The sequence below is a fragment of the Mytilus edulis genome, chromosome 2 (assembly GCF_963676685.1).
Source record: "Mytilus edulis chromosome 2, xbMytEdul2.2, whole genome shotgun sequence".
Taxonomy (NCBI): domain Eukaryota; kingdom Metazoa; phylum Mollusca; class Bivalvia; order Mytilida; family Mytilidae; genus Mytilus; species Mytilus edulis.
This window is the reverse complement of record NC_092345.1, coordinates 6064198-6307926: the sequence shown is the minus strand read 5'-3', so window position 1 is coordinate 6307926 and position 243729 is coordinate 6064198. Positions and strand designations below refer to the sequence as shown.

General features: G+C 32.1%; 6 protein-coding genes and 2 long non-coding RNA genes across 10 annotated transcripts; 4 read left to right on the top strand and 4 right to left on the bottom strand.

Moving 5' to 3' along the window:
* Positions 1 to 3899: 3899 nt before the first annotated feature.
* On the bottom strand, positions 3900 to 37684 carry LOC139511353 (origin recognition complex subunit 4-like). The gene is made up of 13 exons (XM_071298003.1): positions 37574 to 37684; positions 33964 to 34128; positions 31505 to 31595; positions 28949 to 29024; positions 21955 to 22040; positions 21404 to 21452; positions 20444 to 20592; positions 19368 to 19541; positions 12002 to 12088; positions 7506 to 7614; positions 6353 to 6448; positions 5015 to 5079; positions 3900 to 4354 (listed from the first exon to the last, which is right to left on the bottom strand). Exons 2-13 carry the CDS (start codon positions 34110 to 34112, stop codon positions 4172 to 4174), a joined length of 1314 nt encoding a protein of 437 aa, XP_071154104.1. The 5' UTR covers positions 34113 to 34128; positions 37574 to 37684; the 3' UTR covers positions 3900 to 4171.
* Positions 37620 to 49712, top strand: LOC139511354 (protein LZIC-like). Of its 2 annotated transcripts, none has more exons than XM_071298004.1 (6): positions 37620 to 37799; positions 41129 to 41310; positions 42306 to 42441; positions 44286 to 44384; positions 44962 to 45139; positions 46289 to 49712. In XM_071298004.1, exons 2-6 carry the CDS (start codon positions 41210 to 41212, stop codon positions 46345 to 46347), a joined length of 573 nt encoding a protein of 190 aa, XP_071154105.1. In that variant the 5' UTR covers positions 37620 to 37799; positions 41129 to 41209; the 3' UTR covers positions 46348 to 49712. The 2 variants fall into 2 exon arrangements, with proteins under 2 accessions (XP_071154105.1, XP_071154106.1); XM_071298005.1 differs by having other exon boundaries at positions 37681 to 37735.
* Positions 49713 to 76567: 26855 nt separating this feature from the next.
* LOC139511350 (angiotensin-converting enzyme-like) lies at positions 76568 to 97680 on the bottom strand. 2 transcript variants are annotated; one of them, XM_071297996.1, is made up of 12 exons: positions 97475 to 97680; positions 90058 to 90203; positions 89256 to 89377; positions 88482 to 88636; positions 87964 to 88196; positions 87504 to 87713; positions 86465 to 86750; positions 84946 to 85184; positions 78289 to 78433; positions 77722 to 77820; positions 77185 to 77307; positions 76568 to 76767 (listed from the first exon to the last, which is right to left on the bottom strand). In XM_071297996.1, the coding sequence occupies exons 2-12, from the start codon at positions 90191 to 90193 to the stop codon at positions 76581 to 76583; spliced, it is 1935 nt and encodes a 644-aa protein (XP_071154097.1). In that variant the 5' UTR covers positions 90194 to 90203; positions 97475 to 97680; the 3' UTR covers positions 76568 to 76580. The 2 variants fall into 2 exon arrangements, with proteins under 2 accessions (XP_071154097.1, XP_071154098.1); XM_071297997.1 differs by lacking the exon at positions 97475 to 97680 and adding an exon at positions 91909 to 92046.
* LOC139510294 (knob-associated histidine-rich protein-like) lies at positions 82494 to 83083 on the top strand. Its single transcript, XM_071296799.1, has one exon. It carries the CDS (start codon positions 82526 to 82528, stop codon positions 83081 to 83083), a length of 558 nt encoding a protein of 185 aa, XP_071152900.1. The 5' UTR covers positions 82494 to 82525.
* A 5149-nt stretch (positions 97681 to 102829) lies between the features above and the next one.
* LOC139510461 (uncharacterized) lies at positions 102830 to 126609 on the bottom strand. The gene is made up of 4 exons (XR_011661882.1): positions 126321 to 126609; positions 123460 to 123506; positions 109980 to 110061; positions 102830 to 103071 (listed from the first exon to the last, which is right to left on the bottom strand). It is a non-coding gene; the product is annotated as an uncharacterized lncRNA (long non-coding RNA).
* A 10213-nt stretch (positions 126610 to 136822) lies between these two features.
* Positions 136823 to 163125, top strand: LOC139510460 (fibrinogen-like protein A). Its single transcript, XM_071297041.1, has 6 exons — positions 136823 to 137248; positions 137935 to 138022; positions 140317 to 140453; positions 145691 to 145793; positions 153693 to 153857; positions 161466 to 163125. The coding sequence occupies exons 1-6, from the start codon at positions 136955 to 136957 to the stop codon at positions 161696 to 161698; spliced, it is 1020 nt and encodes a 339-aa protein (XP_071153142.1). The 5' UTR covers positions 136823 to 136954; the 3' UTR covers positions 161699 to 163125.
* A 25869-nt stretch (positions 163126 to 188994) lies between these two features.
* On the top strand, positions 188995 to 190487 carry LOC139510459 (uncharacterized). Its single transcript, XR_011661881.1, has 3 exons — positions 188995 to 189378; positions 189734 to 189812; positions 190375 to 190487. It is a non-coding gene; the product is annotated as an uncharacterized lncRNA (long non-coding RNA).
* Positions 190488 to 206090: 15603 nt separating this feature from the next.
* LOC139511305 (uncharacterized) lies at positions 206091 to 236645 on the bottom strand. Its single transcript, XM_071297933.1, has 17 exons — positions 236511 to 236645; positions 234985 to 235085; positions 233817 to 233888; positions 232742 to 232829; positions 231398 to 231477; positions 230811 to 230870; positions 227955 to 228054; positions 226464 to 226525; positions 223691 to 223750; positions 222586 to 222670; positions 212368 to 212757; positions 211606 to 211752; positions 209570 to 209596; positions 208852 to 208995; positions 208038 to 208049; positions 207386 to 207563; positions 206091 to 206298 (listed from the first exon to the last, which is right to left on the bottom strand). Exons 1-17 carry the CDS (start codon positions 236545 to 236547, stop codon positions 206112 to 206114), a joined length of 1830 nt encoding a protein of 609 aa, XP_071154034.1. The 5' UTR covers positions 236548 to 236645; the 3' UTR covers positions 206091 to 206111.
* Between the last annotated feature and the right edge of the window lie 7084 nt (positions 236646 to 243729).

Here is a 243729-nt window from a genome sequence, read left to right as displayed (position 1 = left end):
TGATAAATTCCATGTACTCATCATTATATTTGGTATTATGATCTTTTGAGCAGTTAATAACACTTTCCATACAATGTATTTTGGTTAGATAGTGTTGTGCGCGTCACAGTACATTCTATTGAAAAATATTATTTTCTTTGTAATAGAAAGTGTTGTGCGCAGCACAGAACATTTCAGTACAGAATAAACGTCGAATTTATTGAAAATTTCAATAACAAGAAATCAAGCAAATTCCATAATTAAAAATAATTCCAAGTTCAAATAAAAGCCTGTTAGTTGTTACTTCAGAGACATTGCTGACTTGTCAACATGAGGCCGCTTACAAAACTGGACAAAAGGACACAAAGGTATCTATGTCCCTATAGAGTGTTGCAGGATGGATAACAAAGACAGTATTTGTCACCATCTGGACATATTTGTTTTTGACTTTTCTCTCTGACCTTTCATAATCATGATAGGAATTACAGGATCTTCCATACCTTTTTTCAGCCAGATTGATAAAAAGTAATCAAGTAGTTTAAAGAAGATGAAAAGTTAAGGCATCACATGATAAACTTCAGATCTAACCAATTGTGTTCCACTTTCCTAAAGCTGTTGTATAACCCAAGCCCTCAATGTCAAATAATTACAATGAAGCAGTGCCCCTATGTAAAGGGTCTTTTGTTACAATTCCTGAATTATAATTTCACAATTGGCCAAGTATTTTGTTTCAAGAGAATGTTTTCAGAACTGTTTGTAATGGTCTTGTAGATCATGTCTTTGACCTAGATGAGTGCATATAACCTACTTAAAGTTGGTCATATGTCACCAAAGTGTTATACATATTGATTCTGGTATGCTTTTAGAATTCAGTGGCGTCACAAGTGCTATATATAAATCTCATTATGATTTATACTAATTATAAAAACAATCAATACTTAGTAAGGATCAGTTATACAAACCATTTATGGTACTTATTATCTCGATTGGGAAAATGGTTCTCTTATATAAAAAACTTAAAAGGACTTTACTTTAATTGCTGTTCTTCATCTCAAAGTTACAGTGAAATTGGTGATTATAATCTGCTATAAAACAACTTCCTGGTTACCTACCTTATCCAAAACTTTTTATAAGAGAGGGAGAATAAATGTAGGAGGCAAAACAAACCTCATCAAACCAGTACATAGAAAACTAAAGAATGAGCAACTAGAATATCACCCAATACTGGGGGGTGCCTTAGAATGGTAGTCAGTTTCTGACATGACATGACATGATGGGCATGAAAATAAATGTCTTAAATCTGGTGGTTAAAGTTTCTTTAAACTTTGGAATCAAATCTGATTTATTTTAAACATTTTTACCCTCTTACATATCAGTACGGTTGGCAAGACTAAAAACTTATAATTTTATACTTTCTATTTATTCAGTACTGTTGAGTATTCTAATATGACATGCTTCTTTCGTTTTGTGAACAAACCCATGCTCTAAATCCAATAAAATTTGTTTGAACATGCGTATATCGACTACTGCAGAATAATGAATTTTATCAAATTGGTATGCATTCAATATATTTCATTAACTTAAAACACTTCCAAACTCATAAATGATGCACATGTTGTTACTAATTCATTTATTATGACTGTAATGTGTTGCATTCCAAAATTGACATATTTGACCTAGAAATGACAACCGTTCATGTTGGCCGTTCAAACTCCTCCCTCTGAAAAATCATAGTGTCAGTCATTTGATTCTTTACAATCAAAAAAGGGAGGTTCATGGAAGAGCCTATACAAACGATCTACACTTATACACATCAGACAAAGAAATTACCTTAATTGTCCTAATCAGAATCGAAATAATTGATATAATTCCTACCCATGTTAAACTACAATAAAGTATAACTTGCATCAATTATTTTTTAATTAAACAGTAACTGTACAGTTACTAATTCTATAAATTCTGTACTGATTTCGACAGAACTGTTAGTGTAACAATCTTATTAGTGCTGTTTTTGTACAGATTTTTTTATTAACTGTTTTAGCCAATAATTACTTTTCAGTGCACACCTTATCCGTATCAATAACAGTTGTTTCCTTAGGTAAAGCTGTAACAGTTGATTTGGTGTGGTTAATCTTTTTAATTTGAATGTATACCGTTTCAAAAAAAATTGGGAACTAAAAACTGCTAAACTAGTATAGTGTGGTATATTGTTACATGTTGATGACTTTTTTTTTATATTTTGTATCTTATGTAGACATCTCTGATTCAGTGTTGACCTCTAACTGTCTAACATCAGAAAAATTTGGACATATATTTATCTGTTTCAGTACAATTGGTATCCAAATGTTTTGATAATTCTGTGACAGCTAGCTAGTATCCTTGTTTAGCTTGGCAATGTTATATAGTAAAACTGGTCATTTCTCTCTTCCCCTGTATCAACCTGCAGAGCAGGACTTCTCAGACACATGAAAATCACTGAGCAAAAGTATCAAGTTTACTTACATTCATTTTAAAACTAATTAAGTGAAGGGAAATACAACAGAAGTTTAGCACAATAAGCAGTTAATCAGATTTTCTGATGGGAATTGTTTTCGGGGGCACCTGATTTCACTTCAGGTTTTTGTTGGAGTTTGTGTTGTTTTGTTATTTATTTTGACTGTTGTTGTAAATGCTCCTTGGTTTTATGAGTCTCTGTTTTCCCTTGGTTTTGATTGTTTTTGTTATTCCATGTATGAATAAACAGCTGCGCCATGAGCGCATGATACGCCCGACGTCTTGTGTGGAAGTTTTATGCAATAATCATAAATAGTTTCTGAGGAAGTTTTAAGCAATAACCATTTATTGTTTTTGAGACACGGCGGGACATGTGAACCCCCCCACCCTGTTTTTTTTTTTACAAATATCACGAAAATAAAATTTTGAGTCATCACCAAAAAGTATACAGATCTTTAGATTAATATAACAAAGAAGTGTGTAAAGTTTTAAGCAATAATCATAAATCGTTTTTGAGATATGGCACGACATGTAAAAAACCCCTCCCCCTGTTTTACAAAATACTCAATAACTCAAAAATAAAATTTTGAATCATCACCAAAAAGTATACAGATCTTTAGATTAATATAACAAAGAAGTGTGTAAAGTTTTAAGTAAAAATCGTAAATCGTTTTTGAGATACGGCGCGACATGTAAAAAAACCCTCCCCCTTTTTTTACAAAATACTCAAAAACTCAAAAATGAAATTTTGAATCATCACCAAAAAGTATACAGATATTAAGATTAATATAAATAAGAAGTGTGTAAAGTTTTAAGCAATAATCAAGAAATGTTTTTGAGATACGGTGCGACATGTGAAAAAAAACACACCCCTGTTTTAGTTACAAAGTACCGTAACTCAAAAAGTTTAAATCTTATTTTCACCAAAAAGTATACAGATCATTTGACCATCATAAGAAACAACTATATTAAGTTTCATGAATTTGGATAAGTTGTTCTCAAGTTACGGTGCGACATGTTTACGCCGGACAGTCGGACAGACAGACGGACGGACGGACATCGGACATTTGTAAACCATAATATGTCCCGTCAAAAGTTTGACAGGCGTATAAAAATGTAAACAAATAAACACTCAATACCAGAAAGATTGACATTGTGGTTCGAGCTGACATTTTACAATATATATGTGTATAAACATATTTAACAAGATGATGTTTGTTTTGGTACGTTGCCTTTAATATGATGATATGTCTGTAGAAATTAAAACAATGTCTCATTTATCAAAGACCAAACAGATGATTTGACCAACAATGAAAGCTCAAAACTTGTTAGAGGCGAATAGGAGGCCTAAAACGCAGACCAACATTTCTAAAAAAATGGTTGACCAAAATAATTTCAAGGAATGCAAGAAATTAAAAAATAGTAAAACCAATGGAATGGATTTATTATTACAAAAATAAATATAACATCATTTGGTGAACATTTCTATAATATAATGTTTTCTGATGCATTGTCATTCATAGATGATGAACACATTTTTATATCAAGTTTTGATATTCAAATACAATGTCCCATAAAATTTTGTCTTACATATATTTTAAGAACAAGCTCTATGTATTCAAATATTATTTGTATAAATCTCAGTTTATGTTTTGTGCACGGTTCTTCTTTCCATATCCTTTCCTACTGAATAACAAAATCATATGACTGATGTAGATGCCCACTGTTTGACCTCTGTAGGGCATTGTGGGTATTTTTGTAATGCATCTGTGATCTGTGATGGATGAATCAGAAGTGACATCAGTCTATACTCTTTTTGAATACGAGTTCCTGAACCATCAGTTGACTTTACAAGTTCTAATGCTAATAAATGTTCAAATGCCTGCAAGAAAAATCAAAAGTTAATAACAGGAATATCTGTGTTCATTGGCAAGATATATGCCCAACATGTTAAACGGTTATTAAAGGTTTCATGGTTCTTGCCAGCTATTGTTGCTATCAGAGTAAAGTGAAATATTGACTGACTAAAACTGGTCCTTTATAGGTCAAATTACATAAAATATAAATGGGGACACAGAAGATGCCCGTGCTTGCTAACGTTTTAAAGAGACAAATCTCAAGAATAGTAAAAGTGACACTACCCAAATTTGTACTTGATTTGAGTTTGATGGTGATAAGCATTGTATATAAGATTCATATCATTTGGTTGGGGTAAACTTGAGAAAGAAAACAAAAACGTAATTTCAGCAATTTTTCCATTTGTAAAGGGGCATAACTCTAGAGAAGTAAAAGTGATGCTACCCAAATTCAAACTTGATCTGTATTTTGAAGTGATAAGCAGTGTGTATAAGTTTCTCTACTTTTGGTTGAGGAAAAAGAAAAGTTGAGAATGGCAACCAATTTTGGTCCATTCATAAGGATATACTGATGGACTAGGGTAAAACTTAATGTCCCATCTGCTTTATGTTTTAATCAATTCTAACCACTGATATTCTACATTTGTAAATGTTCTAATCATTATGTTATAACTATTTTCACTCACCTTTAGTACCACTGCCTTTTCATACATCTGCATTGAAGATCTTTTCTGAGCAAACTTTGCATACTCTAAAATATTGATATCAATTATACATGTATTCTTACTAGATTTAATTGCAATAATTCTTTAAGAAAGAAGAAGATATGATAAGGCTATATAAAGATGTTAATGTGGAAAAATATGTTTCACATTATAAAGGTTAATTTCACATACACTTAACATCTTATTGACTGCACAAGTCACATTACCACACAGAAAGTGTCATAGCTGCTGACCTCTTGGAATGACTAAAAGATGACGTCACATGTCATCCCAAAATTTGTGTAAAAATTTGGTGGCATGCATTTTTTGTCAGAAAAATCATCCAATCAATTTCTAAATGCATTTAACTAAATACTATATACTTTAATTGTCATATTCAACAGCTGCCAGTTTGGTTACATAAAAACCAATAACATCAGATATTCCCTCTCATCAATCCAACTTCTTGACTCATATAAATATTTGTAAAAATTAAAAATTGAAATGTCTTTTTATAGTTGTTTAAGTTAAATAGGGTGTCTTCCTCCATCTTGGATTTTTGAAATACCAGAAAACAAGGTCTAGATCTTTGATAAAATGTGCAAATTTTGAGTGTAGAAGGTAATTCATGTGTAAGAATTTTCATTTCAATATAGAAAATGAGATGTTTTATCATCTTTCAAGTTGTATTTTAAAAGGAACAGAAACTTTTGTTTTGTTCAATTTTTTTCAAACTTTGCAACATAAGGGGAGGCAACTCAAATGTAAGGGCAGATAATTCAGATAAAGGTACTTTTACAATAGAATGTGTTAGGAATTTCTCTATTTTATTATGTAGCAAGAAAACGGGTCTGGTGACTTCATTTTTTCTTTTTCTTATCTGAAAGCATACTATTAAAGCTATCTTCTCATATTTTATCTCAAAATTCTATGGTAGTTTTCGTTTTATGGCAGAAAATTGGGTTTTCTGTGCATAATCTATACAAAATCTGTCAATTTTGAACAACCTTTAGCATGAAAATAAGCCCTGTGACCAATTCTTTTTTATAATTATTATTTTTAAAAGCATGATATAAACTACATTTTGACAAATTTAAAAAAAAAATCTATGGATTATAATTTAGACACCCCATCTACCTTAAGCAGATATTGTCTTTTACACAAATTTCTTCCTTTCCTCTGTGTTTTGGTGCTTCTGTAATTTAGTAATTGGTATTTCCTTGACAATTAAATCGTCATTTACTTCTATATATACAAAATTTTAAGTTCCAAAAAAGGTTGATAATAAAATATCTAGACTTATTTTTAAATATAACATACCACTGTAAACCATCTCAAAATTGAAAGGTTCCCCATCATAAATATCTGTCAGATGTTTCATAGCAATAATCAAACACAACTCAAGTATAGATATTCCTGTAAAACAAAAAACAAATAGTACAGCATGTATAAGACTAGAGTGGTAATATAGTGATCACAGCAATTAAGATATCATTTTTTTTAAATCCAATTTTTCCACTTATCAAGTACATGTACCAATACTCTGGAATGGTAAAAGAGGAATCAACTTAACTTGTATTCTATGGTGTAAAACATTATATAACAAGAATGTGTCCCCAGTACATGGATGCCCCACTCGCACTATAATTTTCTGTGTTCAGTGTACCGTGAAATTGGGGTAAAAGCTTTAATTTGGCATTAAAATTAAAAAGATCATATGTGTACTCATGTTTCATGTTGATTAGACTTCAACTTCATCAAAAACTACCTCGACCAAAAACTTTAACCTGAAGTGAGACAGATGGGAGAACGAACCGATGAACGGACGAAAACAGGGACGCATAGACCAGAAAATATAATGCCCATAAATGGGACATAAAAAGGCATATGGGCTGGTGTCATGAGGATTCCTATATACCCTGACTATGTCTTAGTCTAGGAAAACTAAGCAAAAATTACAATTCATTCGGTATTGAAATCTCAGTGTATCACAATGTAACTTATCACTGCCTTTTATATTCTCTGGTACAACATAACATGTACCACTAGTAAAGCAAAGCCTTAACACATGTAAACATTTAGTATTTGTTTGGGTTTGTGTTTAGTTTTCTATAAGAGTTGTCTTTTATAGAAAAAAAACAACAGTGAACTCATATTTGATATCATATGACTTGTGATCAGATTGTCCATTTTTACTAGATGCATTAGAATTAATTCTTAGTTCTCATGAGGTTTGCTCAATCTGTAGTTTTTGTGTAAACTTTCTATTTTTCATTGTTTTTTTCTCTCTATTAACAGTGGTATTGCCTCTCCAGTTCAACAACTGAATTTTTGAATCCCAACATAAAATATATCCTGCGAAAAGTACTTTAAAATTATATGATAAAATGTTGCTATGTAAGGAATACCAATTTCTAATGAAGTTCAAGTAAATGATTTTTATGTTCTATGTTGAGGTTATAAATTTTTATACCATGTAACATTGCTGATTTGCTGTCTGTTGATGTAACTTTCATTGCTTCTACAAAATCACTGGGTGTTGGGAAAGGATGAGTCTCATTCAGTTGACAAACAACATACATCTGAAACAAATAGTTATCTCATTAGGTAACAGTTGTTAAAATATCTCTCTTATCCTTAATCAAATTTAATCATTGTGTCTTATTCATCAGACAAATTGTTTATAAATATGAACTGTTTTATAACTTTTCTGCATAAATGTGATTCTTCCAGCAGGAGTAAAAATTATCCACTTTTCAGACCCACTTCTGTCCCTCCTATTTAAATTTCCAATTTTTAAAAATTTCAACCTTGAAAATTTTTTTCAGTACACATTTATGTTCTTGTGGAAAAAAAATTCTCGAACTATTTCACGATAGCAGTGCAATACAAATGCAATCCTTCCGTTAAAATACCAAGGCAGTTGGAAAGCAAGCCCTTAGAAACGACCGTTGTTGCTACTTTCTTAAGTCAACAATGGGACTGATATTAAAACCTGCCATTCTGAAATTGCGTTAATTTCGCGGAAAAAATAATATGGCGGCGCCAACTTGAAATTTTTCTTTTTTCTGTTTCTTACTTGCCATTAGGGTCAAAAATAGATTTCTTTTGATTTTTTAAGCATGGTTCTTATTATTAAAGAAAATAATACAATAAGCATGTCAAATTGGCCGTCTTTCAAAGTTAACAATAATGTAACCCCCGTGTCATATGGTATTTTGAACCCCTAAAAACTGAACCAGGGGTCAAAATACCATGCGGTAATACCATATGACACCGGTGTCTCCTTCTTCGTCGTTTATAAATCATGCGAAATTGTGAAATAGATAAACAAAGATTTATATAACTATATAAAATCAATAATACGTATCTGGAAGTTAAAAAAAAATTAAAAAGTCTAACATTCTATCACCCCTTAGGAAACCCTGTTCCAACTAAATTCCAAACGAAAGACATTTTTTGACATTGTAGTCTTTTGGTCTTACACATCGATGTCAACTTTAATACATCTGAAACACAATGTACACACATTTAGTGTGTTTGTTTGAAAAGGAATGGCGAGTTCAGCTGTGAATATTTGACTGGATTAATAATTCTCTTTAAGTCAGTGAAATGTTTGACTTAACTAAAAACAAGGTAAGGAAATCTTATACTGTCTTTGCACAACCTTAACTGCTTTTAAATGACTGACACATGAGTCATTCATTGTTTATAATAATATTTATTTTTTTTTGTGATGAAGGAATCATGCAAAAGTAAATGAAAAAGTCTTTTCCTAAATTTGAACTTAAAACAATCTCTTTCGGACTAGCATTTTAATCAATCTTATTCAAAGCATGTTCATACTGACATGAAGTGTGATTTAATTTTGAATTGTGATCTAAAACATAATTGTTGACTTAGCACACAGAAACTACTCTGAAATACTTTCATATAAATATAAAAATGCATAGTTTTTTTAAAATGTTATTATTTTTTTCCAATAGAAGAAGAAAAATACGGGTTGTTGGATTCATCTGAAAATTTCAGGGCAGATGGATCTTGACCTGATTAATGGTCACAGTTATTTCGTAGTGCACTTCCTTTAGACAATAAATGGAAATAAAAAAAATCCCACCTGCGCTTTCTCCATAATATTTTTACAGTGTGTTGTACTACTTTTGGGACAAATTATATCAAAATTATAGAAAACTTCATCAGCTCTAACTCAAAATATGGACAATTTTATGTGAAGGGGGGCTTGAAATCTTTTGACAGCTTCCGAAATGCTAATTTTTGACCTTTTTCAACTGGACCAAATCACTACTTTACATTATAATTCATGAATCAAATTTTTTTAAAGTGTAATTTTATCCCCCTTCTTGCTACTTGAGGCATAAAACATAAATAAATAAATTTGGAAGGGGTATAAAAAAAATTGACAAGTAACACGCTGTCCACAGTAGGGACTATATTCGTGGACAACGAAAATCAAGGGACGATAACTGTGTACTCGGACCATATAATGTCAGATTTGCTCTAAATGCTTTGGTTTTTGAGATATATGCCAAAAACTGCATTTTACCCCTATGTTCTATTTTTAGCCATGGCGGCCATCTTGGTTGGTTGGCTGGGTCACCGGACACCTTTTTTTAACTAGATACCCCAATGATGATTGTGGCTAAGTTTGGTTTAATTTGGCCTAGTAGTTTCAGAGGAGAAGATTTTTGTAAAAGTTAACGACGACGGACGCAAAGTGATGAGAAAAGCTCACTTGGCCCTTTGGGCCAGGTGAGCTTAAAAGGTAGGACCAGGTATCAGTAATGAAAAGGTATTCCTGTTTTTGTTCAATTAATCCTGTCTTGATCCATTATTCATGAATATTACAGCAGTAAAAATACTTTCCAAAATATAAATATTTGATTAACTCTTGGAATAATAAATTAACATTTAATTATTTTCACTATTATGGCATATAGGGACACATATGCTAATCATAGGGCCTATTTCACTGGGACTGAGTTCTGAAAAGCGATAAAATGTGTTTCTCTATTTTTTTGCACATATCTTTAGTATCAATATTTAATAAAGTTATTTTAATAATATCCACATGGAAATAACAGGATATGGTGCTTTATATAACAAAAGTTTGTTTATAATAGTGTCCAACAAAGGGACGTAGCTCGTAAATTACCGTCGGCCCCACTTCGTTAGAAATATCGACAAATCGAAGTGGCACATTTGCATATTACAGCGTCTTAAGTGGCACAAATTTAACATATTATAGTCCAAGTTATGTTACATAACATAATTTAAATTCAGCATAGCTTCCCGAGAAGTTAAGAAAGAAAATTGCGATTTTAATTTCTTGAAAATTTGGTCAACACCTGGACTTTAAAGACACATTTTAAGAGAAAAAATGATTTTTATCCTTAATTGAGTTGATCAATATATTTCTTATATATATATACTCAAGAATGTTCACTTAAAAGCAAATTAGTTTTAATTCATGCAAAAAACTATGAATTAAAAAAAACGGGCTTCACTTTTTGGGTAAAAAAAATGCCCTTATATGGTAATCACATGACGTCCATTGTTGCTTTAAGAAATGGGGTCAAACCGGGGTCAGCTTTCCGACTGAAGGATCATGTGTTATCAACTATACAAGGAGTTGATTACACAAAATAGGCATCCACTTTTCCAGGTATGCAAATGCTCAACAACACCTTTCTGGAAAGCCTAGTTAAATATACTTTATGTGTGGTTATAAAAATACATTAGGGCTATTCCATTAAAAAGGAGGAACTAGGATTGGAAGGCAATTTTTAAGTACCCCCATGACCAAGAGGAATGAACCATGTATCTTAACACCAACCAACAGGAAGTCGTTTCATATAATACAAGAACCAACTGGAATATATCTAACTTATTTTATTCTAATTTACCACAACCAAAGGAATTGTTATTTAAACATTATAGTTGCTGGACAATTTAGAGGGGTTGGACAGGGTTAAGGGAACCTGGGAATGAGGGGGAGGGAAGAAATGAGATCAAACTTCATTGTGCTTTAAATCTAAAATATGAAAAATATAATTTGGTCATCTGGGTTTGAAACATTTCAAATATTATAAAAATCACTGATGAAAATTAGAACTGTGGTCTATAGAACTGCAAATTGATTGTTTTGTTAACTTAATATATGTTGGCTATGTTTGCTTCCAATTGGCTTTGTTGGCTCAGAGATGTTTGAAAAAAGTTTACAATGACGGACGGACAAAGGATTGGAAAATTGGGAAAAACGTAGGGTATTTGCCATGGCCAATAGGACTGGGTCTGAATACCAGACCCTGTGGAATGCTAGAAAAATCCCTGGAGGGATCTCAATAGTAATATGGCTTCAAAATGACCATAATGATAGTTAAAACATCGGCAAAGTTAATTCTTATTTTCTTTCAAATTGAATGTCCGTTGGACCTAGATAGTAACCAAAACGAAAGTCCGAATGCAAAATTGGAAGCTCGCAGACTCAGAACAAGGCTAATTTGAACCTGCGAATGTTATTTTCAATAGAATTTGACATCGTCTGCCATTCCCATGTACTTGTCATTAAGGGGAAGTAGCTCTTGCACTTACGGAACTGGTACCATAGGTAGGATAAAACATTGCGCCTACTTCTGCGTAAGTCGCGGGAACAGTTATGTTTCCCTAAATATTACGATAAGAGCAGGAGACAAAAACAATCGGTTACATAAGTCCTTGCTAAAACAAATAATAATAAATAACAAAAAATAACTCAATGAAACCGACAATCAAGAAAAAAGAAGACCAACAACTAACAATACTTATTTTCTCTAAACACCAAGGGCCACTGGTCATAAACGCTTCAACACATCAACAACCAACAGGAGTTTTTATAATTGCCGTCCGACCCTGGTACATTCTATTTAATGGAATAGCCCTTAGCTTTTTAAGTTATAATGCTACATTTACCAAAATGTGATGTAACGCTCTAATATCTTTATTGAAGTGGAATTGTTGCTGTAGTACATCTCTGACTGTGCCGTCTTTACTCAATTTCTAAAACAAAACAATTTTATCATGATTATCTGTATAGAACTTGGGTTTTTCAAACTGTGCTTATCATTGTTAAAGAAAGATAATCCAGGAAAGAAGAAATATAAATCTATAGCACTGGAGTGTTGGACATTTAACAGCAAATGTTAATTCTAAATTTACAAGCTATGTATTAAAAAGGCCTTTCTTTTTTTCAGGAATACTTTATAATTACCAGTGAAGCTATGAATAGCATGTGAACATTCAAAATCAACAATTTGAAAGTAAGACAGTCTCAATTGGCAAATTGTTCAAAATTGTCATATTCAATATAATAGATGTGGAACATATGCAATGAGACTGCAACCAAACAATACGAACAACTATAAGACACTCAAATGGCCAATATGTAGTCTCTAACAATATATTGTTTTTACAATTATATGCCAAAATCTATTTTTGTTCCAAGTCAAACAAAGAAATAATTTGTCAACATTTAGTGGTTTTTGAACTGTTCAATATAATGCCCATTATTATTTTACATTATGCAAATAACAATCACATAAAATTTCAAACAATTATATAAGTTTTGAACAAATATATAAGTGATGAAGGAGTGATGTCCCCTGAATAAAGAATTGCAACTTACTTCTACTTGTTTATTCTACTCGTTGATGAAGGAGTAATCCCCCCTGAATAATGAACTTGCTTCTACTTGTTTATTCTACTCATTGATGAAGGAGTGGTCCTCCCTGAATAAAGAACTTACTTCTACTTGTTTATTCTACTCATTGATGAAGGAGTGGTCCTCCCTGAATAAAGAACTTACTTCTACTTATTTATTCTACTCATTGATGAAGGAGTGGTCCTCCCTGAATAAAGAACTTACTTCTACTTGTTTATTCTACTCATTGATGAAGGAGTGGTCCTCCCTGAATAAAGAACTTACTTCTACTTGTTTATTCTACTCATTGATGAAGGAGTGGTCCTCCCTGAATAAAGAACTTACTTCTACTTATTTATTCTACTCATTGATGAAGGAGTGGTCCTCCCTGAATAAAGAACTTACTTCTACTTATTTATTCTACTTGTTGATGAAGGAGTGGTCCCCCCCGAATAAAGAACTTACTTCTACTTATTTATTCTACTCATTGATGAAGGAGTGGTCCCCCCCGAATAAAGAACTTACTTCTACTTATTTATTCTACATGTTGATGAAGGAGTGGTCCCCCCTGAATAAAGAACTTACTTCTACTTATTTATTCTACTCGTTGATGAAGGAGTGGTCCCCCCTGAATAAAGAACTTACTTCTACTTATTTATTCTACTCATTGATGAAGGAGTAATCCCCCCTGAATAAAGAACTTACTTCTACTTATTTATTCTACTCATTGATGAAGGAGTGGTCCTCCCTGAATAAAGAACTTACTTCTACTTGTTTATTCTACTCATTGATGAAGGAGTGGTCCTCCCTGAATAAAGAACTTACTTCTACTTATTTATTCTACATGTTGATGAAGGAGTGGTCCTCCCTGAATAAAGAACTTACTTCTACATATTTATTCTACTTGTTGATGAAGGAGTGGTCCCCCCTGAATAAAGAACTTACTTCTACTTATTTATTCTACTCATTGATGAAGGAGTGGTCCCCCCTGAATAAAGAACTTACTTCTACTTATTTATTCTACTTGTTGATGAAGGAGTGGTCCTCCCTGAATAAAGAACTTACTTCTACATATTTATTCTACTTGTTGATGAAGGAGTGGTCCCCCCTGAATAAAGAACTTACTTCTACTTGTTTATTCTACTCATTGATGAAGGAGTAATCCCCCTGAATAAAGAACTTACTTCTACTTATTTATTCTACATGTTGATGAAGGAGTGGTCCTCCCTGAATAAAGAACTTACTTCTACTTATTTATTCTACTCATTGATGAAGGAGTGGTCCCCCCTGAATAAAGAACTTACTTCTACTTATTTATTCTACTTGTTGATGAAGGAGTGGTCCTCCCTGAATAAAGAACTAGCTTCTATTTATTTATTGTACTCGTTGATGAAGGAGTGGTCCTCCCTGAATAAAGAACTTACTTCTACTTATTTATTCTACTCATTGATGAAGGAGTGGTCCTCCCTGAATAAAGAACTTACTTCTACTTGTTTATTCTACTCATTGATGAAGGAGTGGTCCTCCCTGAATAAAGAACTTACTTCTACTTATTTATTCTACTCATTGATGAAGGAGTGGTCCTCCCTGAATAAAGAACTTACTTCTACTTGTTTATTCTACTCATTGATGAAGGAGTGGTCCTCCCTGAATAAAGAACTTACTTCTACTTATTTATTCTACTCCTTGATGAAAGAGTAGACCTGCCTGAATAAAGAACTTACTTCTATTTATTTATTCTACTCCTTGATGAAAGAGTAGTCCTCCCTGAATAAAGAACTTACTTCTATTTATTTATTCTACTCCTTGATGAAAGAGTAGTCCTCCCTGAATAAAGAACTTACTTCTATTTATTTATTCTACTCCTTGATGAAAGAGTAGTCCTCCCTGAATAAAGAACTTACTTCTATTTATTTATTCTACTCATTGATGAAGGAGTGGTCCTCCCTGAATAAAGAACTTACTTCTATTTATTTATTCTACTCCTTGATGAAAGAGTAGTCCTCCCTGAATAAAGAACTTATTTCTATTTATTTATTCTACTCATTGATGAAGGAGTGGTCCTCCCTGAATAAAGAACTTACTTCTACTTATTTATTCTACTCGTTGATGAAGGAGTAATCCCCCCTGAATAAAGAACTTACTTCAACTTATTTATTCTACTCATTGATGAAGGAGTGGTCCTCCCTGAATAAAGAACTTACTTCTACTTATTCATTCTACTCATTGATGAAGGAGTGGTCCTCCCTGAATAAAGAACTTACTTCTACTTATTTATTCTACTTGTTGATGAAGGAGTGGTCCCCCCTGAATAAAGAACTTACTTCTACTTGTTTATTCTACTCATTGATGAAGGAGTGGTCCTCCCTGAATAAAGAACTTACTTCTACTCGTTGATGAAGGAGTGGTCCTCCCTGAATAAAGAACTTACTTCTACTTATTTATTCTACTTGTTGATGAAGGAGTGGTCCTCCCTGAATATAGAACTTACTTCTACTTATTTATTCTACTCATTGATGAAGGAGTGGTCCTCCCTGAATATAGAACTTACTTCTACTTATTTATTCTACTCGTTGATGAAGGAGTAATCCCCCCTGAATAAAGAACTTACTTCTACATATTTATTCTACTCGTTGATGAAGGAGTGGTCCTCCCTGAATAAAGAACTTACTTCTACATATTTATTCTACTCGTTGATGAAGGAGTGGTCCTCCCCGAATAAAGAACTTACTTCTACTTATTTATTCTACTCGTTGATGAAGGAGTAATCCCCCCTGAATAAAGAACTTACTTCTACTTATTTATTCTACTCCTTGATGAAGGAGTAATCTCCCCTGAATAAAGAACTTACTTCTACTTATTTATTCTACATGTTGATGAAGGAGTGGTCCTCCCTGAATAAAGAACTTACTTCTACTTGTTTATTCTACTCATTGATGAAGGAGTGGTCCTCCCTGAATAAAGAACTTACTTCTACTTGTTTATTCTACTCATTGATGAAGGAGTGGTCCTCCCTGAATAAAGAACTTACTTCTACTTATTTATTCTACTTGTTGATGAAGGAGTGGTCCTCCCTGAATAAAGAACTTACTTCTACTTATTTATTCTACTCATTGATGAAGGAGTAATCCCCCCTGAATAAAGAACTTACTTCAACTTATTTATTCTACTCATTGATGAAGGAGTGGTCCTCCCTGAATAAAGAACTTACTTCTACATATTTATTCTACATGTTGATGAAGGAGTAATCCCCCCTGAATAAAGAACTTACTTCTACTTATTTATTCTACTTGTTGATGAAGGAGTGGTCCTCCCTGAATAAAGAACTTACTTCTACTTATTTATTCTACTCATTGATGAAGGAGTAATCCCCCCTGAATAAAGAACTTACTTCAACTTATTTATTCTACTCATTGATGAAGGAGTGGTCCTCCCTGAATAAAGAACTTACTTCTACTTATTTATTCTACTCATTGATGAAGGAGTGGTCCTCCCCGAATAAAGAACTTACTTCTACTTATTTATTCTACTTGTTGATGAAGGAGTGGTCCCCCCCGAATAAAGAACTTACTTCTACATATTTATTCTACTTGTTGATGAAGAAGTGGTCCTCCCTGAATAAAGAACTTACTTCTACTTGTTTATTCTACTCGTTGATGAAGGAGTGGTCCTCCCTGAATAAAGAACTTACTTCTACTTATTTATTCTACTTGTTGATGAAGGAGTGGTCCCCCCCGAATAAAGAACTTACTTCTACATATTTATTCTACTTGTTGATGAAGAAGTGGTCCTCCCTGAATAAAGAACTTACTTCTACTTATTTATTCTACTCGTTGATGAAGGAGTTGTCCTCCCTGAATAAAGAACTAGCTTCTACTTATTTATTCTACTAGTTGATGAAGGAGTGGTCCTCCCTGAATAAAGAACTTACTTCTACATATTTATTCTACTTGTTGATGAAGAAGTGGTCCTCCCTGAATAAAGAACTTACTTCTACATATTTATTCTACTCGTTGATGAAGGAGTTGTCCTCCCTGAATAAAGAACTAGCTTCTACTTATTTATTCTACTAGTTGATGAAGGAGTGGTCCTCCCTGAATAAAGAACTAGCTTCTACTTATTTATTCTACTTGTTGATGAAGGAGTGGTCCTCCCTGAATAAAGAACTTACTTCTACTTATTTATTGTACTCATTGATGAAGGAGTGGTCCTCCCTGAATAAAGAACTTACTTCTACTTATTTATTCTACTCATTGATGAAGGAGTAATCCCCCCTGAATAAAGAACTTACTTCTACTTATTTATTCTACTCATTGATGAAGGAGTGGTCCTCCCTGAATAAAGAACTTACTTCTACTTATTTATTGTACTCATTGATGAAGGAGTGGTCCTCCCTGATTAAAGAACTTACTTCTACTTATTTATTGTACTCATTGATGAAGGAGTGGTCCTCCCTGAATAAAGAACTTACTTCTACTTATTTATTCTACTCATTGATGAAGGAGTGGTCCTCCCTGAATAAAGAACTTACTTCTACTCGTTGATGAAGGAGTGGTCCTCCCTGAATAAAGAACTTACTTCTACTTATTTATTCTACTCATTGATGAAGGAGTGGTCCTCCCTGAATAAAGAACTTACTTCGACTCGTTGATGAAGGAGTGGTCCTCCCTGAATAAAGAACTTACTTCTACTTATTTATTCTACTCATTGATGAAGGAGTGGTCCTGCCTGAATAAAGAACTTACTTCTACTTATTTATTCTACTCATTGATGAAGGAGTGGTCCTCCCTGAATAAAGAACTTATTTCTATTTATTTATTCTACTCATTGATGAAGGAGTGGTCCTCCCTGAATAAAGAACTTACTTCTACTTATTTATTCTACTCATTGATGAAGGAGTGGTCCCCCCTGAATAAAGAACTTACTTCTACTTATTTATTGTACTCATTGATGAAGGAGTGGTCCTCCCTGAATAAAGAACTTACTTCTACTTATTTATTCTACTCATTGATGAAGGAGTGGTCCTCCCTGAATAAAGAACTTACTTCTACTCGTTGATGAAGGAGTGGTCCTCCCTGAATAAAGAACTTACTTCTACTCGTTGATGAAGGAGTGGTCCTCCCTGAATAAAGAACTTACTTCTACTTGTTTATTCTACTCATTGATGAAGGAGTGGTCCTCCCTGATTAAAGAACTTACTTCTACTTATTTATTCTACTCGTTGATGAAGGAGTGGTCCTCCCTGAATAAAGAACTTACTTCTACTTATTTATTCTACTCCTTGATGAAGGAGTAATCCCCCCTGAATAAAGAACTTACTTCAACTTATTTATTCTACTCGTTGATGAAGGAGTGGTCCTCCCTGAATAAAGAACTTACTTCTACTTGTTTATTCTACTCATTGATGAAGGAGTGGTCCTCCCTGAATAAAGAACTTACTTCTACTTGTTTATTCTACTCATTGATGAAGGAGTGGTCCTCCCTGAATAAAGAACTTACTTCTACTTATTTATTCTACTTGTTGATGAAGGAGTAATCCCCCCTGAATAAAGAACTTACTTCTACATATTTATTCTACTTGTTGATGAAGGAGTAATCCCCCCTGAATAAAGAACTTACTTCTACATATTTATTCTACTCGTTGATGAAGGAGTGGTCCTCCCTGAATAAAGAACTTACTTCTACTTATTTATTCTACTTGTTGATGAAGGAGTAATCCCCCCTGAATAAAGAACTTACTTCTACATATTTATTCTACTTGTTGATGAAGGAGTGGTCCTCCCTGAATAAAGAACTAGCTTCTACTTATTTATTCTACTTGTTGATGAAGGAGTGGTCCTGCCTGAATAAAGAACTTACTTCTACTTATTTATTCTACTCATTGATGAAGGAGTGGTCCTCCCTGAATAAAGAACTAGCTTCTACTTATTTATTCTACTTGTTGATGAAGGAGTAATCCCCCCTGAATAAAGAACTTACTTCTACTTATTTATTCTACTCATTGATGAAGGAGTGGTCCTCCCTGAATAAAGAACTAGCTTCTACTTATTTATTCTACTTGTTGATGAAGGAGTAATCCCCCCTGAATAAAGAACTTACTTCTACTAATTTATTCTACTTGTTGATGAAGGAGTAATCCCCCCCTGAATAAAGAACTTTCTTCTACTTATTTATTCTACTTGTTGATGAAGGAGTAATCCCCCCTGAATAAAGAACTTACTTCTATTTATTTATTCTACTCCTTGATGAAGGAGTAATCACCCATGAATAAAGAACTTACTTCTACTTGTTTATTTTACTCTTTGATGAAGGAGTGGTCCCCCCTGAGTCAAGAACTTACTTCTACTTGTTTCTTTTACTCATTGATGAAGGAGTAATCCCCCCTGAATAAAGAACTTACTTCTACTTATTTATTCTACTCGTTTATGAAGGAGTGATCCCCCTGAATAAAGAAATTACTTCTACTTGTTTATTCTACTCATTGAAGAAAGAGTAATCCTCCCTGAATAAAGAACTTACTTCTATTTGTTTATTCTACTCTTTGATAAAGGAGTGATGTCCCCTTTACAGATAACTTACTTCAACTTGTTTGTTCCACTCTTTGATGAAGGGGTGATGTCCCCTTAACAGATAACTTACTTCAACTTGTTTATTCCATTCTTTGATGAAATCACATCTCACAGGTTTTGATTCTATTTTTAAGTAAGACATACAGATGTCACAAAAATTCTCATAACTATAGTTGTTTAGGAAATACACTTGGCGATGTGAAAACCGTGACTTGACTCTCTTCTCTAGTAGTTCTATAACATCCTGTAAAATCAGAGAGAACATTTACAAATAATTGTCATATAGAAGTCACACATTCTATTTTACGTACAAAATGTACTGGACTAATCAGACATTTATGTTTAATGTACAGTAGTTGTGATGTTGTATTAAATACATTTTTTCAGTTGATTTTTTTATAGATTTTTTCAGTATATATGGCAGATAACCCATGAACAGGAGTATATATATTTTAATTCCAAAAAGATTCCATAAAACAACAAATCTTACATTAAGATATCAATTTCTTCTATAAATATGACTGCAATTTTTGTTTCAAAAGTATTTAGTGTTTTAAACAAGACATCTGTTAAAGGCCAAAACTATATTATCAGATTCTACTCAGCCTAGCAAAGTGTAGACATTTTCAATTCATTATAAATTAAATCCAATTATTTTATCCCTAGTCTCATTCTGATATTACAGGTCAAAGTCTTGTCAATGATATTTTTATGCCCAATGTGATTTGATATTGAATGACATACAATTAATATTTCTTTTTCCTCTTCAAAGCGTAGAGAAAAACATTTTTTTTTTCATGTCATAACCAACCAAAATTCTTTCATATTCATATTTGAAAAGAAAATAAGTGTGTCACATTGACATTTCCTACTGCTCTAGATGTGACACTTAAGGAGTTACTGTTAATTCAGAAATCATTGCACATTTATTAATATTTCCATTTTGTCATTTTAGACTAAAATGCAATTTTAATTCTTGCAATATTCAGAAAAATCCTGTTTGATTCATATAAAAAATCTCAAAATTCTTAATTTCAATTATTGCATGCTATAACTCTGTCGCATTTTAAGCAATAATAAAATCATCGCAATAATTTCTGAATTTACAGTAGTTATCGCTCAGAAATTAAACATAAGTATACTTACAAGTCTACATGTAACACCCACTACACATATTGGTGCTTGATCAGATTGGGCAATATCAAATAGATTATATAGCAATGTCTGGTTTTTATGGTGGGCAAACATATCAAATTCTTCTAGGATAAACAAGATTGGCTTAGAACTCTGACTTCCTATAAAACATTTTAAGCAAAATTCACTGAGAAATTAGTCATTGATCATGAGGTATGTATAATTTTTGTTTCAGGTACAGAGAAACATTTGTACTTTCTGGAGTTGGAGATCTAACTTCTATAAACCCTTAAATGTTCACTTTTAAGTTGTTTTTGTTTTTAGATTATCATATTAGTGTGAGATCCTTTATTTTCTTCTATTCATATATTTTAAAACACAAAAAATCTCATGAGAAATAGTCATGATTGTGTCAGTATAACTCACCATCAATTCTAGTTTTAAGATATTTTGTGAATAAAGCAACAGTAAATTAAGTTATATAGCCATAGTAGTTTATCAACACAATCTTGTTCTTTTATAATAATATGGTGTACCTTATAGGCATAAGTGTGAAATGTTTGATCTAGCTAGTATACGTTATTGTTTAGTGGCCAGCTGAAGCCCTACTCTGGGTATGTGATTTTCTCCCCAGGTTGAATACCCACTGTTGGCCTTAGACTGATTTCTGATTTTTGGGTCGAGTTGTTCTCTCTATGACAAATTCCCTGTTTCCATTCTGAATTTTATTATAACTTACTAACAGGTATAATATATTGCTCAATCATTAGTTTTTTGCATAGTTTTTAATGTTATTCTTTCGTCTTTTACTTTTGGCCATAGCATTGTCTGCTATAGTATGTTCAGTTTTGACTTCTCCTTGGCAATTTTTTTTATTTCTTAGTACTAGTAATCTCTCATTCTTATGAGTTTTAACATTTCTTGCTCCTCTTGATATGGATAATACTCTGTCTGCTTTAGAAATTTTCTTACCACATTTCAATGCATCCAACAAGAACTGTAAAGTCTCTGCAAATGAACCCTGTAAAAGTATATCAATTGAAGTAGAATGTAAGAAAAATGTGCAAATTCTGTGATATTTTTAGAACAGATTTACATATATTTGACTTGTTTTCTTTACCTTCCAAAGCAAGTCTATGAAGATAGTCAGTACATACAATGAGATATTTACCTCAGTTGCAACAAGACTTATACGTAATACCATAAATGGTTAACTTTTTATACATTGTGACTTGGATGGAGTTTTATCTAATTGGCACTCATACCACATCTTCTTATTTATATTGAGACATTAAGGGGTCAGCAAGTGGTATAAGAAGTCACAAGTAATTTTCAATGATACTAGTAATAAAGTAAATAATTGACAATGGGACTGTATTTAACAAACAGGAAGTAAATCACTTTCAACTTACCATTTTATCCATCAATCCTCGAAAACTTAATACAAAAGGAATTATAAATAGTTCACATATTATTCTACAACTTTAATTCTTATAGAATAAATATAATTTTTAACAACTTACGAAAACTTTATCCCCCAGCGTGTTCTCAAGCTGTAACTGACGTGTGATTTCTTTTAATGCAATTTTATCATCTGTTTGTAGAAGTCCTATATAAGAATAAACATAGAACATTTCAATGCATTTTACACATCATATGTATCATTAGGTTTCTTAGTAATTTTGACTTTTTGTAATAGAATAAAAATGTTCAGAACTCCCGATATAATCCATGCACGGTAGAAAGTATAACAGTAAACTCCTTACAGATAATTCTCAGCTGTTTACAGCAATATATAATTTCAGTTACCCTTTGAAATTTTTATTGATCAGGGGTGTGGAAATATTTGTTGTGAGCACTTGTCCCTGGGCAAGTAAAACTAATCAAAGAGCTGAATAGCTCTGAGGGGAAAGACGGCCCTTGTTTCTATTTCATATTTTTTGGGGTAATCTTTTGATAGTCTTCATATAAAGAATGGAAAAAAAGAACAGCTAGAACATGTGGAAGGTTGACACTATTGGAATCAATTGTTGTTTAATGTAATTTCGTTTCTTTAGTTTAGGATTCAATTTAGACCAATGGAAGAGATCTGCATCTACTAAATCTAAACATTCAATTAAAGTTGATAGTTAATTATCTAAAATTCAACTAGTTGAATTCTGTCATTTAACAGCAACTACAATTATTTTTGAAATCTTAATAGTGTACGACTGAACTGCAGGCTAGGGCCATTTTCCATTTTTTGTGACAGTACTCTTAAGATTTTAAATTTTTTTCTTAAGAAAGTTAGGATTGAAAAATCTATTCAGTTTTGAATTTCCATTGATAAAGTTCCCAGTTGTATTTCTCATCACAGGGATGCAGGTACTCATAAAAATAACAATATGATTGGTGTTAACTGTGTGAAGCTTGTTTCCAAATCCTACATATTGAAATATTTGTAAAATTTCATGAATAAATAGGTTTTAAACTACAAAATGCAACATTTGTAATTTTTTTTGTAACTATTACAATGATTATGTTGGTACACAAAATTTAGTTTTAATTGAAGACTACTTATCATATACTAAAAGTCACATTTTAAGTGTTTATTTTAGTGGATAATTAGCTGATAAATTGAGGTGCTCCTGAATTGGAGGAAGATTCTCAAAACAGAGTTTTACTGAAAAAATTGGAAAAGATCGTTTCTCTCCCCGATCTCATGTAGCCCCTCGGAGTTCCTGTTTACTTTGAAAGTTGTTGACCTACAAATTAAAGTATTGCATGTTGATGTTTGAATCATCTTCAGCAAACATCATTATGTTTAAATTTAACAAAATACTATTTTTTAATAAGTGCACAATCTTTGAGAAGGATTTAAATAACCAGTGAAGGATATCCCTGCTTATGCGTAGTGTGGCATTCCAACAATGACGTCACTATAAAATATAATGTAGGTTGGATATATTTAGAATATCCCGTCATACTGATTTTTCCGGATTGTTAAAGAAACATAAATAGTGTAAAGGAGAGCTCAATATACGATAATTTCGAGAGAAACAGAAGGGAAATGTGTAAAAAAAGTGTTTAAAGTCAATTTATTCATTTGTGTCTCCCCATCTCATCATTCTCAGTAAGATTTGTTGGGGGGTTTTCCACACTATAAAAATCAAAGCGCTGTAAGCGCTGAAGGCAGTTAACCAAAAACCAAGGCAACCGTAATTATGAAAAATGTGTCAACATTAAACATTCATATATACATGTAGTATACATTCATGTTTATCTAATGCTTTATTTATTAAGGCAAATAATTTATATGTTATCAAGGTTTCAAAAGCAATGCATATATCAATGTATATTTTCTGCAGTGGTACAAGTTCCCAATGATTGCAGTTGTTCTACTTGATAGTTAACCTTGGTTTTTATTTGACTGCTAGAAGTTCAAGTTGACTTAGTATGAACATGTAATAGTATGAATGGACTGGTTTCCCTGGAAAGAAAACTGAGTTTGTGTTCTATAGTACAAAAGTTATGAGACACGAATCAGACAAATGTTCACTACAACAGGGATCAAAGGTGAGGTCTGACTGACCTGCCCATAGTAAATGTAAATGATTTGTTATTTTGTGCCATACATATGAATATACATAATTTAGGGGTGGGGATCTCAACGGTTTTCAAGTTCTCGAACAGGTAGGGGTAGGCAAAGGATTTAGGGGGGCAGGGGGGGGGGAATTGGTTGCTTATATAGGGAATCACTGAAGCGTGACTGGAGCGGGCCCCCACTTATAAAATTTCTGGATCCGCCACTGGGGGTAGGGTGACCCTAGGGACTTCCCCTACATTTCATTTTATTTGTTATATTGTCCCATACATGAATATATATGGTTTAGGGGTGGGGATCTCATTGGTTTCCAAGTTCTCAAACAGGAGGGGTAGGGTGACCCCAGGGACTTCCCCTATATTTTATTTTATTTATTATATTGTCCCATACATGAGTATATATGGTTTAGGGGTAAGGATCTTGACCATTTCCAAGTTCTCAAACAGAAGGGTGTACAGTGACCTCAGGGACTCCCCCTGTCTTTCATTTGAATTGTTATATTGTCCCGTACATAAATATATGGTTAAAAGGTGGCGATCTCAATGGGTTTCAATTTCTCAAACAGGAGGGGGTGGAGTGACCCAAAGGGACTCCCCCTATATTTTATCTGATTTGTTATATTGTCCCATACATGAATATATATGGTTTAGGGGTGGGGATCTGGACCATTTTTAAATTCTAAAACAGGAAGGATGGGGTGACCCCCAGCGACTCTTCCTATATTTCATTTGATTTTTCATATTGTCATAAACATGAATATATATGGTTAAGGGGTGTGGATCTCGACCGTTTCCAAGTTCTCAAACAGGAGGGGGTGGAGTAACTCCAGGGACTCCCCCTATATTTCATTTTATTTATTATATTGTCCTATACTTGAATATATGCAGGGGCGGATTCAGGGGGGGGGGGGTGTTGCGGGCTTGCACCCCCCTTAAATTTGCAGAGCATGGGTTGTTCTCAGCTTTAATTTATAAAGAATATTCTGATAATTTTACCTCAAATTTTTTTTAGCCTCGCTCTGCTCGGCGAAAATTTAAGTTTGTGCCCCTCCTAACCTAAAATCCAGGATCTGCCCCTCATATGGTTTAGGGGTGGGGAGCTTGACCGTTTCCAAGTTATTAAACAGGAGGGGGTAGAATGCCACCTATATATCATGGCACTGGCTACGGTTACATGGAAATGTAACAATAATAAAAATATTATTGTTACATTGGAGACTAATTGCCGGAATGCAAAGTTGGGTGAGGAACCGATTAATTACAAATGTAACAATAATTACTGAGGCTACCGTTACACTACGTTATTGTTACATGAAAAACAGCAATGTACGCTAGATTGATTAAACTTAAATCTTCTATAGTTGTATTGCTTCATTCTTTCAATATGTACTAAACAATACTTGTAATTTAATACTGATAAATAATAAAATATTATTATTCAACAAATGGTGTACAACTTGAATAGTTTTACTACGTATTAACTGAGACTACTATAACACAGTGTTATAGTAGTCTCAGGTATTAATGGTTTTGGTGTTCTTAAAGATACTACTCAAGATTAGGAGTGTGACTGTCAAAGGCGAAAAATATAGTTCAATGAATTCACTTTTTTAAAGTATTTAACTGCACACCTACTCTTATTACTGTCATTATACTTTGGACCAATTTTGTTTATGGTGAAAAAATTAAAACCTGGGATGCGTTTTAAACGAAATTGAAACAATATCAAGACATACATTTCATACAGCTTTATAACTTGACGCAAATTGATAATCAAAAGCAAAGTTTGCTAGCTGTAACTTAAATACTAAGAAATTCTGTATGAGGGGGTATGTATGTACGTATCCGTGGAGGACGTAATTTCGTTCATCAATAATGTGTCGCCTTTTTTAAAAAAACAAACTGGATTTGTAGAAATTGTCATTGTAAATAAAAAATTACAGTAAATAAATTGTATGTTATAAATGTATGTAATAAATGTCCCCAACTTTTCTTATTTAGTACATATTACTAGTCCCATCGTACATTGCTTTTTTTTCATGTAACAATAACGCAATGTAACCGTAGCCTCAATAATTATTGTTACATTCGTAATTAAACAGGTCCTAACCCAACCATGCATTCCGGCATTTAGTCTCCAATGTAACAATAATATTTTTATTATTGTTACATTTCCATGTAACCGTAGCCAGTGCCTATATCATATGATTTACTTACATTTAGGTATATATAATATAGTTGCATTATTTGTGAAAATAAAGAAACTTTCAGCTACTTTAATTGACCCTTCAAAATTGAGAAAAACTAATAACCCTTCGAAATTGCAGTAATATGTTTACACTTTAAAAGCATCTCACATGTATTATCATCATTTATCACTGATAAAGAAAATTTAGACTGTGACCATGAACATGTATATTGTTAGATATACTGTTGCCAGCTGTCACGTTGTATTGGATTTTTAAATTAAAATTTGTCAAAAAGTAGTTTTGAATTCCTGTATAAAATATTTTTCTGCTTTTTCTTTCTTTTACATATATCTTTTGGTTTACAATTCTAGTGTTTATATTCATTTACCATGCATAGATTTATTTTTTCACCTGCTTTGATTTATTTTGTAAATGATCGCCAAACCCGGAATTATACTTATCCGCTTCCGGAATCGGATCCAATATTGTAAAATTTTGTCTTCACGGCCGCCATTGTTATGTGTTTACAATGTTGTTTTTGTCAATCAGATACGATTTTACTCGATTTTATACAATATTTGTCGGCGATTTTCTGTATACAGCTAGCTGTCATGAATTATAATGATAAAAATAAGTTTTCAGCTCGTTTAATTGGAGACTTTGGTGACTTGCATGGAAGGTTTGCAAAGTAATTTCTTATTTTCTTTCAAGTGGAAGGTGACTACGTCGGGCGTAGCTAGAAACCAACTATCCTAGTCGAAATTCCGCTTGCAAAAGTGGAAGGTCGCGGACCTCGGACCACCGCTAATTTGCACACCTGCCTCCAAATTGAAAAGCTACGAAAATTTCTTTTTCGAATTTGAAATTGCCGCCAACAGCATGAACAGTTGAACTGATTATATAATAGACTACTGACGTAATTGTACTACGTATTGATGACAAACAATATCCCTACGACTTTTGCCATTTGGGAAATCTAAACTACTTGCCTTAAGAGATTTTTGGCGATTAAATATTTCATACAATTGTTCTTTGACATCTTATCTAAAAGCACAAGTCATAATGAACTACACAAGGATTCTTAATAAGCACTACTTCCTATGTGTAACTTCAAAACTTTTGGATAAATCGTCGATCATTTAAGGTTTTTCTGGTCATATTTTTTGTAATCCAGAATAAAAAGTATTAAAAAAGTGTTCAATTAGTTATATATAACATAGTAGCGAGCTAGATAATAACAATGGCAAGTATTTCAGCATTTATTGGGTAGAACACAAACGAGGGCGCTCGCATAATGCAGCTTAACTGCATAACAAAATGAATGATGTGAGGGAATGTCACTCTGGTCAACCCCATTGGGGATTAACGGCTTGAAGCCGTCTTCCCCAAAAAATTAACTTGTCCGGAAATTTTTTTACTTGCCCTGATGATCCCAATAAATATTGAAGTATTTCTTGTTAGCTAATATATGATTCTTACTTAGCACTATTGTGCATCACAAACAAATGAAATCCATTTGTTTATATGTGTCCAAAATTTAGAAAAGTAGGAAATGGGTTAACATCAATGGGACAGAACCTAACAGCAAACCAACCAATGAAATGACATGTAAAGGACAATTTTGCAGCAGTTTTGGAATAACAATTGTAGCCAGTACATTTGTAGGTACATAATAATTATAATTAATTTGAGGACAGTGATTGAAGAAATGTAAACTAAATAATAGATTAACTATTGATCTTGTGGTGTTTCTCTCAACTGACACACTTGATTTTTCTTGATTATTTATTTATTGTCTTGATGTGCAATTAAAGCGTCCCTTCTATTTGTCAGTTTGACAACAAATAATGTTGACCTTTCATCTATAAATAAGACAAAAACTTAATTTATCAATCTAAATCTCGATACAAAATTTAAAGAAATGACACTTCCAGTAAATGATGGTTGAAACCTGATCGACGATCCCGGGTCAATGGACAAAGCCAATGCAATGTTACGCGACTCTGGTTCGCATACTTATTTTTATTTATTTTGTTAATTGATCTATTTCCAGTATCTTGTAATATTTATCGTCATGAACATTGATGTTTTCACTTGCTGAACATTGGTTTATTTTACATGAATTAAACATTTTTATACGTTTTGAAATTAATGTTATGTTTTTGTTGGATTTGAACTTTGTCTTGTATATTTTTTTACTTGTCCACGTGCAACCAAGACAAAAATAATTACTTGTCCGGTTGTTCAAATGTACGAGTCGGGCGAGTCGGGCATAGCATTTCCACACCCCTGTTGATTTATTGTTGTTGGCTTAATGTCCAGAGGCACATATTTTATTGATGTTTAGGAAGAGAACAAATAAACAACAAACCCAAGAGGAAGGTCCTACAATAGGGGGTAGATTGGTTGGAACTTTTTTATTGACATTGAAAATGAGGGCACATTGGACAGGGGAAGATATTTAGTCTAGCAAAAGGTCTACTACTTGTCACAAGGATTTTAACTTGCAGAGTGTGTGGCACTCTCTTTACATGATGCAGATGTCCTTTTGTAATAAGTTTGAAATTATTTAGACCCTTAGTGATCTAGTGAGTGGTAGACACATTTTTACTGTTAAAGGCCCTATGTATACCCCTCTCTCTATATATAAATATTCCTGCTTTTCTTGTATTGTGATGTTGCTGGCTTATCAACATATTTACTAAATCTTCTCTCAGACATTATATTTCCATAAAATAACTGTTACCATTCAACTTGACTTGTAGTAAATTCTCTCGAACGTTGTCATCCTCAATCAGTTCATTGTAAATACTGTTCAATGTCTATAAATAGAATAAATAAATATCATTCTCTGTACATATTTGTGTTTCAAGTTTATACAATAGTATTACACAAATGCAAAGATTGAGCATATATTTTTTTGAAAATACTTTAAACAAGAATGTGTCCCCAGTACATGGATGCCCCATCCACACTATCATTTTCTATGTTCAGTGGACTGTGAAAATGAGGTAAAATCTCTAATTTGGCATTAAAATTAGAAAGATCATATAATAAAGAACATGTGTACTAAGTTTATAGTTGATTGGACTTCAACTTCATCAAAAACTACCTCGACCAAAAACTTAAACCTGAAGCGTGACATACGGACGAATAAACAAACAGACAGAGGAACGAATGGACGGACGAACGAACAGACCAGAAAACAAAATGCCCATAAATGAGGCATAATAAAAAGTCTTTTGAAGGTTACCAGTCCTATTGAAGTTATAAGTTCAATTCACTGTTTCAGATTCTAATGCATTCTGTGTAATATTTTCAAAAGTGTACACAAAATGTAATGATTGAATTGAAATTCAACCTATGATCTCACTTTATTTTCATTTTGGTGTACAAACATTGAAATTACCCATAGTCCTTTAGATTCTAAAACGGCTAATTCAAATGCTCATCCAGAGAGTAAAATTAAGTTATACATTTACAAATCAATAAATAATTAATACCAAATTCACCATCTTTTAACAATATTAAGGATGTACTTAGGTGAGGTTTTGGAATTTGTGTCAAATATTCAGACTCCTTGGTGTTTTTCCATACAATACAATGTAAAATATTTTGCCCCATAACAACCATTTATTTTTTCATACAAGACTTAATAGCTCATGAAAGGTCATTTACCAAAATTTTAGAAGATTCTTAATTTTCTTTCTTTTGTTTTGAGACCTAATAATACCAATGCAAATATAAGTTAAAAGTCCGAGTCAGCCTTTTCCCGCCATATTTTAAATCTCAAATATTTCGAAAAGGAGCTCCATGACCTATCAATATTTTTAGCTTATTTTTATCCTTAATTGATGCTCTACCAGCTTATAGTATCAATTTTAACTTCTTAATTTATTAATTTTCACCTAACCTCACCTAAGTACATCCTTAAGATACCAGATCTGCTTACACTGGTGTACTAAAATCAAAAGTGCTTGTAAGCACTGAGGGTAAAGATTGCTTCAATTCATCAGTGGGAAGCCAAATTAAGTATAGCTTTGGTTGAACATATGGTTGATTAAACAGCAATTCTAGACAAAGGAAGACAACTCCAATTTTAAAGATGGGTTTAACAATGACTTCATTTATATTTTTAGAACAGATATTAGATTCCTCCAACTTGCAAAAGTTATGTAATTTTCTTGACAAGTGTATCATCATTTTATGCCTTTGAACATCTGAGCATATATTACATTGATAAATTTCTGGAAATGTTCATGGATAGGGTGTATAGAATGTTTAGATCAATGCACTATATTTTGTGCATCAAAAAGGAAGTGATCAGCCTATGAAGATTTAGATATCAAGTCAGTCCCATAAGGTTTTGAATGCATATTATGCAATCTTTACCAAAAAAAATCAACTACTATGATGTATTAACATAAAAGTAACTTTACACTTTCAACAGCAGTAATATCCGATTATACCAGTATATCCAACATGTGAACTCCAGAAATATTGATTATCTATCTTAGATCTTTCAATTTTAAAGAAAACAACCTTTCTTTTAAAAAACTTTTTTAATCATTCATTTATTCCTATTATTCAATATCAAGAAACAGCGGTGGTCAGCAGATTTAATATTCCCAGTAAAATAATATAAAATATAAAATGTGTTTGAATTGTCAATGAGATACATATTTACCAGAGACGAACAAGTGTGGATGTTAAATAATACAGGGCACTGCAGATTAGATTAAAATCTATTTTATTTTCAAAAATGAACTACTGGTTTTCCCTTAAGTAGGTTTTTTTTTTTATCAAGGCCACGGTTTTTTAATTTGTTGGTTTACGGATTTTCTCCATGAAAAAGTCGGGGTGGTCGGTCGGGAAAAAAAAAGAAAAAAATATTTTTCAAGATACATCTTGCGGACTGGTGACAAATAAGGGAAACAGAACTTATTGCGTAATTGGTTTGAATCACAGGTTTCGTTCCGCAAAATTATTTGCGCAAACGACATTTCAAGGCCATTAATAATTGATTTGTCTATTTTTAGAAACGTAACCTGGAAGTTTTCTTTTTTTCACAACAGAAAGTGTTATCAATTCTGTTAGTGATTAATGCATTTCATTTCAGAAAAAATGATATTTTAATTATTTTTCAGGGAAATGCATTTGTTAGGATCGGCAGGAATAAAAAAGCATGAAAAGTCAATTTTATTTTTATTCTGGAAATCGGCAAAATCAGGTCGGCGGATCCATAAACCAACAAATTAAAAAATCCTGGCCTAAGGGTGTATAAACAACTTTCAGACCTTACCATGGTTTTCCCACTTCCTCTAGGTCCTATCACCAGTACAGAGTTACTCTCACCAGTGGAAGCAGTTCTTTTGATCAAATCAAACAATTGCCTGTAAAATAAGACCAATCCTAATAGGTGAAAATAAGCTTACATAATAAATTCTTATAGAATATCTATAGAATATTTTTATTTCCCAAATTACAGGGCTCATAAAGGGCATAAAATCAGATACAATTGATTTACATAATTGGTAACAACAACAATAGAGGCATATACATATATATTTGGAATATAAGCATTGGTCAGAATCAAGCTAAAAACCACATACATTGTATATATTGTGAATAAAAGAATAATAAAATTACATTATACATGTATATGTATTTATTCTCAAATTATTTACTTGACTTAGTGTCAGTGTTCATACCTGATCTCCTTAATTCAAAACAGTCACAAATATAACAGCCCAGTTTTTCCATAGGAGTAACATTTTCTTGGGTCAAGAGCCATAAAAATTTAGAAGATTTATTTAAAGGAGTAGGTCCGGTAAGAACCGATTTTGGCCTCAAATTTCAGGTTCATCTTACGAAAGATTTTGACCCCTTTTTAAACACTTAAGTGTCTATTTCATTTGAATCAATTAATTTATGTGAAAGATTTTAACTGATTTAGTCATTAAAAACAACCCGATTCAAGCTCAAATATGAAAAATCTACCAAATATGCCGAAAAATGTCACTTTTCAGATGATTTTTGTCAAAAATGAAAGTGGACGCATCCGTGTTCATCCTCAACCTTTATATATGTTATGTATTATCATAAAATACAACTTACATTTCAGTATTAAGGATGAACACGAATGCGGCCACTTCCGTTTCACATGAAAACTGTCTAAAATTTAACTAAAATGCTAGAATTGTGAAGATTTCAGTAATTTAGCATGACTTAATGGTGCTAGTACCTGAAAAACAGCCCATATTTATGTAGCAGAAGCATTCTACTGTCCAATAAATAACATAAAGATTACATTTTAACAATTTTGTAAAACTGCTATATTTTGGGGCCAAAAAGGGGTCTTACTGGACCTACTCCTTTATAAAATTACAACAATTGTTAGAAATTTCTTTAAAAAAATCGTCCCTTTGAATATCATAAAGAGGGCATTCTAATAAGAAATGAAGCTCATCTTCAACTTTACCAAGTGAGCAATTAGAACAAAGACGCTGAGATCTTTCTATATGCTTTTTTGAATATCTGTCTGTCTTAATTTTTAAAGTGTGAGCACTTATCTTAATTTACAAATTGACTGTCTTTTTTTGAAGTCCTGCAATTCTAAATATTTTTCTTTTTAAATTTTTTTTTATAGAAAAATAAGTACCAAGCTTCCCTTTTTGGGAGTTAATTGTTTGATACTTAAGTTTATTCCAAAATGTGAAATAACTTTTACATAGTTTATTTTTAACATACTGACATAAAGAACCAATTGATTGGTCAAAATTTGGTAATTCAATCTCTCTCTGAATATAATCTATACTAGAATACCATGTATTTACATTAGAGCTATGTAACTGTTTACAACATATAAATGCATCAAATAGTAATCCTTCTTTCAAATGTTCCAGTCTATGACAATATTTTAACATTGATAAAATTATAGTAAAAAACATGGGAAATCTACCAAGCTCTGACATTACAGCAATATTACTTGACTTTCTGTTTACACCAAGAATATATTTCATAAATTTGATATGAGCTTTTTCCGAAGAATCCTGACCAAAGACTTTTTCTAATATATAATCATTATCTTTTTTACAAGCAGCTGAATCCGTTCTAAACATTCCACATATTTCACTGCCATATAATAGTATGGGTTTAATTGTATGATCATAAAGATGTAAAAAAGTGGCAATACTAGGGTTAGATGATGACAAGCATCTCTGTAGCTTATATATCGAGTTCTTGACACTTACCAATTTTTCCTCAAAACAATTTTTGAAAATGTATCCAGTTTGGTCAGTTAAACTTTTTAAGTCAAAACATAAAAACATAAGTCCACCTGTTTCTTTGAGGATGGATGTTTATATATAATTAGATGCAAATTCAGGACAAGAACATGTTAATGCAGAATGAATATTAACATTGCTTTATGCTAAACAGACACAGGAAGCCAGATTTTAAAATGCTAGTTCACAATGTGACAATCACGCATCACCTTACTCAGAATTTTTTCAAACTCTAAGCTGACCAGTTTTTGCTCTTACTAATTGAGGCTAACTTGACACTGAGAAGCAGTAAATACCAATTTGACAGTCTTTGATTTGACTCTGACAGAATGATAGAATGATAAAACCCACAACCTCCTGCACTGAAGCAAGCATTCTACCAACTATGGCAGTTCTTGTTCATTAGACCATCACTGGACTCAATGATGTAAAATTGTAATTTCTTCTTTGTAAATCAATTAAAAACAATGATTACCCTCTTTCTTTTTCATATCCATGTAATGATGGTGAAGGAGCGTTCTGACTAAACCTTAGTCTTAGTTCATCCTGGATATTCTGAATACTAGTTGTTTCCCCTGGGTCTGTCTCTTTAGAACTTTTGCTTTTTCTTTTACTACTCTTCATTATTTAATGTTTAAATCTGGAAAAAAAATTAACAATTAAGCATGAAGTCTAGTTTAAGAGGAAGGAATACAGCCATTTATGTCCATGTTTTACAATGAACCTTAATCAGCCTAATACCTGATGAATGAATGTATGAATGCCAGTTTTCAAATGCTAATTTTCAGCTTACAGTACGCCCAGAGAGTTTTAATCCCAAACTCCATACATCGAAATTATTCCTTGTGTGACACCAGGAAACGCCGACATCCCTCCCTAAATTCTCAGAGATATTTGGGAGTATTCCCTCCGACTTCCGTGTAAATTCGCTACCTTTTGTTTATTGTATTGGCGACATCTCTCCCAGTCTGGTGTGAAGCAGTGTCACACCAGGTAATTAATTTCCCTAATTCTTCTGATCTATGCCAGCACGCGACAGTCAAGGTATGTGAGATTTCTAATGTAATTAAACAATTGTATTTCCTGTCTAATGATAACAAGGTGGTATATCTGATTGCTTGATACAAATAAAAGATTAAAAAGAAAAAATTATTGTTAATTCTTTCAATTACAATGTACATTTTAAAAAAATTAGTTTTATTAAAAACATCTTTGTTTTTTTTTGTCAGTAAATAAATATTTGATTTACAAAAGAGGTATAATTGGGTAAAAATAAATGGAGACTAACGCTGAATAAATGTGTGCAGTTTAAAGAAAATTACACATCTCAAAGTTAAGTATACAAGTAAAAAAGAAAATATTATTCACTATTCCTTATGCTAATATAAGTCTACGCCATTTTCATTTTACGATTACATAACTGCTTGAAACAAATAAAGATTTAAAAGCAAAATGTTGTTAATTCTTTCAATTGCAAAGCTACAATGTATACTTGATTTTAACCCTGTTTTTTTTATCGGTAAATCACATTACTTACGAAAAAGAGACATACTTGCGTAAAATTAAACGGAAACTAACACTGAATATAAAATGTGAGCAGCTTTAAGAAAATTACGTGTCTCAAAACTTGTATAGTAAAAAATGTGTTGCACACTGTTAAATAACCTGCTACGTGCGTTATTCAGTGTGCACCAAATTTTTTATGTTATTTCTTCATAGACAGAAAAAATATTACAGTCATTCCTTAAATAAATTAAAGGACCAAAAACTCATCATAGATACCAGAAATGAAATTTTGTATTTGCGCCAGTCTCGTATGTCTTTTCCCAAAAATCCTTACCTTGTGTCTCTGAAATTTTATCTCAATCCGCCAAGGGTGAAGAGAACAGGAGTGGATCGTAACCCTTGGCTAGCGAAGATGCATTACTTTAGGATAAATAATACATTTCAGCTACAACAGGAATATTTCTATAGCTACATCAAATCGTCGTCGCATAATATTCATTTACGCACAATGAACGTAAACTTGTGTTGTATTTAGGACAGTGATCTTTAAATATTTTTTAAGCAATTAATTGCCGTGGGAAGACGATACACATCTCAGTGATCAACAGCGCGTGGTTAAACTTTAAACTTGACTTCGCTCACAATATTGAATGCTAAAAATAGTGACATCAATTATGACCACAAGATTTTTATTTGGCAGGAAATATTATCATGTAACAGTGAACTCCGGTGACCTTTCTGGATGATCTTGGGAAAATTCATGCAGGATTTAAATTTGCTTTGAAATGATTAACATTTGTGTGCGTTAAGATTGAGGCTCTAAAAGGTCCTTTTACAATTGATTAACTGGAATCTAAAATATAATCCTTTTCTAAATAAATGAACACCAGCCTTTTATTTTTACGTTTCTCAGTGAACACAGAACGTAAATGTGGACATTATTTATACGTCCATGATCAACAATATACATTTATGGTAGATGAAAACACGATGCATGTCGTTCAGTTCCTGTTGGGCGTTGGTAGAGATCCTCTGTGAAAATGTACAGATCGTTAAAATCTGATCCACAGATTTTTCACGTATTTCTTTCACGATATGACTTCATTTTAATATTCTAAAGTGATTGTTGAAATACTTTTTTTTTAAATTTATTTCGCCAAGGACTTTTAACGAGCAGTAAAATACATATATTAATACTCCCATCCAATTTTATTTTAAATAATAATTATAAAGGATCAATAACAGATCATAACAGAGAGAAACAACACATGATTTTTTTTCTTCATATAATTAATAAGGTTGTGATTATTGTGTTTGTCTGGGTGGGGAATGTGTTTTTATGAATATAGGGCACATTGCATACAAAACATTTTCCCTTCGTTCAACAGAGTTGTCACATTACAGTTTCTTTTCTGAATTCAAATAACTGAAGTCGGTAATCATGGTAATGTACTGGAGGTAGCGAAACATAATATTTTACATTGCAAAATAAATTGAAAGTAACAGAGTTCACTTGTTGATCTAATAAGTTAACTCTTGGGTTAAGATTGGACAAATTACCGTCAAAACAATATTTTGTTTTAAGCCAGTTGATTTTTATATGTTGAACAATTAATGAACCGGATATTGCTCACTGAGTATAGGTCATAAAAGATACTAATTGCGGTAAAATCGTCTTTGTTGAAAAAACACAAATTATGACCGGTCCGGACAAAATAAATGATTTATTCATATTTTATTCGTTGGTACGTTTTATTTCAAATGACAATGACATTGGACAAAAAAATACAAGAATAATTATCTTATTTTGAATGATAATGTCACATTTTTATCTGTCAAAGAAAGTACATTTTAATACCGTGTTTTAAAGCACACAGGTGCAATCAAGATCGATTAAATGTACAAAGGTAATAAATCTGGCTAATCTGATTATGTTGTGCTGCATCATTAATTTTCAGTACATCCGATGGGCAATAAACCAATAAACAGCCACACAGTGTTGGGAGAGAATCTTTGGAGGAAAATGGGAGTATAATCCGTGATTCGCAGTGTCACACCACTACACTCTGAAGTCGGTGATTAGAGTTCGTGATTACATCTTCTGTGGGGGTACTGTTAGTATCATAAGCATCAAATTGGTTGAAATTTTACTGTGGTTTATCAAAATATCCTTGTCATGATTCGTCGGAGGTCTCAAATAATTATCGTTCCCGATCATAACCTTTATTTAAGGAAAAATCTAATATGATTGGTTAAAATCAACTGTTTTTTTTAAATCTTTTAAAAGAAAGTTTACATTTTATTGTAATATAGTTGCAAATTGTAATCCAGGGAACAAATCGTAATTATTTTTACAATGCAGTGATCTATCATATGATAATGTGCATCTTCTTTATAATAGACAGGATTTCGGGTAATCAATATATTTGTTATTTTTTCTTTTCATGAGAAATTATACATCATCCCCACATATCAGCCCTCTTGTCTGTATGAGTTCTTTTTTTCATCTCTTGTTGACATTTTCAGTGCTTATAATCATTGAATTTTAGTTATACATATATACGAACAAATTTACATACCTGGAATTAGCAAATGATGCAAAATTACGTTTGTTTTGATCTGCAGATATGTGACATGTGGAAATTTCCCGCTGTTATTTCAGAAAACAGCCTCCAACAGAGGAGAACTACACACCAATGTTATCTCCCTTACAAAATTGGGCTGAACTATGGACCGTTGATGTGATTATTGATGTAGATGTTTTATGAAGCTTTTTCAGTCGGAGATATCGTTACCTTTAAACACGTAAGATATCAAAGAATGTCCGTCTTTTTCTAAATTGTTCTGTCTCAACAGATATCAATATTACAGTAGTGAACATATACAAGGATCCTTGACATAATATTATAAATAAATAAATAAAAGGTTTATCATAACAAATTCAACAAATGGACATAAATTGCTGTATTTACGCTTCAAAACTACTCTACAATACAGACTAATCCAAATAATTTTGATGCGTAGAAAGGCTATTAACTGTTTAATATTTTTCTGTGACACCTTCCTATAGCTATATATATGACACAAGAACATATATATATTGACAGGACTTGACCAGTTGACACTACCTAATTGCTAGTCCAAATAATAATGATGTCTGGCAAGGCTATTTTTAAAAAAAATTTCTACATAGGAAGGCGTCCCAGAAAAATAAAAAAAATAGCCTTGCCAGACATCATAATTATTTGAACTACCTAATTGCAGCTGATTCCATCATCCGGGTATATAAATAGTTAATTAAGATATGATAAGGAATGGGATATGTGTTGAAAACTTAGTCACTATTATCCTAACAATTTCTGATACATAATAATAATAATAAAATATCATTTAAACTAAGTGTAACAGTGATTCCAGTGTATCGAAATTGTAATCTGTCACTTTAAATTTGTTATAATTGCATTCATTTCATCACAGAAAAGTATAGAATGCAAATCAGGTAAAAAAAAATGGTGCCAATTGGATTCACAAATTCCAGAACCATCATAAAACACATCACATCAACAGTCAGGGGACTTACTGAAATAAGTGATTTTTAAATCACTTATTTGAGTAGCAAATTCGAGGTTTTGTCACAAATTGGGATTTTGTTACGTTTTTTCAAAATTTTAAACACATACATTGTAGGTTTAAATAATATCTTTTAATTAGTAAAACTAAAAAGAAATGAACTTTTTGCTTCTTTTAAGTAGCAAGGTTTATGCCTTTGATGCTATCATTTAGCTCAAAATTCTTTTTTAGTTGAAAAAATGCTATAATAATGGCTTTACATAATGAACTGATACTTTCTTTATAAAAGATTTTTCACAGCAGTGGGAGTATTTTTCCTGTGAAGTTCAAGGTTTCATCTTTCAGATTATGTAATAAAATTCTACTGTTCACGATAAAAATTTCACTGTTCGGGGATGTTGAAATTAGTGGGGGTTATTAAAAGAACGATACTTAAAGAAGTGATTTTTGGGAAGGAAATTGAGGTCTGATACTTAAACAAGTGATTTTTATGTCATTATCCTAGATTCAGTACAAGGTCATCACCTGAAATGACCTAGTCATCCTAGACAACACAGATGTTGGTTCTGATAAGTTTAGAAACATAATTAGTCCCTGGATCATTAGTATTCTATATTTAAAGCTACAATAAAATTAAATCACTTCTTCTAGTGATTAATTTGTACTACTTAAATAGGTGATTATTAAAGAAAGATAACTCTAACTTCCAACCTTTATGGAAATAATGTTACTTGAATCAGTGATTTAGAAAATCACTTATTTAAGTAAGTCCCCTGACTGATCAAATAAATCACTCATATTTTGGTCATTTTTCGAATGTTTTACATGACAAAATATGTCTACTCTATGATAAAACTTGTATTTATTAACGATGAGAGTATTATGTGGTTAATCTATTTGTTATCTGGTCATTCAGTCCCCAAACCTATCCAGCCCCAAATCAATCCGTCCCAAGTGTCAATCCAGCCCACGTTGATACGGCCCATGTTGATACGGCCCAAAGTCAATCCGGTCCCACAATAAAATATGAATATATAAACTATATTGACTTTGGAGGATTTTGTGACAAATTTTAACAGTATAAATGGAATTTGCAAAAAGTATTGATGATGGATGACAACAGGTATTAAACTTGTGAAGTATTGGTGGAGTACCAGTCAAAGAATTAGTATAAAAATTGGCAAATCAAACAACATTTCTCAATTTGAGAAGTTTTAAGAACTTTGAAAAAAACCAAAGTTTGTATGTATCAGCTTGGGGATCGGCTTGTACATATATCGCTGTGTATGTAACTATTTGTTATTACACAGGATAAAAGACTTGTTAAGATCACAGTCAATTGAAATAAAATACTAACTACTACTGATTAATTTTTATGTCTGTTGATTGTACTTAATTCTGTTATATATACATTTATTATAATTATACCCAATATAAATCTTGAAAACTTGTAATGAAAACATAATCAACCTAGTTGTTTTATACTCATCTAAAGAAAATATGTGTCAAAGGCCTTTTTTTTTACCGTACACCTTTTACATTATAATAAAATTGATAAACATTTATGAATTACAATTAACAATGATTAATATATATATCTTTAATTCTATTCCTTATAAATATATATTTTCATTTGGGCCGGATCGACTTTAAATATGGGCCGGATCGACATGAAAGCATCTATTTAACAATTCCGGTAGTTTTTCAGACGCTTCTGAAATCCATAAATCTCGCTTAGTCATGTTAGTCTTGCAAAGTCCGAATTTGATTAATTTAGACTGAAAAGTCTATCATATTCATTTTCTGTTAGATATACTATTCCCAGTTTGACGTCATAAAGTAGGAAGGCATCACAGAAAAAAAATTAAATTAACCTTTCAAGACATCATAATAGTTATGTGCATTTAGTACAAACTAACCTGTGTAGTTGGAAAAGTGTTGAGGCCTGGGATCCACTAGATATATAAAAGTTAAATGAATTTTGTGTTTCAGAAAGATGAAATCTTTTTGGATTTTGATGGGCATTTTTGTTTTCCTATCTGCAAAAGGTGTAAAAATAAACAAACACCCGATTTGCATTTGGTACAGCTCACTCAGTTAAACCGTTTAACTCACCTATAGTTGTGTTGATATATATCTATTGTCTTCTCATTGCCCAGGTCAATCATGGATAATCAAAGCAATACAAGAGAGGAAGCATCTCAAAGATGTATCATACCTTAGAAAAAACAACAAGTTTGTTATCATCTGATTTGTTCTTAATCTTCTAATTTATACATTTGCAAACCTAACTTTATGAGTGTTTATGCATGTACGTGTGTAACTTTGCAGCTAAGTAAATTGTCATGCTTGTATAGTCTTGGTTAAAAGGCAATTCATGTTTCAGTATTTTTCAACTTTAAACAGCATCAGTTTCTCCATGAAAAGCTGAATGACCAGACAATATTCAAAATTGAACAGAGCAATTTAATAATGAAAGTTATTACTAATCATCATAATTTTATAGATGTTTCAAATTTTTAAAATTTATTTTGACAAATAAACTGAGGTTTCGTATGTTACAGGTTGTCTATCCAGAACAGAGGAATACATGAAGTGAAAAGAATTGTTTGCTAGTATAAGTTTCTGTAAAAATTTAAAAAGGAATGGCTTCACGAGGTGCTCAAGAAAATACAAAATTACGTCAAAATTTAGAAGAACAGCTTGATAGATTAGTTCAACAGTTAGCTGATCTAGAGGAATGCAGGTATGGTTACACATGTAATAGGAGATAAAATTGAGAATGTAAATGGGGAATGTGTCAAAGAGACAACAACCCGACCATAGAGCAGACAACAGCAGAAGGTCAACAACAGGTCTTCAATGCTACGAAAAATTCTCGCACCCGGAGGCGTCCTTCAGCTGGCCCCTAAACAAATATATACTGGTTTGACAGTGATAATGAACACCATACTAAACTCCAAATTGTACACAAGAAACAAAAAATTAAAGTAATACAAGACTAACAAAGGCCAGAGGCTCCTACATTTTGTACTTGGGACAGGCGCAAACATGTGGCAGGGTTAAATGTGGCGGGATGTGTGTTAACATCAATGAGGCTCAATCCAGGCACACAAAATCAGTAGCTACCACATGCACATACATGTATATGTATGAAAAAGTCTTCAAGGCAGTTGACTAAAATACTTATAAGAAATTAGATACACCTAAATGTAACATGCTAAACCTATCAAAATTAAAACTTCAAAACAATAACCATTTGCAGGTAATGAAAAAGTTAGCATGATGTGTATGTAGTAGATAAAGGATTATTTCAATCCATCAACACTATGACAAGTAAATAAATTGGAATCCTACGTCGAAAAGTCATTAGAACTGAGGACAGGGGACACAGGACTATTAACTGTAATTAGATGATTGTGTATACAACATGTTTATCTATACTTGTATATATATGAATTTCAGTTCAATTGTCTACTTACATGACTTATTTGTATTTGTCCCAAACTTATTGTTTGTAGTTTATATGGCAATGAATATTAAAATTGTATTGAATAGAATTGTAAAATGCAGAAAAAGGGCTATTCATAAGAAAAGTAGTGAAAAAAAATAATGAAAAAATCTATCGTCAATTTCACTGATTTGTTTGATAATTTTTAATTGCAAGATTTAACTTTTGCAACGAGTTATTGAATCATGGTTATATAGATTATTATTTAATAAACTGATAATGATTTACAGAGAAGATTTAGAAGATGAAGAATACGAAGAAACAAAGAATGAAACAATTGACCAGTTAAAAGAATTTAAAGATTCATTAGACAAAATGACCAAAGGCAATGTCAGCCTTGTAGATGAACTAAATGGCATGCAGTTAGTAAGTAATTGTGAATTTAGGTTCATATTGTAATTTTTCTCGAGCCTGCAACTTTTGTTGCAGAAAGCTCGATATAGGGATAGTAATCCGGCGGCGGCAGCGGGGGCGTTAGCTAACTTCTTAAAAACTTTATATTTTAGAAGGTGGAAGTCCTGGATGCTTCATACTTTGTATATAGATGCGTCATGTTATGAAGTTTCTGTCAGTCACATGTCCAATGTCCTTGACCTCATTTTCATGGTTCAGTGACTTCTTGTAAAAAAAGTCAAGATTTTTTGTAATGTTTAATTCTCTCTTATTAAAAGTAATAGGATAAATATATTTGGTATATGCCTACCTTACAAGGTCATCATGCCCGTCATACAGTTTTCACTTGACCTTGACCTCATTTCATGGATCAGTGAACAAGGTTAAGTTTTGGTGGTCAAGTCCATATCTCAAATTCTACAAGCGATAGGTCTTGTATATATATATATATATATTCGGTGTATGGAAGGACTGTGAGGTGTACATTCTCCAACCAGCAGGTGTCATCTGACCTTGACCTCATTTTCATGGTTCAGTGGTTATAATTAAGTTTTTGTGTTTTGGTCTGTTTTTCTTATACTATATGCAATAGGTCTTTTATATTTGGTGTATGGAAGGATTGTAAGGTGTACATGTCTAGTTGGCAGATGTCATCTGACCTTGACCTCATTTAAATTTTTGAGTTTTGGTCTTTTATTCTAGTACTATATATGCAATATGTAAACTATATTTGGTGTATGGAAATATTTTATGATCTATATATTAATTGCGCAGGTTTTATTTGACCTTGACCTCATTTTTAAGGTTCATTGCTCAGTGTTAAGTTTTATGTTTTGGTCTGTTTTTCTTAAACTATAAGCAGTAGGTCAACTTTATTTGTTGTATGAAAAAATTGTTAGCTGTACATGTCTTTCTGAAATGGTTCATTTGACCTTGACCTTAATTTCATGGTTCATTGGTCAATGTTTAGCCTTCTTGGTTAATGTGAAGTTTATGTGACAGTTGTAATAAAGCTTGATATTTAGGACTATCAACATACTATGAATGATTAGTAAAGAAGGTGAGACATTTCAGTGTGTGCACTCTTGCATTACTTTAATAGTAACCAAAGGAAACCACTGAAGTACAGGCATCTGGCTACAGACAATGTATAGAGAAAACAACAGCCTCTGTGGTCTTTGAAGATTTTATCCCTCGTCGTGTCAAACCAGTCTTAAAAATGTTCCTTCATTAAGGTTGTTTGGGATTCTTTCTTTGTGTTATTCTCATTTCTAAAATAATAAATGTATGTGATTTTATTTGATGATAACAAGTACCAATACAAAAAACTGTTTGCTTGTTTTAGATTTTGAAAACTATTCATTATGTACAAGGGGAGATAACTCAGGTAAAATCCAGTAAATTCAACTTTTTCTCTTATGTTTAGACCGAAAAGAAGTTTGATGACCTCACTTCCCTTTTTACTTTATCAAAGCTTTTTGCAAGAGCTATCTTTTTATTACTTGTATAAAAATTTCTTTTATTTAGTTTTTTCTTCTAATTTAAATGTGAATATTTTTTACATGAGTATGTGATTTTTACACAATCTGTATTTTATAGATAAAACTTAATATACTTCGTATAATAATACTTTTGAAAAGTACATGCTATATATACTTCTTTTTTTTTCATAATACCTGGGTTTTTTCAAATTGATAATGGAATAAAACTCTTGGGCGAAGTAAAACTATATTTATAGAGAAAAACTTTTAAAAATAAAAATAAAAGAATGAGTTGACATATTCATTATTATTGAATTATTTTGTGTTTCATTGTAGGCAATACAGGCAGCTATAAGTCAAGCTTTTAAAACTCCAGAAGTTATTCGTCTGTTTGCTAAAAAACAACCTGGACAGCTGCGGCAAAGATTATCAGAGGTAGGTCATGGCAAATTTATGTGTTAAATTTTTTAAAACAAATTGGGAACTTTTATCAGTGTCGAAAAATTCTGACACTTTAATTTTTTTCTCCAAATGAAATTTTAATACTTGAAGAGGTCAGCACTAACATCAAACGCCACATGAATTTGACACATAGCTCACACATGCAATGGAGAAATTTCAGACAAAACTGAAACAATTTCAAATATTAAATTCATATGAGAGAGTTTTTAATTTTCTTGCTTTTCACTTTCAATCGTTTGTTTCAACTCGTTCCTTTCTAAATGTTTGCATCAGTAACCTAATGAAGTAGAATGTATATCATGGTATTCTGCATTATAAGCAATCTCATGCCTACATTTCTTGAAGGATATTTACAGGTATGAAAAAATAACAAAAACCAAATTATTGTAGTTATTGTCCTGGAACAAATTAAATATGTGCATCAGCAGGGGACGTTGGGATGCTGTTCTTTTATTTTTTTTTAATAAAAACAGGAAAGCTATATAGAAATAAATATAAAAGACCATATTTATTAATCAAACTTTTATTTATTTATCTACTTTAATTTTAGATTAAAAGAGATGAAAAAATTGGTAAATTACAAAGTGCAATGGCCACAGCTCAGTGTGTGGAGATATTAACAGCTTTAAAGAAACTGGGAGAAAGTTTGAGTCCTGAAGAGGAAATGTATCTACAGAATAATTCTAGTGCTAGTCTTAAACAGTTTGAACAAGTATCAGGTGACTTAGGTAAGTTACTTTAAGTTCTGTATGACTGGAACGATGTAAAGATAAGGAGATGTGGTATGCTTGCCAATTAGATAACTAGCCATAAGAAAACAAGTGAAAGGGATGAATTGTCTTTTATATTTTTTTACATTTATATTAAAACATTTGAAAAATGAAACTTAGTATAGATTGAGTTACATGAAAATAATTTTGAAATTTGTATTATACCCCATGCAAACAATATTTGGGAGTTTATAGGAATCTGTATACCATGCAACTTAGATTAACCAGCTTGAAATGCTGATGCATTATGGGATGGTGCTGTGTCATATTTAAGTGTTGGGTCACCTTGTCTTTGACCTTAAACCTATGAAAGTAAAACATTGTCTGATTTGTGTATGGTGCATTACTTTTGTACTGTAGCACTTAGAGTGACAAAACTGTGTTACTCAGAAGCTCTGTACTGACCTTGTCTTTGACCCCTATAATGGTAAAACATTGCCAATTTTTTTTTCAATTTAGTGGATATTAGTTTTTATGTTTTTTGCAAAATTGGATACTTTATTCCATGGATTTGTCAATGCATACAAGTCTATATTAGTTTTCCCTTTGTTGAACATTGAAATTCATAGTTCATCTATACCAAAACCATGAAATCATTGAAACAACATAAATGGTACCAATGTTTCTGCATTAGATCAACATTTTGACACTCAATGTCTCTTCAGTGATGCTCAAGGCCAAAATGTTTGAAAATCCAAAGCTTATTAAAAAGCTGAAGAGCTATTTTCCAGAAAGGAAAAAGCCAAAGACAGACAAGGAATCACAGCTTTGCACAAGGGAAACATATTCCTTAATTTTAAATAATTTCCAAAATTTTGTTTTAAACAGCAAATTGAAAATTTAAAATATGTACCCAATTCAATGAAAAATAAACAAAGATAAGATACTTTATTCCATGGATTTGTCAAGGCATACAAGGTTATATTAGTTTTCCCTTTGTTGAACTTTGAAATTCATAGTTAATCTATATATACCAAAACCATGAAATCATTGAAATTTTTTGTTTTAAACAGCAAATTGAAAATTTAAAATATGTACCCAATTCAATGAAAAATAAACAAAGATAAGATATAAAAGAATGTCATGAATTGTTTGTTTTATTTTCAGCTGCTGGAGACAAAGTTTTGGATGTAGCAGGTTCACAAGTTAAAGATGCAGACAGATAACACATTTTAATCAAAGACTGCATATATACATTGGTTGTTAGGATGGGAATTTATTATACTGTGTATTCATGAAATTTTCTTCTAGGTATCCATTTCTTTTAGATTAGTAAACATTGTATTTTAGTGGATGCTTGAATTCACTATTATAACAAGTTTTACATACAAGCTTATTTAAAGAAAATTGTGTTGCACACTTCTAATTTACTGATAACTGTAACTATGAAGTTCATATTTAAATAAGAACACAAAGAATACTGTAAATTCAGAAATTTTGCATTGCTTTTTTTCAATACGAAAATTAGGACCAAAAAGGTATCATAAAAATGAAAACTAGCATTTAAATCATGATAGCAGTTTTTGTATGAAGCATTTTGTGTATTTAGATCAATTGATGCCACATTTTGTGTATTTAGATTAATTGATGCCACATTTTCTGTATTTAGATCAATTGATGCCACATTTTTTGTTCACTCTTAATAAATACAAGAATAGATGCACAAGATAATTTCTTAATTTTGAGTTACAATGGATCCACAGTAAAACTGTTTTTAGGCCTTGATACAATTTTGGTTGAATTATGTTTTGAAACAATATGAATAAAGTTTTAATTTCTACTTGTTATGGTGTAAACAATGAACTGGTAGGTGGAAACTAAATGTGTTTTCTTCTTTTAAATTGCAAAAAGTTCAAAATTAGAAAAACAATTGAAGTTCAGGATTTTTATGCGACTATGGCACTGCTGATTTGTAACGAGATACCTTGCATTGGTTGTTATTGTTTGATATCTTTAAATATATGTTAGTTTACCGGTAAATTTGTACTGCATAATAGCAGCTTTACTTTTGTATATATGTATTATTCCTTCTTATACTATATTCATAATTTTAATTTATTATTAAAATATAATGAAACAGGTCAATTATTAATTGGTTTGCCTCTGGTATTTACTGTTGATTTGTATGCTAAATTACCTCATACGCTGTAGGATGTTTTGTAATTCATGATAACATAATCTTTATTACTATACAAACAAAGGTTATTATAAAAAAGTTATGTGATACCACAAACTGTTGTAATATATATATATAAAAAATGCATTTATAAAGCTACATATTTTACATTTCATATTTATTACCCATCTTAGATAATTGGGACATTATGTGTAATAATGTATGTGTCAATCTATTTTCCAATCATATCTGGTTAAAGTTTTAGTGTAATGTAGTTTACCATGAAGTTGTGGTCAAATCAATTTTAAGTTAGTGCATATGTTCATTATGATAAAAAATGTACTGACAAAGATATTGGACTCCAAGGAAACTAAAAAATAGGGAGGTAAACATGACAAATAAAGGGAACAGAAGTATACCGCTTTTCAATAGTCATAAATCGAATAAGTGAAAACATATCCAGGTAACAAATAAATTGAAGGAAACACATCAACTATAAGAGGGAAACAATAGAACAACAATACCAAACTGCAACAAAAACAAAGGCATAAATTAAAACAAACTATTTAATAACATTTGCCATTTTCCTGAGTTGATACAGGACATTTTTCTTAAAATGGTGGGTTGCACGTTGTATATGGCTAGCAAAACCTCCTGTTATATGGCAATGTTAAAAATTTAGATGCTCTATTTAACCAAGGAAATGACTAGAAAAAAACAGTCATATTCGTGACTTGGATGATGTGAACTGATAAAAACTTGTGCACATAAAAGTTTTGACCATGATTTGGCTGTTAACTGATCAGGTTTTAGTTTTGATTTAAGGTGGTATGGGAGTCTAAATTAAGAATGATAGAATTTGTTCATTCTTTGCCAAAATGTAGTATCTTTTGAGATATGTTCTAAAATATAAAATTGATAGGTCACCCTGCATTTTCAAGCTACAGGTCGCGACAAAATGACACATTTTGTATGGATTATACAGGAAAAATCACCATTATGTGATTAGAAGCTAAACTAAGTGATAGAATTGTAAAATAAAATACGGGAAGATAGCTTTTCTAAAATGCTTTGAGAATATCAAAAGGAAAAATAGGGTCACTGTGCGTTCTTTTTGGCTAAAATACGGAATAGCAAAGTTCCAAGTGGATTCCTTCAGAAAATGCACTATTTCAGAGTAACCTCCTCTTAAAATGCCAATTTAAAAAATATTCAAATTCAAGCAGAACTAATTAACACTTGAACAGATATTAATATTCATAAGTTATAATCTTATAAATTTGTTCTTTTAAATGCAAATTCACATTAGTTATCTGCATTCCTGCATCAAATTTTGTCTATTTGATTAAAAATCTGGACCTTAGATTTTCTGTTTTTTACAATCCAAGATGGCTAAAGACACCAATACCACCATTAGACAGTTTCAGTAATTTAAAATTGTGGTCTACTTGAAAAAAGGTACACAGCTGTATTATGTGTAAACTGCATAAAAATATAGATATGAAACTAGATTTTGGAGTTAACAGTACATGAAAATGTGAAAGTTTGTCCTATAGTCCTTATTAACAATGTCCCTTGAATTGTGAAAAAAAAAAAATGTAACAAATAGTTGAAAACAAATTATTTGATAAATTAAATTATGTTGCAAGATAAAATAGTATGTTCAAATGCTATAAATTAATATTAGATGGTTTAGTAATAAAAACAAGAATGAGAAGCTGAACAAACCTGTTTGTTTTTTTTTGTCTTGAGGAGAAATGATTGTTTTCTTAATATTCTATTTTGTTGTCCTGTCATATGTTTTTGGACGAGCCTATAAGACATACATATTTTGGTCAACTTTTATTTTGTATAAAATTATTAAGGAGATGTGGTTTGATTTGTGGTTTCAGGCAAATATAGAAAATCGTCTGTATATAAAACTTTGAAATTATTTAAGCTTTTATTGACCCAATCCTATATCAAGATTGACAAAATGTATGCATATCCGTCTATTGACATGCATACATTTTGATACAATAGTTGTTATCCATTCGTTTGATGTGTTTGAGCTTTTGATTTGCCATTTGATTAGGGACTTTCCGTTTTGAATTTCTCTCAGAGTTCAGTATTTTTGTGATTTTACTTTTATTAAGAATCGGATTGGCAAAAGAACAAAAGACAATATTGTTGAGCTGTTTCCTCTTCTGTTCTAAAGCATGTTAAACAGACTTCATATAAACAAATTATAAGCTATAATAAATGTGAACACTTGATCAATCAATCAATCATTCTGATGGGCATTACGACGATACATTATAACTGAGTGCTGTCTAACTAAGTTCTTAAATACTTACCTGAAATCTTGGACTATTTATTGATCATTTTAATCATTGTTACGATATATCACAATTTGAATAAATTATATAGATTGTATTTGTTTTTATTCACCATTTGTGGCATTATGTTTTCTGGTCTGTGCGTCTTTTCGTTTGTCGATCCGTTCGTTCGTCTGTCTGTCCCGCTTCAGATGAAAGTTTTCAGGTTAAATATAAAAAAGAAGATGTGGTATTATTGCCAATGAGACAACTATCCACAAAAGACCAAAATGACACAGACATTAACAACTATAGGTCACCGTACGGCCTTCAACAATGAGCAAAGCCCATACCAAATAGTCAGCTATAAAAGGCTCCGATAAGACAATGTAAAACAATTCAAACGAGAAAACTAACAGCCTTATTAATGTAAAAAAAAGAACGAAAAACAAATATGTAACACATAAACAAACGACAACCAGTGAATTACAGGCTCCTGACTTGGGACAGGCACATACATAAATAAAAGTTTTTGGTCGAGGTCTTTTTTGATGAAGTTGAAGTCCAATCAACTTGAAACTTAGTACACATGTTCCGTATGATATGATCTATCTAATTTTATTGCCAAATTAGAGATTTTACCACATTTTCACGGTCACTGAACATAGAAAATGATAGTGTGGATGGGGCATCTGTGTACTATCGAAACATTCTTGTTTTTATCTGTTCAACAGTCCTGCTGCAGCAAGAGTATGTACGCATGAAACCATGGGTGAGAAATGTACATACTCCTGTATTCAATCACATTGACCTTATTCTATAGATAGCTGCTTAAGTAAAATTCTTTTAATTTTACCTACTACAGTAATGTTCATGATGAAAGATATAATGCATAACAACCTTGAATCTAAGTCTAGGAAAGTCTGACAATGTAAAACCTTATCATATATGATTGATATCTTATATGATTGATTGCAAGGCTTTTTAGTCGACATTGTTAATTGGGGTTCACTTTCATGTATTATAAGGGATAACCTGAATAATTGCAATGATGTTTAATTATGTAGAAACAAAATTAAGAGGCAATAATATACAATAGATTAATCAATATTTTTTTTTGAAATAATTCCTTTGTGTCCGAAATATAAATTTACTGTTACGTGTGAGCATTATACTTTTTGATATCTTTATACTGAGTGTTAACCAGGTATAAAACATTGACAGGTATAATCTATTCATTTTAAAACATCAGTATGACACCAAAAAAATATTCTACTGGTAATTGAAAATGAAATTTACAAAAATACCGAATCAAATGGCAAAATTAAAAGATCAAACTAAGTGTCATATTCTTAACTCGGTATAGGAATTTTCTAATGTAGAAAATTGTGGATGAAACCTGTTTTATAGCTAGCTAAACCTCTTACTCGTATGATAGTCACATAACATTCCATTATATTGACAACAAAGTGTGAACGAAAATAAATCGGCATTGTAGAAAAAAATTGGGGTACAGCATTAATCATTTTGATTTATTTTATTACTATAAAAATAAAGTCGTCATATGTCAACGAAGAATTTTTATTTTCATTCGAGGACGGCTATTAAGACACATTTGAAACTCAGTCATTTTGATTTGATGAAACAAAAACGTCTTAAACATTAAATGCTTACTTTCGAAAAGATTTTGATGAATTTGATGGTGAGCAACATCTACATAAATGTTTAATCTGAAATCACTCAAAATATAGCAGGTTGCAGATTCAAATTGTTATGTCAAGCATATACATGTTTACACAATTTTTTTTTTTAATTTAAACAGCAAGAATAGCATTGGATTATATTTATTTGTACAGTATAATCAAACGGGTTTCAATCCAGTTTATAATACAAGCAAAAGTAACATAAACAAAATATGTTAACATTAGTAAGAGATTCTGATTCTTTTTATCTAATTTGGAATTTTAAATTTAGACATTTCTTGTTGGTCTCGAAAATTTTACTTTGGGGACATCCAAACTTTCACTTTTTCATTTTTAGCCATGGCGCTGTCAGTTTGTTTTATATTTATGAGTTTGACTCCTTTCGTCCCTCTTTTACACACTGTGAAGATAATTTCATAGAAATACTTGATTTTTTTTATCGAATCATATTTGCTGAGTTTGGTAGAATGGTATTTCCTCTGATTGGTGGTATTCCTATTAATACTTATTGTACATCCCCGATAGCCGATCTGTTTTCGCAACCACGAGACGGTAATTTTTGTGCATTTGTTCTTGTGCTAGCGTGTTTATGAAGCTATGATGCCAGTTTGATTCTTGCAACTGTCATGAGGTTTAAGCAAAATGTTTATTTGCTTCAGTTACGGATGCAATGATACTATAAATCACATCTGAGACATCTATCACATGATACTATTTAGAACCATTTGAAATATAAAGTGGTGGTCAATTTTTAAATTCACTTATTGCCATATTTTAAAATGACAAATACATTCAGTTCAGACTTATCAATGCTATCAAACACCAACAGAAAGTTAGTAGAAACTGCATGTTTCACAAGAAATAGTTTTATTCAGATGGAATATTACAACCCTTTTAACTTCTATTTTTGGCTCTGAATGTTCCTGATGAAGGTAAATCCAGAATAGCAATTTGGATGCATTGGATTTATATTGTGTTGGTTTTTTTTTTTTTTTTTTTTTTACAAATTTGAAGACTGGAAGCAGCAAAAAAGTTTGCTTTCATTAATATATGGCACTGGCTACGGTTACACAATGTTGACTGCTGTACACCTATTTAGACATGTTTACCTATTGTGCCTGTTTGTTTTGTTCACATATCGTTGTCAATATCATTGCATTTGATGCGACTATCGTACAAGTGAGAGGTTTTAGCTAGCTATAAAATCAGGTTTAATCCACCATTTTAAGTAAGAAAAAATATCTTTTACCAAGTCAGAAATTTCACAATTGTTGTGTATTCGTATGATGAGTTTGAGCTTTTGAATTTGCCATTTGATTACGGACTTTCCGTTTTGAATTTTCATAAGAGTGCAGTATTTTTTAAATTGAAATGTAACAATAATAATAAAAAAGTTGTTACATTGGAGATTATATAATTGCCGGAATGCAAGGTTGGGTACAGAACCGATTGATTACGAATGTAATAATACTATTTGAAAGTCAAACCTCCCGATTGTACTTCAACAAGCTTCGACATTAGTTTCTTCATAAAAGCTATAGCTTCCTGTGTAATTTTCAGTTTATTGGCTCAAAAGAAGATTACTCTTTATTTTTGCTGCATTTCACCGACCAATATACTGGATCATACTGGGATTTCTTTGATACTGACAGTGTCAGTTGAAAGTGGACCAATAATACTATTTTTATAGGAACTTCTGAAATTTTCTGCACATTTACGCTTTGAATTTTATACGCCCGTCAAAATTTTGACGGGACGTATTATGGTATACAAATGTCCGGCATCCGTCTGGCCGTCCGTCCGTCCGTTTGTCCGTCTATCCGTCTGTCTGTCCGGCGTAAACATGTCGCACCGTAAATTGAGAACGACTTATCCAAATTTCATGACACTTAATATAATTGTTTCTTATGATGGTCAAAGGATCTGCATACTTTTTGGTGAAAATAAAATTAAAACCTTTTGAATTACGGGACTTTGTAACTAAAACAGGTTTTTTTTCTTCACATGTCGCGCCGTTTCTCAAAAATGATGTATGATTATTGATTAAAACGTTACAGACTTCTAAGTTAAATTAATTTCAAGATCTGTATGCTTTTTGGTGATGATTAAAAATTTTATTTTTTAGTTATTGAATATTTTGTAAAAAAGGGGGAGGGGTTTTTTACATGTCGCGCTGAATCTCAAAAACGATTTATGATTATTGCTAAAAAATTTACACATTTCTTTTTTTTTTTTATTTATCTAAAGATCTGTATACTTTTTGGTTGTTTTTTTTTTTTTGTTTTTTTTTTTTTAGAGATATTGAGTTTACAAAAAAGGGGGGTATCACATGTCGCGCCGTATCTCAAAACAATTTATGATTATTGCTTAAAACTTTACACACTTCTTTGTTATACTTATCTAAAGATCTGTATACTTTTTGGTTTTTATTAGAAATTTTGTTTTAGAGAAATTGAGTTTTTTGTAAAAAAAAAAAAGGAGGGGGATTTCACATGTGTGGCGCCGTATCTCAAAACAATTTATGATTATTGCTTAAAACTTTACACACTTCTTTGTTATATTAATCTAAAGATCTGTATACTTTTTGGTTTTGATTCAAAATTTTATTTTAGAGTACTTGAGTTTTTTTGTCATAAAAGTTTTTTTTCACATGTCCCGCAGAAACTATTGATGATTATTGCATAAAACTTACACACAAGACGACGGGCGTATCATGCACTCATGGTGCAGCTGTTTATTAATTATCATACAATGCATGTTGAACTTCTTTAAAAAAAAAAGTCAGACAAAAAGTCAAAGTTGTAAAATACTTTAATTTCACTTTCACATTTTTTTATAATTTCCTATCCCTCAGTAACTCGGTTTACAGTGAGTAAGTGAGTGCTCCCATCCAGTTTATCTAGTAAACAAAACATTAAAGATACTATAAGAATAAAAGGTCTGATTCAATATGTAGTTTTGAAGCAACAGCAGTTTCTGATGTTCAAACACATAAATCAATTAAACCAATCAAAATCAAGGCAAAAATAAAAAATCAGCTTTTGTAAATGACTGTTAAATTAAAGAAATATCTAATTCTGTCGTGTTTCATCTGACGAGTAGTTCTTTTGCCGTGTATATGTGTATAAGCCATACGATAAGACATAGGACATGCTTCTACTGAAAAGTAAAATCACAAGAATATTGAACATGTTAAACTAAGAGGGAAATTTACAACGGAAAGTCTCTAATCAAAATGAAAGTTGACAATTGGAGGTGAATTCACCACTTTGTCATAGATTATATTCAAAAGTCGTCCATCCGTGTTAATAAAGTGTAAAGATCAAGATATGTAACAGATCTTTCGATTCGATAACTAGCCAGGCAAGACCAGAGTCTACAATATTTGTGTCTGTCAGTTGGCATGATCTTTTACATAATTTATTAAAATTTCAAATTCGGTTGAACCGATTTATGTGTACAGTAATTAAGGAATTTTGATCAAGCTAATGTTGTTACTCCCTCAGACAACGATTTGTTCAAGAGGCATGCATTGTTGATCCATGTACGTTTTTTCAGCATTAATGCTGGTATCATTTAAATGATACACCCTTACTTTAAACATTTTACTTAATATATTAACTTATACTAAGGTTGAGAAACTCTAAGCCAGACCAGTAGTCAGCTCCTGTGCTTTGACATGAATTATCATTGATATGGTAGTTTATAAAATAAATGTTTACAAAACTTAGAATTTTTCGAAGTACTATGAATGTTCTACCCTAGGCATTTATTACCTTAGCTGTATTTGGCAAAACATTGTTTTGTCCTAAATGCCCTTCAACGTCGTACGCTATATATTTGTAATTTTATCTTTTTTTATTCATGTGAAACCGATGAGTCTTTGGTAAATAAAACTCAAGTAATATGATGAACAAAATTATACGCAGGATATCTTTGCTAAGTTTTTTTTTTACAGATAGACTTAACGTTGATGTGAATGTCCTTTTAGGTTTGATGGAATCTTACCGTAATGTTATTATTTTTATTCTCATTTTCAAACTAAAATTAAAAGGCAAAGACAGGAAATGTTATTGTTCAAATGTACTAGTATTTTGGTTAATTCACTACCGGAATTCCCATTAAAGACGATGGAAATAATTTAACAGCCATGCTACATGATACTATAAATGTTGTTTATCTCAACATTTACTGGAATTAAAGGCAACAGTACTATACCGCTGTTTAATTTATGATCCATGCATTACATGTACAATAATCATTTTGTTGCCGAGGACTTTAGAGCTCTCAAATATTTTCAAATAGGTAGATTTTGAGCCAATTTCAAAGCGTTTAGAATGTAATTACTATGAAATTTCGTATTGAATAGAGCTCCTCATGATTGGCCAAATTTATCTCATTTGGTACCGCGAAAAAAACCTACACATGCAAAAATTAAACGACTTGTGCATAGTTTCCAGTTTGTCTATGTATACCTTTAAATTATACTATTTACCGGATTTGTTATTACATAAGCAACACGACGGGTGCCGCATGTGGAGCAGGATCTGCTTACCCTTCCGGAGCACCTGAGATCACCCCTAGTTTTTTGTTGGGGTTCGTGTTGTTTATTCTTTAGTTTTCTATGTTGTGTCGTGTGTGCTGATGTTTGTTTGTCTTTTTCATTTTTAGCCATGGCGTTGTCAGTTTGTTTTAGATTTATGAGTTTGACACTCCCTTTGGTATCTTTCGTCCCTCTCTTAAACCTATGTATGGAATTTATTTACATTCTAAGGAATTTCTACCCCAGGAATTGTTTATCTCGATGTCAATATAATGGAATTTGAAATTGCGACTGTAATACAAGCGAGAGGTTTATGTAGCTTTAAAACCAGGTTTAATCCACCCTTTTCTTCCTAAGAAAATGTCTGTACCAAGTCAGGAATATGACAGTTGTTATCCATTCGTTTGATGTGTTTGAGCTTTTGATTTTGCCATTTGATTTGGGGCTTTCCTTTTTTATAATTTTCCTCAGAGTTCAGTATTTTGGTGAGTTTTGTCGAGCCTGCAACTTTTGTTGCAGAAAGCTCGATATAGGGATAGTGATCCGGCGGCGGCGGCGGCGGCTACGGCGGTGTTAGCTAACGTCTTAAAAGGTTTATATTTTAGAAGGTGAAAGACCTGGATGCTTCATACTTTGTATATACATGTAGATGCCTCATGTTACGAAGTTTCCGTCAGTCACATGTCCAATGTCCTTGACTTCATTTTCATGGTTCAGTGACCACTTGAAAAAAAAGTTCAGAATTTTTGTAATGTTGAATTCTCTCTTATTATAAGTAATAGGATAACTATTTTTGGTATGTGCGTACCTTGCAAGGTCCTCATGTCCGTCAGACAGTTTTCACTTGAACTCGACCTCATTTCATGGATCAGTGAACAAGGTTAAGTTTTGGTGGTCAAGTCCATATCTCATACTATAAGCAATAGGGCTAGTATATTTGGTGTATGGAAGGACTGGAAGGAGTAGTAGTGTTATGCCTGTTCTGGAACAGCTTCCGGTTTAATCGTATGCCTGTTCTGGAACAGGAGGTCAATCAAAGTTCAAATAAGTGACATTCCAACAATTGTCAGAATGATGTCATCAAGAATGTTGTAACCTTAGGAATGTGTGGAATGTGTGTACTGATGTATTGTTGATTATATCATTGGTATACCTCTTTCAATAAAGAAACTAATATGTTGTTTTCTCAGCTAGTAAATGATGTGATAAAGAAAAGATGATTAAAGCAAATTAAAATTTGTTCACATCTAACATCAGTGTTTCAAGTGGCTAAATTATTTTTTAAGTAAACATCATGTTCTCAATAACCTATATCTATATATAATATAAAATTGCGATTTTTATCCAACGCAATTATAGGTTTGAACGTAGTTTTCAATTTAGACTCGTTTATATATAATATATATATATAAGTCGTCTAAATATCAGCCCAACAAAGTTAGATCTGTAAATTTGCTTTCGCAAATGTTTTGTTCTTCCTTCGCCAGGATTAGAACTCATGGTACTCGTGCCATCAAATCGCCTCCCACTATGTCCGATGCGAAAGACCACTCAACCACCTAGGCTTTACTATGGTACATTGTTTTAAAATATGTTACCTGAGTTTTTTTCATTGAGAAAATTATGCAGTGTATAGTTGTTAAACATCAATATATAAACATATAAACATATAACCTGATATAGTATTCAAAAATATGTTACCTGAGATAGCGCTTTGATTTAAAGAAATACACCAGTCAAGGACAATTATGTGATAAATACTATTATGTATTTACACTATATTTTGACATTGATGACATGATGTGTAAAATAGACGATAAACAACTATACATGTCAACATCAATAATATTCATACATATGATAAAGTCTTTAACATATGTAAAAAACAAATAAAAAAAACCCGCTAAAATTGAAAACGTACCTGAAACGAAATATATTGAGCTCATTTAATCGATATATATATTAAACTTTAAACTATAAATTAAATTTTGAACTGATTTAAGGTATGAAAAAAGTTACCTTATTTTTTTTCTTCTTTGAAACAGGTTTCTAAATAAAAATAAATAAATTGATTTTTTTTTTAAAAAGAATTGCACCAATATATCATAAAAAATCATAGAATAAGTATCAAATGAAACCCATAAAAAAAACCAATCAAAGTATACACATGATTATATAAAAAATAATTTGATAAAAAATATATCTGAAACACGACAAAACCATAAAAATGCGACAATATTCTATATACTAAACTTGGATAAACTAGTAACTATGTAAAATGAGACATATATATAAACAATCAAAAGAATGACTTAAATATCAAACTGTAATTTATAACATAAAAATTTGTCTATAAACCCATCAAGCGCAAGACTCGAAAAATATCATTTTCATAAACACCATCTATTTTAATTGAAATACCCGACCATGTAGTAGCTGAAGGTGTGACATATCACATATCACATAATTGATTTATGTAAAAACACGACACATACCACATTTCCTGTAAAATAAAAAACAGCAAAAACTTCCTTTCAGAACTGTCTCGAATATCTGGAATAAAAGTGGGGAATGGTTAAAAAAAAAGATTAATGTATTGATAGTTAAGTTCTATCTTTACATATTAATATTAACAACACTAAGAATGTTAAGGTATATATCATATAAAAATCAGTTATATTAAAAGATCATATATTAAGAAAATAATTGACATAAATAAGTGTTTAATTATATAGATGAGAACGTTTACAACTTAATGATTTTATATGCATTGGTAAAGCTAGATTTTTAATATGAATTTTGAAACATTAAGGAACTCTCAAAAAGAAGCAATAAGATTGATAAAAAGAACTTCACATACAAAATTTACACAAACAAAATTTTTCCATCCATAGTATTGTATTTATGTACGCATTTATTCATCTGTTTCTGAATAAAATATTGTTTACACTAAAATTTGACAAGTTTGGTCTTATAACTGTGGTTTTTTTGTCTTTGAGACCTTCTCAGTACTTCCATTACATTGACATATGGTATTGGTTGATTCTGAAGGGATTATTTGTTTATTCTGAACAAGTGCTGGAGCAATGGGATGGTCCTGACCAGCCTATGGTTTATCATCTTGTTGTGCAGCAGGGTTTTCTTGGTGGTTAAGTAAATTTTGAAGTCTTTGTACAAATTTTCTTATAATTTCTATGATACCTTCAACAATCATCACCACAGCTAAGATATATTCTGTAAAAATAGTATTATCTACTTATTATTACATCTCTTGTTTCATCTACTGATATTCCATCATCAATTGATGTATAATCCTCATTTTACTTCTATCCAGTTGAAATTGTTCCATTTGAAATTCTTCAATAGGAGCTCCTTTTCTTTTGATATTTGATTATGAATAATGTTGAAGTGCTCAAAAGGATGATCAAAACTGAAAAATAAGAAGAATATCCGAATATCATGGCTCGCACATTTCAATTATTTGTTTTTTTTCTGCCACAAGATATGATATGAATAGTTTTATTTTGAAGGCACCATATAACATAACTCCAAATGCTATAGCAAAAACCACTGAAAAGATGAAAAAAATAAAGATAGTTATTTTGAACTTACCTTTCTTCTCAGTGTTTTATTGTGTAATTATATTTTCCTTTTCTGTGATTTTTTTTCTTTCTTTAGTTGTATTTCTTTTGTTTAAGTTGTATTTCTTCTTTATGAATATGTTTTTTTTCTTTAACTGTATTTCTTATGTTTAAGTTGGATCTATTTTTTATAAATATGTTTTTTTTTTCTTTAATTGTATTTCTTTTGTTTACGTTTGTATTTATTTTTTGTGAATGTGTTTTATTTTTTTATTTTTTTTTTTTTTTTGGCTAAATTTATCATAACATGTCAACAATTCTATTGAATACCTACTTTTTTTTATTAATACATTTTATGAACGTTTACTTAAATATATATCCTACCAAGCTTACCCCATAAAATTAAAAAAGTAACTAAATAAACTCATGATATATTGCAAGAATGAAATTTTGTATTTGCGTAAAACACGCGTTTCGTCTAAAAAAAAATCACTTGTGACGCTCGAAGAAACAAAGTCGAGCATTATAGTCCATACCAAACGACAGAAATACAGTGTTTTGTGGTCATTGCTACACGAAATAAATGGATTTTATGTAGATTTTTTTTTTAAACAAATGTATGTCAAATTGTTTAAAGGACAAACAAAATATGAAATATAGAACCCCATCTTGAGCCTGATATTACACACCATTTCAGTTCCTGGTTTTTTTTTAAGACCTTGCTTTACTTTTTACATCAAAAGAATGTAAAATGTCTGCAAACCTCTTAGTTCATGTTTAACGAGATCAATAATCTATTGTTATGCCAAATATAATTATCTACATGTATTGTAATTGTTTCTATCTTTTCGAATAATGACTGCATGAATTTTACTATATATATATATAAATATATATGAGACCGTTTGTTGTGTTTCAATACAAAATATGATTGGTTTAAATGACAATTATGTATTGTTTACATGTTAATATTTGGATAATGCAGTACTGTTTTCTTATAAATTTTTTTGCTGGTATATAGACTTTGAAGGGGTTCTTTTAAAACAAATACACATAAAAAAGTTGATAAACAAAAATGAAATTTGGGAGAAGTTTTCGGGGATAAAATTTTCGTTCTCTTTGTTACATATTCATATTTTATGCAAAACAAACCCATTTCAATGATCTCAATTTCTAGTAATCAGAATGATTTCTTTTACATTCTAAATATTCAAGAAGGTGCTATATGTATATATAAATATATATGTATTAAAAACTGTAACACAATTAAAATATTGTCCATACAATTCTGTCATTACGGCCCTCTTCATTGGAATAAGTTCCATATCTATATGTTTTTAGGGTAAAAATCAATGATACAAACAAAAATAGTTCATATCAGAAAAGAAAGCAATAAAATGAATAATATGTATATATTTATAAATGTATATGTTGAAATAAAGAATTACTAACAAAATAGATAATAAGTTAACGGAAAAGAAATTTGAGAAATTTGAGGTGATTTAACCCATAAAGAAGTCAACCCATTTATGGTTAAAGTATTTTGTAATGGGGGTTTATTCTCTAAAATATTCCTTTTCATGTAAGAATTCTTTAAACTTACTGATTTTAAGAAGATGCTAATATATATATATATTTATTTTTTTTAGAAATGTTTTTTGTTGCAATAAAAGAATCGATAGTAGTTTGTATAAGTTTTATGTAGACTGAAGATGTGCGAATATTCTGGTAGCTGCTTTGTCAAATCAAACATATATAGCTACAGAAAACTTTTGACAATATTCTGTTACACAAAAAAAAACCAACTTGTTGAAAAATCCCTAACGAAAAAAAAAACACCGTTATAATATGAATAATTTTTAGAAGCAGACGAATTTCTGATTAAATTTTCGTAGCCATATTTGGAATAATGTTTTGAAATGTGTAGGTATAAATTCCTGTCCACTTCCATTCAACATGTTTGTAATCTGGCAAAACTGTTCTTTTATTACACATTTAGTTAGTAGAAATACTGGTTTGCCAAATTATTGGCTTGCCATCCTTGATGATTTTATTTTATATGAACAGACTCGTACCAATACTGAGTCATACTTGAGTTTTGAGATTTCAGAGTTTCTTGTTTGAAATTATTTTTGTGGAATTTAAACAGGTGCATACGGACAGTTAACACAAAGTCAGTATTGAAAATATCATAAACTGTACAATACCTTCAAAATAGACAAGATGAAGGCATCTCACTAAAGTTCATTTAATGGAATAATTCCCCGAATTAAAAAATATGTAGCTACTATTAGAACAGACCAATTGATCCTTCTAGGAAATCAAATACCGTCATATATAAGACCTTCGGATTTGTTAGACATTATCGGTCCATTTTTGTTTTGTTTAAAAGTTTTCTTTCTTTCTAAATTTAATTTGCCAAAACCTGATATTTTATTTATAATGGTTACTGTATACTTTTGTCCTTTAGCTTGCCTGACCTCACAAGACACACGAGATATTGCTATGACTTGGAAAATTTTGGAGTGAATAATAATGTTTTTCTTTAAGTATATACATAAATAGATAAAGATTATAGCATTAACTGGAGTTAACTAATTTATGGTTGAAGTATTTTGTGATGAATTTCATTTCTCTGTAAAATATTCCTTTACATGTAAGAATCTTTGAAGCTTTTTCTTTCCTTCTAAACTTACTGATTTTAAGAAGATGTCTTATGATGTATATATAAATGTTTTTAAATGTTTTTTTGTTGAAAAAAAAGAATCGATAGAATTTTCTGTAGGTTTTATGTAGATTGAAAGTGGGTGAATATTCTTGGTACTGCCTTGTCGGCTGCCAAATCAAATACCATAATACAATGCCATAGTACCATTAGGGCTTATACAAAGACATCAGTTTTCCATTATTTTTTTATTAAAAGTTTTCTTATTTTCTGAATTAAATCAGCCAAAACCTGATTTCTTTTTTATAGTTGTTACTGTTTACTTTCACCTTTAAGCTTGCCAGACTATACTAGGTACGTGAGCTTTTGCTATAAGTTATTGTTTGCTAAAATGGTCATAAACTTTTCAAAATCGTCACTTCGAAATCCACTTGAAAGCTCCAATTTTCACTAACGTTTGTATAAAGATCCTTAGACTATCTAAAGGATAATGTGTTTGATTGTTCCTTTCTATGAAAATATAGAATAACTTAACCTTTTATTTTGCTCATATCTTAAATAATATGATATAATGTACCAAGTCAGGAATACGGCAATTTTAATTTAATAGTTCGTTTCTTTGTATGTTGCATTGTCGTTTGTATTTTGTTTCACTTCCGCGTTCTGTTGTTTAGTTGTTTTACTCTTATAGTTGATGCGTCCTCGATTTAAGTTTGTAGTTCGGATTGCGTTTTCTCTCCATCAATTTATGATTTTTTTACAACGGTATACTACTGTTGCCTTTATTTAAAAGATTTCCAATTTGTAGAAGGTATATTGGCATTCGGAGCTAAACATATTTTACAGATATCTACAATATTACATAAAAAATACAATTGTTACTAAAAAATCCGTAATTTCAAAGTTCACTGGTACAATATTGCAATCAAAAGAATGCATATTGTCTTTTTTAAATAATAAAGATAACAAATTTTATATATGTTCAACCTTGAAAAAAGAAAAGTATAATTTTGATACATAAGTTTTGAAATGTTCTAAACATAAGCTGCCATTGATTGATTACATATTCAATGTAACAATAAAAAAAAATGAGTGGAAAAAGAATCATTTGATGTATAAGATATAAAGTTATTCCAAAGTCAATTAACCTATATGAATCTACGCCTAAAAAAGAGTTTATCAAATAATGGAAGAGTTTGTATAAAACTGAAATTATTTTTTACAGATAAAATTTCTGAAATATTTTGTTGAAAATAGACCTTAAGCATATATTAATGTACTTTCAAAAAGAAAAAAGTACAAAAAGCATACTAAATAAGTATAAATTGATCTTAAGCCTTAAACACTACAAATTACTGTGGGTCAATCAAAGCGATAGCACATATTTAATTATGGAAATTCATTCAGATGGGAGAGAAGTAGAAATTAGTTATTTCTTTTTGCTCATATCTATGCTAAGATGTTTTACAAATAAGCCTGAATGGAAAGAACGCTTGTTTTATACTGTTCTTCCAGACAATATGGTTTGAGGCAAAGTTTTGCACTTTCAATAAGTTACTTAATAAGTACATTTCAGTAATATTTGAAGCGCTCGTTATCCTTCAGAAGTAAACTGTGAAATAATTCATGCAAAACATTCATTCCGCAGTTATATTTAAATAGATTTTGTGATTAGTTATCAAAGGTAGCAGGATTATAATTTAGTACGCCAGGCGCGCGTTTCGTCTACATAAGACTCACCAGTCATGCTCAGATCAAAATCGTTATAAAGCCAAAAAAGTACAAAGTTGAAGAGCATTGAGGGTTGTAAAATTTTTATGAAGGACTTCATCTTTGTAAGTTCATTTTGCACATCACATTTAAATTGCTTGACACAAACCAGGATCAGGACCATAACTACGTTTTGTTCAATGTTAATCTACTTTTCTCTGAATTCATAGTGTACACATGATTAATACAACGTGACGTTATCCTAGCCATATGAATATCAGAACATTAAAACATTTCAGATAGAAAGTCAGCATTCTAGTTTTGGAACAAAACTTGAAGTGGGCAATTTTCGAAGCTGTATTTTGGCTATATAATTCTAAAATTATAAACTTTTCTACAATTCTCTATGCAAAAGTGGAAATTCATTATGTATATTTTAACTCTTTTTAGGGGGAGGGGGTGACAAACTGATACCGGTAGTTGCAAAAAAAAAAAACCCGCAGTTTTATATTTACTGAATGCATCTCTAAGGCTTAAGAGAACACAATAATTCTGAGAGAAAATGCAGCGAATTTCTTTATAATGCGAAATAAATTAGAATAAAAACTTGTTTCTTTAATCGCAAATACAGACAGGAAAAACAATTATTCTTAAACTCAATGTTGTATTTAATTTTATCATAATTTTCAAGGGAAACTATTTGTTCACTTCCCTTATAAATAAAATAAACTTATTCTTTTCAGAAATTAATAATCAAACAATGTATCTCCTTCCCCTTTTTAGACTCCTCTGGGTTTTTTTCTTCAATAGCCTAATACGTCAATAAAAGTGTGTGCAGTGACTCGTTTTATGATATACACTTTAAAACAATATCTACCAGATCAAACTCAAAACATGGACAATTGGATGTGATAAAGACAATTTTATTCAGGTTGACGCACTGCTCACTAAACTAATATCGAACCATTTATCCAAATGAATAGGATTTCGTTTTTAAGGTATACACACATATATAACAAAAATTGGTAATGTGTAAGAAAATATGGAATTAAGAAATCAGTGGATTAAATACATTACTATCACTACAAAAAAAATCAAAGACATTAATCAAAGCTCGCCTGCTGAATGAGGTAGATTGGAGAAGAAACAAATCAAATAAGCCTACATCTGGAATTACAGCTTTACAAAGGAATATATTTATAGCATTCTTACTTGGACATTGTTGCATTGCCTGGTGTAAAAATGCATTCGATTTTATGATTAATAGTAGGCTCAAGTAAAAAAGTTGGCTTTACACGTATGAATGTATGCTGAATTAATATAACAATTCCACAACTTGTGGCATATTCGAAAATATTTTAAACAAAACTAAATTTATTACTGCATAAAAAATGTTAAAGGAACATATGCAGGTCTTCAAAGCTCAATAAAGATGTTATAAGTTTTCAATATATAAAGGACGATGTGATTTGAGTGCCAAGGAGACAACTGGAACATATAATATTTTTATGTGAATTATTCTTTTCCCACCTTCAACTTAATCATATTTGTTTTGTTTTATTTATTGTCAATATATATATCGGCATATCATTTACAATAGTTTCAACAATCGAAATAAACAGGTTAGAAACTCACAGCAAATTGAAAATAAAAGATATGTATAAAAAAGATGTAAAATCGGTTGAATGTCAAATTTTGTATGCCACTTCGAAATGCTAATTGAAAGTACAATATAGTAAAAAATCTCATTATAGATAACAGAATTGAAATTCATATTTGCAAGAGTTTTGTCAAAGCAAGTGTGTCCATTTACACACTTCACATTAGGGTAAACATTGTATGGACAATTAAATATCTGTCTTGAATAAAGTACAGCATTCCACAGGAATTTCTTTAGTATGAATCATTGATATTAATAAAAAAAAAATTGGGGGGGGGGGGGGGGGGATTAGCCCGATGCCAGGATAATGTCAATGCGCATTACAGTAAAAATGCATTCGATTTTGATCATTTGTATAAATTGAGCTTTAAAATGAATTATTATACAGATTTAAATAATTTGTTTAAATTGAGCTTCAAACTGAATTATTGTACAGATTTGAATCATTTGTATAAAATTGAGCCTTAAACTGAATTATTATATTCAGTATTGATTAAGTAAAATTGAAATTAATTTAGACCTGTATATGTTCCTTTAACAACTTTTATGCAGTAATGAATGTATTTCTGTTAAAAACATGTTCGGATGTGCCATGAGTTGTTGGATTGTTATAATAATCCAGCATACATTTAAACGTGTAAAGCCGAATTTTAACTTGAGCCTACTATTAATCATAACAAAGTTTTGGCAAATTTTACTATATATTTAAAATCGAATGCATTTTTACTGTAATGCGCATTGACATTATCCTGGCATCGGGCTACCCCCCCCCCCCCCCCAATTTTTTTTTTTTATTAATATCAATGATTCATACTAAAGAAATTCCTGTGGAATGCTGTATTTTATACAAGACAGATATTCAATTGTCCATACAATGTTTACCCTAATGTGAAGTGTGTAAAGGGACACACTTGCTTTGACAAAACTCTTGCAAATATGAATTTCAATTCTGTTATCTATAATGAGATTTTTTACTATATTGTACTTTCAATTATCATTTCGAAGTGGCATACAAAATTTGACATTTAACCGATTTTACATCTTTTTTATACATATCTTTTATTTTCAATTTGCTGTGAGTTTCTAACCTGTTTATTTCGATTGTTGAAACTATTGTAAATGATATGCCGATATATATATTGACAATAAATAAAACAAAACAAATATGATTAAGTTGAAGGTGGGAAAAGAATAATTCACATAAAAATATGATATGTTCCAGTTGTCTCCTTGGCACTCAAATCACATCGTCCTTTATATATTGAAAACTTATAACATCTTTATTGAGCTTTGAAGACCTGCATATGTTCCTTTAACATTTTTTATGCAGTAATAAATTTAGTTTTGTTTAAAATATTTTCGAATATGCCACAAGTTGTGGAATTGTTATATTAATTCAGCATACATTCATACGTGTAAAGCCAACTTTTTTACTTGAGCCTACTATTAATCATAAAATCGAATGCATTTTTACACCAGGCAATGCAACAATGTCCAAGTAAGAATGCTATAAATATATTCCTTTGTAAAGCTGTAATTCCAGATGTAGGCTTATTTGATTTGTTTCTTCTCCAATCTACCTCATTCAGCAGGCGAGCTTTGATTAATGTCTTTGATTTTTTTTTGTAGTGATAGTAATGTATTTAATCCACTGATTTCTTAATTCCATATTTTCTTACACATTACCAATTTTTGTTATATATGTGTGTATACCTTAAAAACGAAATCCTATTCATTTGGATAAATGGTTCGATATTAGTTTAGTGAGCAGTGCGTCAACCTGAATAAAATTGTCTTTATCACATCCAATTGTCCATGTTTTGAGTTTGATCTGGTAGATATTGTTTTAAAGTGTATATCATAAAACGAGTCACTGCACACACTTTTATTGACGTATTAGGCTATTGAAGAAAAAAACCCAGAGGAGTCTAAAAAGGGGAAGGAGATACATTGTTTGATTATTAATTTCTGAAAAGAATAAGTTTATTTTATTTATAAGGGAAGTGAACAAATAGTTTCCCTTGAAAATTATAATAAAATTAAATACAACATTGAGTTTAAGAATAATTGTTTTTCCTGTCTGTATTTGCGATTAAAGAAACAAGTTTTTATTCTAATTTATTTCGCATTATAAAGAAATTCGCTGCATTTTCTCCCAGAATTATTGTGTTCTCTTAAGCCTTAGAGATGCATTCAGTAAATATAAAACTGCGGGTTTTTTTTTTTGCAACTACCGGTATCAGTTTGTCACCCCCTCCCCCTAAAAAGAGTTAAAATATACATAATGAATTTCCACTTTTGCATAGAGAATTGTAGAAATGTTTATAATTTTAGAATTATATAGCCAAAATACAGCTTCGAAAATTGCCCACTTCAAGTTTTGTTCCAAAACTAGAATGCTGACTTTCTATCTGAAATGTTTTAATGTTCTGATATTCATATGGCTAGGATAACGTCACGTTGTATTAATCATGTGTACACTATGAATTCAGAGAAAAGTAGATTAACATTGAACAAAACGTAGTTATGGTCCTGATCCTGGTTTGTGTCAAGCAATTTAAATGTGATGTGCAAAATGAACTTACAAAGATGAAGTCCTTCATAAAAATTTTATAACCCTCAATGCTCTTCAACTTTGTACTTTTTTGGCTTTATAACGATTTTGATCTGAGCATGACTGGTGAGTCTTATGTAGACGAAACGCGCGCCTGGCGTACTAAATTATAATCCTGCTACCTTTGATAACTAATCACAAAATCTATTTAAATATAACTGCGGAATGAATGTTTTGCATGAATTATTTCACAGTTTACTTCTGAAGGATAACGAGCGCTTCAAATATTACTGAAATGTACTTATTAAGTAACTTATTGAAAGTGCAAAACTTTGCCTCAAACCATATTGTCTGGAAGAACAGTATAAAACAAGCGTTCTTTCCATTCAGGCTTATTTGTAAAACATCTTAGCATAGATATGAGCAAAAAGAAATAACTAATTTCTACTTCTCTCCCATCTGAATGAATTTCCATAATTAAATATGTGCTATCGCTTTGATTGACCCACAGTAATTTGTAGTGTTTAAGGCTTAAGATCAATTTATACTTATTTAGTATGCTTTTTGTACTTTTTTCTTTTTGAAAGTACATTAATATATGCTTAAGGTCTATTTTCAACAAAATATTTCAGAAATTTTATCTGTAAAAAATAATTTCAGTTTTATACAAACTCTTCCATTATTTGATAAACTCTTTTTTAGGCGTAGATTCATATAGGTTAATTGACTTTGGAATAACTTTATATCTTATACATCAAATGATTCTTTTTCCACTCATTTTTTTTTATTGTTACATTGAATATGTAATCAATCAATGGCAGCTTATGTTTAGAACATTTCAAAACTTATGTATCAAAATTATACTTTTCTTTTTTCAAGGTTGAACATATATAAAATTTGTTATCTTTATTATTTAAAAAAGACAATATGCATTCTTTTGATTGCAATATTGTACCAGTGAACTTTGAAATTACGGATTTTTTAGTAACAATTGTATTTTTTATGTAATATTGTAGATATCTGTAAAATATGTTTAGCTCCGAATGCCAATATACCTTCTACAAATTGGAAATCTTTTAAATAAAGGCAACAGTAGTATACCGTTGTAAAAAAATCATAAATTGATGGAGAGAAAACGCAATCCGAACTACAAACTTAAATCGAGGACGCATCAACTATAAGAGTAAAACAACTAAACAACAGAACGCGGAAGTGAAACAAAATACAAACGACAATGCAACATACAAAGAAACGAACTATTAAATTAAAATTGCCGTATTCCTGACTTGGTACATTATATCATATTATTTAAGATATGAGCAAAATAAAAGGTTAAGTTATTCTATATTTTCATAGAAAGGAACAATCAAACACATTATCCTTTAGATAGTCTAAGGATCTTTATACAAACGTTAGTGAAAATTGGAGCTTTCAAGTGGATTTCGAAGTGACGATTTGGCTGTTGTTTGCTCTATGGTCGGGTGGTTGTCGCTTTGACATATTCACCATTTCCTTTCTCAATTTTATTAAATTAAAATTGCCGTATTCCTGACTTGGTACATTATATCATATTATTTAAGATATGAGCAAAATAAAAGGTTAAGTTATTCTATATTTTCATAGAAAGGAACAATCAAACACATTATCCTTTAGATAGTCTAAGGATCTTTATACAAACGTTAGTGAAAATTGGAGCTTTCAAGTGGATTTCGAAGTGACGATTTTGAAAAGTTTATGACCATTTTAGCAAACAATAACTTATAGCAAAAGCTCACGTACCTAGTATAGTCTGGCAAGCTTAAAGGTGAAAGTAAACAGTAACAACTATAAAAAAGAAATCAGGTTTTGGCTGATTTAATTCAGAAAATAAGAAAACTTTTAATAAAAAAATAATGGAAAACTGATGTCTTTGTATAAGCCCTAATGGTACTATGGCATTGTATTATGGTATTTGATTTGGCAGCCGACAAGGCAGTACCAAGAATATTCACCCACTTTCAATCTACATAAAACCTACAGAAAATTCTATCGATTCTTTTTTTTCAACAAAAAAACATTTAAAAACATTTATATATACATCATAAGACATCTTCTTAAAATCAGTAAGTTTAGAAGGAAAGAAAAAGCTTCAAAGATTCTTACATGTAAAGGAATATTTTACAGAGAAATGAAATTCATCACAAAATACTTCAACCATAAATTAGTTAACTCCAGTTAATGCTATAATCTTTATCTATTTATGTATATACTTAAAGAAAAACATTATTATTCACTCCAAAATTTTCCAAGTCATAGCAATATCTCGTGTGTCTTGTGAGGTCAGGCAAGCTAAAGGACAAAAGTATACAGTAACCATTATAAATAAAATATCAGGTTTTGGCAAATTAAATTTAGAAAGAAAGAAAACTTTTAAACAAAACAAAAATGGACCGATAATGTCTAACAAATCCGAAGGTCTTATATATGACGGTATTTGATTTCCTAGAAGGATCAATTGGTCTGTTCTAATAGTAGCTACATATTTTTTAATTCGGGGAATTATTCCATTAAATGAACTTTAGTGAGATGCCTTCATCTTGTCTATTTTGAAGGTATTGTACAGTTTATGATATTTTCAATACTGACTTTGTGTTAACTGTCCGTATGCACCTGTTTAAATTCCACAAAAATAATTTCAAACAAGAAACTCTGAAATCTCAAAACTCAAGTATGACTCAGTATTGGTACGAGTCTGTTCATATAAAATAAAATCATCAAGGATGGCAAGCCAATAATTTGGCAAACCAGTATTTCTACTAACTAAATGTGTAATAATAGAACAGTTTTGCCAGATTACAAACATGTTGAATGGAAGTGGACAGGAATTTATACCTACACATTTCAAAACATTATTCCAAATATGGCTACGAAAATTTAATCAGAAATTCGTCTGCTTCTAAAAATTATTCATATTATAACGGTGTTTTTTTTTTCGTTAGGGATTTTTCAACAAGTTGGTTTTTTTTTTGTGTAACAGAATATTGTCAAAAGTTTTCTGTAGCTATATATGTTTGATTTGACAAAGCAGCTACCAGAATATTCGCACATCTTCAGTCTACATAAAACTTATACAAACTACTATCGATTCTTTTATTGCAACAAAAAACATTTCTAAAAAAATAAATATATATATATATTAGCATCTTCTTAAAATCAGTAAGTTTAAAGAATTCTTACATGAAAAGGAATATTTTAGAGAATAAACCCCCATTACAAAATACTTTAACCATAAATGGGTTGACTTCTTTATGGGTTAAATCACCTCAAATTTCTCAAATTTCTTTTCCGTTAACTTATTATCTATTTTGTTAGTAATTCTTTATTTCAACATATACATTTATAAATATATACATATTATTCATTTTATTGCTTTCTTTTCTATATGAACTATTTTTGTTTGTATCATTGATTTTTACCCTAAAAACATATAGATATGGAACTTATTCCAATGAAGAGGGCCGTAATGACAGAATTGTATGGACAATATTTTAATTGTGTTACAGTTTTTAATACATATATATTTATATATACATATAGCACCTTCTTGAATATTTAGAATGTAAAAGAAATCATTCTGATTACTAGAAATTGAGATCATTGAAATGGGTTTGTTTTGCATAAAATATGAATATGTAACAAAGAGAACGAAAATTTTATCCCCGAAAACTTCTCCCAAATTTCAATTTTGTTTATCAACTTTTTTATGTGTATTTGTTTTAAAAGAACCCCTTCAAAGTCTATATACCAGCAAAAAAATTTATAAGAAAACAGTACTGCATTATCCAAATATTAACATGTAAACAATACATAATTGTCATTTAAACCAATCATATTTTGTATTGAAACACAACAAACGGTCTCATATATATCTATATATATATATAGTAAAATTCATGCAGTCATTATTCGAAAAGATAGAAACAATTACAATACATGTAGATAATTATATTTGGCATAACAATAGATTATTGATCTCGTTAAACATGAACTAAGAGGTTTGCAGACATTTTACATTCTTTTGATGTAAAAAGTAAAGCAAGGTCTTAAAAAAAACCAGGAACTGAAATGGTGTGTAATATCAGGCTCAAGATGGGGTTCTATATTTCATATTTTGTTTGTCCTTTAAACAATTTGACATACATTTGTTTAAAAAAAAATCTACATAAAATCCATTTATTTCGTGTAGCAATGACCACAAAACACTGTATTTCTGTCGTTTGGTATGGACTATAATGCTCGACTTTGTTTCTTCGAGCGTCACAAGTGATTTTTTTTTTAGACGAAACGCGTGTTTTACGCAAATACAAAATTTCATTCTTGCAATATATCATGAGTTTATTTAGTTACTTTTTTAATTTTATGGGGTAAGCTTGGTAGGATATATATTTAAGTAAACGTTCATAAAATGTATTAATAAAAAAAAGTAGGTATTCAATAGAATTGTTGACATGTTATGATAAATTTAGCCAAAAAAAAAAAAAAAAAAAAATAAAACACATTCACAAAAAATAAATACAAACGTAAACAAAAGAAATACAATTAAAGAAAAAAAAAAACATATTTATAAAAAATAGATCCAACTTAAACATAAGAAATACAGTTAAAGAAAAAAAACATATTCATAAAGAAGAAATACAACTTAAACAAAAGAAATACAACTAAAGAAAGAAAAAAAATCACAGAAAAGGAAAATATAATTACACAATAAAACACTGAGAAGAAAGGTAAGTTCAAAATAACTATCTTTATTTTTTTCATCTTTTCAGTGGTTTTTGCTATAGCATTTGGAGTTATGTTATATGGTGCCTTCAAAATAAAACTATTCATATCATATCTTGTGGCAGAAAAAAAACAAATAATTGAAATGTGCGAGCCATGATATTCGGATATTCTTCTTATTTTTCAGTTTTGATCATCCTTTTGAGCACTTCAACATTATTCATAATCAAATATCAAAAGAAAAGGAGCTCCTATTGAAGAATTTCAAATGGAACAATTTCAACTGGATAGAAGTAAAATGAGGATTATACATCAATTGATGATGGAATATCAGTAGATGAAACAAGAGATGTAATAATAAGTAGATAATACTATTTTTACAGAATATATCTTAGCTGTGGTGATGATTGTTGAAGGTATCATAGAAATTATAAGAAAATTTGTACAAAGACTTCAAAATTTACTTAACCACCAAGAAAACCCTGCTGCACAACAAGATGATAAACCATAGGCTGGTCAGGACCATCCCATTGCTCCAGCACTTGTTCAGAATAAACAAATAATCCCTTCAGAATCAACCAATACCATATGTCAATGTAATGGAAGTACTGAGAAGGTCTCAAAGACAAAAAAAAACCACAGTTATAAGACCAAACTTGTCAAATTTTAGTGTAAACAATATTTTATTCAGAAACAGATAAATAAATGCGTACATAAATACAATACTATGGATGGAAAAATTTTGTTTGTGTAAATTTTGTATGTGAAGTTCTTTTTATCAATCTTATTGCTTCTTTTTGAGAGTTCCTTAATGTTTCAAAATTCATATTAAAAATCTAGCTTTACCAATGCATATAAAATCATTAAGTTGTAAACGTTCTCATCTATATAATTAAACACTTATTTATGTCAATTATTTTCTTAATATATGATCTTTTAATATAACTGATTTTTATATGATATATACCTTAACATTCTTAGTGTTGTTAATATTAATATGTAAAGATAGAACTTAACTATCAATACATTAATCTTTTTTTTTAACCATTCCCCACTTTTATTCCAGATATTCGAGACAGTTCTGAAAGGAAGTTTTTGCTGTTTTTTATTTTACAGGAAATGTGGTATGTGTCGTGTTTTTACATAAATCAATTATGTGATATGTGATATGTCACACCTTCAGCTACTACATGGTCGGGTATTTCAATTAAAATAGATGGTGTTTATGAAAATGATATTTTTCGAGTCTTGCGCTTGATGGGTTTATAGACAAATTTTTATGTTATAAATTACAGTTTGATATTTAAGTCATTCTTTTGATTGTTTATATATATGTCTCATTTTACATAGTTACTAGTTTATCCAAGTTTAGTATATAGAATATTGTCGCATTTTTATGGTTTTGCCGTGTTTCAGATATATTTTTTATCAAATTATTTTTTATATAATCATGTGTATACTTTGATTGGTTTTTTTTATGGGTTTCATTTGATACTTATTCTATGATTTTTTATGATATATTGGTGCAATTCTTTTTAAAAAAAAAATCAATTTATTTATTTTTATTTAGAAACCTGTTTCAAAGAAGAAAAAAAATAAGGTAACTTTTTTCATACCTTAAATCAGTTCAAAATTTAATTTATAGTTTAAAGTTTAATATATATATCGATTAAATGAGCTCAATATATTTCGTTTCAGGTACGTTTTCAATTTTAGCGGTTTTTTTTATTTGTTTTTTACATATGTTAAAGACTTTATCATATGTATGAATATTATTGATGTTGACATGTATAGTTGTTTATCGTCTATTTTACACATCATGTCATCAATGTCAAAATATAGTGTAAATACATAATAGTATTTATCACATAATTGTCCTTGACTGGTGTATTTCTTTAAATCAAAGCGCTATCTCAGGTAACATATTTTTGAATACTATATCAGGTTATATGTTTATATGTTTATATATTGATGTTTAACAACTATACACTGCATAATTTTCTCAATGAAAAAAACTCAGGTAACATATTTTAAAACAATGTACCATAGTAAAGCCTAGGTGGTTGAGTGGTCTTTCGCATCGGACATAGTGCGAGGCGATTTGATGGCACGAGTACCATGAGTTCTAATCCTGGCGAAGGAAGAACAAAACATTTGCGAAAGCAAATTTACAGATCTAACTTTGTTGGGCTGATATTTAGACGACTTATATATATATATTATATATAAACGAGTCTAAATTGAAAACTACGTTCAAACCTATAATTGCGTTGGATAAAAATCGCAATTTTATATTATATATACATATAGGTTATTGAGAACATGATGTTTACTTACAAAATAATTTAGCCACTTGAAACACTGATGTTAGATGTGAACAAATTTTAATTTGCTTTAATCATCTTTTCTTTATCACATCATTTACTAGCTGAGAAAACAACATATTAGTTTCTTTATTGAAAGAGGTATACCAATGATATAATCAACAATACATCAGTACACAAATTCCACACATTCCTAAGGTTACAACATTCTTGATGACATCATTCTCACAATTGTTGGAATGTCACTTATTTGAACTTTGATTGACCTCCTGTTCCAGAACAGGCATACGATTAAACCGGAAGCTGTTCCAGAACAGGCATAACACTACTACTGGAAGGTGTACATGCCCAACTGGCAGGTATCATCTGACCTTGACCTCATTTTCATGGTTCAGTGGTTTTAGTTAAGTTTTTGTGTTTGGGTCTGTTTTTCTCATACTATATATGCAATAGGTTTACTATATTTGTTGTATGGAATGATTGTAAGGTGTACATGTCTAGCGGGCAGATGTCATCTTGACCTTGACCTCATTTTCATGGTTTAGTGGTCAAAGTTAAGTTTTTAAGTTTTGGTCTTTTTATCTAATATTATATGCCAAAGGTCAACTATATTTTGTGTATGGAAATATATTATGATCTATATGTCAGTCCCGCAGGTTTATTTGACCATGACCTCAATTGCACGGTTCATTGCACAGAGTTAAGTTTTTGTGTTTTGGTCTATTTTTCTTAAACTATAAGTAATAGGTCAACTATATTTGTTGTATGGAAGCTTTGTTAGCTGTACATGTCTGCCTGGCATGGTTCATCTGACCTTGACCTCATTTTCATGTTTCATTGGTCTTTGTTTAGCTATCTTGGTTAATGTTAAGTTTATGTGACAGTTGTAATAAAGCTTTATACTTAGGACGATCAACATAATATCAATGATTAGTAAAGAAGACGAGACATTTCAGTGTGTTCACTCTTGTTCATTTTATCTTAGATATAAGTTGCAAAACATTTTGGAATTTATGGTCTTTAAGCTCTCCAGCCTCGTACTTTGTTTGACCTTTTTTTAAAAGAACTTTTTTATTTGAGCATCGATGAACAGCCTTTTGTAGACGAAACATGAGTCTTAAGTACACAATTTCAATCCGGGTATCTGTAAGGAGTTAATATATATATATGCTAAGCTTATGTTTATAGCACAGTGCCATTAACTTTGTTCCTTTTTGTGTTTAAACATCCTGATGTTCAAAAAGAGCAAATGGGGAAAAAAAATCACAAAAATACTGAACTCCGAGAAAAATTCAAAACGGAAAGTCCCTAATCAAATGGCAAAACCTCTCACTTATATTAGACATAAGTTTTTCAGTTTAGTAACATCTTCTCCTCAAGCTATACCTATGCTTGCTTTACAATGAGAAACGTTTTACATCTGTGGCGCTGGAGCAACTATAATTATTGTGTTAAGTTCAAACTGTAAGACAATAGACAAATATATATTTATTCAAAATTAATGTTGGCGCCTTCCCATCCAACAGTTTGACCTTTTTCTTGCAATTCCTTATCCAACCATTTGGTCAGTGGGCGAAAATATTCTGTTATAGCATCAGCTTTAATATTCATGCTGCCAGTTAGAACTTTCATTGCTTCACGCCAGGGTTTACTTTGCCCCAACTCCAGGAATGATCTGAAAAGATTTACAAAAAAAATAAGTATATGAATCCGAAATTGCGAAGTTTGATAATTTAAGGGTAAGCTGGTGCTTCTATTAAGTTAATAATTTAGGAAACCTGAAAAACTTTCTTGGTTGAGTTTTTTTAACTGATAACATCGTTGTGTTTGTTGATTTTTTAACAGTAATTCGTTATTCTGGATGCAAATTTTATTCATTTTCTGTCTTCTATTTTTTTTAAATTTAAAATCAACACGTCTGTGATTGTTTGTATGTATTTCTTGCTCAAGAAATCGTCATTAAAACCCAAACATATCTAGAAAAAAACTATGTCTAAATGTGGAAGCAAGTTTATAATTACAAATTAATATTCGTAAATTTGAAGAGTTTGAAAACAAGACATGGGAATTATCTATATAAGTTTATGTTTACCTTAATTTATCACCGGCTCCTTTGGACCGATAGTAATCACAGGTATGCAAGGGACCCGTATGTCCGCTCGCCTTACAAAGGGATTCATAAAATTGAAACTGTACTATAAAACTGACGAAGTAACTAAAATACAAGAAACGTTCATAAAAAGACACATATAATTGTTATTTTTGAAATTTGCTGTTATGAAATTTTCAAACCATTTCGTATTGAGGAATATATATATTCTTCTTACAAAGCTGTGATTTTTTTTGTCCAGATTTGAATATTATAATGTAGGATCCTTAGTTAGTTTTATCTACTCTACGACATTGCATCAGAATTTTGATTTTGATTTTTGATATTATTATTTTTGGTTACTGTAGAGACATAACTATTGAAATGCGCATCTGGTGCAATAAAATTGTTATCATTTATACATGTTATAATCGGAAAATAGTTGTTATAAAAAAGTTAATGATGTGAGTGGTATAGAAAATTATTATATAGAAAGAAAAGACTAAATTAATGATATCTTTTAAAAACGAAATAACATACCATATATACGGCGAGTTGGATGGTATATGGAACTTTGCTCCAGGATCAAATTCTTCGCTGGTTCGTACAACAGGTGAAGACACTCCTTGGTATTCTAACCTACAAGTATTAAAACACAATATATAAAATATCGTTCAGCAAAATTAAACTATTTTCAAAATATAACAAAATATGTTGGTTGTATTTCAATGAAACAGGACCCAACATGTTGAGTGTCAATGAAAATATCACAAAATCAAAATTGAAAGAATGAAAAAAATTCACATAAGACAATACAATGACCGTCATGCACATTTTTGTGATATTTAAGTAGTTATATAGGCACTGTTTTGTATTGTATTTGTCCCTTTGTCAAACGAGACATTGGTTTTTTAACAGATGCAGGTTAAGAAGATTTTGGCTACCCATCGACGACATTTGTTGCAACTTCAAGCTGTTTTGATTTTTGTTTTTTTTAAACCCTTCTGTTTATCGTTTTGTATTTTCAGAGTTGTTAGTTAATTTTTGAAAAAAAAAAAGTAATTCCAGTACATTTTCTGTAAGTTATTAAGAGAGATTTTGTTTCACCTGAGTTTCCACCATTCTTTATTGTAATCGCTCTCTGGGATTGTTCCGTCGAATACCCGAAACCTCCAAAGGTCTATCAGATAACCATACGGTAAGAAGGCTATCTTAAACAATGCTTGCTTCATAAGCATGTTCAAATCTCTTTCTGAAAAAGAAAATGTGCACGTACAAAGTATTGTTAATTGAACCGGATAGCTTGCTTTGTGTATTTTCTTTAAAAGTACACGCTGGTATTTAAGTTGACGTTTCGCAACTGGTGTTCAACGCATAGAATTTTCGTCATCTTATTATAAATGTGTGTTTATAGCTTCTAAATATATATTTGTGAAATCTGTGATAACCGAACTGTAGTTTTGGATTGAAATTATACGGCAGCTTAAGATGAAAGAATTATATACTGAATGTAAAACCTATAGGAATAAAACAACATTACAAACAAATGAAGAAAAAAAACCCAAACAATTCGGCATTTTGAACCCCGTAAGATTGATTTTATGGTTGTTATATGTGTTCAGGTCCACCACATAAGCAAACATTGTTTATATTGAGACGAGGAGAAGTATCAATTTGAAAACAACTTTATCTAATGTCAGAAAAACGTTAAATCACACACATTGTAGTAATGTTTTAAAGCAAATTTACTGATCACAATACAAGAGTGCACACGCTGAAATGTCTCGCCTTCTATACTAATCCTTGATATTATGTTGATAGTCCTAAGTATAAAGGCAGGTTCCATGTAAGAAAGTGCAATGTCTGTCAAAATTAATAAATGAAAAAAAAACAACGAAAATGCTACTAAAAAACAAACTTGTAGATGTTAGTATGGATAAATATGTCAGATTAATTTATAAAAATAATTATTTTGACACGATTGTTTGCATTTAAAGAAAAATAGGTAAGATAAGTCGTAAAAATGCAACAAATTTGACAGATAAAGCTCCCGTTTTATTATAGAATGTGCTGTGTTGATTTTTTTTATTTTAGTTCCAAAAACTGAAAATTGTACGAGTGTATTTCGGTTATTTAAACATTTTTCTTTCTAAATAATGGTTTTTAAGTTGTTTAGCAATGAACTGTGATCAACAAATTTAATTTTCAAAAAGGAATGCGTTTATCATCAGGTCCGTCATTAAATCTTGCGTTCGCAACAGGTACCTAAAACGCCACCAGTTAGTCGTATTTTCCGAGATTTACCACGGCTGTGTTTACCTTTTAAGTGGAATTCGGAATTAACTTGTTAAACCTTTAAATTGATAAAATTAAATCAATTATTTTATAAAATACATCGCCGACGTAAGATCGGTCAAACTCGCAGTCTTGCGTTCGCAATATTTTGATGATGAAAAATTACAGTTATCGTTCGTGTACACAGATCTCGTCTTGCGGGGCGCTGCGAACTTTTGCGAGAATTGCAACTATGGACGCGGAAACTTCAAACTGTTAGATAACAGGTAAGAATTCAGTGTCGGTCAAATGCATCTGACGTTCGCCCTTCTTACGTTCGCACTTGAACCTTTAGAAAACAACAAAGCGACAGTTATTTGAGCATAAGAAGCTGTCTATTACAACCTAAAACACCTTTCAATGTTTTTTCTAAAACGGCGATACTGTCAATAGCGTATTATACGATAATTTTGACTTTCATCACTGACAAATTTCTGACATAAGATTTGGACAGACAATTCGATTTCGGACGTAAGATTTTGACAGAAATTTGAAGCATTTATGTATTTCTGACGTAAGATTTGACAGAAATTTCTGCATTAATGTTTTTCAGACGTAAGATTTTGACAGACCATTACACAAAATAGGTTGGTTAACAATATTATCATTGCTAACTAAAGATTTTGAACATAATCTATTGTGTTCATTGATAAGACAACCAACACTATATTATAATTGACACAGCATATCAATACATAAAAGTAAATCACCTCCCCCCCCAAAAAAAAAAAAAAAGAAAAGAAACAACCAACAACACACAAAAAAATGAAATAAAATACAAGCAAACATTATTTTATAAACACAAAAAAAAATGGTGTTGTGGTATCAACTGTGGAATTATCAAGACACTGAATGCATGGATACGGTCAGGTATTTATAAATATTTATGTAAGAAATATTCTGTAGTAGGGGTTAGCCTACGGAATGTAAGAATAAAGACTAACCCCATTTTGTGTTGGTAGTGTTAAAAAATCCTTTTATGGAATAATATTGACGTCCAGAGGTCGATTTCACACAAAAAGTTACGACTAGCAGATTTAGGGGGGGGGGGGGGGCAGCCTTTTTTATGGAAAAAAAATTGGTTGCTTATATTGGGAATCACTGAAGTGTGACTGGAGTTGTCCCCTCTTAGGTCAGTCAGTGGGCCCCCACTTATGAAAATTTCTTAATCCGCCACTGACTAAGATTGGTCTTAAGTCATGAACAAATCAATATACTTTAAAGATAAATCTTATTCGTAAGTTTTTTTGTGAAATCGACACAAGAACAGTATTTTTTATGTCATTGACCACAAAACATAATCAAAAAGCTGTACAATGCATTAATATTTTATATTAAGTCTCCTTGCTAGTGCTAAGGTATCCAAATTGCACCTATTTTGACATTTTTTTCACCTACGTTTATTAACGATCCATTCAAAAGTCCCAATTTTGCGTTTATTTTGTAGAGTAACATTATTCACTTTATGGTTCCACCAATTTAATATTGAATCATTAAAAAAATGGATTTAAATGAACCTCCATTGAAATGGTTCATAATTCTAAAATGAGATGTACTTAATAGTCTTCAAAGGTACCAGGCTTATAATTTATACGCCAGACACCTTTCGTCTAAATATAGACTCATCAGTGAAGCTCAAATCAAAATAGTTGTAAAGCCAAGTACAAAATTGAAGAAAACTTCATCCATGTTTTAATTTGCAGCCTTTAAAATCCAATTATGGAAAAAAAAAAAATTATTTGTACAAAAATTCAGATAGGCTTAACATTTTTTTTTCTCTTTTGTCATGCTTGGATCCCAAACAACACGCTTGTGACAGAATTACTGTTAATATTTTGTTAGTCTGACAGAGTTTGGGATACACTGGTGCAGTAATTTCTCAGAATCAATAGTTTGAAATTTCACTTCTCAATGTATGAAATAGATTGACCTTCTGCTGTTGTTTTTTCTATGGTCGGGTTGTTGTCTCTTTGACACATTCCCAATTTCCATTCTCAATCATATTTTGTCATCAAAGTTTTCTTGGCTCGAAGAGGAATCATTAAGGCCCTGCCTTTAGGCGGGTCACCCTATAGTGATCAGTCTGTCCGTCCGTCGGTAACACTTTAACTTTGTATCTGCTCCATATCTATTATGATTTCATACATTATACTTTACATGTTTATTAACCACCACCAGAGGGCGTGTCATGATGTATGTACAACTTCCTAGGTCAAAGTTCAAGGTCAAAAACTTCGGTTTCAGTTGACAACCCCGTGTCCTGTGGTGAAGATCGTATCCGCTCTATATCTAGATAACCGTTATGATTTCAAAGTTTATACTTGTCATCTATTTTAACCAACACCAGAGGGTGTGTCATGATGTATGTACAACTTCCTAGGTCAAAGGTCAAGGTAAAAAAAACTTTGATTTCAGTTGACAACCCCGTGTCTTGTGGTGAAGATCGTGTCTGCTCTATATCTTGAGAACCGTTATGATTTCAAATATTATACTTGACATCCATTTTAACCAACACCAGAGGGTGTGTCATGATGTATGTACAACTTCCTAGATCAAAGGTCTGTCCATCGCTAACAAATTGTTTTTTGCAAATTTGAATTATATACATGGGAAATTTGCAATGCATAATTTTTGTACATACAATATTTATGCCTGTTCTGATACAATATATTCATAACATTTATAAGGAGTTAATGCAAAGACTTCTGTTCTTTGAGTCAGAATAATGTGTCCGTTAAGGGTGTCTTTCTCAAATTATTGCCTAGAGCCGTAGCACTTTGAAAATTAAGCTTAGCATGACCTCCTTGTATTTTAAAAGGGTCAGTATTTAACTCATTATCATGTTCTGTTCCAAATATGTGTTTCAGATTCACTGTAGACAATCCTTTGCTAATTCATGTCTATCAACCATGAAAATGTGCTGACCTCGAGATAAGATTTATATTTTGATTGCTTTGAATATGAACCAGATTTGTGAATCATATTTTTGTCTTTCAGGTTTGAAATCAAAATGACCAGTTCATCTGCAGATTACAGAAGAAAATTGAAGCAAAACGATCCCGAAAAGTTTGCTGAATATCTCCAAACACAGAAAAGTAAAGCAAAGGCAAACAGAGATCGGTTAAAAAATGAACTGAAAAAGAAGAAACCTGCAGAGTGGGCTATAAAAAGACACCAACATCAGTTGGACCTGGCAAAGATTCGCCAAAAAAAGTATGATCAGAAAAAGAGAATAGAAAAAAAACCAGATCTTGAGACACATTTGATTGTTAAACTTAAGTTAAAGAAAAAGAAAACTGTTAATACAAGAAAATCATTGAGCACAAAGCGGGAGTACAACAGATTAATGAAGAAAAAACAGCGAGAGAACATGTCTTATCAGAAGAAAATGTGGATAAAGAAGAGAGATAGGGAAATGAAAATGAGTAAAAGGGAACAGCTGAAATTAGAGAGCACAGTTAACACCAGCACAAATACCACTTCTGCATTCAATACCAAGAAAACAGAATGGAATTTAACATCCAAAGTACGAAAAATACAGATACCCGGATTGAAATTGTGTACTTAAGACTCATGTTTCGTCTACAAAAGGCTGTTCATCGATGCTCAAATAAAAAAGTTCTTTTAAAAAAAGGTCAAACAAAGTACGAGGCTGGAGAGCTTAAAGACCATAAATTCCAAAATGTTTTGCAACTTATATCTAAGATAAAATGAACAAGAGTGAACACACTGAAATGTCTCGTCTTCTTTACTAATCATTGATATTATGTTGATCGTCCTAAGTATAAAGCTTTATTACAACTGTCACATAAACTTAACATTAACCAAGATAACTAAACAAAGACCATTGAACCTTGAAAAAGAGGTCAAGGTCAGATGAACCATGCCAGGCAGACAGGTACAGCTAACAATGCTTCTATACAACATATATAGTTAACACATTACTTATAGTTTAAGAAAAATAGACCAAAACACAAAAACTTAACACTGTGCAATGAACCGTGAAAATGAGGTCACGGTTAAATAAAACCTGCTCGACTGACATAAAAATCATAAAATATTTCCATACACCAAATATAGTTGACCTATGGCATATAGCATTAGATAAAAAGACCAAAACTCAAAAACTTAACTTTGACCACTGAACCATGAAAATGAGGTCAAGGTCACATGCCATCTGCCCGCTAGACATGTACACTTAAAAATCATTCCATACAACAAATATAGTAGACCTATTAAATATGGTATGAGAAAAACAGACCAAAACACAAAAATTTAACTATAACCACTGAACCATGAAAATGAGGTCAAGGTCAGATGACACCTGCCAGTTGGACATGTACACCTTACAGTCCTTCCATACACCGAATATACTAGCCCTATTGCTTATAGTATCTGAGATATGGACTTGACCACCAAAACTTAACCTTGTTCACTGATCCATGAAATGAGGTCGAGGTCAAGTGAAAACTGTCTGACAGACACGAGGACCTTGCAAGGTACGCACATATCAAATATAGTTATCCTATTACTTATAATAAGAGAGAATTCAACATTACAAAAAAATTGAACTTTTTTTTCAAGTGGTCACTGAACCATGAAAATGAGGTCAAGGACATTGGACATTTTAAGAAGTGAGCTAACGCCGCCGCCGTAGCCGCCGCCGGATCACTATCCCTATGTCGAGCTTTCTGCAACAAAAGTTGCAGGCTCGACAAAAAACCATATAGTAACATAGAAAATATTTGATACATTTGAACCTGCCAAATCTTTTGAAAAAAAAATTAATAACATTTTCGTTTTTAAGGCTTGTAGTATCAAATACATTTGTTTTGGAACATAAATACAACAACAGATACACGCAGTTGGACATTCTTGTCACGGTCCGACTTTTATGTCTTAACTTTCCCTAAGTCATTAGACTACAAAAAGATTTTGTAAAACATGGGCTAAAACATGGGCTAAACTTTATTCATAGACCACTGAACTGTAATGCTTAATTTCAGTATCACTACGTTTACCTTTTAATTGCAAAAACATTTCATCATCAGAGAAAACTGGGACTATACTAGTTAGTATAATAGTCCCAGCAGAAAAGGAGGACAGCAAAATAAGTAGAAATGGGACTGGATGAGAACCCAGGATTACTTTGTATTCTTATCAATGAAAACATTGTATAAAGGTGTCTGTAATTGAGGAGGTTGTTGTTTGTTTCTGCCTTGTTATGTTACGTTAATTATTTTGTTATAAATCAGGTCGTTTGTTTTCGTTTTTGAATTATTTCAGATTGTGTCATATCAGAACTTTTTTTATAGCTGAGATTACCGCTCATTATTTCTTTCATCTGCGTAATCGGGACTCTGGTAGATAGTTGTCTTATTGGTAATCAACCCATCTCTCTCAGTGTCAAATTGTATAAACAACACTTACTTTTTTCTTCATCCAGATTATTTGTATGATCTTCAGGAATGAGTCCGACAGCTTTTAGGTGTTTTTTAGTATTTACAGATAATGATATAGTATCACCAATGGCCTCATGGAATGCTTGGTTAGCACCGTCTCTGAAATCGACTGGTTGGTTTCTATATTCCATGAAGTATTGTATATGGCCCATCTCGTGATGAATAGTTTCAAAGTAGGTAGAATCGACCACAGTACACATTTTGATCCTACCAACATTGAAATATAATTACCATGATTTTTCAATAAAATATTAGGAACATACTGTTCCCAGATAAAATGAATTATGATTTTCAAAATGTTTCTCGTCTATTTCCTTACAAGAAAATTATGACAACATTCCGAACAGTAAACGAGATTCATAAACAGAATCATTTGATGCTTAAAACTAGTACGAATTAAAACAATATATTCATTAATAAAATTAACGGTACCAATTTTCTTGCACCAGATGCGCATTTCGACAATACATGTCTCTTCAGTGATGCTCGTGGCCAAAATATTTGAAATCCAAAGCTTATATAAAAGATGAAGAGCTATAATCCAAAAGGTCCAAAAAGTATAGCCAAATCCGTGTAATATATATAAAGCTTTTATATCCGAAAAATACCAATTACAGAAAAACTATGAAAGAAAATGTTTGACATCATAATTGCTATTTTCACGAACGAGTAACGCACAAAACTCGCATTATCTTTATCATATATATATAATAGCCCTTTCAACAGCACCCCAATTTAATCAAAGATTTTGAGCAGTAAAGACAATAACTGGCGACAACATTTTCTTTTTGACAACATTTTCGAAACATTGATATATATACAGTCATAGGACAAAAGTAAGTTTCCACTCAAAAAATGTTCTATCATTTCAACCAAAATCTATATTTTTCAAATAATATTACGAAGTAATTTCATGCGCGATTTTTAAAAATTGTTACCATAAGATGTAGAAATGTCTGAAGTTTTTATTGTTTATTTGGCCATAATTTTCATGAGGTTTGTTGTCCGCATCTAATGTGTTAAACACAAATGCAAATTTTAAGGATTTTTATTTGGTTAGAACTTTAAAATACATAGCAAACTTTTCAAGAAATATTTTACCTTCTGTTCACCTCGTCAGAATATTAAAATGAGCATGAATAATTATTATATCATGGCAAAATTCACAATAAAGCTTTAAACATTTCTACATCTTTTGGTATATATATATAGAATAAAGGACTTTTTGTTTTTGACACTGACTTTATCACAGTAAATTAATGAAATATTGGTATTGTGTTCCTTGAGTTCCTATACTTTACTAGACTTCTCAAAGTCTCACGACAACGAGACCCAAAGAAGGAAGTAAATGTCTGTGTTCTGCGCAAATGCGGGAATTAAGAAAAGCAAAAAAAAAAAAAAAAAAAAATTGAAGGATTTTGAGTTCATTCATACAATGAAAATTTTCCCGAATTTTTTATTTTTTTTATTTTTTTTAATTTTTATACCTGAAGTCATCGTATTGTTCGTCTATTTCGTCAGTAAAGAAATCGGTTGCTGAAGCATGGCACTGGATTTTTTTATTTTCAGGTCGAACCAGAACTGACTTTTCCCAAAAGGTTTTTGTCATTGGCTTCAAACCAAGAGACATGTAAAATTCTTCCGCCATGGTGAATAGTTTATGTACATCATAGTTTTGTTTCGCCATTTCGTTAGTGACGTCAGCTTCTGATAAATCCGGGAAAGGTTTGACGATTTCATAGACACCTTGCCACTCTTGTGCCCACATATTTCCTGTATAAAAATTGATATTGAATACTTCTCTTGTATGCTTAGTTTGGTTTGTACATCATCTTTATGTGCTTAACCATTAAGCTGTTTAGCAGTTGGAATCATAATTTTAGACAGATGAAAATGTCTTCAGGAAAAAAGTAAGATGGTAGCCATGACAGAATTTCAGAAGAATATCAAAAGTTCACATCATAATTAATGCGAGTACAAAGTTAATCATAAGTTGTTGCGACCATAACCCTAATGTTAAACCGTCTTTACCAAAAAAATGTAACCCGAGTTTATATTCAGTTAACCGTTAAATCGAGGTCTAAATTGAGACACACAATTTAATTAAAAGCTTACATCTTTAAAAACTGAACATGAGTAAAAAAAATTTATTTGATGTAACTTCAAATTATGGTTATCTAAGACTTAAATAATGTTACCCGATAGGTGTCAAACGAGCTAAATTTCGAACGGTGAGACGCACAGTAAACGTAAAGCCCCACTCTTATTGTATAACGTGTGCCGTGTAAAGCTATTTCTGGTATCAAGAGAGCATAACTAAGGGTAAAATGGGACTGAACAGGTAAACGAAACATTATTAAATTATTGATCTCTAATAATCAAAACGTTTATCCCTGAATATACTTACATGACATTTGAATCATATGCTCAGAAAAACTCTTAAAATGTGTATATCTTTGAAAGGAAAAAAGGACAAGGAATTTTACTTGCATTACATAGTACTAATATAACATTTCATCTTATTACCAAGTAGATGTGCTGGTATTGTTCCGTCAGTTGGAAACTTATAGTTTGGATAGTGCTTTGTGTAGTAATCTTTAAGTCTCATTCTTACAAAAGCATGGAGCTTTTTGTACAGAGGTGAAACTTCTTTCCATAATGTTTCGCACATTTGAAGTAACTCAGGTGTATCATCAAACTGACTCTTTCTCCAAGCGTCGCCATAATCGGAAAATTCTAAAAAAAAAATAACAAATTAGAAAATATTTTCTTTCGATTTCTCATTTTATTAGTATATATTTTTAAAGAGAGTACTTTTCTGTAAACGACTTATCTCGAAAGATGTATAATTGAAAATAAATGTTTTGGTAATAGAGATAAAACATTTTTCACACAAATCCAGAATTTTTTACTATTTTAAAAGCTTGAATTGTTTTATTGCTATTTGATATTTCCTATTTGAGGAATATTGCTGGTTGATCCCTACCATTTTCTACTGCTCCTAAGTTCAATAATTTGACCATTTCTGCATATAAAGTCTTCATTTGTTTGCCTGTCTCGTTTCGCCATCCTTTCCATGCCCAATTCAATACATCCGGGTCTCTCTCCTCTTGCATTAGTTTTGTAAGTTCTGGTTCCATGTTATAAACTTTGCCGTCTTTTTTAAGGGTACCAGCAGCATAAATGTTTTCAAGTGCAGATCGAGTTTTCTCCAACTGCCTTAAAAAGATGAATAGAATAAGAAGTAAGTATCTAAGAGTTAAATGTACCCTCTCCAATATCGGAATGTTCTTTGTGGTTTAACCAAAGCAGTGGCGTTTAAGAGCCTTCACGCATCGATACAAATTGTCAAAAGAATCGACTGGCTACGCTGAGCGGCTCGGCATCAATTTATCATTTTGAACCGTAACACCCCCTTTCCTTTGACCTCTTGTTTGACGATATGATTGTTTTTTCTTGGTAACCCACCCACGTGATATGAGAAGATTCTATCAACACACTTACTCTAAAACATTTTTATCAGTTGGATCAGAAAACTGTGCCATCAACCGGAGCCTCCGTCTCGTATCTTTTCTCAAGTAGTGCAGTTTTTGTTGTTCTCTAGCCTTAAATGCTATGTCTTTCATGGATCTAGATGCTTTAATAGACATCTGAACATGCTGTTAAATAAAAAAAAGTATTATTCCGTCAGTTGTTGACAATGAAACATTAAAATTAATATCTATCTCTTATCTGTCAGTTTCACTGATTTCATTCATATTCTCACATTTGTTTTTAACATTCTAAACCGTATATCTAAATTACACAAACAGTCAGAAATAAACGATTTTTAATCTATGGATTCGTTAAAATGTGTCAACATTTCGTGAGAATCTTAGACTTGACGCCATTTAATTAACTAGCGAGATGACATCCAAAGACTACCAATGTTCACATCACCTAATGTAAACACAATACAAGTAAAAGCTTTTTCTAAAAAGCTAGCTGTCTCATAGCTGATTAAAGTGGAAAATGTTTTTCTTTGTTGTTTGATTCGTTTGGAATAGCATTGGTTCGTGTTGCAGAGTATTTAGTTTTCGGCTGTTATTTTCTCTTTGGTCTGGTTGTTGTCTCTTTGTTATATTATCCATTTCCATGCTAAATTAACATTATAAACGAGGGTTTGCGTTTACTAGTTTAATAGTGAATTGCTGCAAAGTTTTCGTAAATATATATTCCCGTTCACTTTTGCTTTTCAACAATATAAACTAACACAAAATAACACAATTGATTGTTTACCTTAGTTTCTGTTTCATTTGTCATATTTGTTTCAAAGTCCCATTCAGCATTAGCATACTCATTGTTTAAGCGTCTCATTTCTTCGTCGATGGAACTGAACCATTCTTGCACAAGATTTTCATCTAAAAGTACAGTTATAATTTGAAAATAGTCAAAATACATATTAATTATTATAAGTCGCTTACGCTATACAAATAAGAAAATATGGTAGGATTACCAATGAGCCATCTCTCCACAAGAGACCATAAGACTCAGAAATTAACAACAATAGCCATTCGTACGACCTTCAACAATGATCAAAACCAATACCGCATAGTCAGCTATAAAAGAGCCAGAAAAGACAAATGCTTTTATAGTTCAAACGAGTGCTTTTATAGTTCAAACGAGAAAACGAATACGGAATAGGCTTATTTATGTACAAAATAATGAACGAGCAACAAATATGATATCAATGAAATTAAAAGTTGAATTGATTCAATAACATTAAAGGGAGAATTATTGTTGTTAAAATCTTAACTTTTGTTTCAATTTTGACCCAAAAAAAACTATCTTTAAATATTTCTATATTCAATGCTAATATCTGATTAGATTATCTGTAAACAATATCTGATTAGATTATCTGTAAACAGTACGACGATACTTTGATGAAAGAAAAGAATATAGAATTGCTTGAACCTCATAGAAGTTCATATTCTGATGTCGAGTCATTTTTAGGTTCGTCTATCATAGCAAGGTTGGCAAATCAACACTTTCATGACCAGTACTTTGATTAATGGAGAGCATAATTTATGTTTACACTAACCTCTTTGAAATTCATATTCTAATTCTCTCAAGGCATTTTTGAGTCCGTCTAACTTAGCTTCGGCCTGTATGATTAACCCTCTGTTAAGTGATGACACCAATGTAACGCTCCATAATAAACACACGACTAATTTCATCCGTCAAAATCTACAAAATAGTTCACAAATTTGTCACATTCAACTTAATCGCAAAAACTACCATGTCATGGTTCCAAAAAATTGTTTTAAGTTCATTTCATTTCGTCAGTATACCGAAAGCCAAGATTATACAGAAATGTACAGTGACAACACATATCATGCAAACAGTACGACGGTACTTTGAAATAGAAAGCGTAGAGTTTGTAAGATTTTTTAGCTTTGCTCGGGGGGGGGGGGGTGGGGGTGGGGGGGGGGGTGATTCGTTGTATGGAATTAGCCCCCCCTATATTAATAACACGGCTTGCAACTTTGACAAGTTAGGATAAAAAAAAAAGATGCCAGATATCCACGATCAATTAATATCATTGGTACCTGTAGACGAGTTTAAAAGCTTGAATAAACTTAAAATTTGGTACGAGGTTACAAAATCTTCACCTGATTTTCTATATGTTGTATGCAACGGAATACTATCAAGCACGTGGATTTACTGATTTACAGACTGGTAAAACAAATCTCTTCTTGGTATATAAATATAACAAATAGAGATTTCATAGGTATTTCATATATAAAATGTTACTATAACATTATTCTTGTCGAAATTAGTTAAACCATTTTTTGTTGTTGTGAAAAACCGTACAAATACTGCCGCATTCTTTTAGATTTATGTACCCTTTTGTAGTTTCAATGCTAAACATAGTGGACATATTTTAGGAAGTCCAAAACCTTTCCCCTTGTACTTCAGCACCGATAGATAGAGGATTATTGCATGCAGAGCTAGCAATGTTTCCTAAAACAAGTTTATTAATTAAGATATTGGTTGAAACACATATAAAAATGGACCAATTCACCTTCTAGGGTGCGTTCGATTTTAGTGACTTGGCACGCTGTAAATATTGAAAGGTTATGGAACTCCGTTTTGCGATATTTGATTTAAAACAATCATTCTTCGAGATTGCTCACAAGAAACATAGTTTTAAATTATAATCTATAAAATAACATCAGTTTCAATAATTTTCATATAATAATTAGATTCATGTTCTACGAAAGTCGGATTTTTCACAAATAAAAATATAGCTTTGATCCATACAGCCAGTAATAAAAATGTGGATGACTATGTTTGCATGTCAACTTCTCGATAAAGTACAAATTAAGTAAAATGAAATGCAAGGGTAAACCAAAAGGGAAAAAATCTCTGGTCAGGACCCCTTCTGAAATAGGAACGTCCAAATAAAAAAACGATAGTGGGATGCATAAAAAGAGTCACGTCATTGACCACTGAAAAGAGGCACGATACTGTAGCACGAAGACAAATAGATAGTTCAAAGCAAATAAAAAGGTACACAGCTTTGGCATCTAGAAACTAACACTAGTTACTAAACCAACCCCCGAACCCCCCCCCCCCCCTTTTTTGGATCCACGCTTGATCAATTTCTTCCTACTTTCTGTTTTGAAATATACTATTTTTAGACACTAACGCGACCGTGAAAGAGAGCACCCTTTTGCTTCCCTGGACGCAAGTTTCCATTTATCAGTTACGATTACCATTGTAACACTCGCAGTTGAAAACTTACGTTACTTGTATTTTAAAAAAAATTATATTTTTAAAAAGCAAATTGTACGGATTTTTGTAAATCGATGTCCTGGGAAACACGTAACAAGCTGTATATGACTAAAATGTGCAAAAGGACAAAGAATTATAGCAAAATCAAACCTACCTTTCTGATATTCTTTATGATAATTTTACCTGGTATATAAAAGTGCACATTCACTCCGCGTATGTTTAAATAGACTGACGTACTGGTGACGTCATTTGAGATTATTTCAGTACACCATTTTAACATTAGCAAGACACTTTATTCTAGAGTTTTACGCGACTGTCATTCATGTTTTAATCCACTATTCTCTAAATAAGAAAATACCTGTATCAAGTCAGGAATACACCTTATTGCTATCTGTTCCCTTGATAACCAAAAAGTTTCCCGTAAAATGTTGACGTCACAAAGAAAAAATGATGGGTGTGTGACATCAATAGTTCTTTGGAAGTTTCGCAGAATCTGGGGACAGTACGTGTCATCGCAGATTCTCAAATAGCTGACAAAACTAAGAGAAGATATAAAGCAAAAAGCGGACAAGGAAACAGACGAAACAGAGCTATTCATAAACGAAAACGAAAATATTGCGGTCAAGCAGATGACGAAAAATTTGTTCTGATCCAGATCTTCACCATTTCTTAAGCCACGGTCACACCTTACCGGATAGCTCGAACGGACCGAATAACTTTTTTTCAATCCGGTCATGTCCGTTAGACGTCTGTTTTTATCCGTTAGACGTCCGTCCATATTCGTTGCATGTCCGTTAAGCATACGTTTTATCCGTCGACGTCCGTTCTGTCCGGTAGAAAATTTTGAGCATGTTCATAACTTTGAACGGACGTCCAACGGATGAAATGTCCGTTGAACGTCTGTTAGGCGTCCGTTTTGTACGGTACTGGTCCGTTTCGTTTCCGTTTTGTATCCGTTACGTGTCCGTTATACATCCGTTGGAGTTCTGGAGGATAAATTCACCAACGGACTTCTACCGGACGTTTAACGGATAAAGCGGATGTTGAAAGTATGAGAAACGGACTTCTACCGGACGTATAACGGATACAACGGATGATGAACGGATCTGAAAAGGATAAATGCCAATTGAAAATTTTGCGTCAGAAATACCAATTATTGGTATGTCAGATTTCTTAAGGTTCGTGAATCAATTTTAGAGTAAGCTAGGGCACGTCTTCACAATCAAGTAGCTCTTATTCAGGCCAGACACTGCCCTTTGGCGGCATTTTGAAGAACAAACCAAAAACCAGTTACACAGAAACGAATATTTATGCGATTTACATGTATTATTATTGACGCCTTTAATTTTTCCGTATATCTTGTTCATCCGTTTTATCCGGTACGCTTCCGTTAGGTGTCCGTTTAATGCGGTACTCGTCCGTTGGGTGTACGTTCGACATCCGTTCTGTCCGGTACGTTTCCGTTTCTCGTACATTGCATATCCGTTGTGTGTCCGTTATGCATTCGTTACACGTCCGTTTTATTCGGTCAGTACATCAACGGACTCTCAATGGATAACAATTTTGTCAACGAACAACTTTTATTTTCATCAGTTAGGCGTCCGTTCGTGCTATCCGGTAAGGTGTGACCGAGGCTTTAGGGATCTATATGGTTAAATTTGAAAAAAATAAATTTGATTGATATAGCGTTGAAAACGATCTGCGTGAAAAAATTTCCGACTCACGCAAAAATCCATCACTCACAACCACCTTGAATGCAATGGTTGCTCCCTTACACAACTACTATTTGTTTTTCTCACACTTTGTTTACAATATTATGACATGCTATCCAACTGTGATAAAAGTGAGAGGTTTAGCAAGCTATAAAGCCAGGTTTAATTCACCAGTTTCTTTAAATTAGGAAATGTCTGTACCAATTAAGTCAGGAATATTACAGTTATTTTCCCTTTCTTTGATGTGTTTGAGCTTTATACTTTGCCATTTGAAAAAGGAGGGGGGTATTACTGTTTTTAATATTCATTGGAGTTAGCTATTTATGTTATTTATGCTATTTAACTGTGTATATATATATGCGAATGCGATAGCTTTATATTAAATAAGATACAAACAGATATTTGTAATCAGATTTAAATTCTACAAAGAAAGGAAGCTGCTATACTGTATCAATGAAGCAAGATGGCTGATTGATTAGCGGTTATTGCCTAGTTCGCAGTCGCCAGTTTTTTTTATTAACGGAGGAACAAGAGTACCACAAAAATAAAACCAACCCAAATCCACCGACCATCGGCAGGGAAATAGACAAACCTGTGGAATTAAGAATCAAAACACACCTGCCACGCTCGGGTTGAAAATCAAAACCACTGAATTGGCAGGCTAATGTAAAATTGATGAATAACTTAGACCATTCGGCTACCGATTCCCTGAAGAAGTCAGGCAGATAGCAACCCAAAACCAAAAAGCAATATAGAGGTTATCCGTTAACAATATAAGTAACTATCCCATGCGGTAAGCTTAAAGCCGCTGATCCGCAATGATGATCATATTCGACCTGTATGGATTTTCTTCTGTGGTCTTAGTTTCTTGGTTTCCAACTAATATATAAAAAAGAAGATGTGGTATGATTGCCAATGAGACAACTATCCACAAAAGACCAAAGTGACACAGACATTAACAACTATAGGTCACCGTACGGCCTTCAACAATGAGCAAAGCCCATACCGCATAGTCAGCTATAAAAGGTCCCGATAAGACAATGCAAAACAATTCAAACGAGAAAACTAACGGCCTTATTTATGTAAAAAAAAAATGAACTAAAAACAAATATGTAACACATGAACAAACGACAACCACTAAATTACAGGCTCCTGACTTGGGACAGGCACATACATAAATAATGTGGCGGGGTTAAACATGTAAGCAGGATCCCAACCCTCACCCTAACCTGGGACAGTGGTATAACAGCACAACATAAGAACGAACTATAAAAATCAGTTGAAAAAAGCTTAACTCATCAGATGGACAAAAATACAAGTGGACGTGGCCCGGTACTTATACATCCCCGCACAAAAAGACACAATGAACAGATCTGAGAGTACTGGCAGTAAACCTGTTATTGCAAATTTAACAAGTATTATATTGTTGCAATTTTGAACTTTTTCATGTAGCAAAATTCTAGCAGCGTGTGCATACGGAGTAGTTATCTCCCATTTGACACGATAATACAGGGCTTGTATTTGCTATAATGATTTTCTTGATAGAGGGTATGCTCACAATAACGCAATCAAACCAAGAGTTCCAAGTGGTGAAGTTGGAATTATCCCTTCGTCAATTTTGCGGACGCCCGTACGAGTTGGTTGATCGTTATGGAACATCTGTTTCACAGATCACGACGGATTCCACATGTAGAGAAAGAAATATACTAAAGATATATACACATGTGGAACAGGATCGGCTTATCCTCCTTTTTTGGTGGGGAACGTGTTTTAAATGAGTCTTTAGTTTTTCAATGTTGTGTTTTGTGTTCTGTTGTTGATTAATTGTCTATTGGTCTTTTTGTTCTTTATGCATGGTGTTATCAATTTATTTTTGGCATATATATGAGTTTGAATGTCCTTTTGGTACCTTTCGCCTCTCTTTTTGAACTAGTATCGGTAACAGTGATAAATATGCATTTCATGTTCATCGATTCATGCACAAAAAAACTTGTTACGTGGAATAATACAGAAACTGTAATTTTTCGTTTGGGCTATCATTTATAACATTCTGAAATAATTCATTTTTGCAGATTTCGCGGCAATAAGGAAAACAATAATTTTAAATTTTTACCATGACACTGAATGTACGCACATACATTAAACTAAATATTTGACATACACACATTTTAATCAAAATAGATCTAAATCGTCATTATTATTTGCTTTAAAAATAATCTTTTAAAAACTTGCAATATTTCTTCATTTTTCCTTGAAACATATGATTTTGAAAATGTTGGCTAACGTCAAGCGTATAAATCTAAATAGCATACATGTATAGGTACCCTGAAAACGCAATATTTTTTAATGTCCCCTATATATAGTGTACAGATTACAGTGGCGGATCCAGAAACTTTCATAAGTGGGGGCTCACTGACTAACCTAAGAGGGGGCCCGCTCAAGTCATTCTTCAATGATTCCCTATATAAGCAACCAATTTTTTTCCCAAAAAAAGGGGGGGGGTCCGGGCCCCCCTGCCCCTCCCTAAATCCGCCTCTGGATTATTGATTGATTTATATTTGTCGAGTACGTTTGCTGTATTATTTACAGAAAATTAAATATGTGGACTTTAGGCAAACAAAAAAACAATTAATCCTTTTTATCAATGTTATTTCCCCTAAAAGCTAAATCCTATTCCAAATAACCATATAATTTGTTACCCTTAATTTTTCATTTTCATTGTTACATGTACGATAAAAAGGTTCTAATTGTTTCATTTTTTTTTTAATAAAATAGATATTTTTTTCAGTAAAGGAGGCACGGTTCTAAAAGAATATTTTATGAAACGGAAATAATACATGTATACCAGCTGTTGCCAAACATGTGACTGATACATATCTCACAAAACAAGATATTGATCTTCTCATACATTTGTATCCATTTATATGTCATTATCACAATAGAAATTATTTTTTGGTTTGACAAAATACACGTTTTATGTACATGTTTCATCAATAAATGTGTATCTGCATCCAAGTGGTACAAGGAAAATAAGAACAGTGTTTTTGTTTCAATCTTTCATAAGTTTGATAAGTTCATCTGTTACATAATTTATGTATAGTAAATTTGAATGTTTGTTGTTTTGTGGTTACAATCACAAATATATATTTTTTTTTAATTGTTGTAAAACACGATAGCGCAAAATGATGTTGTTTTATCATTTCTTTGAAATAATTACGTAGTATATAAATAAATTATTTCTACCGAGGGCATTTTTGTGTCGCGATGTGTGAATATAAACTTTTATTGAAGTTAATCATCAAATTGTTGGAATTCTAATCATTGTGATTGAAATAAACAAAACGATTTGGAAAGATATCAAATGAGATAACATGTCGGTCCGGGGGCCGGACTCACTGCTGGCTATTAAATGTTATCAATGTTCAGATTTGGCCACACTGGGTAATAAAGCTTCAGCAATTACCAAATGGACGTGATATTCTTTCTTAGGCTGCTTATTATAGAAGGACAATATTTGAATCGGTCCATGAACTGATGCCTTTCATAAACTTCAACAAAATTGTATAAACAATACGACGAGTGGTTTATAAGATTATTATTACTATTTGTATGGCTTTCGAACTACATGCATGTGATAAGCAATCTCGTTACAACCAGATGCACATTCAGGATTGGGGAGGGGGACTTGGCAAAGTTCGGAGTAGGCCATATGAAACGTCTATGTATTAGGCATACATGTATATGTAGTTGTGTAAGGGGGCTGTCCCTTACATCTTAAATCCTCCCCTACCAAACATCCAAATCTTGATTCAAAGAGTTGAAATCTTCCAGATATTACATTCAATGGTTAAAAGTAAAAGTATGTGACACGTACAATGTATTTGTAAATAATATTTAAAAAGACCTTTTAAATAACTACAATAACAACGATTCACATATATAATAGTCACAATTATGGTTAATGATAAGATAAATACTGTTTCTATACTTTTGTCTACATAAACTTACTGATATATGTATGTATATCTGTGAACCGTCTTATCTTTGTACATGTACAAGTTTGTTTATCCTCGACTTGTTTACGTCATGGTTCCTGTTCACTTACTCGTTAAATTTTTCAACAAAATGTTTTATAATTTCCATTTAAAAGAGGTATATTTCGTTGAACTCAAACTACTGAACTGTGAAATATAAATGTCACGAACGACAACTCCTTTCCTCAAGCCATTTAAATTAAACACTTTTATACAGACTAGAGATACTGTTTTGTAATGTTTTTATTTTCTTATTTCTCTTATTTTGTTTTTGTTTTCATGAAATTTTATATACAATGACATAGAGGCAAGATTTAAGCTGACTGTAAATGACACTATTAAAACAGCTACTAAGACTACAAAAAAGTGCCAGAGAAAAATGTTGGGAGCTAAAAAATTACAATTAAAATTAAATTAGATTACATGATGTCTTTTGTGTCGGATATAACGACCGATAATATGCCGCTTCGAATTACAATTAATAATAAAGGGTTAAAAAGTTTAAAAAAAATATAAACATATGTATATGGTAAAAGTCTATAAATAATTCATTGATAAATTTTGTTAACAGTAAACATTTCGTACACATGCCGTAAGCAGGACATATGTATATGTAACACATCTAGTAAAGGACAACGGCTGCTTTTTAATTATAATATCTGTCATATCTAAAGTTTAATCATAACTGCATGGATAAACAATATCCAAATGGTGTCACGTTCTCAGCATTGCTCCCGCTATTCCTAAATAAAGCCATCGATTCGTAGTATTGCTTGACTTCATAAATTCTTAGGGGATGTCCGTACCAAGCAAGGTCATTTTTTTAGTGTTATTCATTCTGTATTGAATTTTCCCGATTCGATACTCTTTTTACGTGTAACCAAATTCCGGTAGAAAGTCATGTTTACAGAAAAAAAGGTTGAACATAATGTACGTATTTCAGCTTAGATTCACTTACTGTACCTAAAACAGCCATAAGATGTGTAAGTCGGGATAGCATTCATATCTTTTTATTTATTGGAAAAGCCCCCAAACACACGCTTTTTTTATACACGCACATTGTCAAAACAGGATATTGTTCAAAATGTAAAGTTTATTTTGTATTTGTTTAAAATCCTTTCTGTTTTGAAAATGTAGAAACCGACATGACCCAAACTAGCAAACAATTGTAGCATACTGTTCGGAGGTATAAAGAAAAACCCACTACAATATCATGTTAGACAATCACTTTATATCGAACTAGAACGAAAAAGAGTAGGCAAACAATGTGATGTCCAGTGCAAATAATATTCTTCATCTAAAACGAAACCTCGACAATAAACAAAAGGAATACCATACTACACCAATAAAGAATACAATCATCCGAATTCAATACATGTGTTCTTTATCTATATATTTAAATCCATTAAGCTTTCAATAGGTAACTGAATTATGTTGATCCTATGGTAAACACATTGATATCGTTAAGAAAAAAAGACTTCACTATGTAATATGGGCTTTGCTCATTGTTGAAGGCTGTACGGTGACCTGTAGCTATTAATTTCTGTGTCATTTTGGTCTCTTGTGGAGAGTTGTTTCATTGGCAATCATACCATTTCTTCTTTTTTTTTTTATATTCAGAATGGTTTATGCTACAGTGTAAATTATAAGAATAATCAATTTCATTTAAAAAAACCCAAATTTATAGTTTTCTTTGTCTTTCTTGTACCTGATATGTACATTTATTCTTGTTTATTCATAAAATATAATTGTGATTCCGTTGAATTGGGGTCTCATTTTGGGTGTGGGGGGGGGGGGGGGGGGGGGAATGTAGGGGCGGGGGTGAGGGGTATTCTTATCCAGAATCTAGCTTATTGTTTTATCAGAATCCCACATCCCGCTTATCATTGCAATAAAACAAGGTTGTAATTTAACGTTTTAAGTTTGAGATCCACATCGATTTCAAAATGATATGATAGAAAAGGACATTTGAACATAAATATGAAAATGCACATACATTGTAGGGATATTTGAACGAAGATAAAAAAAAAATGCAAATAGGGTAATTGGCCGCCGACACCATAGAATATTTAAGCGCCGGAATATTAACCTGGATTTACAAAAAAGGACATTTGAGGGAAATTACATGTGCTATATTTAAAACAGTAAGAAAAATTAGTAAACTTTTAAATTAAATATTTTCTATATGATTTTACACCCGAGTAAGTTAGACCGGTTCAGGTAGTGTAGTCCTGAGTTAATCCATACTTTACAGCAAAACGACTTGAGTGTAGGAAAAAGAAATATATTTGGTTAGCTTGCTTGTTAGCTGAATCGTGAATTCATTACAAGGTTATCTATACCACCCTACTTTTGAAGAAGTCTAGTCCTACGGACACACACACACACACACACACACACACATATATATATATATACAACTCGTCTAAACATCAACCCAACAATGTTAGATCTGTAAATTTTCTTTCGCAAATTTATGGTTCTTCCCTCGCCGGGATTCGAACCCATGCTACTGTGATATCGTGACACCAAATCGCCTGCACTGCAGCCGTCCCGCTAGACCACACGACCACCTGGGCTCTTAAAAATAGAGCTTTCGCTGGCCGTGTGTTACCTTTCCACGTCAGTTTTAATCTAGCGGCGTACTGCAGTACATGATATATAAGGCATGAAGATGTTATTGTTACAGATCAGCTAAATTATCTATAGTAAAAGATCCTACAAATTAATGTAAGATACAGTCACAGAAACTAATTATATTTATAAGTACGTCTGAGTCAGTGACAACCCTACAACAGATGTATCCATCGGATCGCCATCAATGATGGTGATACATGGCTGCGTACATAATGTATATACAACTCGTCTAAACATCAACCCAACAATGTTAGATCTGCACGTTTAACCCTTCAATATAAAAGGTCTGATGGCAAAACATAGTACTAGTAGTTTTTTTCAACTGATTTGAAGCTGGAAGATTGGTCGGTGGTCTTACTTTGATTTAAAACATGTCAGCTATCTAGTTTTATCTACAAAAAAGAGCAAGTTTTGTATTCTTTGATATTAAGTTAAACTCACGAAGAAACGAACAATTATTCTGTGTCCAGTAGCATCGTATCTTCTAAAAATATTGCAATGTCTGGACATCGGTGGACATGCAACATTTCCAAACCACTCATTTACAAATGCAATACAACACTTAGACTATAGTCATACAGTATGACAATAAATGAACAAAAGTCCAACACGGGTACAAATAAGACAAATGGATCTCGAAAAACATGCAGGGGTGACATCAGAGAGTGAAGAGAACTTGCTTGTTGTAAGACACTTGTCGTTAATACAATTTAATATGAAGACAAGCTTTTGTTAATTTGTTTCAACTTTTTTTTTTTTTTTACATTTCCAGCATGAGGTATTTGCCTCATTTGCCACCATGTAGTCACGGCCCTGATGAATTACGTGTACTTATTACCTGAATAAAAATGCACTTGACTTTTGCAAGTGGCCACTCCCATGTGAGAGTTTTGTATCATATTGCTAAATGTTTTATGTTCGGTTGAGGTTACGAATTAGAACATAAGTGATATATCAGAAACGTACGTTCCTGTTACCAACGAAATAAAGAGAATAGAAACTAACTTATGAGGGATTTACTTGATGTTGGGTTTATTTGAAAGGGTGAAAAAATGCCGAACAATATAAATTGCTATCTTAGACTTGCATTACTGGTGGTAATTTTTTACAACCTTTGAAATCCAATTTTTAGAGCAATTTTTCAGTACACCTAGAAAATTGGCAAATACTGTATTATTTTACAGAATGAATATACATAGAAGTTTATTCTCTTGAAAACCATCTCATTGGCTACGTAAAACAAGCTTAACATTTTATCTAAACCTTTTCTTAATAACCTAGAATTTCTTTTGAAAATGGTAACAGGATAGACAAAATATTGTACCACCGATCAAAAAATGTTTCAAGATATTCTTGTATGACATCTTTAAGATTGCATCTTTTAATATGTTGTTCTTAAAGTACTGTTTGTTTTGATTTGCTTATGTAGAGGGTTGTTTGAATAAGTAACTTTTAATAAATTGTTCAATTTCAAAATTCGACATTTTTTGAAAATGACCCATTATATATGGTTCGAATCCCGGCGAGTGAAGAACAACAAATTTGCGAAAGCAAATTTACAGATCTAACAATGTTGGGTTGATGTTTAGACGAGTTGTATTTACATTATGTACACAGCCATGTATCACCATCATTGCTGGTGATCCGATGGATAAATCTGTTGTAGAGTTGTCACTGACTCAGACGTACTTATATATAGAGCCCAGGTGGTCGTGTGGTCTAACGGGACGGCTGCAAAGCAGGCGATTTGGTGTCACGATATCACAGTAGCATGGGTTCGAATCCCGGCGAGGGAAGAACCAAAAATTTGCGAAAGCAAATTTACAGATCTAACATTGTTGGGTTGATGTTTAGACGAGTTGTATATATATATGTATAGATATATAAACAAATCTAAATTGAAAAGTACATTCAAACCTATGATTGTGTTGGATAAAACCGCAATTTTTATATTTTTATATTGTTATATGTCGGACTAGTCTAATCTTAAAGGAGGGTTATTCACCTAACCTTATAATGACTTCACGTTTCAGCTTACAATTAATACAATTGAGAATAGAAATGGGGAATGTGTCAAAGAGACAACAACCCGACCATATCTACACACTCAACCTATTTTGCTGTAATATCAATAAATTATATTAGTATTAATCTATAATCGTGAAACCGTGAAATTAGGATAAAAACTCTAACTTGGCATTATAATTTGAAAGATCATATCACAAGGAACACGTGTACTAAATTTCAAGTTGATTGGACTTCTACTTCATCAAAAACTACCTTGACCAAAAACCTTTATCTGAAGCGGGAAAGACGGACGGACGAACGAACGAACGGACAAACGCACAGACCAGAACACATAATGCCCCTCTACTATCGTAGGTGGGGCATAATAGTAGGGACAACCCTAATCGTTAACTTTTAATTGTTGAACTTTTGTTTCTGAACATTTTTTATGGGGTTTGGGTGTGGGGTGACTAAGTTATTCTTTTAACAAAGATTTTATAGGATTTTTGAATAGGATTTTGTCTAATGCTTAGTCCGTTTCTGTGTGTGTTACATTTTAATGTTGTGTCGTTGTTCTCCTCTCATATTTAATGCGTTTCCCTCAGTTTTAGTTTGTTACCCCGATTTTGTTTTTTGTCCATGGATTTATGAGTTTTGAACAGCGGTATACTACTGTTGCCTTTATTTAGATTATAATTTATTTTTCACAAATGAATTGATACTTCATGTTACAATCTTCATCAGCCCATTTATATTCACCAGTACCTAGTTTATAGTATGCTAAGCAGTTTTGGTTGTTGTAATTGTTCGGTTGGCTACCGCCCCAGTAGAATTTTGTAATCAGGTTTTCTAGATTTGTCGAGTTATGCCATGTCCACTGTCCTTCAATTATATCATCTGTTCCTCCTATCCAAACGGGTTGCGTACCTGAAATATGTAAATTGTTCGCTACTTTTATACTTTATATTGTTTATAGTCATCAATAATGACGGCAACATTCGATTGGTCAATTTTTATTTTTCATATGTAAATTGAAAAACTGCTTATTCATCTGTATCTTTATTTTCTAATATTTTCAAAACACAAAACACAACATAGTCGCTCTAAGCGTTATTGATGCAATACACAGTAGGATAGCTTTGTCTTTAAGCAGTCTTAACAATGATAATGTAAAACACAAGAACGTCGCTCTGTCTTAACAATGATAATGTTAAACACAAGAAAGTCGATTTGTCTTAACAATGATAATGTAAAACACAAGACAGTCGCTTTGTCTTAACAATGATAATGTTAAACACAAGAAAGTCGATTTGTCTTAACAATGATAATGTAAAACACAAGAAAGTCGATTTGTCTTAACAATGATAATGTAAAACACAAGAAAGTCGCTTTGACTTGAAAATGATAATGTAAAACACAAGAAAGTCGATTTATCTTAACAATGATAATGTTAAACACAAGAAAGTCGCTTTGTCTTAACAATGATAATGTAAAACACAAAAAAGTCGCTCTGTCTTAACAATGATAATGTAAAACACAAGAAAGTCGCTTTGTCTTAACAATGATAATGTAAAACACAAGAAAGTCGCTTTATCTTAACAATGATAATGTAAAACACAAGACAGTCGCTTTGTCTTAACAATGATAATGTTAAACACAAGAAAGTCGCTTTGTCTTAACAATGATAATGTAAAAAACAAGAGAGTCGCTTTGTCTTAACAATGATAATGTAAAACACAAGAAAGTCGCTTTGTCTTAACAATGATAATGTAAAACAAGAAAGTCGCTTTGTCTTAACAATGATAATGTACTACACAAGAAAGTTGCTTTGTCTTAACAATGATAATGTAAAACTCAAGAAAGTCGCTTTGTCTGTCTTAACAATGATAATGTTAAACACAAGAAAGTCGCTTTATCTTAACAATGATAATGTAAAACACAAGACAGTCGCTTTGTCTTAACAATGATAATGTTAAACACAAGAAAGTCGCTTTGTCTTAACAATAATAATGTAAAAAACAAGAAAGTCGCTTTGTCTTAACAATGATAATGTAAAACACAAGAAAGTCGCTTTGTCTTAACAATGATAATGTTAAACACAAGAAAGTCGCTTTGTCTTAACAATGATAATGTAAAACACAAGAAAGTCGCTTTGTCTTAACAATGATAATGTAAAACAAGAAAGTCGCTTTGTCTTAACAATGATAATGTACAACACAAGAAAGTCGCTTTGTCTTAACAATAATAATGTAAAACACAAGAAAGTCACTTTGTCTTAACAATAATAATGTAAAACACAAGAGAGTAGATTTGTCTTAACAATGATAATGTTAAACACAAGAAAGTTGCTTTGTCTTAACAATGATAATGTAAAACACAAGAAAGTCGCTTTGTCTTAACAATGATAATGTAAAACAAGAAAGTCGCTTTGTCTTAACAATGATAATGTACAACACAAGAAAGTCGCTTTGTCTGAACAATAATAATGTAAAACACAAGGAAGTCGCTTTGTCTTAACAATGATAATGTACAACACAAGAAAGTCGCTTTGTCTTAACAATAATAATGTAAAACACAAGAAAGTCGCTTTGTCTTAACAATGATAATGTAAAACAAGAAAGTCGCTTTGTCTTAACAATGATAATGTAAAACACAAGAAAGTCGCTTTGTCTTAACAATGATAATGTAAAACACAAGAAAGTCGATTTGTTTTAACAATGATAATGTAAAACACAAGAAAGTCGCTTTGTCTTAACAATGATAATGTAAAACACAACAAAGTCGATTTGTTTTAACAATGTTAATATAAAATACAAGAAAATCGCTTTGTCTTAACGATGACAATGTTAAACACAAGAGAGACTCTTTGTCTTAACAATGATAATGTAAAACACAAGAAAGTCGCTTTGTCTTAACAATGATAATGTTAAACACAAGAAAGTCGCTTTGTCTTAACAATGATAATGTACAACACAAGAAAGTCGCTTTGTCTTAATAATAATAATGTAAAACACAAGAAAGTCGCTTTGTCTTAACAATGATAATGTAAAACAAGAAAGTCGATTTGTCTTAACAATGATAATGTAAAACACAAGAAAGTCGCTTTGTTCTAACAATGATAATGTAAAACACAAGAAAGTCGCTTTGTCTTGAAAATGATAATGTAAAACACAAAAAAGTCGATTTGTCTTAACAATGATAATGTAATACACAAGAAAGTCGCTTTGTCTTAACAATGATAATGTTAAACACAAGAAAGTCGATTTGTCTTAACAATGATAATGTAAAACACAAGAAAGTCGCTTTGTCTTGAAAATGATGATGTAAAACACAAGAAAGTCAATTCGTCTTAACAATGATAATGTTAAACACAAGAAAGTCGCTTTGTTTTAACAATGATAATGTTAAACACAAGAAAGTCGATTTGTCTTAACAATGATAATGTAAAACACAAGAAAGTCGCTTTGTCTTAACAATGATAATGTAAAACACAAGAAAGTCGCTTTGTCTTAACAATGATAATGTTAAACACAAGAAAGTCGCTTTGTCTTAACAATGATAATGTTAAACACAAGAAAGTCGATTTGTCTTAACAATGATAATGTAAAACACAAGAAAGTCGCTTTGTCTTAACAATGATAATGTTAAACACAAGAAAGTCGCTTTGTCTTAACAATGATAATGTTAAACACAAGAAAGTCGCTTTGTCTTAACAATGATAATGTTAAACACAAAAAAGTCGCTTTGTCTTAACAATGATAATGTGAAACACAAGAAAGTCGATTTGTTTTAACAATGATAATGTAAAACACAAGAAAGTCGCTTTGTCTTGAAAATGATGATGTAAAACACAAGAAAGTCAATTCGTCTTAACAATGATAATGTTAAACACAAGAAAGTCGCTTTGTCTTAACAATGATAATGTTAAACACAAGAAAGTCGATTTGTCTTAACAATGATAATGTAAAACACAAGAAAGTCGCTTTGTCTTAACAATGATAATGTAAAACACAAGAAAGTCGCTTTGTCCTAACAATGATAATGTTAAACACAAGAAAGTCGCTTTGTCTTAACAATGATAATGTTAAACACAAAAAAGTCGCTTTGTCTTAACAATGATAATGTAAAACACAAGAAAGTCACTTTGTCTTAACAATGATAATGTGTAAAACACTACAAAGTCGCTTTGTCTTAACAATGATAATGTAAAACACAAGAAAGTCGATTTGTCTTAATAATGATAATGTTAAACACAAGAAAGTCGCTTTGTCTTAAATGATAATGTAAAACACAAAAAAGTTGGTTTGTCTTAACAATGATAATGTAAAACACAAGACAGTCGCTTTGTCTTAACAATGATAATGTAAAACACAAGAAAGTTGCTTTGTCTTAACAATAACAATGTTAAACACAAGAAAGTCGATTTGTCTTAACAATGATAATGTAAAACACAAGAAAGTCGATTTGTCTTAACAATGATAATGTAAAACACAAAAAAGTTGCTTTGTCTTAACAATGATAATGTTAAACACAAGAAAGTCGCTTTGTCTTAACAATGATAATGTAAAACACAAGAAAGTCGATTTGTCTTAACAATGATAATGTAAAACACAAGAAAGTCGATTTGTCTTAACAATGATAATGTAAAACACAAGAAAGTCGCTTTGTCTTAACAATGATAATGTAAAACACAAGAAAGTCGCTTTGTCTTAACAATGATAACGTAAAACACAAGAAAGTCGATTTGTCTTAACAATGATAATGTAAAACCCAAGAAAGTCGCTTTGTCTTAACAATGAATATGTAAAACACAAGAGAGTCACTTTGTCTTAAGAATGATAATGTAAAACACAAGAAAGTCGCTCTGTCTGCTAAGTGTAAATGAAAACACAGCAGAGACGCTCTGTCTTGTATGTATCGATTTAAAACACAGCCACGCCGATATGTCTTAACAGTTTTGATGTAAAACACAATACAGTCGTCTTATTGACTCAGTATAGATGACGGCCCAAACAGAGGTCCGTCTTAGAAGTATCATTGAAAAACACAGCATTGTCGTTCTGACTTCACAGTATTGGTGTAAAACACAGCATTGTCGTTCTGACTTCACAGTATTGGTGTAAAACACAGCATTTTCGTTCTTACTTCACAGTATTGGTGTAAAACACAGCATTGTTGTTATGACTTCACAGTATTGGTGTAAAACACAGCATTGTCGTTCTGACTTCACAGTATTGGTGTAAAACACAGCATTGTCGTTCTGACTTCACAGTATTGATGTAAAACACAGCATTGTCGTTCTGACTTCACAGTATTGGTGTAAAACACAGCATTGTCGTTCTGACTTCACAGTATTGATGTGAAACACAGCATTGTCGTTCTGACTTCACAGTATTGATGTAAAACACAGCATTGTCGTTCCGACTTCACAGTATTGGTGTTAAACACAGCATTGTTGTTATGACTTCACAGTATTGGTGTAAAACACAGCATTGTCGTTCTGACGTCACAGTATTGGTGTAAAACACAGCATTGTCGTTCTGACTTCACAGTATTGATGTAAAACACAGCATTGTCGTTATGACTTCACAGTATTGGTGTAAAACACAGCATTGTCGTTCTGACTTCACAGTATTGTTGTAAAATACAGCATTGTCGTTCTGCTTCACAGTATTGGTGTAAAACACAGCATTGTCGTTCTGACTTCACAGTATTGGTGTAAAACACAACATTGTCGTTATGACTTCACAGTATTGGTGTAAAACACAACATTGTCGTTATGACTTCACAGTATTGATGTAAAACACAGCATTGTCGTTCTGACTTCACAGTATTGATGTAAAACACAGCATTGTAGTTCTGACTTCACAGTATTGGTGTAAAACACAACATTGTCGTTATGACTTCACAGTAAAGACAGGGCGGTTCTGTTGTGTTTTACACCAATACTGTGAAGTCAGAACACTCTTAGCTTAAAATGAAGTAGATACAAGGAATTCAAGCAAAACAATGATTGAAGAAAGTTAAACAAAATTATGACTCAAAGAAACACACACAAAGAGACAGTGAAAAATCAACCAAAATCAACCATCAAAACTTAATATTGTACAACAGAAATCCATCAAAAACTACAAAATAGGAACATGATTCCTTCCGAAAACTGGATGTTACCATCTCTTGACCCTTGCTACTTCGGTAATTCGGTGGTTGTCGTTTGTTAGTGTGTTACACAAATAAGATTCAAATAAGGCCGTTAGTTTTCTCGTTTGAGTTGTTTTACATTGTCATTTCTGGGCCTTTAATAGCTGACTATGCGGTATGGGCTTTGCTTAAGTTGAAGGCAGTACGGTGACCTAAAGTTGTTAATTTCTGTGCCATTTGGGTCTCGTGTGGAGCGTTGTCTCATTGGCAATTAACCACATCTTCTTTTTTTTCATATATATATTCATACTTCTGTTGAGATATGTTTAGAACACATGTATAGAGATAAGGCATCACATACAATAGTGGATTTCTTAATACTCTTAGACCCAGTATTAATGAAAACGCAACAGATTCGCGCTGCTCCCTGTGTATCAATTTAAAACACAGCCACGCTGATATGTCTTTGCAGTTTTGAGGTAAAACACAATACAGCCGTCCTATTTTCTCAGTATAGAGGAAAACCCAACAGAGCCAGTTTGTCTTTTTTATTACATATTTGTTTAGTGATTTTGATTATAACTCAATGTTGACACTGTACTTTTTATTACATTTTAACCTATTATGTATGTATGTTTTTTTCACACATATTTGTCAATATAATACAATTTGATGCGACTGTCATGCAAGTCAGAGGATTTCAAAGCAGGTTTAACCCTCAATTTTCTACATAAGAAAATTTCTGTACCAAGTCAGGAATATGACATTTGTTATCCATTCGTTTGATGTGTTTAAGCTTTGGATTTTGCCATTTGATTAGGGACTTTCCTTTTTGAATTTTCCTCGCTGTTTAGTATTTTTGTTATTTTATTTTATAGAAGTATTGATGTAAAACACAACATTGTCGTTATGACTTAACAGTATTGGTGCAAAACACAATAGAGCCGTTCTGTCTTAACCTAAAAGGGGATCAGATACATGGAATGCAAGTAAAACAATAATTGAAGAAAGTCAAACAAATTATGACTTAAAGAATCAAAGACGAAGAGACAGTAAACATTCAATCAATTATCAACCATTTAAACTAAATATTGATCAACATAAGCATCTCAAAGACTACAAATAAACTTGGTTTTGCAATCACGTGACCCAGAAGGGAGACGTCACCCGTCGTGCTACTTCTGTTCTGATAGGTTGAGGACACCCGTGGTAGTGACAAGGAATCCAACACAATAGTGGATTTTTTTTATTTTTAAGCTTATCTAAAATACTATGTACCATCATTTCAACATCCTGACGATTTAATAAACTAAAACACATTCTAAACCCTATCCCTGAACTTGTTTGTCATATTGGAGTCGTTATTAAGCAGTCTTTAGAACTAAGAGGGTCAGACCCATGTCATACAAGGTTATGATTGTGTTTTTTACATCAATTTATAATTGAACTTTTAAAATATGTTCTTTTATATTGTATTGTATTTCATTATATTGCATTGTATTTAAAATGTATAATTGTTTGTTTGTATTGTGGAAGAGCCGATCAATCTTGATAAACAATCAATTTCATTTTGAAGCAATTCCAGATGAATAATATAGTAAGCTATTATTCTCCAGAGAAATATTCAATTTATCATACGGTAATTTATTGATCAGTATTTGTTAATTAATTTGTCTTTGTGATTTTATACGTACGATCGGTCATATCCAGCATGTACTCATTCTCCGATTGGCTTGAAACCGTGGCCAGTCTTCCACCCCATGAATCACAATAGTCCTGTTAAATAAATTTATCCATATAATATACAATCCCAAGGTTAATTAGAATACATTACTTTACTCGATAATTTACAGTTTACGAATAATGATAATCAAATGCCCAGTGATGTATATTGAGTCTCCGATTGAAAGAAGACAAGAGCAACGTAATTCATCGCTGATTGAAAGAGTGGTACAGAAAACAAGTATCTGAATCTTGGACTATGGTAGAAAGTTGTCTCTTTGCAAATCATACCGTATCTCCTTATTTTGATGCATTCACTACAAACCAGTAAAAGTCTGAAATGGCCTATATCTGTACTCGACTGTACTGATTTTTACTCGACCTGTCTGAATTGATCTGAAATTTACTTGATATTACTCGACTGTAGTCTGAATCATACTTAACAGCATGAACTTGTACTCGACCTTTACTCGACCAATAATTAACCATTGAATTTGCGTCTGAACCATACTCGACCTAGTCTGAACAATTCAATTAAATTATTATGTAAGATAATTTGATTTAACTATCTCAATTTGATAATTCTGAGACTCATTTAAGAATTTAAAAATCTGTTTTCATATATATATATATATATATATAATAAAAACTATAACACAAATTCCCATACGTTTCGGCCATTACGGCCTTCTTCATTGGAATAAATTACAACATTGAAACAACAATAACATTTGCTTGGATTGCTTGGATATCCAAGCAATGTAATTGTTGTTTCAATGTTGTAATTTATTCCAATGAAGAAGGCCGTCATGGCCGAAACGTATGGGAATTTGTGTTATAGTTTTTATTATACAATCATTAAGAGACTTTATATATATAAGTGTCTATGAATGTAACTTTAACACACTAATGAGTGTTATAAAATTAGTTGTTATTGTTAATATATTCTTCACGCAATATTTCGCTAAACAAATTAGCTTCATCCGGCGTGTGCATCTATCTAGGTGAAATAGGATGCATTACAAAAATATCTTTGTAGCTTGAGCTACACAAAATTCGTGTAAAAGTTTAACATATTGATTGATGGTCTATGTAAAACATATTTTTGCCGTTTATTGTACATAACAATTTTAAAATCTAAACAAATAGTTGTTTTAGTTAAATAGAATGAAATTTATGATTTATTCCTTTGGTTTAGGGTAGAACTGTTTTTCATCCCTCTCATTTGCAGTGATTGTATGCTTCTAAAAATAGATTAGCATCCTGCAATAATACTGAAGAGATGAGTAGATGATCATTTTTGTACACTAAAAATAAATACTTCGTGTATTGTATCAGAGATCCTTGTTTAATTCCTACACGAAGGTAACACCTCCCGAAACGAAAGCTTATTTTTTATAAGCTAGAGTAAGAGGAGGGGATAAGGTCTCTGCACAATGCTAGGCGGTGTTGTCGTAGAAGTTAGAAAAAAAGTACAGGTTCCATCCCCGGCGGTATCAAGTCCGTTCGCGCCCAATATAGTTTCGCACCCTACACGTTCGCACCTCACATTTTCGCCCCCTCCACGTCCGTTCGCACCTTACATGTTCGCGCCCAATTTTTAATAAAATTTAAGTTAAATTGTTAGAAATTATTCATATGAATATAACAAATAATTGTATTCTTTTTGAATAAAATTTGAGAATTTATTGAATAGATTTTTTTTTTATCAATCTGATGATTAATTATTAAATGTTGATTATGTATGATTATTGCTAATTGGCATTTATAAACAGCCTAACTTGGTGTTGTTTATAAATTATGATTGTTGTTTTAAATTGCTTTGATGTAAATACTAATAAAATAAATATTAATTATAGCAATACACTTACCATGCATACCAGTTGTTCAACATGTTGTCAGATTCGCACTTAATTGACTAGAAACAGTGAAAAACAAATCATTGCAATACACTAACCAAAACACGATTAAGAATTATTCAACACACAAATGAAATAGTTGTTGTCAGAATAACATAATCTGACTTAAAAACAAGGACTTTTTTTTTATAAACTTGTCATGACACAAAAAAACTTGTCAGTATCTCGAATTATTTAGAAACAATGGCATATATATTTATACCAATACACCTCCAAAAAATTGGTAAAATTGGGTGCGAACGTGTGGGGTGCGAACGAACTTTTCGCAAAATTTGGGTGCGAACATGTGGGGTGCGAAAGTGAATGGGGGCGAATGTGGAAGGGTGCGAACGTGATTGGGCGCGAACAGACCCGGATTCATCCCCGGCGCCGGGGAGGAAGTTACGAATCAAATCAACTCATCAACATTCAATCTATTTAAGCGTGGATCAGTTTGTGAAAATAAACTGATACAGTTACGGAATTAAAATTATATAAATGTCTAAGAATATAACTTAATCACACTAATTAATACATTAAAAAGTTCTATTAGATGTTAAATAGAAATACGCAATATTTCGCTAAACAAATTTTTGTAGCTTAATCTATACAAGAGTTGAGGATAAGTGTAACATATTGATTGATGTTGCATAAAATATGTTTGTAGCTACAACTACATGAACTTGGAATAAAAGTTTAACACATTTATAGATGTTCGATTAATTGTATGAATTTCTATAAATTAATTTGTATGATTTCAAGATAATTATGGTTTAGATTTGTTTTTAAATCTTTTTTCGTCTCTCTCATTGAGTCCATCAGGTTCAAGAGTTCGTAACTGGTGCATCCAAAATCTCTCTCTTTTTTGTCTTCCTTGTGTATCCCAATTTTGATTTTTCTCAATGATTTGAAATGTGACGTTTTCAAAATCATGTCCGACCTGCTCTTAAAAGGTGTCTTGTAATTGGGCAGTTCTTTTCTTTTGTATAAAATGACCGATGGTTATTTAGTCAGATGTTAAATGATGTTTCTGTTTCACCAACATATTGTATTTTGCAAGTTCCACACGTTAGAACATAAATGCAATTTTGCGTTTTGCAATTTGATGTTATGAATATGTTGTATTTTTTCTTTGTGACTGTGCTGACGAATTGGGTTTCGATAGTGGCGACTCTGCAGCACTTACAATTGCCCCTTCCGCATGGTGTATAACCTCCAGTTGTTGATATATCCTGTTTAGATACTTTGGATGTTACTAGAATATCTTTGAGGTTTTTGGGTCTGCGGTAAGCCATAACGGGAGGTGATGGAAAAATCTCTTTTAAGGAAGGATCATTTTCAATAAGACGCCAGTGTTTGTGGACAATTGATGAAAGATTTGTCAGGTCAGGATGAAAGCTAACAACAAACGGGATTTTATTTGTCTGGGCCGTCTTTTCTTTGTATTCAAGTAGGTTTGTTCGGTCTTTTTCTTTTGCTTTACCGAAAGCTTCTGAAATATTTTTGTTCTTATAACCTCTTGATTTAAGTTGCTGTCTGAGTTGCCCCAAACGATGGTTTAATTTTGATTCCGATGAACAAATCCGTTTTAACCTGATGGCTTGGCTGTACGGAATGCTCCGGGAGCAGTGTTTCGGGTGGCAACTCTTCGGAGAGAGAAATTGGTGTTTATCAGTTTTTTTGGTGTGAAGGTCGGTTGTCATGACTCCGTTTTCTAAAGTTATGGTGGTGTCGAGAAACGCAATTTTCTCATTTGAAACTTCAGATGTGAACTTTATCGATTGATGAAAGTTGTTACAGAAATCGAGAAATTCTTGCAGACGTTCTGCAGTTTCGTTCCATTTGATGTCGATGTCATCAATATAACGGAGCCAAGACAAGGGTTTGTATAGTACATTTGAAAGGATGCGTTCTTCGAGACTCCCCATGAAAATGTTGGCAAAAGAAGGTGCCATTTTGGTTCCCATACTGGTACCGTCAACCTGCAAGTAGTGCTGGTCGTTGAATACAAAATTGTTGTTTTCCAGCACTAGTCTCAGCAACTGAACCAGGCAGTCTGTTGGGGGATGTTTATCCTTACGATTGTTCCATACAGTCATAAATTGTCGTTCTTACTCCTTGGTGGAAAAGCGAATGGAATCCACCAAGGAGTAAGAACGACAATTTAGAATCCTTTATATCATCTATTAAAACTGAAGTGAAATCATCAGTCAGTGGCAAACGTTTACGGAATCTCTCTGAACAAGAAAGCCCAACCATTAATAATTTAAAAAGCCGTGATGATATTGTTATTAAACAAGCAGACAAAGGAAGTGCAGTTGTAGTGATTAACAAAACCGACTACATTGAAGAAGGAAATCGTCAGCTGGCAAATACAAAATTTTACAACCATTTAGAAAGTGATCCTACAAAAGAAATAAGTAAACAAATCAATGAGGTCCTTTCAGATATGAACAGCAAAAAACACATAGATGAAGACACGTACGACTATCTACGCCCTGACGAAACCTGCACAGCCGGTCGATTTTACTTGCTCCCAAAACTTCATAAAGAAGGGATTCCGGAAAGACCGATAGTATCTGCAAATGGCCATCCAACCGAAAAAATATCTGAATTCGTGGATTACCATCTTAGACCACATGTTAGAACAATGCCATCTTACATTCAAGATACAACAGATTATTTGAAGAAAATGGATTCATTAAATCCCTTACCAAACAACACAATTTTGGTATCGATGGATGTGTCTTCTTTATACACAAATATTCCCAAAAATGAAGGAATAGTCGCTTGTGAACAAGTATGGAACAATCGTAAGGATAAACATCCCCCAACAGACTGTCTGGTTCAGTTGCTGAGACTAGTGCTGGAAAACAACAATTTTGTATTCAACGACCAGCACTACTTGCAGGTTGACGGTACCAGTATGGGAACCAAAATGGCACCTTCTTTTGCCAACATTTTCATGGGGAGTCTCGAAGAACGCATCCTTTCAAATGTACTATACAAACCCTTGTCTTGGCTCCGTTATATTGATGACATCGACATCAAATGGAACGAAACTACAGAACGTCTGCAAGAATTTCTCGATTTCTGTAACAACTTTCATCAATCGATAAAGTTCACATCTGAAGTTTCAAATGAGAAAATTGCGTTTCTCGACAACACCATAACTTTAGAAAACAGAGTCATGACAACCGACCTTCACACCAAAAAAACTGATAAACACCAATTTCTCTCTCCGAAGAGTTGCCACCCGAAACACTGCTCCCGGAGCATTCCGTACAGCCAAGCCATCAGGTTAAAACGGATTTGTTCATCGGAATCAAAATTAAACCATCGTTTGGGGCAACTCAGACAGCAACTTAAATCAAGAGGTTATAAGAACAAAAATATTTCAGAAGCTTTCGGTAAAGCAAAAGAAAAAGACCGAACAAACCTACTTGAATACAAAGAAAAGACGGCCCAGACAAATAAAATCCCGTTTGTTGTTAGCTTTCATCCTGACCTGACAAATCTTTCATCAATTGTCCACAAACACTGGCGTCTTATTGAAAATGATCCTTCCTTAAAAGAGATTTTTCCATCACCTCCCGTTATGGCTTACCGCAGACCCAAAAACCTCAAAGATATTCTAGTAACATCCAAAGTATCTAAACAGGATATATCAACAATTGGAGGTTATACACCATGCGGAAGGGGCAATTGTAAGTGCTGCAGAGTCTCCACTATCGAAACCCAATTCGTCAGCACAGTCTCAAAGAAAAAATACAACATATTCATAACCTGAAATTGCAAAACGCAAAATTGCATTTATGTTCTAACGTGTGGAACTTGCAAGATACAATATGTTGGTGAAACAGAAACACCATTTAACATCCGACTAAATAACCATCGGTCATTTTATACAAAAGAAAGGAACTGCCCAATTACAAGACACCTTTTAAGAGCAGGACATGATTTTGAAAACGTCACATTTCAAATCATTGAGAAAAATCAAAATTGGGATACACAAGGAAGACAAAAAAGAGAGAGATTTTGGATGCACCAGTTACGAACTCTTGAACCTGATGGACTCAATGAGAGAGACGAAAAAAGATTTAAAAACAAATCTAAACCATAATTATCTTGAATTCATACAAATTAATTTATAGAAATTCATACAATTAATCGAACATCTATAAATGTGTTAAACTTTTATTCCAAGTTCATGTAGTTGTAGCTACAAACATATTTTATGCAACATCAATCAATATGTTACACTTATCCTCAACTCTTGTATAGATTAAGCTACAAAAATATTTTTTTGTCATGCATCCGATTTCACCTTGAGAGATGCTAATTTGTTTAGCGAAATATTGCGTATTTCTATTTAACATCTAATAGAACTTTTTAATGTATTAATTAGTGTGTTTAAGTTATATTCTTAGACATTTATATATATATAGGCGTAAAAAATAATTTTCACATGTGCAGATATATATATTCATTAAATAAAATAATAAAATAAGTAAAAAGTTAACAGTTCCATTCTATCGATTTCATCCTTCCATTGGGACTCTTCAGGATAACTGATGTAGTGTCGCTATAGGCGACGTCGTTAAGGAGGTTTATGACGTTTCGTCATTGTTCGTTTTTAAAAGTTCTCTGGATTTAATTTTGATCGGAACGTTGTTATGAAATAACGTTCCATCTCTTTTCTATATGCTTCATCCCGTCTACATTTAAAAGTAGGAATTATTTGAAAATGCTTTTTACCACAAATGTCAAGATGGGCACTAATTGGCGAATTTCTGTAGTGTGGGTGTTTTATTTGTTCTTTGTGAACTCGCACTCGTTCACAGAGGCTATTCCCGGTCTGTCCAATATAATTTTCGTGACAACCAGGACATGTGACGCAGTAAATAAGGTTTGTTGTCTTACAAGTCATATTGGCGTTCACATGAAATTTTTTGCCATCTTTAAATGATTTCATTTTACCCGTTTCTAAATATTTCGTATCTTGGCCACAAACACCACATCTTGAATCTCCGCAAGACTTTATTTCAAAGTCATTAACCTTCGGTTCGAACCGAGCTCTGGTTAAGTGTTTCTTTAAGTTTTTAGGTTGTCTTCGGCTGTAGATTAAGTTTTCTTCCGTTATCAATTTTTTCATAGTTTCACTTTCGTGTAGAATCGGAAGGTTTGATTTAATTGTATTAAAAACGTTTGGTAAATACGGGTCATGTGTACTAACAAACGGTATTTTCTTTAAGGTTTCGTCCGTGTCTTTCACTTTCGGGGTTCGTAATTCTTGAAGTGACAAGAGTTTAGATTTTCGAATTCCACTTTCGATTAAACCCTCTGGGTATAGCTGTTGTGTGAAATAGCCTTTTAATTCCTTCAAACGTACTTCTTGAATGTTATGGTCAGATAATAAAGCACAAATCCGTCTGGCCATACAGTAAGGTATATTTCGTTTTGTATGGGACGGATGACACGAATGAAAATTTAAGTATTGATGGGTGTCTGTGGATTTATAATAAATATCCGTTGTTATATGTCTGCCTGATTTTAAGATGAGGATATCCAAAAATGGTAGTTGTGTGTCACTGGTTTACATGGTGAATTTAATCGACGGATGTAAGGAGTTGATAAGATCTTTTTTATATAAATCTTTTTCTGATCTGCTCCAAAATATTACACAGTCATCTAAATATCTTTTCCAAAATTTAATGACATAATCACAGAAATTTTGATCGAATCTGACATATATTTGTCGATACATCTGTTGCTCTAAGTATCCCATCACTAAATTTGCGTATGTGGGGACAACTTTAGTTCCCATGGCTGTACGTTTAATTTGTCTGTATTTGTTTCCGTCGAAATAAAATGTGATTTCTTCCAGAACTATTTTGGTAGCTTCTAGTATGAAGCCTATAGCGACACTACATCAGTTATCCTGAAGAGTCCCAATGGAAGGATGAAATCGATAGAATGGAGTTGTTAACTTTTTACTTATTTTATTATTTTATTTAATGAATATATATATATATATATATATATATAGTGTCTAAAAATAGCAACAATCAACATTCAATCTATCTAGGTGTGGATCAGTTTGTAAATAAACTGATGCAGTTACTAAATTAAATTATATAAGTGTCTAAGAATGTAACTTTAACACACTAATGAGTGTTATAAAATTAGTTGTTATATTTTATATATTATTCACGCAATATTTCGCTAAACAAATTAGCTTCATCGGGCGTGTGCATCTATCTAGGTGAAATCGGATGCATGACAAAAAAATATCTTTGTAGCTTGACGTTTTTGTGTAAAAGTTTAAAATATTGATTCAAAATTGGGACTCCGAAAGGAGAAAACAGAGAGAAAGGTTCTGGATGCATCAGCTACGTACTCTTGAACCTGATGGACTTAATGAGAGGGATGAAAAACAGTTCTACCCAAAACCAAAGGAATAAATCATGAATTGCATTCTATTTAACTAAAACAACTATTTGTTTAGATTTAAAAATTATTATGTACAATAAACGGCAAAAATATCTTGTACATACCCCATCAATCAATATTTTAAACTTTTACACAAAAACGTCAAGCTACAAAGATATTTTTTTGTCATGCATCCGATTTCACCTAGATAGATGCACACGCCCGATGAAGCTAATTTGTTTAGCGAAATATTGCGTGAATAATATATAAAATATAACAACTAATTTTATAACACTCATTAGTGTGTTAAAGGTACATTCTTAGACACTTATATATTATATATATATATATATATATATAAAATGACTGAATAAATAGTCAACGATCAATCTTACAGGGCGATGGATCATGTAATATGATTCTGTACACTACAAAATATAATATATAACAAGTCAAAAAGGGTACAACATCACCATTAAATAACTATAAAATATACAAATATTAGATATTTCGGATAACAGATATCCTTCTTCAATAATAGCACGATGTCAAATGAATCATGTCAATATATTCAAACTGAGATACTTTTTCTAAATCTTGAATTTATACAATTTAAGCGAACACCACAGACGCTGATACAATTTTAAAATTTCCAAACACGGCGCAAACATTACTAAGATATGCCAAATGAAAGTAGTTATTTTCGTTGTGAACTGGCACAACTCTAGATTTCCAAAGGTTGTGACAGTTGAGATGTTATAACTGCATTGAGGGCAGTCCTCAAACAAAAAGATCAAAAATGTCCTAACCGATCCAGGATGGTATAAATTAGACAACGGTAGGGCAATTACAACAGAAACTACATATCTAAGCCTCCCAAACGAATAGCAGTCTAATAATGATTGAAAAAATAAGTTTTATATAATGAGGTAAAATAATTGAACGTGGCAACGTACTTATACATCATCCCGAATCAATGGAAACCTGTAATTTAAACTGTTATTTTTAAAAATAATTTCGAACTGTAAAGCCAGTACTAAATCCGGCGTTGTCTGAAACAGGTGGTCACAGGAAAATGAAGGACTCGTTCTATGTTTTTTCATTTATGCCCTCTGGGGAAACTGTCCGTAACTTTCTTATCCAAAATCTTTCCCGAGCGACTCTGTCGACCTTCGACCAACCCTCGTTGTGGTCTATGATTGTGATGGTAAGGTTTTTGAGATCAGCTTGTGTGTGTCCAGGTGATCTCAAATGACGACTTACGGGTAGGTCGGGCTTGCAAGTGTAGTCACTTCGATGACCATTCATGCGTTTGTTAAATGGCTGCTCTGTCTCGCCAACATACTGCATGCCACATCGACACTGAAGGAGGTATACAACATTCTGGGTTTTGCAAGTTACATTGCAATATATAGTGTACACAGACCCAGTCGAGTGGCAAGTGAATGTTTGAGTATTCAGTATTTGTTGACAAGTCAGGCAACGTCTGTTACCACATGACTTGCACCATCCTGCAATTGAACAGCTTTTATTTGAGGAGACATATATATATATATATATACATACATACATACATTTATTTACAGTGATTGTATGCTTCTAAAAATAGATTAGCATCCTGTAATTATACTGAAGAGATGAGTAGATGATCATTACTGCACACTAAAAATAAATACTTCGGGTATTGTATCAGAGATCCTTGGTTAATTCCTACAAGCAAGTAACACCTCCCGAAACGAAAGCTTATTTATTTAAGCTAGAGTTCGAGGAGGGGATAAGGTCTCTGCGCAATGCTAGGCGGTGTTGTCGTAGAAGTTAGAAAATAAAGTACAGGTTGTAGCCCCTGCGCCGGGGAGGAGGTTACGAATCAAATCTTCTCTAACATCATTAGGTTGATTTTCTAGGCACTTTATATATATGGGTGCTATAAACAGTTTCGTATAAAAAACTAGGGGTTATTCCCCAACTAAAAATAGACATGGAGGGAAGTCCCTTTTTATCAACATAATTGGTGAAAAAGTATCATGTTTTTTGTATTTGGTTGGAAAGATATGTTAATTAACTTCAATTAAAGCAGGTTGAATGATTAAACTAATTTTAAAAATTAGATTAAAAATACATGTTTTGAGGGGAGACAACACTGTAAACAGTCTGTTTTCTTTGCAGTGAAAATTGAAAACTTATTTGCAGCCACTGTAGCTCTTTTCGGAGCAGGCGAACATACCCTGAAGCATGAATTTTTTGAAAGACCAGGTAAAAATCTATGAAATTCATACAATTTTGATTATGAAAAATGTGCAGGTATCATGTCTTCAGGGGTGTGCACATGACCTGATTTCAGGTTTTTTAAGCTTAAATTAGGCAATGTTTTTCCCAGTTTCTCTGGATAAAACTTTTTTATCCCATTCAAAGTACACTTTTTTTATTCCATTATAAACTAGAGAACATTCTGATTCCAGTGATATCTTATTTTATACAAGTATCTTTATTAATCAGTCCACCACTAAGGGTCACTTATACATGGTCCCTCAAAATATGACGTCATAGAAAAAAAACTGTTGATTGCACCCTATATATATATATATACAACTCGTCTAATCATTACCCATACAATGTTAGATCTGTAAATTTGCTTCCGCAATTTTTTTGTTCTTCCCTCGCCGGGATTCGAACCCATGCTACTGTGATATCATGTCACCAAATCGCCTGCACTGCAGCCGTCCCCTTAGAACACACGACCACCTTGGCTAGTCGTGTGGTCTAGCGGGACGGCTGCAGTGCAGGCGATTTGGTAGTTGCCAAATAAAATTAATCACAAGATGTAACAAAATGGATCTTAATATAAATTTAATACTAAACAGAAAACAATTAACTTGTGGCCACGATGTAATATGCCACAAACATAAGGTGTCAATATGTTTTTTTTTGTACACCAGATCCGGATTTCGTCAATAAATGTCTCTTCAGTGATGTTAGGGATCGAAACGGTATTTGAAAGGCCATATAAAAAAAACCCTCATTTTTAGATAGACTCTTGAATTTAAAGAGTCAATATAGGATGAACGGATCATATAAACCGGAGGGAGAATATGATACAAGCCCAAACGAAAAAATATATACGAGTCTAAATTGAAAACTACGTTTAAACCTATGATTGCGTTGGATAAAAACCGCAATTTTTATACGTGTGCATGTAAAACAAATTTCGTTGTAGAAGGGTGTATATACGGCGCAAACAACATTTTCAAAAAGACCAAAAAAGTGAAAAAGTATATTTAAACAAAACGCATTTGACTAACAGGTCAAACAACTGATGTTCTTTAATCCTGCTAACTGACATTGGCGATTGCCAAATAAAATTGATCACACGATGAAACAAAATGGATCTTAATATAAATTTAATACTAAACAGAAAACAATTAACTTGTGGCCACGATGTTATGCCACAAACATAAGGTGTCAATATTTTTTTTTGTACACCAGATCCGGATTTCGACAATAAATGTCTCATCAGTGATGTTAGGGATCGAAACGGTATTTGGAAGGCCATATAAAAAGTACCCTCATTTTTAGAAAAAGTACCCTCATTTTTAGATAGACTCTTGAATTTAAAGAGTCAATATAGGATGAACGGATCCTATAAACCGGAGGAAGAAAGATGATATGCCACAAAAATAAGGTGTCAATATTTTTTAGTACACCAGATCCGGATTTCAACAATAAATGTCTCTTCAGTGATGTTAGGCATCGAAACGGTATTTTGAAGGCCATATAATTTACCCTCATATTTAGATAGACTCTTGAATTTTAAGAGTCAATAAAGGATGAACGGATCATATTAACCGGAGGGAAAATATAAAAGAAGCCCAAACGAAAAAAATATAAACAAGTCTAAATTGAAAACTACGTTCAAACCTATGATTGCGTTGGATAAAAACCGCAATTTTTATACCTGTGCATGTAAAACAAATTTCGTTGTAGAAGGGTCTAAATACAGCACAAACAACATTTTCCAAAAGTCCAAAAAAGTGAAAAAGTATATTTAAACAAAACGCATTTGACTAACAGGTCGAACAACTGATGTTCTTAAACCCTGCTGACTGCCATTGGCGATTGCCAAATAAAATTGATCACAAGATGTAACAAAATGGATCTTAATATAAATTTAATACTAAACAGAAAACAATTAACTTGTGGCCACGATGTTATGCCACAAAAATAAGGTGTCAATACTTTTTTTTTGTACACCAGATCCGGATTTCGTCAATAAATGTCTCTTCAGTGATATTAGGGATCGAAACGGTATTTTGAAGGCCATAACATTTACCCTCATTTTTAGATAGACTCTTGAATTTTAAGAGTCAATAAAGGATGAACGGATCATATTAACTGGAGGGAAAATATGATACAAGCCCAAACGAAAAAAATATAAACAAGTCTAAATTGAAAACTACGTTCAAACCTACGATATATATATAAAGAAGATGTGATATGATGGCCAATGCGATAACTGTCCACAAGAGACCAACATTACACAGAAATTAACAACTATAAGTCACCATACGGACTTCAACAATGAGGAAAGCCCATACCGCATAGTCATATCTTTATTGTATTGTGGTTTTTGTCATGGCAGTTATAAAGAAATTTATTTTAGCAGTTAAATTTAAAAAAAAGTAGGTTATATGGTCGAGTATGGTTCAGACTAAAAACAATTGGTCGAGAATGTGTTTAACCGGGTTCAGACTGGTCGAGTAATAGTTCAGACTATTTTTAATGGCAAAGATAAGGGTCAAGTACTAACCAGTACAGTAGAGTAAGGTTAAGACTGGGGTAGAAGAATGTCGAGTAAAATTCTGACCAATTCAGACTGGTGGAGTAAAAATCAGTACAGTCGAGTACCAATGGTGGACTTCGGCTGATTTCTGCTCTTTGGATGGGTGGTTGTCTCTATGCTACATTCTTCATTTCTAGTTTAATTTAAACATAACCGATGCACATTTCGCTGCACACTATGCCCATTTTGACAATCATATTTCACAGTAATTTATGATTAATTCAAGGATTTTCTTGGTGTGTTTAACAATATTGGAGGTAATATCTTCTTAAGCTTACATCTCACCTGAGCATCAATCCAGGTTTTAAGTACTGTAAAGATATTTTTCGTCACTGAAATCAAAATTATAACGCAAATAATGACGTTGATAAATATTATTTCCATCTATAAATTCATGCGAATCACGCTTAATTGTACATAGTGTACACTGATTGCAATTATGAAAATCATTAAAAAGTAATTTTCACAACTCAGACAAGGTTGATCTTAGATGGATTTCGCTATTCATTTTTGATTCAATGACGCCACATAGGGCACAGGGCGTTTGCGCTTTTTTACCTGTAAAACGATAGGACATGTGCGCTTTAAATTTTGATTCACCTGTATTAAATTGACCGGACATTTGCGCTTTTTACCGATATAGTTGTCTACCTGCAACTTTAATTAATACGTAAATAAATTCAACTTACAGACTTGTAAAGGAAAAAATGTATATGTCATGATGGATTTTTATATCATTCTGATCAAACCCTTAAAAGTGAAGACCTTTAATGGAAATGTACCTTGAAAAGATGTAACGCTAGAATTAAAACGGACAATGGGACTACTAATAGTTCGGCTTCATATCTTGACTTACATCTAGAAATTGACAATGAGGGTCGGTTGAAAACAAAACTTTACGACAAAAGAGATGATTTCAGCTTTCCAATTGTGAACTTTCCATTTCTAAGTAGCAACATTCCAGCAGCACCTGCATACGGGGTATATATCTCCCAATTGATACGATATTCCCGTGCTTGCATTTCCTATCATGATTTTCTTGATAGAGGTTTGCTGCTCACAAGGAAGCTATTAAACCAAGAGTTCCAAATAGTGAAGTTGAAATCATCCCTTCGTAAATTTTACGGACGCCATCACGAGTTGGTTGACCGTTATGGAATAACCGTTTCACAAATGATATCGGATATGTTCCTTACGTCGTAACTACAATCCCCTTCCCTTTCATGAATATGACCTACCGAATTAGACTATTTACCGGATTTGTAATCACATAAGCAACACGACGGGTGCCACATGTGGAGCAGGATCTGCTTACCCTTCCGGAGCACCTGAGATCACCCCTAGTTTTTGGTGGGGTTCGTGTTGTTTATTCTTTAGTTTTCTATGTTGTGTCGTGTGTACTATTGTTTTTCTGTTTGTCTTTTTCATTTTTAGCCATGGAGTTGTCAGTTTGTTTTAGATTTATGAGTTTGACTGTCCCTTTGGTATCTTTCGTCCCTCTTTTGAGTCATAAAACATGTTGTTGAGGATTCTTTGCATCCTAAGGATTTATTCTGTATCAAAGTTTATATACAGAGTAAAAAGAAAAACACAACCGAATTTACCTAAGTCAAGAGAAGATGTTCACTCTCTTTTTGAAGGTTATCCCTTACAGACCTCAATATCCAAAATATCTGCCTGGTCAAACCTGCCGGTCTCTAACCCAGATAAAAGAGGACGGAAGTCTTCAACACCAAACATTGCAAAAGCGCAAATGTCCTATGTAAAAAGCGCAAATGTTCTTTTTTAAAAAGCGCAAATGTCCTATAACTTGAAGCGCAAGTGTCCAAAATAAATAAGTAGAAAATCAATGTTTTAGTGCATACCACATTTTTGAGACATTAAAAGTGATCAATTATTCAACTTTCCAACTGCAAACTTAAATACAAATTTATATTTATTTCCCAAACATTCTAAAAAGGAATATTAAAAAAGAATAATCAAGTGTTGTGTTTTTAAAGTCCGTCAGTATATATCTGTATAACTGTCATTCCAATGAATCAATGGAAACTAAAGCTACCACTTTCTTTTTTTATTCTTTTTTTTTTTAATGTTTTTGTATCAGTAACTGTTACCATTAACCTATTTTTCCAATATATATAGACTACTTCACTTCCATTATAATTTCCATTTGTATAAATTTTCTTCCAATCAAGCAATGGATTTTAAGGATATTATCCGGAAACAATTTTTCTATGAAGTTTTTTTTATCAATGTTTTAAAACTTTTTAACGTATTATGTGTCTATTTGTATAAAAATTAACGTTGGTATCGATATTACTTTGTTTCCCAGGAATAAGCAGTGTACTTTTCAGTATACTGAAGTAGATAGTTAACTGCACATTACTTAACAAACAAAGAAACATTGATGCCACTTAAAAATACCTTAATAATGTAATATAGACAAAATATGATTTCAATTTGTTGAATCTGCTAATAACGGTGCTTTTTTATACCCCCTCCCCAACCCCGGGCTTTACATATCCTTGAATGATGAAACGTTTACTGAGGAGAGAAATTTTTATAGACTATTGGTATAATATATTTTTTAAATGATCTGAAAAAGCCGGTGCTCTGTCTTCCTTTATACATAATAAGGTTAAACTGCCATTTTACGGTTTGATATAAAGATTGTGAGAATAATTAATGCTATGGTGCAAGTTTAAATCAAATTAGTGCGTCATTTTATTATATAACTTTTCAGTACTCTTCCTTTAGATGACACACCACCACACCACCCGATCCAATATAATTCTATGCTAGAAAGTTGAATCAGAAATTTTGCTTTTTGATCTAGTTGTTATCTCTTTGTCATATTTCCCATTTCCATACTTAATTTCATTCGATTAGAATATACATGATTTTCCTATTTAACATAATGCAAAATATTTAGAGATATGATAAAATGATAAAAATGGTCGAATGTATAAGGAGTTTGAATTGGTGGTCTGATATTGTTGATCTAAAGAAAACCATTTTATTTAATATATGTCAAACACTGCATCAAACAGGAAAATAGTAAATTTTGATTATCTTAAATCAGAAATAGAATAGATAAATAATAATTGAAATATTTCTACTTAAATTATCCTATTATCTTTACTCACACAGTTTTTTTCGAAGTACTACCCATCCATTTTCTGTCTCTGTCGGATCATAACAATTATCATTATCCACGAGGTAACATTCTCTAACAGACTCAAGAAAACTAGCGGCACAACAATTTCCGTTCGAGAGACAAGTTAATGCACAATGAGAAAAGTTCTTCAAAACAATTTTCTTTGATGAAAGAGATGAAAACTTAGTATTTTGCACAAATTCGTAAGTTTGCTCTCGTATTATGCATGCATTGAAAACAATTTTTAAGTTTAATATTTGGTAAATCAACCAAATCGATTTTTGCATTGTCCAATGTCACCTTGAAACATATAGCTTTAGAACAATAACAGCCTGGTATGTAAGAGCAAAATAATATAAAGAAACAAGTATCGGATATATTGCCTTAATTGTGAAATATACCGTTAAATGATAATTTCTTCCAATCAAATACCATTACCATGATTCAGTGCGCAAGACTCGCATACCTTATCTTTTTTATTATGTGTTAAACAATTGAAATAGTTTCTAAGTAATGGAAGAAGTAAACAAAGCATAATGTTTCATCTTCAGAAATAAATACCAATTGATAGGGGAGACGATTTCAAACATAAGCAAGATAAAAGTTCATTGAATGGTCAATCATTTCTATTGCTATTAGAATCATCAATACATCTTAAAATACATCGTTAACAATAGTAGGTTTATCATTTATTAAATGAAACCAATATTTTATCCTTCTATTTTTAGAAACACATCGACAGGTCTCCGAGTTCTTCACATCTGAATGGAATTTGTACAGCAAAGTTGAGTATATAACGTCAAAAACGATTATGAATATTTTCTACATAGTTGGAAAAATGGAATCACTCATATCTCGGGTGCATATATATCAAAACCTTCCGGTTTTCGTTTGAGTCGAACTACGTGTATCTCGAAATAATTGTCCTGTCCGGCTGACTTCAAGATAACGAGAGTCGACTGTAAGATCCAACCATACAAATGCATTTTATGAGACTATGTCATAATCTTTAGGGTTACATTGTATAAAAGGTTCGTTTCAATCGGTAAATATCTGGAATATGAAACTCACTTTACTTAATTTTAATAAACAAATATGAACTGTTTTTTTAAAAGGAGGACTATGGTCAGACATAGATCTGTGCGACATTGTGTCACCATTTATATTGTTCAAACTATTCAGCGACTTCAGATTAAATATAATTCTGCACTTTACACTGGAGTCTCTCAGACATTTCAAAACGTCCGTATTTCCCTTAAAATGTTTTTGTGTGTTTCTATGTCATGAATATTCTTCATTTTATTTGTACTGTAGTCATGTAAAGTTGTCATGTAAGTGTTATATTTTACATAGTGCGGGGTTTGGATAGCCACAAAACCGGTTTCATCCCACCATTTCGTGTTAAAAATGTCCTGTGCCAAGTCAGGAAATGGCAGTTGTTATCTTATAGTTCGTTTCTGTGTGTTTTGCATGTCGTTTGTTTTTTCTTACACTTCAGTGTTTCAGCTGTTTCGTTGTTTCTCTCTTATAGTTTATGTGTTTAGCTCAGTTTTACTTTGTAACCTGTTTTGTTTTCTCGCAATGGATTTATCACTTTTAAACAGCAGTATACTACTATTGCCTTTATTTGATATTATTGTAATAATTGTTTAGGACATATGTAAAATAGGGATTAAGCGCTTTACAGTTTAATCTGTCATGAGTATAATGGACTGAAAGAAAATTTACTGAAGCAGCTAGTTTTTGTCAATAATAAGACTTTAATTAGTAATGGAAAGTTGATCACAGGAATATGTAAGATTTTAAAGTTTTTGTAATGTCTTTAATTAGTTGATTTTGTTCACTGATAATTTTCCTTGTGTAAAATCAGATTCATACGATCAAAGATTTAAATACTCGACGATCATAAAATAATAAGTATCTTCTTGTTATCTGTTTCACAATTCAAAAAACTAAAACAAGTTGAATAATTATCGGAGGTTCCAGGCTTATATACTTAGAACCTACAGTCTAAAACATATATTGATATTTGCTGTAAGAAAATTTGATTTTAAAATTCATTTAAAATGAAGGATTATATCTCATTAATACAAAGCTTTGTTTTTTTTCCAGACCTAGATTGTTTACCGCCGTAAAATACTCAGTATATCAACCTTGTCAATAACAGCCGGGTACTAGTGTAGTCCAGCTCAATATACTATACTTTTGGTCCTTTTAGGTTTGATCAGCTCAGAAACCTTTGTATAAGCTTTTGTTTATGTCATGTTTGGGCATGAATGACTTATAAATATACATTAATTGTCGATTTAGGTATCTGGAGACGGTTTCACAAAAAAATCTTACGATTAAGATTTTTCGTAAGTATAATTCAGTATATTTACGATACATCTTAGTCATAAGCTATTTTGTGAAACCGACTCCAGTAAAATGTACGTCGACAAAGAACAGAAAAAAGCCCAAGGCAACGAATGGATCTTCAAAACAACTAGAAAATCCTACAAGCTTAAAATATGTGTACTGATTCATTGCAAATGGACATCATAATAAACTCAGAAACATATCTATTATCTAAAATTGACAAAATACACAAGACTAACAAATGCCAGAGGTTTCTGACTTAGTACAGGTGCTAAAATGCAGAGGGATTAAACATGTTTTGTGAGATATCAAATCTCCTCCTATACCTTAATCAAATGTAGAATAAATAAACACACAGCAATACGCACAGTAACACTCAGTTTGAGAGAAGTCCGATGTTAGAAAAAAGTAGCGGAAGACACTAAGCACAATGATAATGATACATAAATAAACCAAGGACTACTAGCAGTTACTGACTTGCCACAGTACATATGATTATTCGTTTTCTGTTTACCATATGTTTAACGATTTTTTTGTATCCATTAGATATTTCATCATTAGCTTTGATAATTAATTAGGTTTTATATTACATTTATGAGATATTTTAAAAGTATTTTTACTTTTGATATGTGATTGATAAAGAGGAATACGCTAATATGTGTTTTAATTACAGTGACTCGTCAAATTCTAGAAAATTTAAATCGAATAGTACTTAACTTAATTTCTAGGTAATTTTAAAGGCTTCACTGGGTGGAATGATAAATGTAAAGCTGTTGTAAACAATGTTAGACGGCCGTCTTATGGAAATTGAGTGGTAAAATGTGTGTTTTCAGTGATGGTTCAGATTACCATTATTGACTGTCTGTACAGAGATATATTTTTATATTTCATGTGACCCATAACTGGACAAAAAAATAAGTTTTTTTTCAAAATAATTAACATGGAACTTCAGGGGAATCTAAATCATTTTAGAAACTGTGCAATTCTTAATTATAAGTTGATTACAAGGCATTTTGCACCTTCAGACATGACTTGCTCTCAAATTTTACATACCTGGCCACCGGATTAAGCTGAAGATCCGATATGGATCAAAAACCAATATGTATTTCTGCTATCATATCAGGTCAATGAAATAAAACGCGATTTAATTGACGGAGGGAAATCAATTGTGCAGGTTCATTTTTTACCGGAAGCAGTGAAAAAAAAAAGAAGGATTAAGGATGTTTGATCCTCTAGTTTTTGAATTTTTGTCAGATATTCTGAATACTCTTGTTAATATTGCATGTAGTGACACTAACCTTTTCCCTGCTATCCTCTACTATTTTTTTCATAATATTATAACATATAGTTTTGAAATTCTTATAAAATCTGTGTAATTTTTTCGTTGATTTTGAAAGAAAAAAGGTACTTTTAAAAGTTTGAAGGAGAATCATTCCTCGCCATATTTTCTATGGCTTATATTTCGGTCATGTAAAAAGCCTGATATATTTGAACAGAGTAGCAAACATCCGCAGTATAACGTTCGAACTTACTAATATAAAAGTGGTAATTATTATTCCATAAACCTTTCTGTGTTAAAAGTAAAATCACAAAAATACTGAACTTAGAGGAAAATCAATTCGGAAAGTCCATAAGTGATACTTAGGTGAATTAATTATTTATCACAAATCAGATATGTGACGATTTAACGGTTGAACTTATTTCAGGTACATTGAAATTTATATTCATTACCAAGGATTGAAACAAAGCTTAGCCAATTTATTTGCACGGTAAAAACCAGAGGCGTAGATCAAAATATGACCTAGTATTTTCTAACTAATTAAGAACACATTCACACTTCTGAGTGACGTTTCAAATGTATCCTTTATATGATTTCTTTTAAAAGTGTTACCGTAATTAAAGAAAGAGATGTTAATGATCGAAAATGCCATTTCAGCAAGTGGAATGAAATATCGCTGAGTAAAAGTTTTGTTAGGAAAATTAAAAATAAGTAGTTTCACTATGGTGTGTCCGTATTAGGTAACCTTTAATTTATATTCCAAAAGAGGGACAAAAGATACCAAAGGGACAGTCAACCTCATCAATCGAAAATAAACTGACAGCGCCATGGCTAAAATGAAAAAGACAAACAGACAAACAATAGTACACATGACACTATGATATTCATTTTTTGTTTATCCAACGCAATCATAGGTTTGAACATTGTTTTCAATGAAGACTTGTATAATATGTCATTATATATATTGAACAATTTTTAAAACTCAAACTTAATCTAGTTCTATTCACTAAAACTAATTTGACAAACAGCAATACTCATGATTAATTTACTTTTGGCTGTTTTTGACTTCCATGTGAAATTGCCTCTGGGATTGTACACTTCGTTAGTTCAGAATTAAAGTGTACACTACAATTATTAATTCACAACGGAAAACAATTCATATTTTAAATAATATTGTGCATTGAAGACTTACTGTCAAATTCATGTTCACCAATTTGACTCAAATTCTCATATTTGAATTAACCATGTAAAACATTTATCACAATGATAAAAAGTCTAAAATACCAATATAATGGTGATAGTGACACTGACCTTGATGAATCAGCATTTGGTAATGAAGTCGATGTTTCGCCGTTTAATAAACCTATTTTCTGAGAGGAATTTTTATAGGCCCGGTATTAGAAAGATTCTGTGTTTGTGCAATAAAATTGAGAATGGAAATGGGGAATGAGTCAAAGAGAGAACAATCCGACCATAGAGCAGACAACACCAATGGGTCTTCAATGCAGTGGGAAACTCCCGCACCCAGAGGAGTCATTCAGCTGGCACCTAAACAAATATGTATACTATTTCAGTGATAACGCATGACTAACAAGGCTAGAGGCTCCTGACTTGGGACAGACGAAAAAATGTGGCGGGGTTAAAAATGTTTTTTGAGATCTCAACTCGCCCCCTGTACCTCTAGCCAATGTAAAAAAAAAACCAATCACACACCAATACGCACAGTAGCTTTGGTTGTGAAGAAAACATTTCCTTCTTGAATGCAGATTTTATGGTGCCATACGTCATATTTTCTTTTTCAAAATGTTCTAAATATATTGATCACACTAACAACCTTAAAATGGATTGTTTAATACCAAACACTATTTTGTTTGCAAAAAGTTATTTTCATAATATATAATTTATTTATTATTTAAAATATATAAGTATTCTGAACCGCAATTATTTTTAACAGTAGAAATGTTTGATTACCGACAATACTTTCAAAGCTTGTTAGATTGACTAAAATTCTGTCTGCAATGAAAGAGGGTCTTTAGAAACACTGTGAAACTGTTTAATCGCGTAGTGGTATTAACCATATGCGGATTCTTAAAAACTCGAAAAAAAACTTATGGATTATTTGAAATCTCGGTCTTTTTAACCCTGTATATCACCATCACCGAAGGGAATTAAAAAAAACGTCTAAAAGAAATAATCCACAATGATTTTCAACATAAAAATGGTAGAATACGCTATAAATCTATTACTTTGGGACACCATTAAGTATATTTTGTTAATAGTGATCAAAATGGTAAACTACACAGAGGCACACGTGATCAGTAAGCCTAAGTTTCTTATTGACAACACATTTGTTGAATTTGGAGGTAGACTTTGTCAACAAATTGTCGGCATTCCTGTGAAAACGAACTGTGCACCTCTCCTTGTTGAACTCTTTTTATTTTCATATGAATCGGAGTTTCTCCAGACACTAGTCATAAACAAGAAGATCAAGGAAGTCCGGTTATTTTATTTTGCTTTCAGATATATTGAATATGTGTTTTTAATTAGCAATCCGTACTTTTCTAATTAGGTTTCATTAATACATCAACAGAACTAGAAATTAGAGAAACAACAGACACAGCTTCCCCTGCCTCATTCCTCGAATTTGACATACACAGTCATCTGAGAACCAGAATCTATAATACCACTAGGCCACAATCGCACTATGGTTTGTGAAAGCAAATCTTGATGATCGTATGAGATCGTGTAGATCGCAGTAAGGTCGTATCACGGTCGTGGTGAGGTCTTCAAGATCGTGATGAGCGTGGCCAACTTTGAACATGTTCAAAACAATCATGGTGCGGTCGTGGCGAAATCAGGTCGTAGTAGAAGCGTAATGAGAGCGCACTAATATCGTAGTAAGACAGCGAAGGTCGCTGAACATCATACCAAGCGTGATTCTTGTCGGAAAAAACTGCGCTACGATCTCACAACAACGTTCTTACGACCTCACTACGACCATCAAGTTCTCACTGCGACCCAACTACGCTTCCACTACGACTATACTACGCTGTTCACGACCATAGAACGATTTTAGCACGCCCTTGCCTTCCTCGTCACGCTCGTCTTACGCCTTGACTACGTTCATACTACGACCATCATTCTCGTTGTCATTTTAACATAAAATATATATAAAAAAGCTCACTAGATTTTGTTTGTCTGTATATTAATTATCCATTTGCTCTAAGAGCTAAACCATGCTTCTCGTTTTTATTTAGCTTAGACCGTTGGTTTTAACGTTGAAATGGTTTTACACTAGTATTTGTTACACTAGTATTTTTGGGGCCCTTTATAGCTTGCTGTTTGGTGGTAGTAAAGGCTCCGTGTTGAAGGCCGTACCTTGGCCTATAATGGTTTACTTTTATAGATTGTTACTTGGATTGAGAGTTGTCTCATTGGCACTCATACTACATCTTCCTTTATCTATTGACACATCTGTGTCATCTCTGCTATTGTTCACTAAAATATCGTTATTTGAGTTTTATAGACCAGCAATAGATTGTAATTTAGGAAGGATTGGTCGGTCTGACATCTCTACGTGATCAGGATTCGTTACTTTGCTCTCTCTGCCTCTACATCAACCCTACCACCACGTACACGTGTTCTAGTAGATTTTGGTGGCATGAGTGTATTGTTTCCAAGAAATCTACGTATTATTCAGAAATATAAGGAATGGAACTGTATTGATATGGAACACGATGTTGACGTTATTGCTGAGACCGTAGTAAGATCGCGGTATGAAGGTAGTATAATCGTGGTAAGAACGTGCTACAATCGCAGTAGATGCGTGGTAAGATCTTGTTGCAATCGGTGGTATGGTCGTAGTGAGAACATGAAGAACGTAGGAGGATCTTGATAAACGTAGTGAGGTCGCATAATAAGCGCGATGAGAACGTGGTATAATCGTAGCGGGATCGTTGTAGAAGCATAATGAGGACGTAGTAGCATCCGAAAATTTACATTTTCATGCCGCTCATACCGCGACCGCACCCGGATCTGAATTTATTTTAGATCGCGGTGAGCGTGGTGCGATCGTGGTCTAGGGGGACTGGGGCTTAACCAACGAGACGAATTAAATTTTAAAATTATCAATTTCCCTCACCTTAGTAGCAATATATCAACTTCACCTGCTAATGGGAATCCAATATATATTTCCCAATTTATTCGATTTGGTTTTCAAAAGCTTGCAGCTTCTGCTCAAACGTCATCAGTGTCTGAGAAGAAAGTTGATGAACTAAGTGTATGTCAAAGAACGTCCTTTTCCTACAAAAGTTTATCGGAAGGTACCAAGAACTTGTTGATAAATATTCCGTATCAACTTCACAAATAATACACGATGGTTTTGAAGTAAAGATTCTGTGTATTGACGTTGTTTAACACCTTAGTGACGTGTTATAGTATTCTTTTATTTGTCTTTATTAATATAACTTTTTTATTTAGTCTGTTTCTGGTGATATCAATTTGACGTGACTCTGTACTTAGGTATCCCGTCAATATTTGTATTCTTATCTTTCATACTTGCTGTCTATATGACTGTTTCTGTTTCTTTGATACAAAGTACGTGGCTCTGTTCTTATACATCCCGCCATTGTGTTATTGTTCTATATTTGCGAATTCTGTGTCTATATGCCCTTTTGTGTTTCTTTGATACCTTTTATAGAAGAAATTCACAATGCGACAAGAAGGACAAGGCAAACTTCTAATTTAGATTCTGCAGAGGATATGCCTAAAATAACTATCGACTATATTCTGTTCATATTTCGAACTACAAAATTATTTAACCAATGTGACGTTTACATGCTTATCAACTGATGTATGTCAAACGCGCAATTCTACGTCAGAGTTAATGTTAATCTAACCATGTGCCTGCCAGAGTAAGAATTCGGTCCCAGTACTTAACATCAATTCTCTGTAACAATAGACCAAATATGAAAAATTTTGGCCAAATTATTTTTTTTCGATTACTTTTTTTTAAGTTGAAATGGTCCAAACTAACAGTCAAATTAAAAAAAAATCAATAAAAAAAATCTGAAAAGTCTGGTTGCCATGGAAACCACGTGACATCATATGTATTATTATAGCAAGGAGAAATGGCTAACATTGTATTTTATGGTAAGAATGAGATAAAGCATATATTTTTTTGTTATTTTCATGGGTATAAGAGAATATTTCAATCATTTTTGGAATAAAAACAGTTTTTTGGTACATGGGCGTTTTTCAATAAAAACGTATTTTCTTGTCCCAGCCACTTTAAAAAAAATGTGTTTGATCTTTGCAAGTAGTTTTTTGTGCAGTCAGTACATTGAATTAGATTTAACATTTTTAAGCAAAGAAACAGTTTATTTTTAGAGGGATTGATAAGATATTGACTCCTGAATGGTCCAAAACAACCAAAATGGCATGTCCCTAGACCGCCTGTTCAACATTCATACTCTAAAATATCGTAAAAAAATGAAGAAATAAATGTTAAAAAAGTGATCCTTTTATAACGGCAATTAAATTGCTGGTAAGAAAAATTGAGCACATCAAATGGACCAGAGTGATACCATATTTTTGTTAATGTCCACTACGAAACGGGTCAAATCTCCATCAGTATCTGGTTTTAAAATTATGAAAAAAATATCAGTGTACAGCTTAATAAATGCTTTGATGAATACAATCTGTCTTGTTACTATTGCAATATAGGGATTGTGGGAAAAAAATAAAACATGCGAATACGTCCCCTACGAAACAAGTTAGTCATGTTTTGGCTATATTTCTGCAAACAAAATATTTTAGGGACCAAATTTGGTCGAATTTGACTCTTTTTGCTTAAGATCCACAGCACCTAAAAATAGCTCTTAGCTCTGATATTCTATACTGTATTTCACCGTATATGATTTACTTTAATAAATATATTTTTATGAAGCATATTCTGTTGTTCATTTAATTATAAACTATTTAAAGCTACCTGCTATAATAAATGATCTGTTCATAATTGAAATTTGGTCATCTTGAGGTAAATTTTTCCTTGGTTGCTAAGGAAATTTGTTCCTTAGCAACCGACTAGAAGGACTGGGATGATTAAGATTTTAAACTGATTTTTATGAATAAGGCAACTAACTTTGATGTTAAAGGTAGTTTTTCTATCACATTATTTTTTTTATGTGGCCAGCTGTTGGTTGATGCATACAGAGAATTGATGTTAAAATCTTTCAATGGATTTCCGTACTTCGGAATTACATTCCCCTTCCCTTTTCACGAATGTGACCTACCAAATTAGACTATTTACCGGGTTTGCAATAACATGAGCAAAACGAATTGTGCCACATGTGGAGTATGATCTGCTTACCCTTCCTGAGTGGGGTTCGAGTTGCTTTGTCTTTACTATTATTTATAATTGAGAATGGAAATTATTTGTCTGTTTGTCTTTTTCATTTTTAGCCATGGAGTTGTCAGTTTATTTTCAATTTACGAGTTTGACTCTCCCTCTGGTTTCTTCTGCCCCTCTTATAACATATACAAATTAAATCGTATAATATAAAGCAATGATTGAGGTTGTTAAATGTGAAACATGCCTTTTTGTGATTCTTTGTTACATATTCATTTGCAATTAAATTAGGTATTGTCAAATTTTAATAGATTCATATTATAAATAATGATGGCAATCTATTTGTTGTCCACTGGGAATTGTTAATATGGATACACAATACAATTAATTATACTTATACTAATTGACAATCAAAACGGAAGACTGGTTCACGGTTAAAAAGTTCAAGAATATCACAAAAAACTTGTATACATCAAAGCACTTATACATTAGGTTTCAATTAAACATAAATATATGTTGTAGTTTTACTGGAAATGACGTTGGTGTGAATATTAACTCACCATAGATACCAGGCTACAAATTGTGTATATAAAGAGTATCCCTAGCTTCAAAGCTCGTTAACAGTCCGGCAGCAGCTATGCCTCTTTTGAATATATTTACCTTTCTGTTTGTTTTTCTGACACGTGCATGTCTTTGTGAAGTTTATATGGGAAGTTTTAGTGAAAATGATTATCGCAATTCACCAGTATTAATAACATACAGAGATATGGGATTGAAAATGTGTGGTCGTTATTGTCTCTACCATAAAGCGTGTACAGCTGTAAACTATAATGTGGTATCTTTAGTATGTGAATTACTTGCTGGATCGGCAGCGGATCAACACGCAACAGTTCAAGATATAATATATTCAGCAATCGACACGTGGTCATTGGTAAGCTAGTTACTTTGATTGATAAGTAATGGAGCGACCAAAAACTCCTACCACTGAAGATACTATTATCTTTTAGGGTGAACCCTAAAGAGGCCCACGAGAAAGTAACCAACACTAGAAAATTACTAAAAGACATCTAGAAGGCATCATGCAGTCTTAAACAAAAGAAGAAAAAAAACTGTGTCGAAAACTTTTCACGCTGGGATCATGATACCTTTCCGATCGTTGCATTTTCTGCTATTGATGGGAAAAGGATATATGAAACAATACATACTATGTAAAAATAAGGAAATGTGGTATGATTGCCAATGAGACAACTATTTACTAAAGTTCAAATAAAGTGAATGTAAGCTTTTATAGTCAACTGTACGGACTTCAACAATGAGAAAACGCCATACCGTAAAGTCGGCTATAAAATGCCCCGACATGAAAAAGATGAAACAATTCAAAATTTAGAAAACTAACGGCCTAGTTTATGACAACACAATTTATGAAGAAAAAAAATGACAGACACGAATCAACGACAAGCACTGAACTGTAGGCTTCTGATTTGGACTTGTTCGTGAGCGTTTAACCCTTCTCCTAATCACATACATTGGTGTTACAGAACAACATAAGAACACTGTTTTAACTGTCTTTGTGGCATAACTTGGTTCCTGCACTTTATATATATTGTTATATTTTAGACTGACGATCCTTGTTACCCTAATCCATGTTCTTCGAACACAAAATGTACGAGAACGAATCGGGAATCGTATAACTGCTTATCAGGACGTAAGTAAATACACAGAGAAAATAACACAGTGAAATAAAAATATAACAAAAATACCGAACTCCAAGGAAAATAAAAGGGGGGGGGGGGGGGTCTGTAAAAACTGATAAAATTAAACGATATCAATCAACGGAACAAGTGAAAAACAACTGTCATATATCTGACATAGTACAGACCTTTCACGACAAAATTGGTGGCAGTTGTTTATAGTTTCGTCATATAGAACAAATTTCGTGAGCAACCAAAACAGGCATAAATTAATAGGTCAATGTGACAGTAATTGGGATCAAGCAGCCAAAACTGTCAAACGTACATCACAGACATACAACACAACTGACTAAAAATTTTAAACAACTATAGAAACAAATCTTACAAAGACACCAGAAAAAGTGTATTGACTTGACATGAAATAGATATGAGAATAAAAGTTAGAGGCGCACAAAAAGAAAGACTTTTCTCCATTTCGTTCCAAATCCTAATATATACTTTATTAGGTCAATTCAATAAAATCTTGTTGACAATCATGAAAACTCATACATTTTGTTTTGAATTAATTTTGTTATAATTTTTTGAATATAAAAAAAGGAGATGTGGTATAATTGCCATGGAGACAACTGTCCACCAAACTTCAAATAAATGGATGTTAGCAAGCATACGTAACCGTAAGGCTTTTAAACAATGAGAAAAACCCATAACGTATGGACGGCTATAAAAGGCCCCGACGTGAAAAATAGAAAACAACTCGAATAAGATAACTAACGGTCTTATTTATAACAAAATATTTTACGAAGAATCAATATAACTGACATGAACCAACGACATTCACCGAATAACATGCTACTGGGGACAGGCAAGCAGAGAATGTTTCGGGATTCAACATGTTGATGAGCGCACTTACCTCTCCTTACCTGAGACAATGGTGTCACAGTACAACATATTAACAAACCATAAATATCAATCGAAAAATGCTTAACTTATCAGATGGATACAAATAGAACTACATTTATACCAAAAAAACCAACGTGCACTTACAAATGTAATGTTCAGAAATGAACATATCTGCAGGAAGATGATTTATAACTGACTGTCTGGACGCCCAGTGGATTGTTTTTTATGTGCATGTTCAGGACGACGGTGTTATTGAAATCAGTCGATATATGAATAACAAGAAGTGAACCTTATGATTTGTACATGTTTTTTCAACGAATACATAAAATAATTTCTGTTTAATAATTATAATATGGAAAATGTTGAGAAATGATTAATGTCGGTAAGTACCTCATGGAAGTGCACGTGTACATTACGAATTATAAAGTGGTTTAAGGCAAAATACGGCCATTGAATATATAAAACACAAACATATAGCCTAAACATTTTGACACACCAACATGATGATTATAGTATAGATTTACAACAATAATAATAATTCTTCTGCATGAAATATTATTTATGATACCAACACAAACACTGCAAAAAAGTATTCACAATACGTAAAACAACTGTTTACCATTATATGTGGATTTTCTTTGTGGTATACATTTGTGACAACATACAAAAAAATAAGTAAATATGTTATGATTGTGGTTGAGAAATGTTTACACGGAATAATAAAGAACGCGGAGGTGAATATCGTCAAATGTGAAGGTCACTGTCCAACCTCAAACCAAAGAAGAAGTTTCAACGAGTAAACAAACGACTTATTAAATGTAATCAGTAAAAATTGTAACAAAATAAAAACATGAAAAACATGTACACAAAAAAACACCCTCAAAATAGCCCAATTATAATAATATATATGGTCGTCCGTTACTAATGGTAGGCATCAAAACACATGAATATTGAACAAAATGCACAAACGTCAACCATCCCGTGAGATACACCTTTACTATCAGTTTTATAAAAATGTACAAGAAATTAAGGCTGAAGATCTCTTACAATACAATTTTTAAAGGGGAATTACGAAAAAATCCAAGATATTGTTGGTATTAATCATAAGGTTTAAATTTCATATTAATCAGACATGAATTATACGCCAGAGGGAATGGATACATTATATAAAGGGAGGATTATTTTCCTTAAAAATACTCGATCGGCACTGATTTTCAAACTCATCTTAATCAGTCACTCTGTATCTATATTACCCCTGTAACATGTTGCTTCGAGGGTGCCGAGTAATATAAAACTTAGCGGGTGTGACAAGTTACCCCTCGAGAAAAACACTGTAAACCGAAGTAAAGAAAAGTTATATGAATAGTATTATTATGTTTAAGCTAATCTACGGTTTGGTTTCATTTAGAGTTTGTTGTTCGATCGAAAGACTGTGGTGATATTCTAGAAACAGGCCAAGGGAGTGGTGTCTACACTATATACATTAATGGCTCACAATCAGTTGAGGTCTACTGTGATATGGAAACCGACGGAATCGGATATACGGTAAGTTTTCTGTAATGATCAATTCAGGTGATTTGGGATTATTATTTATTTCCTCTATTTCCTTCATTTTATGGAAATTGGAGTTTCAATATCTCATGTTTGACAAAATTACAAATCATTTAGATACAAATTTGTAAGTTCGTTTAAAAAACTCAAGTACATTGTACAGTGTAGGTAATGGAAATCACACTCAAATCTTTTCCAGGACATGATGAATTATATGTCAATATTTTCAATATTTGTCAAGGTTTCTGATTTCCCGTCTTAGTACTTGGTCTATTCAAATGCAATTCATTTTATCATGCAAAGACAAAGAACATGGGAGAAATTAATCGGGAGGTATAACAGAGGGTATAGATGGAGATTGCAAATAGAAAATAATGGGCAAAATGTGCAGAAAAAAAATGGCAAAACATGAGGTATTGCGACAAATAGGTAAAAAACGAGAAGAAATGAGAAAAAATTGATGATTAATATAAAAAATAGAGAATAATGGGCCAATAATATATCGAACACAGAAAAATGAACAAATAAATTAAAGAAAAATTGTTAATCTTGTTGAAGTCCTAATTTTAAAATGAGCATTGCGTGGTTTTATTTTAGACTTTTAGATGCAGTTGCAAAGTCTAAAATGTCATTGTTGAAGGGTGACATTTCCCAATGCAGTTGATTTTGAAATATTGTTTGTCTAGTCCAGTTGAAAGCAAACTAGATAGACTGATAATACGAATGACCAATGAGGTCATATTTATAAATTTATTGTTTACAAAACTTTTTAATTTTTGAAATACTGAAGCTTTTCTACTTCAGGAATAGATTACTGTAGCTGTATTTGGCAAAACTTTTAGGAAATTTGGTACTCAATTCTCTTCAACTTCGTACTTTATTTGGCCTTTTTAACTTTTTTGGATTTGAGCGTCACTGAATGAGTTTTTGTAGACGAAATGCGCGTCTGGCGTAAATACTTTAATTCTGATATGTATGATGAGTTTAACTAACAACATAAACGGAACATATATTTCTAAACCAGATACGAATTTCAACAATCAGTATCTCTTCAGTGATACTCGATGCCAAAAGCTTTGAAAATTCAAAGCTTCATAAAAATATGAAGAGCTATAAATTTAAAAGGACCAAAATTACAGCGAAAGATGAACAAGTAATCAGAGTATTGCATGAGTGAGCTACATTCCATTTTTGAAATAATTTCAAAACTTTTGTCTCTACAATTCAAAATTTTTGAAATACCTACCTTCAGGCCGGTACCGAAATACTGGCTACAGGGCTGGTCATTCCTTCGACAGACTTCAGCAGCAGCAGTGGCATCGACCCAGTTTTGAGAGGGGGACAGTGTTAGTAATAACATAAACAGTACCGTTTTTATCTGCACCAGATCCTTATTTCGACAATTACTGTCTCATCAGTGATGCTCGAGGCCAAAATATTTCTAACTGACTAACTGAGAGTAATTTGAAATAAAAATAAGTAATGGCATCTATGTAAACAGTAAGACGGAGACAGTAATGTGAAACTAGAAATCAAATGTTCTGACCCACAAATATTTCTAAATAATAGACATTCATTCGAGTCATTTAATCCTGCATGGACGAAACAAACAATTTACCTCCTTAAGAAAAAAACCAACAAAATAACCCAACAAAGCACAAAAAAATAAAACAATAAAAAAATAGACGTGAATAACAATATCTTTAAATGGTAATTCATGTCTTTGGTGGTATACACATACCGTATAAAATTTCACACTTTTTGTTTTAACTTTAAACGTGTCTAACAAACATTTCTAACCCCGCCACATTCTGTATGTATGTGCCTGTCCAAAGTCAATAGTTGTAGTTTGTTGATGTGTTACATATTTGTTTCGTTACTTTTTTGTACATAGATAAGGCCGTTAGTCTTCTCGTTAGAATATTGTTACATTTGTCATTCCGGGGCCGTATATAGCTGACTATGCGGTATGGGCTTTAGTCATTGTTGAAGGTTATACGGTAACCTATAGTTGTTAATTTCTGTGTCATTTGGTCTCTTGTGAAAAATTGTCTCATTGACATTCACACCACATCTTTTTTTGTAAAACGTTATGGGGAATGTGTACTGTGCAAGAGAGACAACATCTCGACTAACGAACGAAAAACAGCCGAAGGCCACCAATGGGTTTCAGTGCTAATGGACGTCATACTAAGCTCCGTGATATATTAATGAACTAACATTAAAAATCATGCAATTCTAACAAAGGCCAGAGGCTCCTGACATGTGACAACGCAAAAATGGGACGGGGTTAACATCTTTTGTGAGATTTGAACCCGGTCTCCCCTATACCTCTTACCAATGTAAAAAGAACAAACACACATAAATACGCTCAGTAAAACTCAGATTAAATGAAGCCCGAGTCCGATGTCAGAATAGAAAACAAAAGAAACTAAACACAATAAAAATGATAAAACAAAGGACTACTAGCAGTTACTGAAATAACAGCTCCAAACCTCAATTAAACGGATTGAAAGATTATGATCTCATCATTAAAATCTCTAGCTGAATCCCTCTCGTTAGAGTTAGAGTAGCATACCATCATAACATATATGAGAAGAACATAACCCGATTAATGCATTATATGTTTTAGTAACAGAAATTTTAAAAAAGCACTTGCCAAAAGTAGTATGTCCATTTGGATCATTTGCGCGATATAATATCGCGTGTATCCAGTTAAGACTTTAAGACTATTTTTTTAAATACACATTTCGCGTAATGAACTATATGATACATTCTGTCCACCTGTTCATTATTTTTTTTTTTGTCTGTCTGACCATCTGTCAAATTATGTTACCAGTTCTAGTAATGCAAGTTATGGGGTTCGTGTTGCTTATTCTTTAGTTTTCTGTTTTTTGTCATGTGAACTATTGTTTGTCTGTTTGTCTTTTTCATTTTTAGCCATGGTTTTGTCAGTTTATTTTCGATTTATGAGTTTGACTGTCCCTCTGGTATCTTTCGTCCCTCTTAATTTTCCTATAGTCAACTTTCCATTTTTGTGTAGCAACATCCCAGCGGCACCAGCATATGGAGTATATGTGTCTCAATTGATACGTTACTCTAGAGCTAGATCAAAGTACGTTGATTTTGTTGAATGAGGAATACTGCTTTCTCAAAAGTTGCTAAGACAGGGCTATGAATCAATCAAATTAATGTCATCACTAAAGAAATTTTGAGATTGCCAACATGAGCTGATTGGCTATTATGACAAAAGTTTGTCAAAAATCATATCTGATATTCTTCCTCAGTCATAATAACCTTCTATCATTACCGAATTGAACAGAGAAATAACACGACGGGTGCCGTATGCAGGAAATTCTTACCTTTCCGGAGCACCTGATTTCACTTCCGGTGTTTAGTGGAGTTCGTGTTGTTTCTTAATTATTATTTATAATTGTTGATGTAAATGTCCTTTGGTTTTGTGAGTCTTTGACTACTTGGTTTGGATTGTTATTGCCACATGAAGAGTATAATAAAAATAGCGAACTGTAAAGCAGATTTAAAAGGAAAAGAAGAGAAAAAGCTGAAAAATCGAATTTGGATAGAAGATGGGGGAATGGCTGGAATGTTTATGTGATATAGTACTAAACTCCTACCGGGAGGGATTGTGTTTATTATTCATATGATGAAGACATAATCTTTCAAACAGTTGAATTGAGGTCTGGAGATGGCATGTCAGTAACCGCTAGTAGTCTGTTGTTATTTATGTTTTATTGTCATTTTATTTATTTTCCTTTGTTGCCTATTTTGACATCGGACTCTGACTTCTATTAAATTGAGTTTCACTGTGCGTATTGCTATGCATTTATTTTTTCTACATTGGCTAGAGGTATAGGATGGGGGTTGAGATTTCAAAAAAACATGTTTAACCCCGCCGCATTTTTGGACCTGTCCCAAGTCAGCAGACTCTTGCCTTTGTTAGTCATGTATGATTTTTAATTTTAGTTTCTTGTGTATAATTCGAAGTAAGTATGACGTCCATTATCACTGAACTAGTATACATACTCGTTTAGGGGCCAGCTGAAGGACGCCTACGTGTGTGGGTTTTTCTTTTTCATTGAAGACCCATTGGTAGGCTTCGGCTGTTGTCTGCTCTATTGTCGGATTGTTGTCTCTTTCCATTTCCATTCTCAATTTTATTATGAGTTTTTGCGACTTTCTGATAAGTTCAGTTTCATTAGATACCTTTCTCACATCTAGTTAGAGATCTTACAAAAAGGAGATGTCGATAAGTCCACGATAGTGAAATGTCGGCCATTTAAATATTGATAAAAAAAAATATGTTATTACATCTATTTTATAGAAAACACTTTTAGATTTGTACTGACCAATAACAGATTGATGCATGTCTAATATGTTTTCTGCAAATTCATAGATGGTCGAATGTCGTCCGTTTTCAAGGCTCTTCCTCCATACACAACCCTAACTCAAATTGGGTTTTAGATGTATACCATAAAGGGATGATGCTCGTAAAATAATTGCCTTTTTATATTAAAAGATATTAAATTAAAACCAATTATGATGATATAACATGACAAGGAGAGTTTCTGTAGTTTTGTTGACGATGAATATACAATGTGATGAAAGGAAGCAAAAATATAGTTGCATGTTTATAACAGAAGAATGTTGGGTAAAATTAAAAACAATATAATTAAACATTGTGTGTTAACGGAATATCGCTTCCCACCTAAGATTTAAAGTCCTCCTTTGATTTAGATTTCATGGAAAGCTAGTCAACTTATAAAAGAGGGACGAAAGATACCAAAGGGACAGTCAAACTCATAAATCTAAAACAAACTGACAACGCCATGGCTAAAAATGAAAAAGACAAACAGAAAAACAATAATACACATGACACAACATAGAAAACTAAAGAATAAACAACACGAACCATAAACGATCCAACACCGATACAGAAATTCAGCATACATGCATTGCTAAACCAATTCCCGTCAAGACTATTTTGAGATCATCCAGATAGTTCACATTCACTATATCAAGTCTTATTTGTATTTGTTTTCATAGTCCAGCTGTTATTGTAAGTATCAAATAACATTATCAATATAAAATAATTGTACAATTATCAGATAGTACCATGTAAAAAATAAGAAATGTATTACATACAAAATAACTCGCACTGATTCAAAATATCATAGACGAGAAGAAATAACAAATAGATTTTAAATTTGCAGGTTTTCCAAAACAGATATGATGGCAGTGTTGAGTTTTATAACACTAGGACATGGACAAACTATAAATATGGATTCGGTAATCTAAACGGAGAATTCTGGTTAGGTATGTAATGTTTGTCCAGTAACTCGAGAAGTCTTTGATAAATATCTCATTTAATATGAAATACACAACATATTTTGTTTGACCATAAGGAAACTATTCAAATAGAGATGTGTAGTAAAAATCGATACCCTTGATGTTTACAAATTTTACATTACTAAGAAATATTTAAGTGGGGATGTATTTAATATTGTAGCATGAATGGTAATGTTTGCTTTGACCTTTGAGTGAGTTAACTTCTGACTCTTTTTTTAGAGGAGTGCATTAACTGCGTGATTGTTTAGTTATTGCACTCTCCAGTGCTGGTTGTAGAAAAAGTGAAGAATTGGAGGAACTAAGACATGTGCTCTAACTTCCTCCTTGTTATTTCCCTGTCTTGATCCGCCTCCTTGGCCTAGTAAACAATAACAGCTATTACCATAAAATGTCCCAATAAATTTAAACAAAATATATACACATCATAGAACGCGCCACTATTTGATTGGCATATGTAATCCATGAAAACTACAGTTAAGTTTAACATTTAACTAATGTAAGTGCGTTGTAGAACCTTCCCTTTGTTTCGTCTTTTCTATTATTGTCCATAATATTTCTGTCTTTATTTTTAATTTTTAGTTTTCTCCGTTATATCGCTTTAATTTCTTGCATTTAAGATATAATAAACACATCTGCAAGTGATGTGTTCAGCATTTTGCCAAACTATAATTTTTTTTTTACAAAAGAAAGCTATGTTACTGTCTAATAATAACATAAGATAGATGTTTCACAATGATCACTGGGGTAAAGCTGATGACCGTAACTGCATTCACGGTCATCCCAAGATGTCGGATGAAAAATTAAGTCAGTTTCTGTATTGTCTGTTAAAGTGTTTCTATATCATTTTCTTTACAAATCATACATTGAAACGATGTAAATTTATAAAAGAATCACTCGAAAATCACTAATTACTTCCGAGAAATGTGCATGAAACGGGAAATTCGATTTGAAAAAATCGTTAAGATGACCGTAAATCATAATCAAAATATTTTCAAGATGACCGTAACATAAAACAAGGATGACCGTGATTGGTAAAAAGATGACCGTAACTTGTAAAGGATGACCGTAATTTGAAAAGACTGACTGTAATTTATATAGTACGACCATAACTTTTATAGGATGACCATCAATTCTAAGAAATATCCGTATTGTATTCAAAGCTTTTTTGTTGAGTTTGTCGATCTCAATAGGGGCTCGGTTAGCGGATATAAATATGTTTCATAAATTTCTTTTTTTAAACTATAATATAATTGGCCATATTTAGGATTTATAACAATGATAGTTAATTGCATATTTCTCGTAAACAATGAAATATTTATTGATATCGACGTTAAAATTTTCACACAAATTGACAGCGATACGACGAAAATTTGAAGAAACATGAATGTGTCCCTAGTACACGGATGCCTCATCTACACTATCATTTTCTATGTTTAGTGGACTATGAAAATGGGATAAAACTGTAATTTGGCATTAGAATTAAAAAGATCATACCATAAGGAAAATGTGTACTAAGTTTCAATTTTATTTAACTTGAAGCTGGACAAACGGACAAACAAACAGACGAACGGACGAACGGACGCACAGACCAGAAAAACATAATGCCAATACATGGAGCATTAAAAACATTAATAATACATACGAATATTTGGTAATCGAGCCCATGTGTATGGTTCCAGAGGAAGCAGATTAAAATCTTAATTTGTTTTGATATATGCAGGCGGAAACACTTTTGAAATAGAACAAAAGAATCGAAGCTCTGTGTTTATCGAGAAAGCGATAAATGTTAACTGTAATGTTTGATATAGTAACAAAATTTTAAAAAATTAATAGAAACAAATAAAACGACAATTTTCTTATTTTAAAAACACCATTTGCATAAGTTTTCAATGTATCTATTACATAGTAATGCAAAACAATAAGATATCAAGTCGACGACATGGTTCTTATCGGGGCCTTTTCTAGCTGACTATATGCGGTATGGGCTTTGCTCATTGTTGAAGGCCTTACGGTTACCTATAGTTGTTAATGTTTGTGTCATTTTAGTCTTTTCTAAATAGTTGTCTCATTGGCAATAATACCACATCTTCTTTTTTATATATAGTATCTATAAGTTGGATGTAGAAAATGCATAACCTCCGATTTTTTTTTATCACGGACGGAGAACTCAATATCAATCTTTTAGTTCAGAAATTTTCGTGTCTGCCCTTCCATTATGTGAATCAAGAAAAAATTCCCCAAAACAGGTAACGATTGTATCGAAAAGAGAAAAATCGAGTGCACCTTTTTATGTTAGGGCATGTTTGGGGTGTATATTTTGTCTTTAAAACATACAAAGCAAGAGTATTTTATATATAACATCTCGCTTCAGATTCTATCATTATTATATATCAAAGCTACAGAATGACTTTATAACGTAAAAAAATGACAGTACGAAAAGATGAAATATATGGGTCAAGAGAGATACCTATCTAATGAATCACAAAAACAGAGTAGGTGTGTTCGAATAGCTATTTTTTCTAAAAGTACTTGATGACAGTCTTTTAATTTGGATATGAAAATGGATATCTTCGAAAAAAAATATGATTTTCTTGTGTGTGATAACTAGGGTTTATAATCTTCAACCACTGAAAATGTTTAGTCTGCCCTTCCACGAAATATTTAATTAGAATTTTTTTTAAATGCTTAAGAATTTTCAAAAATTCCATCTGACATCCGAACAGACAATATTTTTAAGTTGAATCAATGTAGACAAGATCATTAACTAATGCTCATTAGCTAGTAGATACATTTGTCTTTTAAAATATAACTGACATATAACGATCGATCGTAATGGTGCTATGTGGATAAATTTATCAGTTTTCAAGAGCAAAATTGGCAGAGCGTCATCCCTACAATGGCTTCCATTTCTACGATTGTGAGCATGAACTGGCGTAATGGGGAGATAATTTTGAAGAAGTAGAATCCTGACTGTATGAATAACATTTCTGTATATATACAAATTGACAACGTTCCGCCTTGTGATACGCTTTTCGTACAATACTATTTTAAGGATCTACTTTGCTGGAGGTCACCTTCACTAGTGTATTCGAATGATATTTTCAAAATATTTCTGTTATTTTATTTGCACGACAAAATGAAAGACGATATAATATCAATGGGTGTACATGCAATTTTTTGGCATTTTTAAAAATGTGTATTTATTATATGTCATTAAAAGGAATCCCAGTTACAAAAAAAAAATCTTTTGTCGAGCAGTTGAAGGCTGTGCACCGCATTTTTTTCATTATGCTTGTAAGGTGTCATTTTATCGCGCTTTTGTAGCATGTTTTCCCTTCCTGTTCATTTGCATGTCTTTTGTCAAATTCATTTTAAAAATTAAACCCTCTACTGTAAAAAAGATACATATGGTAATCTTTGCATTTAAAGCACGTCTTATTTTCTTCTACCTATAGGATAAAACTCTCATATTAATATGTGTATACCAACACGATTAATCATTTGAAACAAAAAGACAGTTATATAAATACGGATATTTCTTAGAATTGAGGGTCATCCTTTAAAAGTTACGGTCATCATTTACAAATTACGGTCATCTTAAAAGCAGTTACGGTCAGCCTTGTTATGAATTGCTGATTCTGTTACGGTCATCTCGATTGTGATTTACGGTCATCTTGGCGATTTTTTCAAATCGAATTTCCCGTTTCATGCACATTTCTCAGAAGTAATTAGTGATTTCCGAGTGATTCTTTTATAAATTTACATCGTTTCAATGTATGATTTGTAAAGAAAATGATATAGAAACACTTTAACAGACAATACAGAAACTGACCTAATTTTTCATCCGACATCTTGGGATGACCGTGAATGCAGTTACGGTCATCAGCTTTACCCCAGTGATGATTCCACGATTTTAAATGACAAACAACAATTACGTGGAGTGTTAAGGTGGTAATAAACACTAGAATGAATTTGGCTCGTTTAATGCCCATAAAATGTTGACAAAATATTTACATTCACCCTGTAGTGTTATGTACCACCTTAAGTTTTAATAATGCAACATTCTGAATATGCATGTTCTCTCCATAACAACGTTGAAATAAGCAAATGAAAATAGTTGAATTTACTAGTTTGGAATGTTAAATATTCCAAGGAACTTTTAGACAAAATACGAATTTTTTACCTCCTTACTTTACACTTTCACACATTTTCTGAAACAAAAGTTTTCCTGTTTATTAGGAAGATCGTTTGAAAAATCTGATTGCAAATTAATTTTTTGCAACTAATGCAAAAGTCTTCTTCTCTTATGAGAACGGTTAATATGCTAAATATACTTAATGGAGATGATTCAAGCATAAAATTTTATCTTTTTACATTTTTTATCTACGTTCCGGTAATAAATTGTATCGAAAGGTTGTAGGTATTCGTATTAGCACTTATTGTACTCCGTAATCATTTTTGGTAAATTACCAGAAAAGACATATCTTAATTTCATTTATTTGAATAATTCAAAAACACTTATCGCTATCTTGATAATATTTTTCGTTAAACAATCAAGAATTTTCGAAGTACACTACCTAAATTTACCAAATGAAACTTCTTTAAAAAAAATCAATTATATACGGTAATAACTGTCATTAATTAGATACACAGCTTTTGTTTGAAATTTTGGCTGTAGATGTAGAAGATATGTTGCAAACGAGATAGCACATCCTAAATATTACAGTGATGTTGTTCACAAAGCCTGTAAATTTAGATACAATCCGGGTAAACACATATGTACAGTTGCACATTCACGGTTCTAAAATTTTACCTATATTTTGTTGTCGATACCTATATTTTAGCATTGCACAAGGTCAAGTTTTTCTCTGACTGTTAATGAGTCTGAATGTTGGATGTGTACTGATTGATATTTTAGTCTTAGACACATGATTTTTGTTAGTTTTGTTTTGGCTTTGAACTAGCTTAATTTAGTTAGTTTGAGTACTCTCAGATCTATCTGTAATTTGTGTCTTTTATGTTTGTGTAAGAAGTTTATGCACATTGTATCGATCTGATAAATAAGGGCCTTTTAAACTGATTTAAATAGATTGTTCTAAAATTATACTGTTACACCACTGTTCCATGATAGGAAAAAGTTTACGCTATCAAGCATGTTTAAGCCCGCCACATTGTGCATGTTCTGTCGAGAGCCAGATAAAACCTGTTAATCAGTGGTTGTCATATGTTGCTGTATATCATATAGTTTTTCGTTGTATTTTGTTGATGGTCTTCTTGTTTGAGTTGTTTTATATTTGTCATTTTTGTAGATTTTTTATATTTACTATGCGGTATTGGATTTGCTCATGTTGAAGGCCGTACAGTGACCCATATTAGTTAAATTTTGTCTCTGGTAGAGAGTTTTCTCATCGACTATCATACCACACCATCTTATGTTTATATCGAAACAATATTTATCATTAATCAACCGAAAAGCTAGATGTTTTCCTTTAACCCTTGCTTTTAACTATTGAAATATATCTTTGAGAATTTGAAAATCCTTTATTATTTTATAAAGTTGAGATGCATCTCTCATAGAGTTGTGTAGTTTATAAACTTTTCTTATTTAGATAACAGATTTGTCTTTCAATAACCATACCATAATTTTGACTAATACTTTAAGGACTCACAAGCAAAAGATGTTAAAATCATCCGTTTGGAAAAAGTATAGTTTATATACTTTTCTTATTTCGATATCAGAGTTGCAGTAAGCATTAGCTGATTGTGGGTAATAGTTAAATCACCTCTTGGAAAAATTTACGGACGATATCTCGAGTTGGTTAAATGTTATTGGATATTTGTTCAGGTGACAAATAAAGGCAACAGTAGTATACCGCTGTTCAAAACTCATAAATCCATAGACAAAAAACAAAAACGGGGCAACAAACTAAAACCGAGGGAAACGCGTTAAATATAAGAGGAGATCAACGACACAACACTAAAATGTAACACACACAGAAACGGACCAAGCATCAGACAAAATCCCACGAGAATAACAAATATAACATCAAAACTAAATACATGAATTTGAGATAGACAAGTACCGTGACACGTCTTATCGCAATGTGAATTTACACTAAAAAAATAAGAGAAAACAAACGACGCAACGTTAAAATATAACACACACAGAAACGAACAATAATATAACAATGGCCATATTCCTGACTTGGTACAGGACATTTTTAAAGGAAAAAATGGTGGGTTGAATCTGGTTTTGTGGCATGCCAAACCTCGCACTTTAATGGATATGTTCCAACATTCCGTTTTTTCCGAGTGTGACCTGTCGAATATTGTTCTTTGTGTTTTGTTATTGTTTTTGTGTTTTTGTCATGATATGGTCAGTTTGTTATTGATTTATATGTTTGAATGTCCCTTTGGTATCTTTTGCCTCAGATTTTTATAATAAAAACATGCTTTTTCATTTTTCTGCAAATGAGAGCACAACGTTTCGTTTGACTTCCCATGCAAGTCATCTGATAATAAAACTCTTAAGTCAGCAAACATTATCACCAAAGACATATGAAGAAAACAGTGTTAAAATGTTGTTCAAAAGTTATGGAAATTCGTGGGTACACGTATTCTTTTCTTACATTAACCATTGATACAGAAGGGTATAGTTACAAAATGTCGAATGTCTACTGTTGCAAAAATATAAATGAATCACTAACTTAGAGGGAGAAGATTCACAAGCAGTGGACCATGCAGGATGTTGGTTTTTGACACACATAGGTATGGTAACAAGAGACCATTAAAACGATAATGATCAAGATAGAGTTTTAAAAAACAAAGGAAAACACATGTCGAGAAAGTAAAAGAAAAACCCACATTTATAATGGATATCTTGATTTATTTGATTTTGATTCAAGGTAAACAAAAGCTTAAAACATATTTGAAATAAAGATCTAATTGTGTTGTTAAGAAAAAGCTTGTTAATATTGAATAATTATGTCGAATAAAAGTACATCATAAAAGTCCATGTGGTGCCACGAAGCAATTTGCACTTTGTACCAGCATATCAAAACAAAAAAAAGTTTAGAGCTGGAATTAAACCTTTATGTTGGTTTTTTAAAAATTGTTATAAAGATATAACACCATTTTTTCATCAAATTATGAAACCAATTGTCATGAACATTTTTTGTTGTTTTTTTGTTGACATGATGAATATTTTGCGTTTTCATGGATGCAGGAAGGCAGGTTATTAAAGTATTCTCGATTAAATTTGTCATTCAAATGAACCGGCAAGCAAATAAATATCAAAAAGTGAGCATTTGTACAAGTAAATCGTTGTTTAAAAAAATGGAAAATGTGCTTAATCAGGGGAATAAATTCAAATAGTTCTGATAAATTGAGTGATTTTATTCACATACAGACATGAAAGTTTGTGCGATTCACGTATACAAATGTATTGGCGCACCCCATAAATGTTCATTTACCTTTTTGAAACTTTGCACATCTCTTCTAATGATGATGATAACTTACATGATTGTTGTTTCTAATTTCAAAAGTTTGCGATATGCATTGAAAATATGCAACGACCTCGATCTTTACTGATGTTTTGGTACAACCTTATGTTTGGTTTTATAAATAAGAAACGAACACCTTAAATTTAATTGAAGAAACAGCAAGCATTTGATAGAAGAGACTTTGTTAAGAAACAGTCATAAAACCTGAATGAATTAAAGATATTGGATGGTTTATAATAATTCAAGTATCATACACACATATGCATGATATGTACGTAATTGGGGTTGAAACAATAACCAATTCGAATTGTTGTCCTGAAGCATAATTGATATAGCTCTAATCTCATGTCGTTTTATTAAATAGGTCTGGAATACATTTATCAAATGACAATGAATGGTGATTACAAGCTTAGAGTAGATTTGGAAGACAACAATGGCGTTGAGGTTTACGCCGAATACTCCACATTTAGAGTACATAGTGAGGCTGATTTATACAGGCTGATTATTGCTGGCTACTCCGGAACAGCAGGTAATAGTACACATAAACATGTACATGTTTCGGACCATATGAGTATTTGGACCATACGCGTATGGTCATGACCATATGCGTATACTCATATGGTCCAACCATACGCGTATGGTTCGACCGTACGCGTATGGTCGGACCATATTAGTATAATACTCGTTTGGTAATTAACGGGTCGGACCATATGAGTATTTGGACCATATAGGTATTTTTTTTTTAAATTACATTATAAAAGTTTCAATAATACAAAAACTTTATCTAAAAAAACAATGATGGTAAAATGACAATGTATTATTTTTATAATTCAAATACTACGTAAAAACTAAATACTGATGCCATAGTTAGTTTTCATCGCTAATTACATTCTTTCATGAAGGCTTGGGGTGACATTTACTTCCACAAGGTATCTGTTTTACATTTGCAGGTCTTGATTGGGCACGATCCTGTCCATTTACACCTTTTGTTTGCGAGTGAAAAGCTAGCCTTTGTGTAGCTGCGTACAGTGATACCAAGGTCTTGGGCCATTCCGATATGTCTATGTTGTTTTTAGATCTCTAGATCTCAAATATATTAGCATGACTGTGCATTATACCATACTCACAAGATAACTTAGATAAACTATCATGCTACTTTCCAATGACTTCTTGTGTAACAGTTCATTAAGAAATTTTTGGAATTTATTTTTTAAGTCGACATATTGCCATTCACTCGTAATAACAAATCGGTAATTACCATCGGTATAAAATGTGTTTATTATAGTTTTGAAAAGTAAGTAAAATTAACTGTTTGAAACTTCTAATTTGTATTTAGCTTATCGTTTAATTATATTAATATAATAATAAGATTACCTATATGATATCATCTTTTTAATGAACGGTCATACCATATGAAGAGTTTAGAAGTATTAAAAGTAAAACAGAGTGTTAATTACCCCAACCATACGCGTTTGGTCGGACCATATGAGTATATATCCATATTGGTCATGACCATACGCGAATGGTCAAGATACTCATATGGTACGGAACATAAACACGAATATCCGTACCATCCCCCCCCCCCCCAAAAAAAAAATAAAAATGAACACTAGAACAGTTTTTCCATTGCCCCTACGTACTGTATATGTATTGACAGGGATAAATATGAAGAAATAACTGTAGGTTACTTCTATTACAACGCAACAATATATAATATTTCTTTTATTAATCTATTACAACGCAATAATACATACTATTACTTTAAAAACCTATTACAACATTGAAAACTGATTTCAAAAGTATAATGGTCTACACAAAAGCATCTACTTCAATAATATAAACCCGCAATAAACAAGTACCATATTTAAGATATTCGACGCCTTCCGATCGGAACGTATAATATTCTAACAGCACAATTTTTGGTTATGTCTTTTTTGTCCTATGCCTAACTTATTGTAAAAATATGACAATTAGAAAATGCGGGCACTAATTCCATTTGAAATCTTCGTATATATTCATGTTGCTTATTCTGTCAACCAGAAAATAACAAAGTGTTACAAATTGAAACGAAAACACAAATTCAAAACCCGGGAAGATTCACTTGAAAAAAAAATTCAAAAAATTCAAAACATAAATCCTTTCCAGGGGTATACAACGGACGGTCGCCTAAAATAGATGATCTATGATACTTTTCTCGACAAAAAAATATATTTGATATATATATTAGGACACTCTTCATTTCAAGTATTATGTTCTGATTAGGGACTTCCCGTTTTGAATTTTCCTCGGAGTCTAGTTGTTTTTGTGATTTTTCCTTTTTTTTGTTCCCAGAATCATTCTGAATTATTACACTATATATAGTAAATTTCAAAATTCAAACCACGATTGAATGTAAAGTATGCATTTTCTATTGTGAGAGCATGACGTTTCGTTCTTCTATATAAAATGAAATACGATTTGTCTCCATTGATATTCTCAACGATAAGTATGACTTAACATATCTACCGTGACATACTGTTGTACTTTAATCATGAAATGGAGAATGGAAATGGGGAACGTGTCAAAGAGACAACAATCCGATATAAGATCAATCAACAGCCGAAGGCCACTAATGGGTCTTCAATACAGCGAGAAACTTCTGCACCCGGAGGCGTACTTAAGCTAGCCCCTAAACAAAAATGTATACTAGTTCAGTGATAATTGACGTCATACTAAACTCCGAAATATACACAAACAACTAACATTTAAAATCATACAAGACTTACAAAGGCCAGAGGTTCCTTTCTTTGGACAGGCGCAACAATGCTGCGTGGTTAAACATGTTTTTTGAGATCTCAACCCTCCCCTATAACTCTAGCCAATATAGAAAAAGCAAATGCACAACAATACGTTTAGTAAAACTCAGTTAAAAAAGTCCGAGTCCGATGTCTGCATAGGTATTAAAAGAAACTAAGACAATGACAATGCTACATAAATTAACAAGGGCCCGGACTACTAGCAGTTACTAAACAAAATGGCAATGATACATGAATTAACTACTAGCAGTTACTGACATGCCAGCTCCAGACCTCAACTAATCTGATTGAAAGATTATGTCTTCATCATATTAAAATTAAGTACAATCCCTCCCGTTTGGGTTTAAGTATTATACCATCATAAAATATATGAGAAAAAACTAACCCGTATCATGCCAACATATGGTTTTAGAATAAATGTGTTTATTTCCGATGTAAAAGACCATATGAGTGAATCAATATCAAAGCCAAAATATGCAATCTTAATGACTTGACAACAGTATCGTAACTATATCCCTTCTTGATAAGTCTGTTTAAAGGGTTTGTTTGCTTTTGAGGTGAATGTCGACATTTGCGTGCTTTGTAAAGAATATTACCATAAAAAATTGAATGTGAAATACCTGAACGTATAAGATGTCTGCATGTTGCATTATATTTACGAATGATGCTCTAGTACCGATGATAAAATTTAGTAAATATTTTGGCAAGTTTGTGATATCGAAAATCCTGGTGTTATGATTTTTCAGTAATACACAAATTTCTCTCGCTAAAATCTAATACGTTGTTCCATACGCGAACGAATCTTACAAATTTAGATATATAAACACCATAAGATAGTGACAAGGGAACATCACCATCCAAAAATGGATCATTACCGATAGGAATTGAAAAATCATCACTTTAATCATAAGACCAAGGGGTAAACAAAGACTCACAAAACCAAAGGACATTTGCATCAACAGTTATAAATAATAAATATGAAACAACACGAACTCCACTAAAAACCGGGAGTGAAATCAGGTGCTCCGGAAGTGTAAGCATTTCCTGCACCGTATACGGCAGCCGTCGTGTTATTTCTTTGTTCAGTTCGGTAATGATGGAAGGTTATATGACTGAGGAAGAATATCAGATATGATTTCTGACACACTTTTGTCATAACGGCCAATCAGCTTATGATGGCAATCGTAAAATTTCTTGATTGATGACCTTAATTTGATTGTTTCATAGCCCTGTCTTAGCAACTTTTGAGAAAGAAGTATTCCTCGTTCAACAAAATCAACGTACTTTGAGCTAGCTCTAGAGTTACGTACAATTGAAACATATATACTCCATATGTTGGTGCCATAAATTTTGGTATTAAGTTTCCCGTTAATGATATAGATATCAATATCGAGGAAAGGGCAGTGTTCATTATTATGTATTAGCTTTATTTGAAGTTAGTTCAACAGGATAAATTTCTTTAGTATACATACTGAAGTCGTCATTATTGAGAGCCAATATATCATCCATATATCTAAAAGTATTGTTGATTTTTGTATCAGATGTTGTTTAGATGGGTCTTTCCTGATTTAAGTCATAAATGGTAACTCATAACAATACTGACACAGGTCCGCAATAAGTGGTGTATAGTTTCACCTGACGATGGTTATGTAAAAACATGAAAGTACTTGTGAAATTAAACTATTCATACCGAAACTTTTGGATGTATTAGTAATCTCTATACATACAATTATACTTAGAATTGAATTTTGCGTCCACACTAGTAAAGATATAAACTAAATTCAATTTCAAAATGCTCTTCAAGTCCTTTAATTTAAAGGACTTAAAGGACATTTTGGAATTTAATTTAATTCATATATACAATTTTTTAACAGTAATCTATTGTTCATTACAATTTATTACACACACAGATCGGCGAAAAAGCCAACTCTTTTACTATATCTACAGATTATAAGGGTCAATGATTACTTATTCAAAACTATACCAACTGCGTCGGAAAATGTTCTAACGAAACATCGTGATCAAATACAGTTAGTTTCCTGTAATCTGATTTACACGTAGCAAAGTGGATCTATCATTTAACTCGAAAAAGTAGCTCTTTTTACCGGAATTTTGATTCGGAAATAACTTTTGTATTATCTACAAATCTAGCTACGACAGTCTCTCTCAACCTTTAATTTCTAAAGTACAGACAGATAAATATTTTTTTGGAAATTTTGATTAATTTTGAAATCAGTAGTTAGTGTGATGAAGGATCAGGAAGCTTCGTTTCTTGTAATGTAGGACAAGGTAGCTTCATTAGGTTTGACGTAGGATCGGGAAGCTTTGGTAAAGATACCAAAATAATATTCAAAACTCTGCAAAAACAAATTGACAATGCTATTGCAAAAAAAGAAAAACAACAAAAGAAAACCAACAGTAAACAAATCACACCATATCAGAAGTAAATCCTTTATATAGTGGAACGTGAAGTTAAAGGATAATTTTTCAGTATCAAGCCTTGTTAAGGATATTCACCTCTGAGGAGCAGAGTATGTCTATAATTGAGCTTTTTTTCTAAGCCTGATTTTTGGATTCAGATTACTGTAAAAGAGTATTTGGTGTGGAAAAAAATCATATCGTGGTGCATTTCATTTTTTGCTACGGCCCTAAGAAAGTACCCAATTTTGATGGTTTTCCTATATATCTGTGTGTTACATTTTAATGTTGTGTCGTCATACTCCACTTATATTATATAATGCGTTTCCCTCGGTTTTGGTTTGTGACCCGGATTTGTTTTTCTCTATCGATTTATGAGTTTTGAACATCGGTATACTACTGTTGCCTTTTTTTGACTATTATCGTGAAAAATAAATAACAGTTCCACAATTATACTTTTTGCATACTTTCAATAAAGATGAAGTGGACCAATCTGAATAAATTTAACTTAAAAAACTATAGGTAGGTATTAATATAAGAAAGTTTTATCATATTTTTATGCTTTATTTTAATGTCAAAAGAGGGACGAAAGATACACGAGGGACAGTCAAACTCACAAATAAAAAAAAAACTAACAACGCCATGGCTAAAATTGAAAAAGACAAACAGACAAACAATAGTACACATAACATTAATAGAAAACTAAAGAATAAGCAACACGAACCCCACCAAAAACTAAGGGTGATCTCAGGTGCTCCGGAAGGGTAAGCAGATCCTGATCCACATGTGGCACCTGTCGTGTTGCTCATGTGATAACACATCCGGTAAATAGTCTAATTCGGTACGTCACATTCATAAAAGGGAAGGGGATTGTAGTTACGACGTAAGGAACATGTCCGATATCATTTGTGAAACGGTTATTCCATAACGGTCAACCAACTCGTGATGGCGTCCGAAGGGATGATTCCAACTGCACCATTTGAAACTCTTGGTTTAATAGCTTCCTTGTGAGCAGCAACTCTCTATCAAGAAAATCATGATAAGAAATGCAAGCACGGGAATATCGTATCAATTGGAAAATATATACCCCGTATGCAGGTGTTGCTGGAATGTTGCTACTTAGAAATGGAAAGTTCACAATTGGAAAGCTGAAATCATCTCTTTTGTCGTAAAGTTTTGTTTTCAACCGACCCTCATTGTCAATTTCGAGATGTAAGTCAAGATATGAGGCCGACTTAACTGTATCTGTTGTATCATTTATCTCTAGTTTGATAGGATAGATGCGTTCAACATAGTCACCAAATTTTGAAATATTTAGTGAAAGAACATCATCTATATAGCGGAAAGTAGAGTTAAAGGATATTGCTAACTTCTTATCTATCTTCCTAAACAGTTCCTGTATAAAGTCAGCCTCATAATAATAAAGAAACAGGTCGGCAAGGAGAGGGACACAATTTGTTCCCATTGGAATGCCGACAGTCTGTTGGAAAACACGTCCTCCGAATGTAACAAATATGTTGTCAATCAAGAAATCAAGCATCTTGATAATGAATTTTTTGTTTGAATCAGAGTGATCCTCTACAAAGTAGGATTTATCCCTCCCTAAGACGAGATACTTGTATCTACGTTGACCATTCTTTTTTATGTCAAATTTACCATGCTGTCAAATTTGTGAATTTGTGAATGTTCTCTGATTTAAGAATAAAACGCATATTATTTCAATTGCTTTGTTATAAATGATTGAAAAAATAGTCATCTAAGAAATTTGAAAAATATAGGATGTACTTGTTTCTGGTAAAATCTTTTCTTGTTCCCCTAACCCATTTCTCAATATTTTGTCTAAAAAGACTGACTTGATTGGTAATAAAATTTGAAAAATAATAACTCCACAACTACTTATTGTAATTAAACTATTTTTTCACAGAGTTGAGTTGAATTATAATATTTATTAAATGCATTGCTATTTCCTATTTGTATCACATGTTCCAGAACGAGATTTCAACGAGACTGAAACGTAAGAAGAATATACCTTTAAGTGAAATTTAGGACCAGAAAGCTACTTAGAAAAAAAAGTGGGCTGAAACTGCCCTGTTGAGTGTAAATACAGAGCATACACTTTTTAAATTAAAAAGTAGGACCAGACTGCTTTGTTTTTCGTGGATAAAGAAAAAATCTTCTTTAAGTTAAAGCTTTGTTTAGCGGAAATAAGGATTAGAATCTTCTTTAAGTGTGAAGTGGGACCATACAGCTTCGTTAAGTGTAACTACATACGGACTAGAAAGCTTCTTTAGGTATGAAGTGAAACCATACAGCTTCGTGAAGTTTAACTACGGACTAGAAAGCTTCTTTAAGTGAAACGTAGGACCAGATAGCTTGTTAAGTGTAGTTTAGAACAAGAAAGCTGCTTAAAGTGTAAAGTCAGACCAGATAGCTTTGTTTAGTGAAGTTAAGGACCAGAAGGTTTCTTAAGTGTAAAGTAGGATAAGATAGCTTTGTGAAGTGAAGTGAAGGACCAGAAGGTTTCTTAAAGTGTAAAGTAGCTTTGTGAAGTATAGTTTAGGACCAGCAGGTTTCATAAAATGTAAAGTAGGATTAGATAACTTTGTTACGTGGAGTTAAGCTCCTGAAAACTTCTAAAAGTGTAATGTGTGACCAGATAACTTTGTTAAGTGTATTAACGGACAAGAAGGCTTCTTAAAATGAAAAGTAGTACCAGGTAACTTTGTTAAGTGTAGTTAAGGTCCGGAAAACTTCTTTAAGTGTAATGTGTGACCAGAAAACTTTGTATAGTGTAGTTAAAGACCAGAAGGCTTCTTAAAATGTAAATAGTACCAGATAGCTTTTTGTGATCAGTATGACCATATTTTGTTTTACTATAGTGTCCTTTCTTTTTGCTTCAAAAAATGTGTATTTTTATATTTAAGGTGAAGGCAATTATGGCATGCTTTATAACCATAATACCCAGTTTAGTTCACCGGATAATGTTACAGCCTGTACTTCAGGACGCAAAGGAGGTTGGTGGTATAAAGGTTGTACATACGTCAATCTGAATGGCTTATATAAACCAGGAGTCAGCAGTTGGGATTCAATGATGTGGTACGCATTCAAGATAACAAATGGCTGTAAGAGAACCTCGATGAAATTAATAAAAAAATAATGATAGAAAATAAATTTAATTTCAGGAATAGAACTCTTTTATACCTTTTCTAGAAATGCTTTAGCGTGAACATGTTTTGTAATAATTTTGATAAGATCTATTTTTTAATAATCCTTTTATTCATTCTCAATGTGTGCATGCGTTTTGTGTATTTTTAGCACAATACTTCTTGCTATATGACATCACTGTTCAAATAGGACAGGAAGTAAAGATATCCTCTACTATTGTTAAGTTTATCTTTTATGTATGTATTGTATAATAATACTGACGCTTGCTATTTTCGTATCATAGGAAACCCGATACATTTAAAGGTATAATGATAATATGTTGAAATGACATGCTGTAGTTTTACAAATGAGTGGCAGATCATTCCTGTTCACTCAAATATTAAATGTATTGAGATTAGTATAAGTCGTCCCTGTTGAATATCTACCGACACCAAAGCGGAATTTTTTACCAGCTGTAGTTAGAGGTTTTAAAAACCGGCTGTACAATGCTAGTTGTAGGAAAAAGTACAGGTTACAGTCTCGGTTGTATTAAATAGATTTCAGAAAATGTTGTATGAGTGCCAGTTAGACAACTCGTTATTCATGTCACAATTTGTAACAGAAAAACCTTTTTTGGTCAAAGTACGGAGTCTTTGCGAATAGTAAGCTATAAATGGCCACGAAAACGACTAGTGTTAAACCATTCAAACGGGAAAACCAACGGTATAATCTATATGTTGTGTACATTTTATTATTTTGAACAGGTTATCACTTGTACAAAAACTTTGTACGTGTAATTACTTGTATGATGCCATCATACAAGTTATTACTTGTACACATATAACTGTACTAGTATAATTACTCGTACAATTTTTGTTGAGAAAAATATAAGAACTTGTACAACACATTATCTTTGAGTTATGTTTGTTTCTGTTTTTGCTTTAAATGTTTTATCAAAAACTTCCTTTCTATATGTTTGTACGTTAAATATTTCTTTGTCGATTGTAAGCTATTATTTCTAAGTGTATATTAGTATTATTTTTCAAATGTTAGAAGATTACAGACAAACGACGGACGCAAAGTAACAACATAAATCATGATAAAAAGTTGCATATGTTATATCATATATTGGAAACAAAAGTAAAGCCTAACGATCAATTAACCTATTTATTTGCACAAGACAACTGAGCATAACAGCTTGAATTACACAAGCTTAAATTTTTGTTTACAAATATTTTTATGTCTATATATTTTTGAAATTTACTTACGTCAACAAAAGATTAGAACGTGATATAATTGTTTAATAATTGTTTTACTTTATTTGAGGTGACTTATAGGTCCATTGGGCCGGGTGTATTACTATTTATCATATATTATATGTTTATAATCTGTACATAATTTACACATGTCACTATAATAAATAATTTACTTACTTACACAATAAGCTTTTACATGTGCCTGTCATACAGCCACCCTGATAACTGCAATAAACATTGCATTGGTCACCACTTAAAGATAGCATTTGTACTGCTTTCATGACGTTAGCCTCTATGTTCTCTGGTACATGTGTATGTCCAGCATTGTCAAATCTTTTCTCTGCATCTTTTCGATTTGATTTTGACTAATTAAGGTAGCACTACAGTCAGAATTTTTTCTGACTCCAACCAACAGTCTTTAAAGATTAATTACTCAAAAACTACTCAATGGATTTTTAAAATTTTAAACTCATTTTAAAGCTGAAATATTATTCTTTCTTAATCTATAGCTAAATTGGTATAATTAATCTCAAAATATAGCTCATTAATTGACATAAAAGAGGTCATCCAACTTGGATGAAAATTGCACATTCAGGTCAAATGGTAGTAAAAATTTGTTTTCATCTCTTTAATCAACCATTCACAATAAACAAAACCGTGTCTCAGATTTGTGATACATGCCTCCAGTAAGAAGATAAATTGATTTTACTGCTGGGTGCCAAACCTCATTTCACCTTTCATCTTACAAGACCTATAAATTCATTTAGAAACAAATTATCCAAAAACTGGGACACAGTATTGTAGAAAATACTCCCTTTGATCACATATATCAAGGTCAAGCCAAAGAGGGTACCCATAAAGTTTCTACTTTAATTTTTTGCTAACAATTTTCATGAAAAATTGTTCTGAGAAATCACCTAAAAACTAAATTTTCCCCTAAGAACCCCTACAAATGCAACATAAATACAAAAATTCCACAGGAAACACCACAGGAGTGTTCTGACACCATTATTACATCAATAAAACCACACAGTTTGTGTCTTTGGTGCTTTTATACTGTAAATTTTGCATTATTAGTGCAATGTCTAACACTAACTTAGCATTTGGCGGGAGTTTGACGTCACAGATTTGACCAACATCTGTAATGTAGTAATTAAATATAGACAAAGCTCCGCCTCTAACCAGACAGTCTAAGATAAGGGAATAACAGGATTGACCAGCTGCATATAATCATTATTTACCATCATTATTCTGGCTATAAAGAATAATTTACATGTGTATTTTAAAAAGAAATATACTATGAAATTAGCTAGAACATTATGATTATGCAATAAAAGACATGTTCATAAAAAGACCAAGACCATCCCTTTCCTGAAAATAGACTGACTCACATGATTTTTTAGTTTTATGGAATTGAAAAATTTCACAAAATAAAACTTAAAATTTATTAAAATGTCTAAAACTCCTAACAGAAGACATGCTCACCATTTAAATTTAGAAGAACAAAGAGACCAATTTATACAGGCAGTAAGAAATGTTGGGTAAGTTACTTTAACTATAATTTATTTATTTTTTTTGTTAAAAAAAATATTAATAAGTAAAATTGTTTAAACTACATGCAAGACATGTGAGCAAAAATTGTAATTATGGTAGTATCTAATAATAATTTTCATTTATTATTGATTAATTTTAATTTATTTTGATATAAAATAAAAAAGTAACTAAATAAAAATGTTTATAAAAATGTTTCTCAGATATGATGGGGAAATGTTTGCCACGTTGCTCCAAGAGGAAGTTCACTCCCAAAGGAGAAGAAACAGAAGAGACAGAAAATTAAGATGGGTTACATACTGTCATTGGGCTTATGCATTGAAGGTAAGATACTGTTACGTCAAAAAATTTATCAAGGAATTTACAGAACGAGTAGCTTGTCTGATCCTGATCCGTCTACCTAAAGTCTTTCTTTGGCTATTCAGCATTGTTAGAATTGTAATGCCAAGAGCAGTTAAATCATTATTGGAAAAGAAGGGGGTTCATGTTGTTTGTATGTTTCCCTTGGACTAAGTGAATTAAATATTTTTGTGGTTCGTTTTCTAATTGTTTTATTCCTTCTTTGCTTATTCCTGGTTTGTGTTGTTCATATGTTTTTCACTTGTTATAACAAAATTTTGGTTACTGATTGATTGAAAATGAATTAGACAAAAAACTAGTGTCTAAAATCAGTTATTTTGAATGTTAAGGACATCGATATTTCAAGGCCTATAACACGTTTTTCTTCTTTTAATACCAATATGATAACTTGTCTGTCTTTAACAGACTTGAGGCATTGTGTTTCCATCAATACCTTACCCTATTAGCGCAACACTATGTCTCTGGACGACTTTTTGCCCAAGGACTTCGTATTTTTTCACATTTTCTCAAACAGTCACCTGACTTTTGGCAATATACCACGTGACCAAAAAATGATGAATTATCTTCAAACTGAAATATTTGACAAATTATCTTTCATATGAGCCATTGGTGCGAATGCAGTATTCCTTTAAACTTTGATAGTGTCTTTTCGATAAGTTAAGGTCTAAAATACCCGAAAGGGAAAGGGTTATTAAGCATAATTAAGGACTAGAAAGCCATTAAAAAGAGTAATTAAGGACTAAAAAGCTTCGTTAAGAGTAATTAAATACCAGAAAGCTTGAAACAGTTTTGATATTTTTAATGTATGACCAGGCATCTTCTTTCAGTGTAAAGAAAGATGATCCTAAATACTCATTTCTCTAACTTTTTGTGCTATTTTCATATTTCCTGAGCGGTGTGAGAAAAATTTCTACTCACCAGTGAAATATAGGTTTTTAGCAAATGATGGATCGAAATTTTAATTTGACGTATAGTTCTGAATTACCTATAGTGACAACTCTGTGTATTACGATATTCCTCTACTCTCAACCGTGTAATTCTAATTGAATTGAATTGAATAAGTTTTACTGTCGAGTGGAAAAATATCGTAACACACTTGTCGCAGTGATGACTTCTATATTTTTCTATTTTTCTATTTGACTAGGACAGCAGTCATAATTTTCTTATTAAGCATTGATTCCTGAAATGTTGAAAAATGTTTTGAATTTCTTGAATTTTATTCAAGCTGACTGTGTTGTCTCAAATAGTTTTGTGTAATTTTCTGGTAAGTTTTAGGCAAAGCATATTTAAATATAACCGTATTCTATTTTTATTTTACTATAGTGGTGATTAAAATTTACATTTGGTGTCGTTTCTATTTATTCAAAAAGGTGTGTATTTATATTTTAGGTGATTCTCAAGACAATGACATGCTCGCTTTACGTAATATGTAGTTCAGTACACCAGATATGGCTACATTCTGTACTTTATGAATGAAACCAGGTTGATGGCATTCACATTGTACACACAGCAATCTGAATGGCTTATATAACGCAGGAGTCAGCGGTAGCGATCCAATGTTTTGGTACGGATTCAAGCAATACACTGGCTTAAAGAAAGCTTCAATGAAAATAAAAAAAGAAATAAAGAGTACATGTTTCATAATAGATTTTTCAGATATAGATATCTTTCGTACCTTTTCTAGAATTATATAACGTGAACAATTATTTGTAATAATATCGATATACGTTTTATTGTATTTCCTGTCATGATTTCCTTAATAGAGGATTGCAGCTCACAAGAAAGCTATTAAGCAAGCAATTCCAAACGATGCAGTTGAAAATCACCTCCGTAAATATTAAGGACGCCATCACGAGTTGCATGTCTGTTATGGAATAACCGTTTCACAGATGATATCGGATATGTTTCTGATGTTGTCGTAACTACAATCCCCTTCCCTTTTCATGAATTTGACCTACCAAATTAGACTATTTACCGGAGTTATAGTAACACGAGCAACACGAATAATGCCACGTGTGGAGCATGATCTGCCTACCCCTCCGCAGGACCTGAGATCATCCCCAGTTTTTAGTTTGGTTTGTGTTGCTTATTCTTTAGTTTTCTATATTGTGTCTTGTGTATTATTATTTGTCTGTTTGTCTTTTTTTTTTTTTTTTTTAGCTCTAACGTTGTCAGTTTAATTTCGATTTATGAGTTTGACTGTCCCTTTGGTATCTTTCGCCCCTCTTTTTCAATTTGTGCATTTGATTTTTTATATTTAACATACTACCATCAATTAACATATTTTCGCGGATACTTTATTTTCTTTCGAGTCCCCTGTGCGGCAATTGAACTCACGATTGTTCAAATTTGAGGTAGACAATAAGTAAAGATCCAGGCTTTACATATTTTCGAACATTTATATTCGCGTTATTTATCTAGTGGCGAAATCGAAAAAAACAAATAAACTGTGAAAATTAGTTGGTTTACATTTCTTCTTTCATACTAACGTCGTAGTTTGATTATGACAGGAAGAAAATATCTCCTCTAATATTTTTTAGTTGTTCTTTTATGTAATATGTTATAATATTGACGCCTGTTATTTCCTAATCGTAAGAAGGATGTCAAAAAAGTAATGTATGCGCTTGGTGAAATAAAATGTCGAATATTTTTCGCTTTTCGATTATTGAATTTCAGAATAGATTATAATGTGTTTATATATGTGGTTTTGAAAAAAAATGTAAGTTAGTTCTAGTGAAAATTTCATAGATATTCTATGTGAGTCACAAGAAAATGGATAAACCTAAAATGAAAAGGACAGAACACAAGTGGCAAGAAACCAAATAAACGACAATCGAATAGTACTCATTGATAGTAATAGTGTAAACAAAAGCAAGACTCTTAAATCTACTGACAATCCAATCAAATCTATTTTAACCATGTGGATACCAAATACTCCTGTTTATTAATCTCCAAAACGTCTTACAAGCATCGCCAACTTCATCAACCATAGGTTTCTATCCTTGAACCTCACTAAATACTTACATGCAGCCAATAATTCACTCGACTATGAATCTAACTGTTGTAGATGACGGACGGAAACTTGATCATTTAACCAAAACTAGAGGCTCTAAAGAGCCTGTGTCGCTCGCCTTGGTCTATGTGAATATTAAACAAAGGAAGAAGATGGATTCATGACAAAATTGTGTTTTGGTGATGATAATGTGTTTGTACATCTTACTTTACTGAACATTCTTGCTGCTTACAATTATCTCTATCTATAATGAACTTGGCCCAGTAGTTTCAGTAAAAAATGTTTGTAAAAATTTACAAATTTTATGAAAATTGTTAAAAATTGACTATAAAGGACAATAACTCCTTAGGGGGTCAATTGACCATTTCAGTCATGTTGACTTATTTGTAAATCTTACTTTGCTGTACATTATTGCTGTTTAAAGTTTATCTCTATCTATAATAATATTCAAGATGATAACCAAAAACAGTAAAAATTTCCTTAAAATTACCAATTTAGGGGCAGCAACCCAACAACGGGTTGTCGGATTCATCTGAAAATTTGTGGGCAGATAGATCTTGACCTGATAAACAATTTTACACCATGTCAGATTTGCTCTAAATGCTTTGGTTTTTGAGTTATAAGCCGAAAACTGCATTTTACCCCTATGTTCTATTTTTAGCCATGGCGGCCATCTTTGTTGGTTGGCCGGGTCACGCCACACATTTTTTAAACAAGTTACCCCTATGATGATTATGGCCAAGTTTAGTTTAATTTGGCGCAGTAGTTTCAGAGAAGAAGATTTTTGTAAAGATTTACGAAAAAATGGTTAAAAATTGACTACAAAAGGCAATAACTCCTAAAGGGGTCAACTGACCATTTCGATCAAGTTCACTTATTTGTAAATCTTACTTTGCTGAACATTATTGCTGTTTACTGTTTATCTCTATCTATAATAATATTCAAGATAATAGCCAAATACAGCAAAAATTCCCCAAAATTACCAGTTGAGGGGCAGCAACCCAATAACGGGTTGTCGGATTCATTTGAAAATTTGAGGGCAGATAGATGTTGACCTGATAAACAATTTTACCACATGTCAGATTTGCTCTAAATGCTTTGGTTTCAAAGATATGAGCCAAAATCTACATTTTACCCCTATGTTCTATTTTTAGCCGTGGCGGCCATCTTGGTTGGTTGGCCGGGTCACGCCACACATTTTTTAAATTAGGTACCCCAATGATGATTTTGGTCAAGTTTGGTTAAATTTGGCCCAGTAGTTTCAGAGGAGAAGATTTTTGTAAAAGTTAACGACGACGGACGACGACGGACGACGGACGACGACGACGGACGATGGACGACGACGACGGACGACGGACGACGACGACGGACGCCGGACGCAAAGTGATGGGAAAAGCTCACTTGGCCCTTCGGGCCAGGTGAGCTAAAAATAGACTTAATACATGTGAAACTATCAAACATTGACAAGCTATCTGAAAAACTTACTAAAATTGATAAATCGGTAACCAGTATGGTCAAAAGTGTCGAATGTATAAATAAACGAGTCGACCAGGTAGAAAAAAAATGAACTTTAACAATGTGACCCATATAGAATGTCAATACAGAATTTGAAAGTAATCAAATGATGTGCGAGAAGTTATAAAAACCTGACTGTGATTCGCTCGGAAAACGAAGAAGCAATTGTAACTACTGCTGGTCTACAAAAAAAGCGCGAAGACCTCAGACCTTATTACTTTTCCCCAGATATCCTTGGGGGATCTAAATATTTGAATGATAAGGATGTAAACAGACTTGAGATCGCAAGAAGCTACATGTGTACTTTGTACGTAAACATTAGAGAATTAAAAATGCAATCGCTTAAATCGATTTAGAACATAGAAACAGGTTAAATTAATTCAAAACCCGAGGGAATCGATCCAACACTTTCAGGAGAAGACATACATGTGTGGATCGACAGGTTAGAGAGCTGTAAATAAAGGCAAAAGTAGTATACCGCTGTTCAAAACTCATAAATCGAAAGAAAAAAACAAATCCGGGTCACAAATCATAACCGAGGGAAACGCATCAAATACAAGAGGAGAACGACGACAAATGGTATCGGTCACACATGGTATCGGTCAACCAATTTGGGTTGATGACCAGACAACTTATGTAGTGTCGATTTCAGTCGTTTTCCACATAAGCCTATTGTTACAGTTACGGTGTCACAATCACACCAAGGTGACAGTTACGGTGTCACAATCACACCACGATGACAGTTATAGTGTCACGATCACGCCATGGTGACAGTTACGGTGTCACAATCACACCACGGTGACAGTTACGGTGTAACAATCACACCACGGTGACAGTTATGGTGTCACGATCACACCACGGTGACAGTAACGGTGTCACAATCACACCACGGTGACAGTTACAGTCCCATGATCACACCACGGTGACAGTTACGGTGTCACGATCACACCACGGTGACATTTACAGTCTCACGATTACACCACGGTGACCGTTACGGTGTCACGATCACACCACGGTGACATTTACAGTCTCACGATTACACCACGGTGACCGTTACGGTGTCACGATCACACCACGGTGACAGAAGTCTTTTTAATTTGAACACAATAATGTCATCGAAAGTCAAAACCGTCAAAATGTAACCAGAACTAGACAAAATTTTGATTTTCATGGTTCCTAATCGTAACTCCGTTTATGAGATCGACTTCTGTACTTTTTTTTCAAATAATATTTTCATCAAATGTGAACCTTTATTTCAAAGTTAAATTATATAGAATTTTAGGACCATTATGACTATTGGTAAACCTGCTGAATACAAAACACCGTCATAGAATTTAAAACGTGAAACATAAACATGGATTGTAAAAGCACTCACAGATATTTGTGTATAAATTGTCATCTTCGAAATTGAATGTCGACTTTTTAAAAGACATTTTAATAATTAAGACCCGCTGTTGAGTATTTTTCACTTATATTTTCTAAATCATCCATGTTCACTTTTCAAATTAATGTTTTTATTGTTAAATTGAATTGCTTTCATTGTATTATATTTTATGATAAATTAGAAATTCAAATGTGTGTGGCGTTGTTTTTGTTGGGTATAACCTAAATACTTTTTCCTTACCTGAGACAGTTTTAAATATTTATTCATTTGAGACATATTTGTTAACAAAAAATTCATATTTATTCATAAAATTTAGCTTGTTACAAATCACATCAAGAGTCCAACATTCTCATAATTAGTTGATGTATATGTAGTTAGGGTCTGTATGGTATGGCTATGAGGCCCTTCAATTACGTATTATTTATTGTTGTAGGCCATTTTTCTTTATTCTTTATAATTTTTGTTCATATTCTCTATTCTTCATAATTAAGCACATCATTATTATCTTTTCTTTATTTTTTAGATTCATTTTTCTCTATTCTTTATTTTTTAGATTCATTTTTCTCTATTCTGTATTTTTTAGATTAATTTTTCTTTATTTTTTAGATTAATTTTTCTTTATTTTTTAGATTCATTTTTCTCTATTCTATATTTTTTAGATTAATTTTTCTCTATTCTATATTTTTTAGATTCATTTTTCTCTATTCTGTATTTTTTCTTTATTTTTTAGATTAATTTTTCTTTATTTTTTGGATTAATTTTTCTCTATTCTATATTTTTTAGATTCATTTTTCTCTATTCTGTATTTTTTAGATTCATTTTTCTCTATTCTGTATTTTTTAGATTCATTTTTCTTTATTTTTTAGATTAATTTTTCTTTATTTTTTAGATTCATTTTTCTCTATTCTATATTTTTTAGATTCATTTTTCTCTATTCTATATTTTTTAGATTCATTTTTCTCTATTCTATATTTTTTAGATTCATTTTTCTTTATTCTATATTTTTTAGATTCATTTTTCTTTATTTTTTAGATTCATTTTTCTCTATTCTATATTTTTTAGATTCATTTTTCTCTATTCTATATTTTTTAGATTCATTTTTCTTTATTTTTTAGATTCATTTTTCTCTATTCTATATTTTTTAGATTCATTTTTCTCTATTCTATATTTTTTAGATTCATTTTTCTCTATTCTATATTTTTTAGATTCATTTTTCTTTATTCTATATTTTTTAGATTCATTTTTCTCTATTCTTTATATTATGTGCCCATTGTTATATATTCTGTAAGCCTTATCTATACCCTCGTGTAATAGTAAACTAACACCAAAATGACTACAATTGAAAAGTTTAAGCGCATTTAATAAAGCAAGACCAATAAAAAAAACCCAGAAATATGGAAAAAAATACAAAATACTTTAATGCGTTTGTAAAATAGTAAGCAATCCTGTATTTGCATTACATATGGAATGTTATTCAGTGTATGATACAAATCTGTTTTGTTTTCCTTAAGTCCTATTGAAAACTCTATACGCAAAGGAAATTCGGAGAGGCGTATAAGAGCTTCCTCTTTTGTCTGTGAACCCAAGAGGCATACAATAACCACGCCCATCGTCCAATGGTCTGGATACAGCACCTACACAATTGTCTATTGCAACACATAAATCCAAACAACCTTTGGTGTTTATTTTGCGAGTGACTACCTTCCAAGACTGAACCGTCGTCATATTCCACAAGGTTTCGCCAGGAACGGCTCTTCTAAAAACAACTTGTCGAATTCCTTGAAAAAGAAAAACAAAGACACAAAACAGTTGCATTGATGAAAAACAAAGCACATGTAAACATGTTTGCATGGAATAATATTTGAATTACTTCAATGGCAATAAATGATTTCTATAGAAATTATATAAACAAGTGCCCTATAAAGAAGATTGAGTGAATGGTACAACGTACAATAACAAAAAATACCGAACTACCAAGTTAATAAAAAAACGTAAAGTGTATATTGTAATAGCAATATATTTAAATAACCAAATAAAAAACACAAAACACAAAAAAAAAAACCAACTGTCATATTCCTGACTCGGTTAATGCATTTTCTTATGCAGAAAATAGTGAAAATCAGGTTTTATCGCAACGTCGTATACAATTCCATGTTGGTGTGGTTTGTGTTGCTCAATTGTTAAATAACAAATGTATTTGTTTTTTCGTTTTCTTGCAGTTTAAATGATATCGGATATGTTCCTTACGTCGTAACTACAATCCCCTTCCCTTTCATGAATTTGACCTACCGAATTAGACTATTTACCGGATTTGTAATCACATAAGCAACACGACGGGTGCCACATGTGGAGCAGGATCTGCTTACCCTTCCGGAGCACCTGAGATCACCCTTAGTTTTTGGTGGGGTTCGTGTTGTTTATTCTTTAGTTTTCTATGTTGTGTCGTGTGTACTATTGTTTTTCTGTTTGTCTTTTTCATTTTTAGCCATGGAGTTGTCAGTTTGTTTTAGATTTATGAGTTTGACTGTCCCTTTGGTATCTTTCGTCCCTCTTTTAAACTATGGCATTGTCAGATTTCTGTACTTGTTGTGATTAAAAACATGATGTTGAAGAGGGAGTTACGTTCGATAGAACAATATTTGAAAATATATTTGTGCAGTAATATTTTCGCTGTTAGGATTAAAAAAAAATACAGATACATTTTTTTATTCATTTCAAAACTTTTCTTTGGAAAAAATAACATTTGAAAAAAGTACCAGAAAACAACACCATGGTAAACATACCAATCGAACATACTGAACTTCAATAGTCATTGGTTAAAATAACATTAGTATACCGATGTCTGATTCTTACAAACCAATTAAGTAGACTAATCAAGGTTATCATGTGTTCATTTACTGTCCATGATGTTAAACTACTAGATCACTGGGTTTTGTTTTAGTGGATTTTAGTTTTTGACGCATGTTTTGTTTGGATTTTAACTAGCTTTCAGTAACTGCAAGTACTCTCAAATCGTACTTTCCTGTTAATTGGACCTGTTGGTACAATTTGTAATGCTTTTTGATGTTGTTAAAATCTTTACTTATTTAGGGTTTGTTTACACCTGATATAAGAATGCCAGATTTTGATTGGTTAATAGCCAGTGTATTTTTCGCATATTCTAACATTATTTCCTCATTTTAAACGAACTTGCCTGATTTCACCACTGCCGATGAATATGCCTCACATACCATGGTGTTTGCCATTTTGGATATTCCTTTTTTACCTTCGCGAGCATACTCCCGCCAAATGTTTTCGTATATGACGTTACATAAAGAAAGGGAGCTAACGCGTATTAGTACATGCATAATTCCCGCGGTTCTATGATGATATTCACTTATTTATCCTCAAAATTATGCATAAATATGTTTATGAATTACAGCTTATAAGTAAAACCAAATTTAATTTCTCCTGTATAGAGAGGTTTAATCCATATGTATTTGGTGTAATTAAACAGATATATCATGTTATGGAGGGGCATTTGAGAAAAATACAAGTCTTGGTACCGAATTCAAAATTTCACAGTCCCTTGACTGGTATCTTTCGCAAATACCCCTTCATAACATGATATATGTTGAATTTGTGTACCTAAGAACCCGCTGCATTTGTTTGCACCTATTGTAAGTCAGGAATTTGATGTTTAGTAGTTTTCGTTTGTTGAAATGGTACATAAGTGTTTCTCGTTTCTCGTTTTTTATAAAGATTAGACCGTCGGTTTTCTCATTTAAATGGTTTTACATTAATTATTTTTGGACCCTTTTCAGTTGCTGATCTGTGTGAGCCAAGGTTCCTAGTTGAACACCGTACTTTGAGCTATAGTGGTTTGCGTTTACAAGGTATGCCTTGGATGGTTAGTTGTCTAATAAACAATAAAACCAACCACATATTCGTATATGAAAAGACAAAAGCTGTGGAAATCGAGCTAACCCCAAAAGAAGCAAACAAACAAGAAAGGATTTGCATGCATTTTCTCTTTAAATGTAACAATAAAAATATATGATTGGTAATGAAACAACTCTACAGAAGAGGATAACACCTTATTGCATTCACCAATGAGCAAAACTCATATCGTAAAAGAAGATAAAAAAAATGCCACGACATGACAAGTAAAAAAAGAAAAATTATACGAGAGAACTAACAACTTACTTTGTTAACAACGAAAAACATCTACGTATTAAAAAAAGTTCAAACTCTTGACTTGGGACAGGCACATATTATTATGATGTGGTTTAACATGTTCGCCAGCGCCAAATTTATTTCAATACCTGGGACAGTTGTGTATCATTACAAGTAAAAAATAAAAAGTTAAAAAGGATCGATAAAAGGCAGAAAACAGTATAAAAAGTAAAATCACAAAAATACTGAACTCAGAGGAAAATCTAATCGGAAAGTCCATAATCACATGGCACAATCAAATGACAAAACACATCAAAAACGAATGGACAAGAACTGTCATATTCCTGACTTGGTACAGGCATTTTCAAATGTAAAAAATGGTGGATTGAACCTGGTTTTATATCGCTAAACCTCTCACTTGTACGACAGTAGCATCAAATTTAATAATATTGATAATGGTGCGTGAACAAAACAAACAGACACAATAGTAAAAATGTCACAAATAAAGGTAAAAAGTCTTATGAGGTGGGAAACATTCTTGAAAAGGGAACGGGATTGTAGTTACGACATCAGGAACATATCCGATATTATCTATATAACAGATACTCCATTACGGTCAACTAACTCGTGATGGCGTCCGTTAAATTTACGAAGTGATGATTTCAGCTTCCCAATGCTTCACTATTGGGAAGCTGAAATTATCTTTTTGTCGTAAAGTTTTCAACCGACCCTTATAGTCAATTTCTAGATATAAATCCTAATCAAGTGGCAAAATCAAGAGCTCAAACACATCAAACGAAGGGATAATAAGTGTCATATTCCTGACTTGGTACAGGCATTTCCTAGGTGGAAAAGCACATATTGGACTTGACAGGGAATTCATCAACAACCAATACAAAAAAAATCAATCAAAACTAAATACAGATCTGACAGTAATCACAGTAAAAAGTAAAATAACTAAAAACCGAACTCCGAGGAAAATTCTACACAAAAGGTCCTTACGCAAATGGCAAATTCAAAAGCTCAAACATATCAAACGATTGTATAACAAATGTCATATTTCTGACTTGGTACAGGTAATTTTTTATGTAGAAAATGGTGGATTAAACCTGTATTTATAGTACCTGATAGTTATTCCAAAGCCTGATCGATTATTTAGATTTGAACAATGGTAAACTTCTGTTGCCTTAAAATGTATTTAGTGCAAACACAGTATGTATTCTCCCTCATTGCACTTTTGTTGGTTTTATCTTTTATTAACAACAATCCAATAAAATGTATGTGAACGGATTTATATGTAAGTCTTAAATACATTATATTTTTGTAGTTGTTGTTGGCTTATCGGTAAAATGCTTTGTGTTACTTCCTCAATGTTATTAAGATAATCATTCAGTTTCCTAGACGTTACATCAGATTTATCAGTGTCCCTTGAAGAAAAGCATAATTCACAAATATAATACACATTCAACGTATTCTGATTATCAATTTTTCTTTAAGACGCGCGTTTCGTCTATAAAAGACTCATCAGTGACGCTCGAATAAAAAAATGTGAAAAGGCCAAATAAAGTACGAAGTTGAAGAGCATTGAGGACCAAAATTTCCTAAAAGTTTTGCCAAATACAGATAAGGTAATCTATTCCTCTGGTAGAAAAGCCTTAGTATTTCAAAAGTTCAAAATTTTGTTAACAGTTAATTTATAATTATGAACATATCAAAAGTATTCTTAAGGTGTCTGATATATTGTGTATACACATCGTAGACTTGTAAACTATCTATTATTCGCATACTTTGTCATTACAATTATAACAATGTCACAAATGTCATTCAAATATGTCTTGTAACAATGAATGAATCCACTGTAGTTAAACACACAAACAAATCAACTAAAAATAAAAACAATTATTCGATATATGAATGTTTACGCCGAATATTTGATTTTAAGAATATATAACGACCGAACAATTTTGGGAGTTATAAGACAAATAAAAGACATTCCATTTAAGTTCCATTCCGCAACACTAGAAGCAGTGAAAGCATGTAAAAGAATTTGAAAATATTTATTAATTTACTTTAACTCTCACTTACCTAAAATGTCTGAACACGAGAGAAGCAGAATTCCAAGAAAAATACGGTATTTAGAACATTTTAGAAGCCACATTATTTTCAGATTCAGATTTTTAACTAAACTTTTGAAAAAAAAGGTAAATGAAAATCAATATGCTATAACATCGATGAATCAAAACAAATTTAAAATTCATTTGAATAAATGCACTCGAAACAACTATGTTTATATGCTGTCCTCAGATACAAGAGAAATCAAACTGCTACAATTGGTTTTACTTTCAAAACAGTTTTAATTACATCTAACACAGTGAAATCTAAATTGAAAATATCATTGACAAAACACAGCAGTTCATATACCGGATGAAATGATTAACTGGATGGGAAATTTCTGTTTGCATAATTAAGGAATTTACGATTCATGGTATAATTTGATCGTTCAAAAACAGTGTATCGCCTGCTGCGATAAAACATACAATTATTCATTGAATGCAGCAACACGAACCTTTTATGGAGGAACATTAACATCAGTAAGTCATATTTGACATCGTTACTTTAAAAAAAGTATATTATTGCCTCGTTCGGGATTTAAAACATTAAGAAGGAATTACAACATTTGCTCAACTATTTTCCTTAAAAAATGGTCAACCAATAGACAAGTATTCTGTTAACGAAATGTATAAATCATACATTGTTTTATGATTTATAAAAAAAACATCTGAGGATCACAAAAAGCAAAAGCGGACAAAAAGTAAATTCCATCCCAAAATCACCGTATCAAATACTCAAACCAGCTTCATTTGTTTGCACCCGTCCTATGTCAGGAACCTGATGTTCAGTGGTGCATAAGTGTTTCACGTTTCTCTTTTTTTTTGTATAGATTAGACCGTTAGTTTATCTCTTCGAATTTTTTTTCACTAGTAATTTCTGAGGCCCTTTACAGCTTGCTGTTTGGTGTGAGCCAAGACTTCGTTAGAAGACCTTACTTTGACCAATAATGGTCTACTTTTACAAATTGAAATGGATGGACAGTTGTCTGTTTGCCGCTAATTCCACATCGTATGTCTATTAACATATCTGCCATTTTCTTAGAAACCAAAAGTCAGCAATATTGCAGTTTGTTTTTCATATTGTAGGTTGAAACTGTCAAACGTCTGATTGGTGGACTGTCATAGAACAGCTAAAATGCTATCTGATTGGTTGACTGTAATAGAACAGCTAAAACGCTATCTGCTGTCTAATTGTTTGACTGTCATAGAACAGCTTAAACGATATCTGATTGATTGACTTTCATAGAACAGCTAAAATGCTATCTGATTGATTGACTGTCATAGAACAGCTAAAACGCTATCTGATTGATTGACTGTCATAGAACAGCTAAAACGCGATCTGCTGTCTGATTGGTTGAATATCGTAGAACAGCTAAAATGCTATTTGATTGGTTGACTGGCATAGAACAGCTAAAATGCTATCTGATTCGTTGACTGTCATTCAACAGCTAAAACGTTATCTGTTGTCTGATTTGTTGACGGGCATATAACAGCTGAAATGCTATCTGTTGTCTGATTAGTTGACTGTCATAGAACAGCTAAAATAATATCTATTTGCAGTTTGCGATATTTTAGGCTGTTATAATTTGCTGTAATTAAAACGAAGAGTAATTGCTGTTATTTGATGATGTCAAAATTGTTCTTAGAACTAAATAAAATACTGTAATTGTTTAATGATGAATGACAATCGAATTATAAACAAACATTTTGGTTTCTACGCATTTTATTATTTTCACTGGAGTTTCTTGAAAACAACGCTATTTGTCAAATATTCCACATTAATACTTTAACGTGGGATTGATAAGAAACTTGTAAGATCCATTCTACAAGGTATTCATATTTCCAGACAAATACTGTAAACCAGGAAATTTTCGCGCCGTCTATATTTCGCGTTTTATGAAAACAATCGACATCAGCGACGTTTTGAATAAGCGATTTTGCTGTGGCTATTCCCCAAGGGTATCACAAGCCCTATAGTCAGCACTTCTGTACCGGCATGAATTATCAATGATATGATTAATTGTTTACAAAAATTTTGATTTGTTTGAAATACTAAAGCTCTTCTACCTCATGAATAGATTACCTTAGCTGTATTTGGCAAACTTTTGGGAATTGAAGTCCTCAATGCTCTTCATCTTTGTACTTTTTTGCTTTTTTAGTTTTTTGGATTCGAGCGTCAATGATTAGTCTTTTGTAGACGAAACGCACGTCTGGCGTAAAAACAAAATTTAATCCTGGTATGTATAATCTTTATTAATATTTTCAAAGGAGATATAGAAAGTGAGCAGCTTTACATGTATAGTAAATCAAGTGATAAAATTAGTAAAAATTCTTTTGTTTTCGGTTGATTTATTTATGTATGTGCCTATCCCAAATCGGGAGCCTGTAATTCAGTGGTTGTCGTTTGTTTATGTGTTACATATTTGTTTCTCGTTCATTTTTTTTTACATAAATAAGGCCGTTAGTTTTCTCGTTTTAATTGTTTTACAGTGTCTTATCGGGGATTTTTATAGCTGACTATGCGGTATTGGCTTTGCTCATTGTTGAAGGCCGTACGGTGACCTATAGTTGTTAATGTCTGTGATAGTTTGGTCTTTTGTGGTTAGTTGTCTCATTGACAATCATACCACATCTTCTTTTTTTATATTATGTTAAAAGAGATTGAAAGTTGTGACTTGTCTGCTTATAAAAAACACATACGCAATAATAGAAAAGAAAAGATATAGGAAGATGTGGTATGAGTGAAAATGAGACAGCTCTCCATCCAAGTCACAATTTATAAAAGTAAACCATAATAGGCCAAGGTACGGTCTTCAACACGGAGGATATGCTTAAATTAACCACCTTATCAAGAGTAAATTAACTGTTGTCGGGATGAATGCTTTTGATCTGATTAATCTGTGTACCAGATTTAACGAGTTACTACTGTTATAACTGATTGGCAGGTGTCATTCACATATTTGGAACGAGTTTATAAACATTGCTTTTCATTTAGAAATACAGTCATGGTTTGAGGTATCGATTCTTTGTCTATAAAATGCGTGTTATCGTATTCATAAACGTATGGCCTTTATCTAATGAATAGAACGTCCTTGAACTTTTCGCTGTAGTTTTATTTTTATGTTTTAAGTCCTACCTCGAAAATAGCGACAATTAAACTGCTGAAAAAATTTCCCTGTTTACAGTACTATTATTTAAAAGACACAATATGCAAAAATGCTGACATCTTGTAAAATTCGCAATCGTCTGTCCTAATTTTTCGTTGTCATTAAACGGTAAATCATAGAATGGTACACCATTTAGCAGTATGTTAGGAGGCTTCATTTAAGACGAAATGTTATGGTTAATGTCACTCGTATATTCCAAATTGGTTGATTGTTATAAAATGATTGTTTCACAGATGACTATCAACATGTTCAAATTATCGTTACAGTAACTCAGTGCATGTGAAGAATGAGACTTATTAACAAATGGTACTAACATCAGCAGCACGATCAGTGGGATGAGTAGAGTCAGATTTGAGATTTGCTTACCTTTCCGGATCACTCGAGATCAATCGCAGTGAATTTTGATGGATTTGTGTTAGTAATAATATATTGTTTTGCAGACTGTTGAAGTTTGGTATGTTTTTTTGTCGGTATTCGTCTTTTGCCAGGGCTTTGTCGAATATATTTCGAGTTATAAGTTGGAATATTCCTACTGCATCTTTATACTCTTGTTATCATTCCGTTCTTTGTAACATACTTTTAGTCCTCCTCACATATATGGATCAGGATCTGCTTACCCTTCCGGAGCACCTGAGATCACCCCCAGTTTTTGTTGGGGTTTGTGTTGCTTAGTCTTCAGTTTTCTATGTTGTGTTTTATTATTTGTCTGTTTGTATTTTTCATTTTTTGGCCATTTTTTGGTCAGTTCATTTTCGATCCATGAATTTGACTGTCCCTCTGGTATCTGTCGCCCCTATGTTATGAGATTTTATGTTAATTATCCGTCCTCAATGGCTTTAAATATAACGTTCGATTTTCCTAATATTGAAAACCTTTCTTGAACCTATACACCAATCGTTACTTATCCCAACATTACACTAGCATTGTACAGCCGCATAATGAAAAGTAGTTCCAGCTGGTTAAAATTAGCTTTGGTTTAGAAGTATTCAACGGGGCGACTAATACAAATACATGGAATATTTGATGCAAACAGGAACAATCTTCCACTCATATCCATTGTAAAACAACAGCATGATATTAGAAGCATGAATGAATGATCTTTAATCTCATTAAAAAAATGCATTGTTACAAAACATATATTACAATAATAACAAATGTTAAATACAGCATTTGTGAAATACAAATTAATATGATAGATATTTGCACAAAAGATAAATAAACATATACAGTGCATATAATGTGCGAATCAGAAAATACCATTTAAATTGTATCTGATTTGCATTTCTAATGTACAATTAAAAATAATCATACTATAAATTCATGATTTTTGAATAGAATAAAATAACAAATTATCTTTAATATATATGCACAAATAGAAAAATATTGAAAAAAGTTGAAGAACAGAGCATGCACGAGATCTGAAAGCAGCAGTTTAGTTTGCAGATAAATGTACCTTTTATCATAACTTTTAATGCTGTACATCTGGTGCAAGAAAATTAGTACCGTCAATTTTATTAAAGCAGATTTTATCATTTAGCTTGTTGATATTAAATGAAATTCCACAATGCTGTTTTCGTTATGCGATTCATCTTTACTGTCGAATAAAAATACTATACTTTCATTTCCACTGTATGGCGAATTATTTCTATTGTATTTGCGATGCATTTTCACAGAAAGAAATTAATTAATTTTCATCATTAAAAATGCTTAATTTAGCCCACTCTCTTAACAAAAACATGCAGTCAGAAGGATTGATAATTATGCATACTTTGTGAATGTGAGTCTGATGAAGTGTATGCATAAATGTTTGTCTAAGCATAGTACTTAAGACTGAACAAACATGTATATAAACAAACAAAGCAAGTAAGCCAACCAAACCTGTAAACGAAAAGCATTTGGATAAGAACTTTAATGGATGCGTCTTAAATAACACATCTAACGTTGACAAAACGATTTTCACTTCGTGCACAAACAATTGCCTTTCTTTGACCATTGGATGACTGATTATTAATGCTGTTGTGTATACATCTTATGCTGTAAAGTAACTTTGAGCAACAATCGAGTTACTTCAATTAATATTTGAATTTATTACAAATGTTGTTACAAATAAGGAAATATGTAACTGTAAGAATACAAGGCGATATTAAATACAGTTTATTGTTACATGTTTAAATAGTTCTATGTTACTGGGTATAACCGCCTTATAGCTGATTCCTGACGTCAATACTGTTCAATCAAGTAGTTTAAACGTTTATGAAAAAAGTGTACTGCTCTTGACAACATTGTAATAATAAGATAATCACAAAAATACTGAGCTCGGAGGAAAATTCAAAACGGAAAGTCCATAATCAAACGGCAAAATCAAATAATAAAACACATCAAACGAATTGACAACAACTGTCATATTCGTGACTTGGTACAGATATTTTCAAATGTAGAAAATGGGGGATTGAACCTGGTTTTATAGCGCTAAATATCTCACTTGTATGACAGTCGCATCAAATTCCGTTATATTTACAACGATGCATGATCAAAACAGATATAATAGGTAAATTATTCATATTATTTGAAAACCCTGTGACTATTTTAAATAGACAAGTCTGTAAATTACTTGTAAACATATGAAACAAACACTCTATGTAATTAAAACTTCATTAAACTCCTAATAAAGCATACTTAGTTAGCTCTTACATTAAATGTGATAGTGTATTTTGTAAGTTGCTGGTGTTTAAAACTACACAAAACAGGGCTGTTATCATAAAACCACTGAAATTGAGATATCCAATCTCACGGTAGATATTAAACTCAATCTTTTATATCACGTCTTGTCAGGAAGGAAGTCTGTTTTTTTTTTACATTTGTTATCAAAATCACTCAATAAAAGGAGTCACACTCGAAAAAAAAGGATCAAATCACTCAAAACACCGCGAAATATAATACCAAGATATTTATAGCTACTGACTATCACGATTTCATTTCAATGTATATTAAATATCAAGTTTCGAGGTATTCTACCTTTTGAAAATATCATTATTTGTGTTTCATTTATATCAATTTTTCATTTTCCATTGTTTACAATACTCATGGTTAGATTCAGCAAGTAGTATTATATTATCTGTATACAATAACAGAAAATTAACATATAATACACACAAAAGTTAGTACTCAATATGTGAAAAACTGAATTCCTTCAATATTAGAATTTTCTCTATTTCTTGGAAATCATTGAGATACAAAGAAAACAGCAAATGAGAAAAGGTTCTCCTTGTCTAACTCCTGTTTCATAAGCAAAGATATCAGAAAATTCCGGACAATTTAAGATTTGACATCATCATACATGTTTTTGATAATTCTGTTCCGTTCACATGGTTTAATATTCATTTTAAAAATAATAAATTTCGATGAATAGATTCAAAGCGTTTGCAAAGACGACAGATACACAAAACATGTTCTGCTTTTTCACCCTCAGTAATTCAAATAAAACATACAATTATAAAAAAAATCCGTTGTGAAATAATCTTGCAAGAAACCTGCTTGATTTTTTCAATAAATTCACGAAGTCTGCCTTTAAGAATTGACGTAAAACTTTCCATAGTGTATTCGCCCTATAATTTTGGGCGTCTGATTTACTCTCCTCTTTGATAATAGGTATTACACTTCAAATAAGCCGAACCCCAGACAAAATTCCCGTATCAAATACAATATGAAATATATCTTCATCAATATCAACCATAAAATCAAGAGAAAAAGCAATAGATTCAGTAATAACATGATGGTGATTTATTATTTTAGCCCTTTTCACAGCTTTCAAAATTTCATCCTGGTTTATTTGAGAATTTAAATTTTCATTTACCGTATTATCAGAATTTATATCATTTTTCATAGAAAAAATTATAATTTTCGAACGTATTGTTTTTAAATCCTTAAATAATCAAGTAAGTTTTGCAGTGAAATATTGCTTTTCTCTCTTTTTTACCTCTATTAAATATGTCCAGAATTCTTTTGGATTTTTTTTTAATTCCTTCATCTTTTTACTAATTTCAGTGTTATAGTTCTTAAAAAAGTTGTTATATTAACATCCATAACTTTTTTATAAATGTAATTAACTTTGAAAATGTTCGAACCATAATGTAAAACCTTTGAGATTTTCTAAATTCTCGTTGCGCCTTTTTTACAATCTTTATTATAATCGGTCTTTATTAAACCGGTTATTTGAGCTTTTAAACATACTTTTGTTATTCAATGTTTAATTTCCGAATATTGCCTCAGCAGATTTGGTTAATGTATCTCATTTAACAATATTTACACCATTTACATGTACATATGTAGAAAATCAATTACATTTATCATAAACTTTGTTTCTATCTATATTGTTCTTATACTCATGTTAACATTTTTTTTTGTCATCCTTTGTATACAATTGCAGAGACAAAGGAAAAGGCATATCAGAAAATTTTTTACAAAAATTTGACATTTTAAGTTTACAGATTGTGTATAGAAAGTCAGTATAAATCAATACATTGTCAATAATGCTATAATTTTTACTGTTGGACTACCTGTTCTGTTTTCTTAAATTCTATCGCTTATTCTGTTATTTTTACAATAATCAATACATTTTCTTCCATACCCATTGTTTACAATATCTATGCTATTTCAAAGCCTTGGTATACCAAGTTCATCTAAAACACAAACATTATTATATTTCATTATAATCCGTGAAATCTTCTAGCTGAATGGCATAAACAAATCAGCCAAATGTTTCGTGCAACTATTTCACCATGCAGAGTTTTCCTACACTATTGCAATTTAAATTAAATTTTAGTGAATGCAAGTTTTTACCGGTTGGATGTATATAATTCAAAAAAAAGATTGATTTATTTTCTTAATTTTGCCAGTAGAAAAAATAACGTGATATAAATCGTCAGAAATATGTAAAACTTGGATCTTTATTTATTGTCTACATCAAATTTTAATCATCGCAAAATTAATTTGCCACAAAGTGGACTAGAGAGAAAACAGTATCCGCGAAAATAAGTTCGTTTGTAGTAATTAGTTAATTACGCAAAACACATGCACAAATTGAGTTAAACATATATCTTGTCCATACTGTTACAAATAAATGTTCACGTTATACAAATCTAGAAAAGGTACGAAAGATTTCTATTTCTGAAAAATCTATGATGTAACATATACTCTTTTTTTCCTTTTGATTTTCACTGAAGCGTCCTTTAAGCCAATTCTCTTCTGGTGTCATACCACCAATTAAAAGTCCCTATCTGTTCAACCAAATTTTGCAATTTTCACAGCTTTCTAAATATTTTACCTTAAGTTTAACTTCATAGAAACTAGGTATATCCTGAATCGTACAGATGTCACCTTTCTGCATGCCAATTTTCAACATACATTCAAAATCAGATAAGAAAGCAGAGAGCTTCCGAAAGGAGGTACCACTAAAAATAACCCATGGTTTTCTGGAAATCTTAAATTAGTATACTATGGAGCGCAATAATCCTCAATTTTTTATGCAAACTCATAGACAGGTAAATTTCGGCTCAAAATGGTCTTAATATATTTCTCTTTCAACAAAATTTTCATTTCTGCAAATTTGTTGGTTAGTTTAGGTGAACAATGACATCAAATGCACTATTTTTTGTCCGAGTAGGCCTACTTTCACATACGTTCTAAATTTGAGGGAGTAATTGGTGGTATGACACCTTCTTGAATCCGTACCAAAACATTGAATCTTGAACGCTGACTCCTGGTTTATATAAGCCATTCAGATTGGCGTTTGAACAATTTGAGTGCCACCAACCTGATTTGCGTTTTAAAGTACAGGCTGTAGCCATATCTGGTGAACTGAACTGTTTATTATTGTTATAACACATGCCAAGGAGAGATCCAGTGGAGTGAGGATCACCTGAAATATAAATAAACAACCTATTAAAAAGATAAAAACGACGCTCATTGCATATTTTAATCACCACACCACAATAGTCAAATGGAAATGGAATATGGTAATTCTTATATGTGATTTGATTTCCTAAACGTAACAAAAAGTACACAAAACAATTTGAGACATTATTGTCAGCTAGAGTAAAATCTTTTATGAATCAATGCTAAATATGAAAAGTAGTGTTGCTAAAGACTTATCCGACCTCCATGATAAATATGTTGTTGTCCCCGCAGACAAAGCCCCAAATACCATCGTTTTTGTCTGTAAAAGTCACTACATTAATTGCTTCATAAACGAATTAGGTATAGACAATTCACTTGGAAACTCAACATATACCCTCACGACACTTACCAAAGAGGAAATCCTGGATAATCATAGGTCTGTTCTTTGTTCCTTTGGTATTTCAACCAAAGACGAAGAACTGGATCTTCCATCACTGTATTGGATACCTAAACTACATAAGTGTCCTTACAAACAACGGTATATTGCTGGGTCTTCAAAGTGCTCCACGAAACCTCTTTCTAAATTATTAACATCTATTTTATCAGCAATCAAAGACGGACTTCAAAGTTATTGTGAAACTGCCTATTCTAGAGGTGGCGTGAATCAGATGTGGATACTTAAAAATTCCAAAGATCTTTTAGAGTACATACAATCTAACTCTCTTTCATCTTGTAACAGTATTAAAACATTTGACTTTTCTACTCTTTATAAAAGTATTCCACATTCCAAACTAAAAGACAAATTGAAAGAGTTGTTATTACTTTGCTTCATAAAAAAGAATGGCCAACGTAGATACAAGTATCTTGTCTGAGGGAGGGATAAATCATACTTTGTAAAAAATCACTCTGATTCAAACAAAAAATTCTCTGAAACCGATATTATCAAGATGCTTGATTTCTTGATTGACAACATATTTGTAACGTTCGGAGGACGTGTTTTTCAACAGACTGTCGGCATCCCAATGGGAACAAACTGTGCCCCTCTACTAGCCGACTTGTTTCTTTATTATTATGAGGCTGACTTCATGCAGGAACTTCTTAGGAAAAAAGATAAGAAGTTAGCAATATCCTTTAACTCTACTTTCCGCTATATAGATGACGTTCTTTCACTAAACAATTCAAAATTTGGTGAATATGTGGAACGTATCTATTCCATCAAATTGGAGATAAAGGATACTACAGATACAGTTAAGTCGGCTTCATATCTTGACTTACATCTAGAAATTGACAATGAGGGTCGGTTGAAAACAAAACTTTACGACAAAAGAGATGATTTCAGCTTTCCAATTGTGAACTTTCCATTTCTAAGTAGCAACATTCCAGCAGCACCTGCATACGGGGTATATATCTCCCAATTGATACGATATTCCCGTGCTTGCATTTCCTATCATGATTTTCTTGATAGAGGGTTACTGCTCACAAGGAAGCTATTAAACCAAGAGTTCCAAATGGTGAAGTTGAAATCATCCCTTCGTAAATTTTACGGACGCCATCACGAGTTGGTTGACCGTTATAAAATAACCGTTTCACAAATGATATCGGATATGTTTCTTAAGTCGTAACTACAATCCCCTTCCCTTTCATGAATGTGACCTACCGAATTAGACTATTTACCGGATTTGTAATCACATAAGCAACACGACGGGTGCCACATGTGGAGCAGGATCTGCTTACCCTTCCGGATCACCTGAGATCACCCCTAGTTTTTGGTGGGGTTTGTGTTGTTTATTCTTTAGTTTTCTATGTTGTGTCATGTGTACTATTGTTTTTCTGTTTGTCTTTTTCATTTTTAGCCATGGCGTTGTCAGTTTGTTTTAGATTTATGAGTTTGACTGTCCCTTTGGTATCTTTCGTCCCTCTTTTGTCAAATAGTACACGTTTGCCTAACCGGTTACTAGGATAATCCTTTGACCGATTAACCGGTAAACCGATAGTCTAAGTTGATGTTTGAAGGCCTTATCTATTGTACCCTACCAATAGATATAAGAAGATGTGGTATGAGTGTCAATGTGACAACGTACTATCAAGAGTACATTGATTACATTCACATTTTTAGTTAAAAGTTTAAAGTATAACAAAGCCTTGCACGACGGAGATTGCACATTTAGATATAGGTCTACACAATATAAGAACAGAAATGAAATAATGAAGTAAATCGTAAAATTTAATCGTATTTCTGATTTAAAGTTACAGTTAAAAAAAACATGTATACTAATTATGTTTCATTAAGATCTTGCCCCGAACAGAGTGACAAGTTCTAATTTATTTTATATTTTTGAATAAACAATAGCAATCAATATACTGGACAACTGATCTGTCAAATTAATTACCACCATGACAATTTTTAAAGAAAACATAACGATTTCAATACAAATTTATATCAAATCTATCAAAATTGAAAAAAAAGTCCGGTTAATCGGTTAGCGTTTTTGGTATTCGGTATTCACTAATGAAAAGCATGATCATTGTCGTAGTCAAATACAGAACTACTCCTAATGGTCATGGCTCTTAATTACTCCTAACGAAGCTGTCTGGACCTAATTTATTCTTACGAAGCATTCTGGTCCTAAATTACTCATAACGGAGCTTCCTTGTCCTAAGGCACTCCAAACAAAGCTTTCTGGTCTTCAATTACTCTTATTTAAGCTTTCTAGTAATTAAATACTCTCAAAGAAGCTTCCTAGTCTTTGATTACTCTTAACAAAGCTTTCTTGTCGTTTATAATTCTGAACGAAGCTTTATGGTCCATAATTACTGTGTACAAAACTTTCTGATCCATAATTTTTCATTAGTAATCTTTCTGGTCCTAAATAACTATAAACAAAGCTTTCTAGTCCTTTAGGTGTAATACCACCAAATCATGGTACGTCACATCCGGTTGCATACGAAAGTAGGCCTAAAAAATATTCCCTTGAATTTGACAGTTGTAGAAAATTAACCCTGCATTTCAATGCACTTAAATTTTTCTGAGTCCTAAATATGTATGTTGGGTGTCTGAAAGCATCATTCTTTTTTTATTTGATGGTCTTATAAAATATTTTGGAACGTTAAGGTTTCATAGTTACCAAAGCAGGTAACCAGTAAATAACAGTGTAAAAATTGGGTTGTCTACCCTCGGCGGTGGTTACTTTCTTATATGCAATGAAATGTAGTGTGAAATTTTCACTGTATCACTGGAAAGGATTGAACTTTACACATGCAAAGTATTTCTTTGGTTGAAATAAAGGTAAATACTGTACGATTTTTTTTAAAGTGCCAATTTAACAAAGACTAATAGGGAAAAATCAATGGTGGTATTACACCTATTAGGGAAACTAAATGTGCACTCGTGACCCTATTGTACTTTCATTTTTAAAAGTTATTAATAAACCAGTTCATACATTGTAAACATGGACTATTCGGAATGGATTTAGACACAGAAAGTACGTTTGAGGTAAAATTGCATTGAAATGGGGGTTTACGGGTGTTTTATTGGTCAAATGGGTGGATAGACGAAGCTGTATTTAGATTACTGTGTTAAATTTTAAATTACCCTTACAGTTTTTGTTTTGTTTATACAACATGTGAATTTTTTATTTCAGTGTTAACCATGTTCTGAAGAGCATTCTGTTGACAAATCTTATATGTGAATTGGTCTGAAGATGACACTTCAGCATTAAAGTATGTATCAACTATCATCATGTTTTTTTTTGTTTTGGCCGCAAAAGTTTACAATTTGCCATTGTGCCGTCTACGTTTTGCACAGACAATAACTCATCTAAACACTTATTTGTCCTTGATTTATACACATCAGAATCCAGTCTCATATACTTAAACTTTATAATTCTTACCAATTATTTTTTGTACCAGCATTCCAAGGGACATAACCTTTTTTAAAAACATTTTGAGGTATTTTTTTTATTACTCTTTCTCCCCATTTTCTAATGTAAAATACAAGAAAGTGGATTTTTGTGTAAATCTATTAGAAATATACTGTTTTGAGTAAATTAAAAGACTTTGATACCAGTAGCAATAAATGATTGACTAAATGGGAACCGTTATTTCTCACACTAGGGGAACAGACCAAAAACTCAAGGTACACATAAGGGCTTATAGAAACTTCCGTGTAGACTGTTAACATTTATAGAGACAGTTCTTTCAGCTAAAACACTTTAATTATTGATTTAACATTACATTTATTTAATTTTTGTGGGAAAATAATCACATTTGTTTTATTTTTTAGACAAAAGATATCAAGTTTTGAGGAAAAAGGAAGGAAGGAGGAAAAATGGACCAAAACAGACCAAAACAGACCTTCAAATGAACTCTAAAAGGTGCAATAAAATTGTTTATCATCTTAAAGTTGTCTTTTGTATTCAATTTAATTGTTTGAATGCATATATCATGAGTTTATGATCAGATATTAGTCAACACTTCATTTTATAATGATACACTGAAATTAGGATTTTTCGAAGAAATTGGACTGAAATTGCCGTAGGATATGGCCTTACATTATAGTGATTTTCTCTGAAACTATAGTTCTGACTGAGACAAAACTTATAAGTTATGCTTGAAATAACTTGCAATTGGAGGGGAAAGAATTGCATTAAGTTTATTTGACATTTAGGTGTTCTTTAGGTGTAATACCACCAAATCATGGTACGTCACATCCGGTTGCATACGAAAGTAGGCCTAAAAAAATATTCCCTTGAATTTGACAGTTGTAGAAAATTAACCCTGCATTTCAATGCACTTAAATTTTTCTGAGTCGTAAATATGTATGTTGGGTGTCTGTAGGCATCATTCTTTTGTTATTTGATGGTCTTATAAAATATTTTGGAACGTTAAGGTTTCATAGTTACCAAAGCAGGTAACCTGTAAATAACAGTGTAAAAATTGGGTTGTCTACCCTCGGCGGTGGTTACTTTCTTATATGCAATGAAATGTAGTGTGAAATTTTCACTGTATCACTGGAAAGGATTGAACTTTACACATGCAAAGTATTTCTTTGGTTGAAATAAAGGTAAATACTGTACGATTTTTTTAAAAGTGCCAATTTAACAAAGACTAATAGGGAAAAATCAATGGTGGTATTACACCTTAATTACTCTTAACAAAACATAATAGTCTGTAATTACCCTTAACGGAGCATTCTAGTACCTAATTTTTCTTAACAAAGAGGATTATGGTCCTTTATTCCTCTTAACGAAGGTGTCTGATTGATAATTACTAAAACGACACTTTTTTATCCTTAAATACTCCTTACGAAGCTTTCTGGTTCTTAATTATTACTCTTTTTTAAGCTTTTTAGTCCTGAATTACTCTGAACGAAGCGTTCTGGTCCTTAATAACTCTTAACAAAACATAATAGTCCCTTATTACTCCTAACGAAGCTTTTGTCCTTCATTTCTCATATTAAAGCTTTCTAGTCCTTAATTACTCTAAACAAAGCTGATACGACTGTCATACAAGTGAGAGGTTTAGCTAACTATAAAACCAGGTTCAATCCACCATTTTCTACATAAGAGAATGCCTGTACCAATTCAGGAATATGACAGTTGTTATCCATTCGTTTGATGTGTTTGGACTTTTGATTTTGCCTTTTGATTTTATATTTTCCTTTTTGAATTTTCCTCGGAGTTCAGTATTTTTGTGTTTTTACTTTTTTCTAGTCCTTTAGGGCATACGATACAGTTACAGGGGAGGTAATGACGTTGCTAACGTGAAATGTTATTTTCGCGAAGTCAAACTGTGACACATCGGGAAAAGATGCAGTGTTCGACTGATTTTATCATTACAACTGATTTAATTTGAAAACGAGTGCATGAACCCCTATATTTTAAAACGACATTTTGTTTCATTTTGCAGGGAGATTATGTGGACCAAATTTTATAAGACTGTTAATAGTGCAATGTTTTTAATTTTGATAAATATACAGCAGAAAATGACGTTTTTTTCTTAATTCATGACCATTTGATAAATATGAGTTATTTATATATGTGATACAAACAAAGAGGAATTATGATCTTTAATTCCTCTTAACGAAGCTGTCTGATCGATAATTACTCATAACCACACCTTTTGATCCTTAAATACTCCTAACGAAGCTTTCTGGTCCTTAATAACTCTTAACGAAGCATTCTAGTCCTTAATTACTCTTAACAAAGCTTATTTATCCTTAATTACTCTTATTAAAGCCTTCTTGTCCTTTATTACTCTTGACGAAGATTTTTATAGTTCTTAGTTACTCTTCACGAATCTATCATATCTTCAAGCCCTTTTTTACTCTGAACGAATCTTATTGATGCTTAATAACTGTTAACAGAGTATCTAGTCATTATTAATTTTAAAGGAAGATGTCTGTTCCATAATAACTCTTAACGAAACTTTCTGATCATAAATTACTTTAAACGAAACATTTTAGTAAAGAATTACCATTAACAAAGTTTTCTGGTCCTCTAGTACTCTTATTAAAGCTTAATAGTCATTGATTATTCTTAACGAAGCTAGCTAGTCCTTAATTACTTTTAACGAATCTTCAAAGTCCTTTTGTACTCCTAACGAAGCTGTCTGGTCCTTAATTACTCTTATTAAAGCTTTGTAGTCCTTATTAATAATGAACAAAGCTTTCTCGTCCTCAATAATTCTTAACATAGCTTTATGGTCCTAAATTACATTTAACGAGGCTTTCTGGTCCTCAATTACTCTAAACGAAGTTTTCTTGTTCCTTAATAACTTTTATCTAAGTTTTCTAGTCCTTAAGGTGGTACCCAACACCTTGACTAAAATTTATTTGGCTCGTTTAATTTTCATATTTTTTTTACAAAATACTTACTTTGACCCTTTGACAAAAATATAAAAATTTCAAAAAATTTGAACCAACCATTCAATCAGAAAAATTACACTGGTTATATAGCAGGTTGACAAACACTTATTTTGATAATTGAGAAGCTTAATATTCCGTTAACAACACAACGTAATTAAAACGTTTTGATTATTTTACAGAGTTATCTCCCTGTTGTGTTAGGTACCACCTTAATTACTCCTAACGAAGTTTTCTCATCCTCAATTACTGATAAAGATGTTTTCTGGTCAATAATTACTCTTAACGAAGCTTGTTAGTCCTTATTTACACTTTACAAAGCTTTACACTCAAAGAAGCGTTTTGGTGCTAATAACACTACACAAAAATGTACACATAACAAAGCTTATCACACTTAACAAAACAGCTGTCTGATCCTTCTTTACACTTGTGTGTATATCACTTTGGTATATTTTGCTTCTCTCCAAAGCTATCCGAACTGATGTAAAACCTACAAGGCACTCAGGACGCTACTTGATCCTAAATGGCACTAAAGAAGCTGCTTGATCCTACATTGCACTAAAGAAGCTGCTTGATCCAACATGACACTAAAGAAACTGCTTGATTTTACATGACACTAAAAAGCTACCTGATCCTACATGGCATTAAAGAAGCTGTTCGATCCTACGTTTACATGGCACTTAAGAGGCTGCTGTATTCTACAAGGCACGTAAGAAACTGTTTGCTCCAACATAGCAGTAAAGGAGCTGCTTGATCCGATATGGCAGTTGGGAAGCTGCTTGGTCCTACATGGCACTAAAGAAGCTGCTTGATCCTACGGATACATGGCACTAGACAAAGCTGTCTGATCCTACATGGCACTAAAGAAGCTGCTTGATTCTACACGACACTAGAGAAGCTGATTGATCCTGCATGGTACTAAAGTAGCTGTTTTATCCTATATGGCACTTCATAAGCTGCTTGATGCTTGATCCTACGGATGCATGGCACTAAAGAAACTGCTGATCCTACATGACAAGAAACGAAATTGACTGATCCTACATTGCACTGACCGAAGCTGCTTGATTCAACATGGCACTAAACGAACTTGTATGGTCCTACATGGCAATAAACGGAGCTGCCTGATTGTTGGCCCTTTACTTTTGCACACCGTGTTTGATCGCATTGTTTCGTAAGACCTTTTTCTGATGAAGTTAATATAGTTTTTACCGTTGACCCTTATAATTCTTAAGTATGATAAAGGATTTTGCTTTGTCGCCGATTGTTTGATTAATATTTCACGATGTACAGAAGATGACAGTTTGGATATATTTATAAGCGATAAAATCTATCTTAATATAAAAATGTTATAATTTTGAAATATTTTCGAAATGAGTAACGTTAAATTAGAATGGAAACAAATATCAATGGAAATGTTTAGATTTCAAAACAACCTATACTAGAAAGCATATATATAAATGTTGTAATTTTCGCGTTGATTTAGAGAACGTATAATTAAACTTTAAAACTAGACAAAAAGTATAAGAACGCAACATTTAACTAGACAAATTTACAGAAAATCTCATATATTTGTTTGTGATGGTACGGATATTCGTGTGCACATGTTAAAGTATAAAATATATTACCTGCTGTTACGGAGTAGCCACCAATTTTAACCCTGTATTTATCAACCTCACTATTTACTCTTAATGTGGAATATTCGGCGTAAACCTTGACACCATTGTTGTCTTCCAAATCTACCGTTAGCTTGTAATCACCATTCCTTGTCATTAGATAAATGTATACCAGACCTTTGTTTTTTTTTCTCAATAAAACGACATAAGTTTCAAGATTCAACATTGATACTTAGGGGCAACACTTTAAATAAGTCAATATTTTCAACTTGTGTATGGTACTTATTTCATGATGAATTATCAAATATTTTACATACGTTCAGGGTCTATGACCCTATTTTTAGGTGGTTTCTTAAAAAGCGTCTATGCGAGAAACAGTTTTCCGATTGCATGATATAACATTAGTTTTTTGTTGTTTTGTTATTTTTTTCTGTCCACTACATAATTGATTATTGCTAATTATGTTTTAAAGAGAGGCAAAAACAAAAAAACAAAGGGACATTCAAATTGATTAACCAAAAAAATGACAATGTCATGAGAAAAAAAAGTTTACAAAACACATTATAGAAAACCTAAGACAGAGGAACACGAACCATCCAAAACTGGGGACGATCTCAAGTGTTCGAAAGGGAAAACAGATCCTGCTTTACATGTAGTATCCGTATTGTTACTCATAAAAGTACAAACTCGGTGAGAAGTATTATTCGGTAGATCACATTTGGGAAAAGAGGACGGGATTATGGCAACGACAGTTTGAACATATCCTTTGTCATCTAAACAGATATTCCATAACGATGAACCAACTCGTGGTGTCCTCCGTAATATCCTCGAATGGATGCATTTATCCACTTCCATTTGGAACTCATGGTTTAATGCTTTGTTTGTGAAACTTTTAACTTTCAGCCACCATCATTATATATCGAATATCGAAATAAGAAAAGTATATAATCTACATAACTCTGTTTTTTTAATTAAGTGAGAAAGATTATAACACAACGTTGACTGCCGTTTTGTGACATTTTAACCTATTATGTCTGTTTGTTTTGTTCACGCATTGTTGTCACTATACTGTCATACGAGTGAGAATTATAAAACCAGGTTCAATCCACCATTTTCTACATAAAAAAGCCTGTACCAAGTCAGGAATATGACAGTTGTTATCCATTCGTTTGACGTGTTTGAGCTTTTGGTTTTGCCATTCGATTAGGTACTTTCTGTTTTGATTTCTCCTCTGAGTTGAGTATTTTTTGTGATTTGATTTTTTTCTATGAGAAATGCATCTTAGTCGAAGCTGTAAGAAACCAATCTAAGAATAGAGTGGGTATTTTGCCTAGTAAGAGTTAACCAAAGAACTTTTTATGTGATTCACGGAAGTGCAAACATGCAATATCAACTAACATTTTCACAAATCTATATAATACAAAACAAAAATGAATCATCCAATTTTTTTTTGATTGCTGAAAACAAGGAAAAAGTTTAACATTTAGCTTTTCGGTTGTTTTAGGTTTTTTTTATATAAAAAAAATAAGATGTGGTATGGTTGTCAATGAGAAACTTTCCACCAACGACCAAATGACATCTTATTTAGTTAACAGCTGGGGACACCGTAAGGCTTTCAACAATGAGCGATACCCATGCCGCATTGCAAATATAAATAGACCCCAAAATATTAAATGTCAAACAACTCAAACGGGAACCCTTATGGCCTGATTATGTAAAAAATTTAAACGAAAAACAAATATTATATACGGCAACATACAACAACCACTGAACTCAAGTTCCAGCTGGGACAGGAAAATACAAAATGCAGGGGGAATAATAAACATGTTTACAGGCGCAAAGTCCTCGCCTAACCTGGGACAGTGGGTAACAGTTCAACACTAGAACATACATTCAAAATAAGTTGAATAAAATGACCGTGTATAATGCAATAATGTAGTTATCGAAAAAAACGAAGAACGTTAACCCTATAAGTACGTCTGAACCAGTGACGACTCTACAACAGATTGTGTCCATTGGAAGACCAGCAGTGATGGTGATACAAGGCTTGAAATACATGTTGATCTGTATATATAATTCGTCTTAAATAACAGCCGAACAATGTTCGATCTGTAAATTTCCTTTGGCAAGTTTTTTGTTTTTCTCTCGCTAGTTTTCGAACTCATACTTTTCAGATATCGTTGCACCACATCGCCTTGCCCTATGCCCGACGCGCTAGACCACTCGACCGCCTAGGCTTCACAAAAAGAAATCTCTCTGTGGCTAGGTGTTACCTTACCTTGTCAGCTTTAATCTAGCGTCGTTACATTATACAAGATGTATAAGGCATGAAGATGGAATTGTTACAGATCAGCTAAATTATCTATTGTAAAGGGTCTCTCAAATTAATGCAAGATGCAGTCACAGGAATAATTATATTTTAAGTACGTCTGAACCAGCGACAACTTTTCAAAAGATGTGATGGTGATACAAGGCTGCAAATATATATATCATATAGTTGGAATTTCGAGATAGAAATGACATACCTAACCAGAACTCTCCAAATAGATTACCGAATCCATATTTATAGCTTGTCCATGTCCTATTGTTATAAAAGTCAACATTGCCATCATATCTGTTTTGGAAGACCTGAAATTTGAAAGCTATGTGTTATTTCTTCTCGTTCATAATAATTCAATTTGAACAAGTGCAGCTTATCTTCTATGTTCTACATTTCTTATGCTTGACATTGTACAATCTGATTTTTGTACAATTATTGTTCTATAGAAAAGAGGGGCGAAAGACAGAGGAAAAATCAAACTCATAAATCGAAAATAAACTGACTAAAAATGAAAACGACAAACAGACCAATAATAGTATAAAAGAAACAACATGGGAAACAAAGGACTGAGCAACACAAACCCCATCAAAAACTGGGGGTGGTCACAGGTGCTCCGGACGGGTAAGCAGAAGCGGCCCTTAATGTGGCATCCGTCGTGTTGCTCGTGTTATTACAAACCCGGTAAGTAGTCTAATTCGGTAGGTCACATTCATGAAAATGTGTCCGTAAAATTTACGAAGGAATGATAATGGTATTTGCTATTCACAATAGTATCAAACACTGGACAAATAGGAACATAATTCCTATCATGTATTTGAACTATGAGGATGATATCAAAATTATATTGACGGAAATTGATTTAACCATGTATGCATGCATGCAAGCTGAATTTCTGTACTATAGTTTGATCGTTTATAAGAAGTTGACTAACTTTCCTAGTAATTTAAATCAAAATGGAAAATTCCAGACATCTTTTATAGCAAGGTAATTATTTGGCATGCATCATCCTTTTATAGTTAACATGTCAAACCTTATATGAGGTGTGGTTGCGTATTTGTTTTGTGTGGCTACCTCTATTTATACTTAAATACACCTAAAGCCATTTTTTCTCAAAGTTCCATGGCGGGATGAAAAGTATTATACCTGCGAACTGTGTTTTAAAAAGAATAGCGTCATAAATGAATCATGCAATATTGCGCAAATGACATAAATGAACTAATACTTTTTACATTTGCTGTTAAAAGTTCCTGTTTCTAAAACATATCATTCTCCTATTCAAATTAATTCACTTGAAGAATTGGATTTCAAACCATAGTTGTGTGAAAAATTGATTGGTAGACAAGACAAAGTCTTTTTGCTTTAAAATGAATTATTCAAAAGAAAAATGTTTTTTAAATTATATTTGATGTAAGAAATTGTTTTAAAATCAGAATATGATAGATTATTGGATGAAAAGTCATGGAATATTCATTTCAATCTAGGTAGGAATTTGAATGGAACAACACAATTATGATTGTAAGCCATCCTCGTTTAATACATTTATCGCAAAAAGTAGCTTGTTTGGATCAAAACCACATTACGCAATGCTCAAACGAGAACTTATGTTGGAAGTTCAAATGTATATTAATAGATATAAAAGCAGGGTTGAGTTTGTGTTGTCTTCTGTATAACTCTAATTTACTAAATTTTCTCTGTAATTTATATAAATCCACTTATATCAGTTGCTTCCTTTGAAACTTATATAAGAAATAGCATATAGCAAATGTTTGCGTTATAACACAATAAGGTTAGATTTATAATGCAAAAGGTTGGCGTTATATATTATTATATTTATATATATGGCAAAGATTTATATTATTTCACAACGGTTTCCTTTATAACGCAAACAAAGTAAGTCAAGTGATCATTATTTAATATTGACTGTATATCCGCCTCCGTTTGTTTCCATATCACAATAGACTTCAAAGGCATGTGTACCATCAACATTTATAGTATACACACCACTCCCTTTACAAAATACTAATATACCGCAACAGTCTTTCGGAATGATTTCTGAATGACATAAAACCGTATACTGTAACTCAAATTTCCATAAATGGAGGACATTGGATAATATTCCCAATATATTTTGGATAACCAGTATTTAATACTTACTGTGTATCCACCTCCGTTTGTTTCCATATCACAATAGACCTCAACTGATTGTGTGCCGTCAATATATATAGTATAAATACCACTTCCTTTACCTGTTGCTAGAATATCATCACTGTCTTTCGGAATTCGAATATACTCTGAAATAAATAAAAAAACGTAGATTAGCTTGATAATAATACTATTAAAAAGTCTATGTTTTATAAGCCGCTTAGTTTTGTATTGCCCGCCGCCCCCTGCGCAATGTGGTACAGGGGTAATATATACACAATGTAACCACAAGTCTTCGAGTGTTAATGTTTGTCCTGTCTTACAAATATGTCAAGCATAACATTTTGCCAAATGAGAATGAAATTATATCAAGGGTTTATATCAGTAATATATTAGACGAGGTCGAAAATCTGTACCGATCGATATTTTTAAGGACAATTTTTCCCTTCATAATGTCTAGTCGTCCATTCCCTCTTTTAAAGCACCCTCTCGAATTCCATTATTGTCTGATAAATATAAAGTTTGAATTTAAACCTACTGTTTGATATCAACAATGTCTTAGATGTTTTCGTAATTCCCCTTTAAAATATAAATCAAATAGAGAAATGTATTGTCTGCGCTCAGATTAAGCTTAAATTGTTTGTATTTTTTTTTTAGTTTTTATAAAATTCAAAGGAAAGGTATATTTCAGCAACGTCAAGGAAAGCTGGACGTTGGAGTAATTGTGTTCGTGTGCTTTGGGGCCTATCAAAAGCAACGGATGACCGTATAGTTCATATATTATAATTGGGCAAATTTTAGGGTTTTGTTTTGTCTACATGTTTGTTTATTCGTTACAATTTTCATTGATTTAATCCGATAGGTCGTTTGTTGAATCGCTGAAACTGCTTCTTTTGTTTAAGCGTTAAACGTGTCATGAATTTATAAAATGTACCCTACGATATTCCCTTTCTTTGAAATCAGACAATGACCTTCACACGTGACGACATTCACCTCCGCGCTCTTTATTATTTCAATGATAACACATCTACTTTTTTATATGTAGTCACAAATGTCAACTTCAAAGGTAAACAGAATAATGACGTAGTTGCCATATATAATGATTGTCTTTATATCATAATAAATATTTAATGCAGAATATTTCTAAACATTGTTGTAACAATCTATATACTGTAATCATCTGTTTTGGTCTATTAAAATGTTTTGGTTATATGTTTATGTGATAGACATTCACTGACCGTATTTTGCCATAAATCTCGTCTACCACTTAACAAATCGTAAGGTAAAGGGAGCGTTGAGCGCTCCTTGACATACATGTGTCATACGCTTGTATATGCCCCTGTCCAAACTCTCTGTACTGGTAAAAGGAAATGTATTTTTTACTAGTAAGCAGTAATCCATAAACATGAGTATGCATAGTTTTGAGGATAAGTAGAGAGTATCATATACCGCGGGAATTATACGTGTACTTATACGCGTTAGCACTGTCTTTATGTAACGTCATATCCTAATAATTTTAGCAAGGAGAGGCTCGCGAGGGTAAAAGAAAGGAATATCCAAAATGGCAAATTCACTGGCAAGTTTTCGACACCTACTTATTTTAACTATTGTTTTAGATCTAGATGTCTTTTGGTCATTATTTAGTGTTAGTAAATGTCTTGCAGACTATTGGTTCGTTCTCAAAGAACGTTTTGTCGCTCCATGATTTCTAAAATAAAATAGCTACATGTAGCTTACCAATGACCAATGTCGATTGCTGAATATATAATATCTTGAACTGTTAAATGTGGATCCGCTGCCGATCCAGCAAGTAATTCATATACTTAAGATACCGGATTATAGATAACAGCTGTACACAATTTATGGTACCGAAAATAACGACCACACATTGTCAATTAGCATAAGTAAGAAAAATTGTATTGTTGATCGATATCAACAAAATTCCTAGAGGAGAAACTAATATATTGCAATATATAATTTGGTCATGTTTTATGAATATTTAAAACCCGAGGATTAAGAATGTTTGGTCCTTAATGCTCTTCCACTTCGAACTTTATTTGGCATTTTTAACATTTTTTATTCGAGCGTCACTGCTGTGTCTTTTGTAGACGAAACGCGCGTTTGGATCAAATATAAAATTTTATTCCTGGCTTCTATGATGAGTTTACTTGTATCTATTATAATTTTTGTTTTGTTTTTTGTTAAGAAATTTGTAATTTATTAGCAAATGTAATAAACTGTGCATTTGCATTCAGGTATCGCAGATCAAATTTATTCGTTCATAGTGTGTTAATTTACGGTTTTTGATTGAGTTTAGCCTTCCAGTTTTATCGTGTGGTTTTCTATGTTGTGATGTTATGCTATTGTTTCAGAAAAAGGGAGAAGGTTTGGTACAATTAAAAGGTTTAATCCCGCTGCAAATGTTTGCACCTGTCCTAAGTCAGGAATCTGATGTACAGTAGTTGTCGTTTGTTTATGTAATGTATACGTGTTTCTCGTTTCTCTTTTTTTATATAGATTAGACCGTTGGTTTTCCCGTTTGAATGGTTTTACACTAGTAATGTTAGGGCCCTTTATAGCTTTTTGTTCGGTGTGAGCCAAGGATCCGTGTTGAAGGCCGTACATTGACTTATTTTGGTTTACTCTTTGTTTTGTTTTTTGGATGGAGAGTTGTCTCATTGGCACTCACACCACATCTTCCTATATCTATATATGCAAGGCAACTGTGCACCTTATAATCAGTATAACTTTATCAGATGACAGTAAAATTGAAAATGGAAATGGGGAATGTGCCAAAGAGACAACAACCCGACCATAGAAAAAACAACAGCAAAAGGTCACCAACAGGTCTTCAATGTAGCGAGAAATTCCCGCACCCGGGGGCGTCCTTCAACTGGCCCCTAAACAAATATATACTAGTTCAGTGATAATGAACGCCATACTAATTTCCAAATTGTACACAAGAAACTAAAATTAAAATAATACAAGACTAAAAAAGGCCAGAGGCTCCTGACTTGGGACAGTACTGACAATCCAGGCTAAAATAATCTCCGATTTACTTCAATTTTGTACAATTCAAGAAATATATATTTTGGTCTAAAGATAATATTTTTTTTAATTTATTTGTGTTTGTTTACTTCTCTTATCGCAGGTACTCTTAAGCAATCAAATGTCTCATTGTTGTAAGGCATTTGTAAAATGGAGTTCATTAAATTTGATATGTTTTGTACATTTACTCACAAGTAGCATAGCTATCATATTTGTTCAATCTGTGACAGTGATTAACCATATAAATGAGTTTATTAATGCAGAAAACTGCAGTTTGAAAAATAGCAGTTTATAAGTCATACCACATACACAGCTACTTTTTCATAGGTACTATTTCTGTACTTAACATATGTAGTACTGAAAATTTACTTTTAATATTTAGTACTAATTCTTTACTTTAGAATTATTGTAATATTTAGGAACTTGTATTTTTTCAATACTTGATTTGTACTTAAAATATTTGGTACAAAAATAATACCAACAATGATCACAGTATTCTACGTTTGAACATCATAACTTTAAGAGATTTGAAAAAGACAAATTTCAAAATGCTGAACATTTTACCGTGCAACCAAAAATATGTAGTACTTAAATTTCAAGTACAAATCAAGTACTGTAAAATACAGATACCTAAATATTACAATGATTTTAAAGTGACAAAATGGTACTGAACGTTAAAAGAAGATTTCCAGTATTACAGATTTTTGGTACAGAAATAGTATCTATGTAAAAGTAGCTGCGTACAATAAAGAATTTTAAAGACCCTTGGCCGCGCATGGAGAAACTGGTAACTGATAATACAAGTATGTATTTTCCTATGAAGTGTTGTCTTAGTGCATGTATTTCTCAACATGGTAATATAAAATCTATGAAGGAATGGATCAAGTTCCTACCGAAAGTTAAGGCATCATCATCAAGTTCTATTTCCCTTCATAAGTTTTTAGTTTCAAGTCACATAATGTTTTATGTACAAATTAAATGCATGGATGATACATTATTACAATTATAAGACAGCGTTTTTCTCTATTCATTTTTTTCGGTACCAAATGTGTTATTCTTTATTTAGAAAAGAGAAACTTGCAGTTGTCAAAAATACTTTTTAAAACCTTTTTTTCAAATCGCAAAATCATAAAAATCGATGTGAAAAATAATTACACTTTTTTTTTAATAGGGACATAGTATGTTATACCAAAATAGCTAGTGTCATTTTTAGCTATCTTTATCGCGATACAATGAAATATTATTCGTAGGTTATTCTTGCATAGAAATTTAGTACACGGGAAAAGAATGTTCTATGAAACTTAAAATACAAATTCGGTTGGAGGAAAAGTTCTAATGTACTCATGGAAAATCAATATGTTCTCTTGTATTATTATAGTTAAGCTTTCAATGCACTATATAATTCTAAATATGAATGATTTTTCATTATGACATACTAATTATAATGAACTTTTCATTTCTGAACTAACGAAGTGTACAGTCCCAGAGACGATTTCACATGGCAGCTAAAATCAACCAAAAGGTAAGTAATCATCAGTACTGCGGTTTGTGCAATTATCTTTATGAAAACAAGTGAATAGGATTATAAAAGGGATTAAAATTGAGTTTAAAAATTGTATAAATAAACATAATAAAATGAAAAGAGTAAGGGCAGTTAATGTCAAAATATTTTTCTTCCGAAAGACTGACTTTTTCACATATGATTCTAAAGACATTTTAGGAATAGTCTGAGTGCAATTATGAATAATTAAAAAGTCCGAATCTTGTCGTCGAGCTATCGAAATTCGTATATTAATTGACTTGGCTTTTTTCATAATTCATGTTATTTGAAACAAATTCGGAAAACAAATATATATCCAGTTTCAAGTTGTTAAGTTGAAACCATGCCTTTGATAATCTAACGGACGCCATGTATATGTCGTATTTTAGGAGGATTTGAACAATAAGGCGTAGCCGAAAGTTTTGAATGTTCATAAGACATGAACTAGTATTGTTTTTATTTGATTGTCTATCATTTTTTTATTTTACAGATTTCCTAATTCTTGTTTTACTTCCTCTCTTTTTTTTCAATCAGGTACGTAATTGTTTCATCAACTAACTCTGCTGTTATTTGTATGATGTTCATTATTGTTTGTTTTATTAATCTTTTCTGAAATATCTATCATAATAATTTAATTTGTAGTTGAAAATGCTATATTTAACATAGTTATTATTGTAATATCTTCTTAGAAACTATGTTTTTGATTGATGAGATTACAGATCATTCGTTCATGGTAGAAATGTCAGGCTGGTTTTTTTTATTGAGACGAGTGGATGCTCATTCCTGCTTACATCAACTATTCCATGTATTTTGATAAGTCGTCCCTGTTGAATACCTCCATCAATCAAAGCTAATTTTAACCAGCTGTAATGACTTTTGATTATGCGGATATGCAATACTAGTATTATGTTTTTTAATAATAAAAAAATGGAAAGTATTAGAAAAAGCAATCAAGGACGGATTTCAACACATGATCTACTAAGGGTGAAGGACTTAAGATATGTCAAAATGAACGAAATGATATAAAAAATATTCAAACTCATAACTCGAAATATATCTTACAAAGCCGTGGTAAAAGACGAAAAACGACAAAAAGACATACCGAACTTCAACAGTCTGCAAAACAAAATATTTATACTAGAGACAGAACAACAAAAATCTAACAAAATACTCTGCGATTGAATTCAAGTGCACGGGAAAGGGCCGCTTTTCAAGTACACAGTTGGTAATAAGTCTCTTCGTCATATTCCAGGAACTACCTACGACAACTGCAACATGTTTATAGTCATATATGAAACAAATATTTGATATCAGTCTTAATTTTTTTTACATAAATAAGGCCTTTGTTTTCTCGTTTGAATTGTTTTATCTTATCGGGGCCTTTTTTTTTTTAAATAATCTTTGCTTTAAATCATGTAAATCAATGGTTTGAGAAGAAAACAACACTTTGCAAAAATTTGGACCAATTGTTGAATTATTGACGTTGGTACAGTGTACCAAATGTCATTATATATGGAAGTGCACTGCTTTGTATCGTTTGCCTTCGTAAACTAGTATATACATCAAATATGAACATTTTATTCAAATCGGTGAACATAATTTTGACAGCTAGTGCTCCTTTAAGAGTTAAATATTGTTTCTGTAATTGCATGTGTAGTTTCATAAATGTAGAGGTTTAAAAACTTAAAAGCTCGCTGAAACTCGCAACAATTTTTGTTACTTTATTGATCAGTGTAAATAGTATATTATTACTTTTACTGCATCTTTTTTGTAATAATCATATGACGTGGCTCGGTACTTATCTATCCCATCATTGTGTTGAGGTTCCTCGATATTTTAATGGTATTTTTGTCTTTCGTTTTTGCTAATGTGCATTGTCTAAAGCCATTTTGTTTATCGATGATGCTATTTTTGTTAGTTTTATAGTAATCAATGTTGACTTATGTACCACTATGTTTTACATGTTTATTTATTATGTTTGTTTGGTTTAAACATTGTCGTCAATATAATAGAATGGTATACGACGATCATACAAGTGAAAGGTTAGGCTAGCTATAAAACCAGGTTTAATCCACAAAGTAAGAAAATGCCTGTCCCAAGCCAGGAATAAGACAGTTGTTATCCATTTGTTTGATGTGTTTGAGTTTTTGATTCCATTTGTTAAGGAATATCTGTTTTATATTTTCTTTGAAGCTGGGTAATTTTGTTATTTTACTTAAAGCTGATATTTTATTGTTAATATTAAAGTTATTAACACATTCAAAGACAAATTTCTTTACATAACTTTCCATATTATATTGATGTTTGATTGTACTCTCTCGGATGTCTTTTCGTTATTTTTGTTAATTTTTGTATTTGCTATGGCCTTTCAACTACGAATAATACCAACTCAAAAAAATTGTAGACACAAGTCGACGTGTTAGAGTGGTGCATGGTTTGTTTTTGGTTATATTAAGTAAATTTTAACAACATATCCACAATGAAGTTTTTATTCTTAACCAGATGTTTTTGCTAATAGTGTTGACGTTGCAGGTTTAATACCGCTATTGCATTGATCCCCTGAACAACAGAAATGACATTCGAAAGCATTAGCATTGGTTACTACTCCATATCTCATGCAATAGTCTTGGTCAGCTGTTTCCTTTAGCCATTTTGTGTCACATGTTTGTTGAGTCACACATCTAGAATTAAAAAAGTGTAATAATGAAACACATGATCAGCATGTGTCATCCTGTTATGCGTTATTTTTCATTAAGTTTGCCTGTTTTCAGTTGTATTCTGGCAATTTAAATATCAAATAGGTCTACTTTAACAAAAATAACCTTTGTACAAATCGAATGATAATAAAATTGTAGATATGTAAAAAATAAATGAAATAGATGCGAAAGATACCAAAGGCATAATTATTCAATAACTCCCGTCCTTTGTCTTGTAGCAATATAAACCAGAATAGTCGTCTGAACGGACCACTAGTGTCTCGTTCTCAATTCTGACAATTTTAATCGGTTATGAATTATTAGGCGGTGAAATGCATAATCTCATTGGTTGTTTTTTACCCTTATGTGTCTTTCTTCAGAAATTCATGATATAAGATTATCGTTTAACTTTGTTTGCCTTTAAAAATAGGGAAAAACTTTCTTGATGGAAATTGCATAAACTTCAATCAAGCAAGTTCGGGTACGTGTATCTTACTATGAATACATCGCCTATTGGTACCACAATTACAAAACTCTGCGTACCTTTCACAATAGAGTAAATATACAAATGATACTTTTTCTGGTATAATAAATATGAAATTACGCTATCATGTTTGTCATATCTTACATATCAACCAACGTATCTAATGAGAATTATTTACCCCTAACAGCTAGACATAGTCTGCTTCAGTTGAGAAATATAAGTTACCAATGAGAAAACGGATTTCCTCATGTCTGTCATAGGTTCTAGTTGGATGATGTCCAAATGTGTCAATTTCATATCAAATACTGTGGATTCACTATTATTCTTTGGATACCAACGTTCGTGGATTTCGTGGGTACAGGTGAACCACGAAATTAAAGGTTCAACGAATAAAACATTTTCTATAGGCTTGTATGCAGACCTCGGCAAAACCACGAAATGAAATATCCACGACCATATAAGTTTTCCTTAACCCACGAAAATTGGTACCCACGAAAATAAATGAATCCACAGTATGAAACATTGAACGTATCAAAGTGTCATTAACATTATTGAATAGTACAGTATCAATTTTATAGTATAATTTACCTTTTAAAAACATCGGAATTACCATTGCCATCATTTAGCACATCTGTCATGCAGTAATTGTAACCAGTTGGGCAGATCGTTGTAGAACTATTTCCGAACACATCTTTACTATAACACGGAATGCCGTTACTTATATCTCCACACGTGTTACATTTTATAGGCGTAGGCGTTGTAACAGCTATAGCAAATAACAAAATAACAAAATAAATAATGAGTATGCACAAGCACGTCTGATACTTTTTGAATTTTAAAAGTAAATGATATTTAAATGCATACTGTTATTCTTCAGATTTATTGCACGAGGAGCACAAACAGCAATGGAGATATTAGGTTTGTGAAATACTTAATAAAAATATATAACAATTTTTAACTTCCGAAAAGCTGCCAAAGTTACGTCAATATAAGTTTAATGTTTGGTATGATGAATGAATGTGTCTTTATATGAAAACTGTACGTTTTCAATACGACTTTCTATATTAAATACTAAAGATTTCATTGTTTTGTAACTTAACTTCTAAACCCCAATTTTCACAATAGATTAACAGCTTATTTAATGCAGACTGTTAAAAAACTTTTGTAGATTCACAAAGCACTGCAAGCCCATACTCTTTGCGAAGAAAAGTTAGACAAATGTATTGTACAGTTTACTTACGATTCAGGGATGCTGTAAAAAAAAGTTTAATTTAATTGAATACACATTTCGAATTTCGAATGTGTTGATTTGAAAAATAAATTTGAATGAAGTGACTTTCCTTCAGTTTTTGTTTAGATGTCAAACTAAAGATGAAATACAAATTTACAAAATTAAGTTTAAGCGTAAAATCTGCTTTCATTTGAATGAACTGCACCCATTACAATCTTGTAAAAGCAAACAAGCTTTCACAGATACATTTTATGATGTAGCAACTATTAAGATTTATTTTTGTGCTTTGAGAAAATTTATTTTCTATCAAAACATTTATGTAAATTAAGAGTATACGACTATGATGGTATATAGAAAGCTTCTAAAACAACAAAAACATATTGTTGAAGGCCGTATAGTGACTTATAGTTGTCAATTTGTGTCTCAGTTTGGTCTCTTGTGTAGAGACGTCTCATATACAATCATACCACATCTTCTTTTTTTTTTTATATTACTACTGAATTTAGACACCGACATTTCGTATCGATTAATTAGTTCGTTATGGAGACTTTAACCTGATGCATTGTTGATTACCCTTGGTTTTCATCATAATTATATGTATAGTACATCACAACTGCCATTTCTGTTCCTTATTTTCTAGATCATATCAACCTATGCAGCAAGGTGTAAATATCTTAAATTTATGAAAGGATTGAACAATCTCACTCCTTTGGCAAAAAGGGAAAGCCTGATGATAGAACTTTTCAAACGACAAGTTGACATTTACTGTTTCAAATAACGATATTTTGAACTGATAAAAAAAGTTTTAGTAATAAAAACTCACCCAGGTACTCTGAACACTTGTTACATGACTTTGGACATGTTGAAATAACAAAATTCTGAGACACATTAGATGAACATATGTGAAATTGGAACTGAGAACATCTTGTATCATGGTCTATACATGTAGGCTGTGTAGGTAAGGCAGCTGTAATAGCATATAACAATATATTTATTCCATTGCTAGCAAATTCTACAGTTTCGGAAATATTCTTTCTATAGACAAAATATACAATTGTTTTCTAAATAGTCATCTGTGTTTATCAAAGTGTCTCATTTTGGCAAAAAATATGTTAAACGTGATTATGTCACATATGTAAGTGGAGTCTTCAAATTCTGTATATACACGTTATCTGGCGGTTTAAGTATATATATATTTCTGTATAAAATATGTATAGCTTCAGCATAAGGTATTATTTAATAGGTATATTAAACATTAACAAATGCATATGATAATTATTTTCTTGTTTAGGTGTTTATTAATGATGATATCTTAAAACAATAAAATCAAATATTCGAATGTAAAGCTCGCGTATCATATTATGTTTTTAGTGGATAGAACCAAATTTCTGAGAAAGATTTGTGTTTTAAAATCTTAAATTAAAGTTTTAACAAACTGTTGATAGTGCTGAAACAATTTTAATACTTATAAACTGACCGAACGTATATTGTTTGTAATAATAAAACTACCATTGCAATAACTTTAAATGTACAATTTTTACCTGGTGGAGTTCCAGAAGTGTTGTTCCCTGTAAAAAGTGCTATAAAGTTTACTGTAATATATGAACATGTAGAAGACACCCTAAATAAACAACTGGCGTACACGCGGGAGTTTAACTAGATCTAAAACCGGGTTTAACACACACACACTATTTTCCTCGAAAAAATGCTTGTACCAAGTCAGCAACATGACAGTTGGCTTAACATCTGTTTCGTTAGTTGATTCTGTCCAACATCTGATTTTTGCCAGTTTTTCTGGCCTTCTCCCTTTAAAAAATGTTCTTGATTCTCGATATTTTAACAGAAAAAACAAAGTGTGTACCTGTATTGCAACAAAACACATGTTAGTAGATGTTCAAACAATTCTATATATTTTGAATTTTATACTAATATCTACGGGCTTTTAAGTAGCTGTCTGTAACTGCGAGTACTCTCATGTCTGTACTAAGTGTATGTTGGGATGTACAAGTACCCATCATGTTAACATGTTTTTGTTATGTGTATTTCTTTATGTATCCATCTGATGAGCTAAGCTCTTTTTTAACTCAATTTTAATTTGTATTTCTTATCTTTGTGCTGTTACACCATTGTCCCAGGTTAGGGGAGTATTTAAAACCCGCTATCATGTTTAACCTTGCACATTCTGTATGTTCGTGACCGTACATGGTCAGGAGCCTGTAATTCATGTGTTGTCGTTTGAGTCTGTTACATATTTATTTTTCGTTAGGTTTTGTTTTTGTAAATTAATTAGGCCGTTAGTTTTTTCGTTTGAATTGTACATGTGTTACATTTGTGATTTCGGGGCCGTTTTTAGCTGCATAGGCGGTATGGGTTTTGTTTAATGTTGAAGGCCGTACGGTGATCTATAGCTGTTCTATAGAATATGTTCGTAATACGAACACTGTTTATTATAAAACAAATACAACTCCCAGTTAATTTATGCAAATCATAATCAAGGAAAAGTTTGAAAGTTGGTAAAAATTGGAATCATTGTTGTTCAGTAAACAAAAGAGGCATGTCAAAACTTTGTTGGTTTTCCAGAGTCAGTCAACTAGTGACAACAATCGCATATGTTAAATCACTAAATCAAGATAAACTTACCGACAATTATTAAAATGTGATAAGAATGGGGTAGCAATTAGTCACTTGTGTATTATGAGTGTATTTCTTTCTAACACAAACGATGCAAACGGCTAAGCGCGCACATGTTTTGATCATTTGTTTCTTACATACGTTTGCAAAGTTTACACAAACTTTGACAAACTATGATTTCGCTAAAACTGGGTCTACAGTTTGTCTTCATCGTTTGCTAGTACAAGCGCTACATTTGTTTCTAACTTCAACTTGATTAAACGATGTATTTGTTACTACGTTTGTAAAAAAGTCTGTTTACCAACCACATGTGCATGCATTATTGAAAGTTCAAACAGGGTCAGTAAACACTAATTAAACGATGTATTTGTTTCTACTTTTGTAGCGTTTAGAAAACAACAACAAACGCCACCTAACGTTAACAAACTTTTGGTTAGAAAGACTCTATTCTAGTTTGAATAAAAAAAAATAGCTATTTTTATAGTGACAAAAACTTAAAAACAAAACACAAAAAATACACAAGAAAATAATACAAAAACTTTTATTCAGAACTTATCGATATATCAGTAGAAAAATTTGTATTTTAGCTACTTTCTATTTTGTAGGTTCGTGTGGTTAATGTTATGGATTGTTTCTCTATTTGCATATAGCGTTTTTCTACAAACGCTGTGTTTTATTTCCACTTTGAAACATCAGAACTTTTTTGACAGGCAAAGTACTTGAAGAAAGATATTCATGCTTTGTATAGACCAGTTAAACAGTAATCCATAATCATTTACACATTTGATGATAGAAATATATTGTTATCTATGTTAAAATCGATGAATGATGGAAAATAAATAAGTTAAATAAATAATTTAATCAAATACAACCACACAATTTTTTGTTTGGACACCACTAAGGTTAAAACACATTGTCAAAGTTATAAATGTTGATATTGAATTACCTGCACATATTCCACAAAAGGCTTGACACCTTTTTTGAGCAATATTAAACAGTGTTCCAGTAGTAGCAGCACATAAACCGTACATCATTTCGTACACAGCACAAGAAAAATTGGAATCCTCATCATCAGTGCATGTATTATTTGTTGCTAAAATGTATCAAAATAAATTAAAAATTAATGGAATATACAACAAATGTTTATGAAAAACAGCAAATACTTCTTGTATTTTCAACAAACAGCTGAAGGAGGCTACCTTAAATCCAAACGTAGTTGCAGTGTAGTCAATACTTGTTCATCATCGAAAGTGTCGGTCATAAAAGAGGGACGAAAGCTACCAAAGGACTGTCAAACTCATAAATGTTTTCTTAAGATTAGGATTATAAATTCTGCTACCCAATCCATGCAAAAAAAACAAAGTAAATTTCCAAATCCATTTAATTTTTCTTAATTATAGATAATACATATTCTAAGTTCAAGGTCTGTCGTATAACACATCGATAGGTGTCATAATTGATGAATGAAAGACCGGTAATCGAACGATAATGACCTTACACAGGTCATTCTTTCAATTAAGCACATTTCATCTGAACATTTTATAGTTTTTTTTTAAAGAATTACCTATTGTTAACAATAACTCCATATTAGTACAAAATACATGATAAATACATAAATTGCTTTTCGTCGAAGGAAAAAGAATTTGAAAAATTAGCAAAAGACTACAAAGGGATAGGCACGACTTAATAACTTGAACACATTACTTACATGATGTAACAGCTGTTACTACAGTGGTCGTCGGAATAGACGAAGCTACTTGGACCATTGAAGTGTTTGTTAAAGCTACTGTGATGATTGAAATGCCAGTCGTTGCCACTGAAGTGCTAGGTTGGGCCGTTGTTTGTTGCACAGTTGTTGGTTGGGCTGTTGTTGGTTGCACAATTGTTGATTTGACCGTTGGTTGCACAGTTGTTGATTTGACCGTTGGTTGCACAGTTGTTGATTTGACCGTTGGTTGCACAGTTGTTGATTTGACCGTTGGTTGCACAGTTGTTGATTTGACCGTTGGTTGCACAGTTGTTTGTGAGATTGTCGTTGATGAAGCAATTGTTGGTCCAGTGGTCGTCAGTTTAGAAGTGGTTGACATTGTTGTTGGTGCTGAAATAATTAATAATATCGTCGCTGGGCTTCTAAAATGTTGTAAATTACAAATTTTTCACTTAAAAAATATCTCATGGGCTTTGAACATTTTGGCAAATTGCATGCTTCCAAAATGTCGTTTGTGAACTTGAACATTTTTGCAAATAGCAGTGAAATAAAAGCTTTGACATTTCTGGATTATCCAAGAACTTAAACTATTTTCACAGAAATAAAGAAATGTACAATTATTTTTTCCCAAAGCCATTCTACAACGATTTTCAAGTTTTCATACAACATTTTGGAAGCAAACTTTACAAACAACTGACATTGACAATTTTGTAATATGTCTTATTTCACACATTTTGATTGTTCTAACTGTATGCTTTTTTGTAATACCAAAGATGTCCTCCCGCCCAGACCATTGGTGTCAAAACGTATTTTAGCCAAAAAAGTCATATACGACATTTTTTAAGCCCAGCGACGATATCCTATGTAAGATTTTTGCTGTTCTTATCCATCCCAGGTCCAGATGAAAATGTACTACGACAACTTTGAAATAGTATAATTTATGCTTTCATTTTGGATGGTAAACCCGACAATGTAAATCGGGAGCTCTTATGTCAAGAATACTACAGAGGTTGTTTAAAAATGATTAATTTGAGAAATTGTATACAAGGGCTAAAAATTGATCTTGGTTAGAAGATTATTTAATTCAAATGCAAAGTGGTACACATTATTTACTGCTACACGAAATATACATTTTACAGAGCTGGCTTATTTTACAGAGGCGGCTTATTTTGGAACAATTCAAACTTAGATAACGATTTTTGGACAAAATTAATTTGGCCCTGTGTCTCCGAAATCCTCGCTATTTTGAGGAAGTCATATCTTCATCTATATGAAATAATGAGAACATTTAAATTAATAACGTCAGTGGTTTTTTTTTATAGAAGTTTAGCACAAAATGGGGTATGGACTGTGAATGACCTTCTAGATGAGCAAGGAGATATAGTGTCTTATCAAAATTTTGAACGGCGATATACTTTTAAACCCACATTTTATGGTATTAAAGTAGCATTAAAAATGGTTACAATCTATTGAAATCAACTCTGAAAGGAAGAAAAAGATACAAGCTTTGTTACCTTTAAATATTAACAATTTCTTAAGTCAAACAAAGGTTCTAAAGACCTGTATAGTATTTTAAATCAAGGTGCGATACAAGCTGCAATAGCAGCTGAGCGAAAATGGAAGGATTTATCAAATAACGTTGTAGGGTATTGGAAAAAACATCCAAGCTCTGTTGGTTTCAATACCGAATTATTCACAGTATTTTAGGTACTAATACCAAAAAAATTTAAAAATGAACCTTGTACAGTGTAATTTATGTACATTTTGCAAGGAAGAACCAGAAAGCAACACATATTGAAATTCCACTAAATGTGGATATAGTCATGTTTGGTCTTTATGTTAGCTATAAACTAAATTTTATAAAATAATAAAGCCATTTTACTAGTAAAGCATTTCATATACAGATCAAAGATGCAAGAGGAAAAACCTCATAAAGAGGGACTTAAAACTATATCAAAGAAAATTTAATTTTAGAAAAACATTTTTCCTCAAAACATATGAGTGTGAATGATTATAACATGTACCTGAACCCCCAGGATAAAGTCATTAGTTAGTTTGATAGTGAATTATTATGTATAAAATTAATGTGCTTGAAATGTAATGTCAATTATCACTATATTATCGGATGAAAATGTTATACAGGAACTTCTTAGGAAGAAAGATAAGAAGTTAGCAATATCCTTTAACTCTACTTTCCGCTATATAGATGACGTTCTTTCACTAAACAATTCAAAATTTGGTGACTATGTGGAACGCATCTATCCCATCGAATTGGAGATAAAGGATACTACAGATACAGTTAAGTCGGCTTCATATCTTGACTTACATCTAGAAATTGACAATGAGGGTCGGTTGAAAACAAAACTTTACGACAAAAGAGATGATTTCAGCTTTCCAATTGTGAACTTTCCATTTCTAAGTAGCAACATTCCAGCAGCACCTGCATACGGGGTATATATCTCCCAATTGATACGATACTCCCGTGCTTGCATTTCCTATCATGATTTTCTTGATAGAGGGTTACTGCTCACTAGGAAGCTATTAAACTAAGAGTTCCATATGGTAAAGTTGAAGTCATCCCTTCGTAAATTTTACGGACGCCATCACGAGTTGGTTGACCGTTATGGAATAACCGTTTCACAAATGATATCGGATATGTTCCTTGCGTCGTAACTACAATCCCCTTCCCTTTCATGAATGTGACCTACCGAATAAGACTATTTACCGGATTTGTAATCACATAAGCAACACGACGGGTGCCACATGTGGAGCAGGATCTGCTTACCCTTCCGGAGCACCTGAGATCACCCCTAGTTTTTGGTGGGGTTCGTGTTGTTTATTCTTTAGTTTTCTATGTTGTGTCATGTGTACTATTGTTTTTTTGTTTGTCTTTTTCATTTTTAGCTATGGCGTTGTCAGTTTGTTTTAGATTTATGAGTTTGACTGTCCCTTTGGTATCTTTCGTCCCTCTTTTATACACATATACACATATTGTATTCCGTTATATCATATCGTATTATTAGGTCTTTCCACTTTTCAGTGGAAAAACGTATTGTATTTGTTTTGATTATTATTATTATTATTATTTATTCTGGTCATTAGGTCTTTCCGCTTTTCTGTTTAAAAACCTATTGTATTTGTTCTGATCATTAGGTCTTTCCACTTTTCTATGGAAAGACCTATTGTATTTGTTCTGATCATTAGGTCTCTCCGCTTTTCTGTGGAAAGACCTATTGTATTTGTTCTAATTATTAGATCTTTCCGCTTTTCTGTGGAAAGACCTATTGTATTTATTCTGATCATTAGGTATCTCCGATTTTCTGTGAAAAGACCTATTGTATTTGTTCTGATCATTAGGTCTTTCCGTTTTTCTGTGGAAAGACCTATTATATTTGTTCTGATCATTAGGTCTCTCCGCTTTTCTATGGAAAGACCTATTGTATTTGTTCTAATTATTAGGTCTTTCCACTTTTCTGTGGAAAGACCTATTGTATGTGTTCCGATTATAAAGTAATTCCACCTTCCGTGGAAAGACCTATTGTATTTGTTCTGATCATTAGGTCTTTCCACTTTTCTTTGGAAAGAACTATTGTTTTTGTTTCGATTATAAGGTAAATCCACCTTTCCGTTGTAAGACCTATTGTATTTGTTCTGATCATTAGGTCTTTCCACTTTTCTGTGGAAAATACTATTGTATTTGTTTCGATTATAAGGTAATTCAACCTTTTCGGGGAAAGAACTATTGTATTTGTTTCGATTATAAGGTAATTCCACCTTTCCGTGGAAAGACCTATTGTATTTGTTCTGATTCAGGAATGTTTGAAAAATTTGGGTCGTAGCGATTCGATAAAATTTTATATGTTATGTTATGTTAAGTTATGTACCTTTAGGAACTATATTTGTTGGTATGTTTTTATTAACTTGTAAACATCTAACTGTATAACCGTTGAACCTTCCGATTTTAGGTTCCTAGGTCCTAAAATGAGGTCAATGTCAAAGGTCAAGGTCAAGTTCTTAATTTAGACTTTTGCTTATTTCTGCATTTTCTCCAACACTTTTAAAGATATATATATAAAAGAATAAGTGCAAAATGTTTGGTTTAATGTAATCAAGATATATTAAAAATTTAAAAATTCAAAAGATCTTTTAGAGTACATACAATCTAACTCTCTTTCATCTTGTAACAGTATTAAAACATTTGACTTTTCTACCCTGTACACAAGTATTCCACATTCCAAACTAAAAGACAAATTGAAAGAGTTGATATTACTTTGCTTCATAAAAAAGAATGGCCAACGTAGATACAAGTATCTTGTCTTAGGGAGGGATAAATCCTACTTTGTAAAGAATCACTCTGATTCAAACAAAAAATTCTCTGAAACTGATATTATCAAGATGCTTGATTTCTTGATTGACAACATATTTGTTACGTTCGGAGGACGTGTTTTTCAACAGACTGTCGGCATTCCAATGGGAACAAACTGTGCCCCTCTACTCGCCGACTTGTTTCTTTATTATTATGAGGCTGACTTCATGCAGGAACTTCTTAGGAAGAAAGATAAGAAGTTAGCAATATCCTTTAACTCTACTTTCCGCTATATAGATGATGTTCTTTCACTAAACAATTCAAAATTTGGTGACTATGTGGAACGCATCTATCCAATCGAACTAGAGATAAAGGATACTACAGATACAGTTAAGTCGGCTTCATATCTTGACTTACATCTAGAAATTGACAATGAGGGTCGGTTGAAAACAAAACTTTACGACAAAAGAGATGATTTCAGCTTTCCAATTGTGAACTTTCTATTTCTAAGTAGCAACATTCCAGCAGCACCTGCATACGGGGTATATATCTCCCAATTGATACGATATTCCCGTGCTTGCATTTCCTATCATGATTTTCTTGATAGAGGTTTGCTGCTCACAAGGAAGCTATTAAACCAAGAGTTCCAAATGGTGAAGTTGAAATCATCCCTTCGTAAATTTTACGGACGCCATCACGAGTTGGTTGACCGTTATGGAATAACCGTTTCACAAATGATATCGGATATGTTCCTTACGTCGTAACTACAATCCCCTTCCCTTTCATGAATATGACCTACCGAATTAGACTATTTACCGGATTTGTAATCACTTAAGCAACACGACGGGTGCCACATGTGGAGCAGGATCTGCTTACCCTTCCGGAGCACCTGAGATCACCCCTAGTTTTTGGTGGGGTTCGTGTTGTTTATTCTTTAGTTTTCTATGTTGTGTCGTGTGTACTATTGTTTTTCTGTTTGTCTTTTTTATTTTTAGCCATGGCGTTGTCAGTTTGTTTTAGATTTATGAGTTTGACTGTCCCTTTGGTATCTTTCGTCCCTCTTTTATATATTACATTCGGTCTGAAACAATTCAATGGCATCTTATAGGAGTTAATATCCCTGAAATGTTTAATTATAGGGTTAATTGATAACTACTCCAACTTGATTTATTATGAAGCAATACGAGCTTTTACAAAAGGTTGGGTGACATATGACCTTAAAAAATACAATTGAAAGTAACCTTGAGAAAACCAGAAGTAGCCATTTTTGCAATTTATTCATGAAAAAACAATCGGATTTCATATATTTTGTAATTTAGATACATAAACTTATCATTTAACACTATAAATGACTGTTGATCATTTCCAATTATGTCCTGGTTTGAAGGCAAAAGTAAATAGAAACTATATATTTTTGGAATAAGTGTAAAAGAAGCTATCATACGAACCGGAAGAGCCATGTACTTCACCTGAAGAGACATGTACTTTACCGGAAGTAGCAACTATCTCCCTAATTTCACTCAAATGAATATCGAAACCTCTTATGTATCGCATCAGTATAAAGTAACTTGCTTCTTTTCAAAATATCTTTCATGTGGAAAGACCTACAAAAAAAGAGGGACGAAAGATACCAAAGGGACAGTTAAACTCATAAATCTAAAACAAACTGACAACGCCATGGCTAAAAATGAAAAAGAAAAACAGAAAAACAATAGTACACATGACACAACATAGAAAACTAAAGAATAAACAACACGAACCCCACGCAGATTATATTATATAAACCTACAATTGTTTTCTGAACAATTGATTTTTAATTTGTTTTATTTTCGTCCTCCAAATTTTGTTCTTGCTATAAATAATTGTTTCGCAATATGTCGCTTAGATATTTCTCATATAGTATTGTATAGTGTATGCACTTTTAAATTTTCCCTTGTTTAGCTGAACTATAATCTTTGTAAGATTTATCTCCCTATTCACTGTTTAACAAATGTGTGCATCTCCTTCGTAACAAAAAAAAAGAATATCGACAAAATTCTTTTCTCAATTGTTCGTTACACCCTCAGGAATTTTTGGTCTAATTTGGATTGAAGTGATTCGATGAAATTTTATAAGAGCTATCTACCTTTACCAAATATATTTGTCGGTATGTTTTTTTTTAACTTAAAACCGTTAACCATATAACCCTGGAATAGTTTAATTTGAAACCCCTAGGTCCTAAATTAGAAAATAAGGTCAAGGTCAAAGGTCAAGGTCAAGTTCCTAATTTGGACTTTTCCTTGTTTTTGCACTTTCTCCAACACTTTTAAAGATATATATATAAAAGAACAAGTGCACAATTTTTGCTCTATTGTAAAGATGATTTGTTACATTTGGTCTGATACAATCTCATGGAATCTTATAGGAGTAAGTACCCCTGAAATGTCTAATTATCAGGTGAATTGATTATAACTTCAACTTGGTTCATTATAAAGCAGTATGACCTTTTACAAAAGGTGAAGTGACATATGACCTAGAAAAATTACAACCGGAAGTAGCTATGTCTGCATTTTTTTCATGGAAAAGTACTCAGAATCCATATATTTTGTAACATAGATACAAAAATTTCTCACTTATGACCAGAAGTAACTTTCGATAGACCGGAAGTGGCCAATTACCTCCTGTTTTATATGGTGAAGTATTTAAAACTATATATTTTTTGAAAATAGTGTGAAAGAAGCTATCATATAAGACCGGAAGTGACATTAACTTCAACGGGAGTAGAAAATTATCATCCTTATTTCATTCGAAAGTATATTAAATCCATAATTTATCGCATCAGTATGAAGAAACTAACTTATTTTCAAAATTTCTTTGATGTGGAAAGAACTTCGATTGTTCTCTGAACAGTTGGTTTTTAAATATTACTAATTGATTACTCTTATTTGCTTGATTATGTTTTTTTTTCTTGCTTGCTTTATTTAAACTCCGATGAAAATTTAAAACGTAAAGTCTGTTATCAAATGGCAAAACAAGAGCTCATTAAAAAGAAGTTGTGGATAAAACCTTCTTTTATAGCAAGATCAACATCTCAATTTTATGATAGTGGCATACAATTTCATTATGTTAACAAAAGAGGGACGATTAATACAGAGGGACAGTCAAACTCATAAATCGAAAACAAACTGACAACGCCATGGCTAAAAATGAAAAATACAAACAGACAAACAATAGCTCACATGACACAAGCTATAAAACTAACGAATACGCAACACAAACCCTACCAAAAACTGGGGGTGATATCAGGTGCTCCGGAAGGGTAAGCAGATACTGCTACACATGAGGCACCTGTTGTGCTGCTCATGTTATAACAAATCAAGTAAATAGTCTAATTCGGTAGGTCAGAATCATGAAAGGGAAGGGGAATGAAGTTACTACTTAAGGAAGATATCCGATATCATCTGTGAAACGGTTATTCCATTACGGTCAACCAACTCGTAATGGCGTCCATAAAATGATTTTAACTTCACCATTTGGAACTCTTGGTTTAATAGCTTCCTCGTGAGAAGCAACCCTCTGTCAAGAAAATCATGTTAGCACGGGAATATCGTATCAATTGAGAGATACATAGCCCGTATGTAGGTGCAGCTTGAATGTTGCTACCGAGAAATGGAAAGTTTACAATAGGGAAGCTGACATCATCTTTTTTGTCGTAAAGTGTTGTTTTCAATCAACCCTCGTTGTCAATTTCTAGATGCAATTCAATATATGAGGCCGACTTAACTGTATCTGGTGTATCCTGTATCTCTAGTTGGATTGGGAAGATGCGTTCAACATAGTCACCAATTTTTTTTGTGCGAGAACATAATCTATAAATAGCGGAAAGTAAAGTAAAAGGATATTGCTAACTTTTTATCTTTCTTCCTCAGAAGTTCCTGTATGAAGTCAGCCTCATAATATTAACGAAACAAGTTGGAAGAAGAGGGGAGCAATGGACTCCCAATGGAATACCGAAATTATGTTGAAAAACACGTCCTCTGAACGTTACAAATATTTTGTCAATCCCGAAATCAAGCATCTTGATAATGTTAGATTCAGAGAAAATTCTGTTTGAATCAGAGTGATCCTTTATAAAGTAGAATGTATCCCTCCTTAAGACAAGATACTTGTATCTACGTTTTCCTTTTTTTTTTATGAAACAAAGCAATACCAACTTTTTCAATTTGTCTTTTAGTTTGGAATGTGGAATACTTGTGTAAGGTGTAGAAAATTCATGCGATTTAATACTATTGCAAGATGAACTACAAGAGAGTTAGAATGAATATACTCTAAAAGATCTTTGGAATTTTTAAGTATCCACATCTAGTTCACGTCACCTCTAGAATATGCGGTTTCACAATAACTTTGAAGCCCGGCTTTAATTTCTGATGAAATAGATGTTTATAATTTCGAAAGAGGTTTCATGGAGCACTTGGAAGACCCAGCAATATACCGTTGTTTGTTTGGACATTTATGTAGTTTAGGTATCCAATACAGTGATGAAAGATCCAGTTCTTCATCTTTGGTTGAAATTCCAAAGGAACATAAAACAGACATATGATTATCCAGTATTTCCTATTTGGTAAGTGTCGTGAGGATATATGTTGAGTTTTCAAGTGAATTTTCAATATCTAATTCGTTTATCATAAAAAAAAAAAACGACGTTGTTTTGGTCTTTATCTGCGGGACAACAACATATTTGTCATGGAGGTAGGATAAGTGTTTTACAATATTTGGGTCTTCAAAGATTGCCGTAGCATGGGCTCTGATCGACTCATTCAGGTTTTTAATTCTGATTTGTATCAACGACCTCGCATCCTTAATCCATTCGGAAAGAGTGTCTACGTCTTCCTTCTAGCGCTTAACCCATTGATTGGCATAATCCGCGACTGAATCCATCAAAATTTTGAAGTTGTATTTCCAAATTATGAATTTAGGCTCACGATATTTCGGACCTTTCGATAACACATTTCACAGAAAAGTGTTATTAACCATGTTGAGGTCACCGGTTATAACGTGACCAGCAAGATTGTTTGTGAATTGGGAACTAGAACAAGTGCAATCCGGAAGTTTAGACTTGAAGTCGTCAATATTGATATTATGCAAAACGTGTTTGTAATTGAACATTTTAGTTGCAATAGGTTCGGTATAGGTATAAGAAATGATTGGTACAGACTGATCTTTGAAATAAGGAGGTATTTGAGATTACAAGGTGTGTGAACAGAAGAGAAAGACGTGAAATGTACGACGCAATCAATACGTTTCTGTTGATTTTTATCAATGCAAAAAATGTGATTCTTTCTTTGAAAATGTATGTTGATTGTCGTTTTTCAAATATTGCTCATTGTTTTGTTTGAAAAAGAACTTTACGCACGATGATTAAACTTCTAAAAGTGTTCCAATATGGCAAAATTATAGAAGAACGTGTTTGATTAAATTCTGTAGGACATTTGTCAAAGAATTACTTATTCAAAAGAGTGAAACGAACGACGACACAACATGACAATGTGTCGCTATAATATTAAGTTACCAGTAAAGTAGTCTGAATTGTCATTTTCCGATCGTGTACGATCTTTCCAGACACGGTTATTGTTTGTTACGATGATTTGTCTCTTCTTTATCGATTAACGAGATTAGAATATCGGTTATTTATAATAGAATATAATGATACTAGGGTCTTGATTTACATCATTTACGCTCAGGTTTCCCCGTAGTATACTGATTTATGGTTAGAAGTCAAAATCAAGTAATCAGAATTATCTTCCTATATTTATTTTATTGTAAAAGTCGAGCATCTATTCACAAGATATTTTCTTGGGAGGGGGGGTCTTTAAGTTTCAAATCACACAAAATTGATCAGTTTGCACCAGGCAGATTATATTATATATACTTACCACTGAAATATCCAAAAACACATGATTGTGTAGTACAATAACACTTCTCATGAGAGTTGATGGACAGCTGTGTACATTGCGTCATCTGAAACAGTCACAAAATCATTTGTGTAAGTAAAGACAACAGTAGTATACTGCTGTTCGAAATTCATAAATCGATCGAGAAAAAAACAAATCCGGATAACAAACTGAAACTGAGAGAAACACATCAAATATAAGAGGAAAACTACGACACAACAGAAAAGCAACATTGAAATTAAGACATATGTTAAAAAAATAATATACACTTTTTATTTCCGTAGCTTTTACATATTTTTTCATAATTATTTATATTATTGTTTGTATATGCATAACACTTAATAACTCTTTATCGCTTATATACATGAAAAGAAATGTCATTATGTAACATTATCTTATCCAGATAAACAGCGCAAAAAAAATGTATTAAAGAATCGGCATTGAATTATCCTTCTCAAAGTGCTTGATCGATGCCTTGTTGAAAGCATCTTCATATGTGTACATATGTCTCGCCAACATAATTGAGCTGAATCGAGAGAAAATAAAGTGCAAAAGTTAGGAATCTGTTAAATGTGACAATCTTTCTCTCTCGTCAATAAATAATGGAAACGCAGATTGGACGCTATGTAAATGCATTCAAAAAATGAAGAAAAAAAACTTGCGATTAGCATGACGAAATTGTGTTAAAATGGCTGTTGAGTTTTGTGTGATTTCGAATTTTTGGTATCGTCATTATTGTTCACTCTATTTCAACGAACGCTTTTTTTCTTAAATAGATTATTGATTCTTATAACTATGGGGAAAACTCCTGCAAAATAAATAATGTGATTGAAGACACATTCCGCAAAAGGATTGGATTATCTGTGAAACTTTCTGACAAAGGAATACAGGTACACCAGTATATATTCTTGTCCACAGTACTTTTCTAAGAGTATTAATGAGAGAAGATAGAAATGATGAAATGAAGTAGAGAACATATCCAGGGATTGAGGTAATAGTAAAACCACTTAATTTCAGAAGTATTGATGCACAACTGATGGGGATTAAAACATTTGAAAACAAATATTTCATAGAAATCTTTACTTACGTGGTCTCCTTTACCACAATGTTTTTTAATTCCGTTATGGTCAATCGAGATTTCACACACCTAAAGATGGAAATTAAAATAATAAGTGCTTACATCAACAAATTATGTTCAAATTAAGGTAAAAACTTTACGTTCTCTTCAATCATAAAAATAGCCAATTATTTATAATGGTTAAATTCCTTCTTAATAAATGTTAACGAATAGTAATATCAGTTAACTACAACTTAACGACAGATGTGTGGTCCATTTTTACCATGGTGTTTGTCACAAATCCTGAAATTGTAGACAATATGGATAAGCATTTGAACTTCTGTATAATGCCGACATACTCTTTTGAACACAATTGTTATTCACCTGTTTTGTTGGCTGATAACGTTTATTTAAATTCAGTCATGTTTTGTTGACTTCCCCTTTTTGAAATGGAAATGAAGGTTCTCATTTCTACTATACTTTCTTTTAACAAGTTTAAATACAGATTAACACTTTTGTTTTTTTAATGCCTACATCAGCTTAACAAAGATGGTAATTAGATTAAAGGTTGGTTAAGATGTCTATGTTTTCATGCTATATTATTTTTTGGAGTATTATTCCACTTTATTCGAAAATAATCATCAATAAGAAATGTTTAAATAACCAAATTTCTTTAATACCTATAGGTGAATTGTATATCATAGAAATGCAATTGTCTTTATATGTTTATCTTTAGGAAGAATACAAAACCTTTGAGTTAAACTTGTTTACATTTGATAGAGGTATAGGGGAGGTTTGAAATCATATTTTGACTTGAAAAATTTACGTTGTCTATATGTATTCAGAATCTATCTTAAATTCAATACTTTTACTGCTCTTATAATATTTTATTTAATTTAGAAGCTGCAATGGCTTATTGGGTTAATATGATGAAAGTCATTTTATGCACAATCATATGGTCTGGTCTATGCATATGCAAGTTAACATAGTTAAAACAGTATCATGTGCACTTGTTTGTACTGCAAAGATCAGTTACTTCTGATTCTGACTTTAAACAAAGGTAAATTTTGAACCTAAGTTTATTTTTTTGTCATTCTTTTTTATCAATTGTTGTGTAATATCTCCTCCAGTATTCCAGTATTCATACATTCATAGCTCTTAATTTTTTTGTATGCGTTCATCAAAATTGTAGCTCCAGAACTGATAATAATAGTACACATGACACAATGCTCCACATGTGGCACCAGTCGTGTTGCTCATGTTATAAAAAAACACATAAATAGTATAATTCGGTAGGTCACATTCATGAAAACGGAAGGGAATTGTAGTTACGACGTGAGAAACATATCCGATATTAGCTGTGAAACGGTTATTCTATAGCGGTCTTCCCACGTGTGGTGGCGTCCGTCAATTTAACGAAGGGATGATGAAGGAAATCATGATAAGAATAACAAGCACGTGATTATCGTAATTATTGGGAGATATATACCCAAAGTTGCCGTAAGTATTACTACCTCAGTTTTTGGTGCTACGATGTAGACACAATTCTATTATTTTTTAAATTAATTTCTACGTTTTTTTACTTTTATCATTTGACTTAGGTTCCAAATTCCTGAGGCAGAAGTAAATTTATCAGATTTGACTTTTTAGGATTCATTTTGGTTTTGTATCTCTACAAGTATTTAAGTATTTTTACGATCATGGCTTTTGATGTTTTCAGTTTGAACGTTCACGGATAAGTAAAATGATGGAAAGCAAGTCAATATAACCAATTTATACGGTGTCATTTGTATTCTATATCACTTGGTTGAGAATAGTTTTGTTGGTCTTTTTGTTCCGAAGGGTATCATGAATTCAGTAGGTTATTCTTCTGTATTGACACGATTAACAGCTATTTTAGTCATAAAAAATGGAAAAAAAACACGTTTTATAATGTATTGCGTCCGAAGCGCTTTTCTGGATTTACCTTTATCATGAACGCTCAAAGCCAAACATTTGAAATCCGAAGATGTATGAGTACCGAAAATCGTTGAAGAGCTTTATGTCAAAAATACCTAAAATAAATAGCCTAAAAAGCCAACTTTGCCTGAGGGAGTTGAAACCTTAGTTTCATAATAATTTCAAAATTTATAAACAGACAATTTTAGTAAAGTTTGTTAAATCATGTCAGTACCGAAGCACTGACTACTGAGCTGATAACTTTCTAAATTCTCCTTTTTGAGATTTAGATTTAATTTAAAACCCAAACTGTTTGAGGCTGAATTAACCTAAGTCATAACATGGCGGTTCTTTTATAGTCACTATCGTAAATTTTACTAAAAAGCAAATATTTATCAAAACAACGCTTTCAAAATTTGTGATTTCATACCTATTGGAGATAATCTTATCGACTGCGATATCACATTGACATTGTATTGGATGGAGAATGGGACCGATAACATATTTGAACAAATCACTCATTATTCTTACTAAAAACGTAAAGGGTTATTGTCAAAAAATTTCAGTCTCATCTTTTCCTGATATAAGTCTTAATGTTATTCCATTTGAAACCAACTTTATGATTGTTACATTATCACTGTATTATTACAAAGTGATGGTTATCATTGTACTTTAATATTCTTAATTCACATTCGTATGTCTTCTATGGATTACTTTCGATGAAATCTTTTTTGATCATATGTTAGCACTATGCTCTTTCGACTTATATAAGATTCAGAATTCTATTTTAAAAACCCATTAATTATCGATAATTTCATCATTGTAGAAAAAAAAATTAATAAAGTAAACACATATTCATACTTACATTGTCTGCATGACAAGAATGATCATCATGATCTGAACAAATAAGGCCTGCAACTTGGTGTCCTACAAGTAACGTGAATCAATATATAATATGCGATAATTATTGTTTAGATACTTGTCGAAGGCATTGGGCTGACTTTAAATACCTATATTAAGTTATGTATATATTTTTTAGAAAGATATGTGTTTCCAATGAAAAGATCACTAGACTATACCAAGTTTCAAAGAAAAGTGCGTCGGGGCATGCATTATGACCTTTCACTATTAACCCTGAACAACTACTTATTTTTCATTAAATGGTTAAAACATTGTTTTAAAATTTTTCATTTTCCTTTAAAAAATGTCCTGTACCAAGTCAGGAATATGGCCATTGTTATATTATAGTTCGTTTCTGTGTGTGTTACATTTTAACGTTGTGTTTCCGTTGTCTCGTTTATTTTCTCTTATTTTGGAGTGTGAATTCACATTACTATAAGACGTGTCACGGTACTTATCTGTCCCAGGTTCATGTATTTGGTTTTGATGTTATGTTTGTTGTTCTCGTGGTGTTTTGTCTAGTGCTTGGTCCGTTTCTGTGTGTGTTGCATTTTAGTGTTGTGTCGTTGTTCTCTTATATTTGATGCGTTTCCCTCGGTTTTGGTTTGTTGCCCCGATTTTGTTTTTTGCCCATGGATTTATGAGTTTTGAACAGCGGTATACTATTGTTGCCTTTATATATCGTAGTTTTTGAATTTTCTACATGGATAACTGAACGGATTTGACATATTTTGGTAAAGTTACCTATTTATGTTCATTTGTTTTGTGTTCTTTTAATTTCTACCACTTTCAAAATCTGGTACTGTTAAAAAGCGTTTCTGCATTTACCTTCAACTTAACGGATTAAATAATAACGAAGCACAGACAACTAGGTCCTTATTTGTTTTAATTTTTGTTACACATTGTTGCAATACAAATTTCACATTAAAATACTACCATGACAACAAACCATGAAGAATTTGTATATTTGGTACATGTTTTTGTTTAATTTCCTTGATTCGCATCAATATTTAATAATATTATGGATTAAAAAAGTACGTGCGCACCGAGAAATTTATTTTTATGTCTACAGCTACATGTATAAGAAAACAATGTTATTGTTTCTTGTCTGCAATAGTTTTGCCACATGGTTTAACGGTGGATATTAAGAAAAAATCGAGACGTTATAACATTAACAAATGTTATGTCATTAATCAAAATTTCTTTATAAATTGGCAATTATGATTGACAAATTTGAAAAAACATGTAACACAGTTTATTTTGTTGGGGCAACAACTTAGCATTCATGAAAGGTAGGGTAGTATTCTATAAAAATATGACCGAATATATCTGTAATGAACTAGCCGGAGGATATTATTATCTTAGCTTTCAAAGTATCTATCTAGCACTCATGAATTTCAAGTTTCTGATTGACAATTAGAAAACACAATGAACTATTAAATAATACATAATATACCTGCAACAATGGAGATAAGAGTATGGTCTACACATGTCCTAGTGTCGCAAAAGCACGAAGATCCAAGGCTCAACAGATTTGGAAGACAGTGCTGTGTGTTCTAAAATCAAGGGATATAAGATATAAAATAGAACCAATCAAAAAATTTAAAAAACGTGTTTAAATACAAGTTTAACGTAATGTCCTTTCAAGGTCTTTATTTTTATTTTTTAATAAAGCGTGTTACCCATTGCCATAAGTATAAGCTGGAAATACAACCTAAAATCCAAAAAATTATAATCAGGCATCATTTCGTTATGAGTTTACTATATTCCAAATATTTTCACTTGAACTTGCAATATTCTAACAGTCAAAATAAAATAGAAAAATAACTACCATTAACTAGTGCACGAGTAATGCTACTGAAATCTAAAAATAGTATTGAATGTTTATAAATTATACTAGATAATTGTTAAGAGTTTGTTCGCTTATTTGCATATGGTGAATACAATACAAATCAATCAAATACTTTTCAGTCTATCTTTAGTTAATTTTGTTGTGATTCATTTGAACTGACTAATAACAGCTAATACATATTCCTAGTGTATACCGGGTAGATAATTTAATTAACAGCTCACAAAATAATCAAAATAATTTGAGAACGGAAATGAAATTGTAAATGTGTAGTAAAGACAACAACCCGAAGTCCATCAGTGGGTCTCCAACACAGCGAGAAAATCCCGCACCCGGAGACGGGCTTCAGCAGGCCCATAAACAAAACTTGTATTAGTTCATTGCAAATGGACGTCACACTAAACTTCAAGACAAAATAGAACTAAAATTGACAAACCTACAAGGCTAACAAAGGCCAGATGCTCATGACTTGTGATTATTGTATATCTGCAAATTGACTTTGACACAGTCATACACTAGGAGTTTCGTCGAAGTATCTATTTATTTGTCAATATCTTAAATAAATGAATGCTTGCGTAAAAATGTAGCATGTAATATGTTATTTTAAACATTGCGTTACCTATCCTTTAACATTTCCCCTTGCTCAGTTGAAAGATCGACTTCACCATCTCATTAAATAGAGCCTTTTCTATAAAATTGGAATCGTAGACACAGATGTCTTGTTTTGTGTTACAATAATTTATATTCTGTGAAGAACTACACTGATTCTACCAGAAACTATACTGAAGATGATATTATCAAAATGCTGGACTTTGTGATCGACACTTTATTTGTTCAGTTTGGAGGATTTATATTTCAACAGACAGTCGGTATCGATTTTTTTTGTTTTTGTAACCTCGTATGAAGCAGAATTCATACAGAACCTTCTAAAAGACAAAAAAAAAAAGCACCTTGCAAAATTCTTTAATTTTACGTTCCGATATATTGATGATCCTATCACTGAAAAACCCATATTTCAGTCAATACTTCCATCTTATTTATCCCAGTGAACTTGAAACAAAGGATACTACTGATGCTAGAAGGACTACTTCGTACTTTGATATTTTTCTCAATATTGACACAGATGGACGACTTCACACGAAATCTATGATAAACGGGACGAGTTCAAATTCCCAATTATCAATTTCCCATTTTTCAGCTGTAACAAACCCTCTGCCACTTCATTCCATACGGACTTCATATACAGGAGTGTGCTCCTAACACAGGAACTGCTCCAACAAAGTTATGAATAGGACAGATAAAAAATGACACTCCGTAAATTTTACGGACACCATTACGAATTGGTTGATCCATACGATGTGTCTTTGTCCATACCTACGAAGGAAATTTTTACCACGTGTAAGATTGTGGTTTGTCATTACGTCGTCTGATGTTTTTATTACCGAATGTGACTTATTTCCGATTATGAATGTTTTGCTGTGTGTTACGTCACATTGATATAAGACGAGTCGCGGTACTTTTCTATCCAAAACGCATGTATTTAGTTAAAAATATAAAGTCCTTTATAAAGTTCTTATCGGATTTTGTCAAATGTCTTAACGTTTGTAGTTGTAAATCTATTTTTTTCTGTTGTATTAGTATGTTATGGTGGAGATAGTTAATCACTCAGTACAATTATAAGGCTTAAGTTTGGATCAACGAAATATTATAATTGGTTTACAGTTTGATTAAATAACAAGGATGTTCTTACTCAGGCAGAAAACCCTAACCGTACAATTCACTACTTTTGGGAACATTTTGTACTCATTGCTCTTCAACTTTGTACCTGTTTTTGGCTTTCGAACTTTTTTCACCTGAGCGTCACTAGTTAGTCTTAGTACGTCTGGTGTATTATAGTACGTCTGGTGTATTACATTTTAAACCTGGTACCTGTTGTTAGCTATTATTCGTGTGTTTCTCTGTCCTATATGCTCTCCCATTTATTTTTAATGTAGTCTTGTCATGTTATGTTGTCATTATTGTTATATTTAACATTGCCATAAAAGCGGGAGGTTTGGCATGCCACAAAACCAGGTTTAACTCACCATTGTTTCCTAAAATTGTCCAATACCAAGTCAGGAAATACATTGTTATATTATATTTAGTTTCTGTGTATGTTACATTTTAATGTTGTGCTTCTGTTGTGTCGTAGTTCTCCTCTTATATTTGATACGTTTCCCTCATTTTTAGTTTGTTACCCGGATTTGTTTGTTCTTTTACTCAATCAATTTATGAATATCGAACAGCGGGATACCACTGTTGCCTTCACTAGAATTTAAATTTGAAAGTGGTAGTTTAGTTCGGGTTGAATTGAAGTAGTTCTGCGAAATCTTGATTTGGATCGTAAAACGTTGGAAACTAGAAGAAAGAAAAAACATCAAAGAAACAACATATTTTGCTTCAGAAGTGAAAATAAGTACTTACATGTACATCAGCACATTTAAGATGCAATTTACCGTCGTTCTTTTCTTCAATGATACAATACTATATAAAGAAAAGATATAACGTACATGTGTAGTTTGTTTTAAAGCTAAGATACCTTTTTATGTTCATGTCTATTTTTTATGATCTTTTTTTAGCTTTATGTATTTATAGAAAAAAATATTCACATAATAAATTTCTATTTTTTCATTTCATAGACCAGACGATGCAATATCTACATAATAAAGACCAACCGAGGATTTGTTTTCTTTCAATCGATTTATGACTTTAGAACAGCGATATACTACTGATGCCTTTATTTATATATAACATTATATATTTGTATTCTTTTGGAAACAATATAGCTCTTTACAATTGCAGTACATCTTCAAAAAAGGTAACGAAATTAGCTAATTATAATAAAACAAAATCTCAACATCTTAATCAATTATGTTGAGGTTTCGGCGCTAATAAGTTTTGATTTAAATAACTTCAGTTATACTTACACATGCAATATCAGTTTGAAGGAATAATTTAAATTGATCGGTAGTTACAGATGATATTTGAAAGAATATATTATATATACGTACCTGATGTCCGTGACACACGTGATCACCACACACCAGGTCATTATGATTAGTTGTAGTAACAGTATGTTGGCTAGTCGCTGCTGTAAGTATAATTAAAGTAGGTACATTGTACCATGAACGATCGAATCTAATCGCGAGTTTCATTCTCATCTGTTAGTTAACATTGTAGTGGGCTTTTATTGGTATTAAATCATGATCAATATGAATGCCATCTGCTATATACAATACAATACAATATTTTTATGTGATAAAGCAATTGTACTCGACTATAATAATTAATTAAGAATAGATAAAAATAAAATGGTGTTCTCTCAACACAACAAACAAGTCCGCTAATAGCAGCATTTGGTATCAACTGTATTTTTTTACTCGACCATTCTTTATTGGTCTGAATTTCAATCGATTGAACACCAACAAGTCTGAACTTGTTCTTGACATGATTGTGACCATTTGAATATTTATAGAGTCTTAACGATACGCGACTTTTTTTCTAAATTATGCTCGTCCCTTGCTGGATATTCGACTAAAGTGTCATCTCCAATTGAACTAAACGTGAGCAGTAGACAATCAAATCTGACATTCAAACGTATGTAGAAAACTGAAACAAGCATAGATAAATTTATGTATGTAAATCATTTTATTCCCTTTCATTTTTCCTATAAGCAAATGCATAAAAAACTGAAATTAATATTACGCATCGTGTATATTTCAATGAAAATGGAATTAAATCAGTTGAGTATATATTGGAATGAAATGAACACGTTTTGGCGAAACGGATACATTTTAGTGAATAACACGTTTGAGATGTCTTGATATATGAGTACACATCAACTCTTTTAAAGTTTTATTCCAACGCACTTACATGTAGTGCAACACTTGAATATATGTTTTACTAGTATGTCACTGACGAACATATTTTTATAAATTCTTAGGACAATATAGTTATTGTTTCACACATGTATTTTGCAATTTTTTAAGTGCTGCAGATGTAGATCGTTGATTAGCCAAGTTACATCTAAGTATTTGACTATATCCGTAGAATACATGTAGATCAACTTTTATTTTTTTTCCTCATAAAATTGAGTAGAAGTACACAAAATACAAATTGTAGAATAAGAATAAGAAATGGTATGATTGACATCGAGATAACTCTCCCTAGAGACCACATTACAAAAAAGTTAACAACTATAGGTAATCGTACGACCTTTTACAATCAGAAACAACCTAAACTTCATACATGTAATTAGCTTAACCAAAGGCACATACATAACGTAAATCATGATTTACAAGGAATACAACTTTCTAATTAAGTATGATAAAACATATGGTATACATCAATAATACCTTGTGTCTGTTGCACACAATCATTATTATTGCAGAAACACTCATGGCCCTCGCCTAAAATGTATGGACATCCATCATGATCCGCGTTCTTTTAATAAAGATAAAAGTTGAGCAGATATTAACTTGTTTGAATAACAAATAACTCAATGCACTCTATCCTAATATTTTTATTTGCAAAACACAAAAAACACACACACACATATTCTTCCGAGTGAGTTTTAAAGGTTTCTGTAGCAATATCAGTAGTTGTTATTTGATAGTTCATTTCTATGTAAGTTGTATTGTCCTTTTTTGTTGTTGTTGCACTTCATTGTTCTGTTGTTTCGTTGTATTCCTCTTATATTTGATATGTTTCTCTTCGTTTAAGTTTGTAACCCAGAATTATGTATTCTAAATCGATTGATGACTTTTAAACAGTGGCATACTACTGTTGACTTTATTCATTAGTACCGAGACAAAGGCCAGCTATTACTTATTTTATTTAAAAAAAAATAACATTATTACCATGCATAAAAAAATAAGTTGGTTGAATCGAAAAAGGTTAAAATAGGAAGAGAAAAAACAAGGTCACAAATAAAAGAGGGAACTCTAAAGATGGAAGAAGATCGGATTCGTCAACTTTGTAAATGTCTCCTAATGCATGATTTAGTCGCCAAGCAAATTTACACTTCACATAAGTAAACATGAAGACCTTCTTAAGATGGTGTCGGAATATTTCAAATAAAATCGTCAGTTCAAAAAAAGTATATATATGCTATGCGTAAAATTATATACCTTAGAATTAGTCGTCAGTTCGAGTCTTAATATTTTTTTAGGCAGTTTGTTCATGATTTGAAGTTTTTTTCAACACAATAAATGTGATTTTGTTGTGTATTTTTGCTATAAAAATCATTCATCCATTGTGCTACTTCTCCTCATGAATAACAAAATGAATCCATTATAAACGAAAGCTTTTTTTTCACATGAAAAATAATTTTGAACAAACTGTTTTTTTCTTTAATTTAAAATCTCTCTCTTTCATTTTGCGACGTGTTCACTATTCGAGTTTTAAAACCACATATTCTCTGATACTTACTTTATATGGTTCAATACGTTTGTTAATGCATTGACCATTGAGATGTCCATTTGTGTTGTGCAACCTGCAAACCTATTAAGAAATAAAGTATATGATTGATTGTTTTGTGTTTGACGTTACTTTCAACACTATTATACTATTTCGTTGCGGATCAAGAATAAGAATGATTATAATTTAGTCATATTAATATATAGATATAGGAAGATGTGGTGTGTGTGCCAATGAGACAACTCTCCATCCAAATAACAATTTATAAAAGTAAACCATTATAAGTCAATGTACGGCCTTCAACACAGAGCCGTGGCTCACACCGAACAACAAGCTATAGAGGGCCCCAAAATTACTAGCGCAAAACAATTCAAACGGGAAAACCAACGGTCTAATGCAGTCTTATTTTATTTTGTGGAAAAGACCAAAATGTTCCATATTCCTTTAGCAGTCCTGATACAGGTGGATACAGATGTGCAATTTGGATTCACATATTTTTTTTTTTACAGTTTTTTGTTTACTTTGTATAGATATTTTCCTTACTTAGTGCAGGAATGTTCTAATGTCGAAAATGATGGATTTAACCTATAACACAATTCTAACTGCTAAATCTAAAAAAATATCACGATTACATATTATACAGACATTAGAAGATGTGGTATGAGTGTCAACGAGACAACTCTCTCATCCAAGTCACATTTGTAAAATGAACCATTAAAGGTCAAAGCACGTTCGTCAATACGGAGCTTTGGCTCACATCGCAGAGCAAGCTTTAGAGGGCCCAAAAAAAATAACATGTGTAGAACCATTAATATCAAACGGTAGAACCAATGGTCTAATTTATATAAAAAAAACAAGCAACGAAAATCATTAATGAACCACATAAAAACAGACAACTACTGAACATCAGCTTCCTGACTTAGGACAGGTGCAAACAAAAACAGCGGGTTAAAAAGTTTAAATAGTTACATGTACCAACATTCGCCTTCAAGTCAAACAAGTGTAACATCACAACATCAAAACGATACACTACAAATGTCAATTTAAATGTCTTAACTCATTCAAATTACATATTATGTATGGTGAGGTTGCTCACAACATTTTGTCAATATAACGAAACCATTAACTAAATAACCATTATATAAAAACATAGTTGAATAATTTGAGTATGCTAAATTACCTCTTCATGAAAACACTGCGAATTAAAACAAAACAACACATGGTTTGCATGGTTGTCATGCCCTCCTCCTCCTCCTCCTCCTCCTGCCTTAACCAGTAGAGCTGTAAGATTGAAATTGAAATCTTGATAATTATAACACTCGCATTTAAACAATATTTACATTCGTGTACATCAAGACTAAAAGGTTAATCGTGAAAGACTGCAGAGAACGTTGAAATATAAATATGCTAGAAAGTTAATATGAAGAATAGGAGAACAAGTTCGTAACTCGCTTTCCATTTTAAACAATTAATTCTTTCGGAATTTTGTCATTTTTTGTTTTCATTGATACAATTCATGATGGTGACAGTAACATAAGGTAACACGATCATCTGGGAATGTGATGTTTTTGATGTGATGTTAATCCCGCTGCAAATGTTTGCACCTATCCTAGTTCAGGAATCTGATGTACAGTAGTTGTCGTTTGTTTATTTAATTTATACGTGTTCTCGTTTCTCGTTTAAAAAAATTTTTATATAGATTAGACCGTTGGTTTTCCCGTTTGAATGGTTTTACACTAGTAATTTTGAGGCCCTTTATAGCTTGTTGTTCGGTGTGAGTCAAGGCTCCGTGTTGAAGGCCGTACATTGACCTATAATGGTTTACTTTTTTTAAATTGTTATTTTGATGGAGAGTTGTCTCAATGGCACTCACACCACATCTTCCTGTATCTATCTACTGACGTCTGCACTAATTTATCAAGGCACATATTTAATCTAAATGTGGTGACTTTAATGATTACGTGACGTCTGCACTAAGGTATCAAGGCAAATATTTAATCTAAATGTAATGTCTTAAATGTTCCCTTGACCTCTGCACTTAAGTATCTAGGCAAAAATATAATCTAAATTTTGTGACTTTAATATGTCCCTGACGTCTGCACTAAGATATCAAGGCAAATATCAAATCTAAATGTGATGTATTCAATTTTCCATGAGTTTGCACTAAAGTATCAAGGAAAATAACGTTTCTAAATTTGATGTCTTTAAAGTTTCCATGACGTCTGCACTAAAGTATGAAGACAAAAATATAATAGAAATGGGATGTCGTTGATGTCTCCCTGACGTCTGCACAAAGTGCGTTCTTATTTGTCATAACGTTTCATTGTATATATGTAAATGAGAAGATGTGGTATGACTGCCAATGAGGCAAATGTCCACCATATACCTACAACTGTAGGTCACCTAAAGGCATTTAACAATAAGCAAAACCCAACTGCGTAGTCAGATGGGCCCATCAATGACAAATATAAAACATAATAAAAACGGTGTGATTTACACACAAAATAAAGAACAAAACAAATATGATATATAGCAATATTTTAAATATCACTAGAAGTTTTTAAGTATGCGTGTAAATTTGACTTATATTTCTATATAATTTAAAACTCATTTATTTACAATTTCTGTATCTTGTTGTGGAGATGATTAATAATAAAAAGTATAAGTAAAACAGATATAAGCAAATATTTGAACAGTTGATCCTACCTAAAGAAAACTGAATGATTCCTAAGAAAATCCACATTTTCCAAAGTCTCAATATACGTGTATTATTGTTAGATTAAGTTTTACATAGGAGCGTTGCACGAACTACCTTAATTTTATCTATGACAAGGCTAAAGGCACGTTATCTTGACTATGAATTAGAGCAAATGATAGAAACAATAATTATGCAAACCTCAAAGGTTAGACTATGTAAAAACTATTGTAACCGTACCAGTATAAACACAGTTGGATAGCAACCGAATCAACCCTCAGGAAGAATCAGAGCAAATTACATTAGGATTAAATGCACATAAAAATAACGACTGAGTTACATGGGACCCGACAAAAAGCGAGCATAATCCCAGATGCTTCAGAAAGAACTAAATTGTGTATTCCAAAAAAAAAACTTACAGAAAAAGTGCTTGGCCTATTCCATTGATTTTGAATATTGCTAGTTTGACACAATAATTTTAGAAACATTTAGAAAGTAATTGTCACGTTTCCTTCTATAACCAGATAGTTTGTAAGGTTTTACCTTTTATGTAGCTATTACAATTCTTATGTTTTCTTGTGAATTTCTTTTTACATGCACAATGTATCAGATTTTGTAATGTCTTAACAAGAAATTTTACAACAGACATTATATGTTGTATAAATTTCAAAAAAAATGTGTTCCTTCTATCCACGCGACCATATTTACCTTTTTAATCAAACTATTTTAACTATATTTTAAAGAAAGCTCATAACTTAAAGTATTCTATAAAAAGCAGCAATATGAAGAATATGAAACAATTCTGTTGAGATAAATAACACCCTAATTTAAACCAAAACAATTTACGAAAAAAAATATGTTATACATGAACTAACGACATTCAATGAACTACAGGCTCCTGACTAAAACCACGCCGTTGAGAATTTGACAAGGTTAAACATGTTTTTCAAAGCTTAAACATTCAACCCTTTCCAAAAATGGAACAGTGGTGTTAAAGTATAATAAAAGAAACAAAAAATAAAAATCAGGGCTTAACTTATCAGAGTTATACAAAACAGAAAAACACCTAACAGAACTAACAAACCGGACGTGGCAGAGTTTTTAACATTCAAAAACGACACAGAATACTCGCAGTTACCGACTAGTTCAAACTTCATTATTGGAAAATAAACCCGATTATATTTTCACTTATTGATCAACTTAAGATGTGGTTGAATTCTTTACTTGGTAACGCGAGTCAAATATTTATTCGTATCTTCTGGATCATCCTGAATTATCCCTAGTTAGTTTTTGAGTTTTAAGCGTTGTTAAACGTGCTTTCTTTATTTGTATTCGGCAATGTATGTGTAGCTTATGCCGATAACGTTTTTGTTTATCCTTTGTCATGGATAAGGTCTTTCTACTTCAAACCTTCATATTAGGTCAAGTTTCAGTGTTAAAAAAAGTATGTGACCAATGCTGTACCAAATTTAGGAAGTCGTAGTTTGAAAAATAGCCAATTATTAATCCAGTATTGCTTGATACCTTATGAGTGATATAATTTATCAACATTATCTATAGTCTAAGATGGATGTCAAATGTAAAACAAGTGCTGTTTTTCATGTGGATCATTAAGGGTTTTCCATGTTGAGGTTAATATTCTGAATTTTTATTTTGGTTGTTTTCTATTTTGCCATGGTTCTGTCAGTTTGTCGTGGATTTGTTAGATTGAATATCCACTCAGTTTCTTTCGTCTCTATTTTCAAAGTAACTAAAGAACCCAAATCGTTATAAAACATGTTCTTGTCAATCTTAGTTTTTCATAAACTTTCTCTTTTAATAAAACAACGTAGAGAAGATGTGATATGTGTGACACTATCCACATGAAGATTACCCCTTTACTTCCGGACAAAAGAGGAACGAAAGATACCAAAGGGACAGTCAAACTCATAAATAGTCAAAAGTGTAACAGTAAACAATATAGAATCACCTGTAAATAAACTCATCATAGATACCAGGACTAAAATTTTACACTTACGCCATACGCGCGTTTCGTCTACATAAGACTCATCAGTGACACTCGAAGAAAAATGTTTTAAAAGGCCAAATAAATTACGAAGTTGAAGAGCATTGAGGACCAAAAATTCCTAAAAGTTTTGTTAAATACAGCTAAGGTAATCTATTCCTGCGGTAGAAAAGCCTAAGTATTTAAAAACGTTACCTGTACCAGAAGATGTCCACATAGTATAAGGTTTTTTATTCAATTAGCCATCCGTTAAAAACGAACAATATAAGTTGGAAATAATAGAGTCTCGTTGATGAGATGTTTTGTTTCGATAGACGAATGTAAAGCAAGAATATGGTTTACCTGTATTCTAAATACTAATTTAATATAACAAGTATACTTAATCGTAATACCCTCTAAAACAGATACAACATTTGAAAACGCAATAAATGTGTTCAAGCATTGAGTAGTTACTTGATACTAAACTAACAAAATCAAGGTGTGCTTGAGATAAGTTCATATCATACACTTATGCATTTCATAATTTGGAAAATATTTCAAATTGACTTTGACCAACTATAAATCGAAAAAATGAAGGTTATCGATGTACAAAAACCGAAAGAAAAGAAAAACGAGATAATCACGCTTAACACAAACGTAGCAATACTGGATCAAGCGACAATAAAAACGTCTAATGCAATGCATACATTAATGTAGACCGCAATCTGCATTTGTTAACTTTTCCAAGGTAGGTCATAGGAAACAAATAAATTGAAAGATTGGACTGTTTTGGTTGATTGTTTTTTGTATAATTGAACCTCAGTCACATTGCATCGATCATCTTTGTTTTGATGGTAACCATGACGTTTGTGTAGTTACAGTCGGTTGTCAACATAAAACTGATTAAAAGATACGAGTTGAAAGCACCCTCTTGTAGATGAGCAGGTTATAAAATGTAAATGCATTTATTGAACTGTTCAATAAATAGAGTTAACACATTACGATTGTCAGAGGGTGTAATACCACTGACAAATACAGAGTTGATATTGGGAAAAATATCACGTTTGTCAATAACCAAACTTACAAGTTGTCCATCTGTTTCAATTTCAAGATATGTCTGAGATGAAACGGACGTTTTAGTTTGGATGGTAGCCTTAGTATAGAGTTCATTTATCAGATGCAAGCTTAAATTAAAATATTGGTTACATGTATTGAATAACAGGGTATCATAAATATATCTAAAGGAGTAGGGGCTTTAATGGCCTAAAATGGCCCCAGATTTACAAGATTATAAAAATTCTAACAGAGCAGATTTTTCTCCATAAATTATTAGAATATGAGTAAATGATTTAAAAAAAATGTTTTTATTTAACTAAAAAAGGTTCAATGATGTCACAATGGTAGGTGCAAATGACGTCATAATTGGGGAAATAAGCAAAAATACCGAAAATTTGATGGTTTTTCTAAATTTTGACCACCGCACCATGCTTGCACCAATTAGAAATTTTAACATTTTGACAAGTTCATACATATCAAACTTCGGATAAAAAATCTTTTTGGTGCAAGGTTGGTGCGATAGTTTATTTTATATTTTTCATAGCCAAGCGGAGCAATAAAAAGCTGAAATTTGCCGTCCAACTTGGACCTTTTCATCTGACAAAGTTTAGTTTATGCATTCTTATACCTATAGTAACTTTTTTTTTTGGTTTATGAATGTAAAGTGTATTCCTAATTATCTTTCCGTTAGTTTATCTAGTTAGATTTCTTTAAAAAATCTGACAGCTATAAACTTCATGTGCAAGGGAGTCAATACCAACTTTGAGGACAATTTTTTTAATTATGAAATTTTAGATAGACCTTCAATATAACAAAATCTGTACATTTCTGATGTTTTTGCTAATTATAAATTCAAAATTTGTTGTTTGAATGGGGAAATCTTCTCTCTCTGGTATTAGGGTCAGATCCATGATTTATGTAACGAAAAGTGGGGGGGGGGGGGGGGGGGGGGGGGTATTTTTCTTAAGTTTCCATAATTGGCGAGAAACACAAGATTTATTTCGAAAATGAAACTACCTACATTGGATGTGTCTTTGTGGGTAATGTGCATAGAAGAGAACAAGTTCTATAAAATTTGAAACGGCATAAGGTAGACTTTAACCTATAATGGTTTACTTTTTAAATTGTTATTTGTATGGAGAGTTGTCTCATTGGCACTCACACCACATCTTCCTATATCTATTTCCATATATCTGTATAAACATGTATATATTATTATATAAGTATGCCTGAGCCTGTGACAACTCTACAACAGATTTATTCATTGGATCACCAGCAGTGATGCTGATACATGGCTATGTACATTATGTATATACAACTCGTCTAAACATCAACCCAACAATGTAAGATCTGTAAATTTGCAAATGTATATATATATACTGACCGACTTTAGAAACGCAACACTAAATTATTTTTGTGTTATTTTTGAATGAATGTGTCACTGTCAAAAGCAATGACTGCATGTTGCAAACGCCAAAATAATTGTTAGAAAGGTCAACAAATTCTGTCCGACATGTTTTGGGTTCTGTTTTACACCTTCTGGTTTTGCATTTGTTCAACCCATTAATTGGTTTTGGCAATTATGCGGTTGGAACTTGAGGGCATTTAAGGTTTTCCTTCAGTTGATTCTTTGGCAATTCAGTTGATGGGAAACATTTATGGCATGAATCTGTACTCAATGGCACTCGGTAATTTGATTAGCAGTTGACGTTGCGGCCGTTAACATGTTTGGCAAATGACGTTGCGTAATCAAATTCTGTTGACGTTTCATTGTCTCTAAACGTTTATCTGTTCATTGATGGCCAGCAAAAAATCTTATCTACTTGTATCGTTGTCGGAAGGACAGTAAGACAAGTTTCTGTAGCCATTCAGTGTGGTTGCAGCACGTTTATGTTTTAATATTTGCAGTATTCTTAAGGGGCTATTCAGTTTTTTGTTTCTCAGTCTTGGCAAAATAGAGATGCAACATTTTTAAAGTGAGGCAAAGGATTGAAAGAACTGTTTCACAAAGCAAAACAACTGAAACAATCTTTCATGGGTCCAAAATTTCGCTTTAAGAAATTCGTGCGACTTCAAAAACTCGGTATGCTCAATAACCACAGGTAAGTTAGATTTTGATTTTTAACACGAAGAAAGAAGTATGATAAGCATGCAAAGTAGTTGTAAGAAAATCAAACAAGATTTGGTAAGAAAAATTAACAAAATGAGTGTTGCGTTTCTAATGCCGTTCAGTATATATGGATAATTGACCTTTCCATGCATAGAAACAAGAGCCTAAAGTCTGTAAGCATACCACATGTCTGTTACCTTTTTAAAGGTTATGTTTTGAATAGTTTTATAATCATGCGTAAAAATGCAGTGTAAATTTTAAAATGTGACCCGGCTTTGTTGTTAAGCCCCATTTGTGGGCATTATGTTTTCTGGTGTATGCGTCTGTTCGTATGTGCGTATTTCAGTCTGTTCGTCCGATTGTCCCTGTGTCTCGCTTCAGGTTTAAGTGTTTGGTCAAGGTAGTTGAATCTGACATCAGACTCAAACTTTTTTTGAAGTAAATTTTACTGTGTGTATTGTGTGTTTGATTTTTTTTCTACTTTGCCTAGAGGTAAAAGGGGAGGGGGTTTGAGATCGCAAAAATAACATGCTTAAATCTGCTGATTTTTTGGGCCTGTCCTAACCTAGGATTTCCTGGCCATTGTTAGGCTTGCGATTTAGGCATCCATGTACTAAAGACACATTCTTGTTTTCAATAATTTTGACGAATATATAACGAATATTGTCATGATGATCAAAGACCAAGTCATACGACGCTAAGATTAGTGAAGGCGAAACTGAGTAAACTAGTCACATTGACAAAAACTACAATAAAACAAATAATATATTTATATATATATATAATGAATATAGAAAAAATCTAAGAATACAGATTTATTTGATATAGTAGCATGTTCCAGTTTTGTAATTCTATAGAATGATACGGTTATAAGTCTTGACGACTGAAATAGATAATAAAAATAAGATAAATTTGGAAAAGTCAACCTTAACGATCCTTTACATAAGTCTAAAGGGGGTGGGGTTTGGAGGGGTGCACTTCAATACTTAATTGATAAGGGGTGCCGTTGTTTTGTCACCTTACCCAGTTTTACATTTTAAAAATATATACCTTTTCATAAATTGCGTAGGAAAAAAGTTATATCATATATATCTGATAGTTTTCTCAACTTTTCACTTATTCAAGCTTAAAAAGGTGTAAGTAGAAGTGCCCCCCTACAACCCCAACCCCTTCCGGAAACATAACTACTGTCATTGAAATACACTGACTTTTGAAAACACCCTTTAATGCATGTGTCTGTATCTATTTATTTAAGATAATCAATATTAAGATTTCTAAGCGCTAAATGTGTCGTGTCTTTATATTATTCTTCTTGTCGCTGATAAGTGAGACCCCACCCAGCATCAGATGCACAATCTGTATATATCAGCAATACCCGGTGTTTTGTTTTGTTTGTTGGTGTTTCAATATTGCTTTCCCCCGTAATATTTACCTTGGAGTGTTCTTCTTAAAATTTACATTTTAAATTGCCTTTCTGTTTCAATATATTTAAAATTAAATCTTGTAAATAGAAAAAAAATTGCGGTTGCCATGGGCACAGCTATGTTGCTAGGGAGAAACAACAGTGAATTGGCAAAAATGTGCAATTAATTATGTAATATTTAAATAGTGTACAAGTGTAAAGTTCACTACATGCTAAACAGGTTCAATTTCAAATATAGATATATTTAAGCTGTATAATAATCATATTTGATGAGTTTAACTCCGCCATTTTAGTGGTTGCTAGGCAACAGAATAAACGAGCTAGACCCAAAATTCGATTATTTTCAGAAGGTCTATGGTATAGACTTACAACATGACAAATTAAATGGAATTTGGGGGTGGGGCCAAAAATGGCCCTTATAGCCCCTAGTCCTTTGAAAAAAAGGAACTTGGATATATAATTTTTGTTTAAGAACTTTTTTTCCGTGGATTTAAACAACAGACAGAGAATTTATATACACGAATTTAATTACAGCCATTTGAAATGGCAGCTCTTCTTACAAAAAGTCAGCCTTGACGTTTAGACATCCTTTGCAATGTGCTTCTGTTTGGTTCCGTGTTAAAGACCGTACATTGATCTATAATCGTTTACTTGTAC

What these genes read in the sequence shown, in the direction of transcription:
- LOC139511353 (XM_071298003.1), bottom strand. Translation starts at nt 34,112, where the DNA reads ATGAAGAGTAGTAAAAGAAAAAGCAAAAGTTCTAAAGAGACAGACCCA. An exon ending in GGATATGAAAAAGAAAGAGG is followed by an intron (nt 31,596 to 33,963) that starts GTAATCATTGTT and finishes CTTATTTTACAG; the next exon opens with GCAATTGTTTGATTTGATCA. An exon ending in TGGGTGTTACATGTAGACTT is followed by an intron (nt 19,542 to 20,443) that starts GTAAGTATACTT and finishes CTGATTTTACAG; the next exon opens with GATGTTATAGAACTACTAGA.
- LOC139511354 (XM_071298004.1), top strand. Translation starts at nt 41,210, where the DNA reads ATGGCTTCACGAGGTGCTCAAGAAAATACAAAATTACGTCAAAATTTA. An exon ending in TGCGGCAAAGATTATCAGAG is followed by an intron (nt 44,385 to 44,961) that starts GTAGGTCATGGC and finishes CTTTAATTTTAG; the next exon opens with ATTAAAAGAGATGAAAAAAT. An exon ending in ACAAGTATCAGGTGACTTAG is followed by an intron (nt 45,140 to 46,288) that starts GTAAGTTACTTT and finishes TTTTATTTTCAG; the next exon opens with CTGCTGGAGACAAAGTTTTG.
- LOC139510294 (XM_071296799.1), top strand. Translation starts at nt 82,526, where the DNA reads ATGACCAGTTCATCTGCAGATTACAGAAGAAAATTGAAGCAAAACGAT.
- LOC139511350 (XM_071297996.1), bottom strand. Translation starts at nt 90,193, where the DNA reads ATGAAATTAGTCGTGTGTTTATTATGGAGCGTTACATTGGTGTCATCA. An exon ending in ACTGATAAAAATGTTTTAGA is followed by an intron (nt 88,197 to 88,481) that starts GTAAGTGTGTTG and finishes CATCTTTTTAAG; the next exon opens with GCAGTTGGAGAAAACTCGAT. An exon ending in AATACCAGCACATCTACTTG is followed by an intron (nt 86,751 to 87,503) that starts GTAATAAGATGA and finishes ATTTTTATACAG; the next exon opens with GAAATATGTGGGCACAAGAG.
- LOC139510460 (XM_071297041.1), top strand. Translation starts at nt 136,955, where the DNA reads ATGCCTCTTTTGAATATATTTACCTTTCTGTTTGTTTTTCTGACACGT. An exon ending in CAATCGACACGTGGTCATTG is followed by an intron (nt 137,249 to 137,934) that starts GTAAGCTAGTTA and finishes GTTATATTTTAG; the next exon opens with ACTGACGATCCTTGTTACCC. An exon ending in GTATAACTGCTTATCAGGAC is followed by an intron (nt 138,023 to 140,316) that starts GTAAGTAAATAC and finishes GGTTTCATTTAG; the next exon opens with AGTTTGTTGTTCGATCGAAA.
- LOC139511305 (XM_071297933.1), bottom strand. Translation starts at nt 236,547, where the DNA reads ATGTGGATTTTCTTAGGAATCATTCAGTTTTCTTTAG. An exon ending in AACGTATTGAACCATATAAA is followed by an intron (nt 232,830 to 233,816) that starts GTAAGTATCAGA and finishes CTTTATTAAAAG; the next exon opens with AACGCGGATCATGATGGATG. An exon ending in CTTTTGTGGAATATGTGCAG is followed by an intron (nt 209,597 to 211,605) that starts GTAATTCAATAT and finishes CACTTTTTACAG; the next exon opens with GGAACAACACTTCTGGAACT.